This window comes from Cuculus canorus, chromosome 20 (genome assembly GCF_017976375.1).
Source record: "Cuculus canorus isolate bCucCan1 chromosome 20, bCucCan1.pri, whole genome shotgun sequence".
NCBI classification, from domain to species: domain Eukaryota; kingdom Metazoa; phylum Chordata; class Aves; order Cuculiformes; family Cuculidae; genus Cuculus; species Cuculus canorus.
Genome location: NC_071420.1, coordinates 6,993,686 through 7,274,387, shown reverse-complemented (window position 1 = coordinate 7,274,387; position 280,702 = coordinate 6,993,686). Strand labels below are relative to the sequence as shown.

General features: G+C 48.8%; 10 protein-coding genes and 1 non-coding gene across 26 annotated transcripts; 5 read left to right on the top strand and 6 right to left on the bottom strand.

The window, feature by feature from the left end:
- The first annotated feature begins 78,526 nt into the window (after window positions 1–78,526).
- On the top strand, window positions 78,527–92,362 carry LIG3 (DNA ligase 3). Its single transcript, XM_054085387.1, is given in 22 exon segments — window positions 78,527–78,659; window positions 79,108–79,529; window positions 80,020–80,157; window positions 80,319–80,516; window positions 80,948–81,099; window positions 82,028–82,194; window positions 82,872–82,949; window positions 83,063–83,231; window positions 83,866–84,021; window positions 84,446–84,577; window positions 85,317–85,396; window positions 85,836–85,885; window positions 85,888–85,923; window positions 86,891–86,919; window positions 86,921–86,968; window positions 87,230–87,353; window positions 87,739–87,881; window positions 88,694–88,768; window positions 89,342–89,488; window positions 90,352–90,538; window positions 90,979–91,070; window positions 91,862–92,362. Coding segments are annotated over 21 exon segments (2,853 nt in total). The 5' UTR covers window positions 78,527–78,659; window positions 79,108–79,111; the 3' UTR covers window positions 92,096–92,362.
- An 890-nt stretch (window positions 92,363–93,252) lies between these two features.
- RFFL (ring finger and FYVE like domain containing E3 ubiquitin protein ligase) lies at window positions 93,253–118,117 on the bottom strand. 11 transcript variants are annotated; one of them, XM_054085375.1, is made up of 8 exons: window positions 111,792–111,829; window positions 109,816–109,914; window positions 101,970–102,160; window positions 98,900–99,304; window positions 96,943–97,026; window positions 96,364–96,571; window positions 95,867–95,890; window positions 93,257–95,173 (listed from the first exon to the last, which is right to left on the bottom strand). In XM_054085375.1, the coding sequence occupies exons 3-8, from the start codon at window positions 102,153–102,155 to the stop codon at window positions 94,992–94,994; spliced, it is 1,089 nt and encodes a 362-aa protein (XP_053941350.1). In that variant the 5' UTR covers window positions 102,156–102,160; window positions 109,816–109,914; window positions 111,792–111,829; the 3' UTR covers window positions 93,257–94,991. The 11 variants fall into 11 exon arrangements, with proteins under 11 accessions (XP_053941347.1, XP_053941358.1, XP_053941355.1 ...); XM_054085376.1 differs by lacking the exon at window positions 109,816–109,914 and adding an exon at window positions 116,396–116,567 and having other exon boundaries at window positions 93,258–95,173; window positions 111,792–111,870; XM_054085374.1 differs by lacking the exon at window positions 109,816–109,914 and adding an exon at window positions 115,649–115,708 and having other exon boundaries at window positions 93,258–95,173; window positions 111,792–111,870.
- RAD51D (RAD51 paralog D) lies at window positions 118,009–124,318 on the bottom strand. Of its 2 annotated transcripts, none has more exons than XM_054085384.1 (11): window positions 124,226–124,318; window positions 123,072–123,181; window positions 122,018–122,079; window positions 121,758–121,876; window positions 121,393–121,474; window positions 121,145–121,279; window positions 120,635–120,730; window positions 120,358–120,448; window positions 120,017–120,087; window positions 118,816–118,983; window positions 118,009–118,141 (listed from the first exon to the last, which is right to left on the bottom strand). In XM_054085384.1, exons 2-11 carry the CDS (start codon window positions 123,151–123,153, stop codon window positions 118,058–118,060), a joined length of 990 nt encoding a protein of 329 aa, XP_053941359.1. In that variant the 5' UTR covers window positions 123,154–123,181; window positions 124,226–124,318; the 3' UTR covers window positions 118,009–118,057. The 2 variants fall into 2 exon arrangements, with proteins under 2 accessions (XP_053941359.1, XP_053941360.1); XM_054085385.1 differs by having other exon boundaries at window positions 123,072–123,165; window positions 124,226–124,259.
- Window positions 124,319–125,472: 1,154 nt separating this feature from the next.
- UNC45B (unc-45 myosin chaperone B) lies at window positions 125,473–141,350 on the top strand. Its single transcript, XM_009560159.2, has 22 exons — window positions 125,473–125,722; window positions 125,889–125,967; window positions 126,095–126,264; window positions 126,654–126,690; window positions 127,009–127,184; window positions 127,569–127,658; window positions 128,131–128,298; window positions 128,680–128,848; window positions 129,138–129,308; window positions 130,136–130,307; window positions 130,649–130,949; window positions 131,355–131,449; window positions 132,078–132,219; window positions 132,665–132,805; window positions 132,989–133,116; window positions 133,586–133,652; window positions 134,235–134,348; window positions 134,453–134,568; window positions 134,920–135,037; window positions 135,149–135,304; window positions 136,201–136,468; window positions 140,602–141,350. The coding sequence occupies exons 3-21, from the start codon at window positions 126,103–126,105 to the stop codon at window positions 136,465–136,467; spliced, it is 2,790 nt and encodes a 929-aa protein (XP_009558454.1). The 5' UTR covers window positions 125,473–125,722; window positions 125,889–125,967; window positions 126,095–126,102; the 3' UTR covers window position 136,468; window positions 140,602–141,350.
- LOC128854212 (Z30 small nucleolar RNA) lies at window positions 139,972–140,069 on the top strand. The gene has a single exon (XR_008453191.1). It is a non-coding gene; the product is annotated as a Z30 small nucleolar RNA (small nucleolar RNA).
- Window positions 141,351–141,360: 10 nt separating the features above from the next.
- On the bottom strand, window positions 141,361–145,399 carry PEX12 (peroxisomal biogenesis factor 12). Its single transcript, XM_054085151.1, has 3 exons — window positions 145,221–145,399; window positions 144,189–144,730; window positions 141,361–143,573 (listed from the first exon to the last, which is right to left on the bottom strand). The coding sequence occupies exons 1-3, from the start codon at window positions 145,344–145,346 to the stop codon at window positions 143,174–143,176; spliced, it is 1,068 nt and encodes a 355-aa protein (XP_053941126.1). The 5' UTR covers window positions 145,347–145,399; the 3' UTR covers window positions 141,361–143,173.
- Window positions 145,400–145,739: 340 nt separating this feature from the next.
- On the top strand, window positions 145,740–220,258 carry AP2B1 (adaptor related protein complex 2 subunit beta 1). 2 transcript variants are annotated; one of them, XM_054085148.1, is made up of 22 exons: window positions 145,740–145,834; window positions 149,611–149,668; window positions 151,756–151,861; window positions 153,069–153,204; window positions 154,107–154,352; window positions 166,116–166,306; window positions 168,427–168,648; window positions 169,539–169,659; window positions 171,863–171,958; window positions 175,892–176,007; window positions 177,087–177,252; window positions 177,766–177,864; window positions 180,853–181,112; window positions 184,875–185,067; window positions 195,189–195,230; window positions 197,085–197,231; window positions 198,484–198,629; window positions 201,114–201,243; window positions 209,608–209,692; window positions 210,404–210,490; window positions 218,501–218,655; window positions 219,757–220,258. In XM_054085148.1, exons 2-22 carry the CDS (start codon window positions 149,632–149,634, stop codon window positions 219,829–219,831), a joined length of 2,856 nt encoding a protein of 951 aa, XP_053941123.1. In that variant the 5' UTR covers window positions 145,740–145,834; window positions 149,611–149,631; the 3' UTR covers window positions 219,832–220,258. The 2 variants fall into 2 exon arrangements, with proteins under 2 accessions (XP_053941123.1, XP_053941124.1); XM_054085149.1 differs by lacking the exon at window positions 195,189–195,230.
- Window positions 220,259–223,855: 3,597 nt separating this feature from the next.
- On the top strand, window positions 223,856–233,022 carry RASL10B (RAS like family 10 member B). Of its 3 annotated transcripts, XM_054085153.1 has the most exons (5): window positions 223,856–224,170; window positions 224,295–224,408; window positions 227,450–227,782; window positions 229,485–229,609; window positions 230,000–233,022. In XM_054085153.1, the coding sequence occupies exons 3-5, from the start codon at window positions 227,567–227,569 to the stop codon at window positions 230,268–230,270; spliced, it is 612 nt and encodes a 203-aa protein (XP_053941128.1). In that variant the 5' UTR covers window positions 223,856–224,170; window positions 224,295–224,408; window positions 227,450–227,566; the 3' UTR covers window positions 230,271–233,022. The 3 variants fall into 3 exon arrangements, with proteins under 3 accessions (XP_053941128.1, XP_053941127.1, XP_053941130.1); XM_054085152.1 differs by having other exon boundaries at window positions 223,856–224,408; XM_054085155.1 differs by lacking the exons at window positions 223,856–224,170; window positions 224,295–224,408 and adding an exon at window positions 224,452–225,201.
- A 218-nt stretch (window positions 233,023–233,240) lies between these two features.
- GAS2L2 (growth arrest specific 2 like 2) lies at window positions 233,241–237,484 on the bottom strand. The gene is made up of 6 exons (XM_054085150.1): window positions 237,127–237,484; window positions 236,770–237,008; window positions 236,550–236,657; window positions 235,907–236,003; window positions 235,292–235,541; window positions 233,241–235,147 (listed from the first exon to the last, which is right to left on the bottom strand). The coding sequence occupies exons 1-6, from the start codon at window positions 237,482–237,484 to the stop codon at window positions 233,947–233,949; spliced, it is 2,253 nt and encodes a 750-aa protein (XP_053941125.1). The 3' UTR covers window positions 233,241–233,946.
- Window positions 237,485–240,579: 3,095 nt separating this feature from the next.
- On the bottom strand, window positions 240,580–255,982 carry MMP28 (matrix metallopeptidase 28). 2 transcript variants are annotated; one of them, XM_054085297.1, is made up of 8 exons: window positions 255,859–255,982; window positions 247,078–247,157; window positions 246,280–246,443; window positions 244,343–244,564; window positions 243,494–243,739; window positions 242,909–243,058; window positions 242,234–242,401; window positions 240,580–241,191 (listed from the first exon to the last, which is right to left on the bottom strand). In XM_054085297.1, the coding sequence occupies exons 1-8, from the start codon at window positions 255,865–255,867 to the stop codon at window positions 240,797–240,799; spliced, it is 1,434 nt and encodes a 477-aa protein (XP_053941272.1). In that variant the 5' UTR covers window positions 255,868–255,982; the 3' UTR covers window positions 240,580–240,796. The 2 variants fall into 2 exon arrangements, with proteins under 2 accessions (XP_053941272.1, XP_053941271.1); XM_054085296.1 differs by lacking the exon at window positions 255,859–255,982 and adding an exon at window positions 254,750–254,890.
- A 5,066-nt stretch (window positions 255,983–261,048) lies between these two features.
- Window positions 261,049–276,755, bottom strand: TAF15 (TATA-box binding protein associated factor 15). The gene is made up of 14 exons (XM_009560231.2): window positions 276,615–276,755; window positions 276,339–276,429; window positions 276,143–276,260; window positions 274,990–275,273; window positions 274,073–274,187; window positions 266,625–266,659; window positions 266,002–266,034; window positions 265,328–265,437; window positions 264,662–264,791; window positions 263,367–263,456; window positions 261,932–262,016; window positions 261,755–261,840; window positions 261,548–261,650; window positions 261,049–261,251 (listed from the first exon to the last, which is right to left on the bottom strand). The coding sequence occupies exons 1-14, from the start codon at window positions 276,753–276,755 to the stop codon at window positions 261,212–261,214; spliced, it is 1,461 nt and encodes a 486-aa protein (XP_009558526.2). The 3' UTR covers window positions 261,049–261,211.
- Window positions 276,756–280,702: the final 3,947 nt, after the last annotated feature.

Genomic DNA, 280,702 nt, shown 5'->3' with positions numbered 1-280,702 from the left:
GACAGCCTTTCCTTGAGGTTCCTGGCTGCAAGTTGGACACTCTTTGCCAGTGTGATTACTGCTTGAGAGCAGAGAAGACACTTCTTTCTGCCTTGCTTTTGGGAGGCAGCAGGGGAGAGAGGCAGTGAGGGAGAATTGGCAATTTATGTTGGCTTACATGAAACCACCGAAATCAGGAAGGTCACTTCAGTGCCACAAAGCACATCTTGCACCTCTGAATGATCCACACCAGCCATGGACGCAGGACTACTCACAGGCATGAGAAGGACATAAGCCAAGCCATTAACAGGAAGAGAAACCTTTCAGATGAAACTCATCCATTGCTATTGACTCATTAGATGCCCCTCTTTGAAACAAACACGTTAGAAGATACGAAACACCATTTTTGGAAAAGAAATAATCTCGGTCCCTGCCCTCAGTGTCTGTTTCTGTGCTGGATTTTTCTTCCTGCAGCTCCAGGTCTCCTGAACTTTGCTGGAGCCGCTGCCTATTTTTAACCTGCGTTGACACTTGTGTTATCGTTCCTGTCAGAATGAGGCCAGGCATTAAATTTATCATTCCCCCAAAACTTCCCAGATTTTGTTAATTTAGGCATTCTACTGTGATGCCTACCTCGCTTCGGGGAGCACTCACAAACAGTGGTCTCCATCCAGTCCTGCACCAGGCTCCTGCCTCGAAGCCAGGGGAGGCTTCCTGCACACATGTTCGCAGCACATGTCGTGGCGAGGGAGGCTCCCGTGTGGAGAAGGGCTGGTTCTGTCACTGCACAAGGCTCGCCCACAGCTGGGTGCCAGGGGCCTCAGTATTCACATGTCTACTGATTTGTCAGCTGCCCTGCAGCGTCTGCTGTGAGCATTAAAGCAATACCTGGTGTTAGCACAGCCCAGAACCACATCTTTTCATATTAAAACCTCTCTGGATTTCAAGGCTAAGAGGTGCTGAGAGCTTCCAAGGAAATTCCAGGGGTCTTGTATAACACTCACCAGCCTGACAGACTAATTGCCCTATAATTCACACACAATTGCAGTCTATACTGGAAGCGATTATATGCAGATGACTGGGTGACTCTCATTTCCTCTATGATTCCTTCTGAGCCTTTTTTTCCGGTATCAATTCCATTTAAAAAAAAAATCCTCAGAAATTATTAACACACAAAACCACATTTTATTAAAGCTTATTTTAGGAACTGCCTGTTAAATCCACATGTAGATACAAAGGCTCATGAGGAATCACTGCTCCTGTTTAAGGTCTCAATACAAAAGCCTTCCTGCATCGCCTTCTGGGAATCACGCCAGCCAAGAGCCTGAGAAATGGTGTAGTAATAAAAATGTAACACGGTGCATCGTAAATTATACACGGGACAGGACTGATGAGGGAGGTGGTGAATGTATTTGTCTTTCACCCCTTGCCACGAGCTCAAACACTGCCCAAGGTCTCTCGCCTACCAGAACCTGAGAGGAGGATGCTTCGCTCTGTGAGCCTTCTCTGCAGAGGCATGGGCCGAGCCTTCCCCGCGCAAGAGAAGCAACACTAATGGGGAGCAGCCCTGCACTGGAGACCCCCTCCAGGATGAAGGGAACACGCCAAGCACCAGCCCACAACACAGCACTCTGCTCATCCCCTCCCACGGCATCCCTGGATGCTGGCCTGCTGCAGCTCAGGAGAGGACACCCGTCTTTTCCCACCAGCACTGCTACAAGAGCCCGCTCCTTGTTTTTTTGTCTAAAGCACCTCCAAACTCTATAGCAAAAAGAAAAAAAAGCAAAGCCAGAGAGCAGGCTTTGGAGGAAGCTCAGCTCGCTGGCTCCATATGCAAGTCACGCGTGTGGCAAGGAGCACCAGCCGCGCAACCAACAGCATCGCTGACCTCAGATGGGCTGGGATTTCACTGCCCTTGTGTGGAACTCCCTCTCCTGGAACAGTCTCCTCTTCCTCATCACCATCTCTTGCTGTACTCTGCAGGCAGACTCAGCCCAGCACTGCAGGTCTGGATCCTTGCAAGGGTACCACGGCCTAGCGCTGGAGCAAGTTAACTGAACCAGCCCATACAGGCAGCCTTCACGATACTGGGATTAAATTTATTTGATCTTTTTATAACCATGACCTCGGTTTACTCACTTGAGAAATGCAGAAAGACAAAGCAATAACAGGAGCTATTTGAGAAACTGGTCATATCCTGACTCGTTACTTTGTCCTTCTGCGGGTTTTATGCACTGTGGCACTGCTCCCTCTGTCCATCTTACAATGGTTGTACTGAATTGCTATTAAAAAGCAGCAGCTCCAAATGGAGCATTAGGAGAAAAGCCAGCTCCCTGCAGCTCATCTCTGCCTGCTCTCCTGTGTGGACACAAACTCCGCAGCCCACTATGGCATTCAGAAAGGAGACAGTGAAGAGGCTGTGCCAGTGGGACCATGTGGAAGGGAGTTTGGAATAAGCCACCACCCAGGGGGAGACAGAGCTAGGAGACAGATCAGATCATCGAGTCAAACACAGCACAGAATGAGGGAGAGTGAGGTCAGTTCAGGAGCTCTCCATTATTCTCTAAAGAAACCTCTCCTTCCTGCCTGGGATGCCGAGTGCCTATGGCAGCACAAACACCCCTTCCTTCTCCGTGCCTGCCACCTACATCCCTGTTTCAGGTGGAAGGAAAACAATGCGTGGAAGTGCAGAGCTGTTTTGCAGTCCCACGCTGCCTGGAAGACTGGATGGATTTCACCAGCTCCCACTTGGGAGCACAGAAGGATGATTTTTTCCAAGACAAAAGAGCTATGGAAGCAGCCACACCATCCAGCAGGAAACAAGAATCAGCCTTGCCAGCTTGGGCTAAGATTTTCTCTACAAGAAGCGCAGGGCTCTGGCAATCATAATTACAGGCGAGTGTCCTCAAACAGGTGCGGCTTCAGCCAAGGCCGAGCTGTGCCAGCACTGCAGGGCAGCGCGGAGCCTCCCGTGTCCAGCCCAGCACTGCCCCACTGGCTGCAGGCAGGAGCCTACTCACTGCTGACACGCAACAGTCTCCGCAGGGCCTGCTGCAGCTGCTCGGCGAGGCAGAGCCACCCACATCTGAGTGCAGGACAGACGTGAGGAAAGAATATCTCCTTCTGCAGTGGCAGTAATAGTCCTTCGCAATGGTTAAAGCCAGACAGAAACTAATTTTTCTCTCTTTTTACAGCCTTTCCCCCTCTCCCCTCCTTCTGTGGTTGGTACAAGCCTGTATCAGACAGAGAAAAGCCAACCGCAGTTAAACAATCCACTCCTAAGTGAACAGCTTGGTTTGTAAACAACAATAGCAACAAAAAAAAAAAATGCAGCTCTCAGCAAAAGCAACCCAGCTTTCTTTGCAAAATACCACAGGTCTCAAGCAAGAAACTGCTCCTCTCAACATCCTTCCAAGCTCTCCCGAGGCCCTTCCTTGCCCCTCCAACCCCAACCCCAATGCCCAGATTTAGAGCCTGTCACAGCTAATATGAAGAAGTGGATGTAGGCACTGAGACATCCTGGCCTGGAAGCCGTTCTTCTGAAAAAGCACTGCAAACCCGCTCCTTTAGATAAATAAATAGCGCATCCCCTGTGAGACATCATCTGCAAAGCACTATCGTGCAATACCTCCACTGTCATAATTCCCCATGTCCTTATTGCCCGACAGCCTCCATAAAGAGCCGGCAGGTTTATGTGCCACTTAAAACCAACCTATTACCAGCAGCAAACTTCCCTCCACAAGTTTCTCTGTGCTCTGACTCGAAGGCAGAAGCACTGTGTCTCTGTGACTGGTCAGTGCCACCCACACCCCACCAGTACTCCCAGAGACCACGTTTTCTGGTTTCAGAGTAGGTTCTGATCCTGCACCGCTTCCTCTTGGGCAGCCACACCAACCCAACTACAATTACAGCAGGAGATCGAACCCAGCATGCACAATTTATAAACTGCAAAGCATGAATAATACTCCCCTACAGGCTCTCCATGAAGGGAAGCAGGTTTTCAGTGACAGAAGGAGCCACAGCTCTCAATGCAGCAAATGGGCGCTGCATCACTCTGCAGTTCGATTCGGTGGGCACCTTCAGAGGCTGCTGTGCCTGAGGGACACAAAGAATGCCTGTGTGGTTTGCAGCCCTGTAGATAAAGGTTCAGACCCTCCTTTGGGATTAAACTGGAGGGAGAAGCCATGCTGATTTGCACGGTGCTTTAAACCAGCTTGCATAGACAAGCAGGTCCTGCAACGCACAGTGACCTCTAAGCAGCAGTGGGAAAGGTACCTGAAGCCCCCGAGCTCTTCCAGCCCCCTTGTACATAGCTCTATAATTAAACACAACCATGCTTATTTTAGGATACTGAGAAGTGTTTTTTTCCTGTCAAATGAGATTAAAACACCAAACACAGGGGCAAGCCAATAGCCCCAAACTGTCTCATCAGCTTTGTGATCAGATTTTATGTGACAAAGGCTGGAGTATTTGTTTTATTTTCAAAGAGCATATGGTTTGATTTCTAAAAGCTCAGGCACTCACCATCGGGGCCAGCCTTCCAGAAAAGCCTGATGCACGGTAGCTCTTCCGGTGGCACACGGGACATAGCAAAGGGCCCATCACCCCAGCCGAGCATTTGAAGTCCGTGGAAAAGCTGCCCTTGTTTAGGATTGCTGAACAGCAGAACAGCCAGCTGCCTGGTGCAGGAATGCGATCCATCCACCCAAAAAGCAATGAGGACTTTTAACCACAGAAAGGGGGGAATAAAGAGAAAGAGCAGAAATATAATAAAACAGAAGGGGGGAAAAAAAGGAAGGCAGGAAAGGGTTGAATAAATTTCCCCTTTGGTTCTAGACTAGTAACACCATAAACGCTGCTGAATAAATCACCTTCAGATGAGAGAGCTGAAATAATACAGGGGAAAACCTGACTCCCCATTCATCAGCCCCCACCCCCCCAACGTGTAATAAACGCTTCTCATTCAGCCAAAATGAATTAGTGTAGTCGATCCAGCACTCTTAGATACCGATGCCCTGATTCCCCTGCCCTTTGCTTCCTGAAGCTGTGCTCTGGCTACATCCTGCCCTGTGCCCCTACTCCCCCGGAAAGCAAAACATCCCCAGTCAGACTGAGCGGTCCGTGCTGCCACCGGTGCCCAGGACACAGGGGTCTCTCTGCTGCCAACTGGAGCAATTGGAAGCCTCAGTAAGAATGAACTATAAGGTCTGGTATGAAAACAAAGGCTGTGAGGGACACTAATCACCATTCCCTCTCTGAGGAAGGAGCTGGCAGGAGCGCAGCAGAACTGAAAATGGCATCTCTGAGTCCCACTGCAGCATTTCAGGGCCCAGCCATGTCTCACTGTCACCCTGCTTTGCAATGTCTGAGATACAAGGATGAGCAACTGCCTTGGTACCACTATACACAGGTCCTAGCGAGGGCGGAACACACAGTTGTGGAGTGCAGTTCACCCTCACACAGCTCACAGGCAGTGCTTCACACCAACCCAGACTAATCACAGCCTGTGAGGACATTCGAGACCTTGGGCCATAGCAGGAGATTATGGGAAGCCAGGTTTATCCTAGGAAACCAAAGCCAGCACCTGCCACAAACTTTATCAAGAAAACACTGCTCTTCTGTCATGGAAACTGGCTCTACATGGACCCAACCATGGTCGCAACGGTACGGACGCTTTCTGAGGCCACGCTGGGAAACGAGCCCAGCCCACAGTAAACCGCACGTAGCAGGGGCAGGTGGTGGGCAGCCGATGGCTGCAGAGCCGGTTAAAGCCAACTGGAAACAACTCTTACTGATGTTCTGAAGGTCTGAAACCATCACTGGCAGATTAAATCCATTTCAGGAGGAAATACCACGCCAGGTCTGAGTGATTGCCCAGAGTAAGGCTGGGGTGATGTGAAAATGGGTAATAAATATTAAGAGACGGAGATGAGAGACATATAATGGAATGTCTGACAAAACCTTCATTAAAGATACACACACACACACACACACACACACATATATATATACTCTGAGAAAATACATTTAGCCAGTAGCAGCACTGGGGTTTGAGGTTTTCTATGATGTGTTTAGGTTAAAATAAACATTTATTTTAAGCACAAGTAAGTCATTCAACTAGTTAATTGGTTAAAGCTGAGGTAAGGGGATAGCTTAGCACTACATAATCTGCCACATGCATTTATTTGAGCTTCTTTAGCACAGATTTCCAAAGGAAAGTAAAGGCTGGTTTCAGCTCTGCATTAGTCACTGCGTCCAAACAACTCTTGAATCTCCTGGCCAGTTTTTCCGAGATTCAACACAGGAATAAAGGGCTTGGAAATGCTAAGGTACTCCAGGTGTGGTGGAAATTGGCCGCTGAGGATCCCCACTCCTTGAACAGCTGCCACAAAATCCAGAATGGATGCCAGCAAGTTTCTTAAACTCATCTTTGCTCGTTTCTACCTTCTCTGACTCCTAAAACAAATAAATGCTCCCTCAGACAGCCCAGCACTCATCTCAGTCAAGAAACATTTTCATGATAGTTTCTCATGGCTCCTTTTCCCTCTTGCTCTTGGCTATTTAAATGCAGAAACTCCTCAGGATGATCCCTGACTGAAATATTTCCCAAATACTTCTCTTCCTGGACAACTGCTGCTGTTAGTTATCCGTACGGCCAGCTCTCCCCGTCACAGCCTCTCTGTGTGCAGCCAGCCCCTTCTCTGAATCCCAGGTTCAAACTTGGCTCTCTGGAAGCAGACAGCAGTTCCGAACAGTCTGTAATGGCTCCAGCAGTGCCTCACACACCTGTGCCTCCGACACAGCCTGCGGAGCAGCACATGGACCTCAGTGGATGTGGGATCACCTCCAATGGATGTGGGATCACCCTCAGAGCCGAGCACCGCTCTCTCTGGGCAGACAAATTACCCTGGATGTTGTCCGGAATGAATCCCGCTCTCCGGCCAGATGAGTAAGGGCCTCGGTGCGCAAGTGTACATTCCTGCAGCGTCAATCACAGGCAGCAGCTGGAAGGGCTGGGGAGGAATCGAGAGGCATCTTGTCCGTTCCCCTCGCTCCAAGGCAGGAGTCTAACATCCTACACATTTGTCAGTGCTGTCTAATCTGTTCTTTAACACCTCTGGTGACAGAGCGGCTATACTGCCCTTACATGCCCTCCTCCTGTTGTTCAGATCACCACCTGCTGCCAGAGCCCTGTAGACTACGGCGTGTCTCCTGCAGAACAAGTCAATCCAGGGTGGGATTTTTAATCATCTGGTGTGTCAGGGAAGGTCATAATTTCTCTGCAAATGCTGCTCCCTCTGTGATCTCCTCCAGGCTATGAGCTTTCATGGCCCAACTATGTCCCCCACGGGTACCGAAGACTGGGCCCCAAACACTCACTTCTACTTCTCTCCAGACTTTCAGGGCTTTTCATTGAGGCCTGGAGGGACTGCTATCTTCCTTTGTAGACTCTCAAAGCAGCAAAGGCAGGGAATTCCCTCCCCTCCTCCTCTCAAGGGCCGCACATCTACCCCCTCAATGCAAGGTTTTGCAAGAGGTTCATGGATTATTAGCAGGCCCATCCTTACAGCAGCATCAACTGTTAAAGAGCTTGAGATACTGGGTTTCCAGCAACAAATCCAGCTTTCAACACAAGCCCAGAGCGCAGGGAGACATGTAGCACGCTCAGCCACTCTCTAGCATTCCACAGGGCCAGTGTCAGCCCAGGCAGCGACGGAGTACAGAGAGTCTGCAGATTGATGGCGTTGTCGGCTTTGCCTCCTGCTCCTTGGTTGACAACCAGCAGAACGGATGTCCTGCTTTGCATAATGCTTGTACTGCGAATATTATTAACCTCATACATCACTGGGGGATGCTCACAGCTCCCGCTCACAGGGAGCACCAGGGCCAATCCTATTCAATCTACTCCCACAAACAGAAAAAAGGACCATTTAATACGCAGGAGGCAGCTGGGGTCTTTAGAGATTAGGGGTTTGTGTTGTTTTTCTCCTCCTTTACATACGATAAATATGCTCAAGAAATTTTCTGCTATGGATTTCATCTTGTTGACCTCTCATAAACTAAGCAGGGTCGAGCACTGGTCAGTACCTGGGCAGAAGATCTCAAGGGAAACCAAGTCCACGGGACAGAAGGAAGAGAAAAACTTGTGTCCTGGCTTTTTAGCAAGGAACGCTCTTCCCTCTGAGCCAGCCCTGAATCCCTGTTGCAGGCAGGGTTAAGTAAGCAATCACAGTTGCAGAAGGTTCCTTCTCCCAGTGGGATGTGAAACTAGGGTGGGCAGGCATCTTCAAAGGAACCCAAGGCAGGACTGGATGACAGTCAAGCGTCTTTTGACATCCTTTAAGAAAATACCGGCCTTGATCAAAGAAATCTCCTCTCTCTCTCTCATCCACAACAAGTATTAGCCAAGGGGTGGCTTTTTAACGCTCCAAGTAAAGGACGTTCTAGCCTGCATCTTCCCCTGAATTATGGCAGCAATTTTGTTCGAACGCAGCATGTTTGCTCCCCCTACTGAACTGTCCTGCATGCTCAATGTATATTTTGCAACAGTTCCCTACATGCCAATCCTGCAGTGGCTGAATTTCCCTGGTGAGTAAAATGATTTCTGTGTTCACCAGCCTGTAAAGCACTTGGAAATCTTTCAGATGAAAGGCCCTTGTTGAAAAGTGTATAATAAGATTTCATTATTGTATCATTTATTCTCATTATCACTCATAGCAGTGGTGGTATGAAATGTTCTTCCTGTGATCAGAACCGACGATCCCACAAACACCCCTGCTACAGAAGCTGAGGACAAAGAAGGCATCAGGGAACAGGCGTCTGGAGTTCACTCAGCTGATCTCGGCTCCCCATACATTCTCTCTGCTGCTTTGAAGATTTTAATTAGAAGCCTATGGAATGGTGTTCCAGGACCTGGAAAAAATCCAGAGGTATAAAGGACAACAGTTAAACTGGGAGCCTCCACTCGCTGTGGGCATAGGCCTTTTTAGAACTGAAATGCACAAGGCACTCGCAAAGGAAGCTGAAGCCCGGTCAGTGCAGAAGCTCGGGACATACAGGGCATCCCGCAAGGAAAAGCGGATGGCTTGGATTCCTCAGGCTTAGCTTTGGGAGGCAGGTTATCAAGGAGTAAACAGGCCAGTTAACATCTAAGGTTCAAGGTGGGCTGAGGAGTGGATGCAGCGTTACCATGAGAAACTGAGGGTGCAGGACAAAGAGGATTCTGAATTCAGCAGCAGTAAAAAAGGTCAGAAAGAAAACTGGGCAAGAAAGCATGAAGAGGGACCTCAAAAAGAAAAGAAGGGGGAAGAAAATGAAAAGTGCTGCTAACGCAGGCTTGCCTAGGAAGCGGTGTCTGGAGCTGTAGAACTAATTGCCCTAAACAAACAGATGAACTAAGGGTAGGATTTATAAGCAAGAGAGATACAAGGAACAGCTGGCTGAGTGGTGTTTGAACGGGTAATGGAAAGTATTTACAATGTTGGCAAAGCAAGTTGACAGGCAGGAGAAACCTCATCATCATTTAGGGCAAGAAATAAAAAAGGTGGCAGCAGTAAGATCTCTCACCACCTAGAGAGACTGAAGATGAAGGATTGCTGCACCATTGCCGTTCTCCCCCTTTGTGTCCCAGAGGCTGTAACTCCAGTGACTTGTATTCCATTCAGACACTTGTAGCCTCACACATGTCAAACAGCGCAGTGACAAAGCAGAGAGCTTCACCCAGGGGCTGGAGAAAACAGATGGGCAGGAAAGCATCTTGGACTTCTGTCATTCCAGGATGAAGAAGATCAGGCAAAAGCGATTTGAGCTGGATTTGATGCTGGAGCCTGGGGATCTTTCAGGCAGTGGCAATGTTTGGAGACAGTCCAGTATGGAGAGGCCAGTTTTCAGACTGAAAAGGAAGACAGACATGGGACAGTCCAGATTTGACTGCAGATCCAAGGGCACAGAAAAGACAGAGAGAAAGAGTGATTCTGTGGTCTCTGTACATAGTGAGAACAACAGGAAAGCTAACGTCCAGTTTCACAAGTTGCTGAAAATTAATTTTACTTGAATGTTAAGTGATAGCAAAAAGCATGAGTTGTATTTTCATTCTAGATCATGTCTTGTCTCTAAAGGAAAGGGGAACCATCACATTTAGGCTTGAGTGATGAAGAAATTTCTTGTCAATCTCTCTGCATTGGGACCACTCAACGATGACCCCATTTTCAAAGCTTAGCTCCAGTTCCAGCAGCCAGCCAGACAAAAGGCATACCAGATGTGGCATCTCCACTGCTTGGTCAGGTGAGATCTGGTCTTTAGGGACTCAGAGAAAGACGAGGACGCTCTGCTCAACTGTGAGCTGACAGGTATCTTTTTTCCAGGGTGACAGATCCAAGCACCCCAATGAAATTTAAAAACCCACTCTCTGAATACTGTCAGAGCTGCTCATCAGAACTGCTCTGATTAACAAGCACTACTGAGCAGCAGCTACTTTGTCCCTTTGATCATGACTGGTCCTCAAGACATGGATGAATCAAATATTTAACAGGCTGTGTGACAGCTCAGGACAGCCACTGTGTCAAACGAGTGCTGGAAGGACGCCACACACCTTGCAGCAGTCAGCAGACCCAGCAACGCAACAGCAGTGAGAGTCAGCAGCACACCTGGATGGCCTCCAGAGCAGAACTGGAACCACTGGCTCTGAGGTTGGAGGAACCAGGACCTGGCACCCAAAAGAATGGATCTGAGCAGAACAGGAGAATTTTAACACCAAGTTCTGTGCTTTTCCAGAATATTCAATATTTTCTGGGCTGACGCCATGCTCACAAAGGGCGCCATGCTCTTGAAAGGCTTACCCAGTATTTATTGCATCATGTATGTCTTCATACAGTCCTGGACCATGGCAAACAATTCAGAGACTGCAAGTCACACAGAAGAGCTAGCGCAGCAACTAATCCCCAACTCGCACACAAAGAAATGCTGCATTGCACAAGCAAGAAAACCCACTGCTTTGTTCATGCAAGGAATGGTCTTGCTTATACACTACATCCTAACTCTGCACCATATGTGCTCTGCAGGCTGGATACGCCTGCTGTTGAACCTCGGGGTGCACAACACTGGAGATGTCCAAGGAAAGGACAGCACAGGTGGAACTGGGGAGGATTTGTGAAGATCATCTCCTGAAATTGCAATGGCACCTGCTGTTTGACAGCTCTCTGACTCTGAGTATGGTCTGCTGGCTCACCCTCAAAAATCGAAGAAGCTACAGTGACTTTGGTTACTAAACAGTAGCACTTGAATTGCAGCAAGGGCCTCTGCTAATATAGCAGAAACTCTTAGCTCAGATAACTGCTCTGCTAATGAAATCAGAGCCATCACCACTTCTGGCTCCCCATGGTAAAACCCCTCTCCTTTCCAGGGAGTGAATCTCACCACAGCTTCAGATAGAAGTTTTAATGGGCTTTAGCAGCCTTTGAGAGAAAGTGCTTGAAGGACAAAATAAATCATCTCTCTTACTGTGCTGTCATAAAATCCCCCTTCCCCTTAACATTCTTCTTGCATCACCTTCTAGTTCTGCCACCTTCTCCCTTTCAAAGCTTTGACCTAACCTGAAAGAGCAGATCTAACCCAAGAGCCCCGACAAAGTTTCCATTCCTCAGGTCTAGGATCTGGGAGAGCAGCACCACAACTCTAATCAACAAACTTATTTTTCTTAATGCAACAGGGACGCTGCTGTGGCAGCTCTCTGTGGAGAACACCAGCTCCCTCTCCTCATCTCAACATTCTCTGCTGCTTTAGCAGGACAGCGAGGGTTATATTGAACCAGCTTTGGCAAAGATTTTAGTGTTCTCTGTCTGGGGGTTCTCCAGCCAGCACAGGGGCAGCATGGACAGAGGTACAGTCTTGCTCTGCAGCGGCCATCTCCAGGGCAAGGGGCTTGGCTGGCTCGAGCTGGGATGTTCCTGGACCTCAAGGACTGCAATGCATAGGAAAACATGTGGATACCCAGTATGGTCCTCAACAGACTGTAAGAAAGACAAGAGCAAAGCACCAAAACCACCACCAAATCCCAGCTTTTCTTCTAGCACCAACAACAGAGCTAAACTGGATCGCAAGTGTTGGCTTGTATTTCCAAATGCTTTCTAATCATTGCAAAGAACAAGTGCTTAAGGGCTTGGCTGTATTTATGCTTTTGCTTGTCTTTAATAAAAGCTGCATTTATAATGCATGATTAATTATTTCGCACAAGTCTCCTTTTTATGGGAACCTGTGAAATGTAAGTGATTTTTAATACCACCTCACAAACATCACTCCTTCTTCCCACCCCCATTACCATTAATCCACGTTGTAGAAAGACGTAACATTTGTCACTGGTTTATTATGAAGTGCAATGTTGCAAGTTATTTATGAGCTTGCTATTTATTGAGGTATTTGCAGGTAGTTTTAGCACTCCGGCTCCAAGATGAGAAGCAGTCCTGTTTTACCCACTGCCTGGCAGAGCCCTCTGCTGTGAAATCACTCCATGCCCACTCGCTGCCTATGCCCTCACCACACGTTGCCCAGGGATGTATTTCAGGGCAGCCTCTCAGCCTTGTTGCTTCCAAGGGACCAGATAAGTAAGCTCAGCTCCCTCTTTTTCTCATCAGGTGGAAGGGCATGTTTGGAAAGGACTCAGAGGCAAAAGGCAAAACCAAACAAGGAATAGAGACATTACTGTATCCTGGTTGCTGGAAAGACACAGCGTGGCACAGGAGTGATGCAGTGGGCCAGACCACAGATGAAGCCCATCCCTTAGTCGATGCCTGACAACAGACACCCATAAAACAGCATTAGACCAGGACAAACACACAGCGAGGACTACCATAGCTTAAATTCCACATTGCCTAGAAAGTATTTCCTTCTGCTTGGTTTGAACCAGCCATCGCCTCTTTTTGATCGATGCTTCCTTGTGTGTCCGAAGCTTCCTCTGCATTGCAAGTCCAACAGGACAGCCCCCAAAGGAGAAAGCCGATAGATGTGCCAAACCGATGGAGAGAATGGGAGGGAATGGCTTGACAATGAGGTGAGGAGGGTAAAAAACAGCAGTCAAGAAAAGCACCTGTGAGCCCCAGCGTTGCTGACACCCAGAGAATGACGCTGCAGGGCCACGCTCTGCTGGCCTTGCTCGTAATTGCTAGAAAGCTCCTCAACACTGCTGAGCCAGGTCCCTCCTGCCTAGCTGGGATCTCTGTCTACTTGCAGCCAGGACAAACCAGGAGGTTGGGAGGATGGGGACCTGAGGCAGTTTGTACAGAACAGCCCTCAGCAGAGTGCTGACACTGCACTCACCTTCCCGGCTGCTGCTTCCTATCAACAGCCCGGCCTGTACCTCACTGCAGCTGTACAGCAAACACCAGCTGCTACTGGAGCAGCCAGACCTAGACCAGGCCCTGATTTTTCCTCTACATTTCACACCATTCCAGTAAGACAGAAGAAAGCACAAGAGCCAGAGAACAGCCCTACGGCTTTCCATTATGGAACAGAAGTGAATCTCCTCCATTTAAAGGTGTGGAAAATGAGATACATTTAAGTGTTGTGCTATGGGGTTTAGACATGCAGGACACGGAAACTTAAAAACAGCTTAGCCTGTGTTACGCAAGACACACTGATCATCTACAGAAGTGCTTCTAGCCCACACGGAATGAACTCATGTTACTTCAAGACAAACAGAAGGAATTCATTGAAGCTCAGCCGGCCAAGAAAGTGTGCAGAGCAGACCCCGTGCCTGGGACGCATGTTCCACAGGCAGCTCTTAAGCCACAGCCAAAATTCACAGAGAGGTCAGAGCTGCAGTCCCAGTCACACAGTCAGCTGTGGTCAGCAGAGAGATCGGAGCAGAGAACCCCATAGAAAGGAGAATATTGCCCTTATTGAGCTCACCGAAGGCTTTTGCTTTTACTTTACATCTGGTTTTTATCAACTGCAGTTACCTAAGTAGTCAGTTTTCAGCACTTGAAATGTCTTGCTGAAAACTGTTTACAACACTTAGCACTCTGTGCTGAGATAAAAGCTAAAATGAAAGCCTATATTTTATTAAAAGGAGCAGACACTTTGCAGGCACAGCTTTATTTCCACCTAACACGAGGTGCTCTGGCGCTGGCAGGATGCAGAGATGCTGTACTGGTGTGTAGTTTGCTGCATGTAGAGCATTTGAAGGGTGTGAATTAGAGGGCCACAAAGTCTATTCAATAGGTTGAGTGGCCATCAGCAGGCGGGGCTGAATGCATTCCCTCTCATTCTGCACATTTTGGTTCTAATCCTGCTGTGGCTGTGAGTGCTTCTGTTGTGTTAGCTATAGTTAAATTTCCCCGCAACACCTTTTCCGACAGAAAATGCTATTCCATCAAAACAAGCCAACTTGATTTTGATAAAAATTCCACGCTTTAAGAGAAGTCTGCTGATTGAAAGCATTTTGTAAAAATCAAAACAAATCTGAGGACTTTTGGCTTCAAGCTCCCTTTTATTATAAATAACTTGGGGGACACCCACACTCTTACTGAATTTTTCAGAGCAAAGCACAGTCACCTGCAATTTCTGAACACTAAATGCTCTGAAATGCTGTGGCAGAGCATTTTGATACGGCTCGGTGATTGTTCCAAAGAAAGCAAGACAGAAAACCACTTTGAGTCTTTTAACTGGCTTTTAGCAGACCTGTTCCCACCTGATGCCAGCAGCTCCCAGGCCCCTGCAGAGGGTCAAGCACAAGAACACCTCACTCACTGGCACCGTATCCAGCTCCACGTTCAAGGTCTGATAGTGCCGATGTGAAGTCAGCGTCCTTTCAAAGTCATCAGAGCTCGTACAGATCTACTGAGGCATGAATGAAGAAAGACTATGTTTGATCCAGACTCCGTGGCTTCGTGGCCTCCAGCTGGGGTTCAGTAAAGCACGTTTTCTACAGTGAAAGTCAGGATCAGCTTCTCTGCATCAAAAAGTGAGCATCAGCCCTGCTCCCACTCTCTGAACGTAGCCACTTTTTCTTTCACACCATGCCTCAGTTTCCCTCTCTGCAAAGCACTAACGTCAGAGCGAAGCATCACCTCAGCCTAGTGTGGCTGAGGTCCACAGCAGAAGCTCCAGGCTTCAGGGCCTCCTTCTCTCTTCACCTGAGAGCCAAAGCGGTGAGCCATGGCAGGATGCTGTGCACACTGTCACGCATTAGACCTTTTGGGAGAACTGTTCACCAGCCAAGGACAAACTGGGTTGTCTGGAGATGGTGAGAGAGGGGTGATGTGGTGAACAGCTTCCTGAAGAACAAAGAGCGTAATAAACCGACCCTGATGTCTACAGAGGAATACAGTGTGACCTTATCTGTATGCAAATTGTGGTGCCTTCCTCCTCCCCTTTGAGGGCAGGTGAGCTGGTTATAATGTTCCTGATGACAGCAGTGAATTTGCATTCCACCAGAAGCTGCAGGAACTTCTCTCTGCTTTGATCAGTGACTTAGGCTGTATTTAAAAAAAAAAAAAAAATCCCTTCTGATTAAAAAGCAGCTCCATTTGGCTGCCATTCCCGCAGCCTTTGTCAGCAGTGTTTGCCTCCTTGTTCTCTGTCACCAGGCTGTAATTGCACAGAAACCAGCCATGGTGCTGAGGACATCTGTCCCTGCTGTTCTCAACTGAAGTCAGACAGTCCAACTTACAGTGTTTAGGGTGCCTGGGAGTGAAAAGATAAGGAGAAAAAATAAAGTAAAAGTGAGCAGCAGATGTTCTTCCACCACACAGCAAGCTCAGGGTGGTTCTTCGCAGGAGTCCACACGTATCGCAAGAGCAGCGTGCCACTCTATGTTTCGTTCCAAAATTAGAGGTGAAATGCAGCAGGAACTTGGTATGATTTGCCCAAACTACTGTATTCTCCAAGGTTTTGCAGAAACCGCTATGTATGTATAGGCACAAGCATGCCAATCCACAGTAAAACCCACATCCTCCATACATCTACACAGCTTCCTTGCCCAGCATCTCTTTCCCAATTTCTTTGAAGCTACTTCAACTCCTACTGAGGACTAGTCACCTTGTCCCAAATGCCACCAGCAGTGTAATTGCGGTTGCTCCCATCTCAACCAGCCTGCAGCTAGAGGAAGTTTGGATGCAATTCCAGATCTGAGGCATTCTGCTTCTCCACAGTCTGACATCAGTCTCACCCACTGGCTCACAGCTTTCAAGGGAAGAAAGTAAAGGGGAAGAGTAGTTGTATTTTTAGAGGAAAAAAAATAACATCATGTTTTTACACAGACAGCCCTAAACTTTGGATAGGGGCAAGACAGAATAAGGAGGAAGAAGAAATCCATTTTAAAACCTTTTTGCTTCTATTCTTCTCTCCTTTATGTTTTCAGTGTGGCTTTAGTGGCTCTTTAAAGATGTACTACAAAGCTTTTAATAAAAGCCAGAATGAAAGGCAGAATCCTCTTTAAGATCCTAAATCAGTCTTGCAATATGTGTCTAGACTCCGATGTTACTAATACATTAACTTTTTAGAAGTGAAATATTGTAACACCCCGTAATCCCTTCAGCTTCTGCTCAATTCCCTGTCAAGCAGGATGTGTGTTTTGATGGGAAGCAGCAACATGACCAGTGACCCTTTCCAGGGAACATTTAACTGGCAAGTAGGTCACTCGCAATCCTTTTTGTTTCTGCCTCTCGTTCTGAAGCAGTCCCTTTCACCGCACTCAGAGCATCGAAGGTACAAGTGTTTTGTGACATGCAGTCTCTGCACTCACTGAATGCAATAGGCAGTTTAGTCCTGGTGCTGGAAGCAACATGCCGGGTCTGGCACTGACCCCACCAAATCAAGGGTTGCATATCCACTGTGAGAGTCATTCCATTGTCACCAAGCAAAAGCAATTTCCTCTCGTCACAACTACCCAGTTTCTCTTCTCCCGGAATTCAATCTTCAGTGCTGCTGGTTTTCAGGAATGCAAGTCCAAGTAAGCTTTTATCAGCCCCAGTGAGCGTGTTCTCCTACAATCTGCAGTTGTGAGACATACGATAGTTTCTAGTTTGCTTCCAGCCCTAAACACAGCATCTACAAATTGCCTATGAAGAAAAGGTAACAAGCAGTGTCTGAATGAAGTGTGAGTTTATTTTTTTCTCATAAAGACTCAATATTTCTCAGTCACAAGAAGTGGCCGCACTGCATCTGTTTTCAGCAGATGCTAACCCGCTGATTCTTCTGCTGGGGAATGCCAAAGGCAAAACAACAGGTCACCGAAAATCACCTGGCTTGTCTGGCATTACAGAAAGAAACTGGTTCTGAACTCAGATCCCCTGCGACACAGCTCTGTGCCTGGCATCCCCGCTGCCCATAAAACTACAGGCAAATCACTTCATCTCACCATTTCCTAGCTGTGAAGCAAGGATAAGAAGAGCTTTGTTCACTTAGGCCCTTGTTTGACTTTCCACGCAAACTGCCAGACCTGTGTGGCAGTCTCGCTCTTTCCAGGTACGTAGAACAGCTTTTCTTTTTTTTAAAGAACCACCAAATGCATCATGTGGATCCATGAGCCCCAAAGACTTGAGAGGCACCTGGAAACGCAACAGAGCAAGTGTGTTGCTCTCCTGTGCTGTCTGCAGCCTTTGGATGCAGACTGAACTTCTAGGCTACACAACACTGTAAGCAACTGCCCTGGCAGCCACAAACCTCAGGAGCCCCAGGCAGGCTGCCGCTAAATTTAGATCCTCTCTTCCACGCTCCAGCTGGGATTTGCACAGATTGATTTTCTTTCTCCCATGCAGCCAGGTCTGTTCAGAGGGATCCCTTGTTTCTCTAGTTAGCTATTTCCCTCCTGTGGGGACAAGGGACCTGTTTGCGCAAGGAACACCAGACAGGCTGTTCTGAGCAAAATAGTGAATGCCAAGTCCTTCGGCAAAGCATCAAGGCTAGAAACACCCCTGTGTGACAGTGACTATGAGGAACCACATGAAACCACCACTTCTGCTGCCGCTGCTCAGACGCCCTCTATGCAGAGCGAGGGGAAGGGCCCATGACAGCAGAAATCCTGATTCAGCAATGGGCGATCTCCCCAGGTGCTCAGAGCACTCTGTGCAGAATCCAGATGGTTCCTTTCCCAAGGGAAACTAGCCATCCCTAACACACACATGCAATCCCAGTCCACTCCTTAAGGTTTGCCTGCAGCATTACTTTCCGCAAGACTCACAATTATCAAACTAAAGACGTGTCCCTTGCCTGATCAAAAACAGCTCAATGAAACTGAAACATCTTTGCCCTGGGGCCACTTGATGCTTGCTTTAACAGCATCACTCCATTAAGGACGATAAGATTTAAGTCTGAATGTCTGGTTTGCATTAAGATTAATAGCAGTCAGTTAGCCATATTCCTTGGATATTAACGACAGAGCTTTTTCATGGTAATTCCTCATGGCTCCTAACAAGATGAAGGACTTCAGTCTCAGCAAGCAGAAAACTAAGCTTGACTATCACCAGCAATTAAATGGTCAACAGGAAGAACAGATAACCCTGCATTACAGCTAAGCAGCCTGATACCAATTAGACACATTGCTTTTCAGGATTACCACATACATTGCTTTACCCAGGTTTCAAAATAAACTGTGAAACAACAGTTCAAAGACAATTAAAATATCATAAGCAATCATGTGTGAATAGTTCTGAATGCAGCTACTAAATAAGAAACAATGACAGATCAGCAAAGGAAGAGATCATAGTTTAATCTAACCTCTAATGGGTGTTTATTAACTAAATGATTACCCCAATTTAGAATCAACCACTTGTTATAGGCTGAATCTATATCAAAGCTTTTTCCACGTTGAAGCCAAGGTCTCAATGGAGATCACATTCACCAGGTGTATGGGCAGTGAAAACACAATACACACAGACTGAACATGCCTGATCCTGCTAGATAATCCTGTGCCACGAAATTATTTGGATGGAAAGCCTCTGGCATATACTGGAAATCAGGGCAGCAAACCAGGGAGTCATTGTAGAAGGGGTGGTTAATAACAGAGCACAGGAGAAGTGAAAAAGCTTCATCTAGTCCCACACGCTGCAGAGGGCAAGCATTTTAAAAAGCACTCCCTGGAGGAGGAAGAGTGGCTGTCCCTGAGAGAAGACCAAGGGAGCCAAGGTCTTGTGGGCTGCTGGTGAGAGGTTCAGGTTGTTCAGGCTGAGCCTGAGCAGCAGGGCAGGAACTCGTGGGTGGGAGCTGGGTGTATCCACTGTAAGAAACAGTGGGAAATGTTACTGGTGGGGATTGCTATCAGCACAAGCTGGTTTTGCTGTTCCTTGCAGCCTTTAAATCAAGGCTGGACACCCTTTTGGAGAGAGGGCACTCCAACTGCAGCTGCCAGGGTGACATCTTATGCGTTGCTGCAGGAGGCCTGACCAGACCAGCACCCGCACAGCTCTCTTGCTACTGGAACAGGGCCAGCTGAGCGCCGCACCTGCGCAGCTTCCACCTGCCCATCGAACTCCTAAGTGGAAGAACTGCAAGTCCACATTAAACAGTAGCAGTCCAACATCTCCACCACACTCTTGGAGCCTCTGAGACAACCAGGGTGGCCTCTAAGCCCTCAGACTTGTAAGCCTGCAGCCCTACCCAGTGAGGGAGTCGATCAGCTTCAATTTATCTGCAACCAAGCCATAAGCAGAGGAGCACAGCACCAGCTCCAGCAGGTCCAGGCAGCTCTTGATCCTGCTCTCTAATTGTGGCCATTAGCACAGGACACAATATCTGGCAGTGCTTAACTTTATCTTAGAGTGGGTACCGGTCTAATCTTACATCCAAACAACACTGTGATAGGGGAGGAATTTAACCAACAAGAAAGGGCAGCACTCATCCAGCTTTCACTCTCCTCTAGTATGCTCTGTCTTCCCAGACAGCTAGTTCTGTTCTCCCAGAGTAAGTCAACAACTTGCTCAGACATTTCCCCCCTTCAGCTGCCAGGGTGGATGCCTGTGTTCGTGCCCCGCTCCCCTGGCTGTCTGAAACTCACTCAGTTACTGAATCCTTAAGTTTTGGACTCTACCACCTTCTTCTTCAGAGCGATCCTTGCCTCTCCTCCCTCGAGGCCTCTGACCTGACCCACACTTCTTCTTACTGAAGCTCACTTCATTAACCAAGTGGTACCTAACTCTCACTTTATTGCTTCTGTCTTTGCTTCTCTGAGTTTAAGGTCTTCCGATGCTAAGGGTTTTATCAAAGCAGATAGTCTGCAGCTGATGTTCGTGCTGCAACAAACCAGTCTACTAATTGCCCAGCCACGCGGAATTAAGCTGTTGGTCTCAGAAGTGTCCGACAGCGTGTCCACACAAGGCAGAGTCAGTTCCTTTGTGTCATTGTCTTGACATTGGCCTGCGGTCTGGGGTGGGGGGAGGGCTCAGCCCTGTCCTCTGCTGATGGAGGAAAGGTAGAAGAGAGACACATCTCATTTGCATGAGTAACCACCCACCATGCCAGGACAAATATTGTCATTGTTTTCATTAGAAGATTAATTTGCACTTTGAAAGAAAAGATTAAAGTGCGTTGTCTTTACTGCAGAGACATAGAAGGAAGAAAATTACATTGGCTGTGTCTTTAGCAATATATTCACCCTCCTCATATCCCAGTGCTACACCACTTACTCATGGCACTTGGACACAAACAGGACATCTTGGGATAACAAACAGGCGCAGATGGCCTGCTTCCGCAATAGAGCTCATGTCATAACTCAATGGCTTGTTTTCCACTCGGATTTGTCTCCCAAAAGGAAAATGGTTAAAATACAATACTCTGGGGCATTTTTCTTATTTAAAATAAAAACAGGTGATTTAGGGGTTGGAACCCTCACCGAGCTGTACAAACACAACAAACCAGCAACTCTCCAAGCTGCTGGCTGACAGACACAGACTGATGGCTCCAAGCAGGAGACTAGACTTTTGTTGTTGTCCTAGGCTTACTTGGGATTGATCCTACAGATCACTCCCATTCCACCTCACACTGAGATGTGCTTCAACACACCCAGTGCAGAGGCTGTGCCAGCCACCAGGCACAAGGACTTCAGCCCTACTGGTTCTACCCCTTTCCCTGCAAGGTACTCTGGAACTTCCAGCTGCTGGAGTGGGGGGATTTCTCCATAAATATCTTTTTTTTAAATAGTTTTAATGAGGGAAAGCACACTCAGCATTCACAAATTCCAGTATGTTTGTGTTATTGGTTCCTATTTCATCTATTATTTACAGGAGAAGACCTATCTGGGGAAAAAAGAGAAGCCCTCTCTTCTGAACTCTTTCCAGGACCGACTCAGCAACTTAGTTTTTATGCTGGCTACTTTTTTTGCTTCTGCTCTCTTTATTGCTAATTTTTTTAATTTTCCACTTAAAATCCTTATTTGCATGATAGGTCTCTCCAGCCTTAAGCAGATTTTTCTTGTCTTTGACTTTTATCTCATTCTCTCTTCAATCTTTTTTTTTAATTAAAAAATAGTTTTGAATTAGTTGACTGAAGCATTCCTTCCCCCATCTTCCTCTGCCCCAGAGCTTCTCCCACTGTCATCCTGCCAGCCCCTTCTGCCATCTCAGCACATTGACATCACAAGAGCAAGCCTTTAGCATGGAGAAGTTGATCCAGATTCATGCCTGGATGTCAATGCAGATCCCAGCGGCACAGTGGTGTCTGTCAGCGGTCGCTCCCAGAGAAACCCTGCTCTGGCTACAAACCTGCCCAGGTCTTGTCTCAGAAGGAGTAGCAGGTGAAGGGCAGATGTAGGGCATTTGAGTAAATCCCTTCAACACGCCACAAAATGAGCACTTCCTGCTTTTAAGGTGTTTTCATCTCTGCGGGATTAGGCAGGATCAGACCCTCTATACTTTGCAGAGGAACAATTCCAACAGAAGGTGTGAGTGTTTCTGTTTGCCCATTCTGACCTGGCTTTGCCTTTCAGATGACTGGGGGGAAAGCAAAGAATTGTCGTCAGGATGGCTCACTTGGCATTTGCTAAGATCCTAATGAGACCCAGCCTCACACCTACTCCAACACCGCCTTCAGCGCTGCTGCAGAGACTGTTTGCAGAAGGGAGAGTGCAAATGCCTCCTGAAAACATGGGCAAGAGATGCCAGCAGCTACAAATCAAACTGGCACAAATCTGGGTAATGCTACTGATTTCAAGTGAGCTGCTCCCTGTTCACATCACAATGAGTCAGTTACAATATGACTTTTCAAATTTTCCAGGTAGTTACAGAAAAATGCTGGCAGAATCTCTGTTGCTAATTGCTTTCTTTGCCTAATTCTGGATTGTTGTAGATACCCTGGATCTTGGGTAAGAAAGGAACAAAGGGTTACATGGCTCATCTACCAACTGAGGTATCAGCAGTGTTCCTTCACTTGTTCCCACTCTTGAAATAGCTCCTGTCTAGCAGTAATACCAATATTTTTCAGCTCCGTTTAATGCTTAGCAGGACCATGTCTGCACGGAGGTCACAGAAGTGACTGCAGCCTGTTGGAAAGGAAGACCCATGTTGGCTTTCGTTGTCTGTCATGGCTTCCTACTCACTCCTTGCACAAAGGCTATTGCAGACCGCTGCTCCCCCTGAACTTGTCCCAGTTATCTTAGATCCTTCAAGCAATCAGAAGACCAGAACTGCACAATGCAGGTGGGCTGCCAAAATTAACTTAATTGGCAGTAGTTCCCACATCCCTGCTCTGTACACTGATCATTTCCAGGGCAGTGCTATGGCTCCTGAGGTATCTTTGCTAAGAAGAGACAGGATGAAAGTGGAAGATGTATTTGATCTCTGCCAATTGCTGCTATTCAGGAAAAGGAGTTGGGCAAGATCTTCCCAAGCAAAGGCTAAAAATTCAGTGCCCCAGACACAAAAACCTTCTTGCAATCATGGGCCCAACCACATTCTCCGTTATTTTGGAGCAAGCGAGAAGGAGAAAGACAGAATAGGATTAGCTATGCTCCTCAGAGTAACCAGTCTGATCCAATTAGTGGCCTGTTCTAGGAACGTGGCCACAGCTAAGAAGAAGTGAAGCCAACTGCATTCTGTCATCACTCTCCTTTCAATACCAGATGCCAAGTTTGGACTCTTCAGCACAGCAGTCCATCACTTAGCTCCCCACTAGGCACAACAGAGCGTAAAATCCTGGCTAGGGGAATGGGAAGCACCATTGTTCACCAAGGACAACAAGCAGCAAGAAGCAGATGGACAAAACTGAACCTTTTCCCCATACCCTTTCCACAGAAGGCAATTGCACACATCCTGACAGACAGCCAAGCAACGCCAGCGCAGAGCAAGGACTCCGTTATGCATCTCCTGAGTAGCCCATGGCCCTCAGCTCCCTGCTCTCACCCTATCGCCTCTGCAGCACTCTGTGGAAAGCTGGTGCTTGCCCAAACGCAAGAGGCTCCCAGCAGAGAATCAGCCAGGCAGCACTATCGGCTGATATTCACAGTCTTATCTAGTTGCTTTGGAAAGCTCCTCAACTCAGAGAAACCTCCACCTTTTTAACTTCTGAAAGGCTGATGCTAAGTTATTGTTTAATATCTCCGCAGCATTTGCTCCCTTTATCTTGGATTCCCTGCTGCAATTCATTGACGAAACCGTCTTTTCTCTTTCTCTATTCCACCGTGTATGTACTTCAAAATGCTTTCATTGTAGACAGAGATACTTGCTGCTAATTGATGCTTATTATTCCTTTTAAGCCTGTAATTGCTTTTTCTTGTCTGAATTTACTTCTTTCTACCCTCCACCCCAACTCTTCAAAAAATTGCTTTGGTTTTCTCTTCTAATCAGCCCAAGTCCTGGTGTTCAAGAGATTATTTGAACATGTGCCAAAGGTTTTGCTGTTGCTTTGACACACTGGCTTTTCACATCTGTGGAGTTTACTTCAACTTCTTGAATATTTACAGGCAAATTGGGTGGCCTGCAACTGGGAATCTCCCAACCATCCTAAAAAAGGCAGCTTTTAGGGATCAACTTCCATGCAGAGTTTCGATTAGAAGGCTACAAAGGGTCCTTAGATTATCCCATTTCTTTCTTACACAACAAAGGATTTCTGAGTTAATTCTCTCAGAGGATAATGAAGCGAATGGAACAAAATGCAACATTGTTTGTAACTGCAAGAGCACCTGCTCTTCCTGATGGTCTCTGTTAGTTCTTCCGCAGACCTTTATTGGACTGACCCAAAGAAGTTTCCAGCGCATCCCTACCTGGAGGATCATGCTCCCCTCACTGAGACTGTCTCAGAGCCCTCCTCTGGATCCTTACCATCACATGCACCTCCACCTGTGGCAGGACCACAGTCTTGCTTGGGCACTAACTACCCACAGGGAAGAAATCTACTCAGACAGGCAACACACCATGGACTTCGACATCTCAGACTTCATGTTGCTCTCAGCAGCTGATCCGAGATGCAACACAAAATGAATCTAAACCTCTGCCAGCTGGAATTCACCTCCACCAGAGAAGGCCCATCACATGGGCTTTGCTCTGCACCAAGCAGCAAGGACTCGTACCCAGGATTCACTGCCCTGCAGACACTGCCCTGCGGACACTGGGGAAAACAGGACTTCTGGCTGGGTTGCTGAAACTTGACAGTTCTTCTCACTTCTCAGCTGTATTCTGTCCTGTGGTGTCCAGAAGAGCCAAGTGCCCTCAGGAGGCTGTGGTTATAATGGCAACTCTAGGACTGACCACTCCTGCCATGTTTTAGGAGTGCCTTCGTTTTCTCTTCACCTTCTGTTCAGCTGTGACTGCTCCAGCTACGCTTATGCTGATTTACTTCTCTAAGTTTTACGAAGCCTATGGCAGTCTCCAGCTCCGTTCCTTAGCACAGTTGTCATGGTATGTCTACCTGATGTTCAGGGCTGACTTCAGCAGTTGCTCTGAGCCACACAAGACATTCTTCCCAGCCTGCCCAGCTCCCTGCAGCCAGCACAAGCGCTGTCCGATTGCCTGGACTGGTCATGAAGGAGCTTTCCCAGCAATAAGTCTCCAAAATTTGTCTGGGCTCACCTCCAGTTACTTAAGTAAGAGGAGGGGATGCGGAAGGGCCAAAAGGTACAGTGGAGCTAATAAGCACAGGAAATCTTCCCACCCGGTTCGTAGGAGTAAGTAAGCAAGCTCTAAGCATCTCTGATCAGGAAATGAGGACGCAGCTGAGCTTAGACCCATTTAGCAGCACTCCCAGCTGCAGCAGAGGACTAGGTTTGCTGTTGGAAGGGCTTCTGGGAGTCCTTTAAATACCTCCATCCTGGTAACATCATCCATCATCTCGCTTAGTTTTATGCTGCAATCTGATAGCCAGTGCGGCACAGCCCATCCCGGTCTCCACACAAGAGAAGCAGGGGTAACCACGGCCTCGTGAAGTACCCAGTAGGCAGCTGAATCTATGCTGCTTCAGACACTCAGCCACGAGCAAAGATATAACATAAATATTCCCCACATCTCAAACTACCAACCCCGAACATGGAGGAACAAGAACAATTACTACCATACAGGAACATTTACTGTTGGGAGTTAGCTGCACTTCATTTTAAAGAAGTTTCTTTTGCAGCTCTAGTGACCTCAGGAGCCAGGAATATGAACATTAACAAAAGAAACAAATAAATAACACGTTCCAATTACAGCTTTAATAAGATGCAATGTGCTAGAAGCCTATGTGGACACCACAGCAATTTCTAATTAAAAACATGCTATTAATTATTAACCTAAAAAAAGTTCTAGTATTATTCCAGTGTGCTCAAATCAGAGTGTGCTCTCAGAGTGAATTCAGGATTATGACTGCTAAGGCTTGGGGTGTTCTTCTGTTTGTTTCATTCTAATCCTACCAAGGGAAAAGGCAGTTTCTCAGCCAGCAAAACCGTGCTGACAGGAGGCCATTAGGAGCTGTTCTTGGGGCTACATCACCCTCACCCTTCTATAAAAGACTAAGTCTGGCCTCTGTTTTCCAAGTGATGTCTTCTCTAATCCCTTTCCAACAACTCTGCGAGCAGCAGTCAACAGATCAAAGTCCCTGCTAGTGGCAGAAGTCCATTCAGCCCAAGCATCCATTGGCCACGTCAGAAGGCAGAGTCCCAGTGTTGCTTGGGGACATTAGCTCTTCCGTAGAGGAAAGTGTAGCTGCTGGACTACACAGTCCTGGCCACAGACTAGAAGTCCATGAGAGGAGCGACTGCGAAGGGCACCATGGCTATGTGCTGCATCTCAAAGGCGTTCTTTGTTCCAATCACTAGTAAGGAAACTCGTGGCCACTCACCCCCGAAGTAAACCAGGCCCACATCCAGCGTGATTCACGCCAAGTGAGAACCTGCTTCCTATCAGCTGCCTTTTCATGGAACACAACGATTGCACTGAATTTTTCACCGACTCAAATCCAGTCAGATACAAACACTGGAGGTAAGGAAGAGGATTGAGCATGTAATCAGCAAATAAATCCATGACTTAGACGCTTCCATGAAGCCCTGACCTTCCATGAAACCCCGCAGTAATTAGGATATTCGCCCTTGGAGCATCAATCTGACAGCAGGCAGTCAATCGGATTCTTCTGACAGGTATAAAATGCGTGCACAAAATTAAAAACCAGCGGCTCTGGCTGCCAGAATAGAAAGCACCCTGAGGAGAGGCCTGAGGCAGTCAAAGTTTGGAGTCAGACATCAAGAGCTTCACATTTTATTGCAGGGGAGCAGATTCAGCTCTCATGGAAACGAGCAATTTCAAACCAACAGACTAGCCTGATGGATCAAAGATGGGATTGAGGCTTAGGAAACCAAAGCTGATTTTTCAGCTCTCCCAAGTAATCTGGCTTCTCTCTGCGCTTTCGCTTCAAGCTCAACGGAACAATAGTCTCCCCTCCCTATTCACAAAGTACATCACCTGGCAGCTTGGTCCTACCACAGTGCAGAGGATATTAATAGAGGAGATGCACTTCTGTATTTAGCTCCCTGTTTTGGAGGGAGATGAAAATGAGATGAACTGTGAATCCAGCTAACAACGGCCAAAAGCTCCCTTGGTGGAACAGAGAGTGATGACAATCCTCAGAATGCCTGGAGAGATCTCCTGCCAGTTGAACGGATTTTCTGCAAGAAAAAGGACAGCTTTAGGGAAAAAAGAGAGGCCTAACCAGGAAGGCAGGCTGGGAGTAAAGCAGCTGTAGAATTAGCTGAGGGAGACTCTCCTCCCTTCCCCTATATCACCTGCTAGAGACTGGCACACCGGCCACTCAACAGCAACACACAAAGTGACCACTCGTGTGGGCAAGGTTAGCTGTTATCTGAAACTTGGAAGCTCTCAGCAGCCTGTCAGCACTACACAACAGCGAGTTAAAAAAAAAAAAAAGATAGAGACAGGTACCCAGTGTGCCCTTTATTGATCATAGTTCTGTTCATCCTGCACCTCCATTTCTGGGGCAAAGTGGTCACGCAATGTGGACAACTCTCAGAAATGCCTGATGCTGAGCGTGTCTGAGCTTATGAGGCATATATAAGGCATTCCTCAGCATTTCCCAAGTCCCTGAATGTTTTCCCATGCTACACGGAGCCCTAGGAAGCTCTGACAGAGCTGTGCCTTGTTCAGCTTCTTCCTCCAGTGAAGGCTTCCAATGTACAACAGATTGTGCCATCTTCTGCACAGAGGCAGCTACTTTTCAACTGTACTGTGTGCCCATGTTGTAGATGTAGTACATGACGTGTTTTGCACCTCCTTGGGATGGAAAGTTGTCATGGACTTGGAAAGGCAAGTTTGAGTCCTGCTTAATAGTAGCTCTTGTACACAGGTCTACTTGGGAACTCTCCTGTCACTCTGTGCAGGGCACAAAGATTATTTCTACATTCAGTGAAAATAGATACACTTCAAGAAGTAGAATTACACAAGGAAGTTACCCTTTTTGGTATTTTAGAATATGTAGAAACTTCTCAATTTCCACAAGACAAGCTAATAACCAGCAGAGCAGCACAGAACTCTGCAGCATCTCTAATGCATTTTCCCTCTTCACTGCAGTCCTTTCCATTATGACACATTTTCTAGCTTTTTTCTTCTCTCATTTCAAGTGAAAACAATTCAACACCCTGCCCTCTGTGAACACTGTGTCAGAAGATCTACAAGGATGGCAAATCGTGTTTCCTTCCGTCTAATCCAGTCAGGCAGCTGGACCACTTTCATCCATAATTGGTCGCCTCTGGGACAGTGCCACAGCCGCAGTGTGTGGGTACCACTGTAATGGGGCCGCCCAGCACAATGAATAGGCACATGTAATGTATGACGGAGGAGCTGACCTAGACCTCAGTGCACATACACCTAAAAATAGGAGATCGACCTGCAGGAGCTGTTTGGCACTAATAGAGGCAAGAAAATCATTTGTCTTTGAAGCTAGCAAGCAAAAGCTAGATTCCACCAAAGAGGATGCACAGAAACTGGGGAACAAACCTGGCTTTACAGCAGAAGACAGCTGGTATCAGAGTCTACACCACAGCAATGGGTGTTTACAGCAGGGCTACCTTTGGCTTGGAAAGGGGACTTAAATAGCAACTGTTTCATTTTGCTGGTCTGTTTTAAACCTCTATATAATCCCTTCACCTCTGCTGCCTGCCATTTTAATTTGGCAAATGAGACAAACCCAGATGTTTCAGTTTATGAAAAGGGAACACATAAAACAAACCACACACTGGCTTAAATAAATACTTCTCTTAGATGCCTCAGATCTACTAATCTTTTTTTTTTTTTTTTTAAGATGGTTTTCTTATTTCAAAAACAAGATTCCTCCTCCCTGTCTTGTCTTGCCATGTGCGGCAACTACTCAAAAACATGAGGGAAAAAAGCAGCTTTGTTTAACACAAAATAAACAACATTTGCAGTTGCCAGTTCCCTTTGTACAAACCAAGCTCTGTGTGGGATTTCAGAGGGAAGGGGGATTTATGAGGAAGGCAGGTGCTCAAAGCAGCACCCTCACTTCTGTCTCCCATATGACAGTTTTGTTTTACACTGAGATTCAAACCATGCAGGCCCTCCCCTGCATTAAGGGACACAAAGATACATGGATTTTCACAGAGCTGTGAGGTTGTACACAGAGGCAGCTCACCACAACCAGGTCAGTTGGGACCTTCCCCTGCAATGGAGGCAGGAGGGGATCAGTGGGGAGCAGGCCACATGCTGTGAGGGGCATGCAGATGACAAGAGGTGAACCTGCTGGAGATCCCTGCCTGGGGGATGAACCACAGAGAAAAGACAGGAAGAAACTGAGGAAGGGCAGACTTCCACGTTGCCTCTCGCCCCTGGTATCTGCTCATCCTTCTTATTTTTGCTCCTGAACGGAACTGAACAGCTTTGAAGGAAGCATAAAGTGATCACAGCCCATATGCATTAGAGCAAGAGGAACACCTAAGTCCAGGATAAATTCATTATAACAACCTATATCACACAGTAGAGTTTCTTATTGCAAGTGCATAGCTACATGAAACAAAAGCCTTTCTTCATACCTGCAGGTTTCACCATCCAAACAATCCCTCTTTTTCTGAGCAGTGTTCTTAAGACGGTTTAAACCCTTGTTATTTGTTATGCGCCATAATAATCCCTTCTTTAACTCTGCATTATTGGCAGGGATTTGAAGTCTGAACACACAGCACCGACTTCGATGCCTTGCCGAGACACCTTACTGCTTACTTAGAGAAGGGAACAGAGCAGCCGGGCCCGGCCCCACTTGTGAGGAGCCCAGGCTGGGCCAGAACGGGAGACAGAGAGCTGGGACCGCCATGGTCCAACAAAGCAGCAGCCCCGCGTGGCTGGAGCCAGCCCTTCCCATGACACCACTCTGTCACCGCTCCTGGGAGACAGTGTGCGGCCAGTGCTTTGAAAAAATCCTGCTCAGTAAATGAGGAATTTTTGCCAAGGAAAGACAGACAAGTCCCAGGAAGAAAATTGCATTCTTTATCAAAAATAAAAAAAACTTAGTTAAACCCAGTCAGAATTTGACAGTAAAAAAAGAAAAGCAGCCTGTGAAATTCTAAAAATGTAGGGACAGATATGGAAAGACAGGATTTCTCCAACAAGGATGTTTTTACAGTGCAAGCTGTGAGGGTTCGAAGCACGAATGCCTGTTCCCTTCTTCCTGATCACCCAACACTGCAGCAAAATCCACTGGAAGCTGCCCCACTGTTGGGGCAAAAGAGGGAAAGCTAGGACAGTTTCTCAATGTAGCAATGAGCACAAGGGAAGTGAGGAAGGGAATAGAGATCTGATCTGCGCTCAGCAGGCCACAGCCCAGCCTAAAGCACAGGTAGCTGGAAAAGCAGCAGCTCCTGAGAAGACTACCAAGGAGGAGAGACTGCAGCACTGCCTCAGCCGCTCCCAGCTGCCAGGCCAGCTCTGGGGTAACAGCGGGCCCCGCACCAGTGAGACGCCTGCTGCACCCCCCTGGCAGTGGCCTTCAGACCTGCGGAGAACCTAGCTGGGCCATAACACTAGTCCCGGCGGAGGGCATGGCTACCAACAGCAGGGCACATAGAGAGGCGAGCTGGCCAGGGTTCCTCAGCTGGTCTGCTTTTGTTTTGTAGATAAAGGAACAGGCATTGAGGGAAGGTTTTCAAAGGCCAAATGCTTGGAGTCCAAGTTCCTTCCCTGGCCCACAAAACCATTAATTTATTTCCACTGATTGAAGAGTGCAGCCAGAGCCCCAGCTGCTGAGCGAGAGGACATGTGTGCAGGGAGAGCTGTGGCCGTCACACGCTTCTGCAGAGAAACCACAGACAAAGCAGCCTTAGGGAAGAACAAAGCAACCTGAGTCCCTCCAAGTGGCTTTCTTGAGCTCCTGCTCCTTTGTGTGCTCAATAAGAGCCGTTGGGTGATTCGAGGCAAGATCCATCTTTGTGCTGGCCAACAAACTGCATGTCCCTGCTAGCTCTAACTGTCAAGATTATCAAAGAGTAGAGAAGCAAGGGAGAAGGGGCTGCAGGTTCCCTGTCCCCTTGGCATTACAGCGCTGCTGCCCATCCATGCACCCAGCCACATCCTCCCACCCCAAAGAAAGAAACAGATCAGCAAAACTGACAGGATCACTGTCCAAACAGCTGCACAGCCAGATGGGCACCAAACTGTGAGACTAAACTCATAGCCCTACTCTGGACAAGGAATTTGCACCTGGAAACCCCACAGGAAATCCGTGCTCAGGAGTGAGGCTGGAGCAGTGCCCATACCCCACTGCTGAGCCTGAAGGAGGGAAGGAAGGACAAAGAGCAAAAGTATCTCTGTGCATTCCTCTCTATCCTGATTTTATTTCGAAACTTGTCAAAGCCATTAGGGGACACACAGTAACAGGGACTCTACCTGTGCAATCAGATAGGTGCCTGCCAGAGCTAAGAAAACAATATGTTGCCTCATTTTATTAGTTGCTTTTTTTCTTTTAATGGAAGCAAGTTTTCAACACACGCAAGCCCAAAGCTTCCTCTGCAAACAAATGAAATGCTGGGCTCCAAGCCTTCAGAGATTGGTGTGTACTCACCTTGTTGACAGAGACATTGGAACAGGAGTTTCCCAAAGAAGCTGCACACATTGTGTTTGATTCTGCATCTATGATCAATACTAAAATGATCTATGTGCTTTGTTAGGACAAAAGAACCCAACCAACATGCCACTGATCATTTCTTGTTACCCTGGTACCATGATATGAGTAGCTCTGACTTTGTAATTTCAGCACTGTTAATAATGATTAAAAACAAATTATTACATATTTCTACCAGCCCTGACAGCAGAGTCCCCCTTGTCCTTCAGCATTAGCCAGAGAAGCACCAAAGCCGCTGACGCCTAGAAAAGCAGATGCCGTCCCTGGCGAACACAGAGCAAAGCAGCCCTTGAAAAGGGAGGCGAGACCTGCTCCTGAAGCCAGGGCTACTTTGGGGCAGGCAGTGTCAGAGCTTCTGCAGGGCTTATCCACACCTAGAGCTCACTTCTTTCCCAAGATGCTTTATCCGCCGGATGCAGTCATCACTATAACACACCAGTATCACGCACAGTGGATTACAGTAATTAAAAAACCTGCTGCACTCTTTGCTGGAGTAGGTTGCAAGGCACAGAGATGCTGTCACACACAATTCAGGCTTCAGCGAAGTGATTGCTGCCTGCAAAACTAATACAACAAGATGAAAGGTGCTTTGTACAGGCTGGGGATTATCTCCTGCTACCCAAATCCAGCACGTTTTTTTCAAATCCCCAGACCTACTCTTCTTAGCATATCCTGGGCTATTCATATTGTGTTTAGGAAAAGAAAATGTTCCTGGACAAACCAAATACAATCCAAACGCTACTACAATTCCAAGACTAGGTTAAATACACAAATAAGGATTCTATATGAGTACTAGTGTGCCCTGGCCTGGATCACAGCCCTCTTGTGCTAGGTGGAGTAAGACATCCCCCTGCCTCAATGACATCGATGTCTCCTAGGGCTCCTAATCCTCTCTTACGGGAGAAAGCATTTAATCGCTACACTCTCTTTTATGAGTCATAACGCAGCTTGACTGGAAGCCCTCAGATATAAAGTCCTGCCAAGGGCTCGAGCCAACCAGAGTGAAGGAAAGGCCCACATAGCTGCTATAAATTCTGTTATTACTGAGGAAATACAGCTAAATTGTTTGGTTGAATTTTTAAGATCTTTCAAGTTTATAAAAGACAAGCCATTTTCAAACAGTAAAACTGTTGGGAAGTGATTTAATTATTATTTTTCCAACATGACAGAGAAAGGGTCCAGGGAAACACACAGTCAAATGCATTCCTACAGAAAAGGGTCAGTATTGCAGACTTGTCATTTTGCTCCACTGAGAAATAAAGCATTCCTGGAGAAGTCACTATCTCTTGCCAATTTGCTCACCAATGAGATAAGGAATCAGAGCTAACTGAAAGGTAAGAACTACCTTTCCAAGAGAGTTACCCTCTCTTCCGCTGCAATGTTGATTTCAAAAGATGTCACACATTTCAAAGCTGGGAGCAGGTCTAATAACTGTTCCCCTATTCTATTTTCTTAAGCAGACAATTCTTCAAGTCAGTGACTCTTATAGTCTACGTATGGACTTTAGCACAACAGAATCTCAATTTCCAGCAGTGAATTAATGTTCTGGAAGTAATTAGAAAAAGTCTCGTTTTACAAATTCCTGATTTAGGATGGTATGTTGGCAGGGATGTTTGAACTCCATCAAGAACAAACTCTGCATTTCATTCCTCAGAACCCAGTCCATCAGGGTAAGTTTTCTCCAATCCAAGATCAATATCAGAAATAAACAATTGCAATCTGTGTGATGACACAGATGATGCAACCGCACACATCCCAAACAGCCCTAACTCTGTCCGAGGGCACTGGCAGCTCCCTGCTTTCTGTGGCTGTGGAGAAAGAACTTCAATGCAAATTGCAAAGATCTATGCTCATCTCTGACAACAGCATGAGATCCACGCAGGACAGAGCTCTCTCAATGTTCCCACCACCCCATGACTCTGCCTTCCCCCCTCAAAGAGAGTCTTGCACCAAACAAACTCAGCCCGTGCTGTGTAGAGACAGACGGGCTGTGCTCAGGACAGGACAGCAGCCGGTCCTCAGGAAGTCCTGCTCAGTGGCTTTTGCCTCAGGTTGGAAAGGCGCTTAGGACACAGATGGCCAGAAACAAAGCATTGGCTGCTCTGAGACAAATGGGAGAGGAAGGGATGATTTGTCTCGTAGTCCTTGATTATCTATAGCTCAGCATTGATGCGGGGCAGGGAGGAGGTTAGTCAGACACCATTGCATGGTGCTTGTGCTCATTCCCAGCACTGTTGGCAGGTTTCCCAGCAGGCAGCGCTCCGAGGCAGCTGCACCATCAGAAACCAGAAGAAAGCCAAGTTTAACAACAAGGAAAAGGGCCGGGAAATTTAGTAGAAACAAAGAGGTCTGAGGTGGTGCAGCATTATTAACTCCAGTTGTGCCTGCTCCAGACAGAACAGTCTTTGACACACAATCTCTGGGCACCTCACTTGCGAGACTTGACAAACGGCTCCCTCCTATTCTCAGAGGGGAAGAGAAATAATAACCCCCCCTGCCCTGGGGTCATGCTACTCATCCAACTTATAGAAACCATTCATCATTGATCTGATAGCTTAAGCAGATCTGCATAATAAGTTACATGCAACCCGAGAAGTTCTCTGTATTTCACAAATCCTTAGCAATGCGTTTTTTAATAGAAAACATCAATCCCGAGTAGCCCGAAGGAACAATCCCTCTTTAATCATCCACCACACTGAGGACTAATTTTAGACAAAGGCTCGACGCTCCAAGTCACCCACACCATGTAATAATATCGATGATTCCTAAATTCACAGGGAAAGGTTCAATCGCCTTTTCAAAGCTGGATTGCAGATTCCGCGTTAATTACTACGGGAAATTACATCTACAGTAATGCTCAGCAAGGCTTTACAATAAATGCTGTCTGATCTGTTCCTGCTCAGCCTTGAACTCTTTGTGGAATATTTGTAAATGTAATGGGTACTTCATTTTCACCACTGCTCCTGAATAATTCATACAGTGGAAGATCCTTGCATGGTTCCGCGAATCGAGAGACTTGGGGTATTTGTTCTCTATAGTTAATGGATTAAAACAGTTTTTTCAGCTATGAAACCAGGTAATTTTTCACCACAAAAAAAGAAAAAAAAAAAAAAAAGCACAGTTCATACATCTCTGGCTCAACCTAGAAACACATCTGTGAGTATGGATAGCAGTACTGAACAACCACCAATTTTTAAGTCATCCTATGTTGTCCAAGAAGCCAACAAAACTGCAAAATGAAATGCTGAAGAACCGCCTTGGATCAGTCAAAATATTTTACTTCCTTTTTTCAGGCATTTCATTCAGACTCAGCCCTTTTCCCCACAAAACATTACATTTTGAAACGTCATTTTGAAAAGAGAAAAAGAAATATATCAAAACTCCTTTCCATTCAGAGAATGTCATCACTGGGAGCTCCAGCACTTTCAAGATGTTTCTCCCCAGCTCCCTTCCAAGCAGAATTGTCAAAGTCAGTACAATTTCCTGAGCAATTTCTGTTTCATCAAAATGACATTTTTCAAGACAAAACTGTTGTGACAAAAAAAAAAAATTCAAACCCCAAACTCAACAAACCTGAACATCTCTGATCCAATTGTCTTTGACAAAAGAGATGTCTCAAAGATGCAAACCCTTCCTTTGGGCGAGTCCCAGAACATTGGTGTGACACATCCAGGCTGAACATGTAAGTTCCTCTTAGGTAACCACAAATGAGATATGAAAACAACCTGAACCCCAGAGGCCGGAGATTCCTTCAGATATGTTCAAAGCCAAGCAGAGACTTCTCCAGACTGCAAGTCTTACACCAACTTCCCATTTTAACTGAGAAAATTCCAGGTTCCAGCCTTAAAACCCAGGGACGAGCATGCTGATTCCCTGTCAGCCTCCCTCTCTGGACGTATGTACTGACCTCCTTACTCTGCACCAGAGCAAGATATGGAGCTACAGCTCCTTCCATGGCTGCTGGCACGATTTGCACTTATATTTCTGGGTCCCTATGTGCTCTCACGCCAGTGGTTTCCCTCCTCACCAGGCACTACTTCTTGGTTCCCACCTGATCACATTCATTAGAAGTAGGGAACAACCAGACAAGCAAACAGCCCTGTTGTCTCCATCAAGTTAAGCTAATTCAGCAGAGGAAAACCCAGAAAACCCAGAGCTGTCACACACTGTTGTAGTTTTTAAAGGCTGTGTTTCCAAAGGCTTTGTTGTGGGGCATCACCTCAATTTGCTCAATGTCAGCAACAAGTCTGCTCAATTCACATGTTAAAAATGACTCCTCATAGCCCTCTGCCAAGACAAAATGCCCATGAACTCACTTAGGGAGATAAGTCACTCTCTTTGGCTCAGTTATTATCACTAGCCATAAAGATTACCTGGGCCAAACTCTGCTCATGTGAACACCTCCACAATCCTCTTCTGTAAAAGGACAGCACAGCTGCAGCTCAAGGCACAGGCCCTAAGTCAGTGAGGACATGCAGACAGCCCTCATTTGGGGGGACATTCACAGTGCTGTTGATTCACTGCTGCAACCTCCCAGACCAAAGCAGATTCTACAGAGAGAACAGTGGTAAAAATAGTGCAAAACATCTCAATGTTTTTTCCTCCAGCAAAGCAAATGTGACTCAGACACTCTCTGTTTGCTTTCAAAGGAAGATAGGGTCATTTCTACACAGCCACTCTGCTGACCTTCATCTCTCTGACAGTGTGATCTGGATTTGAGTTTTCAAAGCGATGCTGCGCGTGCTGGGGCAGGACAGGCGCTTGACCACTGCATCCCAGAGTGAGGAGGGAGATTGGAGACAGCACATCACAGCCAAGGGCCTGTCAAGCCAAAAGGTGCTACAGAAGAGGTCACCAGTATAGCAGGTGTCTGTGATGGAGCAGAACAGCAGCCTGTTTCTCGAATTCACAGGGGTGAGTTTACTCTTTTAAGCAAATTCCAAGCCCTTAACTTTGACAGGAAAAAAATTATCTTTTTTGTCCCACACAGATTTGCAGAGTTCAGGGACAGAGATGGCTTAATGTAGTGTCAAACCTCATTCCCTTATATCACAGACACCACATTTTCCTTGCTAAGCCCTGCAACAAGCCCTCTCTGAACAGACGAGCACATCCTTAAGCCACAGCAGCCATCCTGAGCAACCTTTTGTGAACAGCTCTCTGCCTACCAAAGAAACATTTCCTTGAGAATCCCAAAGTCCGCACAAAACTCACCAGATTTTGCCAGTGATAAAATACGATAATACCTGTTCAGCAGAAAAAAGAAACTTGCCAAGATGGATAGCTCTAGAAAATGGAGTGCTGTGCTCCAATTTAATTGAAAAAGTATTTGAGAAAAAGACTAGTGCCTCACAGAGCTCAGCGCTATCTGAGGTAGACATGGAGCTTTGCAGGCTTTAAAAAGCAATTAAGACAAGAATCAACATTAGCCTAGGGGTTAATGCATGAAAAAGAAAACCCAGGGTCCACTTTCAGCCCGCAGGCAAGAAAACCAGAGAAGTGCCACCTCCAGCCCCACGGGCACAGCCACCAGAGCATCCTGCCCTCTGAAGCTCGTGTGAGTCTGCATCCTCAAAGGAGAGCTGTTAAACACCCAGGAACACAAACCAGGACCGGCTTTTTTTGATCAAGCTCAGACATACTCTGCTCTTTGTGGGCAGCGCAGTTCAATGCATGACAGGACCATGATTTATTCACACAATTTTGAAATTCTGGGGCTTAAAATGACTGAATGCAGAGCACGAAACAAGCAGGCAAGTGGCAGGGCATCCTTTCTCTGCTAGGCTCATCGGAAGGGGTGTTCATGAAGACAGAGGTGTCAGCACTGTCTCAGAGAGGCCAGCGGATTTCTGAAACAGGAATCGATCTTCACAGCTGATACTGCTGCACTCATCAGGGTCCCAAGCGACATGGGGTGCACCATGCTGACTGCCCCCTTTGTCCAACAGCTGTTTAGCAGCTGGAGGGAAGATAATGTTTTTGTTTCCTTTCATTCTTTCCTGCTTTCTCCTCATGCCATTTCACTTTTGCTGCTCTTTGCTCCAGGTGAGAACTTCAAAGTAAGCAAAAAAATTGTCAGCCTGGTCTGTAAAGAGATGGGGTGTCTGAAGTGAACCCAGGCTTGTGGACTGGTGCTCAAAGCTGTTTGGATGAGTGGGTGATCCCAAGGGATCTGTCCCAGTTCTCCATCACCCAGAGGATAAGCTGCTACACCGATATGCCAGGGTCATTGCTTGACCTTTTTCGCAGCAGAAGTGCACTCCTCTGCCTTCACCACTTATGTCTTCAGCTTAGTCTTTATCTGTCCAGAATGCAATTAAATATTACCAAATACTATCCACTTATAACAACCTTTTGCTTTTAGTTCCAGTTGCCCCACTATTAAATAGCTGAGCAGCCTAATACAGACTGAGGTGGCCCCTCCGAATGCCCACACAATTAGCCTGCAGCTAAAGACAACATGCCAAGGCTAGCGGTGAGGATCTGAACCACTGGAGTTCCACGAGTGGGAAGTTCCAGCTGAACATCCACCTCTGCTTCATCATGAACAAGAAATTGAGAATGTCTGAATAGAAATGCCAAGAATTCTCTGTGGAAGCATGCAGTTCCTCATTCCTGATAATTATACAAAATGCATAAATAAAAATATGGCAAATGTGTTGTTTCCTTATTGCGACCTAAAGCAAAAATTACAATCGTCTCACTCCAATCAAAATAAAAGCATTTGTTTTGACACATTCCAGTTTAAAATGATGCTGGGAGAGACAAGTTTCCATTCAATGTTTTGATTTTGACTAGAACATTTTAAAAAAAAAAAAAACACAGTTCTCCTGCAGTTTTTTCTGCCAGCTCCCAGAGGGATCAGTCAAAGCTTCCCGAAGCGTGGAACCATTAGCAAGCTGTCACACCACTGAGACCCTAAAATGCATTTGACACATCAGATCACAGTTCCATCAGACCTGGCAAGCGTGCCAGTGCTGGATCTTCTTGCCTAACGCTTGGATCAGACTCTGTTAGGATTCACTCTCTTTTCTGACAGAGCAAGAGAAAGGAAATGAGCCTAGTTCAACCCCTTCCTGCCAAAACCATGGGTTCATCTGCTGGGCAGACAGAGGAGTTTATGGAGGATCTCATTACAACCTACTGTGCAAAAAGCACAGTGCACACAGATATTCAAGGCTTCAAGTTGAGGGGAGAGAAGCAGCAGAAGAAAACTTATCATTTTTTTCCTTACAAGCACGATGTTTATAAAGAGACGAGCTTTCAGTCATCTAGTGGGCACACTACACTAAAAGGGTCTCCGCCTGATAATGTCACATCCTGAAGATGCCATGTAAAAGCTGCAGTGTGCAACACATCCTGGTCTTGGCAGAGCATGGGGCTGGAGTTGGCCCATCTGGCAGCTGACCTTGTGTTTCCTACAGAGCTGAGCTATTTTCAGATTGGCTGCTTAGATCACAAACGTCTCTGGCTGTTCTCTCTTTGAGTATCAAGATAATGACTTTCTGGGAAAAAGATTGCTCCTGCTCCAGTAAGCAAAACCAAAGCCTCCACAACATGACCTTGCACTCTATTTTCTTGTTGTAGCCGAAACAAACAAGTGTTCAAACAGCACTGATGTGAGTCTATGCCCAGGTGGTCACTCAGAGCTGCTGGCATGGGCAGACATCCCCAGTTACATGCAGGCAGCTCCAGGCCATGGCTTGGTTGCTTTTTTGGACAAGTAATCCCGCCAGTGCTTCATGTGGATTTCTTGCTGCTCTCATGGCTGTGATGTGGAGCTTGTCTCCATGTAGTGGATCTTTTGCCTGTATCTACCCCAGAACTTTTTCCTGGCTTCTCTTTTACTTCCCTGCTGGACATGGGGACCCTTCCAAATCATGGTGCTCTCACAGAGATACCCACAATGCGCAAAAGGAAGAGCCTTCCAGTTGCTGTGAAGTGTCCCAACTCCCATGGTAACATTTGCAGTGCTTAGGAGCACTGAGAGTCCAGATGGATGCCGAGCACAATCTCCTATCGTTATGACAATGATCCTCTCGAAAAAGAGATCAGGCTCTCCTCAGATAGGAAGGATCATAAGGAGCACTGTCCTGCACCTTGGACATCAGACTAAGAGCTCAGAGCTCCAGCTCCTTGCACTGACCTTGCTCTCAATGAACTGGAGAAACCTTGGCTTTTTAGGATGTAGACTTCTGCATCCTCTCTGGGAACGTGCCACCTTCCTCTGTTCCACACTCAAGTGAGACTGAGGTTATGTTAATACATAAAAGTGCCTCAGACTTGGCTATTGCTCTCTTTCTCTTGAAAGGACATTTACTATTTTCTTCCTCCTGCAGAAACTTGTTCTTTATGAAGAAGTCACAGAGTAAAGCATAAATGAGGAATTGACATCCATCAGCCTATCCAGCAATGCCAAGACTTACAGCTGCATCACCCAGACCCCCTGGATCATCATTAGCTATCAGGGCATTTCAGTCAAGTTTGCAGGATATTTTATATCAGTCAGGAAAGGCTTTCTAGGCAACAGACACAGTTTAAAGCATTTTGGATGGGGAAGCACGTACGTGGAAACGTGAGCCTGAACACAGATGTATAAAATTGTAGGTGATCAAAGGTAGTGCATCCAAGGCAGGATTAAAAGACGTTTAATACAGCTTTTCCCAATAAGCCTGAGAGATGAAAGAACTGCCACAAGGCCTTGCTGGAGGCTTAGAAATTGCTCTGTGAAATCAGCTGCAATTGGTAATTAAATGGAAACCTTGAGGGTGTTCTGAAGACTCTTTTCATAGCCTGGCACAAAGGAACTCATCTTTAAATTACGCAGACTTTTACCTCCACAGAGGTGAAGGTAAAACACCGTCCTGCTGCTTCCACACATCCTGCATCACGGCCGCTGGCTGCACACATGACCAGAGGTGGCTCCTCAGACCTCTCTGTGAGAGGGTCAAGGTGCCAGTCCAACAGGCTGAGCCCCTCGGGTCTCTCCTGCTTTCCTAGCGACTGCCCCCACCTGACCTGGCTCTAAAACAGGTAACTCGCTGTTCACGTGGAGTCTGCAGGTGTGGCCAGGCACCACAACAACTGTGCCCCTGCCTTGTGCAACACAGAGAATCTGCCAGGCTACAGAAATGTCCTGGCACGTCCCAGAGGACCTCCTCCTTCTTGGAACTGCACACAGCTCCTACACTTCTTCCAGCTCAGGTCTTTGCTCTGCTACGGGGACATGCCTTGGCTAACTGGGATGTGAGGAGAAAAAGGAAAATCCTGGTGCTGATAAAAGTCGGGAAAATGACTGCGTTCTGTTTAACTGTTTATGATAGATTGGAAATTCTGAGCCTGCACAGGAAGATCAGGGAGGGAAACCAGACCACAGCAGAAAGCCTTATGGGCAGAGCATCCAGTGGACCTTAGGAGATTTTGGTCAGTCTCTCAGCTCTGCTATCACTTCCATCAGTATAGCTGAAGCACAGCCCTTCACAGGCCCTTTTCCTTTCTCTTTTCAATAAATGGGGTCAGTCTTTTTAGATCACTTGCATGAAGGAATTATTTACTGTTTGCTTGCATAGTTCCTAGGGTAACAAGGGCCATAAACAAAGCAAACCTTCTACTTTGGACTGCAGTTCTACAGTGTTTAAAATGATTGTTTGATGCAAAGTGCTTTGCTTGTTGTTGTAGCCCATCATTTCTAAATGGCGTGACACTCTTACTCCGTGGCAAAGTACTCTTCAACAAATCTGAACCTGCTGAAAAGCAGCACTGGATCCCATCTACAGCCAAACAACAAGCAGCAGGTGAGGGCAACTCAACTCCCAGACAGTTCATCAGCTGCTGAAAAACAAACTAAAATAAAAATGTTTGAGGAAGATTTAAAAGGAGGTTCAGTTTTTTTAAAAAATTGCTATATCTCCACTGAGTACAAGGCAGGTGGCCAGAAAAAGCTGCCACTGGAGAGATCAGCAGCTGATATAAATAGTAATGACTCACAGTGTAACGGAGACCCAGTTCAGGAGAACAAATCCCTACCAGTTGCTCAGACAAAGCCTCTTACAGCAAACACCTCTGGAGGCACAGGCCCAGATACCTCTAGGGATCTGGAAATAAAGAGGCTGAGTTAATACCCTGGAGGTAGAAAGGCCTTTGTGCCAGTCCTCTGCCCAGCAACCAACCAATGCCATGGATGGCTTTGGTTTGAGGCCCAGGACAGATGGATTTATGCAGATACCCTCTCAGACAGATGTCAGAAAAACTCTCTGTATATCAGCTGTGCTCAGCTGCTGCTGGAACCTCCCTCCCACGAGCTCCTCCTGAGGGACACCCACCCACATCTTTGTAGGTGAATGTGACTTACGCCTGCACGCAGAGTTTGGGGATCAAATAAGTGCCCTTTCATTTCCTCACGACTACCTAGGCAAGCCCTCGACAGAAGATAGCTCTGTGCTTTCCTAGCTGTGAAGCTGAGCTCCAGTCCTTTCCACCCACTGTTTGCAGAAGTTGCATATCTTACACCTGCTGGCAACGGTATGCAGTCACGATGTGATTTTTGCCAGCTGAATTTGGCCCTACAAACTCATAAAGACCTAAGTTCTGCATGGCTGCATTCATATGCTAAACATTCCCAGTGGACATGGCCCCTCACACACACATTGCGATTCTTGCTGCTGCCCACCTGCAGTCAGAGCCCATGGGCAAAGCCAAATCAGCCAGAGAGGAAGGAGACAGGAGGGAGAGATGGAGTTATTCACCATGAGTAGAAGTCTGTTGATGGCTGGAAGCATCCCCAGGACGCCAGGTGAAACACCGACACTCTGGTACTTGTAAATCCTTTACCTTCCTTTTACTGTTAATGTCTTGGTAGCCCTGGCAGAGTCAGCAGCATTTTGCATCCAGTGCTTCCAGCTTCTGAAATTGCTTCTTGCCCTGGGCTGATGTTGAACTCAACCCCAGAGGCAGAGCATGCCCGAGAAATGAAGAAGTACAAGGCAGAAGGGGCAGGCCAGCAGCTGGAATATTGCACAGAAATTTTTCTTTCAACTGCATTGAATTTTTTGCCCCTTCACATAATTCTCTAATAATCACCCTATTAACAATGTTCCATCTGCCACACAACTTAGGATATTAATCCTATTAGTTGGTACTAATCCTCTGCAAAACAAAATAGAAATATTCACTCTTTCACTTTCTCAGGGTGAAAAAAAAGTAGAGAAAGAGGTGGGGAAAAGTGAAGACAAAGAGGTTTGCTGGTTTGTGAGTTAATTGAATGGAACTGGGTCTCCTGTGGTCTCCATCTACGATTCCATTATCACATAATGGGGTGTCACATACATCCTGTTGATAAGAGACCGTCTGTCAGATTAAGCATTAACTATCATATTTGGAAACCATGCATTTTTCTACCCATTGGGGCATCAAACCACAATATCACATATCCCTTTCCTTCCCCCAGCACCTTCTTCCTTTAATACACACTAATTAAAGAACAGGGGGAAGAGACTGGTCTGTGCTACCGAGCCCAAGATAAAGTTTGCTGAGTAGGGAAAAAGAAATGAAGTGAGCATCCTAGAGAACAGAGGTCTTCCCTATAGGCTTTCATTTTTCCTCCCACCCCCCCCCTTGTGCTGTATTTTTTCGCATTTCTGTGAAGAATTGCTAGCAGTTTCCATTCTCCCTTGCTCCACAAGGTGAGACTGGCACCTACTGGAATCCACCTGGAAAGGCTGAGACTGAAAAAAAAAAATCAATACACTTTTCTCAGCCCAGTTTTGTCTGCAGCTTCACATTATTTTCCTTCCTTCATCAGACAAACAAACAGCTCAGCAGGCACAGAAACAGACAGCATACACTGGAGTAAAGACTCACAGCTCTGTTTTTTCAAAGGTACTCAATTACTAAGCTGTTTTATTGTAAGCAGGGGTAACCATCATTTGTCACCTCATTTGTGTCAGGCCATGTGGGGGCAACCACAGGCACCTGTCCTGACAAAGCTCCCAAGGTTACTTTGAGTCTTCAAGGCTATTCACTGTTTTCGTATGTCTGAGTCCCTAATGGAAGCAAGAGCAAACATCCCGCCAGGTAAAACATCGATCATCCTTATTTTCATCTCCCCTTCCCCAGATATGCTAGGCTGGTAGGAGGATATTCACGTGATGTGTTCACATACTGGCTTATCCTCTGCGATTTAGACTCCAAAATGCTGCTCTTCCATGCTTCTCCCCTAGCCATAGACATTCTTGCGTCCAAATACTCCCTGGCCAACCTGAATGTGGCAGCTTGGCTTCATTCTGCCTTTCTCCCTCCTCCCATCTCTCCTTACTGGCCCCTCTCCTCAGCCCAAACACCAGCTGTGTTCCGGCTCCAGATCTTCAACGCAGCTCATGCACACCTCCAGCAAAGCCTAGCCACCCGCTGCTGGTCTGCAAGCTTCTGTGAGCCCTGGAGAACACATCCAGAATCCAACACTGTCTGATCATCCAAGAGAGCAGCTCTTTCACTAAGGTTCCCTGCTAGTTTTTCTCTGTCCCACACTGCGCGTTTTATCATTAACTTCGATACACAGAGCAACAAGCCTCCCAACTCAGAGATTGTCACACCAAAAGCCACAAAAGAGGCACCACAGATTAAGCAAAGGCATATAAAACAGGGGAGAGGAAAGGCTGCATGTCACAGCATGATGTGGAAAGATCAAGGGAAAATAAGAGAAGAAAAGCTGGAGAACAAAGCAAATCCAGCAGGTTTTTAGCTGGAAAAAGCACAGTTGGAGGCTGGTAACATCTCATGGACTGGGCTGCCTCGATTATAGGGCTGCAGATTTTATTAAGGGAGAGTCCTCTCTCTGTTTACACTTGCCTACCCCCAAGGCTGCTAACCAGAGCACGCATGACTCACCCTATGAATAAAGCTGTCCCAACACCAGACACCTCCTCATTAGCAAGTCTAATCCTCCCTTGCACAACCTCTTCGTAGAGTCTCCCTTTGTTTGAGGAGCAGCGGCTTGTCAGAGAGCTGTCAGCACCAACAGACAGGCCTGCTGGATGGGCATACTTCAAAACAGCCACTGTCCTCAGGAGCAGCATGCTCCTGCTTCGAAAAATAGAGTTCAGGATGTCAGGACTGCTACAGCTGCACAAGCAAACAAACAGACATTTGTTTGCCCAACAGCTCTCCAGAGCGCCCCTGCAATTGTGTGTGAGCAAGGTGGGTGAGATGTTCTTCTCTACCTCCCAGATTGATCCACTCTTAGCTAGGAACGAACCAGAGGCATATGGCATGGAGACACTCAGCGGGCTGCCCTTGGTGTGCGTTTCTGGGGGTGGCAGAAGAAAACAGAGACTTCTTCTAGCAGAGCTTCACGATGCCCTGCTGCCTTCAGAAACGTATCAGGCAAAGACCAGGAATCAGATGTGCTTGAGAGAAAACAGGGCTCCATTACACTGATGTAAGATTGAAAGGGCTGTTACAGCATCTGTGAAATTCCTCTGGATTTGCACAGGGGGGAAATGGAATGGGTTCACTACTCAGCTGGACTGACTGAAGGCATCTGCAGCCACTGATGGGAACTGGGAGAAAGAGAAGAAATCGGGTCCAAGGGTTCAGCCACCAGCCAGCTCATTGCCTGGCAGCAATTCATAGCCCAGTTCTGAAATCAATAGAGGCTGAGAGCACTCAGCAGACAGACTAAGCCAGGTCTGTAATTTACTGTAATTCTGAGCTGCTTAGATTACTTTCTTCAGGTTTTCCAAGAGGAACAGTTAGTTGTAGTGGTGAGTTACTCCCCTTTGTAGGCTCTGTTCTCCATTTTTGCCCTTGTTGATTGTCACCCCAACTTCCAGGGAGCAGAGAGTGCTATCCCAGTCCTCCTCCTTCCCTCCTCAGCATTGTCAGCCTGGGGAAGAGAGAAGGCTTTTAGGGTGTAACTTGCTCTACAGCTTCACGGATGGCATTTCTTACCCCACTCCGGCAGCTACACAGATATCAGAGGAGGAGCGAGCTCTACTGATGCTTCCAGAAACAATTATATCTGAAGCACCACTAAGCTTCTTGCGAGATCCCACAGCCTACAGATTGAGCCAGAGAAGAGGAGCAAATGCTCAAGCAGTGCTTTTACGGTCTTGGATTATCTCCTCATTTGTGTTTGACCCACCTACGTTTTGTTATCCTGAGAAAAGACTTTTCAAACAACTACCAGTACTGAGTTGCAATTGCAACTGTCGTGACTCCAAGATACCACTTTGTGAAGCTGGTGACAGTGCCCACTTGGACTTGTCTTAGGAAGAACTTCCCCCAATATAATTCCAGAACTGCACTGCCAGAAAACCATAGCTGGCTGTCTCGCTGCTAGGAACAGCCTGGGAAAGAAAGATTTTGACCTCTTTCATCTTGACTGGGTTAAGGGAACACTGACTCCAGTGATGGATGGTTGACTGTAATTCCTGCCTACTCATTTAATCAGCGTGAATAGACAGAAACCCGAGCATGCTCAGAAGGGAAAGGAGCAGGCAGTGGTGGAAATCCCAGAGTCTCTACAAGAGCAGGAAGGTGTGAAAGGGAGATGCTGGCAGGGGAGCGAGACACTGGGGGTGCAGTTCTGGTATGACGGACCACAGGGAAGGAACCTGGAGCTTTTCCTTGGATGAGCGACAAAACGCTAATATCACCCCACTAGCTATGCTATTTCACAGGCTGCAACCATGCTGCAATGAAAGAACAGCCTCTAGAGTCACATAAACCACAGCACATGCCGCGCATCCTGCCTGCCTGCCTGCCCACAGGCAGCCCGCCTGCCATGAATATATAGGGTCATTCAGGCATGGAGGAGGAAGGAAGGAGTCCAGCCGTACCCAAAGCTACTTTTGCAGTCTTGCAACATGAAAGCCAAATAAATCTGCTCTTAAGAGAGCCATCCATCCATCAACAGCCAACACACGCACAGAGTTCAAGGCCAGAATAGACCACATGATCTGGTCTCCTGCATAAAAAAGGGTGACCAGTAAAACTTGTCTGTTTCCTGACCCTGGTAACATGCCCCAAAACCAAGAGCACCCAAACCTTACCCCTCAGCTCAGCAGCAATCCTGTTTATGCAGGATCATGTAGCCAGTACAGCATTTTCAAATCAAGACCTGGTGGCCTCGTGCGCTCTCCACACACTCCCTAGAGCCAGCACGAACCTCAGGCCCCCAGGTGGACAGCCAGTGGGTGCAACAAATCATCGCTTACAGAGGAGCAGAGCACTGCGTAGCCAATGGGGTGGAAACAGGAGAGGCCAAAACAGCACTACCACAACTCTGGGCCCCTGCACAACCAGCAACAAGGCAGCCGCACAGCTGCTGAAGCAGAGAAGCAGCACGACTGAACACATCCAGGTTGTGCTGTCAGTGAACAGCTTCCTTGGAAAGAAGAGGGACCCACTGTGAACCAAGTCAAGCCTTAAATGTCTATTTTTGATGTAGCAGGAGTACCCTCTAGTGGGAGAATGACTTGGAGAAAGCCTTTAAAATGATTACATACACAAATGCAGGATTTTAGAGCTCAAAAAAACTGCATAAAACAGTGAGCATAAAACAGAAACAGAATGGGTGTGAAAACAGAGGGAAACATAATATTGAGTAGGAATAAAGGCATAAAGTCTGATTATCACTTACAGTGTTATTTTTTACTTTTTCAAGAAAGCCATCTAAAAACATAGTCAAAATGACTATTTCAAGTATTTTGGTGCAGAAAGAGTGCTGGGTTGGGAACCAGATCGAAGTCTGTCTATATTCATGAAGCCAGGCCAAGGCTGTTTAAATACTCAAAGGTCACAGAGAAGCCTGCGGCTGTGTGTCTTAATCCTGCTCACTGCCTGAAAGCTTCTGGGTGTGGAAGTAGTCTCTGTACTCACAGCAGAAGCACAGCCCATTTCCTGAGGACATCAGAGCGGGTGAAGCCGTTTTGCTTTGGCTTATGGATGAAAGATTTTGCTGTTAGAGGAGAGGAGGGGAAGCTGGGCAAGGATTGATGCATTGGACGTAAAGGATGCGGGGGATGCTGTAAACTGTATACAGATGGGATCGATATGCTCTCCCTAGTGACCCACTCTAATATCACGCTGACACCGCCGTGACAGGAGCAGTATTAGAACCTCAATAGAAGGGAATTATGTAGCACCTGCGGGGCCCTTCCTATGCACAGGCCCGTCTAACCTGAGTGTTATATATAGATCCCTTCATCTACTGTTGAAATGCACCTACCTCCAGGGAGACTTCCTAGTGTCTAAGCCTCCAGCCCTTCTGATTTGGGCAAAGATAAATACAGTATGGGAGCCTGAGCTCTTTTGTTTTCAGATTAAAGATCGAAGCCTGTTTCCTGCAAAACAGCAATTGCAAAGGAGTGAGAGGATTTAAAGAAACACATTCCACTCATACAACCACGGACAGGAAGGGAACTGAAAAAATCCTCCTCAGGCTCAAGGTGATCTTTTCTATTCAGCTGTAGCCCAATTAAGCGTCTCACAGAGATCAGTGCTAGTAGTCACATAACCAAGGTGAAGCAGGAGTGAGAGCTGGGAGTGGGAGTGCTTCACGGATCAGGTCGGACGTGGCGGGAGAGGTGATAGGCACAGGAAAGTGGTGGAGTAAGCCCAGCATCCCTCCTGGGAGATGGCACAGTGCTCCCCCTGCATCATGTGCCATCTGCAATCCACAAGCTCCCAACTTTCTCCAAGTTCCAGTTACTCCCAGGAAATTTGGCTAGACTCTGAGTCCCAAATTCTAGTTTTAAGTATCAAATTCCCCATTGATCCCACCTTCAGCTCGAAGAGTCTCCTCCTAGAGAAGGGTTGCTCCCTATGGCAGAGCTCATTGCCCCCAGCTGCTTCGGTACGTGGGGGCTTTCCAGGCAGCACTGACCCAGCACGGCACAACCTGAACATTAAAGTAGAAAAAAGACCAGGTGCCAGTCCTAGGCACTGATTCCACCCTGGATCCCGCATATTTCCTTGGGAAGCCTCCTGAAAAAGATATTTACTCACCATACAGAAGGGAGAAGCCTGACCCGAGGTGACTGGGCTGCAGAACTGGACCAGAGCCCAGTCCTCTCCCAGAGGTTTCCCTCTCCTAGACGCTAAGGGGGGGAGGGAGGGTTTGGATCTTTGGAGGGTTCCTCTGCCTTCCAGCGCAGAAGGCTGCGAATTCCCCATTTCCCACACTGCATGCTCAGTTAAAGTGACAGATGACTGTCTGTGTACATGAGCCTCCATCACTGTGGAAAGGATGGCATAGGTAATTTCATGGAGAGAAAGGATAAGTTAAAAAAAAAAAAAAACCAAAAAAAACAGAGGAGAGAATTTTGAAGTAAATGAAGAAAAATGAGAAACAGATTCCCTAGATATGGAATGGTCCACTGCAGAACCAGGGACATGCCTAGGGAAATGTTAAAAGAGTTTAAAGGAAAGGCAAAGCTGGGAAAAAAAAAAAAAAAAAAAGAGAAAATAAGAAGAAAAAGGATCCTATCAGGATTAATGCTTTCTGGCTTCCCATTTCCCTCCAGCATGGCTCTTCCATTTCCATAAACCCATTATCCTCACTGCTGTTTCACTTAATTGGAAAATGTCTATTGCAACCTAGCATGTTCCAAGACAAACCTCGGATGTACAGAGAACAGGCACTTAAAAGCTTTCAAATATTTCAGATTTGCTCAACACAATTATGTTAACAAAAACCCTGTGGGACTTCCTTTTTTTTTTAACAAAACAAAAACCACAAAAGAAATCAAACCCCACAATAGTCATACAGCAAGTGTTTACAGGGCTAGAAACACTGTTACGTTTATCCTGATTAGCATTCAAGAAGCTTTTATGTGCACCCACAGTTACTGGCAGGGCAGGGAAGAGGGGAGAGTAGGAAATGCCAGTCAATGCTTTGGCTGGTGAAGGTCAAGGAACTGAAAGAGGGCAGTCAGCCTCACTGCAGCCCCCCAAGTCCCTGTTGAGCAGCACCCTCCTGGGAAACCCCCCAGCTGTGCCTGAGGGGGCAGGAGGGAACAGGGGAGGCCAGGGCAGCAAGCAGAGCTCATTGGCTCTGCAATGGCGCATCAGCCCCCCAGGCAGGCTGAGAGCTGGCACTTGCTGGCTACAGGACAGCAGGAGCTGTAGGAAGCGGGGCAGGAATCAGATCAAGTTTTCTCCATTGGTAAGTGGTGGCTCTACCGTTTTATAGCTGGTAAGGATCTCAGCAGAATATTTTGAAGGAGACTTGTGTGAATGTATGCACGGAACAAGTTTACAAGCTCCTTCAGAAGATAATGGCTAATTTTTCTATTTTCACGTGTTTCAGCTAATCTCATCTTGGTTTTATTATCTTGATAATAAATAAACTCTGCTATTTTTGTTCAGTACAATAGCCTCCACTCCACCATGCCACTAGTGCTCATCACTACTACGGCAGAACGACAAAGATTTCAGTGAGCTTTATTTTGAGTGAGAAGCTCTTTGGGGATGAACCCCACTGTGCTCAAGGCAAGTGCCAGCTCTTCCCTGAGAAGCTGTGCTAAGGCACAAATCTCTCCCATATTTGCTCTGCTCTCCTTTCCAGCGTATCTAGGCAGCTGTCCACAGACATCATTCTCCTGCTGATCTGCCCACTGTGTACTGATATCCCACTACTTCCAAATAGATTTCCTCTTGCTGTCTGCGCATCCGGTTCAGCCCAAGAATGCCCGTGAAGAGAATGCCAGAGATGCTTCCCATCTGCAAGAAATTCAGGAAAACCCCTTGATAGTATCCCCGAATGCATCAAGAGACCTGACAGTGGTGTTCCCGTGCCTTCACCCTGCCTGGTCTGTAAAGGGTGAAGAGCTGAACATGCCAAGACTTGTCTCAAGCATATCACAGCATCTTCCCTTCTCACAGCTTCCTTCCTTGTCTGCACCAACCAGCATCTCTCCTCGACCTTGCCTTTGCCTTTTAGGGGGAACCCTGAAAGCATTTCACTTACTGCACAGGCTGAACGCAAACCATTTTATGGCAGCAGCACACAGGCAGCAGTTACCAAGCTGTCTCTTGCCCACGCCAGGGCTGGGCGCTCTGTCCACAGCTGAACATATATGAGATGGATAGCTGCCCCTCTTCCAGCGCTGTTTAATAGGCACTAATCCTGCATGGAGAAAGCATTTGTGTTGTACGCTGGCCCTTGCAATGCTGGCCAAACCCCAGACAATCAGGACACAGGAAAAAGTCACTTTTGGTTCACTGGCAATTCATGAAGGGCAGAAGAGTGAAGAGAGTCCCAGTGACTACCGAAAAGCCAGGCAGGGAGATGTAGAGAAGAGCAGCAAATCAGGAGAAGACAAACAGAAACATGTCCCCAGGATTCACAAACTCAGTTTCCTCCCCAGTAAACTGCAGTTCTCTGTAACCCCAGAGAGAAATTCATTGCTCAGCACACATGTCCAGACAGTGTAATTCATTATTCCAAGACAGAGGCCAGAGATGATAGGTCACTACATAGAGATTTGTTTTAGCTGTAAAGACAAAGGGTTATGATATGGTCATGCCGGGAGCATGAGGAGTGAGCAGGAAGAACCAGAAATTTTGGAACACAATGAGAGAAAGCAGCGACTAAACTGACATCTCATTTCATAGCATAAATGTTTTGCAAGGCTTCAGACTCCATAAGCAACTCATCTGCTCAGTTAGCTAGCTCTAACACCAAGTTGTATCTTCTCTTCTGCTAGTTACAGCATCACTGACCGATCCACGTGGCTTTCAAACATTCACTACTTGAGGTACAAACATATGAGGGTTTTTTAAGTCCAGCACTGCTTTTTCTGAGGCAGAGATCAGGTGCACATCCCCTGAACAACGATGGAGTTTTACGGTTTTGTAAGAGCAGAGTGATAGCATAATATGGGTGCTGCTGCACAGTGCAAGACGCCTCTGGCATGAGAATGACCCAACGCCATTGTGTTAGCTCAGCTCTTCTGCACTGCTCACTCTGGACCTGCTGGCCCATCACACTGACAGAACAGCAGCTCCACTATCTATTGTCCTAGGGCTGTTCTTCCCTGTGCTCCTCTGGGTCTAAACACCATTTCCCAACATAATTTCCTCCTTCCCTATCTTAGGAAGAAAAAAGCTGTTTCGCTTTCTCCCCTAATGGAGGCTGCACTTGATGAAGCAGCACAGTTATTAGGGGAATGGACTGTTAACAGCATTCGGGCACTTCTTAGTAATGAGGGCAGTGAGATGGAAGGGGTGAAGTAATCGAAATACACGTACCAGATGGGCTATTTCAGACACATTTTTCTCCCTTAGCACCTGTGAAGGGCATTGGCTTTCAGCAGGGACACTTTTGGTAATGAAGTTAAACCCGCAGCGCACGGTGGGACAATTTGTATCTGTTCACAGACGGGAGGAGAAAGGGGAAAAAAAGCATTGTCTTCGCAGTTTTCTGGCACTAAAGGGATCCTGACCTGGCTAGGCCCATGGAGTGGGCTGACAGCTTCATTTCTCTGCCTGTTCCCACACAAGCAGAGGTTGATTCAGTCTCCACAAGCTTTTCAATTCTTTCTCCGTTACAGTGTTATTTGCATCTAGACCTGGGTCTCCCCACCCTGACAGGAAATCATTTCTCCCTAAAATCTCATCTCAGTCTCCCCTCTTTCAGCTGAAAACTGTTCCCCTTGTCCTATCCCTGCACTCCTTCATCAAGAGCCCCTCCCCAGCCTTCCTGGAGCCCCTTTCTGTGCTGGAAGCTGCTCTAAGATTTCCCTGGAGCCTTCTCCTCTCCAGGCTGAACAACGCCAAATCTCTCAGCCTGTCCTCGTACGGGAGGTGCTCCATCCCTCACATCATCTCCATGGCCTCCTCTGGACTTGCTCCAACATCTTCATGTCCTTCCTGTGCTGAGGACTTCAGAACTGGACTCAGGGCTCTGGGTGAGGTCTTACCAGAGCAGAGCAGAGGGGCAGAATCCCTTCCCTCACCCTGGTCACACTTTAGGTTGAGGGACCAAACTGGACTGAACCCAACAGGGTCGACACCAGCGCGGGGCAGTACAGCGCTGTACCTGCCTGCAGCAGAGGTGAGAAACCTTGTGGGGAGCTCTAGTACAACCGCCAGGGCTGAGGCAAGAACTTTAACAAGCATTGAAACGTAGAGTTTTTCTCAGCCAACCTGAAAGTTTTTACACTACAAGTTTTCAGCTTTTCACTACTTGTTGAACTGAGAGGATCTTCAGCCTTGAGAAGGGAACAGCTATAATTTCAACTCATGCTGCTGAGAGCAGAGCATAATAACATGGTAATCCCCCCATTAGCATATGAGCTCTATTTACCCAGCTGCTACCTGCAGATATGACAAGTAACCAAGGGGCGCAGGGTGAAACAGGCAGAGCTCAGCGATGTCAACATGCAAAGATGTTCCATTATCTTTCAAGCTGACACAGGGAAGATGGAGCCATAACATCTGTCTTCCATGCTGTGCTGTGAACTGTCCTCCCGCCCCAATCTATCTGACAACTACCTCACAGAAAATGGATGCTCTAAAGTAAAACAAGAAACTGCCGCTATCAGAGGATAGTCCGAAATTGGCAGCAGGAAATGTGGGTAAAACCAGCCTGAGGCACTTGGCTTTGCAGGACAGCCAAAAAAATCCCTTATACTGTGCTTGCTTGCATTCAGAGGGGAAGGGCCTGCAGCCACAGGGCTGTCAGCAACCAAACTGATCGCCAGAGGACAATTTTATTGCTCAGCTGGTTTTGCATTTATACAGTGATAAAGTGGTAGGAGTTCCTCAAGCAGGAAATGGTGGTATCGGCTTTACATTTTTTTAAAAGGGAATTTAAGGTGAGACTCGGAAAAAGGTTGGTGCTTGCTTTATTTATTTGTATCCCCTTTCCGGTCCTGTTTGCTTTCTAGTCAAGAAGTCTGCTTCTTCAGTGTGCATTCAATATTAAATTGCCTCTTAATGTACTAACAGCCAGGCTTCTCTTGAAGAATATGCTCCAGCACAAAGAATTCATAGCACTTGTCAAGGAGAAAAGGATTAAGTGAATAAGGACTTCAGCCAAGTTTTCTTGAGATTTTTTTTTCCACATACTGGTAGATTAAAAAAATCACAAAATTTCCCGGACTGCTTATTTATTTATTTTCCCTATGCCTGCATATGCACTTTTTTGTTGATGAAAACATCTCAAATCCTCATCTCTGCAGGATCTACCCAAGGTCACAGAGTCACTGGCAGGGCAGGCAATCAGACTCCCAGATTTTACCCTTATAAATCTGGCAGCAGCCAGATTCTTTTTGGCGCTGGAACTGAGTTGCAAGCACGTGTTTACAGCACACTGTCTCTCTGAACTAGGGCCCTCTTTTTTACCTAGGGACTGCTGCCCTCTCTGACAGGACAAAAAAATTGAGAGGGCTCAGTCTGGAAATCCTAAAACTGCCTGCAGAGAAAAACAGGATTGAAAAAGTCCATATTTTCTCCTCCCACATGTCATGAGGCTGTCTCTCAAGCAGGACAACAGCTCATCCTGGGTACGAATCCCCCTTCCCACTGACCGAACAATGCTGTAGCAAAAGCCTTCACATTCCTATTCTCAGAATAAGGAAAGCTTTAATCCTATTTAAAAAGCCTTCTGGGCAGCCTGGCTTCCCACACGGCGTTTCTAGCAGAAAGGCAAATCCCAAGAGCTTTTGACTCCATTGCACTGTAAACATGCGAGCACTGAACAGTTCTCAGAAGCACATCTTCAAGTGAGCCTTAGGGGCTTTGGGCAGAGTAAATAAAGTGGCAGAAAGCCCTTCCAGAGGTCTCACAGCCTCTAATTTGCTCACCCAAGAGTCACAAGTACAGCAGCTGTCACTTAAGGCTCTCAGCAATTCACACATCCCAGCCCAGCCCTCGCTGTTCCCTGTTTGAGAAACACTCTAAGCCATCTCTTCCATTGTCTCCAGAGTAAATAAAGTTTGAAGCAGTGTGACAAGAAAATTAGAGCCTGTAAAGTCGTGAGAAGCAGTTGTAAGGTAAACTGTCTTGCCTGGTGCAAGGTGCATTAACTTACAGCCCTTTGTAAGTCATTTCTCCCTACCCATAGTTTTTGCTTGGAAAAGCTAGCTACTCTCCAGGACGGTCCAGTAAGAATGTGGAATGGACATCACCACCCTGAGAGGAGGGTGGGCAAAGGACAAGGCACTCCAAGTTGGTTAGTGGGATTTCTCCAGCCCTGAGAGAAGGAAAGCAAAGGTTGCTCAAAGACGAGTGCTAAAATGAAGGTCTGGGGAGATGTTTAAATGATGGCATGTATCTGTGGAAGGAGAACTGTTTATACAGCAGGGACTCCAGATGAGTGGAGGGACAATGCAAAAATCTACAAGCACAGAAATGGAGGAAGAGCATTAGCACAACTAGAGGAGCATCAGTGCTGCATGTAGACAGGGAATTGAGGCCTCCCACACACTCTCAGTATAAAGCGAGGAGTCTGGGGCAAAAGCACGAACACGTGTGACAGATGTGACCTCAAGATGAGAAAAGACCCATCAGGCTTGATGACAGAAACCAAATGCGGTATGCTCAGGAACAAAAGAGGAATAGGCAGAGTATGATAAAGATGGCAGGTAGGACAGAGGACAAAGAGAGGAGAAATAAAAGGGAATAAATAGGAAGAATCAATAAAGTTTTCTGGGCAACAGTAGGCTGCTGGTCAACTCTGAATCCCAGAGGAGGAACTATGAAGTATTTATGGGTAAGAGTGCAAGATTTCTTCACTTCTTGTTGGGACACTTTATTTTCTGTGCTTTTATTTACCTGGGCTGGGGGCAGGGAGTGGAAATTGTTTGTCAGGAGATCTCACCTGCTATTCATTACAGCACTCTTCCTCTGAAAAAGTAATGTTAAGCTGGAGAGAATAAAAGATGAGAAGTGTAGGTGAGGAATCAAAAGAAAAGGACTACGAGGCATGCAGTGCTGTATGGAGTGTGGCCAGGCTGGAGGCAGGACGTGGGCATACTTCTGCCATACTTCTGCCATAAGTCCTACGATTCACATAGCCTATAAATATTCAGAGTGCTCTGCAGTGCCAGAATCACTGCACTTCAGTTGTCCTGAAAATGCAGAGAGGGCAGAAATAACTGGGTGGCCTTGAACACTTGAAACACAGAAATAAGATCAAACAGCCTAGAACAGGAGAGCTTTTGCCATGCATTCGCTGCTAGCAAGTAACACGGGATCTAGATGAGTTGGGAGTCACAGTCCTTCCGAGCTCAGCAAAATGATGTAACTGTGACAGGAACAAGCGTGATGGAGGCGAGGTGTTTCCCAGGGAGAAAGAGCAGCAGAGAAACCTTATCATCCATAGTCCAGCTCAAACACACAACATGCGGGCACAGAGGGCCTCCACAAAGATGTTCAAGAGAACAGAAGGTTTAACAAATGGAGGCTGAGATTTGCTGCACACTGAGTCCCCAGCTCCTTCAATCTCTTCCCAGCAAGGCTGCCTAGAAGCTGGAAAGCTGCACCGGCACAGCACAAGGCCTAGCTTTGCTGGCAACCTCCCCAGGAAACGGCCAAGAGATTGGACTTGTAACCTTGGCAAGAGATATCTGCCTTTAATCATGCTGTGTGGCTGAGCTTCTGGGCTCCTTCCCTGATGCAGAGATGCGGCAGAAAAAAATTGCAGCCTAAAAGTTGAGCTTTTAAAGAAAAAACGCTTTCTCTGCTTATACATCATTACCCAATGCTACAGAGCAGCTACTCAGAGTATCTCTACGTTCATTGAGTAAGAGACCTGATTTTAAAAGCCAGCAGCTTTATCCAGGGTGTAATGTATCAAGTGCAAACTGAATTGACACTTATGCAAGTCAAAGCAAATGTTTTTAAGATGTGACAGCAGAGCCATTACCAGCTTCATATATTTCATTCCACTTTTGTGCACACAACCAAGCACATTATTGGCTTTTTATTTCCCTCCTTGTTTGCTTCGGGATTCTGATTAAAGCAGGGAAATATTTCATGAACTGCCAGGTTGTGCTTAAACCATTAAGTCCATCTATGAGAAATATTTATTGTTTTGGGAAATGGGAGAAAAGAGAAGCTCGAGCACTGGTGATACATCTCTTCCATTTAGAAAAGAGAGCAAAAGCTTTTCAGATTCCTGCTACCCAAAGCTTTGATTCGTGAGAAGCTGAAGTTGGCACAGTATCAAAAGCTGTAATAGCCAGATGATACAGAGCCTGATCTGGTCTAAAGCTCCTGGATCTGTTCAGCTTTGTACTGAAAACAGTAACAATGATAACAGAATTTATGCTAGGTTAACATCTTGTAATAAAACCCCACAGGCCCCTACAACAGCAGAGTCTCCCCTCTCCTAGAGAGTTTGGAGTCACTTTATGTGACTGTATGGCCCCCTTAGCCTTGAGACTGAAGCACTGAGTCTCCTTTGGCATGAGCCAGTGGGGTTTTACTGTCAGCGCTCCTGAAAAGAAAGCTTGCTTTACCTGACACAGGATGGCAGGGAGGCACCAAGGTCTGAGCACCACAAGTACCTGCAGTTCCTACTGTAATACAAACCCAAGGAGACCGGGATGCAAGTGCTTGTCCTGCTGGAGCTCAAGGAAAAGGTGAGCAACAGCGCAGCAGCCCAAGGCTGATGACACAATATACCACACCCCTGCACAACACAGCCTCCCATGTCAGCACCACCAATGTCTTGTGCCGTGCTGTGCTGAGGTGAGGTGAGGCTCTGGAAAGGGCTCGCCCGAGAGCCTGTGACTCCCAGCAGTCACTCAGCAATGCCAGAGCAATGAGCTCCGTCTCTAAAGAGCACCATCACAGGGAGTCACAACTGACTGGAAAGCAAAAGGCAGGACTAGCAGTCCCACTATATAAAGGTAACCAGTGTGACAGAAAAGAGAGAGAGACAAGGCAGCACGCCAAGGGGCTGACGTCAGCTCAGTCACCACTAAACTGCCTTGTTGACTTCACTGTGCAAGCGGTTTATTCGTGCCCAGATCCAGAGTACCCCACTGAAATTACAACCTGAAAGACCTCTCCTCTAGACAATTTCACTAGGCAGAAGTGGGGCAGATGCACATTCTCTTGTTGCCAGATAGGAAATAAAGCAGAGAAGGGAGGCACAGTGTTCTAGACTTGCTTGGGATAACAAGACAGTCTGGGGCAATTGGGGCATTTTCCAGCCATGTTGGAATGAGAATCTGCACCGTATCCCTGCATCTTAAAGCTGAGTGTAGTCTAAAACCTGAACAGCCACATTTAGCATAACCAGCTCGCTGACCCTCACTGTGAGAACACATCGTCTTCCCTTTCATTCTGTACAGAAACATGGGGCACAACAGGAGCTGGTCTGCAACGGAGCTGGCAGACACCAGCACATGAAGTATCTGCTGCTCAAGCCTCCACAGTAGTGAGTGGAAAGCAACAGCTGAGGTGACAGCACGCGGCCCCTCGCGTCACCAGGGCAGGTACAGTGCTGAGTAATGGACGAGGGGCAGGAGAAGAGGTGATTTACTTCAGAGGCTTCTCAATCAGTTCACTGAGATGGCTGACCTCCTGACAGTGACTTAATCAGCACAAAACATTTCCTTGATTTGTCAACAGGGAATGGCAAAATATTCTCAGAAGAGCTTCATCTTTTATCTTAAGAACTATTTACGTCAAGCAGGTTAAGACACAGCCTTAACCACACATCTAGCACAACCTTTGGAGCACAGTCAGATCTGCTGTTCTTAAGAAACACTACCTGAGAACACAGTCTTTCTTGTCTTGACTTGTATCTGCTTATCCACAAAAGAAAAATCTCTGTGTTGCATCATTTTTATTCATGAAGATAAATCCATTGTGTATTATTCTAATGATCTCTTAAGTCTGCAATTTGTACCATTTTATGGCACTAAAAGTTAGAGATGCAGTAAGCCATGTATTTAAGGCTGGTAACTTAATGGGAATGGCATTAACTACTCTTTCAGATTTTCAGTTACGTCCGCATCCTATCTTTTGTAATTACCTTGTTACTTAACAGCAGCATCAGCAATTTTATTGATGTGCTTTTAGCACAGGCCACTACCAGAGGACAAGTGTGCTGGAGCATGTTACAGACTCCAGAGTAAATTCTATCTTCTACTCTTTTTAAAAATGTATGAGAGAATTACTAGCTCTCCCCTGCCCTTAAAAGCCTGCACGCATCGGCAAAACCTGCTCCACAAGAGGTTTTAGTTAGCTGGCTTTTCGAAGATAAAAGATCACTTTTGGCCCCCAAATCAGAGCCCAGGTTATCCCAAAAGATAACACCTCTAAGAAGCCCGGCTTTCTTATTTCTCTCATGAACTTTCAAGGGAAGGGGATGGAGGGAACTCTGCAACCCCGCTACGACCATGTCTAATTCATGATGGAAGTAATTTTGAACAGAAGTAATGAAAGGTTTAACAAATATATATCATTATGATCCTCCTCTTATTTCTGACCAGGGCAATACTGTCCTGTGAACTGTAAAAGGCCCATGCTCCCTCGCCCTGCTTCCTGTTCCTGAAGTGAAGGAGTGCCTGGCTTGGTGGGAGTCCATGTGAGCATCCCTCCCCACAGCCAGGCCTCTGACAGACACCACGCCCACCAACAGCCAGCTGGTATCTGCACTCGCCAGCACTACTGCCCTGTTAATCCACCTTCTCAGCCTTAAGAGCCTGTCTTACAAACCAAGTAATTCCACATTTGGCAGTGTCCAGCCAACATCTAGCTTCAGTACTGAATTTTCTGTACATCCCCACAGCTGCTGGGGAGAACAAATGCTGTCTTGTATAAGCCTTTCTACAACTGGCAGCGGGTTCGGGGAGTTGTATCGACTATTCTATTCTGCACTTTGTCCTGTATACATGCACCAGGAGAAGACGAAAGGTCCAGCACAGAGCTTATCAGCGCATGGCAGACATTTTAATCCATCTAGCAAAGAAAAAAAAACATGTTGTGCATGTAAAAGAAGGAAATCCCTATTCGGAAACACAATTGTCTTGTAAGAAAGGCTCCAAAATCAACAGCCACTCCAATTTATATGGTGTTTTATCAAGCCAAATAGCCCCCAAGAGCTTTGCAAGATGAGACTCTAATAAGGCTTATAAAGCTAGCCCTCTACAATAGAGGCTAGGGCAGGGAGAAGGGGGAGTTAAGGTCCTTAAAGCATGTGAATTGGAACAGGAGTGTAAGCCTGTCAAATCGTCAGCTGTCAAGGAAATGGAGGGGATATGCAATAGTTTCAAGCACAGAGGTTCATGGGGAACAGGTAGAGCAGCTGGGATCCAGCTATCCAGCCTGGGCAGCCAAGGCAGGCTCTGAGGTGGGACCAGACACCACTCACAGCTCTGTGACATTCCAGTGCCAGGATGAGCCACACATGCAGGACACACACTCAGTCCATAGGGCACAACTGTGGTGATCAGCTCAGAAGACCCCAAGTAGCGAGAGACAGTCTCCTGCCTCATCAACAACAGACTTCCCCATGGTGTCTAAAAGTAAGCTGTGCACCTTAATCCTACCCATCATGACACTTAACAGAAGAATGCAATTTTAAGGCTTTCTTATCTCCTCGCTCCCCCTCCACCCACATAAGAGGAGAGAAAAAACAGAGGGGACATTTTGATTCTAGCCCTTACGGTGCATCTGGAAGGCAACAAGACTGCAGCAATGAGCGTGTGATAAGGAACCTGAATACGATGGGGAACACTGACTGAAATGTGCCTGTAACATCATCTGCAGGAGCAGGTCCTTTGAGTACCATTGCTCCATCATCACTCTCCTAGTCAAGTGATAATACACAAGTCAAGGAAAGCAAAACCAGACTGCATACAAGTCACACTTCACTGCACAGTTCTGCAGCCTACACTCGAAGAACCCTCAGAGAAAAGAACTGTAGCACAACTTGTTTCATGTCTATTTTGAGTTGAACACTGGGGCTGCCAATATCTTGTTTCTAGCAGTTGTACAGTGGTTCAAAAATACATAAATTAGCCATGGAAAACCCAAGACATAAACTTGTTGCAGAAATACAGGTCTCCTTCCTTCTGCAACTAAGAGAGCAAGTGCTTTAATTGGGTTTACATTTTCTGGTTGATGCTATTTTGTGAACAAGTCTATAATGGCAAATCTGTGCTGCGTGGTGATGATTCAACAAGGGTGCACCCTGTCCCGCTGTGCCGGTGGAAGGCTGCAAACAGCCTGCTTCTTAACCAACATATGCATGTCTAAAAGCAAGCTAACAGAATAAGTAAGGCTGTCACTACTTTCAATGTCTTGAAGATCATCTTGCTGAAGTCTGAGAGCAGGGGCGGAATTTTGGTTTAATATTTTCTTACAAGGAAGTGGTACATGAAAATCATTGTGATTCCAAGGGTGCAAAGCATGCCCACTTATAGGGAAAGATGTAATCTAAAAGCCACATGCCAGGGCCTCAAGTGCATCAACAAGCTCTACAATCTTCCCCAAACATGCCCTTAAGCCTCGCCTGCAGCTCAAGACTGACCTCCAAACCTTGGCAGAGACCATCTCCAGCCCAGAGAGGCAGCTCATGGCCCTGCAGGCTACTGCAACACAACCCTGCTCTCATTTCTCCAAGCCATTTAGACAGGAAAAGGGACGAGCTCTCTGCAGCAGTGCTCCAGGTAGTTGCAAATATCCTACATCTGGCATGGTGCTGAATTAGCACGATCTCCTCCAGCCTGCAGGGCCAGAAAGACTGCCTCTTCTGGGATAGTAGCACAGCACCCAGTGGGACTGCTGTGAGCACATCCTTCCCTGTGGCACACAGCGTATGACTACCTGAAGAACAGCACTGCACAAATTGTCCAGCAAGTGCCTGTACTTGGCCAGGAACCTTCCTGATCCAGACCCTGACCTGCTGGCTTAATTTCCCAGCTAGACCTCGGACCCACCTTGGCACTATGGACTTGGCTAGTGATTTCTGGGCTGTGGCTGACCTGGTGTTATCACTAGGCCTGCTTTGCTCTCCTTGCTGGGATACTGTGGCTCGTCAGCAAGGCCATAGTCTCCACTTACCCTGCTGTCCCCCTTGGCTCCCAGCTCATTCTCCCTGGCTGCTCCCTGACAACACGAGCCTGCAGTTGTGCCTGGAGTCAGTAACCCCAGTGCTACAGAGGAACAGCAGCAGCCTGACAGGCAAGTAACTGGCCTAAATAGGAGACCGGCTTCCTCTGAAAATACAACTCAGGTATGACTAATGCGCCAGAAAGCTCATGTCTCAAGCAATCCCCTGCTTGAGACTTTATCAATAATGCAAAACTGGATTGCGGAATACAAACCTCCTGAAACTTAATAAAAGAAGTACCTTAAGCACCACGTTAACGTCTTTGAGATTGATGAGTAAGGAAGAACAGCTTCAAACAAATTACACCTCAGTGCCAGATAAGACCTATCTCCAGGAGACTGGATGTAAGACAAGGAGTTCAGAGTAGCTGTTCTCATGTCCACAGTGAAGAGGTTCTGAATGGAAAACGATGGGTGTAAGAATTAAACACACTTTCAAATCAGACTCTTCAGAACCGAAGAGTTATAAATCGAGAGGAAGGTCTGCCTAATGCTATTTTAAACATTCCAGTACTCAGCAAAAATTCATCCAAACACAGGGGAGTGGGTACTATGCCTACATTGTGAATGTCACCCAGAGGGCCACCAATCTCAGTCTTAAACCCAGCTCGGCTTCCTGGGGCTGTCCCAACAGAGGCATGAGAACGGGGAATGTCCACCAGGTACTAGTCAAACCAAAGCCAGGGCTTTTGAGGGTACTCTATGAAACTGCAGGTGGTGGAGAAAGAAGGGAAGAAAGTCAGAGATGGACCTAGGAAAAGCTGAGATTATTAACGCACAGTATTAATCTATGCACTACTGTGCAAGTAGTGAACTGTGTACGTAAAGCAACCATTGCACACCCAAGACCTGCCAAAATCCCAGTTTCTCAGGCTTATGGATGGAGCCTGATCCATCCATGTCCTGATCCGGATCCCGATTAAGGCTGTGCTGGATCCTCTCTTACCATTTCCGTGAGAGGCTTTTTCAGTGAATACTTCCTCCCTGGCTTCTGAAGAGCAGAGCTGGTGTTTGGGTTGGGTGTCCCTCATAGGGCCCGCCCTGCACCGTGCCTCCTGCACACAGAGCCCTTTCTGGGGTTGTACAGCTCTTCTGCAGTGTCCTCAGAAGACAGCGAAGGGATCAGCACTTCACATCACATCAGTTCCACCCACTTTGCGTTCAGCACCCACAAGGCGCATGCAGCAAAGCTCCAACAGTACATGCAGAGCACCATGGGAGCCTGTCAGGAGGAATTAGCTCTGTACGCCTGCCCCAGCACAAGCACAGGCTACTGGGATAGCACAGACAAGCCCAGCAGTTCTCAAGAACACTTTATTACAATTCAGGGTGAGAACAACCAGGCTTCAATCCAGCTCTGAGTACCAACTGCAGGGAGATAGATGAAACTGGAGTAACGCAACTTCAGTATCCTCACAGACGTAAATGTTCTCAGTTGCCTCGAGGTCTTTGTAATCGTTAATTATTAACTTAATGTCTGTCTGCCCTGAGGTATCCATTATCCTGTGTATTAATGGCATTAATGGCCTTTCCAATAAGGCAGGGGGTAAACCGCTTGCAGATTACCTGATAGTATTAATGAAATTTTGCTAATTGATTTGGTTGGATTAGAAAGTGCTTGGCAGTTAACTCATCAGAACTTGGAAAAACAGCAGCATACAATGAAAGGTGTTTTCTTTCCTCTCAGGTTTATTATCTGCTCAGAAAAGAAGAGTAGACAGGCACAGCAGTGTTGGCTGTTCTTATGGATGTTTCTCTTTCCCGTCTCTCATCCAAAGTGTAATTAAGGAAAGCTTCAGGCAGAAAACTCACTGGTAGCAAGAGGTAACATTAATGCTGCCATGTACTGAATGCCCCTTCACAAAAGTCAAGTCAATCTCACTTCTAAGATCCAGATAGTTTCTCCAGGCTACCATATTTTCACTGCCAAGCCATGGGATAGGCCTGAGGGGTCAGATTCACAAAAGGATTTCAGTGAACAAGCTCCATGCCAGGCCCAATACCGAGATCCTCAGAGCTGCCCACCTAATCCTTGAAGTACCTCCACACCCACAAAAATGGAGCAAGGTAAGGGCAACAGGCTGAGTTCACAGGCATTTACAATTTGCACTTCCTTCTTGCATAAGCCGCTGTTCAGCTTATTTTCTGACTCTCAGAAAGCTGCTTTTATAACCCTCTGAAACATCTCATTTAACTAGGGGAGTATTTGTTCATCAGTGTTACTTGCAGCCCGATGTACATGTCATCATGGGAGTCCAGTCCCCAAGGATATGACAATTCCTACTGCAATACACGGACCCTGGAGATGATTCTCTTCTGAGTTTGCAGCTCAGCTCTCACCCCAGTGCCATTGGCTGCCAGCTCCACCCTGGTCAAAGTATCATGGTCCATTAACAAGCAGGACAACCACATCTGCAGACTATTCAAAGAAGACTGACCAAAGTTAAAAGCAAGCATCTGCCCCCTTCAGAAGACAGGGCAAGCCTGAGCAGATTAACAGTACCAGTTCTAATAGAGAATACCACACACATTTAATAGCCACGTGCACAAGAAGCAGCAGTCACGTTTCCAATCTGCCATATGCTTTGCTGGCCCCCTTGTGCTCAAAGAGAGATCTCTACTCTCTGATTCTGTCTCAACATCAGGGTGAGATTTACAGCAAGACCAAGTGACAGTCTTCTCTTGAGAGATTTTTGGATACGCTGCAGTTAACCATTTAGTCAGCTAGCATCTGTTCTTCAGGCAGAGGAACACGATACTGCTCTTTCATGTAAATTTTTAGAAGAAGTTACGATTTTATCCTATATCCCAATAAAGATAAACTAATTTTTAAAAGGAGAAGCTTGTTTGTGCTGAGTTTTGTGCCTGTTATTTTATCATAGTTTAAAATCACAGTAGTCAGACACCAAATTATTTCCTGCTGAGAAACGTGCAAAAGCTGCCTTTATTCCTATATCATCTTTACCGCTGGCATCATGCATTTATAGAGGGGGTAGATGGAGAACTTAGTATCCATGTTCTCTCCCTTTAAAGTCTCTCCTTTGATCTAGTTATCCATCCAGGAGATTGCTTTGATCCTTGCAGTTTTGCTAATTCCAAGTATGCAATTATGCTTATCTGGTCCTGGAGGATCTGAATGTTTCAAGCTGTCTCTCACAGGCTGCCGGTTTACCAGTACACCACAGGTCTAATCAAAACCAACTTGTTCCTGCCCAGAGCACTACAGGCTACAGACTGCTCATCTGCCATCCTGAAAAATCCAGAGAGTTGGCTTTTCCTTGCCTGGCCATGTCACAGGATAACAAGGCTCTTCACGGGAAGTGGGATCGCTGACCTGCTGCCTGAGACAGAAGGGCATCACACCGTTCGGAAAACTGCAGTTGGTGAGCAGATGGAAGAGTCCAGAAAGAAATGGTCACAGTGAGGAATAGAGCTGCGGGTTTCTCATCCAGCTGCACTGGCTGGCAGCCTGTCAGGTCACCTGATCACACTGTCCTTCCCTCCCTCTTCCATCATTTTTCAGTCATTCAAAAGTCCTTGCTTACAAAGCAGGCATTTGGTGCCAGGAGCCAGGGAGTATGTAACGAACTGGACATCATGGCCCATGAAGGAACTGAAGTTGTTAGGAAAGGTAGCAAAAATGGCATGAGGAGCAGTTCTCCCAGAAGGCAACCATATTCCCACTCCCCTCAACCACACGGAGAATGGGCTGAGACTCTGATTCCAGGCCTGTTTGTTGCTTGTTTTTAAATATCTTGTCTCTTATAATGTCATTATGCCACATGAATGGAGACTGGTTATCTAAAATGTCCTGATCTCTCCTCAGGGGAGCAGGAAGGGAGGCAGAGGAGGAGGAATGCAATTATTTCATTATGGGATCTGAAGTAGCAGAGGATTTCCTTCCAGATTCCAGAGGACTGAAACAAATTGAGATGCATCATCCTAATGCTTCGTTGCTCACTATTTTGACACCATATTACTGCTTAGTAGAAGCTGATCTGATGGAAGGAGGTGACCCCAGCCACTCTTTCTTCTCTACTACTTTCTTGTTTATCATCCCCCATTCTCACACTCGGAAAGAAATAAAATGTTTCCTACCATGTTAAGGAGTGATAGGAAAAACTAAAAAGGGAAGGAGAAGATAAGACAAGACTGAGAAGACAACAGGTAGCCACAACTACGGCACAGCATTTAAATAGTTTTCTTCTAATGGGAGCCCAGACAAGCCTGCTGGAGGTGCAGATTTGTCCCATGGAAAGATAAGTGCAGGTCCCCTTTCCTTCCTATTTAAAGGCTGATATTTGTTCTTGCAAATTGAAGGTCAAAGTGGCAGTTTCTGTGCAAAAGCATCTCCTACCAACAGCACATAGAAGAAAAATTTCTTACTATGGCCTAGAACCACATTGGCACTACCAGCAGCTTTTCCAGTGGTAGATTACACATGGAAAGGTAGGGAGCCCAGCTGCTAAATCTCCCTCTTCTAAACAGCAGCCCCATCAGCAGCAAGGCAAAGCACATTTTTCATGCTTTACTTCAAACAAGACTGACAATATGAGAGCAGCCCAAACAACACCTTGTATTTAATAAGTCACCGAGAGATTAAAGACGACTTTATTTTGCCAGGCTGCCCTAATGAGAACCACTTTTCAGGAGCTCACTGTACTTCAGACAGGTATGTGATTGAGGTGCAGTGCCTGCCCTTGCAGAGTAAACCCTGACGCCCCGAGGGCGTGCGAAAAAGAGGCTTGCAGCTGCGAAAAGACAACTGTTACATGATGCTGTGTGCACAATCCTGTTACACTGCTCTAGTGAAAAGCCTTTCAGAAAAGTTGTAGCAGTGGAAAATGAAAGTAGGTGCCTCATAGTGTAGCTTTTATGAAGTTGGCTTTCCTTGCTACACTGCAAAGCTCTTGCACAGGCAGAGTTTGCTTCCTACAGAACTTCAGTAGCCTCAAGCTTCAGGCAGCCTCACTGAAACAGTGTGTCTGAAACAGCAGAGTTGTGTTCTGCAGACTGACTCACTGATTCAAAGATTTGCCTTTCTGAGCGACCTTTTCCAAGTTTAATTACTTTCCTGACATTTGCTAAATCTCAGCAAATTCCCTTTCTTTGAAAGGAGAACCTCTAGAATTCATTCGTCTTTGTATTACAGAAATTCCCATCCTGCCCTCCTCCACAAAAGCTCAATGCTCTGCTTATGCTGCAACAGGGCTTCCTGCCCAAACAGATTTTTGAGTACGAGTCCTAGATACACCTTTACATAGCAGTGCGTTGCTTGAAAGAGGCAGGTTGCCCATAAGATTGTGTATAAATTTGACAGGGAAGGGATGCTGTAAGTTTAGGACATCAAAATCATTAAGTACTTAGAAAAGATTTTTTGTAAAGTTTTAAAAAACTGACCTGGTGACAGTTACCCATCTTGTGATTGCCGACTATTGCCTCACTACTTGTACCTTCAGTTTCAGAAGTCTTTGCTCTGCTGTAACACCTGCCCTCCTTAGGAGAGAGCAGATACAGCCCAGACTGGTTGCTGAAATCGGTTCATGTTACTCTGAAGAAAGGAGACGCACTAGGTAATTCTACAGACACCAAACTGAAACACGATTAAAACTTGGAACTGCAGTACCTCCCTTCCCCATCCTAAAAGAAACATTTATCTGCGCAGGCAGTGCACCTCTGTACCATGGGAATACAAACTGTTCTAATCTTATTCCTTTGCACAGCACATAAGCATCAGATGTGTAACATGGTCCCAGCCAAATGCAAGCACCTAACAAACTCCATCTGCAAAAGCAGCAAACAATCCAGGCATATTTTTGGATGACAGACGTAGGACTGCCACATATTTATCACTTAACTGTCTGGTGATTTGATCATCCAATAAGCAAGACAACTGTTAAAAAGCATGAGTCTCACAGCATGGAAATTTCGAAGCTCACACTCTGGAAGCTGCCCAGATTCAAAACCTGCTGCATTTTCTTTTCATGCCCGCTTCACCCTTAACAGAGAGATGGCTCGAAGTCACTTGACATTTGTTCTAGGAAGCCAGAGCAAACAGACAAAGCTGGATAAGGGCTTCTCCGCTCTATGTGCTAACAAAGAAATGGACAAACATGTCAAGTCAAAAGCCAGAAGCTCCGGGAAGCATGTTCCGTGAGACTGCAGCAGCTCCTCATAGATCCAGAGAGACAGGCTGTAAAAGTTTCCCTGTGGACTGCAGTGCTAGCAGTGAAGCCAGTGCTCATGGTCAGCAGCTGCAGCTGGCACTGGATGTTTAAGACACCTCCTATGCTTGAGGACGGCTCTGGGGGAAAAGGAAGGAGTGGTAATAGATGGAACGCGGGAAACTTGGCCTTCCACAGCATCTAACTGCTTTATGAAGATGTGATGTGATCTACGCAACTGCTGCACGCACAGCTACGATCCTACCAAATCAGCAGCTTCCCAGCTGGGCTGAGCTGCAAAGCTGAGGAAAACGGGCTTGCACTGCAGATCAGAGACTTCTCACAGCTTTTTTAAAAATGCAGTTTGACCTCTGTTATAAAGCACTTCAGGGAATCTTTGTCTCAGAGCTTGAGGAATCATTGTCTCAGAGCTTGAGGAAAAGGGAGAGCTATAAATTAAAATTGCATTAGTTGTTTCTTCAGTGCAGAGCAGGAAAGAGAGTAGCAGGGATTTTTTTTTCCCCATTTATAAAAAGTTATACCATAAAATAATATGCAGTGCTTTAGGATGGAAACACATTCACTAAAAAAAAAAGCAAAACTAAAGTTTAACCACTGTATTATTCAAAGAGGGAGTGGCACTACCAAAAGATCTAGCACACTAATTGCTGCTTCCAGCATTGTTATAAACCTGTGTTTCTTTGTGATATCTACATAAAAGCATAAAGCTCTCATTCTTTCTGAAATAACTCTTTCTATGCCATTTCATATACATGAAATGTACCAAATTTGGACATTTTCACTCGCAGTTGGCACTATTTGCAGGGGATTTCTTGTCAGTGCTTAGAGAACTTTGATCCACTTTTAGCTAAAAATCAAGTTATATTCTACACATTGGGTTTATACTTAAAGGGTTGTCTGAAATTAATCCACAGGCACCCTATTTCACTGCCTTTGCACCGTATTTCCTGGTTTAATGCTAGATTTTTTTGATGGAAGGTAGCAATCACTTAAACATTAAGAACAGTTATCTTGGGGACACAGTTGTCAGATTTAAGGATCAGAAATTATATAGGCAGCTATAAAAGGATAGGAAGTGAACAGGTCAATATTACGAGGTCCAGTAATTCTTTGAAGTCCTAAAATGAAATGGGAGAACTGTTTGCTGGAACAACTTGATGATTTAAGTGATGCAGCAGCTCTAGGGGCAGGTAAGAAAGCAGCCGACAACCTCTGTGTCTGAAGGAGTAAAGGACATCTTTATCAAAACTGTTTTCGTTCTGAAGCAAGGGCAGGCTACATAGGACTTGCAGCATGGTCCCATTCTGACGGCTGGAAAACAGAAAGCCTTGACAATTTTAGAGCACAGAAAGGCACTGGCAACCACTTCATGTGGAGGAGAGTTCCTGGCAGAGTGTTCACAGAGAAGAGATCTCTCATGTTATCCAGCCTCTGCAGAGGGTCCTAGCAGCCCCCTCCTGATCACTATTTACATGCGCAAAGAGAGGAAACCATCACTGAATTAACCTTCCATTTCCATCACGTAGACAGTTCAGCATGTTTATAAGCGGAGACCTGAGCGAGGATTAGTAACATACTGCATTGTGGTATCAGTCCCAAGACAGTCTGGTGTCATTTGAAAACATTTGGTCAATGACTTTTTGGTGCTCATTCTGCACGCAGAGGAGAAAGGACGGTCCCATTGCATTAACTAGAACGGATTCCCCATATAGATGTGCGTATCTGAAAGCAAGCCCAGGATGCAGCAACCCCAATGGTCTAGAGATCTACTCAGAATTCATAGCAATTCAGGAAGAGGTACAGAGCTCACAAGGAAATGCAGCGAGTCAGAGCTGAGCGAAGCTCAGCCAAATCAGTTACATGCAGGGTAGGACTGATGGGTATCCTATTCCACTCGGAATTTCACCGAGATACAAGTGAGTGCCATTTACTGAGCGAGAAGGTGATGCAGATCATGTCATTACTCATACCATCTGACTCTACGCATGCAGTACAACTGACTTTAACTCTTAATCTAAGAAGATGCATTTCACTGGGATTTCACATTCAGCTGGTAGACCTAAGAATTTCACATAGCTAAACAAAGTAGTTATTCAGTTTAACAATTTTTCTAGGACACAGAGTTACGGATGCAGCATGAAAGTTTGCAACCTTTCATATTCTGGTGGTTCTTTGAACATAACAAAGCAAGTCCAAACCAAGAATCCAGATTTCCCTTCCAGTGCCATTTGCGGATAAAGCTAACTAAAAGACCCCTTTATCTGCCTTTAAGGGGTAACCTTCTATCAGCAAAACAAAAAAGCTAGTAAGATTAATTAATTAATAAAGGAAGCAATTGCTTTTGGTTCATTTTCCTGGACCTATTACTTTCCATCAATTTTCACATCAGCCTTTGCTGACAGATCATAAGAGGGTTTTAGCTGTCAAGAAGGATCAAAACAAAGTTTCAGCTCAGAGTACTCCTAAAGGAGAAGAAAATTCCCCAACCTGGTTCATCTGTATTGGGAGAGTACGCTGGGAGGTAGAGCTCACTCTAAGCAACACACATCTAGAGAAACAGCCTTCCTAGTTACCCCACAGCAGCACAAAGGCAGGATCATTCACCTCGTGTGTTTAGGCACGCTGTCCTTTGGCGCTGAGGAGCCATGGGGACATCCGACAGTCACATTGGAAGACTCTGATTTCTAAGTTCTGTCAATAACTTGGCTGCTTCTCCACAATTATATTAGCCCAGGCCATATTTAAGTTAGTACCAGCAACTCAAAGCATCGCACAGCAAGGACATGATCCTTACAGGAGGTAGAAACCTTCCTTTCCTACATTTTCTAGCAAAATGTTAGAGCTCTAAATTAGCAAAAACAGGGCAAAGTGTGGAAGGTTCCCACGGGAGGGAGGTTAACCTGGTTGTGTCAACTTTCAGGTAAAAAGGTTCGACAGCAGGGTAGCTTCAGTGCGTGTACTGTCTATGTAGTGAATACAGCCACTACACCTGGGCGACTCACTTACAGTAACAACTCTCCTCACACATTGCATAATGAGGTCTCATCTACAGTCTGAGAAGCTGTGTAACCCTCAAAAGTGACGTATTCCAGGCTATCAGCCAAGTGAATGTTTAAGTAGAATATATGTAGCTATGATCTTCACAGGCTGGTATTTATCTTGTCTCAGAAATTGTTTAGGGCAGAAAGGTTAAGAAGAATAGAGTGCAGGTTTAAAAAAGATTTGTTTCCAAGAGACACTTCACTAGAGTCATCCAATTTAGCAAAGAAACTAAGGTTAGGAGAATGCCTTTTAAAAACTATTGTCTCATAGTAATTTAATACACAGGTTTTCAAAAGAAGACAGCAGTTAAGAAATGTTGCAATTCAGTTAATTAAGAAGCTCTCTCATTAGTATGGATTAGATCTAAACACCTTAAGAATAGCTGCCAGCCTCTTTACAAGACAAATCCTATACTCCTTCCTTTTAGGCTCCACAAGCCAAGCTCCCCAGAGCTTTTAAGGGGTCCTGTCACATCACAGACTCACTGAGTAGTCTAAAAATACTGCTGAAAGAGAGGAGAAAAAGAATAAGGCAGTTAGACCTGGCTTAAAGACAATCCACTGATCAGACAGACATTGTTTTCAAATCGTGTTATTCAGCACAGCACCTCCTATCATAAGGGGAAGGAGTCTTCAGAAAGAAGAGAGATAAAACTCCTAGCGCTGAGCCTCACTGCAGCCCACACATCTCCTCCTCTCCCCAGGCAAAGAACCAGCAGAGCTGCTGCTTGGGGGTTTTATAACAGCGTAAAGCCGGTTAATTGGGTGTCATCTGCAGCAGGTGGGTGCTTCCAACACTGTAGGTATCTGCTTAGACAATTAAGGGGACCTTGTGTGTAAAGGTAACAGTGTAACTGCAAGCAAACTGGCTTTCTCCAAAATACCCACAACAGATGATAACCAAGATGGAGAAGCTTTTAAAATGTTGTTTTAAATGTACCTGCTTCAATGTGCTGGTGTTTTCACTCACTGATGTTTATTTTACTGAGATTCGAGACCTGGAATAATGAAAGGGGAAAACCAGGAGCCAGAAAGGAATGGGATGAGAAGACAAGAGGAACAGGCCAAGGCTAGATTTTACTGACAGGCCTCAGCAGTATAGAGAAAGGGGTCAACAGGATCCTCATTCATTCAGCAAAGCCCCTTTACCCAGGATAGCTTAGTCCCCACGCGTCAGTGCAGGCTGGGACCCAATTTTCTGGGCAGCAGCCCTGCAGAGAAAGACCTGGTAGTTCTGGCAGCACAAAGGAAATGTGCAGTTATTTGGCTGGAGATACATGGAAGCCAAATGGCAGCTCCCCAGTTCATCTTAAGTTATCTGCAAAACCCTTCAGAAAGAAAAAGTAGTTGCATTTCCTTGAAAGTGAAGGGTTAAGATATCCCAGGCAGCAATAAACCTGCATCCTCCAATGTGCTCTGAGGATATACAAAATCAAATAACCCCAAAAGCAACATCTGCAAATGGGTCAGAGGTTTTGCATTTGCTTTTGCTTTTTTTTACTCCCTTTCCATTCCCCAGTCACTGCAACTGAGACAGAGGTACTTTGACAACTCACCCACTCTCAGGAGAGGGAGGGAGGCAATTAGCAGTCATTGGGAATCACACTGCTCAGGCAGGACCCCAGCCCTCCGGATCCAGCACCAGAACCTAGGCGCAGGGTCTTTGGAGCAGAAGCAGCAGCAAATAGCCTATCCCTGGAGAGCTATTCTCCGCATAAACAGCTGCATAAACAGCTCTGCGGTGGCAGTCACAATCTGCCTCTCGAGACTTTTATGTCTCCAGTTTCTAATGAGGATCAGTTTAATATTTTTTTTAACATTATGTCTCCCTAATGAAAGCCAGCTCCAATGTGGAATTGGCTCTAAGAATTGCAGTTGAGAGATGCGGCATGGTGATCAACAGGAAGGTTGGATTAAGGTTCAGACTGCAGCTTTTGGGAGTCATGCAAGTCACTAATTACACATATAGCCCTCGGCACAGCAATGTGTAAAGCTGCTTACTACTCCGGGAGAGATTCACATGGAAATGACGCTGTTTAGCACTAATGTAAGAAAGTTCCTTGTAACATTAAACAGCAGAATGTCCCTCCAAGCAGAAGTTTGTCTAAGCCTCCTTATCAGGTGGCATCCTGAAGCTCTGTCAAAGCTCACAGAGAACAACTCTGAACTCTACACTTGCTGAATATCAGAGGCCAAGGGCACGGCTCTCCAGAGCTCACCCTGCACCTGAATTACCATCTGCCTTCCAAAACATGGTATCAGCTGTGGAAAGTCTGAACACTGGTAATACTTCGTACAGCTACAGATACTCCATGGCCTCCTCTGGCAGGGCAAAATGGAGCAGCTGTCACTATTGCTACTCTGGTATCAGAGTGAGATCAGGTCTGCAGGCAGCCATACCTCAGCCCCGCATTACAGGCAGCATGGCACAATCTACACTGCATTTGTTTAGGAGGTTCTTTCACATAGCTGTCTTTGCTTTGAGCGTATGACACCCGTACAGAGCAGCTGTCAAGTGCAGATTTGACAGATGTGACTTGAAAGAACACAGCAAAGTGCGCAGCAGCACTGGGATTGCTTTGCATGAAAGCAGGGAGCACAGATTACCGGAGACAGATAGAGAAGTTAAAACTGCCTCAGCCCTCTCTGTCCTCTACTGGCACACAGCTGCCACTTAGTATAACGAAGAAAGAGAAGAGAAGTGGGAGATTTGAAACCCACAAGATTCCTGGCTGTACAGTTAATAAGCAGTGCTTTGCACGCCTAAGCCTGTAACACGTCCAGCCACAGATACAACTGGGACAATGAAAGGAAGGTACCCATTAATTACATTGCACCATTTTCTTTCTGCTCACAAGCATTACTTTGCAGAAGAACTAGTGAGAAACGTTTCAGTAAGAAGCTGTTTGTATTCAAGAATAGCCTTTTTATCAGAAGCCTTAAAGACTTTCCAAAAGAAAACAAGACAAAAAAAGCTTTAAACTTTTAATAGCCTTTCTTGAAAATATCCTTGTTTTTCTGAAATTAATTATAGACATCACAAAGAATGGCATCCAAATGATCTCTAGGTTTCAGCAACAGTGACTACCCAACAAGTTCAATTAAAAAAATTCAGCTGTGGTTTCAATCTCATTCTCCAAGATTCAAAGCTAAAATTTTCAATCAAAATTTTGAAGAAAAAATCTTTTCCAAGCATGTAGAAATGACAAATTAATTTTGGAAATGCTCTGAAACAAACAACAAAAAAAAAATCAATCTTTTATTTTAGTTTTCCTTTGTTTTCCAAAAATAGGTGTCAGCTTTCCGTCAGCACCAACATACAGCATGAGATTTGTGTTCACTGTACTTGCATGTGTAATGATGCTGCTATAATTTGCAGCAGATGTACATTTGGGGAGAAATTATTTTCCTTGGAATCTATTTGTGTGGGAGGATGAAGTATGGTTATAATGAAGGTGCTGTGGGAGCTGAACGACTTTGAATCTCAAGTACAGGTGCACTTGGGTGTAACTTAAACATAGTTTGCAATCTCTTTAAATGGAGCATTTATAGCCAATTACACTTGTCATTCACCTTGCAAATACGTCTATCTAATTTAACAGCATACGCAGTAAGCAGAAAAATAAAGGATATTACATTAGCTGACAGGAGAGCAGAGGTATAGATATCAGCATCTGTCTATACTGCACATTTGGCAGATTTCTGAATCGAAATACCATGAATTCAAACAGTGGCCCCCAAAGCCCTTATCTTCCCTGCATCAGAAGCCTGCTGTCAAATGTAATTTCCTCCAGGAAGACATGAATCTAGCTGAGACCTTCCAAAACCCGTCCAAGTGATTTGGACACTCACTTCTCATTAGTATTAAAAGCAAATGGGCATAAGTGTCTCCTAAATGCCTTTGGAGATCTCTGACACAATTTCTTGTGGCTGTTCAATGACTCTTTGAGCAACCTACACCAGAAATGACAAATTTTTCATTTGTTTCCCTGTACTGAGATATTCATAATGTAAATGTACCCAATGCGAAGATTTTCCTCTCAAAAAGACAACTGAGATGCAGTAAGGAGAAGGGGAGAGACAGACTTTCGCTCTGTTCAGATTAAAGGACAAAATTCACATCCCAAACCCATCTCTTCCAAAGAGTGCTGTACATACCACCAGATTCACTGTCATTTTTTTGTCAGTGGAAACAGGGACGCAGAGGAGTTACACGGCTTCATGTGTCATGTGCACAGAATCACCAGCACTGCCCCGGTGAGTGGGAACACGGAGAGAAAAGGACAACTAACATACACTTGATCATTTGTCCAACAGGAGGGAACAGTTGCTCTTTTGAGCTCCACATCTTCAGTGCTACACCTTAGATCACAGTTCATCCCCACTCATGTTTTCAGGAAACACCCTTCCCGTCTGTATGGAGAGAATGCGAACCAAGAAAAGCAAACTTATTTGTCAACTGACAACAGATAATGTTCTCCCCTCTCCCCGCTGAACTGAGGGCCAGAAAGAGCCTGCAAGAAATGTCATTCCTTTTATATCCAGCTTCAACTTCTCACACCCTGAGAAGCCAGCAAGCCTTGTAAGCTGCTCCTCAACCCAAAAGCACTGCGGGTCCTTTCAGACTAGACCACCATCTCTCACTCCGTGTTTGATTTCACCAGCCAGCCTCTAGCATCTTTTCCTTTCAGAGCCCAAACAAAGTCAGTCTTACCAATAAATACACATGCAAACAAGAGAGTAATATTCTCCCTTACATGGCTTCTTGATCCATTATTTAACTGACACCACTTCCCCTTTTTTCCAACATATTTCATGTATGTATGTCTGTTTTCTATAATCTCAATTTCTCCTATCTCTTGTATTTTAATAAACCACATGTCCAGATGCAGTATCTGTTTTAGCAGCCAGAGAGAGAGAGAGAGATTTGTTCATTGCAGTTATTAAAATTCTAAACATCTCCCTCCTTTTATTTGATTTTAGTGAGATTCTGGACATTTCCTCAATACCAAGAAGATTGGATTCACTGGCATGTAACTCTGAAAGAAGTCTTGCATCGGAACTTTAATTTCAGTTCAAAACCCTATCAATTTTAAGTATCCCCAGAAGACCTGGACAAGAGCAACCTTTTTTTTTAAGAACCATTTTGTGTACTATTTTAAGATGAAGCTAATATTGGTTTTTTGCATCTTAACACCAAAAAAAAAAACCTCAAACAAAACCATTACTTCACTTTCATGCATATTTTAACTCCTGCCAGGATGCTTTGCTTAAGCAAGGACACGCTTAAACCTTTAAATCTGACTTTGGGTCATTATCCTCCCTGTATTAGTGGAATAAACTACTTAAAATGGAGTTCTACTTTCCGAGGGCCTCTTGACTAGCCTGTCGTTGCTGACTTATACACAGAGAGCATTATGTTAAGAGGTTCAGCTCAGCAATTCCAGTATTAGCTACCGAGAGAGACACCAGCAATGATTCCTTGCGGATCCTTTGAGAAACAGCAGTGATTGGTCTCCTAGTTTTCTCTCCGATTTCTGTGAACTCAAGTATCCTCCAGCTTTGTGGAAAGACACTCACTGGATACACGGCTCTAGTCACAGCAGTTTACAGGTACATCTTTGGCCAAAGTGGGAGCTGGAGGAGTCTACTCAAATAAGACAGTGAAACATGAAGTTAAGTTTAATTCCTCCCCTTGCAAATGTACTTTCCCACTCAAAGTAATAACAGTAGATGCACGCTGCAACTTCAGGGGAAGAAAGTGCTTATGTGGAAAACTTAAGAACAATGGCCAAAACCGGGGGCCTTCAGTCCCATGCCAGGTGAAATTTCCCTATCACTTCCTAATGTCATCTCAGATCTGTTAGACAGAAAACGCTCACAACGTGCACAGTTTCAACTTTTAACCCATTCCCTTAGTGCCGCAGTGGAAGAACAGCAAAATTAATGCTCCAGGCTGAAGAGTCTTCAGAGAATGAGAGCTAGAATTAATTAGGAGCGGCCCTGCTTTGCCACTGCTATTCACAGACCTTTCAAAAGCAGCCAAACGTCCATTGTGTCTATTTCCCACTGAAGAAACTAATCTGAAACTCACACTTCCTGCCGGCAGCGTTCTGCCACCTGCCTGCGCACGCTGCATTTCATCATGGGTCAGGCCATCCATCTCCAGCCTCAGCACGACTCTCCGAGGGGAGGCCTCCTACTTCACTTACCTGGCCACGCTGCCATCTAAACCCCTTCCAGACTGGAAAAAGCCAGAAGGCAATTCATCTCGGCCTGACTCAAGCCTCTGAAATGCCCTCTGCAGGCTCCTCCACCGATTACAGTCACAGCCGAGCTTAGATCATGTTGCTGACTTCCCAACGGTAATAGGGAAGCAAATCCTGCAACTGAGAATGTGCTCAGCTTCCTTACTTACGATGCACAGCAGGGAGTGTCAGCCCTGGAGTCCATCCTTCCTCCACATCGTTTTCAGCAGGCTCAAACACGGAACAAATGAGCGATCTCACCCAGGGGGAGGCCAAGAACACTGCCCTGTGCTCTGTGCTCCCTGCAGGCTCTCTCTGAGCAGCCTGCTCTCATTTTCTCCCCGTCAGAGATCACTGTTAACAGAAACTATTGCACCAGATACTGCTGGGTATTTTCTCAATGGTCCATCTTTTCCAAATCAATATGAATTATTAAAAATTTAACCCCGTTAAACTCACACGCGTACCTTTAATCTGAGCCTGTCAAAGGTGCGGCCTTGGGGTTGAGCACATACAGCCTTTCAGTCCAGCATTTTAAAAGTGCAGCATAGCGCTGCCCGGACACCCGCTATATAAAGTCTACAGCAGTGGAGAAATCCCTTGTGAGCTCCCTGAAACATTCTGTAGCAAATTCTCTTCGTGACTCAATGTTCCAGCTGGATCTGGTTGGGGAGCCTGTTTCTTTCTTTGGTTTCAGTGTTCCCACACCTTCTGGGACACACGGGGCAGGAAGGCATATAGCTCTGCTCCAAGATCACGGACCGAACATCGTCCGACAGCAAAGTCCAGCTGAGCACAGGGCTACAAATGATGACCCACAGCTCCTTGGCCAGATGTACTGATCTGAAACGCTCACCTCGGGGCCGTCGCCCCGGTTCTGTGACTAGATGCAGCTGTTACGCTCACACACAGCTGCCGACAGCGCAGCTCGTGTCGCTGACGATCGGCACGTAGAGAAGAGGGCACCCGCCCGCCGCTCTGGGACAGACACGCCCGGTGAAGCCTTCGCGGCGCCGCCTCCGCCCCACGCTGCGGGACGGCCGAGCTGCGAGGGGGGACGGGGCTGGGCGCGGGAGACCCTCGGCTCGGCCGGAACGGGGCCGCCGGAGCCGCTCCAGCCGCGCGACGCCGCACGCACCGCCGCAGGGGCGCACGAGGCAGAGAGGCGCGCACGGCGCATGCGCCGGGGGCTAGCGGGAACGGCGCGCGACGCCGCACGCGCCGCCTCAGACGCGCACGAGGTGGAGAGGCGCGCGCGGGGCTGGCGAGAACGGCGCGCGACGCCGCACGCACCGCCTCAGACGCGCACGAGGCGGAGAGGCGCGCGCGGGGCTGGCGAGAACGGCGCGCGACGCCGCACGCGCCGCCTCAGGCGCGCACGAGGTGGAGAGGCGCACGCGGCGCGTGCGCGCGGGGCTGGCGGGAACGGCGCGCGGAGGGAGGCTGCGCGCGACGCGGGGCGGGGGACGGGTCCGGTCTCAGCGCACGCTCCGCGCGCCGCGGCTGGGCGGAAGGGGCGGTGCGCGCAGGCGCCGATCGCTGCGGCACTGAGGCCTGGACTGGCCCAGGCTGAGGGGAGGGATGGCGGGCCCGTGAGCGCCGCGGTGAGCGCGGGACGCGGCTGAGGCCGGCTGGGGGTGGGGAGGGCAGTCCCGAGGGTGAAGGCAGAGGGGAGGGAGCGGGGGGGAGCAGAGGGGAGGGGGGGCCGAGAGGAGGGAGCAGAAGGGAGGGAGTAGCGGGGAGGGGGCGGAGGGGAGGGAGCAGGGGGATCAGAGGGGAGGAGAGGGAGCAGAGGAGGGGGGAGCAGAAGAGAGGAGGGGAGCGGGGGGGGCAGGGGGAATGGGTGGGGGCAGAAGGGGGAGGGGTGGGAGCGGGGGGTTGAGAAGAAAGGGGAGGGAGCGGGGGTGGGGGTCAGAAGGAAGGGAGTGGGAACTGGGTGGGGGGGGGGTCGGAGGGGCTGGCAGAGAGGAAGGGTGGGAGTGGGAGCGGGGGGGGGCAGCCCCAGGTTGGGGTCGCAGCTCGAGGCGGGCGCTTAGCGTGTCCCTCCCGCAGCCGGATGCCCGCGGTCGCCCGGGCGCTCTGGCAGGCGGCGCGGCTGCTCGGGTGGCGCTCGGTGCCCTCGCCCCGCACGCGGCCCCCCTGTCCCGCCCTCTCAGCGCGGCCCCGGGCGCTGTGCCTGCCCGCGGGCATGGCCGAGCAGCGGTACTGCGTGGATTACGCCAAGCGCGGCACGGCCGGCTGCAAGAAGTGCAAGGAGAAGATCGTGAAGGGAATGGTGCGCATCGGGAAGATCGTGCCCAACCCCTTCACCGAGTCCGGTGGGGACATGAAGGAGTGGTACCACGTCAAGTGCATGTTTGAGAAGCTGGACAAGGCCCGCGCCACCACCAAGAAAATCGAAGACATCACAGACCTGGAGGGATGGGAGGAGTTACAAGATGGGGAGAAAGAATTAATCAACAAGCACATCTCGGGTGAGACGTGAGGCAGTGCCTGGGTTACTCTTTTACTTTACCTTTATCACAGGTGTGCCATGGGCTGTCGCAGGCCGTGCCCTCTCCACAGAGTCCTTGCTGATGTATCAGTGTGACCTGGTGACAAAGCGAGTTGCGCAGCTGAGGTCTGTGTCTCGGCTTTATAGCAAAGGGATGTAGTTGACCCTTTTGCCACAGCAATTAATTAGTCACAACTGATTGTGGAGACAGTCTAGGTGGTTTAATCCATGTGCCGACACAAGCAGATGGATCCCAGGAGGAACTGTTAGTTATTTTCCATTTTCAGCTTTTCTTCGTGATCTTTAGTAACTTGTGTAGTATTTTGCTATCTGACAAACATGCCCGTTCATTTTTTCCCCGCCATCTCCAGTTCTTTCCAGATTCATTTGTTGCAGTGTAACTTACGTGACGCGTTGAGGGATGTATGAGATGATTTCTGACTGCTGGTTTGAATCTTGCTGTTTTACAGAAGCAAATTCCAAGGCTGGAAGTACTCCGAAGAAAAAAGTGATAGTCCAGGCTAAGCTCACTGCCACAGGACAACTGACCACAAAAGATCCGTTGGCTCTCATCACTCCATCACCAAAGAAGTTCTCTGGCTTCACAGGTAGAACTTAAACTGATACTGGGAAGTCGTTCTCTCTTAATATCATCATCAGAGGCATTTTAGCTCTGCTCAGATCTTTTATCTGTAGAAGGTGGTTTAGTTTTAATTATTTCTAAAAATCTGGTTTGCCCAGTAAGCAATTTCTTGTGTCTTTTGTGCAGCCAAGCCAAAGAATTCGGAAGATGGCTCTGCAAGCTCTTCCCACAAGTCCAGCCTATCTGCAAAAAAATGTGATCCGAAGCACAAAGACTGCTTGCTGCGGGAGTTCAGGAAGCTCTGTGCCATGGTAGCCGAAAAGCCTAGCTATAATGTGAAAACGCAGATCATCCAGGATTTTCTGAAGAAGGGATCTGGAGGAGGTATGGTTCCTGCTTGGTGTCCTCAGCATGTGGAAGCCCTCTCAAAATCACCCTCAAAGTATTACTTCAAAAGCAAGGGTGAAATTGATTGCTGTGTAGTCCAGGCTGTGCACTGTGATGATTTCTGGGCTATGGAGATAAGATTTGCAAGGTGAACTGTTTATTTAAATAACCAATTCAGATACAGATGTCTCAGTCTGGGACTGTGGGGTGGTTTGTAGGTGCCACCAAACTTAAGGCTGAGTTCACATTTGGAGGACAGTTCAGAGTGTTTCCTCTGAGGACTCTCGTATGAAGCAGGATAGCGTGGTGGAACGGGGAAGTCTCAGCTGCAGGTTCTGTCCTGGAATCATGCTAGCAGGCACTCCAGCCAGAACCTCTACAGGAAAATAAATTGTGGCGGTTTCTAATGGGCTGTGCTTTCTTCCCAGATGGCTTTCATGGTGACGTGTACCTGACCATTAAGCTACTTTTACCAGGCGTCATTAAAATTGTTTACAACTTGAATGATAAACAGATTGTAAAGCTGTTCAGTAGGATTTTTAACTGCAGCCAAGAAGAAATGGTCCGGGACCTGGAACAGGTGAGAACAGACTGCAGTCTCTTCGTTCATACTGTTCAGACTTGCGGTAGGGAATTCTGTCATGGTTTTTAACTGGTTTGAAAGATCGCTGGCTTGACTATTGGAGTGGGAGTTGGTGATTTTTTTTTTTTTTTTATTTCTTTGCTTTAGCAGTTTTCATAGCATTTTCTGCCATCTGGAACATTTAGAAAATAATGCTTGAACAGAAAGCAAGATATGAATTCACCTTCAAAACTTTAAACAGCAACACTAAAATATCTAGGCAAGTTGGGCTGCATCCGCTTTGTCTAAACTGCTTTGTCTTGCATGTTCCTGTGCAACTGATTTTATATTACTTTTTTAGTAACATCACGTATCAAAACCTGTGATTCAATTAACAGCTCTGTGGCTGAGAGCTCAAGTTAGTTCAAAAAATTAAGCTGCACTCATACAATTGCAAGTGCATTTAATTTGTGCACAGAGGAGTTGGTAATTGATTATGCACGCTTTTGATTCATTCCAAGAGTAAGAAAATGGGTGATTAGATAATGAAGCTGATTTTTTCACCTCTGTTTATTGCCTTGGTATATGCTGCCTTCTAGTGACATCACTAGACTGTTTCAGATCCTTAGATTTATGAGTGGATTTGTCCTGAGGAAACAAAGGTTCTGATTCTGCAGTGGTGAAAAATAGAGCAATGAGATGATGCTGCTACTCTCGCATATGTTTTTTTGGTTTGGTTTGGGTTTTTTTGCAAATCAAACAGCTGAGAAGCTTTATTCTGTGTTGCGGCAGCTATTTTCTAATGTTTGATTCCAATTTCTTTATGCAATCCCAGCATCATTCCTGTGCTCTACCCCACTAACTGGAACCATGGTGAATCCTCGGTGGTGTCCCTGTTCTCTAGCCGTAGCTCTGATCCACACCCTTGTTTTGTTTTTTGAGACAGGGAGATGTTTCCGAGACCGTACGCCTCTTCTTTGAACAAAGCAAGTCTTGTCCTCCAGCAGCCAAAAGTCTCCTGACCATCCAAGAGGTGGATGAATTCCTAATGCAGCTATCAAAGCTTACCAAGGAGGATGACCAGCAAAGTGTGCTGCAACACATCACTCGCAGGTAAGAAAAGTAATTGGCATCTGAAGCTTTACTGTAAGAGTGGTTAGCTATGTATCGCAAGCTGGAACAGGTGATAATCTAGTCAAAAGCCACAGAGACTGAACTTACCACCATAAGACTCAATTGGTGGTTTGGTTAAGACACTTTGACTGCTGGCCAGCAATGGAGAACGTGGATGGCTCCTGTTCATGCCAGAAAATTCCATCCTTACCTGTTGCGACACTGTTCAGTCAGCAGTAAAGAAGTGGCTTGCAGAACTACCTTAACGATACTTAGCTATTAGATGCGTTGCTGGTCTTGGGTATGTTGGGAAAAACCTTCAGGGCATTTAGATGTGTTGAAGATTCTTGGTCCGGCTTAGTTTGTGTTGATTTCAGGCCGAGGATGTTGCTATCACTTACTCTTGATGCATTGAATTCTGGAAGGTACATCAACACTGAGGCAGAATTAATACTGGCATCCAAAGAGAGAGATGCTAAAAAGCCTTTTGGATATTCTCTTGTGCCTCTGCGATGTATAACTCAGTAACGTGCCTGTAGTAATGTGTCCTCAATTGACTTTAAACCTTACAGAAGGGAAGGACCTTTTGTTAAAAGGCCTGGATCAGTTTCTGTTTTTCAGCTGGAAAGTAGTTCAGGTAAATGTCTGCTAGTTCTGAATCTTCTCTCACATTTCAGATGTACAGGCAATGACCTGAAATGCATCATCAGGCTAATTAAGCATGACTTGAAAATGAATGCTGGAGCTAAGCATGTGTAAGTCTTACCTTTTCTTGTGAGATAAATCCAGAAGTGGGCGTTAGCCTCATAAGGCAGGAGCAGCACACCTGGGATTGATCTGTTTCCCTCCTCTTCTCAATTTATTATAGGTTGGATGCTTTGGATCCCAATGCTTACGAGGCATTCAAAGCATCACGCAACCTCCAGGATGTAGTAGAGCGAGTCTTGAAGAACCAGCAGGAGGCTGCGGAGACGCCGGGTCTGAAGCGAACCCTCAGTGTGCAGGCCTCCCTGATGACCCCAGTGCAGCCCATGCTGGTAATGTTGGCTGCCCTGCAGGGTGACCTTCAGCTGAGCAAGGGATGGCATTCTCCTGTGTACTGTCAGACACCCTCGCCTTCAGAATCAGTAGACCAATAAGTAACTGCGTGTAGTATGGGATAAGAGATGCTGCAGTGCTGATTTTTGTGTTTAATGCCTCTTTATAAAGTGTTCTCTACTAAGAAGCCAGTATTGAACGGACTGGGTACTCGCAGCTTGAGTGACACTGCAGGAGCTAAAATCCTGACTTGCTTTCAGTGAAGAAGTGACTTCTTTTTTGTTTGCTGTCAGTTGATCCTTTGTCTGGAAATAGTGTAGGTTAATTGGATTAGAGATGCAAATATGAATGAATCAGAGTTAAATATTTACTTCGGGGCTAAAGGCCCTCCTACAAAAGGCATAGTAGTTATATATTGAAGTAGTTGGAGGAGATAAACACTGAGAAGCTATAATTATCTGGACGTATGCAGGTGATTCTAAGTAAATTAGTAACTAAGGAAGACTTAGACTGATTATCAAAGATGCTGGAAAGAAAGATCCACAAAGGAATTGGTAGTTTGTTCATGAAATTAGGTGAGACTAGCTTTGTTTTTAAATAGCTGTTTGAAACTTCTCCCTCCACCTTTCTAAGGCTGAAGCCTGCAAGTCAGTTGAGTACGCCATGAAGAAGTGCCCGAACGGCATGTACGCAGAGATCAAATATGATGGTGAGCGGGTGCAAGTCCATAAAAACGGAGATCACTTCAGCTACTTCAGCAGAAGCCTCAAACCTGTCCTCCCTCACAAAGTAAGCGCCTATAAACTCCCTCTTCTCTCATGTCAGCTCCTCTATAAATACAAACGTCACAACAGTTTCTGTAGGCAAGGAGGATGCCTTCTGTTGTAGGCTTTTTCTAATTTGTGTAGATAGTTGCAATCTGGAAAACCAACACTTGATAGAATTGCAGTCTAGGAGCTTGAAATTACAGCTAACCTTAGAGTCCTCTTTGTGCACAGCACGTGGGGAGGCTCAATGCCAGCGGGTGACTTGGCTGTATTCGTTGGAGACTCAATGTTTTTTATTTGTAGACTGTGCTCTCTGTACCATAGTCGAAAATAAAGCTATGGCAGATGTGCCTACACAGGCCTGGGACACTGCTGGAGGAAATATCTACACCAGTGTGAGTCTTATCTCTTCAGCCGATAACCACCTCTTTTCATTTCTTCCCAAGGTAGCCCATTTTAAGGACTTCATCCCTCAGGCTTTCCCTGGTGGGCAGAGTATGATCCTGGATTCAGAAGTTCTTCTGATTGACAACAAAACTGGCAAGCCACTTCCTTTTGGGACTCTTGGTGTGCACAAGGTAAAAAAGTAACAACAGATCCTTTGTGATGCTTGGAGGCTGTCATTCTGCTGAGTCAAACACACAAGCGTGCAACATATTAATGCAGGGTAATTTAGGAGATCTGGTGCTTACTAGAGCACTTGGTAAAGAAAGAAGTTCCCTGAGAAGGCTGATACTGATGACAAGGCACTGCTCTAATGCAGTAGTTTTCATATCAACCTGATCACTAGCAGGACAAGAAGAAAACTTCAGCTTAAGATAAATACTAAAAAACCCTTAGGAAATGTTGTGATTCTGTCATTGCATATTGCCACTCAAGCAATGTATGGTGGACTGGAAGACCACAGCGGTACAAAGAGTGTTTAGTCCATATGAATGTTACATAGTGCTTGTGTTGAGGCTAAATGGGAGTGATGAAGAGGCCAGTAAAATGAAAATTAGGTTATTAAGTGCCTTAGTTTAAAGTAGCTGTTAATCTGAAGCGATGGATATTACGTTGCCCAAAGTTGTTAACATTTGTGGCATTATTTTCCCAACGTTAGGAAGTTAGCATATTTTCTTAGTTTGTTCTTTGACACATTCAGTCTAAATCTTAGTTCTCAGAATGCTCCTGTCTTTTAGAAGAGCCTAAGCTTATTAGAACTCTAAAATATTATGGAGATTAAAATGCACTCTTTTTGTTTCTATTATTCTTCTAAAACTCCGTATTGCTGCTTGCTACGACTACAAGTTTCTTTTAATCAAAATTGTCTTTCAGAAAGCTGCTTTCCAAGATGCCAACGTTTGCTTGTTTGTGTTCGACTGCATCTATTTCAATGACGTCAGCCTGATGGACAGGTATGTGTCCTGCACCCTGGGAGAGCAGCCTGACCAGTTTCCTGGTGTGAACATGTTGCAATACAGTGCCACTGCCAGGGAGACCAGCTCACACTGGCTGTTATGATAGCATGGCAGAACCCTTGCTGCACTTAGGAGTTCTGCTATGGTGCTCCTTCTCGCTCTGCTGTTCCAAAATACAGGGAATGACTGCATTTCAGCTGAACTCGATGTGGTTCAGTACCCAGCTCATCTTAGGTCCTCTGATGTTAAATGTTCTCTTAATACAAAATTTCTATGTTATAACTTACTCCATGGAGGAAAGTAGGAATTGATTGTGCTTTCTGGAACTCTGTAGGCTAAATCATTTAATTATTTAAGTGGCTTTTCTCAGTGTTCACATAATGTACTTCATGTTGAAAGTGCTTGCTTGGCCTTAATTATCCATTCCCTGCTTCAGGCCTCTGTGTGAACGTCGGAAGTTTCTCCACGATAACATGGTTGAAATCCCCAACCGGATCCTCTTCTCTGAGATGAAGCACGTCACGGTGAGTTCAGTGTTAGACTGCATGCGTGGTGATCCCATGGGCTGCACTCTGGGCACTTCACTGCTCCTTTACCACAGGGCCCTTTTTATGATGAAGGCTTCAAATTTGGCAGTGACCTGCCTGTCAGAGTGGTTCTGCTTCTGGTGTGTGCATGAGACTTCTTGAGCCAGCGTTGTTCAAAAGGGCTGGGCCTGTGCTTCCATCTTGTCTCTGCTGCAGCCACTTCAGTGTAGTCTGAAGTTGCACTTTCTTTTTGGCTTCTTACTGATTTTGTAGACATTTTAATTTTGATGTGGTTGGGAGGAGCTAGAGCCTGTTGTAACCTGGTCTGCGCTGTGCAGTGCTGAGCTGTGGAGAGAAGGCTGATGTTTGACTGAAGGGAGCTAGGTTGCTTTCCAGTAACCAAGCAACTTCATGTGCCACACTCCTGCAGCTCTGACACATCCTGAGTGCTAAAAACTGCATCTAGGGAGCAGTGTGCTCAGTTCTTCCTCTGATTGTCATGCACGAGCCCTATGTCCCATTATTTTTCTCTACTGTTACTGATGTCTTTAGTACCTTGGTATTGGTGGAGAACCCTTGGACATTTTGGGGCAGAGAAAGCATTTTGGGAAGAAAAAAAGAGTGTAGTTTCCAAGGCAGTTGGATAGCGAAGTAAGCAGGCACAGACAAGCAAATCTGATCTTGCATATATGTGATGTCCTGGAGATACGAACCAGGATGACTACCTTACTTCTGAGGAGTATTTTTTTAAGTAACCAGTGCTCCTCTTCTTGGGACGTCTTTGCAGCTTAGTCTCTGGATGTGCAGCAAGGAGGAACTCTCCTTGGAAAAAACATTTTATAAAACTACCTGTTCATCTCTCTGTAATTTCTTTGGGTTTAATGCACCACCTTTCCAAATGCAACGCCTGAAGACTGCTGCTCTTTGACATTCTTGAGCTTACCACAGCTTCTTTGCCTTTCAGAAAGCTTCAGATCTGTCAGATATGATCACCCGAGTCATCCGTGAGGGACTGGAGGGACTGGTGTTGAAAGACTTAAAGGCAAGTTCACACTTAATGCTCTCCTGGTGTGTGCTGGGAATCTGGGAGTAACCAATAACAAGGTCTGTGGATGAAGCACACAGGGCTGAGCATCCTTGAAATGCCTGGGTTTTGTAGATGGTGACATCCAGTCTAGGTTGTTTCTCATGTATCCGAGCACAGCTGTACTCCTGTACGGTAAAAGCAAGGGCTGTGCGTGGAGAGCACTGTCCACCAGGCCATCTCCTTTCTGACTGGGGGTTCTCGCCTTGTTTTGCACAGAGTCATTATGAACCAGGGAAGCGGCACTGGCTGAAAGTGAAAAAGGACTACCTCAATGAGGGGGCGATGGCTGACACAGCAGACCTGGTGGTGCTGGGAGCTTTCTATGGACAAGGCAGTAAAGGCAAGTCCCTGGAGCTGACTCAAGTTGGAGATCTGTCAGTTCAGAAAACTCTCAAGGCTTTTCCCACTCCAGGCCCCCTGTAGCATTCAGTCTTCTACCAGAATGAGACATAGCAGTCAGTCACTGCTGCGGCCCACGTGCCAGGCTGTGAGCTCACTGTGGGTTAGCTGGCATGGCAAAGCTTTAGGCCTTGGGCTAGGCTCCTGCTGAGTGTAGGGGATTGTTCAGCCTCATATATGGGGGCTGATGCTCTGAAACCATCACAGCCCAAAGGCCCTTTGACTCCCAGAGGTGGAAGAGTGTCTTGGTTCATTGCTTTGCTCTTTTGAAAAGCTGTGGCTTGTCCTGTTGAAGATGCGACCCTCCCTGCTCTCCTCTCCTGCAGGTGGGATGATGTCCATCTTCCTCATGGGCTGCTATGATCCTAAGAGTGAGAAGTGGTGCACGGTGACCAAGTGTTCGGGTGGCCATGATGATGCCACTTTGGCGCGTCTGCAAACAGAGCTGGATATGGTGAAGATCAGCAAGGTGAGAGGGGCTCTGGCACAGCGTGATCAACCGAACGCTCAGCAAACAACTTGGTAAAAGCTGCCTTCCTGCTGAGCGGCAGCCGAGGTGCTGGCGGAATGCAGAACTGAAATGTTCTGCATGGAATGAAGAGAGGCTCAATTAGAGTGAAATGAGAGACACAAATGAGGTGTAGGTGCAGCCAGCATGCAAGTTGGCTTCTACTCAGACGTTGAGTGGGAAGCCAGGCACCATGTGTTTCCTGTGAAGACAAAGTTTTAATGGGAAGAGCAGAGCAAAAACACCACGTGTGGCACAGTGCGATGGGGGAAGGCGGTCGCTAGATGGGGCTGCAGAAGAGGGGCTCCGGTCAGAGTTGTCTTGTTGGCTGGATAACCTGACTTGTCGGAGTTACCACTTCTTGTGAGAGACTTATTTAGGTGAGGCATCTTACTTTTCAGGACTTGACAAATAAATGGAGCTGAATTTCAATATTTACTTGACAACCTGAAGGCCATTTACATCAAGGTTATAGAACCTTAAAAAAATGTGTAGTTTTATGTGAATCACAATTGGGGCAACAGCGTTGTAATTTTGAATATAGAATGGCAGTAATTGGGAGCTGTGTTACACGTAACTCTTGTGATGCTCTAGATCAGAGAAACGGCCGCAGATGAGTGCACCTTGCGCTGCAGGCTGAAGCCAGTTTCACCCACATAAAGGCAATGTAATGCCTATGTATTAATCTACACCTTACAGTAACTCTTCTGTAGGAATAGGTTCATATATGGTCACAAGTGCTATCATTTTGGTTTTGTGCTTTTAATTAATAGGATCCTAGTAAAATTCCAAAGTGGCTAAAGATTAACAAAATCTACTATCCAGACTTCATTGTCCCCGATCCAAAGGTAAGCGCTATCATGGTTATTTAACTGATTTCTAGCCCTGACACAGCAATCTGCCGCACTTCTTTTTAAGTGTACACATTGTCTTTGTTACAGGATTAGTGTTCAGACTTGCAACAGGAATTTAAGTGCAGGTTTTTGTCTCTGAATCTTGCAGGTGGCTTTAAGGCCAAGAGCTTCATGAAGAAGTCATACCTGCAGTGCTTCTGGGAAATATTTTTGTGCATTAAATCCCTTCCAGAAGTGAACTTGCTTTAAATTTGAGCCATGAAAAGTCTGACTTAAAATGGTTGAAGCACAACCGCAACCCAACAGTTGCTATGTTTTATGAAATTATTCAGTATGCTTTGTGCCACATATGGCTGATAGGAGTTATTTAGAACTTGGCATTGTACGCCAGTTAAGGATCTCTGACTCACTGAGAAAAGTAGGTGACCGAGAAGGTCAGTTTGTGAAAATGGAACTGTCTGCTGGGTAGGAAGGGTGCTTGTAGAGGTGCAGGAACACAGACACATCAGATAGATAGTTCATGAGAGAACACAGAGTGTAATGTGACTTCCTCAATCCTGTGTTTAGAAAGCCCCAGTGTGGGAGATCACTGGGGCAGAATTCTCTAAAGCCGAAGCCCACACTGCAGATGGGATCTCCATTCGCTTCCCTCGCTGCACCCGCATTCGAGATGACAAAGACTGGAAGACAGCCACCAACCTCCAGCAGCTGAAGGTGAGTTAATGTCTTGTGTGCGCCATGCATGAGAAGTCCTGACTGCAGTCTCTATTCAAAAAGACCCTTAAGCCGCTGTGAGGTGCACTTTCAGGAAAGTCTGTGCTAGCAACTGGTTGTGTCAGCTCTCGTAACAGCCTTCACAGTGAAAGAGGTGCCCATTATTCTCTTGTGTTTATGGCCGTTTGGTCTCCCACGAGTTGCTGAGATTGGGGGAGCATCTGGGAAGCGCACCCTGTGTGGCTCCAGGGCGCAGGCGTGGCTTTGTGCCAGGACCCTGGGGCTGCACCCACCCCACACAGCTTCTGTGCCTCCTTTGCTGATAGCAGTGGGCTGGCTCGCTGCCGTCAGCTGTGGATGAGCTCTTGTTATCGTTGGGGTTGTTTTCCCGCTGCCTGTAGGGATGCTGGCAGCAGATACGAGTGCTTGTTGTGCCATCGAAGCACGGAGTAACTCAGCCCATCTACTGCCCGGTCTTTCTGGCTCCCTGTGCAGGTAGGGAGACAAAGGTGAAATATCCTCTTCGGACAGACTGTTCCCTGAGGGAGCAGTGGGTGTTGCTCATGTCGCAGGCTAGGAACCCATGCTCTGAAGGGCTCGTCTGTCTTGCTCTGCAGCAGATGATTTGATTGTGGCTTTTGCTGCCTCCCTGTGTGGCTTCCCTAGGTGTAGGGCAGCTGGGTGGAAAACAGAGAACTTGAATGAAGTTGATGGGAACATGGCTACAGAGAGGTGCAGGAAGAACAAGCACAGGAGCAAACACTTCGGGAGGGAAACAAGGAAGAGACCATGTGTTCCAGCTCATGTTTAATGCCGGAGGTCTTGCTGCAGCTAAAGGCAGTGCTTTGTTTCTTGGGGGACAGGAGCTGTACCAGCTCTCCAAAGAGAAGACTGACTTCAGTGTTGTTACTGGGGAAGAGGAGGAGTCTACGGTTGGCAGCAGTGGAGAGAACAGTGGAGAGAATGAGGGAAATTCCAGGCCTTCCACACCACACAATGCTATTAAATCACCCCCAAGCAAGTCCCCTGCAAAAGCCCAGAAGCCAGAAGGTAAGATGGGGTGAGGAGCCTCTGGGTGTGTTCTCTGCATTTGGGGCAGGCCAGCTTTGGGTCTCTGCCTTCTGTCAGATACTGGATGGTCCCATGGCAGCTTTCACGTGCGTGCCAGGGGTAATGGGCCAAGCTGTTTGGACCGTTGGTGTGGCCAGTGCTTTGTCACTGAGGAGAAAATTGTAGCAATGTCTAAGCAGTCTCAAAAAGCTGGTGTGGTGACAGCAAGGAGGCGAGTTGCATGGCAACATCCTGGAGATGAGGGCAGGAGGATGCCCCACACCATTCACAGCAGAAAAATGTGTCTTACTAGTTACATGCTAATTCATGGATATTTCAGGCTGAGGTGGGAACAGACTTTTCCCTTTTACTCCTTTCTCCCACCACTTTAATGCACAACCAGTATCTACAGAGCATGAATGAGACATTTTTGTTTCTAGAGAGCAAAGCAGTCATTGAGTCCCCCAAAAAATCAGAGGAGAAACGAGGGGAGAAGAGAAAAGCATCTGAGATGGATGGCAATGAAAAAAAGGTATGGTCCACTGGACAGCAGCCACTCGGGTCCGAGGAAGCTGAGGCAGTTTCATTTGTCTGTTCACTGGCCTTCCATCTGGAACAGTCTGAGCTCTCCAATAGCAGCACCCTAAATTAAAATGAAATATAAAGGCAGAAATAGCAGCAACAAGTCCCCTCATAAAGGAAATGGGCGGCTGCAGCTCTGTCCTGGCTGCAGAGCTGAAATAACTGGCTTTGTGATGCTACAGGCCAGGATACTCTATTCACCCACCAGTAATGTCCTGCTCTGCAAAGCCTTGTTTTGCTGAACAGCTACTCCTCCGAGTGCCACATACTGAAGAGGTGGGAGCTGTGAAGGGAGGGAAATGTCCTTTCTAGCCCGTTGTGCAGCAGATCGTAGGAGTCACTAAGAACTGCTGAGCTGTAATTTCCCGGTAAGCTCTAGTAGCTATTGTGATGCAAACAGCATGTCCTCTCCCAGGGTCTTACACTCTCCTACTTTTCCTAAGAAGATTGGGCTTGTAAAGACAAAGACATTAAGACCATGTTTACTGGCCCACAGCAGCAGCATCGCTAAGGGGGCGGTAATAACTTTCCCAAAGCACTGTTCAACTCTAACATGTGGCTCTCAGAGGAGGTGTACGGGGGCTGCACTGTGTATGGTTTAATGGCAGGTCCAAAGAGCATGGTTATTTGACATGGGATTAGAACAAGAGCCTCGGGAACTGTGAATCACTTGCTGATGCCTCAAAGAATTCAGTGTCCTTTGCAGCCCAACCCACGCTTCTCCCCTCTTATGTTACGCAGGTGCTGTTGGACATCTTCACTGGGGTGAAGCTGTACCTCTCGCCCTCAGTGAAGGACTTTGACAAAATCCGGCGGTACTTCATTGCATATGATGGTGATCTCGTGTCAGAGTTGGACACAGCCTCAGCAACACATATTATAGGGGACATTGATGAAAACCCTGGTGCTAAGCGTGTATCTCCCAACTGGATCTGGAAATGCATCCGGAAACGGAGACTGGTAGCCCCGTGCTAGCACTGTTGAGTAGCTGACCAGTCCTGGCACAAAAGTTCCCTGGAAGCAACAGCTGAGAACTAGGTAGGTGGAAGAAAGGGTGAGATTCCTCTGTGGAGACTTGGAGAGAAATAAGAAGCCCGAGTCCACCAGAGGCAGTTACAAAGATCTACAGCAACCATATGGAATTAATTAAAACAACTCTCTGAGGAACTGTCATTACTGAATCAATTTTTCTGCTCATAACTTAGGCCCCTGCACTGCTGTCGGTGCTGGTTTAGGCTCCTTGGGTTTTTAAAGTTTGGGTATTTTTATAGATAAAAGAAATAATAAAACTGAAGCAGTTTCTCCTTTGCTGTCAGGACTTATTTTCCAAAGGTTACTCTCTGCCTGGACAGAGGAAAACAGACCCCAAATATATGGAACCTACTGGCTGTATTGCTAGGAACACTTTGCTGCGTGGTTACAGTTTGTGTCCTTCTCCTGGGCTCAACTCTTCTTCCCCGTCTCTTAACATTCAGCACAGGTCTGTATCTGGCACCAGTCCACACCTGCCACGGGTGTCATATTCACATGAGGACACCAAGTACGCTTCTGTTACAGCAACTCCTGTAGCATTATCTGTCCTCTTGGAGTGTTTGCTCCTTGCAGATGTGTTGCTTACATGTTCTGCCACTCATGTTTCAACAAGTAGAAGCTGAGAAAGGAGCTCTTGACAAAGCTGTTTAAAACTCTTGTCAGTACTTGAGTATTAATGAAATAAGCAAGATGACTTTTAGAAATGGGAATTAATTTTTACTTTTTTGGCAAATTACGATACGCATTTGCTGAACCCTGTGAGTAGGCTAAGTAAGCCATGGCCATTGTGAAGGGAAATATGAGCTGACCAGTTACTGGTTCCCTTGATCTCAGGGAGCCAGAGTGCACTCTCCCCTTCTTCACAAAGCTACCTCTGTAGTGCTAAAAAAGTTGTGGTTTCAGTTAACTAGTTTCCTTCAGCCTCTATTGATATTTAAGCATCTGCTAACCCAAGCCCTTTCCAGCTGTAAGTTCAGAAGTAGCTGTAGGATGTCAGCTTTCTCCTGGCTTGTTGGCATCAGTCAGAAACAAGGTTAACTAAATCACAGTTGAACTTTATTATAAAATTATAAACCAAACTTCTGTACCAAAACTAGTAACTGTAACCATTGTAGTACCAAGAGGATTTAATAGAGAATAATGTGCCATTTCAAGTAGAATATTAACTTTTATAATATTTAAACTATGTACAGTGTAGATAAAGCACATAAATATTTCCATTTATTAGTTCAGATAATTATATTCCTTTGGATCATCATTCGGTTTCCTCCAGATTCTGATCTTCCTTTTGCGGAGGTGGGGGGGTAAGGAGGAGGAGCAAGAAAAAAGTCTCCTCCCTTCAGAAAGCAACTTTACAGTCATGGGGGGAACATCTTCTCGTTCCTAAAGTGTCAGGCATTCACCTGCAACTGGATTATCTGCTGTGGAAAATAAGCATAACCCTCAACGTGCAAAAGAACCTCTGTCCACAGGGGAATGATAATTCTTCCTCCTAAATTTCCCCAGCCCTGAGTTTATTGAAAAACATGACAACGTGGATTTTCACAGTGAATTTAATGAAGGAGGCTGTTCAACACATCGTGTGTGTTCCTGTGCTTGCAGGGCACCATGGGAAAAACAGGCCAGTTAGGATTTTCCCTAGCCAGGCTTCTGAATGAACACGCTGTCGGGGAGGAGAGCTGTAAGGGCTTGCGGCTGTCACGTGTCAGCCCACTGAATCCCCTGCCCACCTTCACAAGCAGAAAGAGCACAGCATAAATTGCTTTTGATGAGCAGCCCGAATGTAACAGAGCTGTAAAACTGAGCAAAGAGGAGGATGGGGGGAAGCTGTCAGGTAAACAGTAGCATCTGCAATGATGGTTGCTTGTCTTTTTGACTCCAGGGAGCTGCTTTGTGTTCTTCCACATCCCCTCTAAAAAGAAAGTCACCTGTACTCAAATATAATTGTCAAACAATGGCATCCTTACTGCTCTTCAGCTGTGTGTTCTCCTTGCTAAACCTTCTAAAAAACTCGAGCCTTAGATTCAAGCTCCTCGATGAAGTGAAGTCAAGTCAGTGTTAAAACACTTGCAGGCACATACTGTAAGCAAGGCTGTGAAGTTAAAGGAACCAGCAACAGTCAAAGCAAGAATCTCCCTCTGGCTGGCACGTAAACAGAATGCCACCACCACACCACAAGGTAAGGCTGCGAGTTTCAAAGTCCTACACCCCTTGTATTTTAAATAATACAAAATCCATCTTCAAGTAAAACGATACATTTTTCCACAAGGACACTACGCTAGAATTATGCTTATTCTGAATAAGAAAATTGGAGGCAGCCTGCCTGTCCTGCAAGCATAAGAATTTACCATTTAATTAAAAAAACAAAACCCCTGAAAATTAACAAGCACTGTAAAGTGTTCATCTTTGAAAATAAAGTTATTGCTGGGTGTACAGCCTAAGCAGCAAAACAAGTGTCACTTTGAGACCCCAGTCCATGTTAGTTTAATATTCAGGGGAAAATACAAAGCCTCTGAATCCGATCCTTGTGGAGGAAAGCCCAGCATCCGTCTGTCCCCACACTGGTGGATCAGGTTATTCTAGAATGCAGGGCATCAATGATCCCTGTGTCTGCTGCTGGCAAGAAGCTCCCAGGGTCCAGGCACTGTGGTCTAAAGCACGACAGCAGGAAGAGCAGGGCTTGAGTAAGAGCAATTCTCCCCAGGCTTCCTCCTTCCCTCACTTCCAGCTTCCAATGGGGTCCATGTGCTCATCTCTGACCTACCTATCCGCAGGGATTTGACCGTTTCTTTAGCAGTGGATGAGGCTTTAAGGCATCACCAGTCTTCCTTACCCACGCTCAGGACTTGAAGACATGGACAGCCCTTATCACGTACTGCCTGCATATGGGGCATTCGCTCATCCGCTTCCCACACTTGGTGCAAGTAACCATGTGGCCGCATTCCAGCAGGACACAGTCGATGGCTGCGTCCATGCAGATCTTGCAGAGGTTGTCCTCCGTGCCAGGGAGCCCGGCCCCACCTGAGGAAACGAGACCACTTTGCAAGAGACAAGGAAAGCTTTGTCCTCTGTGTGCAGTCTGAGAGATGGCTTTACCGAAGAGCCATCTCTCAGTGTGTGATTCTGCACACAGAAGGTCTACACAATCCCCCCTCGTGTCTACACTAGCGGTGTGGTTTAACCCAGCAGGCAGCCAGAACAACCCCACAGCCCTTTGCTCACTGCTCTGCAGCGTGATCAGAAAGAGAACTGGGGGGGAAAAAAGGCAAAACTCATGGGCTGAGACAAAGATGGCTTAATGGCACAGCCAAGAGCCATAACCAAATTATAAAAGAGTGTACAGCACAAGTGATGCACGGTGCCTGCTGGCAGGTGCCCAGCCCACTCTCCCAGTTCAGACACTGAGCACGGCATCAGATCCTGTGGAATATCCCCTTGGCCAGTTTGTGACAGCTCTCCTGGCTGTGCCCCCTCCCAGCTTCTCACTGGCACAGGACGAGAAGCTGACAAATCCTTGACCAGTGTAAGCACTAAAACATCAGTGCATCGTCAACATTCTCATCCAAAACGCAGCACTACACTAGCTACTAGGAAGAAAATTATTCCAGCGAGACCCAGCATGGCTCTGTCTGCTATTTTCTGTGTGATGAAAACAACCACCACTGAGATTGTTAGCAATAAGCTGCGTGAAGCAACATGAAAAATGGCACTTACCAGTTTGATCATCAGTGTCAGAAACTGCAACACAAGAAAAGAGTTATTTGGCAAAAATAAGAAGCTGGGAAAAAAATTCCTAAAGCATCACTATTGCACAGAAGGTGAATGCCTTGAAGGCAAGTCACTAAACCCAAACTACTTCGTGCTGATCCCCATGCAGAGGACTGAACTGATTCTCTGATCAGAACAGGTTGTTCACTAGCAAGAAACTTTCTTTTTTGCTGTGCTTACATGACAGCCAATGCTCCACAAAGATAAGGGACGATCTAAAGTGACCTCAGTTTTTAAGGCAGTGTTGGAACCAACACAGTGTTTGGCTTCCTAGAACTACACTTCCAGCAGCCCCTTGTGCCAGTTCCTTTGGTGTTACTGTCACCAATATTGGCTAAGCACAGGCAGCAGTAATTAAAAGAAAGGGTAAATTCTGTCGAAAGTACATGATAGAATGAAAGCAGAACATAAAAGCAAAGCAGGACATGTTTCCTGCTTCTTACCTAGATGTTGAAGGTCCTTCTCTTTATAGAGACGAGTCACCCTCTCCAGCAGCTCCCACTTTTCACAGCAGCCTTTGTAGTTGACAAAGTTGCGAGCAAGAATTTCCTTCAGTTGTCGCACAGAGAGTGCATTGATGTCTCCAATGCTTGTCAGGTCAGAGAGAGAAGCCTTCCTCCCCTGCACCAGGTTATCTTCTGAGTCAGTAGACTAAAAGGGAACAAAGACAGAATTATGCTTGCCCTGAACACCTAGCACTACAACTTAAATCAACTTTCAACATGCGCACTAGCAGGAACTCATGTTTGGATGTACAGAGGACTGATTACTCTGTGAATTCCTCCATCAGAAACACAAGCCCTAGGGTAGAAATAAATCATTTGTATTTATTACAGTGTTCAAGTGATACCAGGTATTTCTGTATGTGGAAGACAAGATGATGCTAAAGAAAGGGGCTGACTGAGCCTGCCACGGGTCAGTCTAAACTACCTTTTTGCCACCCATCTCTCTGCAGGAATGATCCTGTGGTGCCAAGTATGGCCTAGAAAACGCAGTATTCCTTGTCATTCCAAAGCACAAACCTGTGTCTCCTCCTCTGCTGGTGCTTCTGCTGCATTCTCAACTCCTGTCATACCGACTTGGCTTGGAGGCACATAACCATTTGCCTAGAAGAGGAAATAAACTTTCACCGACAGCATCTCTCTGTGTCCAAAGGGCAATGAGCTCGACAGTTCAGAACTGGAAACCATGCCCACTGGAAGGATCAACTGCAGCAAAACGTAAAGGTGAGGCACACCTGCCGAAGACATTTCTTGTGCAGCACTTGTAAAAACAAAGAAACTTTAAACAAGTAAAACTTTTTAAACTGAAGCGCAGTACCTGACCCTTTAAAGCCCCGCTTTATTTAAACCCTGATAGAGTACTTGTACAGTAAGAACCCACAGGATGCTCTTGTGAGGCTGGATGGAGAGAAGACCGTAGTTATACCATCCTCCACTGATGTGTTGCAGTGCGACACGGTGTGATATCGCAGCTCTGACAGCACAGCAGCTCTCAATGCAAGGCTCTGTTTAAGACCCCTCTAACACAGCTCGCAGGCTACAGGTCATCTTCAAAGTAACCAGACACAAACACCTCCTCCAGTGCGTTCTGGACTGGACAAATAGGAGATGCTAAGTCAAGGACCAGCAGCAACAAAGGTGGAGAATAAGAAGGGGCAGTTGCTTTGAGCACTCGGTGAGATGAAGGGAGCCGCAGGGTAATTGTAACTGACTTGCCCTCAGGAGCTGCCATTCCCCTCTGAGGTTTCCCTGCTGACAAAGCACACTGTAACGTTACCATCCTACTCATCTACATGGTGACTTGTTCATATGTACAAAGCAAAAGAATAACAATCATGATGGAAGAGCTCAAACTGCAGCAGGATGTCACACAAGTAGAGACAAGAAGCTGAAACATGTCGTGAAACAGTAACAGAAGAAGACAGAGCTGAATTTGCTGGTAAAAAATGGAATGTCGATATCCAGAAAAACAGAGAATTAAAAAATTTTACAAGTCTTTTAATGACCTGTAAAAATGTCCTCCCTGGAAAACCATTCTCCGGGACCAGGTACATCTGCTGAGGAAGCAGAAGCGATCAACACTTTCACAGCTCTGGTACCCAGGAACTACACACACACCTATTAACTGCATAATAGCACTGGGAGCAGATGTCAAACACTGAGTAAACATCCCACACCAGATAGTCGAGAGACAAACAAAGCAAAGTCAATAAAACATAATTAAGCTCGAATGCCCCTGACAAGGTTTGTCAGAACTGCAGGGTTCATCATGAACTGAAGACTTAACGGCATTGATCCAAACACAGAAGACACTGAACACGTCACCCATCTCACAATAATCTTTCTCATCAGTTTCAGTTCAAAATTGCTTTAAACCGTGCTTGCTGTCTTGCACATGAATGAATGAATGATAATAACCATTTCGTCTAACACCTAGGTACATTTGTCAAAGTCGTCAGCATCCACACACAAGATAGATCTGTGTGCCAGCACTGACATCCAGTACCACAAGAACCAGTCACTGCAGCACCCAGTGGCTATGGCAGGCGTGGACCAGAGCACCAGAGAAAGCACATCTCAAAGTAGCGATGTTCTTGGAGTGCATGTTCAATATATTCAGCACTGCCCACCAAATGAAGTTCCATTAGTGTGGAAAGGGAACAGCACAAAGCTGCTGACAACCAGTCGGTGCTACACAGCAAAGCAGTGTAAAATAGCTCAGCTTACTCTCCTAATCATCCTGTAAGAAAGTGCAAGGTTCTCACTTCAAAGTTAAAAATAAACCTGAGCAGAGCAGGTATAAAATGCAACTGAAATATCATCTGGACAGGAGCCCCTTGCTTTTTAAGCAGGCACCTTTAACACAAAACTTTCTTCGCACATTATCTACTTGAAAAACCTCATGCAACATCTTAGAGCTAATCCAAAACCAGAGATGAATGAGTTTACAAGAACTGCTTCTGGCTAGAGACTGTACCTGGTGATGTTCCTGAGCTAGTGAACTTGAGATGGTATCTGTAGACACTGGAGACGCATTATGTGAGGTAGAAGATGCTAGGCTGGTTGGTGGGAGAATCACAAAGTCTTGCTGTCCAGAGGCACTAGTATTAAATGGATTTGTTCTTATCTGATCTTCCTGGGTAATTACAGGCTGCTGGCCAAGAATCAGAAATACCAGGTCCTCCTTTTCACGACACAACTCTGTGGAAATCTCACGGAGTGCCAGATAGTCTCGCAGATCCTTCACCTTCATCTTTATCAACTCTTCCCGCTGAAAAGCCGTGGCTCGGAAACGCTGGCATAGATGGCAGAGAGGAGGACGGTCCTCGGACTGGTTTGAGCAGGACGTACAAAAATTCTTCTTACAGTCCAAGCAGATGTGCTGGTAAAGAGAAGGGAACAGACTCAAATTGGTTCACCATGACCTGCAACAGTGGGATATGCACCACAGGCAGTGCTCCTCTACCATGTGGAAGCCAAAGCAGCAGCCTCTGCATAGTCAAAGCCTGATTTAGCAAAAAGTGACTCGTGCTCCCCAGTGAGGAAAAAGAGTGATTCCACGAGCAGATCTCTAGATTCCTCACAGAGCAACACTGTTTACATTGACCCAGAATGAAATCCTCTATCCTTAAACAACTCACTCCAATGACAGGAGGTTTCTGCACCTTATTATAGACCTGTTCATCCAGTTTAAACCACAGATCAAATCAGAAGATAATCTACGAGGCAGCAGGATTTAAAACAAATTACAGCCAGCTGTGCACTGCTTTATAAAACAATTGAATATTGCTCTGTGCACTAAGGAAGTTCTAGAACTGGAGGGAAGTACTTAAAACATTTCTCTATTTCATACATTTAATACTTGCTACAAGTGACTCCTCCCTTTGTTTTTATTTTCTCCAATTTGTTGCAATCACTAAATGAATCTTTTTTTCACCATAAGAGGAAAAGGAAACAGCCAGGCTTATAATGTCTGACAGACATCAAAGAATCCAGCATTTATTTATAGAGCAAAAATAGACAGCTTATTCTGAAAACAGTTCACCCGCTACGTGCCAGTTCAGTGCTAGACAGAAAGTGTTGGAAGTTTTGGAAACATTAGGCCCCAGATGTTTCAAAACTGTACAGATTCAGTTCTGTTATTTAATGTTTATTTTTTGTACTGTTCTGGTCTCATCACTCAGGGCTCAATTTTCAGAAATTCCAAGCACTCATAGTCCATGTTGACTTGTGCAGAAACTTGACTGTTCAGCACTTTGGAAATTCAAATTCTACATTTTCCAATAGGAATAGCAGCAGAACAGCCACATTATGCACTCTTTTAAAAGTCCTGAGGGAAGAACGAACTGGTTTTAGTGCTGGTTAAAAATGTTAATTCCCAGTCTCCAAGACCATAAGCATCTCTGTGAAATCCTGACATCCTGACCCTTCAGAGCTATGCAAGAAAGAATACACATGCAGGGTTGGAGAAGCAACGTGTATAAAACTCAAGAGACAAAATATCATTTTATTAATTGCTTCTGATGATTAAAGAACATTTTTAACTTCACCATTTAAAGAAGATCTTTCCATGTTGTAAAAGGTGTAAATATAGTACTTGCTTTCATAATGTCCTTCCGATCCCCTTTACAGCCTGCCAGCCCCCTTGCCAGCCCTTCCAATCATAACCAACAGACTTCTCATTTACACCCTGTAACAGACTTATAAGGACAGTCAGTGGAAAGAATCCCCATTTCCTGCCTAGGCATTTAAAGACATGAAAATTTCTATGACAGAGAGAATCTCTGGTCATGGAAACTTGAAACCTCATCTCAGAATTGCTGTTTGGGGCGCTGCCAGGCAAAAGTGATTGTCAGCAATCCGAAAGCAACATAGGAAGGGCAATTCCCACAAACCATCCAGTTTTGAGATATTTTTCTTAACTTGGCCATTACAAAAAACATTAGTAGGTAACTGATTTTTTTGAGCCTAAGACTGAAGGAGCAATCCAGTTCCTCAGGAAATTTTCAAGGCAGAGGCAGCAAATACTGGCTGGGAGCGTGTCCAAAGCAGGGTAAGAAATGACCCATGAAGGCAGAGTAACAGAAAATAACCCCACTGACATTTCCCTCTCTCAGTCACCCATCTCTGACAGGGGAGCAACCAGAAGAACTGAGGGGAAAACCCCCAACAGGAAACAGCTCTGCTTTTCTCTGACGAGGGGAGGCCTCCCTCGTGCTCTGCAGGCTGCCAGCCTGGCTCCAAAGGGAACCGCTGTATGTCCAGGGACCTTCCAGCCACAAGCCCTGACTTGAGTACTTGCATGTTTAGGTATCAGCTAAACAAGCACAGTGCAAGGGCTGTGTTATCCAACAAGTTTTGGCAAGCAATTAACAGTAATAACATGAGTGTGCCTTAATTTTCAAATGATACAGTTGAGAAATCAAACAAAAGCAGGCATGTCTCTGGCTTATCAGCTCACAACTAGGATTCATCTTCAAAGAAAAACAATTCCTGAGCCTGTATCTGAACATCAGGTATTTAAAGGCACAGAGAAGAAGCTGCCTGCCGCATCTCTGCGTTGAGCAGCTTTCACAGCTGCGATGTTTCTGAACTCTGACTGAACGGGCAATGGCTGAAGACATCAGCCTCTTCAGAATTGTTTAAATGTTACTGATCTGTTACTAAGAGGTCAGATTGCTTTTGCATGACATTTACTAACTGGTACACAAATTAAAAAACTCATGCTCACATTAATACTCCTTTAAATGATTGCAAGCAGTTGGGCTTTCCTTTTTCAGCGCCTGGGAAAGCCAAATCTGTCAAAGGTTAACTACCACATTTCCAGTCATCTTTAACTACATCTGCTAATTGCGTAAGAACGAGACTAAAGACACAGAAGCAAAGGCAAGCTGCCTTTTCCCGTGTGATATGCCCTCAAATCAGAGGCCTCTAATGCACATCCTCTTCAAATTGGGTTTTTGTAATTAAACGGAAGTCGGATGGTTGATTGCAGTCAAAGTGAACACTGCCCTGAGCCAGTGGTGCCAGAGAAGTGTGCGACTCACCTTCCTGGAGGAGCTGTCAAAGTGCAGCCCACAGGCTTTGCAGCTCTGCTCAGAGGCTGTGGGAGATGGGTAGGAGCTGTACCCGGGGTTGGAATAAGCTTGGGCTCTGGCTCCCGCCGACGGCTGTGGCTGCATCTCTTCAGGTGAGCCATCCAGACAAAACCAATTGCAACAGCTTGCCCACATAGTACCTGTAAGTGGGAAAGACACACATTGGAAATGACATGGGAAACAATCTGTCAGCTAAAGTGAGAACAGAGCATAAAATGTGTGTTTAAATTTTTCACCAGCAATTCATTTTTGATAGTGCATTTGTATGTTTTGATCATTCCTCTAACTTACAAGCACTTGCCAAACTTCTCACCCAGTCCAGCACGGTGTGCTTCTAGTGAGAAAGAGCCAAGTACAGGATAGTTATTACTGGAATTTCTTAGAGTTAAGAGATTACAGAGCAAAGAAGATAGCATTTCTGTTCTAGCTGGCTGTACGAGACTCTACAATTGAGTTTGCTATAACAGGCTGTCTCTATTCCACGTAAGCCACAATGCACTGACTTTGGGTTTTGTGCATCAGGAAAAGCAAACAGAAGCTCACAATAGCTCAGTGTGGTGGTTTTTTTTTTTTTTACAAGCTAAATAATGATATATATATACACTTAACTCCTAACAGTCCAGGGCAAAACACACAGTTTTGCCTCTTCTAAGGCCACCCATGAAGCAGTATTCCAGAAACACTGCTACAGACTTGGGTTTGGGAGGCTACAAAGAAATCTGAGCTCATCTGGGCACTCAGTTTCTTGAGCACATACGGTGTGTCAGCACTTACTGGTAAACAGAATATAAATCCCTCCTCTGCATTCCTGCATTCACACTATATTATGGTTTAGTTTTACGTCTTAAAAATCAGGTCCATCACTGATTTTACAAATTCCTGGAAGTAAAACCTCTCTCAGCTACACACCAATTCATTTCTTACATTTCTTAAAGTACTGCATCTGTCAAAATCCACATTCCCAAGGGAAGGGGGCTGTTAGGAGGCCTAAAGGTTGCTCAGTATCATATACTAATGCCTGTGGGGTTTTTATAAGCTCTGTGAAGTCTTTTGGGTTGATGTACTTGCAGTGGGAAGCTTTTGCAGTTTGGTGCAATTCCAGTATCCATAGCTTTAGTGGCATCTTTAATCCTTTCAAAATCTAGCTGAATTTGGCTCATCAAAGTCACTGCTGTCCCTGTGTGGACACATGCCTTTCAAAATCACAATGGGGAGCTTACCAACGAACTCTGCCCTGCAGGCTCAGCAGACTGTAACGTTTAAGTGAAAATCGACAGATCCATGACACGATAAACAATTCCCAGTGTAAGTGGTAAGCACAATGCTGTAGTGCAAATTCCAGTTGAAGTGGCAACTAGATATCTAATAACACAACAGTGAGAACCAAAAGGGAGCCCCAGCGAGCTGCTAAGAGGACAGCGGTGGACAAAGGCAAGCAAAGACACCAAACACTGATTCTATCAAACACTGAAAATCACAGTCCTAAAGCATCATCACTATGTTCTCCAGGCCCTACCATCCTCGCACTGAGTGCTGACATAAAGTTTTGGAGATGCCCTGACCACCCTCCTCCCACCTCATCTGTAGCTGCTCTCAGACATACAAAGCAAGCTCCTGTGCTGCCCCAGCAGCTGTGGACAGCAAACTGCCTTGCCAGGAACATCTTTGTTCTGCACAGAAAATACTCATGAGGGTCCCCACACAGCAAAACAACAAGATCCTTCGGGCCATCAGAACTCTAATCAGTCTAACCTCCCTGTGTACAAAATCTGGTGTCAGAAGACAAGCTGCAATGCAGTTGTTAAATTTATAAGCATAAACAAGAACCAATTAAGAGACAGTGCAAGTTTTTACCAACTGAAGCCTGAACCATTAATGGAGTGTCTCAGCCTAACACTTTGTCTCACATGCCACAGCGCTCATCCTGCATTAGTGGGGGTTATTATCACTTAATAAATATATGGAGAAGCATACCATGAGCAGAAATAATTTATCATCCATTTGTATTAGCTCTGCACTGCAATCAAAACACATTCCGTAGGTATCATACATTAAAAAAAAAAAATTACTCTTTTTCTTTCAGCACATTAATTTTCAAGCAATCAGTCCCACTCAGAAGTTATTTCTATTTTAAACCATGATGCTTTAATTTGTTCTCAGGGATTGCAAATCTAAACACCATGAAAGCTGCACAGTGAAACAAGTACTCACAACCTCCACAGCAGTGGAAAACAGCGTCCACAGTCACTGTTTCCTGTTTCAAAGACCCCTGCAAACTGAAGGCCACCCACAATAACTGAACACACAAATGCTACTGCCCATCCCAAAAACTTTGTTTTTCTAATACAGCCCTCTAACTCACTCCGGATCATTGCAATATGTCAAATACTGGGAAGAAAAACATAAGAGAGTGCACAAACCAGAATGAAATAAGACAGAACTCAGCATTCAGCTGGAGCTGTAGTTCTGTGTCATTGCCAGGGAATTAAAAGATTGACAAAAGGCTCAGCTGTTGTTTTAGAAGAACTTCAATCCTGCTCATCTACAAAAGCATGGAAGTGGAAGATAACCATCCATGAACAATTGGATTGGCAATTCTGACATCAGTCTAAAACTTTCAGGCAAGAAACTGGCCAGCTAGGCAGGCAGAGGGCAGAGTATTTGGGTCAATCCACACCAAGCATGGCAGAACCAGGAATCCAGTTTAGTTTCTGCAGTGTCTCGGTCAGGCTTCTGAGTATCCAAGAGTGCCTATGCCGTCAGGCACATCAAGGCTAGCAGTTGTCCTTGAACAATGTCTGCATACTGAGGTCCACTGGTGGCTTTCGATGGACAGAGCAGGCCGACACTGGCACCCCAACCCGTACACAGCCTAGACCTTCCCCATCGGATGCAGGCAGTATGTAGTCAGTAGCTCGGCTTGTGCCTGCTGCTAATCCATCTTCAGGTCCTCTCCAATACAGTGTGACACAGCTGCATCTGTGCCTCTCCACCTTGGAGATGCCTTCAAAAGCCTCTGTGCGTGGGCACCAGACGCCTCTGAACGCAGAAGACACAGCACATCCCAATACATCCAGCCAGGAGCCAGATCAAGGAGCGTGGCAACAACCAGATTCAACTCCGTGCGCGCTCACTAGGTGCGCTGCTTCTCTGAGAGTGCAAGCCCACAGGAAAAGAATTTGGCTGCGCACCAGCATTTTAATCAAGGAAGTGACATCTATTTACCACAGAGCAGAAAGTAAACATCAGAGCTTGCTGGGGCAGGGTGCAAAGCAGTGCAAGAGAAAGCTGGAAGGGGGACCACAGCAGTTGAGCCCAGAGACAGCTACACACACCTTCAATGAAACACTATTGCCTTAATTTATTGATGATTCTGAGAGAAGCACCAAAGTAACTTCTTTATACAGTAGGAAGGAAACCATCATGCAGACAAAGACCCTTTTATACTGCTATAACCTGGTTTACAGTGGAGTAAATAATTTTGCAAGGTAAGCCCTTGGAAAATCTGCTTACAAGAGAGCAGAATTAAGAATTAGAGTTCTCAAATACATGAAAAATATTGAGCAGGTACCATAAGCACCTACAGAGGCAGGGCAGGGACACAGGAAATGGGAGGCATCTCACCACAACCTGCAGAGATGTGCACAGAAACTCCCTGTCCGACCCAGTGCACAAGGATTCAGAGAGAGGAAGCATTCTAAAACCGCTCTTCCCAAAACAGACAGGTATCGTCAGTCTGGAGCCTCACAGTGCTGTTCTGCCAACAGCCGAGCTTGTGCTGGACATAGAACAGGACCAGTCAGAACCATAGTAAGTTTGTCTAAAACTGGGATTGCAGTTGGCACTAACACTTTATCTAAAGACACTGTACTATTGCTGTCTGCCAGACACCTGGAATCAAGAATGCTTGCTGCTAAGCTACAACACCAGCTGGAAATCCTGTAAATTTCTTTTAATGGCAAGCTTCAGGTTTATTCTTTTAAACAGTAAGCTACTAAATCTTTTTCTTTTTTTTCCCCAGAAATCCAAGAATTGCCTCAAAATTCCTCACACACAGAATCTACTCTTCCCCCTGTCCTCTCATTTCAAGAGCTGTCGGTAGAAAATCCACCTAAACCCCATGGAATTCACATGTGGAAAAGCACACACTCAGATCGATGCTGCTACAGTAAAACTGCATTCAACAACGATCTGTGCAGACTGGTAAGCAGCCTTCAACTTATGCAACTGCAGCCCGAAAAAACCACCATTTTTATTTGGCTAGACTGAAATGACCTGAATCTATAACTGAGGCACATCATAACAAGAACAAACAATGCAGACTCATTTCAAAGTTATGCCTAGTCCAAATTAATCTGAATTCAAATCCAAACTAGGTGCTGAAATAGAATAAAATGCAGCTGCGTATCATCTCCTTCAGTAGATATATACAAAGCCCAGCACACAGGTCACATCTGAAACAGTGTGAAAGGCTCTGTTCTCAGGCTGCAGAAACACTGAGGAGTTTGTCAGCAGTTAAAGAAAGGTCCAGGATACTGAACATAGCAATGAAAAACGACAAACCTGAATCCTGGTTTTGTTACTGAAAGAACAAAAGCTATCAGAATCAAAAGGAGGTTGGCTTATTTATGGCTTAGTCACCTCATCTGTGGACAAGGAAAAACACCCCACCCTCATTTGAAGTAAGTTAGCACAGGTGAAAGTTTAAGACAGACTTTAAAGTCTCTATAAATATTATCATTTTTGTGCCAATCACCGTTTAGCACCGAAGCATTCGAAATTCAAAACTGCTTACACACAGCCTCGATAAAGAGCCTGAAAACTGAGGGAGAGTTCAGGCCTAACCACCCAGCATCTGTCAGCAGGACCAGCACAAATACTTAGGACATTGGTGGGACAGATCAAACAAGTCCCTTTCCAGCCACCTACAGTTTTTGTTTCTCAGGCTGTAAGATTCTAAATGGGTGTTTAGCACTGTCCTTGTTTCACTGCCATGCTTCTCTTCTTCCAGCCTCAGTCACTGCAAAGCATAAAGGACTAGTACCCCCCAAAAATGCAGATGGAAATCTGCTCTTTATTCAAACTGAAACATCACCAAACCCAAGAACGACCTTGTCCGGCAGTTTTGGCCACCAAGTGGCCAAAGGAAAGATGACATCCCCAGGATATTCAGAGACTCGGAGGATACTGAGTAATGAAAGCTTCAATCCGCCTTTAAGGATCTTTATCTCCTGGATCCCTACCTTCCTCAGGAAGAGGACAGTTCCCATATATGGCCCAAGCCAACTAGGGTCACATTTAAACTCTCGCCTTTTGGCAAGTCCAAGCATTCAGATACCATGAGTCAGTGCTCTAGAAATCACTGGGTTTCATAAGTCAATAAATCTATTTCATTTGGCTTTTTCATTTGCCTTAGGTTTGTTGGGGGCTTTTCCTAAGCCTCCGCAGTACACAGCCATCACCACATTTTCCTTTTGCCTCTCCGTAACAGAGAGGAGTGCTTTGTTCCATGCTGGGTTTGTTTGCTTTGTAAAATGACAGACAAGATTTTCAGATTAGACTAAATCCTGGCATTGGAGCATTAAGAAAAAAAACTATGACAACAATCATGGAAGCTGGGAACAGATGCTGCACTGTCTGGTACTTTCCCACAGCTCTTTAACAAAAAAGAAAACCTCAAAACATCTTCACTTCTCTTCTCAGATCCTAAACAAACAATAACTTCTCTGGCATTGCAGCACAAGCGCACGTGCCTTCTGCAGCTAAGAAGCTCCCTGCACCATGATCTTTTCCACCAGTAAGTAACCTGGTAACATCAATGTGAACTTCCTTCCATTTCGAGTTCCAATCTTCTCAGTTCAATAGTTCAGCAGAAACTGCTTTATTTTTTATTACACATATAAAATCACATACCTTTTATTCCTAAAAAAAAAAAAAAGACCTGAAGTTCAATTAATTCCACAGGGTAATTACTTTCAGATTAGTAATGGGATAAATTAACATGGACAACTGGGGCTGAGGATTTTCTGTTTCAGTTTCTAGCTCTGTTATGGATGCTCTGTCCATCTGGGCCACTTTGTGCTTCAGTTTTCTGTATGTAACGTACAGATAATACTGCCAGGGAGTGGAATCAATACTTCTCATTTCTTCAAAGCTGTACTGTGCTCATAATGGAATTAAACGCTTGCAGAGAACCACTCACAGCTGCACAGCACTTCTGAGAAGAAATGGTTACAGTGAACAACCTCCTTGCACCTCTATAGAGCATCCTAACAATTTAACACTGGACCAAAACACATAAATACAAAAAAAAGGACAAGATGATTGAAACCAACTTTGTTTCACACAAGTGCAAAAGACAATACCAGTCCTGTTAGCTCTTAATCTATTTCTGTTAGGGTTGGATTTTTAACTCTTCATCAATTCCCAGTGAAAATTATGGTAATAATTTTCAGAATAAAATGCTACTTTAAAAGTTTGCTTTTACTTAATGGGGCAATTAAAAAAAAAATATGGAAGTGTCACTGACAAATGTGGCCCTGTCAAAAAAAAAAAAAAAAAACCAAAAAAAGACAGACATTCTTGGACCTTGAGACAAGAATAATATCTGAAGAAGGCAGCACGCGATAAGATTGCTGTTAGAAAATAGTATTTTAGATTTCAAATCTTTCATGGATGTTGCAAAAATTCCTCTTTATTTAAAAGTTCACAAAGGTCCATAAATATTTTAAGCCTGTTTCCTCCATAATCAAGGATTAATGCTGATCAGTCAAGTATGCAGCAGAAAGTAATAGTTTATATCCTTCATATTTGTTTTGATTAGCGGAACTCTTAGGAAATACCATCCTGTATTACAGACCTAAGCTTGCATCTGTTGTTCCAGGCAGAGCAATAACAGCCTCAGCTCAAACTACTGAGCCACATCCAGAAGGAAAAAAACAAAACAATTTAGGCCTCCATAGCAATATCTTACAAAGTTACTGAGGTTTTGAGTGGAATACCACACGGAAAGCACCAACGGAGAGACAGGACTCATTCCAAAAACTATCATCTTACTTCACTCAGATAAAATAAAGCCTTTCATGAATTCAGCTGAGGTTTGGCCCACATTCTGTTGTACGAAAAGTCTTCCTTATACACAGTCAAACACATTGTTTGAAAATGTGGTACAAATGGCATTTAGCACAGCAAAAGGTAAGCAAAGTAAAATGGTAAAACTGTATTAAACATGCTATATACGATCTCAAAAATACACATATTTTGCAAACCTTTAAATGCATTTTACCCAGGGAAGAGTTCAGAGATGGTATCATGACCAACAGATAAAGCTGTTTGCAGATTTATGGTATCTCTAAAGGCAGACGTCAACAAATAAAATTAAATGCTGCAAGTACTTTGGTTTTAAGGGTGTTATTTTGCTATATACAGGCAGCCATTTACTGGTGCTTTGAATTCCATCTGCACACTCTACACGCACTTTGTAGGCACAGCAATTCACTTCTGAGGCTCCAGCAACAACCCAAGCAACATATTTCAGTTCTTTTCAGGAATCTCCTGCTGCACTTAGAATGATGTTCTTGATTTAGTTATTTCCATTGCAAAATCAGTCTGCAATCCGTCTTCAAGTTGGAGAAGCAAGTAACAAGAAGCAGGAGGTATAAATAACAAAAGAAATAGAAAGAATAATAAGTTTGTCAAAAAAAAGGCTGAGGTTTTGGGCTTTATTTTTATTAAATGCCTGCATCAACTCCCTCACTTCTCTTCTGCGAAGAAGACAAGATCTTACTCCCCTTACCTGAGAGCCCTTTGCACAAGACGCACAACGCCAGACTAGATTTGATGAAGCCAACGAGGAAATACGTGATCTCATGTAACAACTGATACGCCTTTCAGTCTGCGAAATACAAGGTATGAATTATGCATGCATCAAGCCCTGACTGGAAGAAACCTTCCTTCTGAGCCCCAAGAGCATGAATCAGTCTCTATATAAACACCAGCTTCCATTTCTTCCTTTTTTTTGATTATACAGGCAAAAGAGACTCTGACATACACACTTTATTTGGAATCTGAAAAATAAACTGTTTCCCAACTCATTTGCAATGCTTGTGCAACGGCCTTGGGGCAGCCCGTGACTCCAACAGCCGTGGGGACCAGACACAGAAGCTGCACTGGAGAAATCGCCTTTCTTTGGAACAACTGAAACCTTCTGCAGGACGAAGTCCACACACAGAGAGCACTGTTTCCCTGCAAGCATGCAACAGTTCCATTATTGTTTAACTACCAAAAACCAGCTCCAACAATCTATCAAGCTTGACATTTTATCTGTCTCTGCTGCTAGCCCAGAATACGGGGCAAATATAGAAAGAGGCTCAAGGACTCAGTAAGTTATTTTGTTAACATAAACAGAGACTCTTTTCCCTTCTTTTAATAATTGTTATTTTTAAAACCAGTTCGGGAAACCATGTTTACCCTCCAAATTATTAAATACAAGTATCTATAAAGAAATATTTATATCCAGATGAATAAAAGCCCCATTTTAAGATACACGTAAAACTAACTCGAAGGCAATCCTGCGGAGAAGGGATCCCTCACTGCAACAGAGCACCAGCCCAGCTGCAGTTCCAGCTCAGCTGTGATTATTCTAATACCATAACACAGCAGAGGAGTAGCTTGCTCCTTACCAACCCTCCCTTCCCGGGAACACCACTGCACAGATGCTTTCCAGATCACTGTGGCTCTCGCAGAGTCCCAAGAAGCATCAACGTGTTCACGGAAGAAAACTTATCAACACACAACACAGCCTTGCGGGGTACATCCTCAAACACAGCACTGAAGAAATTACTCATCCAAGCAATGCTAACAACTCACAGGAGCTGGTAAGTGAAACATGGAAGCAATTCACTGATGCCCATAGAAACTGCTTTCCGAGCAAGGTATTTTGACAACAAAAAGTGGCATTACATCAGTTGTAATCCAGGCTTCCAGGGGATGCGATATTATCGTTTCTGACTTGCTTGGGGAACAAGCCAAAACAATGCAAGTTCATGTGCACAGTAAGTGGCATAGATTCAATGATACCACATGTGACACTGCAATTTGAAATTATCAATGTGTATATATAGAATCTACAATGCCCAAGGGAACCATCCTCCTGCAGCAGAGGTTACTATGCAACAAACTCTCTCCCAAAAGAGAGCATTTTAAATTTGCTTGTTTAAAATCTCACTTAACATCAGTGTAGAGGTTAAACTAAAAGATTCAAAGCATATGCTTCTTAAGTACATTCTTATGATCATATCCATAACCTCCTGAATATAAATAAGAAGGTGGCAGCATAGAAAAAGCTGATGTTCAATTAATATTTTTGTCTCCACCGCAACACAATGTGGAAATGCCTATTCCAAGACTATTTGGCAAAGAAGCCAGAGGGCATTAGAGAAAGAAGTCTAATTAATATTTTGCTCAAGAGCAATTAATGTGAACAACTTGTCGATTTTACAGGCTGTGAGAAGAATAAACAGTGTTTCAGAACGCAACACATCGTTTTAAAGGCAGTCCCTTATGGGGACATAAATTTTAAAAGTCAAAGAGGGCTTTCAGGGGTTGGAATAGAGAGTCTGTCAATTCAGAGGAAACCAGCTGAGAAAGAAGGGAGAAATTTATACATTTCAATTCTTGATTGACAGTCACACTCTTTCTTAAATAAAACTGTAATTTTTCAACCCTGCAATGTTCTTTGAGGACCAAACAACCAACTTCAGAGGGACATACCATCAGGTGGTTAGCAGACTTGACATGCAGATGAGTTCTGTTCCTGACATTAATTCAGCAGTGATGTAGTTCTTCCCACCTGTGAAGCAGAGATTACGCTTACTCATCACAGCAAAGCGTTCTGTGCTCCCTGAACACCACTGGGGGAAGTTCAAAGTACTAATTTCTGGCTTCTGGTAATGACAGTCCCTGGGAAGTGGAGGAAAAGTTTGATATAGGGAGAGACAAGAGAGGTACTATCAAGACTAACAACTGGAATTACTGGGGGGAACCAGAGCCTGGCTGGGGTTTCGCAATGGAAGCAGGCAATCAGGGTAGGGCCGGAGAAGCACTCGTGCCATATGAACGCATGTCAATGCAGAGTGCAGGCAGAGGAACAGCACTGTCATTGCAGCAGCGCAGACCTCACCATAGCAGTGACCAGAGCTTCCCCCACAAGTCAGATTGATACTGGAGCATTCAGCCCACACTAGGCTGCTGGTAGCACTCAGATGATTTAAAGCCGTGCTATGCTTGTAGAAAGCTCAGACTACAGAGAGGCACAAAGTCTCCTCTGTTTTCACTGCCACACACCTATAGGTCCTCTTCTACTGGTCAGTTCACACACAGTGGTGTCCAAACAGCGTACACATGCAGACAACTGTATGCATCTCACATTATCCTGCTGCCAGCAAAGTGTTTTATTAAGCACCAGGTACTTGGTTTAATGTACTTTCTAGTTCCCTATCTTTGGATCAGGCTCTATATCCCTCAGGACTGATCAAAAACTATGAAGAAGAGATGTTCCGAGATGTCCTGTGCACACAGGAAAACGCACTCTTCGTATAAGAAACGAGGAGGTATTCTAAACCTAACTAAACACCCTGTACCTGTATTTCCATACCTGTATTACAGTGCAACCAATGCGTAGTGGATGAGGACAGTGTTTTACCTGGCTAGGCATGAGGACACAAAGCTGCAGTGCTGGGTCAGCCCCATGGCCCATCCAGCTCTGAGCCTGCCTGCAGCATGTGTGAGTCAGAGTAGGCACCCCTGCGGCAGAGGGCTGCATGAACGCCTGTGCACACCCTTCTGCCACACAAAAGCTGGTTCAAAGTCTAAAACACAGGTTTTAATAACCCTTCTATATATAGCACTGGCAATTCATCTCAAACCATGCTCTAGCCTGATTGAAGAGTTTACAATCTCTCACAGTTGTTACAAACAAACTCTGGCACCAAGCAGCAGAACAAGTGAAAATTATGCAATTAAAAACAAACAAACAGCAAAACAACATGGAACCATACTGAAGTCCACCACAGCAAAGAGAAAACTAAAGGCCTGGAGAAAAGAAGACAAATTTCAGTGATAAATCCAACCAGTGACCAATCTCAGAGTATAACCCATATCTGCTATTGCTTTGCACTCTATTTGCAGAGTATTGCATTTGGCGCTCGTCCTGACTCCTGAGAGTCCAATCACGTGTACTCACCAATGAGAAAGACTAAGCCTCACGGCAAGTCAGTCTGCTTTTTCTGCCCCACAATTAAACACAATATCTAAATGATGGCTTTAAAATAAGCCAAATTCAGTAAAAACTCAAGCAATGGAGCATTAACCCATGGACACTGATGTCCAGGCAACCAGCTTTGAACTAACAGTTCAGCTGCTACCTGCTGCGTGGACACGCAAGCCACAGCACACTGCAGCCAGGGAACTACACCATTCACACAGGTGGAGGGAATTGCCAACACCGGAAAACATGACAACAGCGAAAGTGAGCTGTTTTGTTTCAGTGGACCCAATGGTTCTACCAAATGCAATCATGTTTACAAGGAACAAACATAAGACGCCCTCCTCCCCATCACTGTGAACACAAAACATGTTACAGAGGTCACAGAACCTGATAGGTAGTGGTAGGTTAAAGCAGGGATCTGCAGTTTGTAAGAACCAACATTTAAAGTTCACAGCTTTGTACTCCACTTCTTGGCTCTGGAAAACCGAGGTAACAGTGGAAACTATGACAAAGGGTAAATGCTCCATTTGTTTGCTTCATGTAATCGTGTATATGCCTCAATGACCACTTATCTAAGAACACAAGCTTCAAGGTTCTGAAATACAACTCAGTGCATTGTAAATGCACAAAAAATGTCAGCTTACAATACACTTGTCATTTCCCACCCCAACGAAATGCAGAACTAAAGAAGCACTTTGTAAGTCTAAGCTCTTTACTGATCCCATAATTGAGTTAGAAAGAACAGAAAATTGCCAGGAGTTCCCACACAGTGCCGTGAAACAGTTCCCCAGTGTCCCAGCCTCCTGTGCCACCCACAGAAGATACGCAGTTTATCAGCAAGGAGGAAGTGAGTTCAAACAAAACACACAAACAAGTTTGATGTCTCAGCAAGTGATACATTACCCTGTGCATATCTTAATCAAAGAACCACAAAACCAAACCATTCCTACCTACGTTTTAATATTACGCCTACCTCTGTAGTCACTACGTCAGCCTGGCCATCCTTGCTGTGTTTGAAAACACGAGAAGGGATGGAGTGCAACCACTTATTTACCCCAGGGTCACAATGCCAGGCGCGTTCACCCTCAGATGATTGCCAAGTCCCTGATCTGTAAAGCCTCTGATCGGACTGTGAGCACACTCTCCCTGCAGAATTTACATTTATTAACCTGCAATCACATGCTGAAATACCAGTAAGGAGCCGATCTGATGACACACCAACCCTTTCTCCACAGGAAACACCTTGACCCCTTCGCAGGAACACAATGTTCTCAAGAACACTTGAGTACTTTTATTTTCTGAACTCCTTTTGCCTTCTGAGGCAAAGGACTCGTGCAGCTTTCACTTCGCTGTGTGCTGATTCTGAGCAGAGGCGGGGCAGGGTTCCTCATTAAATAACATGGGTCCTTGCCACCAAGGAGCATCACCCGGGTACAGTGCCACCCAGCCGAACAAAATCACCGCCCTGGCCACAATAAAATGCAAAAAGACTGGAACCGAAGCAAAGAGGTGCAGCAAAGGCTACCACTAACCCAGAACTCTGAGAGCATTTTGAGCAGGATAAACCCCAGAACCTCACAGTGCCTTTGGGAGCAGAATTCAGGAAAGGACAGAGTTTCTGAACACTGCTTTCTGAGCAGAACACAGGCTGCGCCTTGTCCTAGCCGCCCAGCAGAGAAACCTGCAGGAGTTCCCAGAAGGAAGCCCCTTCCCTCCACCGCCTCAACACCAAACCCAGCGGCTGCAGCCCCCCACCAGCCCCATCCTTGCTGCCCCAGACCCCACACAGCCCCCAGCCCCCTCACTGCTCCCCAGCCTCTCACTGCCTCCCAGCCCCCTCGCTACCCTACAGTCTCCAAGGCCTGCCAGCCCCCTCGCTGCCCCACAGCCCCCCTCGCTGCCCCCACAGCCCTCAAGCTCGGCCAGCTCCCTCACACCCCACAGCCTCTCACTGCCCCCTCCCACCACTACAGCCACCACAGTCCCCTCACAACCCTCGCTGCCCCACAGCCCCCCACAGTCCTCTCACAACCCTCGCTACCCCACAGCCCCCCACAGTCCTCTCACAACCCTCGCTGCCCCACAGCCCCCCACAGTCCACTCACAACCCTCGCTGCCCCACAGCACCCTCGCACCACCACAGCCCCCACAGTCCCCTCACAACCCCAGTCCCCTCGCGCTCCCACAGCTCCCTCACATCCCCTCATGCCTCCTCCCACCCCACAGCCCCTCACCCCCAACAGCCTCTCACGCCCCACAGCCTCTCGCTGCCTCCCAGACGTTTCACACCCCACAGTCCCCTCACGCCCCCACACTCCCCAGCCCCCTCCCAGCCCCGCCGCCCCTCACCGCCGTCGCGCACCCCACGGTCCGGCCGCCCCTACTGCGCGCGGCGCTATGGCAACTGCCCGGCGCGGCGGGCACTGAGCAGCAGCGCAGAGCGGCGCTGGCGCGGCCTTGAGGGCGCCCCCTGGGGGCGCGGAGGCCTCAGCGTCGCTGTCGGGCGGCCTGGGCTGCGGGGTCCGAGGGTCACGGGTTCGAGACCCCCCGCTGGCAACGAGGCGGGGGTCCCGTGTGCTCCGGGGGTCCCCGTGGGGTGCACGAGGCGTGGCAAGAAGACAGACAGGTGCACCCCACACAGACACACATGCACACACCTCTGCGTGTGTTTTACACACACCAAGGATCAGCAAACCCTCAGTGCCATCAGATGTCCCCACTGCACGGGGTGGCTGACACCCTCTCTGCCCTTGGAAGGGTTTTATAGCGCACTCCAAGCCTTTCCAGCAGTTTTCCAGCTGGTTGAGGCATCAGGAGAAGCAGGGAGAGGGGACATCATGGTGTGCATCCCACTGCCTGACTTACCGGGCACAGAACCCCCATCTCAGCGGAAGGGAACAGCTGCATTGGGAGCATTGAGGTCAGAAACTTTCCAGCCAAATTTTCCTATGCAAATTTAGAGCAAATCAGCTTGAGTAGGAAGTCAGGTTTTTCCAGATAGGGTAATGGATTCCTGTAGCCTGAACTCTCCTGCTGTCCCCACACCAAGCAACAGCCAGCACTCTGCAACACGGCCAGAAACACAAGACATCACACGCACGCTGCCCACCTCGGTGGCCAACTCCGTACCACACCGTCCTTCCCGACCTATCCAGCTGTTTCCAAAGAGGGCATCGATTCCAGCAGCTGCAATGAGCCGACTGCCAGGGAGACAAAAACTCCAGGTCACGGCTGTGCCCAGAAGCCTGGGATGGGCAGGTCTGGAGAAGCAGAGCCTACGGGTTGTCACCTTTCCTCCGCCTCTTCTCCATCGACTGGCACAATCTCCATTGACTCACCATCCCATGACTGCTCCACAGTGACAAAGCACACGAGCAGAGTCTCTGCTGTCATTTCCTGAGGCTGGTCTCATGCTGCACTGAGGCAGGGTTCAAAGTAAGCTGTTCCCCTTCTCATCTGCCTGAGTTAGGGGAAGGAGACAGTGAGAAAGCCTCCTCGGTTCAAATACAACCAAAGAGGTTTCTGTCTCGCTCTTGCCCTGCCCCACGCTCCCTTGCAAGACACTTGCTTCCCCTACAGGACCCTCAGGCGGAGACATAAAAGAACAGCACACAGTTTAGGTTGCAATTTGTGTGTACCAGCTCTTTATTCATAGCTTCAAGAGGCATAATGAGCTAAATTTTCTGCTTGTCTCCAGCAGAGAGGGAAACCATCCTCTTCCTTCCCCCACCCAGCCAGGCTGCAATTCCTGGGGCCAAGCCTCCTCTCCCAAGCTGGGAAAGCTCAGAAACGCAAATAAACACACTTTAAAATATATTTATTTTTACTGAAAACTGTTTAATGGTGCAGCTCCCATTGCTTTGGTGCACTCCCCTCCTTGGGCAGGATGTGCTGGGAGCACAGCCTTTCCCATGGCCACGCGCACAGCGCTCCAGCAGCTGGGTGGCCACGGTGCAGGAGGTGGGACACAGCCCCAGGACCACCGAGAACTCGGTCTTGCAGAAAGCACAGCTCTGACAGATATGCAAAACAAAAAAATCCTGCACTGATACCTGGCACAGCCTCTTGGGAAACCAAAATATGTATTCACACCTGCCTTTAGCTGCCCTTTCCCTGCGGGAACACAGGGCTGCGTGGGGTTGCGACTACTCTGCAGAAATTAGCACCTTGGTTCTGGCTAAATCAGACTTCTCTGCTACCCTGGGGAGGTCAAACCAAGCATCCAATTATGCCACTGCTCATCACAACACATCCCACCTCACCTCCTAGGAACTAAACCTCAACATTTTAATTAACAGCAGTTGCCATTATTTCAATTCCAGCTCTCAACAAACACAGCAGTGTGCAACACCTTGTTTTTATTTCTGAGCCAAGACCACTGTGTGCTGCCCAAGGACAATCAGAGCTCTGGGACTGGAGGGCAGAGTCCTGGGAGCCACGAGGAGTCACAGGTTTGTGCAGGAACATGCCAGCTGGTCCCAAGCCAACACCTCCGGCCAGGCTGGCTCTGCTGGCTGAAGACAAGCCCACAGCAGAAAGGACCTGGGTGCTGTGCTGCCGGCTCAGCCCAGCACCACGGGCTGCATCTGCTGAGGAAGGGAGAGCTCTGTGGAACTCCATGCTCATTTTGTCCTCAGCACAAGAGAAAAAGAGCTTCTGCACGTTGGTCCTTTTCAGGGCCATGGGGCTCTAGGCAGGTTCTAAAACCTTCAGAGTGCTCACCCGCTCCGTTTGCAGCTCTCAGACCTTGACATCTGCTTTTCCATCTTCATCAGAGCCCTTGTGTGGGTGTCACTGAGCTCAGCTCCTGCACATCACCATTTCCAATATCCAGCTCCACTTGTATCCCTGTCGGCTGCCAGGAGAAAAAGAGAGGAGCTTAAACCCATGCTGCTGGGACTCTACAGGCAAACCTGTGCATTGCCCCATACCCTAATCCAGAGCCAAAAATCCCCAATTACATCCCCTTGAGGATTTCTTCCTGCTGGTGCCCCCACTTTAACTGGATCTACTGAACACACACAGAGAATGCAATTCAGTAAAGGGAGAACATCTCGCTCCGAGATATCCCCAGACGCTCTATTATTTAGCAGACCCAGGATGTGTTTTGCTGCTCTGCACACCACCACATCCAGACCCATTTGGATTGGAGCCAGGAGGCTGAGGAAACATTGCCCTGTATTTAGGCAGGATTCAAACCAAAGTCACCTCTGCAGGTGTCTGAGCCAGCTCCGCAAGACCCTCACTATCCATATGCAATCAAGAGAGCGAGACAAGCACAAGGAACATGTGCTTGGAAGGATTGGAAGTGGTGCCACTCATTCAACACGCCTATAAACACAAGCTTAGGCTGTTTGGAACAGACGCTCTTCTCTTTCACAGCATTTGCTCCTCTCCCATTGCAATGGGTCACCCAGCAAGGCCTGATCCTGCCCTGCTCCCAGCAGGAGCTTCCCTCTGCTCCAAAGCCAGGTTCAAGTCACACAGCTTCAGCTCCACCACCAGAGGGATTGGCCTAGGGAGCCCCACCTGCCGGGGTGACTTTGCCAAGGAAGCGATGCGCTGCGTGGTGGCTTTCTCCCAGGTGGCTTCTTTGCTCTCCAGCAGCACCCGGGTGCTGGGCACGAAACTCCAGGAGCGGCCAAGGGCTGGCTTCAGTAGACCGGTGCTGCTGTCCCTTGTCACCTGGTTTGTCACCTGCAGCGCAAACAGGCTTATCAGTGCCAGGAAAAGCCAGTGCCACTGGTCTGACGAAACATGGGAAATCACCAGGAGATAACGGCCAGTCTGCTACTTCTGTGAAGTTTTTTCTTCTCCTTCCTGGTACACCCATGCCATCCCCTCCAGTTGGAGCTCACACAACTGTCCCACACATACTCAGGTAGGAGCTCACTCACATCTGCAAACTGCAGTGACTCCTGGTGCTGGAGCCACCTGCAAAGCTTAACTTGGAGCCTCCAAGCCTCCTTCCAGGCACCCTGTCTCTGTCACTCAATCACCAGCCAGAACAAAGTCCAGGATTGCCTCGACACCTTCCAGTACCAGATCCAGGACACGAGCATTTACCGCCATGGCCTTTCTAATCCAAATACATTAACTCTGGTCCCAGCGACCTCTTTGGGTGCATCAAAGCAAATGCAGTTGCGCGGCCAAGAGCTGGGGAAGACCAGAGCAGGACTCTTCCAGTCCTCAGCCCCTACTGGATGATACAATGCCCTGCAGCTCCTCCCAGGTAACTAAGCAAGAGGTTACCGGGTAAGCCGGCCAGCCCCTTCAATGAATAGTGGTACATCCAAACTCAACACAACCAACCTGCCAATCTGCCTGTACTTAAGTCCACCTTGTCCAGTCAAGAGAACACCTTGTTGGCCAAGGGCAGTAATAAAAGCAGGCAGCAAGTCATAGCGCACAGAATTGTCTAGGTTGGAAAAGGCCTTTAGGATCATCAAGTCCAACCCTTAATCCAACACTGCCCACTCCACCACTAAACCATGTCCCTAAGTACCATACATACCCATCCTTTAAATCCCTCCAGGGATGAGGACTCGGCCTAGAACAAGACATCTATGGGCTGCAGAGGAGCAGAGCTACATCAGGGAGCAGACCGCTGTGGGATTCAGGCGTCCTGCTCTCGCTTAGCTGAGAGCAGGATCCACCCTCCCTACAGCTCTGAAGCCTCTCCAGGGCTCCTTGACATGACCCGCAAAGGAAAAAGCACAGCAACACTCACCACAACAGCAAGGCTGAACTCCCTCGCCAGTGTTTTCAGCTCCCCGGCCAGCTGCATCATGATGGCCAAGCCTGGAGGAGGACAAAGCATTTGGATGTTTGCAGATCAACCCCCGCAGTGCACGTTGGAGGCATGCGACATCTAGATTGGCACGAATACTACATTTAGTGCCAGTGCTGGTGTTCAGGGACATCTTTTCAAGCCCAACGTACCCATTGCACCTGCCCATTCCAGGGCAACCCCACCCAATGGATGTGGTATGGACACACCAATCCCTGAGTTGTCCAGAGTTGAGCAGAGAGATCAACAACTTCATCACACATTCTAACAAGGCAGCTCACCCTCTGACTGCTTGCCGCCCAGCAGCGGGTAAACTACGGCTGCGACTGAGTCGATCACCACAATCTTAAGAGGTCCCATGGAGCTCACGACCTGAAAAAAGGAGGCACCATGTGCAATGTGGATTCACAAATCCAGAAGTTTTGAAGGTCCTGAGCTACACAGAGGCCCAGATGTCCCCAGGACAAGGTGATCTGGTGTCACTTCTTGGGCATACAAGCCCTGCTGCCCTCCTGGCAGCTCCAAGGAAGGGAGAGGGGGCCAGAGCCTCGCTTCCACCTGCTGGGAGAGGCGATCCCGTAGCTCCTGCAAAGCACTCAGCACTTCATAGATGTCAAACACACGGACCACCTGGATTCGCTGCAGAGCCTCCAGCTGCAACAAAAAGCATCATCACAAACAGCCTCACCTCCTTCAGGAGACACCATATTCCTCCTGCCCAGCTGCTACTGGGACTGTTATTTGTCCCACATATTCCTCCACCCCATGAACACCGTTGCCCCATCGCACTGATGGAGGAAGCAACGCAGATGGAGCTCAGAGAGAAACAGCACAAGCAGCTGCAACTAGTTTTCTCCTCCCCAAGTGAAACCAAAGTGCAGTGTCTACACCTCTGAGCATAGCAGCCACCCAGCCACAGGAGGAAGAGTTTGGACCCAGAAAAGCCCATGGGGACAAAGGCAGAGCTGGACAGACAAAACCACCTCTGGGGTGGTCTGCAGGCAAGAGCCAAGGCAGCTTCAGCACGAGCGGAGAAGCAGCAGCAGGACGAGCACCAGGAGCACTTGCCTGCTCTTCCTCGTCCTCTGTCTGGGCTTGAAGCATCTGGGAGAGACGAGAGGCAGTGAACCCTCCCGTGGAGTCAAGAAACAGGACGTGCTGCTTGAGGCTGAGAGAGATGCTGGCTGCAATACCCAGGCACACCTGGAGAGGCAGGGACTGGGTGTCAGCCAACCCTCCCAGGTCCCTCTGTTTCATGTGCCTGAAGGAACATCTTCACCCTACCTGCCCTCTCCCCTCTCCTCCACCCCACTCACCTGCGTCTTCCCACTGCCCGGTGCTCCCATAAGCTCTATTACTTCCCCCGTGTACAGCCCAGAGTCCAGCAGCTGGTCCAGGCTACGGGGTGGACACAAGGTAGAATTATGAACACTCCCTCAGCCACAATGTTAGAGGCATCAGGAAGGAGAAGTCTCCCCGACATTTGTCCCTAGGGTTTCCTTCCCAAATGCAGGCAAGTGCCTCAGGCTCTGCTCTTTCCCTCCCCACACTGTGGACAACAATAGATCTTCAACGTGAGGGCTACAAAAGGACAGTCGTGAGCTGGAGAAGAGCTGTGGTCCTGGGAGCAAGGTTGGAATACCCAGGGCAGACCTGCTGGCTTGCTGGGTGATGCACCCACCTTGAGCTCCCAGTGGGCAGGATGGCCGTGGAGCTCTTGAGCTCCTCATAGAGGTCTGCTCCATTGGCAGGGAAGGCAGAGAACTGGGCCAGGAGCACACGTCTCACCGCAACTAGTGCCTGGTGGGCAGAAAGATGTCTGGAAATGGGACTGAGGAAGCCCAGGGCCAACATCTCCTGCAGAAAATCCTCCCAGACAAGCCCATCCAAGCTGTGAGCTGAACAGCTCCGAGATCCCTGGTTAACATATCAGGACTTTACCTTGTAAGACAGGGAACACTTCTGCGCAATGTCCTCCAGGTCTGATGACACGAAGTCCACCACTGCAAATAACATGAGGGACAAGAAATTGGAAGCCAAATCTGGACAAACCACAAACACCAAAGAGACGACCAGCTCAGGCAAAACCTAGCTGCACCAAGAGGCAAAACGTCTGTGTCCTCTGCCAACGCTACAGCTGGATGAGGAGGATGCCCCACAAAATGGAGTATTGGAGTTGTTCTTGCCACCCATTGCAAAATAAATTCTTTCTTGCAAAACAGATCAGGGAGAGCAGCTGATAAAAATTCTCCGTGTTTTGCTGAAGAGCTCCCCGGTGTTATTTAATAGCTGGGGCCAGCCAAGGGGCCAGTGACTGACACAATGTGGGAGTCCTGCGCGTCCCAGGAACCCACAGGAATCAGAACCAGTGGCCCTACCTCCGCTCCCAGGAACCACTCCAAGATTAATTTTTCAGACAATAATAATAATGTCTGTAATTGCTTGAAAAAAAAATGGTAAAAAACAATTCTTATAGGGAAAACAAGGATGACAACATCCACAACTCCAGCACCCACAGAATCTCATAAATCTCATTTAACAAGAATAAAACAGTGTTTTTCTCGGCCCTCATTCAGTTTTGCAGAGCCAGTAAAGAATCCACTTGAAGTCTTTTCCTTCCCCGCTAAGAGCAGGCAGTGCCCGGGGTGCAGAGTGCAGGAGCCGAGGCATTTTTCAGAGGAAAAATGCACAAAGTCTCCTGAAATACCTTCTAAAAGCCACAGTTCGTCATTCCCAAGAGAGCCTCTGCAGAGCCCCCTGCCATGTCCCAACATTCTCCTGCTCCTGTAGAGAAGTCCGGGCCCATCACACCCACCCAGGGGGACCCAGAAGACACTCAGCAAGGAGGACACAGGAGGGATAAAGCCACAAAGTCAGGAGATGTTTCTCACAGTGCAGACGGCCCAGGCTGGCAGATGGGAGGGGAGTACGGTGCCACCCCAGAGGTGCAGGGGATGGTGTTCCCCAGCCCAAGCCCCGGCGACTGCCCTGTTACCTGTCCTGATGCCACTCATCCTGAGCAGCTGGAGCACCTCCTCAGTGAGGCCGGGGCAGAGCCCGGCCCGCAGGACCACCATGGCCCGGCCACCCTAGAAAAGGAGAGACCTGCAGGGAGGTGGGACATGGCATGGATCCTGGCATGGATCAGCCAGAGCTGCGCACAGGGAGATGCTGCCTGGGCTGCGTCTGGGGTGGGTGGGTATGGTGAGTGCGCAGCCTCCCTTTAGGGCCAAACAGCCCTGAATCCACCTCTAGCTAGGCCAGGAGCTCCTGCCCAGGGGCAGCCCGGCAGGTGAGTGCATTCCGATCCCAGCTGCCTCAAACATCCCCATCCCTGTCTCCAGCATCCCCGTCCCCATCCCTGCAGCATCCCTGTTCCAAGTGATTCCAGCATCCCCACCCCTGCCTCCAGCATCCCCACCCCTGCCTCCAGCATCCCCGTTCCCATCCCTCCAGCATCCCTGTTCCAACGGCCTCCAGCATCCCCATCCCTGCCTCCAGCATCCTTGTCCCCATCCCTCCAGCATCCCTGTCCCAACAGCCTCCAGCATCCTCATTTCCCCAGCATCCCCATCCCTGTCCCCACCCCTCCAGCATCCCCATCCTTCTAGCATCCCCATCCTTCTAGCATCCCCATTCCTGTCCCCATCCCTTCAGTATCCCCATCCCCATTCCTCCAGCATCCCCATCCCTGCCTCCAGCATCCCTGTTCCCATCCCTCCAGCATATCCATCCCTCCAGCATCCTCATTTCCCCAGCATCCCCATCTTTGTCCCCATCCCTCCAGCATCCCCATCCCTGTCCCCTTCCCTCCAGCATCCCCATTCCTCCAGCACCCCCACCCTTGTGTCCATAACTCCAGCATCCCCATCCCTGTCGCCATCCGTCCAGCATCCCCATTCCTCCAGCATCCCCATCCCTGTCCCCATCGCTCCAGCATTCCCATCCCAGCCTCCAGCAGCCCTGTCCCCATCCCTCCAGCATCCCCATCCCTGTCCCCATCCCTCCAGCATCCCCACCCCTGTCCCCATCCCTGTCCCCATCCCTCCAGCATCCCCACCCCTGTCCCCATCCTCCAGCACCTCCACACCATGCCCATCCCCGTCCCTCCATGTATCCCGGCCCCATCCCGGCCGCCGCTCCCCTCACCTCCGTTTCCCGCTCCCTTCCCGCTCCCGGGGCGGCTGCGCGGCCCCTCCCGGTCCCGCCCCTCCCGGCTGTCCCCGCTCCCCATCCCGGGGGTGGGGCACAGCGGGTTGGGGGGGGGTTCTCGCCCTCAAACGGTGTTGGGGTGTCTGGGAAGGAGCGTGAGGGGTTCGCTCTGCGGCTGAGGGTTCGCCTGCTCGCTCCGTCCCGCGCGGGGGAGCCGGGCTCTGCTCCCCGGGAACGAGGGGTGGGGATGAGGGGGAACGGCCTCGAGCTGGGCCAGGGCAGGTTCGCGTTGGATATCGGGGAAAATTCCTTCATTGAAAGGGCTCCCGGACCCTACAGAGGAGCCCCAAGGTGGTGGTGGAGCTCCATCCTTAGAGAGGTCCAGGAGCCGGGATGGCGAGGTGCTCAGGGGTGTGGAATCACAGAAGCATAGAATGGTTTGGGTTGGAAGGGACCTTAAAGCCCATCCAGTTCCAACCCCTGCCATGGGCAGGGACACCTCCCACTGGCTCAGGCTGCCCAAGGCCCATCCAACCTGGCCTGGAACACCTCCAGGGATGGGGCAGCCACAGCTTCCCTGGGCAACCTGTTCCAGTGTCTCACCACTCTCATGGTGAAGAAATTCTTCCTAATGTCAGTCTAAATCTGCCCCTCTCCAGTTTATCCCCGTTCCCCCTCATCCTATCACCACAAGCCTTTATGAATAGCCCCTCTCCAGCTTTCCTGTAGCCCCTTCAGGTACTGCAAGGTCGCTATATGATTTAGTAGCGGGCAGGGACGGTTGGAAGGATCCCAAAGGCCTTTTCCAACCAAGAGATTCCATGACTGAACCCTGGGAGACAGGAGGGGTTGAAAAGCTTGACTCTTTTGGAGCTCAGTGCCGCTCCGTCTGCTGGTATGGCACAAACTGAGACCCAAGCACTCATCACAGCAGTGGGTCAGCACGCCAGCGTGAACCTTGTGTCATGAACCTGGTGGCCACCGGGTAAGGAGAGGTGGCAGCACCTGGAATAGACCTCATGTCTGGTGGCATGGGGTGCGACGGGATTCCCAGTGGGATTCCCAGTGGGATTCCCAGCGGGGTGGGTTTGTGAGTGCCTGCGAGGAGGAGGCTGTGTTGGGTGCAAGTCAGCTTCCCGCCCCGTGTTCTGGAAGGTGCTGGGCGCTGCTGCAGCTGCTGGCGTGGGGCCGCCTGCCCACAGGCTCAGCTGTCTCACGCTTCCCTAAATAGAAAGGGAAAAGGGTCTGAGCGCTGCGGCGGGGACACCCGTCCCAGCCGTGGGCTGTTCTGGCGTGAACCCCTGCTCCGCACCCCCTGTGCCGCTGCAGGCAGAGGGGAGCAGGTGTCCATCCCGGTGGGTGGGAGAGGATCCCCTCTCGCTGCAGAGAGGTGCTGCCTGCTTGCAGGCAGGACCCCCCTGAGCTGGGTTGCCCGCTGGGGCCCTGGCTCGCAGCCCTCCCCAGGGATGAGGAGGGGACAGCCTGCAGTGACAGGTGACGCTGATGGGCAGCAGGAGCTGCCAGGCCCTGCCCAAACTTGGAGTGGGAGCTGAGCCCTCTCCTGAGCCGCACAGTCCCTCCGCCGTGCTGGCAGACTTCTTTAATTCTTCCTTTTTTTGTTGTGTTTCTCTCTTATTAATTGACTCCTAAGGATCTATAGCCGTGGGAAAAGCTGCTGGAGGAAAAGCCGCAGCCTTGACGAGCAATTTAAGTCTTCATTCTCCAAATTCTTCAGCCTGGTAAGGTGCTTTTATTAATGTGTGTATTAATTATTCTTTGGCCTCATGGTGAAGCGCAGCTTAGGCAGGCAACCCTAGTGATACAGGCAGCTAGAAATGGGATGCAAATTGATGTTTTTTCCTAAAGCTCCCCAGATGGAGGATCCCATCCAGCTGAAAGAGGAGGGCAATAAATATTTTCAGGCCAGCGACTATGAGAAAGCTGTGCAAAGCTACACTCAAGCCATAAAGCTGAACAAGGACAAGGCGCTGCAGGCGGTGCTGTACAGGAACAGGGCAGCCTGTTTCCTCAAAAAGGTAAGAAGAGCTCTGAGCTTGCCTGAGTCAATGCTCAAGGGGAAACGGGTGGGGAGGCACCCAAGGGTGCTCACCAGCTGTGGACATCGTGGTTTGTCCATTTATTGAATGGGGTGTTTGCAAACTGGTCTGAAATTTGTCCTGGGCTTGTCCAGGAGCTGTGAACCTCCCTCCTTGCTTCAATCCTGATGGGGCTGAGTACATGTTCAACTCAGAAATGGTCCCACTTTATCAACTGGAAGCAAAAGCTTTTGGCAGCCAGGCTGCTCCACGGTTACAGGAGAGCTCTGTAAGGTGCAGACCGTAGTGCAGAGGTCACAGTGTGCATGAGGGGGACGTGCTCTGCTGTCCCACTGCTAACGACTCATCCTTCTCTTCTGGTTTAACAGGAGGAATACGCCAAGGCAGCCTCGGATGCGTCTAGAGGTAAGGAGGGGGCTTTTTTGAGTAGAGAGAGCTATGTTTCTGGGTGTTCCTTTCACATCTGCTGTTGGGACGCTGTGGTCTCGTTCCTTGATGTCCACTGCATTCCAAATGCTGAGGCCACAAGGGATTTAATCGGATGAGGTTCAAAAGAAGATGCACCAGTTCAGTGTGTTGGTGCAATTGGTGCTGATCAGGTACTGAGTCGCTCACAACATTAGCGGTGTCTCAAGGAGCGGTAATCACTGTAAAGCAAATCATGGTTTACATAGAAAATTTCCAAGGAACACACTGATGGCTGGTTTTGGTTCACTTTCCCAGCTATTGACATCAATTCTTCGGATATCAAAGCCTTGTATCGGCGCAGCCAAGCTCTGGAAAAACTGGGGAAATTGGACCAGGCATTCAAAGATGCTCAGAAATGTGCCACCATTGAACCCCGCAACAAGAACTTCCAGGAGACCCTGAGGCGGCTGGGGGCCAACATCCAGGAGAAGGTAAAGGCTAGGGGAGCAGGTTGAATGGTTAAATTAAAAAGCATGGGAGCTCACTCCTGAGGCTGGGCTGGTCCTGGATGTTCTGGCAATGAACTGGACCAACTTTGGTCTGCATCTGACAGCCACCACATTGACTTAGTTGCCTTTGTGCAGGTGCTGTGAAGAAGTCCCTGCATCACTAGGTACTGTGAGGTCTCAGAGATGATGGCTCAGGGCTGGCTCTGCCCAGGCCAGTGAGTCTGATAAGGGTAATCGATGCTTTCCGAGAAGTGACACCCATTTTGTTGTTCAGCTTAGATTGTCTGTGGTGTCCTTGAAGCAGTAGAGGACAATTGCTCCTCAGTTTTCTCCCTCTGATGGTCTGTGCACTCTCTGTTGGCACAGCTGCGCATTCAGTTCTCCACGGACTCGAGGGTGCAGAAGATGTTTGAAATCCTACTGGATGAAAACAGTGAGAAAGAAAAGCGAGAGAAGGTGAGGGCTGTCCTGGACTCGGCAGGACAAATTGCTTTTGTTTAACGTTAGAGGCCCTGCCAAGGAGGAGACGGCTGCATTCCCTTCCCCACCTCTCCTGGGTGGAGGGCAAGGTAAGGAGCTGGGAGGTGAACTGCGCTCAGAGACACAACTGAGAGGAGAAATCCCGCTTGTGCTGTGGGAAGGTGGAGCAACCTCCCAAAATACCAAAGGTGAGATCAGACTGGACTCCTGCTCAGACTGATTTCTGCCACCTTCCCCAAGTTTCTCTCGAAGCGGGAAACCACTTCTCTTGGGCACAGCAAAGCCGATCCCCAGAGGTACCTGGAGAAACTGTCTGGTGGGGTCAGAGCTCTCCACCACATGCACCCCAGATGGCCACGCCACAGCTCCCACTGGGAGATCCTGGAGCTGCACGGAGGTGTTTCGGAGGCTGTGCCGCTGACTCCTGGTTCTCCTGTCTCCCACCCAGGCTGCCAACAACCTCATAGTCCTGGGACGGGAAGAAGCAGGTGCCGAGAGGATTTTCCAGAACAACGGGATCAGCTTGCTGCTGCAGCTGATAGAAACCAAAGATGCTGAGCTGATCCTGGCAGCTGTGAGGACACTTTCAGGCATGTGTACAGGACACAAGGCTCGGGTAAGTGATGAGGTGCTTGAGACTTTCACTGCTGTTGTCTTGCGCCTGGGACACTGGGTTTGCTCACAGCCAGGATGGGGTTTGTGCACTTAACAGGCTCTTTGCTAACAGCCGAGCATGAGAGCTTCTTTCAAACCCAGCCATGCTCATCTTAACATCCTCATTGGAAACAGCCTGTTGGGTTACTGGCAAATCTAGATTTTAGGAATTGTCTTAAATGAAAATGAGAATGGAAAGCAAAACTCTGTCTTGTATTGACTGGGGATTCAGCCACGACAATCCTTTCTTTGTACAAACTGAAGCTGGCTGTTCTAACACGCACTGCAGGGAAGGGCTTGTACGTTTTGCTAATGCTGCCCTGCTCTCTCCTCTCCGGGCCAGGCCACCGCCATTCTCCATTACCTGGGCATCGACAACATTTGTATGTGGATGTCGGTAGACAATGAAGAAATCTCTCTGGCTGTCTGCAACCTCCTGCAGGCCATCACTGACTGCTTGCTGGGCCAGGGGAAGGAGGAGCAGCACGGGAAGGAGGAGGCTGTGGTGCTAGGTAACGGCATGTGTCCTGGTGGTCCTTCAGTCTTGCTGGAAGAGAAGTGGGGCGAGCAGGAAGGGCTCTGCTCCTGGCATGTCCACCTTATACTTTGTTCTTTGGTGAGGTGGAGACTTTAGGCCTTCAGCTGTCCAGGATAATAACCTGCACACAGCTCTTACCTTCATGGTGTTAACTTTAGACCCATGTTCCAGCCATGCAATGGCTTTGAATGGTTTTCACTGGGTTCACCAACTTTCAAAGATAATTTCTTGTAACTGGCTGCTACTGCCTTGCTTCTGCATAGATACTAAAAAAGATTTGAGGATGATCACAATGCGCTTGCTGGATATGCTGGTCAGTAAGAAAGTATCTGGGCAGGGACGAGACCGAGCTCTCAACCTCCTCAACAAGAATATACCCAGGCAGGACCTGAAAGACCATGACAACAGCAGGACCATCTTCGTCATTGACAATGGTGAGTCCTTCCCCTCCATGCCTGTTCTGATTTGAGAGATGTGGAGCTCTGTATTCTTGCCAGAATACCGTTCAACTGATCTTCTCTGGCAAATTAATCCTCTCTGGCTTTTTTTGGTGCATGCAACCCTGAAGGAAAGCCAGACTTAATCACAGGAAAGAGTTTTAAGATTAAGAAAATAAAAATTGTGTGTGAGAACAAGGATTTTCTGTTTTCTAAAGGACTGACTTAATATCTTTGGTTGGTTTGTTCCAATGTATTTGTTAATGTTAGGAGGATTTGGCTTGGACAATTTGCCTAGTTTAGGATGAGATGAGCACCTTCTGAGCTTGCTAGATCCTTAAACTCGTCATTCCTAAAACTGGAAGGGGGTGAGGAATTTGCGGAGTGTGTTCTTATGCTAATTCCAGTGCTTGTGTGTGTTATCAGTTTGGGGGAAGTTATTTCATTACACCTCAGCAACAGGAGGGTTGAGACATCCAGAATCGCTTGAAAGTCACTGGCTTTTAGTCAAAGCCTCCAGCCCTGGAGCTCAGGAGTTTTAACGCCTCCTGACAAAAATAACTGATCCAGCCATGGATCAGATGTGCGGTTTTGCTTATCTCACTATGAGCACTAGGTAAAAGCCTGGTGCTGTGAACCCGCAATCTCTCCAGCAGAAGCTTCTCCCCAGTAAATATCCGAATGCCACCTCTGTTCAAGGCTTCTGTGATTCGGCTGCGAAGTAATGACAGCTGCCCAGGCTGGTTGTGTCCTGCAGCAAAAACTACCTGGAGTTTTGTACAGACCTCTCCCCTCTAACAGCCATGTCATTCCGTTGTTCCCAGGCTTAAAAAAGATACTGAAAGTGGTGGGCCAGATTCCCGAGATGCCTGACTGCCTGCCGCTGACAGAGAACACCCAGCTGACCGCCTCCGTCCTCCTAAATAAACTCTACGATGACCTGCGCTGTGACCCAGAGCGTGACAACTACCGGGTGATCTGCGAGGAGTATATCAAGTGAGTCAGGGCTGATGGACCGGACCGCGGCTGAGCTGGCCCAAGGCACAGGAGGGTCTTGGGAAGGAGATGGGGGACTTGCGATCCACTTTAGGAACCAAACTGAGGCCCTGGGAGATAAATATTTCCTTGAGATCCTGCTGGATCCTTCAGCTGGGATCCTCAGATGCTCACATTGTGCTCCAACCTGCAGGATCGCAGCCTCTGCATGAGCTTGGACTCAGCCCTGTCCCAGATACCTCTATATTTCAGCAGTGGAGCGTAGTTCCCGGTCTGAGAGAGGACACTGAGAACTGTAAGCAACTCCTTTTTCACATGCTGACTCCCTCTATCCCATGCAGGAGCAAAATTGACCCACAGGACATGGATAAGACACTCCATGCCATACAGATGGTGTCTGGAGTTCTGCAAGGACCCTTTGACTTGGGCAACAAACTGCTTAGCATGAAGGGTGTTATGGAGATGATGGTTGCCCTGTGTGGGTCCGAGAGGGAGATTGACCAGCTGGTGGCTGTGGAAGCCCTCATCCATGCCTCCACCAAGCTGAGCCGGGCCACCTTCATCATTTCCAATGGGGTAACACTCCTGAAGGAGATCTACAAGAAGACCAAGAATGAGAAGATCAAAATCCGAGCCCTGGTGGTAAGGATGGCAGTCCAGGCCTCTGTCGTCTGCCACACTCAGCTTAACCCTGGACCTGGGAAGGGGGGAGGTCCTGGGAACATGTTGGGTTCACTCACCTCAGCTGGGGAATGGTTAATGGTGCTTCCCCCCACAAAGAAGGGGGAGATGGCGGACCAGGAGAACACATGGATTACAGTTAACTATGAAGGGAGAACGGATTAATTTTCCATTAAAGACATCCAATAAGAGCACAAAACCCCACTCTGCTGTGCTACAAGCTGAACGATCTTCTGGGAATCAGAATGCTTCCTCTTTGTTAGAGGTGACTTCAGACTTCAGAGATGGGAATTGGCTGGTTTGGGGCAGCAACACTAGAGGGTTAGTGGACCTTTCTCAGTGCTGTATCCTCTTCATCCTCCTCAGGGTCTCTGCAAGCTGGGCTCAGCAGGAGGTACAGATTACGGACTGCGGCAGTTTGCTGAGGGCTCCACCGAGAAGTTAGCCAGGCAGTGCCGAAAGTGAGTGATTTGACTTTTTTCTTCTGTTGTCCTATATTTTGCAAAATAACAGTGTGTTCTTCTCTCAAGAGATCCTGCCCACACGTTGCCTTCATTTACCTTGGCTGCCTGGCAGCCGATGGCACTCCCAGAGCTATTGCGCCAGGAGCTGGAGCTCAGCTGTGCCTGAAGCGACCATATGTTCCTCCTGCCTGTACAGATAAACCTTCTTCCTCCCCCTCTCACCATGTGAGACAGCAGACGTGGTGCCTCCCTTTTGGCCACAGTGGGGCAGCCTCGTCAAGTGATGTCTAAAATATGCACAAAGAACTTCTGAAGGTGAAGGTACCAGGTGGACTAAACAAGGAGGAGCGTGAAGTTAGGAAGTGACTGAGTGGGTGATTATTGCTGCTGGCACGGGATAGCACTGTCTCAATGTTTACTGTGATGGTAAAGCCAAAGCAGTGCTGAGTAGCTGTCCTGGGCTGTCTTCCCCTGCAGAATTTAGATCACCCACAGTCTTTAGGAGGAGTAGCTGAGGACATGTTCAGGCCTGAAACAGTCTCTTTATCTGTTTTTCCTCCCTCTTCTCCCAGAGAAGTTAGTCCTGGCTCCTGAGATAAGTGTGGCTGGTTTTCCTCTCTTCCAGGTGGTTGTGCAACACCAGCATTGATACCCGCACCAGGAAATGGGCTGTGGAAGGGATGGCATATCTAACCTTTGATGCAGATGTGAAAGATGACTTTGTTGAAGATGAGCCAGCCCTGCAGGCTATGTTTGAATTAGCCAAGGTCCATCTGTTTACCTTGTTCCCTCATTCCTCTGGTAGCATCAAGTTCTCCCAGCTCTCTAGCTCACTGCTGTGTCCCAGGCAGGAGGAGCTTTGACCCCAGCCCCTCACCTCTAGTTTGGCAAAACTGCAGTTTTGCCTGTGCCACAGAGAGACCTCAAGGTTATTATCCTGCTCTTCTCCCAAGGCTGAGGGAGGTTGCTCTTACCTTTACTGTCAGCAACGGTGTGAAAGCCAAAGGCATTGAGGTGTTGGCAGCATCTGATAATATCAAACAGCCTGTTTGATCATAAAAACTTTTAGTTTTTCCTGCCATGGGCTGTGAATCTGGGGATAAGCCTAAGAACAATTCAGCTAGTGCAAACCACCACGATGGAAGTCCTAAGGGACCTGTTTCCTTTCCACACTCTCCTCACCCTCACCCAGGCTTTTATTTTTCTGTGCAGACAAGCGACAAGACTATCCTGTACTCTGTGGCTTCTGCATTGGTGAACTGTACCAACAGCTATGATACCAAGGAGCTGGTCCCAGAGCTGGTGCAACTGGCAAAGTTCTCCAAGCAGCATGTGCCTGAGGAGCATCCAAAGGTAGGTTGTCTACAGCCAGGGATCTAGCTTGGATCTGAAGACTGTCCTTGGTGCCTTTGTTGTCACAGACCTTGAGTCTCCTGTGTCCGAGTCTGAACTTGCTTTGCTGTCCAACCAGACGTGGCTGTAGTCAGCAGGATGGCAGCTGCCAAGGGGCTGAACTCTTCCCATGTTTCTCCTCAGGACAAGAAGGATTTTGTTGTGAAGCGAGTGAAGCGACTGCTGAAAGCTGGCGTCGTCTCTGCCTTGGCGTGCATGGTGAAGGCAGACAGTGCCATCCTGACGGACCAGAGCAAGGAGCTTATTGCCAGGTGCCTTCATTGCTGTTGTGGGAGCCCGGAGTGCTGGCCAGCCCGTGTGCCACCAAGCCGGGCGCCTGGGCTGGCTCCCTGCCTCGGGGGTGCTGTATTCTGCCTACTGGGACAAGATGAAAGTGAGATGGGGAGAAGATTTTAAACCAAGGTTTTGCTTAAGCAGTGAGATGAAAATCTACATTCTAATCTTCAAACAGGCTTACAGGGCTGCCGTAGTAGGCTGCATTTTGAATTTCTTGTCCTCTGTCCTGGTTTTGAACTCCTGAAAAGGAGTTCATCTTACAGGCCTGGAATTATTTTACTGTGCCATTTGTTGCTTCCTCCTGGAAGCTGTGGGCGCTGAGTTAAACACCTGGAATTTACCTGTGGATCTGGCACCCTGCAAACCTTAGCCCCATTCCATGAGGGACGTGGGTTATTCCCTTCCCATGTGGCTGTTTCACTAAGTGATGATGTGCTTCTGCAGGGTTTTTCTTGCCTTATGTGAAGACCCCAAGGACCGCGGGACCATTGTTGCTCAGGGCGGTGGAAAGGTGATTACTTTTAGCTTTGCAGCCCAATGTGATGTGCAGTGAATGCGTGTTTGGAGCCTGCGATTTGTCTACAGTGAGGGAAGGTGACAGAAAAGCGTGAGCTGTCCCAGACCCATGGTCAGGGCAATCCCAAGCACAAACACAGGCTGGTGGAGGATGGATTGGGAGCAGCCCTGAGGAGAAGGACTTGGGGTGCCAGAGCATGAGAAGCTCATGAGGGAATGGTTTTGAGCTGAGAGAGGGGAGATTGAGATGAGATCTTAGGGAGAGATGTTTTGCTGTGAGGGTGGGGAGGCCCTGGCCCAGATTGCCCACAGCGGTGGTGTCTGCCCCATGCCTGGAGGTGTTGAAGGCCAGGTTGGATGGGGCTTGGATGCCCCAATCCAGTGGGAGGTGTCCCTGCTTGTGGCAGGGAGCTGGAACTGGACGGGGTTTGATGTTCCTTCCAACCCAAACCCTTCCATGATTCTATGATTTCTTCATCAGACAGATCTTTACGATATTTTTAACTTACTTTAGTATATTTAAGCCATCCTTTAAGTCTTGTCAAGAGGTATTGAATGCTTTCCCTTGTGTCACTAGGCCCTCATACCTCTGGCTGTGGAAGGCACAGAAGTTGGCAAGATAAAGGCGTCTCACGCACTGGCGAAAATTGCTGCTGTCTCCAATCCTGACATGGCATTCCCAGGGGAGAGGGTAAGATTAAAAAAAAAAAAAAAAAGTCTTGATAATTTCTTTAGCAAATGAAAATTGCCAAGATCTGCAAGCTGGAAAAGCAGTAACACTCCTTCTTCTCTTAGGTGTATGAGGTGGTGAGGCCCCTTGTCAGTCTACTGAACACTGAGAGAGATGGCCTCCAGAATTATGAGGCTCTGTTAAGTCTCACTAACTTTGCAGGAAGAAGTGATAAACTCCGGTGAGTTATACTGCTTTTTGACATTCCTTTTTCCCCCAGGAGTGAATGCGACTTTAAGTTCAACGCTTTTCTCCTAGGCCTGTGAAGACTGGTAGTTTTGAACTGCCTTTGGCAGAGCTGCAGAGGTCTCAGAACTAAAAGATCATAAAAATAGCCAGAAAGAGGAGAGTGGCATGTTTTCCAAGAGGAAAGACATGAACCTAATCTGCTTTAGACAGGGAACAAACCACACACCATGAGCTCCAGTGCTGCAGGCACTGAATTGTTTCAAGGCCTTCCCTGTCTGTAGTTAATATTTTAGGAGTAGGTTATTGCTTGTCCCATGATGCATTTTATCTCACTGCTCTTCAGGATGAAGATAATCAAAGAGAGAGCCTTGCCAGATATTGAAAATTATATGTTTGAGAACCACGACCAACTTCGACAGGCAGCCACGGAGTGCATGTGCAACCTGGTGGTCAACAAGGAGGTAACTCGCTGGGCATCTCAGACTTGGCTGCGTGCACCAGTTTGTGAGTCCCTGCTACGAGGCAGTCTGGAATGGGTTGTCCACGGATATCATGACATTGTGTTTTTTCAGGTTCAGGAGCGGTTTGTGGCTGATGGAAATGACCGGCTGAAGTTGGTGGTGTTACTGTGTGGTGAGGATGATGAGAAAGTCCAGGTTGCAGCAGCAGGAGCCCTGGCCATGCTTACAGCAGCACAAAAGAAACTCTGCTCTAAGATGACTGAAGTGGTAAGACCCTAAGTCTGATTCTTGTCAGTGCAGACGTGCCTGTGGAGGGGCCTGGCTCAGTCATGGAAGTGGCTCTCAAAAGGAAAGGGTAGACCACCAGTCTGATAGTGAGGAAGTTAGTAGTAAAATTGCGATCTGGTGTGCGTGCTCCTGGTCCATCCCTGCACAGAGAAAACCAGCCTGCCTTTATACCCGACTTCATCTCAGAGCCGTAATGTTTCTGTATAACCGTTTCTCAAGCTAAGTCCTGCTTGTGAGCTGTCAGCGTGGTTAGGAAGGCAGAATATTATTCTATAGGCCCTTAAAGCTTCTGATAAATAACCTGAAATCCACTCAGAAATTAGAAGAGCTCAATCAGTAACTTACTGGGCTTTACAGATCCCCAAACATCTCTCTTTCTTGCACAGACCTGTAGGTCCTGAGAACTCTGAGCCTGCAAGATAAGTGTCTCTGAAGAGCTGGGGTTGAGAGCTCATGAACCCTGTTGTGTTGCACACATGCTGATGTTGGACCCTGGGGCTTGTTAGACTGAAAATGATTAATTAAGCCAAAGGAGAGGGCTCGGGAATATCACTGTGTGGAGTGGGTGGTCTGCTTCTGGTCATCTCAGCTGTGTTAATACTCTGGCCACGGTCTTTGCACATAGACTATTCAGCAGCCTAAAGATGAAATGTGCTTCACGTGGTGCTACTGCCATGAAAGCTTCTGACCGTAGTGTAAAAACAGGATTCAAAAATTTGGAGTCAGGTTTCCTTAGTTAAAGAACCAAATAACTATACCTGACACAAAGAGGTGAGTCCCTGCGCTTCCTCCTGCTGAGGAACACCTTGCCAAACTCACCTTCTTGGTCGAGGTATTCTTCAGGTCAATACTAATGATCTTTCTTTCCCTTGAAGACCACCCAGTGGCTTGAAATCCTGCAGAGGCTCTGCTTGCATGATAACATGGAAGTACAGCATCGAGGACTGGTCATCGCCTTCAACTTAATCAGCTCTGACAAAGAGCTGGCGAAGAAGCTGGTGGAGACGGAACTCCTGGAGATCCTGACATATGTCGGCAAGCAGGAGGACGACCCCAAGAAGCAGCACATCATTAATGCAGCACGTGATTGCCTGACAAGGTGCATGGATTACGGGCTCATCAAACCTCTCTCTCGGGCTTGAGGTAATGAACAGCACAAAAAAAGGCTGAATGTGGGGGGAAAAAGCTACTGAGACATGTAGAAAAGTGAGAGCCATGAGGAAAATCTTGTGGGGCCATTGCTAAGGCACAGAATAGTTTGGGCACAACTTTGGAGGATCAGTAACAAGGAAAAGGGGGACGTTTGCCTGGGACATTTGTGAAGTCTCCGTGTCCAATAGTGTAAATCCTTTCTTTGCCCCTAGTCAGCTGATAATGCTGAAATCTTAGGGGTGCCACTGTGAAAGAGTTGCTTGTTTTGGGAATGTGCCAGGGCCTGTTGGAAGGAAACTCAACTGAGCTGAAATCTGTTCTGCAACTATCTACCTATCCTGGTACTCCTGGAATTTCTAGTAATGCTGGGACAGGTAGGGTTAAATGCCTTCTGTCCTGGTTGGTTTTTAGCTGTGTACTTTTTTGTTCATTTATGGTACAACTAAAGCAGCAAGGGGGTTAGCATGGGATAATTTTTAGCGAGAGCAATTTTCCCATCCAGTTCCACAAGCCCCGCTCTAGCTTGCTGCAACAGGACAGCCTGGCTGACTGCTGAGGTTGCAGACTCCCACAGTGTAACAGAGAAAAGGACTTACTTCACCTCTTCTTCTTAGCTCAGGGTTAAAACATCAGTATTTGATATATCACTTTTAAATCCTTGAACATTTAAGTCCCAGAATGTGCAGCAGAAATGGTGCTTGAAGCACCTGGAGTGTGTTATCTGTTTTCTCCTCTGCCCCCCTCCTGCTATTAAACTCTATGAGAAACGAAAGTGCTTCATTGCTGGTTTTGCTTCTTCTCTGCCGGTTTTGTTTTCTTTTCCTCTGTTTCTTGTGACAAAACACCCGTGTCCACTGCCCTCAGTTGATCTTTCTAGCTCTAGCTGAACTTCAAAACTGGATTTTGCTGGGAGCCCAGCCCTCTGGAGCTATTACCTCCCTACCCTGGGGACTATTCCAGAGGCCAAAGCCTATCAGAGGAAAGAGACAATTCAAAAAAATTGCTTAAAAGAAATCCCCCAACTTAGAGCATTTACCTACATCACCGCTTGTTCAGTATGAAAGTTCAGTATTCCATTAAACTTTAAGAGTTGAAAAGTCAGAGATAAAGCTCTGGCAGCTGGGAGGCAGGAGGGCAAGCCTGAAACTCCCCTGCGGAAGGTACAGTCTGTGCATCTTCGTTTGCAATTTTTGCAACAAGATTTGATTTTCTTACCTTTTTGTACTGACGGAGCACACTGAAGCTAATAACATTATACTGAAATCACGCCCATATGCAACTTTCAGCTGAAATAATTGAAGTTCGGGGTTAAACCTATCATAGAACTTTTCCCCATGGAAGGGATCGGTGCAGAGGGCAGCTTTGAAGCATCTTCAGCATCACCTCCCTCCTTGGGGCAAAGTTCCAGCAAAGGCACTGAGAGGGGGACGATAGCAAGAGGACTGAGGCCAAAGAAGGTTGCAGACTTGACTGCAACAGCTGGAGAAGCTTCGCACAGCAGTGGGTGAGCGTGTCTGCATATTGGCTCAACAAAATGGTTATTTTTTTTGAGGAGAGCTGAGAGAAAATTAAATAGTGTGGAACAAAAGCAAGCTAGTGCTAGTTCTACCTCCTGGTAGAACAAGAGGGAAATAGGAACTGTTTGCGGTCAGGGTTGCAGCTTCATGTAGAACATAAAAATGCTTTTTAGCTTTTGGTTCCGTACGGTGCAAAAGAGAGTCCCTTGCTCGCCTCCAGCAGGAGCCAGTGTGACCCCCCCTCCGGCCTTGGAAGGTTGTGGGGAGGGGGATGCTGGGCTCTGCCCACGTCAGAGGCGATGGGGAGAGGGAACGGCCTCAGCTGCGCCGGGGCAGGTTCGGATTGGACTGAAAGAAGAGATCATTTGTTAACTAAAATATAGCTTGATTAAAAACTTTTAGCTAGCCTGTGCCTAAATACTTATGCTTCCATAAGGAATTTTAACAAGGCTGCAGTTAGAAAGAATGGGAAAGAATGTGACTGTATCTAATTAAGCCAGATAACAAGGACTGGTGCAATGATAAGAAGAACCAGCTAGGACCAGATGCCTTGAAGAGGGGCCCAGAGAGTCTGAGAGCATGAGTAAGAAGGGATGTTGAAGAGTTCAACAAGAGGAAGACTGTGTGCCTTCCTCCCCTTATTGACCGCTACCACCACGAAATGCACCAAGAAGAGGAGAATTAAGATAATGAGTTGTTGTAACTAATCTTACCAACCCAACCTATGTATATGTATATGTATATGTATATGTATATGTATATGTATATGTATATGTATATGTATATGTATATGTATATGTATATGTATATGTATATGTATATGTATATGTATATGTATATGTATATGTATATGTATATGTATGCCTCCCGCCCCTAACGCGCCTTCCTATTGGCTCCTGCACCGCCTCCCGCCCCTAGCGCGCCTTCCTATTGGCTCCTGCACCGCCTCCCGCCCCTAACGCGCCTTCCTATTGGCTCCTGCACCGCCTCTCGCCCGTAACGCTCCTTCCTATTGGCTCCTGCCCCTAACGCGCCTTCCTAATGGCTTCTGCCCCGCCTCCCGCCCCTAACGCGCCTTCCTATTGGCTCCCGCTCGGCCCCAACTCGCCTTCCTATTGGTTCCCGCCCTGTTCGCGCCTAACGAGCCTTCCTATTGGCTCCTGCCCGCCCCTCCGCGCGCGCCCATTGGCTGCCGGCGCGCGGGGGGCAGGGCCAGGGTGGACAGCACCGCCTGCGCGAGGCCGCGGCTGCGGGAGCGGAGAGGGGCGGTGAGGGAGGGAATAAGGGGTGCGAGAGGAGGCCCGGGAGGGGTCTGTGAGCGGGGGGGCAGCTGGGAACCCGGGGAGGCTGAGGGGATGAACCCCCACCGAGGACGCTGGGGCCATCCCGGGGGGCAGAGGAGCTGCAGGGCCCTGGGGGGAAGGTGCAGGGCAGGAGGTGGTACACGGGATGCTGATAGGTGGCCCGAGGAAAGGGCTGGATCGAAACAGGCCCCTGGGGCCTACGGGAGCCGCTGACTGCCACGGCTGTAGGTACGACGGGACTTTTCCTCTCTATTTCGCCTGTTTTCGCCTCTGTGTCCTCCCCTGACCTCCCTGCAGCCCCAGCTCGTGACCCCATCTCCAGCTTGGCTCCCCAGCACGTCGCCCTCCTCCCTCGCTTGGCTCCCCTGCTTCATTCCCCCTTCGTTCATGGTGAAAAAGGCCCTCTGCTGCTGCTGCGGGATAGAGGTGGGTACAGGAATGTGGAAACAGCAATTCAGGGCTCAGCTTCTCAGCCTCCTACGGCTGCTCCTGCCTCATCTTCCAAGGGTCATTGTTAACTTACTGCAAACCCTGTAGAAAATGTGATCCTGAATATCTGTTTTCCTTAGGAATGAGGAGGAGCATTTGTCTTTTCTCCAGGAAAATAACCTTTTTATGTTCCAGTTCCTGACTTGGAAGCAAGCTCCTTATTGACTGGAAATAGATTCCCCCAAAGCAATGATGAGTGAAGTATACTCTGAACTGGTATTGCTGAGACTTTGCGTCTTTGCTCTGACCAGGGCATGATCACATAATCTTCTCTCTGAGCTTATTTAGGCTAAGCTCATCTAGAGGAAATGGCTTTGCTGCTGCTGGAAACTTTTTGAGCTACCCTAAAATATATTTTAGATATAGGTAGGGTTTTTAGCAATTTCTTTTACCAGCCAGCAGCAAAACAAAACGTTGACTTGAAAAGTGAGTAGTGCAAACACTTGTTTGGATTTGTGTATCTTGCTGCGCTGGGTTTAGTGCTTGGGTGGCGGTGAGAGAGGTTTCATGGTTTTCCTCCTGTGCACAGTGTCATTTATGGAACACCAGGTACTCTGCCACTGCGGCTTCGCTTGTAAATGTGATGCAGGCTCTGCAAAATGGAGATGCCTCGTCAGCAGTTGGAGCAGCTGTTTTCTCACCTCTGGATTGCCAGGAGGGAGGAGGGAGTATTTTTGGAAGCGAGTTGTGTGAGGCCTGGCTCTGGTGCTCTGCTCACTGCCCCTGTGGGGACGCAGGGGAAGGCTGGGTGCTTCAGGCAAGTACAGGAAAAGATACAGAACTGCTCTCTAATCTAGTTTTTATTCTCTTACAGGTCTTGATGACACCTTTACGTTCATTTCTCTTAACCAGTGGAGAAGGAAGCTTCTATGGGAAACATGAACCTAGGAGTACAGTTACAATGGTTTTCTCTGAACAGGAGAAGCTGTGTGGTTTCTCTTAAGGAAGCAGGGAAGCAACTCCATTGCTAAAGCACCGTCTTAAAAGAGCATCTGGGTGAGTCTCAAGTCTGGCTTGGGTTCACCAAGTGTTTGTTAAGAGACTTTCAAGTCAAAGTCCAACAGTAACGTGTAGGGCAACTCCATTGCTGCTGTTCGTGTGATTGCGTTAAACAGAACAAAGCACCCTGAACGCACTCAGGATTTATGAATTCTGTACTGTCTTGTAAGTCCAAAAGTTGGTTTAATAAAGTTGGTGTTCCTTGAAAAAAATCTTTCCTTGTCTATCTTATATAGACTATCACAGCTTTAATAACGCTATTACACTTAAAAGACAGATCAAAGGCAATGTTAGTAAAACGTGACTGGGTTTAGTAACTTGTGTTTTGGACAATAAATGCTATAAACAGGCATGGTTTGGGCTGAGGAGAGGAGGGTTGGAAGCAGTCAAATCCAAGTTGCTATCTTGCAGCCACCTTCAGGAACACTAATAAAATGTGCAGGGAAACTGCTGGGCCTGTCACCGTGTGGGCTTGGTGCCTGCTGGTCAGGCGGGTGCCGAAGAGAGCTCAGCATTCAAGAGTGATCACAGCTGTTCTGGCTTCGAGGGTGGAGGTGGGTGGTTCTGCGTGGGGCTGCTGTGGCCATGGCCAAATCTAAGTGAGATGTGGGGAGAGGGAGCAGAGGGCAGCCAGGCCTGACAGGAAAGAGGGATTAATCCTGGGAGAAGGAGAGGTAGAGGTGCTGGCAGCGGCGGCGCCTCACAGGTACTGGTTTGTGAGAGATGATGATCTCTGTACAAAGCAAACCTGATGCAGCAAGCAATGCGAGTTCATATCCAGCCCAGAGCTGTGTTAAAGTGACTGAAATCTCAGGAAGTCTCACACCTTTATGTGATTTATTTTCCAGTAAGATGTGTGTGCTCTTAGTGGCTTAAAGGAAGAGAGGTGTCTTTATGGATCCTGTAACGACTGGAAACAGGAGAAATTAGATTGTTTTTGTTAGTATTCTATGGTGGTATGGGTAGAAGGGCCTGGAAGTTGTATAGGCACAAGCACTGGGGACAAATCTCAGGTGTTTTCCAGAGCATCTTTGGGAGGATGCAAATTACTGTGTTTTTCCACGTTATTCAATAACCTTGCTATCTTGCTTACAGGTGAGGGAGGATATGAGAGATTTTTATCTTCTGAAGCAGAGCTAAAGCAGGGGAACAAAGAGATGAGTGGTTCACTGGACCGAATGTTAGAACATATCTCTTAACCTGGACAGACATGTACTTTGTGCAGCAAACTCTGCTTTTCATCTTCTCTAATCAAAGTCACCGTGATGTCTGGAGTAGCCAACTGCTGCTCCCTCAAGCCTGGCTGGCACCTGATTTTTCCCGACTCGGCAAGAACCAGGCACACGCTTTCTTTTCTCCTCTGTTCAATACAAGGATGCTTTGTTATGATATGAACGTGCTATGTGGTTGGGAATGAATAATTGCAATGTAATACTTTAAACATAGACAGGAAAGATTCCAAGCCTACAAAATACTAACCTAATATCCGTTATCAAGTGCAAAGATGAAAGCAGCTTCAGCCCCGTCTCCTCCTCTTCAGAGGAGCTCTGTTTTTCCAATAACTGTATAAGAATTAAGTTAGGTTCTCAATCAAGAAAGAATTTTGCTTTATGAAAGCAGATAACAACAGATTCAAAGATTTAACAACAAATTCAGATTTAACAAAACCCAACTCTCATCGCTTAGCACAGCAGCTGCTTTCATTTGTTTCGTTGTTCTCCCTTGTGCAGAAAATGTAATCTCCCTCTTGTTCCCTTGTGTGTACACATCACCTCTTGTTCCTTCAAAGAGTCAAAAGTCTTAATTTAGAACGGTTGATGGGGGAATTAGAGGCGCAATATTCTTAACTCAAAGGCGACTACCCTGGAAACACAGGGAGGCTCCAGCAGGGCATGATCAGAGGGGAAGTTGAAGCCCATCTCTACCTCTTTGACAAGTGCTGGTGCCAGAGCTCGCTCCAGGCAGCCGCAGCGCCTGGGAAGCTGCTCAGGGAGGAATAACTCGCCTGGAGACTTTTCCCTACCTCTTTCATTTGCTGGCTTGTGCCCTCCAGCAGGACTTTTACCAGTGATGCTCTTTGATCCTCACATCTGCATTCTCCTTATCCATAAGAACGTTCCTCTCCTTTCGGCTGGTCTTTGAAGGCTTTTCCATGCTGGCTGATAGGCTGTGGCTGTCCGATCCTTATGGGGCGCTCACAGGAGGTTTGAACAGCTAACAGACGAAGGGGAGAGCCTCACTGGAATTCACAAAGGCAGAAAAGCTCTGAGGCACCAAGTTCAAAGGAACTCACTGATGAAGAAGACTTCAAAGTCTTCTATGGAACATGAGATAGGGTGAGTTTGGGCTGTGGCTGCCCACGTCTCTGAAAGCATGGCGCTGGCCTTTCAGCTCTCGGGAGAGTAGAGTTTGACAAGGTGCTGCAGCTCCGTGGCGTAGCCGGTGATTGGGCAGCGCTGGTGAGTCTTCACATAACTGTACACACAGCGGTAGCAAAAGACAAAGCCGGAGGTAGACAGGGCTGTGGCATTGACACGGATTTTGTGGCACAGAGGGCACACGGTCCTCAGTTTGGGTAAGAGAGCCGAGTCAGCCTCGTGGTCGAGGTGCACGGGGGGTGGAGGAATTGGGAGCGCTGTCAGAGATTTGATTGTCTCCTGGTTTTCTGAGGAGTACCACCAGTCCAGGAACTGGAGGAAGAAAACACTGACGGACAGCCCGGTGGACAGGGAAAAGGCGATGCCACCCAATGCTTTCCTTACTGCTGACTGCACTTGTGTTTTAATGCTGTAACAAAGAGACAATATGGAGAAATCATTACTATTGCACATTTATCCCTCTGCAAGCCAAGGCAAACAGAATGTGAGGAATGAGTCACTGCTTTATACTAGTTCTTAATGCCAAGTAAGTTGTTCAACGTATCCCAAGTTTGTAATCTGCTAGGATGTTTCTCCTAGCTTCTTTGGATTTAAAAAAGCTTCAAGTCTTGTTTTATTCCAAAGTCTATATTGGAAGAGTCTGGATTGAGGGGACCTGGACCCCAGAGCGTGTCACTCACGGATCCTCATTTTGCAGACCCTGAAGCTCAGTATCCATTCTTTCAGCAACATTGCTGCAGTCTGCTTCCTTCGTTAAAGTGCAGAGCAAGGCTGCAGGATAAAGGCTGGAGTGCCAAGAGACCTCAACCATAGCAAGCTTATTATCACAAAGTCTTGTGAAACTAATCCCTGCTACCTGTTCCCTTGTTCACACTAACAAAATACCCTTTTGGAGCACAGTTTGCCAGAGGTTAACTTCATCTTGAAGAATTTCTGGAGAACAAGACAGTTTTAAAGCATCACCTCCAAATTAACACTCACAGAACCCTCTAGAAAGCAGCAGCTAAGCCACGTTCTGACATACCCATGTGTTTGACTCGAGGTGGCTCCCACTTTCTTCTCCAGGGCCTGGATGTCCTCTGCTGTCAGCCTGACCAGGCGGACGCCAGCGAGCCGCAGCATGGGCGAGTGGTGCTGCGCCTTCCCCAGGATGTAGCACAGCTGCTGGATAAGAAACCAGCCCTCCCAGGCCATGTTGACAAAGGGGTAGGCAGCTAGAAAGGCTCTGTAAAAGCGCTTCCAAGACGATGACGGAGGGTGGATGGAGTACTCATCCTCCTCCCTCAGGCTGGACACCAGTTTCTCCAGCTTTCCCTTTAGGTAAGGAACGAGAACCAGCAAGAGGAGAGACTTGCAGTGGTGCCTCCTGGGCAGGCCGGCGGTGGCCAGGGCGTGCGGCCCACGCTCCGCTGTGGGAACCCGCTTCAGGCTGTAGAAGTTCTCGGAGAAGGAAGCACTGCAGCTGCCCAGGTAGTGGTGCTGGAGCAGCAGATCCAGAAGGACGTAGGCCTCATCGAACCAGTGCCACAGGGAGCCGTACCGGCCAGGGTTAGACTCAGCCAGCACCTATGGAAAGGGACACAAAGCAGAAGGCGCTGGAAGGGGAGGAATGTGCTGAATGATCCCTCAAACAATGCCTCTGGTTAATAACGCAAGTGATTAATAACATCGTGAGCCCGGCCAGAGAGGAAGCCTGGGGAATGACAGAGCTGTGCAGCCCCTCGGGGGCCCCTCTCCACTGCAGCTCCCCCCCGGCCCCTCTGCAGACCCCCAGCCCCTCTGCACCTCCCCGGCCCCTCTGCACCCCCCCCGACCCCTCTGCAGCACCCCCAGCTCCTCTGCACCCCCCCGTACCCTCTGCAGCCCCCCCAGCTCCTCTGCAAGCCCCCAGCCCCCCTGCACCCCCCCGGACCCTCTACAGCCCCCTAGCCCCTCTGCACCCCCCCAGCCCCTCTGCGCCCCCGGCCCCCCTGCAGCCCCCCCAGCCTCTCCGCAGCCCCCCCCCAAGACACCGTGCAGCCCCCTCGGCCCCTCCAGACCCCGGCCCCGCCCTCACGCGGAGCAGGTGCCGCAGCGCAGGTTTCAGCGCGGCCGTGAGGCTGTCCTGGGCCACCGCCTCGAACGCCGAGGGGCGCCCGTCGTGGGCCGGGGCGGCCGTGAGGTGAGCGCCGCGCTCCGCCATGCGCCCGTCCCGCCGCACCGACAGGGGGAGCCCGCGCAGCGCCTGCACAGCCCGCCTATGGTCACGCCCACTCAACTAACCACGCCCCCGACCATAGCCACACCCCGATCATAGTCACACCCCCTCTTGGCCCCGCCCCCACCGCTTCCGGCCACACCCACTCATAGCCGCTCCCACTCCTCTGACCACGCCTCCGCCTCTAGCCGCGCCCCCACCGACCCGCCCACATCCTGGCCACGCCCCTATTTGACACCCCCCCGGCCCAGTCCCACCCTGAACCGCCAGGGGGCGCCCGTGCGGCGCGGTGGTCTCGCGGCATCCCCGGAAGCGCGCGGGTGGCGCTCCGTCCCCTCCCTCCGCTCTGTGGTGGCGGGGCGCGGCTGCTCTGGGCGGGGGGGTGGGGGGGTTCTCGCGAGGCCTCCCGCCCCGCTTCCGCCCTGCTTCCGGTTCCGGTTCCGCCCCCGCAGCGGTGTGAGAGACCGGGCACCGTGAGTGAGGACGGGGAGGCGCGGGAGGGCGGCACTGGGGAGATACTGGGCGAGGGGACTGGGACAGGCGTGCAGGGGCACTGGTGGGGCTGAGAGTCACTGGTGGGGCACTGGGAGATGTGCTGGAAGCGGGGGGGAGGGCTGGAAGCACTGGGAAGGGGGGAATGGCAGGGGTGAGGGCACTGGTGGGCACTGGAAGATGTACTGGGATGGGGTGGAGTGGGTCACTGGTAGGTACTGGGACGGGAAACTGGGCTGGGGTGGGGAAGGGCACTGGGAGGGAGCGAGGAGCGCTGGGGGGACACTGGAGGAGCGGCACTTGTATTGGGAGGGGCTGGGGACCACTGGGAGGACTGGGCTGGGGGTGCAGAGGGATTGGGGGCGGCACTGGAGGGGGCACTGGGCCGGGTGGGGGTGAGCTCCGGGAGGAGGCAGTGGCTGGGGGCGCGGGGGTGGCGTGGGGATGAGAGGAGGGAGCTGCTGGGGCACTGGTGAGACTGGGCAGAGAGGAGAGCTGGAGGCGCTGGGCAGGGGAGCCGGGGGCTGCTGCTGCGGGGGAAGGCGCGTGGGCAGCGGTCTGAGCAGCCCGGTGCCCAGATGAGGGCCGGTGGGGGTCACAGACTGAGTCCGAGGTGTGTGGCACAGTGGGGGCCGGCAGCAAAGACAGGATGGGGTGTTGGAGGAGTGAGGGGGTGGTGGGAAGAATGCACCTGGCTGGGGGCTGGGGGAGAGCACCAGAAGGGCGTTTGCCCCCCGGGATGGATACCTCGTTACCTGCTGCTCTGTGGGTGATGTGGGTGCAGGTAAGAGGTGGCGGCGGCAGCTGGAGTGTGGGCCAGGTTAAACCGGGATCATACTAGAGATTCAGGGGTGCAACTGAGTGCTGGAGAGCATGGATCAGTGCTGAGGTTGTAGACCTGCACCTTTCTGTTTAGCCCTGAGGGAAATTGGTGAGGAGCTGGGCAGGCTGTGGCCAGAGTGCAGCGGGCAAAGTAGGCCCTGGTCACGCACCACACCCAGTTCTCTGTGTGGTTTTGGGCAGAGGGGGCTTATCTTTCTGGTTGTGATGGTTGCTTTATCTTTTAATTTAATCATATTTTTGGTTTGGCCTACATTTAAATGTCAAACCAATGCTTATGGCATTCAGCTTTGTCAGGGCTCCTGGAGAAGCTCCTTTGTTTTGACCCTGGTTTGCTGGGGTTGGAAGAGCGTGGACATCCTGATCCACCTTAGCGAGTGCTGGGCACGCAGCAGTAGTGAGGAGGGGGCGATCTGATGTGGATTTCGTTCTGAAAATACGAGGGTGTTGTGATTTATCCTATCTCTCTTCAGTTTAGAGTTGTGTTCAAGAAGCTGGCGTTCTCTTGAGTTATTTAAAACGTTGCTATTTGTATATCTGGGCTGGTTTTGCTTCATCTGGGACTTGCTGCAAGCTGTGCTGAGCTTGCGTGGTGGCTGAGATAATGCTCAGGCTGCTCTGAACAATGTGCAAAGCAAACTCTCACATACACGAAGCAAAACCTGCGTGCTCATGAGGAAACGGGCTTTCAACTGTGCTGCACTTGGAACATGTCAGTGTACTTACTGCCCTGAGTCAGATCTCGTTTGTGTCGGTTGAAGCAGTTTGTAAAGATGTGCTGTACTTAGCCTTGTCTGAGCCTGAACCTCTCTAGGATTCTTCATGTTCCCCCACGTTAGAAAAGCAGCGAGAGGTCCTGCTTTTGGGTTTAAAGGCCATCTCTGAAGCTGAGCAACGGTTCTTCCTTTGTGTCGCACTGTGCAGCTGGGATGGTGTGGGTACTGGGGTTTCTCTCCTGGATTTTGTCTGTAATCTGTGCTGGGCACTGTAAAACCATACTGGACTGGCCTGGCTGGAAGGTGAGACCCATGGTGACAAACCCACATCTAAATGGAGAACATCGGGGCTGTGGTCAGTGCCTTTTGCGTAGCACCTTGCCAGCTGCTCTTGTTGAGGAAAATGTTTGTCCTCGCTTAAGCTGGGCTGCAATTGGAAGGACAGTTTCAGCGATGCCATTGGCAGCTGAGTTTGGGCTGGGTTTTCCATGACAGAACAAGACCCAGAGCAGCTGCTTCTTTGAGGATACTGTGATTATTTGTTTTGCTGGAAGGATTGCAGTGTTGTGGCTCCCGCAGCTCGCCCAGCCCAGCTGCTGTTTTGGAGGTAGGACAAACCTCTTCTGCGGGAGGAATGCACTTCCAGATCTCGAGGGGCGAAAGAAAGAGAAATCAAACCAAACCTGGTAACGCTGCCTCGTTAGAATGAGGTGACACCCACACAGGCACAGGGCAGGCAGGAGCTCTGGGGAACAGGGCTAAGCAACAAGTTGTTTCTCACCTGAGTGCTTGGCAGCTGGACAAAACTACGAGTGCGCTGCATTACTGTAGGGCGCGCTGAAGGGAGTCCAAGTTGTGGCATTGCCCCTCAGCTGCTCCTGCTGGGAATTTAACTGCTGAAGTATTAAACTTCAGCAAGTTATTAAACAAGGTGGAAAGGGGGGAAAAGGAGTGGCCGGGGGTTAAGGGATGAGGAAGGAAAGTGTTAAGAACCAGCGTGGTGGTTGCGCTGCTGGGCAGTGTCTTGGAGTTCAAAGTGAAGCTTATCCTTTTATTGCTGAGCCAGCAGGACCTGTGGAGTTTAGAGGCAAGACAGGCAGTGTTGAGGGAACAGTCGCTTGGTGCTTTCCAGGTAGCACTTAAGGTCGTGGAAGTGTGTACAAGAGAAGGGAAATTCTGCAAAAAAAATATGAAAAAAGTAGGAAGGAGGTAGGAACCCCCTTTCTTGGGATGCTTTTAGGGTCATAGGTTCTTAGCCCTCATGTGGGTTGTATAACAGAACCAGTAAAACTGCCCACTCCCGCGCTTGTTTCCCAGCCAGCGCTTGAAAATTGTTTGAGTCACGATTGTCACAGAGCTGGCAACCGTAAGGATAAAAAGTGATGGAGATCCACTGGTGTTTGGGCAATCCCTGCTTTCTAAGGTATTAACAATTTATTTCTGCGGAGTAAGAAGAGTGCCCAGTGAGAGCATCCTCTTGGCTCTGCTAAGCACTTGCTGGCCCAGCAGCGGTGTTTGCTCTGTCCATAAAAATGCAGAGTGGCACTGAAATAAGAAGCTAGTATGTGCCAGAGGTGGGGTGCCAGATCTTGGCAGAGAAAGATTTTGGTTTCAGGCGTGAGAGGACTGAAAAGTAATGGCTTTTCTTTTCAATAGAACCTGCTTTGCATCTCCTGGGAACAAAAGAAGGGGCCTGGGGTGGGTATAGCAAGTAGGGTGGATTGCTCCTTCTGTGGAGATTCAGCATGGGTTGACAGTTCCCTTTGTCTGGAGCAGGGACTTTTGTTTTCAGAGATGTTAAATGTGCAGTGCTGTTTTATTGAAAATGGAATTGTGTACCCTGGGGAAAGTCAGCTGCAGAACATGTCAAGATCTGCTGTTTATAAGGAGTTAAAACGCGCCTTTTCCTTTTGAGAGTTCCAAAAGCTGTGCTGAGCAGCCACAGCTTTTCCAGCCTGGCCGCTTCAGGCTGTTGTGTTTTCACCCATATTGTAGTCTGAGCCCTTTAAAGCCCTCATATCAGCAGCCGGTGCAGAATGGAGATTGTGAAACTTGTGCCTGCGGGCATAAGGCATTCGCTTCTTCCCTTATATCGCACACTTGCCAACCATTCCTTCTCCGAGTTCCTGCTTTGCAAACTGACTGTGTCCACCTCCCAACGCTGCCTGACTGCTTGTTCTTTTTTTTATGGTTATTCTCAGGTGTTTTAAGGAACTGGAATCATGACGGACTCCAAGTACTTCACAACCAATAAAAAAGGTGAGTGTTGAGCTGGTGCAGTGGATTGGATGTGGTGGGTGGCTATTTTTACATAGCTTTTTTAACTGCATGCAGGCAAACTTGAGCTTTTCAGTTAGCTCTGCCCCTGTTTCTCATCTTAATCATCCAGGGAGAAACTCCAGAAGTAGGTCACATGGTGACAAAAGACAAAACTCTTGTATTATATGATTTTGTGATGCACAAAATGACCCAAATTGTTGCTTTTTCAAGAATCAGAGAACAAAACATTAGGACTTAAGTGGGGATCTGGTCAGAGAAGAGTTTTAGCTATGGGTTGACAAGTTCAAGACCAAGGATGGTTGTCCCATTGGGCATCACAGGATTAAGTTGGTTAAGAGATATGTAATATTTAAGATATAGGTGTATATCTCTAGCTCAGGCTGTAGCAAAGAGGATGGGGTGTCCTTCTGCCGTTCCCTCCAGAGCTGTGATGCTCCGTCTGACTTTCCCTTGGCTGCACAGTGAGCGTGGTGGTCTGCTTGTCTCAGGACAAGCTGCAGCAGTGAAAAATGGGAAGACAGGGAAGGATCTCTGGGGACTTTTTACCCATTCACCTGGCCCAGAGCAGGGCTTGTTCTGTCAAAACTGTCCCAGGCAGATTTTTGTTTCTAACCCATTCTTAAAGAAACCAGTGTTTATTCCAGCTCTTGCAGTTTAAGCCTGATCCTGCCTATCCTTCTCCAGTGGATGTGGAAAATGGTTCACATTAACCTCTCCTTTTCAGAGGGCTTGAATGTTTCTGATGAATGCTTGCCAGCGAAAAGACCAGTGTTGATGTATTTATGTTTCATTAAGCTTCAGAATGAGCTCATAAATTAATCAAATGCAACTCACATCTCTCTAAGGAGCACCTCTATCTGTAAGTTCAGCCTGACAGTGAGCATTAGGCAGATTTTCTGGGAAGGCTGCAAGAGGCCAGCCTGTCCTGCTTGAGCTCTAGCGAACACCTTGCTGCTGGCTCCACTCTGCGCCAGGCACCATCTCCGTGCAAGTAACGTAAGCATCTCTTTCTCGAGCAGACGGTATTATGAGTGTTGCTGCACCGTGTTTTTCAAAACAGCAACTTCTGTCCTATTTTGAAGCAGCTGTCAGTCTGTGTGCCAGGCTATTCAGTAATTAGCGCTGCTGATCTGACAAGGTGGCACTGGGGTCTAAGAATCAAAGATGAGGGGCCAGAAGGTGTTTTGTTGGAGAGATTTTGATATTTGTAATGTGTCTTCAGCCTGCAGCTTCCAGTGGGAATATTGCTCACTGCCCATCCTGGGGAAGCTCTCTGTCGATTGGAAGCATTATCTTTCCCAGACCGCTGACGCTGCCTGGAGCCGGCCTGATAAGCTGTTTTCTCCATGTGTTGCTTTATTTTGCAAACTTGCTTTGCCACTTTTGTGATCCATCCTGAACTGACTCACCATGCAGTGTTGTCCGGAAGAATTAGTATCATGGCAAAGGCTGCTTCAACAGCCTCAGAATCCAGGCGAGCAATGTTACTTGCTGCTTTTGCCAGTAGTAACTCTTATCTTTCTATGATAGCTTGGAGGGAATTTATTTCACCGGACTAAATTTGTGCTTTGCTGTTTCTGCCACGGTGCATCACAGCACTCGCTGCAGCCTGCTCTTTCCTCATTACGCTCGCAGGAAGCAGGCGGTGATGAGCAAAAGTTAAAAAGTCTGGGCAAAATTCCTGACAAAGTGAGTTTTTTTTTCACAGCCGCTAATCTGGCATCTCTGGATATCTTTCCATCCTGGTTGTGTAATAGTCGCCTCTGAGAAACAGATGCTGCAGGGATGTGGTTTAGTGTTCTGGAAGTGGGAGAGCTGCAGCATGCAGCGTGGTTCCGATTAGCTGCTTTTTTGTTAGCTTAGCAAGGTATAGCCCATATTCTGAGTGTCGTGGCTCTCTTCTCTTTCAACCAGGTTCTCCATAAAGTGTAACAGCTCCCATGTGCTTCTCTACCGGTTTGATGGGAACAACAGGCTGGGAAAGTAAACAGTCACTCTTGAACTATCCCTAAAGTCAAGAGCCTTTACCTTTCCCAAGGGACTCAGTCTGTTTTGTCTTCTGCCAGGAGAGATTTTTGAACTGAAGGCCGAACTCAATAATGAAAAGAAGGAGAAGAGGAAAGAAGCTGTAAAGAAGGTTATTGCAGCTATGACCGTGGGAAAGGATGTCAGGTAAAAGCAACTTTTCTTGCCCCTGTGGCAGCACACAGGGTTCTCCTGGGGCGCACATCTCCATGGAGCAGCACTGAGGTTGTCATCTTGGCTGGGCAGTGAGGCTGGCTGTGTCCCTGTGCAGTGCCCGAGTCATAGGTTTCTCAAGCTCTTTCCTGTTACCGGAAGCAAAAGAAACAGCTGTTCTCAGTGCTGGTTTAACTAGGTGCCTGTTACCCCTTTTTATTTAAAAACCCATCGAGAGTTCAACCATTTTATATGTGACTTTTAAGTGGCATGTTCGCACTGCTTGCCAGCCTGGGTTTCAGTGTTAGAAAGGTAATTCCAAGTGTTTTTCTTAGCCTCACTCATCACAGCATAAATTTAAGGTACATTGTAAAAGGAGTGATTTTTAAATTGAACCTTTGCCTTACAGCAACCAAAGAACACAGGTGTTTACCTTCTGCAACACTGTCCCCAATACTTTTTTCTGTCTTTGAGGCAACCAGAAAAACTTGCTTGAAGAAATGCTTTCTCCCTTCCAGCTTCTGTTACTGAGTCTACCATAAGTCATAGTAGTCCTGGATTCACGGCAGCGCAATCTGTTGCCCAGGAGATTAATATAAGGTTTCAAATTCAGCATCATGAATGAAAGAACAGAAATACTGGAAGGAAGAAAAGATAATCTTTTTGGCCAACAGCACTTGACCTTCACCATTAGCTCCCTACAAAGAGCTGCAGGTGTCCCGTGCAGCTTCTGAAATGCTGCTCACAGATTGCTGCTTGGTATTGGAGTGAAATCCAGCTCGTTGGTGTTAAAGCTCCTAAGCACTCTAGTGTTTGCTAGTCTAAAATTTGGTAGGTTCTTTGTAAATGTCCTGCCTCACCAAAACATTTTTACAACTTTTTTTTTCTTGTGGGTTCATTTCCATCCTGACATGGTAGAGTTTCCTTGTTTGGTGAACTCCCTGGTTAAAACACTTCTAGAAAATTAACATTCACCTGTTCTAGAACTGACCAGTGTTAAAGCACTAGAAGAGTTTAAATGATTAAGCTATTATAAAAGCCATTGTAAACTACTTTGGGAGGAAAGCTGATGTTTCATTGGACAGCAGGGCATCTAGAGTGGAACTCCAGTTTTCCTGGTTTCCTTGATAATGTTACCATCTCCTTTGCATGCCATGCAGTCTTACTGCTTCTCTGTTCTTGCTTGCTGTTGTCTGTCCAGCTCGCTCTTTCCTGATGTTGTGAACTGCATGCAGACCGACAACTTGGAGCTGAAGAAGCTGGTCTACCTGTACCTGATGAACTACGCCAAAAGCCAGCCAGACATGGCCATTATGGCTGTCAACAGCTTTGTGAAGGTAATTGGCTCCCATGGCTCTTAAGAAAATAGTCCCGCACAGGGGCTGTCACCACATCTTCATTGCCTGTTAACCTTTGTGAGCTGCTGTCACCTCTGTTGCACTTGAGTCTCTGGGCTGGGGTGCTTGCAGAGGACCAGAAAACAAGGAGTTGACATGCTGAATCCAGCAGATCCAGGTCCTCTCTCTCACTTGCGGCTAGTAGTTATGGCAGAGGAGGGGACTTAAATGCCTCAGTAAGTTGTTATGAGAGAGCCTGCTCCAGGAAAAGCTGCTTCTATTGTTTTACTGATCATCATTAAGGACCACCCTCTGGTATTGGATGATTGGTTTCATATTTGTTTGTTTTCCAGCGTTTGCAGTATCTCTGTCATATGGATATCTAATTCTTGCTCGAATATTTCAGCTGTGCTCCGTGGAAAACCTTTATCTCTGGTCTTGATGACTTTTGCATTGTGGTTAATTGTTGACTTTTCCCATTATTTTCCCTTTCTCCTTTAAACCAGTAAGGCTGGGAAGTGGTATTTTATTCTGCCGAAAGTTGCCTGTGGCCAGCTTTTGGGTGATGAAAGCTGCCTCTCTAGCTTAGCTGTACTTTGGATTGGGCTACTAGATCATGTTGAAAGCAGCTTTGCCTGGGTGGAACCAAGGGGCACCAAGATCATGAATTTTCTGTTTTACAAGCTGTCTTAACCTGAAAACTCCTTGAGATGGTGTAGAATGTTTCGGTGAACCAGTAAGTTCCACCTTTTAACCTTGATCTCACATAATTGCCTTTTTTTAGCATGTAATCAGAGAGAATGCGTTTTGTTTGTTATGAGAGCAGCCTCATTCTGGCTGCAGAGAAGATATTGGTGGCTAGTGACACAGGTTTGTTTACTGCATATTCTGTCCTCTTTCAGGACTGTGAAGACCCAAACCCTCTTATCCGTGCTTTGGCCGTCCGTACAATGGGATGCATCAGGGTGGACAAGATCACAGAGTACTTGTGTGAGCCTCTTCGCAAGTGTCTGAAGGATGAAGACCCTTATGTGCGGAAGACCGCAGCTGTCTGTGTGGCGAAGCTGCATGACATCAATGCCCAGATGGTGGAGGACCAAGGATTTCTGGATTCTCTGCGTGACCTGATTGCAGACTCCAATCCCATGGTAACGTGTGTGTCCCTCTAGCATACTGCTTGGGTTTGTAAATGGGTGGGTAATCAGGAATGCGAGGGCTTTTTAATTGCAGCTGGTGCACCGTGATGAATACGTTGGTTAAAGAACATTTGTTTCTTCAGAAAACAGGGAATACTGTCTGATCTTAGGTCCATTTCGGCTTTTGCCTGTCTAGAATGCTGCAGCAGTGGTTTAACTTCCTGGTCAGATGAGTCAGTATGTCAGAGATATCCTTGATGCTGCTGCCTTGGTGACAGCTCATAGCTGTTGCCTTGCTGCAGGCTTGGGCTCTGCCTGGAGTAAGAGGCTGGTTTAATTCGTTCACTAATGCAGAGAAATCTACTGTCCTGTAATGAGTGGAGAAAATCAATGTTTATGTTTTTAATAAAGTTAAATGAGTCCTCAGAGCAGAGGTGGAGATTCAGACCAAGAACTTCACAGGGGTAAATTAATGCTAAATCAGTGTTTAATCCCTGTTGATGAAGGGTCCTTTTCCACACCAAATATCTTCCGCTCTTGTTTTGTAACTAAAAAAAGGTGGACAATGGATCAAAGTCCTTTCATTCAGTACTTTTTCCGCTGTGATCCACAGGACTGCAGTCACCAAAACGATGTCATTGTCGTTCCTAGCAGGGAAGACAACTTTTGCAGCTTGGTTTTACTGTCGGTTTAAGGGTGTGAGTACTACATTTCTAGCTCCTTTAAAGCAGAGATCGGATTTGACTCTGCTCAATGGCATCATTTCACTTTATTAGGGCAGTTCTGAGAGCTCTTTCTAGGGTGTGTGAATCAAACCCCATAAAGCAAACTGCTCTCCTGTTATGGCTGTCCTTGGGCAGGTTTGGAGAAGTCGAGTGCAGGAGGTAAGGTACCAGCCCCTTTACTACGGAGAGTGAAGGCAGCTGATTGCTTTTCTTGTGCCTTTCTAAAGACAATAAAGGTGTCTGGCTCTCACAGGTATAGGTCTGTGAGTGGTGGTGCGTGTGGGAGGCACCTTTTGCCTCTGATATCCAGCTCTTTTCCAAGCTGCTCTTTTTGTATGCTTGCCTGATTTTTATTTTTTTTTATGCCAGGTTTCTACATGAATATTAATGACTGCTTGAAGCTGCTCTCTCTGCCTAGGCGATTCTGAGGCATACAGGGGAACACCTGCCCTTTTAATTGATTCCTGAGGGTGTGCCTTGCAGTCTGTGGAAGTACTTGATGAGGCTGCTTTAGCTCCACTTGAATACTGGCTCCTGGCCTTGCTTAGCTCGCAGGCAGCAGCGGAGTGTGCTGTGGATAGGGATATAACCTATTCTCCTGGCTTTGGTTCCAACTCCTTAATTTTCTGCTCTGATTACAGCCACATTAATATGAGTTGAGCTGAGGCTGGAAAGAGTGCTTCAGAAGAAATTAATGAAGTTTTGCTTGCCCTTTCTGCTCTATCTTGATGGAACTAATTGTTTTGGCAAATGAGCCATTGGCTGTTACGAGAGCGCCAATATCTATTTCGAAAGTACATTAACTTAATACTGACTTGAATAAACAGAGAGAAGGGAAGAAAAACCAAAGGGCAGCGTATGCTCCATTTGCTAAATAAACCACCACAAGTGGCATAGGGATTCCTAATAAAACATCAGTGCAGCTAATGAGCTCCTTGGTGGGAATGAGGATGGGCTGGGACAGTGAAGCCTTTGCAGCTGCTCCAGTTGATTGCAGTTCTGCCGCTGCTGAAGCTGTGCAGGATCACAGTGCCTGCCTCCTGTTGAACTCACCTGCTCTTCCTGAGGCTGAGGATTCGCAGCAGGGGAGGGCAATTTGGAGGAGAGGTAGTGATGAAGAGGAGAGGCCTGTGGTGTGTGTTCAGATCTGCAGGCTTTGAGAGGATCACGTGGCTGGAGTTCAGTGTACTGGCTTCCCAGCTTTTACTGTAGGCAGGGCATTATATTCTTGATTTTTAAGGGGATGTGAGGAGAGATTTCATCAGGGCTGACTTAATACCATATTTGATCTGAATACAATTTTTAGTAGATAGAGACATTACCTTTAGTTAAGTTTATTGCTTTGATCCCCTTTGCGATTCATGCTTTTGTGGCACAGTGATTCGTTCAAAGGTACAGGAGCTCTCCACCCCTAATTAAGGTTCATCTCCCCAATCAAAGCACCCAGCTCATTGCTGCTTTCTCCATGTGAGATCGGTGGGGGTTCCTGATGGCCAGAAGTTGTGTTTGCTGGATAAGTTATATTTATGTGCAGTCTGATATTTATTAAGGTATTTCTGTGTGATCAGGGGAAACACAGCCCTGCCTGGAAGCGCTTTTTAGGTCAAATGTATGTATCAGTATTGCCAACAAGGAAGGATTACAGAAAAGAGTGGTACAGGTGGACCTGTCCTTGTGGCCTTTTCCTCTGTAAATGGTGCATCTCGAGCATTGCAACCTCTTATCTACACTCACTTGTTTAATAAATGCTTCTCCTCTCTTAATGACTTGTGGAAATAGGCAACGTTAGACACTTAATCAGGCAGAATTTTGCGGTTTCTACTGAGAAATGAGGGGTTTGAGCAGGAGCTAAAAAACTTTGGTTGAAAAATAGTCTTCAAGAAGCGTTTTATTATGATTTTGTAATTGTCTCTAGAACATGAGCAAGCACTAAGCTTTCTAGCTGGGTGCTGGGCAGAGTGACAACTCCATCTGTGGCACTCTCTAATTGCCTTGTAATTGTGCAGAGATCAGGGTGCGTGTTTCTATCGGCTGAATCACCCTCATCATAAGGATGTCTAAGTTGGAGGTGACCTTGTCAGAGATATTTTGGGTTTGGGTTTTTTTCATAGTTTTGGACTAATTTATCGTAGAACCATGTGAACAGAGATTGGGGATGTGCAGGGTGTTGCTCTGAAGTCCTGTTGAGGTGCTGCAGGAGCATTTTCACGGTGCTTTCTCCCTTTATCAAGGCTTTTGGTGTTGTTAGGACCCGGCTGTTGTTCATCTTCAGTGATACAGTGATCTTTGGGCAGGTGTAGGTTGCACCATTCCAGACACGCTGGCTGTAGCTGTGCCTACAGGACTGACTCCTGAGGCTGGCAGTGCACGGGCTGCTTCTGGAAGATTTGCAGCTTCTTCTGGGTGAATCAATAACTTCTGATTGTGTATGTATCAATAGGGATATATATATATAGCAAGTTACCGAATGAGTTGCTGGCTTCCTGCGTTTCAACTGACTTATAGGAGATGTCTTACCTTGTGCAGGCAACGGGGCAGTAATGCACGGAGGGGCGTGGTTCAGTTACTGGGCGGTTACGCTGCAGAAGTTTGATTGTGGCAGTCTTTAATCTCATTTTACAGATGAGCCTAAAGTGCTCGTGGTTGCCCTTTGTCCCTTGGGATCCTGCTGAAGAGCTTCTCTGCATAGAGGGAGCCCTCAGAAGTGTCGTAAGGCAAACCCTTGTCATTCTTTGCTGTGCGTTTCCTTGTGTGGGGCTCAGCAGAGCCAGGTCAGGGTGGATACAAAGCTGGTGCCTGGCTGCTTTGGGCTATCGGTTTACTGCCGCAGGACTCAGGGACTCGGTCCTTGGGGCCCTTCTTGCTGGTAACTTTGCTGTAGCGCAGCTCGGAAGGCATCTCCTTCCATAAACCTCATGTTCGAACAAAACATGGTGTGTGTGATATCCTGGAGTTGTTGTGCACTCCTGCTCATACACAGGATGGGAGGTGACTGCAGAGAACTGTCCACACCCAGCAGCAGCGGGTGTGCAGAGGTGTGAGAGGAGGGTCTGTTCTGCCTGCTGGTGGCCAGAGCCACACGGAAGTCTTGAACAAACTATATTTTTTTTTTTCTCCTTTTTCCTGATCCTATCTTGTTCTAACGCTTCTGTGAATCAGACCCGATGACTGCTCGTGGCAAAGCATTGCAAGTGCTGAGCCCTGGTGGTGAAGAGCGAGCCCGCGAGATGGCAGCAGTTTCAAGCTGAACCAAGGCTGTGTCGGTCGTTAGACACCTTGTTTTGTAACCAGTCCCTCCTGGCTTTTATCACTGCACTTCTTGATTCTCTGCAGGAATGTAAATATTAGCAGAAAAACATACAAGGAAATCCATGTTAAGCCTTACTGGTCTTTTAATATTTGACTGGAACAACGCTTCTCTCTACAAATACTTTCAGTCCTCAACCTTCTGGGGTAACTCTTAACTCACGGAATAATTTTCTTGAGAATCTACCTGTTATCTGCATTGCTTAAGTTAGGTTGATGTCACTTTGCCCAGTTCTTTTCTGGGTGCTGTTGGGTTTTTAATGCCTTCTTGTAGCATTTCTTCTTCCTCATATTCTGCTTTGCTGCTGTGATGCGTTGGATCAAAGCTTTTGCAGGTGTGGCTGTTCTGCTCCTGTGTTTCTGTGGCCTGTTTAGACATAGCACTTCTGTGTTCTTCAATAATAGGTCATATTTTACACCATCTACAAGTCGCAGTTTATTGGGAGAAGCACTCTTATGAATTAATACAGAGTAAACTGAGATCACATATCAAGCTGATTAGTAAATATACCAAGAACGTGGAATATAGTTAAACTTTCTTTGCCAGCTGTTTTTTTGCCTTTAGCATTTAATAACCTGCACTAAGAAGGGAATCTGCTGAGCTCTGACAGCTTCAGGGGTGAAGTCTTTCTTGACCTAATCACGATTCCCTCCAGCAGTGCTGCCTTTCTGTGGTTCACAGACTACATTAAAAAACTATCAGTACAGATCACAGTGCTTTCACATCTCTCCTGCTGTAACTGCAAGCCAGGTAGGTTCCTTCTCTGCCAGCCAGAACTTTAGGGTGTATATTTGGGCGTTCAGGGTGACCTTATGGAGGAGGAAGGTCTTCATTTGGTTCTTTTTCCTATGAGCTGGCCAACAGTCTGTCTGTCTGAGACAACATCCTGAGCTCTGAGCCTGTTCAGAAGCAGCTTTTGCCTCCTGGGCTGTCCTCCACTGCGTATTGGCAGAAACTTTATCCCCCCTCTGCTTCTGTAATAAAGCCAAGAAATGAGCCTCTTGCTGAGAAGCTGTTGGTCCTCTGAGTCCTAGAAGGACTTTGTGGGAGGCTGTCTGGGATGTGAGACTCCTCTTATACTTCAGGGGTGGAACACCACATTCATAGGCACAGAAAAGCACTTGTTCCTTATGGGAAGGAGCTGTACTTTCTTCCCTCTGCAGTTGATGTTTTACAGAGAACTAGGAGTGAACCACTATTCCTGGAGGAGTTCATGATTCCTGCTTATGAAGTTTGGTAGGAACTTGAAAATTCACATCCTAGTACAGAGCCTAACATTGCTGGGAGCTGTGGGCTGTGCCTTAGCAGCACATGGTCATCCTGGGGCTGCCTCCAAGGTACCCTGGCTGCCCTGCCAGCCTGAAACATCCTCCTTCTTTTTAGCCTACGTTTTGCAGAGTGAAGCTGTATTCTTAAGTCCCCCAGCCACGTCTGTGTGGGTCCTGTGTGTGATTTGTGGGTTTTTTCATCTGTTTGTGCTGTAGGTGGAGATATTTCCTCCTGGGAGACATCTGATGGCATTTGTAAGCGTTATTAGGTGGGCTTTGTATACCCGGTGTTGGATATGGTACAGTGAACGAGACTGTTCTGCTGATAAAGAGCGAGGGCTTCACACTGGGACTTCTTGTAGGGCTTTACTGCTGGTTAGCCGCTCTGAGCCCACTTGCTCTGCCGATGGGACAGTCTTTGGGCTGAGCTGCTGCATCCCCTTCTCTAGAAGAATGCAGGAGCCTGCTGTCCTGAGCAGCTCCTACATGGGTCTGAGGGAATGTCAAGCCTGTATGCGAGACCTGATTTGTTGTTTGTTTGTAGAAGGCTGGTGACTGAGGGGTGCTGGTCCTGAGCACTTTCCACAGAGGCTGTGCTTTTCCCTGTGCTTTGAAAGCTAGCACTATGGCAGAGAGGTGCAACAAGCCTGTATGTAATGCATGAATATCCATGACTCTGCAGTCTGTCCTCCCAGGCCCCTCATTTATAAAGCTTAATTGACAAATTCATCTATCAGAGACCCATCTCCTTCCAATTACTGCTACCACTATGTGTCGAATTTCCAAAGCGCTAGTCTTGCTGAATAGATGGTTCCAGGATCTCTCCTGTCAGCCAGGGGGCTGGGAAATGTTGTTGCCGTGCTTAGATGTTGCTTTTTTGATCTGGCCATTGACAAGCACTGTTTGTCAAAAAGTGCTGTGGCGGTGCTGGGCTGCAGCTCTGCACCCCATTTTCAGGGCTGCGTAATCCCAGGTGCCTTTCCTCTCGCTGGGTGCCTGGGTCCCAGTCAGCCCTGCCTCCACTGTGTGGTGCCAGTGAGAACCTCCACAAGGAAAGCTGCAAAGGACCTTACAAAAACACCTGAAAAGGCTTCTTCCTGGTGTGTGCCAGGTGCCTGGTCCAGGCTGGGATCAGACTGCGGTGCTCTCTGGAAGAAGCGTAGCAGGCTCACCCCAGGGCTCCGTTTCCTTCACTGGGGGCTCAGCAGGACCACGGAAAAACCCTTTGTTTTGGAGCCATCCCAAACAGCTTCTTGCCCACCTACCTCCAGAGGTTCAACACTGGGGAGGGGTGGTTTCCTGTTTTACCACTAACACATCAGATTTTGCAACGACCAGAGAGCAGGAGTGGTGTTGTCTGTCACAGTGGTGTTTTTTTGCGGTGCATAGGGGGAACAGGGAGATGTGACAGCCAGTTGGGGCCAGCCTGCCACGGGAAGCATAGCGCTCGGACTTCCCTTCATTGACACCTCCAGGACAATTTGTCCCCCTTGCACAAAGTCAGTCGGAGATCTTCCCTACACAGGCAATTTTTGGGACGTGATCAGTTCCTGGCCACATATCCAGTAGTGCCGTTTCAGCCTTTTAGGCACTAAAGTACAGCCTCCTGCAATGGAATTAGCCGAAGATGAATGGCTTGCCTGGAGCCTTGGGAATCTGTCACAATTACGGCTGCGCAGGTGAACTGGTACTTTCCAGGGCTGTTCACAGGCTGCGGATGCATTCGTTTCCCAGGATTTTAATTTAAGTCATACACATTACATGCATTGACAGTGTGAGAGGTTCATACAGGCTTTCTGGCTTGCCTGCTTGGGCTGTTTTAATGGTTCCTAGACCATTTCTAGGGAAGCAGAGTAGAGAAGGGCATGTAGATGAAAGATATGATTAACATCAGCAGGAGTAGGGGTGCTATACTTAGAGGAGAGAGCTTGTTGGTCGTGATTTGTGTTAGGAATCTTTCAGGCACACAGCATTGTCTCTGGCCATGAGGACAAGTGGCCCTGTGAGAAACACAGCCATGGCGATGCCCCTGGTGTCCCATCTGGGAGTCTGTGCTGAGCGGTGTGAATGTGCTGTGCAAGCTCAGTTTGCTCTTTGGAAATGTAAGCACCTCTCCATCGTGTGGCACCTGGCTGTCTTGAGGGGCGAGGTTCGGTGGGAAGGGCCGCCTTTCCTCAGCATCCTCTCAGAGGTTCTGAATTTTTCCTCCTTTTCTTGATTTTCTCCTCACTTTAATGGGATGGTGAGCCAGAGGTTCCTGTTTTTAGCAGCAGAACGTTGTACTTCATTAACTCCATTACACACTTGGTTTAATTTCCAAGTAGCCTGGGATGCCAGGAAAAAAAAATACAATGGCTTTGGCTGTTCAGCGTTCTAGATCTGCTGAGCTTCCCTCCTGTCCCCCACCCCTGCAGAGCTTTTCCATGTGGGCTAATGGGCAGACACTTAGGTTTTCACCCACTCCCTTTCCTCCTTGTTAGTGTCTTCTATACCATTTGCTCTGAGCTAAAGGTTTGAGCTGCCAAAAGAAATAACTGGGAAATCAGAGTTCCTACCTCTGTGGTTCTCTATGAGGTCAGATCTGGTCTCTCCAGCTACAGAGAGTGTTTGTCTGTAGGTGGGTTTAAAAATGTTAGGCTCTTGTTAAATCTCTAATGCAGTTTTAAGTGCAGGGTTTATTTTTTTTAACAAGAGCCTATGAGATTTAGTTATTCTCATCCCAATGACACTTCTCTGAGAGTCCAGATTTGTTGGGAAGTTCCAGCCAAAAAGCAGGTTTATTGTCATTCGGCTCAGCCGTACCCCAACAGGTCACTGCTGTGACTGCATTTGAATAATGCTGAAGTCTACCCAGGGTGAACTGATTTGAATCAGCAAACCAGGAGCCTATTATTACTATTATTAAATCTCCCATCTGCTCTGCATTTCCACTTTCTAGGTGTTTTTTAGGCTGATTCTCATTGCTTGGTGGCTGTTAGCTTAAAGATGGCATTCTTAATTGTCAGTCGAGTGAGGCATTTTGCCATGGAGCTAACTTGTAAGTTTAAGCTTTTAAAAGCTTTTCCTGGTCAATAATTGTTTGATTTTCGTGTGTCTTTGGCCAGTGGGTCAACCCTAGCTTTCTTTGCCATTTTTGGGAACTCAAGTCCATACAGGTGTTCATTTCTTGTTCTTTTAGTCTCCTTGCAATCTGTGAAATGCTCTGGGCTGGTTTCCAATCAAAAGAAACTCCTTGCATGTTTTGAAAAGCAGAGAAGAAGCTTGTGGGTTCTTTGCAGAAGAAGCTTCTGGGTTCTTTGCTAAAGAAGCTTGTGACTTTTTTTCTTCAGCCAAGGTATGACACTGGCTATGAAACTTCTCCAGTTCTGTGGAGGACTTTGTCCTATACCTCTTGTAAAGCTTTAGCTTTGCTTTCAGTCTATCCACCAGCAAGTATCATTGTTGCTATTTATTTTCAAGGTAAAAACCCCAACCTGTTGCATAGCTTATTTTATCGCTTCGTACCTTGTGCTTGCTGTTCAGTGCAGTTGGACTTCACTGTCTTGTGTTGCTGTTAAGGCAGAAGCCTCGAGAGAGTTGAAGACTTACAGTTCAGCTCTGACGATGTAGATTTTCTTTGGCCAATACATCTTACTGAACATCTCCAGTGACACTGTGGCTGCTGCGGTACATACTTGGTTACCCTGTGATGCGATACTTGAATTGGTGTTGACTGGTTCTTAACAGACTTTTCTCCATCCCTGAGGGATAACTGAGTATCCCAAAATGCGGACAACGCTTCAGGCTCTGTTTACGTGTTGCCTGAGCCATGACTTAGCGAAACCTGTCAGCAAAGTAGAAGTCTGTGTACTGGAATGAAACCATGCCATGCTGGCTTGTGCTGCTCTGTGTTCCTGTCTCGCAACGAAGCTGATGGCAGCGCCAATGGAGAGGTGAGCGTGTGTACTTGAACCAGTGTTTATGTTGGACTGGTTCCTGAAATCTGTTTTCGTTTCAGCTGTGCTGCGGCTGTTTAAAAAGCCTTGAAGATGCTAATTATTTTTGTTGGCATACCATAACACATCAATATGTTCAGTACCAATCGCCAGCATGTACTTTTTTTTTAATGAACGGTGATTAAAGTTTGAAGATATTCCCCCTCCCTTCCCTTGTCCCGTTTTGCTTCCTTTCTCTCGCTGTCTGCTGACAGCAGCACTGCTCTGCTGAGGGAGCCAGTGAGGACCAGCTGCAGTTGTGGACGATGGGATTTTGTATCCCAGCCTGCCTGGCAGAACTGAGCTGCTTCCAAATATTCCACAGCCCCTTCCAGCCCTATTTTCGTGACGCCCAAGGGGACCACAGCCCATAATCTTAAGCGACTCTTGCCACCTAACACTCTCATTGATGCTTTTCATAGAAGTTGGACATCTGGTGGGTTGCCACGTAGTGTCCCATCCTCAGTTTCGATTTGCACTCTTGCATTCATGCTGCCACACTATTCCTGAAAGGAAAACAAAGATCCTAAAAGCTAAACCTTGTTGTCAGCCAGGTTCTGGGCTGCAGCTGCTGTGGCCCAGGCAGACATGGCAGCAGTGTTCCTGCACATCCTTTGCCCGTGGCAGATTCGATGACAGGCTTCACTCACTGTGCAGGGAAAGACACTTCAGTGCAGCTGCTTTGGCTTGTACCCGCGCCAGGGTTTAGGATCTGCATGGCCCAGTTGCTGCTGCCGAGGTAGAGCCTGTACGTTTGCCAAAGCTCAGCCCTGTTCTGTAGGACAACTGACAGGCACCTTTCTGCTGTGCTTTGGCTCTGCCGCTATTTAATTGCTTCAAATTTCTTTCCCAAGTCCTTATTTCATTTTATAAGTACTTTTTCATAATGGTTTGGAACTCCTCGGTTGCACTTAGCATTTGTCTGCACTTATAAACTTCAAAAACATAATGAAATGAGAGCGGTTTTTTATTTCAGTTTTATGCTGTGTCACATTAACCATTCAGGAATCCAGCAAATTAAATAATGGGAAGAATAGGCAACATATCTTAATAGGATACTGATTAAAGCAGTACAAGAAGACAGTAGTTCTGATTGCTAATGAGTTTGGTGACAGAAGGCTCATTCGACTAATGAAATTCATAAAATCTTGGATTGCAATCGTATCTCTGACCTCTAGGTGTGAAATGCAGAATAGCCAACATTACTGTGCTTGTGCAGTGGCTTTGGAATGCGTTGGTTTGATGACAAGCAGCGATGGGAACAATGCAGAGAATTTTCTGGTCCTGCTGTTCCTGTTTTCTGTGTGCTGCATCAAAGCATCAGGTGATTTTAGGGATGTTTCTTTGCCTAATCCTATAGAAAATGATGCTATAAATCTTCATTTTAGCAGGCGTGCGCTGTGAGTTGGAATGGCCACAATGTGCGTTGTACAATATCCCGAAAATGCCTTTTTGTGGCATACCAAGTTTTGTGTGTCAAACTCAGGCTTAAATCCCCTTTCTGGTTAGTTAAACGAATAAAAGACTTGTCTTCAAGCTTTCTGGGTTTGCCTATACATTCTGCAACTCTCCTGTTTTAACAATCTTCCGCTGGCCTCTGCTGTAATAACTGATGAGTCTGAGTATGGGATTAGAAATTTGTGTTGCACTCCCACTTCTCACTCTTGTAAAGCTCGACCCCAGGCCTCCTCTCTGTGCTTCCTTTCATCCGTGTTTGGGAAAGAGAAGACCTTACCTCGTCATAAATGTAGCAACAAGTGAGACTCTGTAAAGCAGGCAAATGGACGGTATGGAGACCCAGGAGATGGTTGCTATTTCTTGGATCATGTTAAGCTATGTGCTGTGGGACTACCAAGGGGAAATTAAGGAAGAGGCATACATTCCTGAATAAGTGGGGCAGTTAGAGGCTTTGAATGTGTTAGCTGAGCATCTCCTGGAAGTGAGGGGAGGTGCTGCCTACTTGAAATGAGCCAGAGTGGAAGCTTGGAGCCTGCAGGAAGGCAAGGTGTTCTTGTTCCATGTGGACTCTGATGCCGTATCTCGCTCCCTCCAGAGTGAAGCCTTTTGTGAGGTTTTGGTCCCAGGTCCTCATTTTGTCCAGAGGTGACTTCTAACTTTTATTATCTTCCACAAAAATACTTGCAAGTTGTAATTTCTCTAGCAAATGTTCTTTGCACCCATGCGGGCTTTTTGTGTGTCCTGGGTGTGTTGGCACCCCCCTCTTGCTGTGCTGCTGTTCTTTCGCTTTCTCCCCAAGAGACTCTTCAAATTTTGGCAAAGAGGAAGGTTAGAGCCAAGCTTTGGGCTCTCCGTGTTGTTTGTGAGGGTGCACTGGGTCCCTGAAGGCTTGTGTGACTGGTGTGGTGGCTGCTGCTGAGCAGCTGAGAGCACACACTGGCATCTCAGTGTTTGTTTCCCATGTGTAACCCCTGCTAAGCTCAGGTCTGTCCCTGCCACTGATGGCACGCTAGCAAAGAACGCTCTTCCGTCTCTTCCCCCAGGTGGTAGCGAACGCTGTGGCTGCCCTGTCGGAAATCAGTGAATCACATCCCAACAGCAACCTGCTGGATTTGAACCCTCAGAACATCAACAAGCTGCTGACGGCTTTAAATGAGTGCACGGAGTGGGGTCAGATCTTCATCCTGGACTGCCTGTCCAACTACAACCCCAAGGATGATCGCGAAGCTCAGAGGTATGGCTTTTCCTGCTCTTTGCATGGTCCTCTTGGGGTTATTCGGTAGCAGGGCACTTGCACATTCCTGACAGTGTCACGACTCTGAAGGGGCTCGTGGTAGCAAGGGGCTCTGTTCACGTATGCAGCAGCATGAGGAAGAGGAAGTAAGAGAGGTTTTAAAGGAAGGCAGCTTTTGGTAGTTTGGGCTGATGCTGGAAACTGGTCCCTTCCCTGTGCAGAACCACTTTCTCTGTTTATCGTTACCTTTTTTTCCCCATTTTCCCATTTCAAAGGCCAGTTTTTGTGTGAACCGGCACTGCTGAGACAGGATCAGGCCAAGGCCAAACCTGGGACGGTGACTGACCCACCTGGAAGCATGTTTGGAGGGGTTTCTGCTTTAAATCAGAGCTTTCAAAATCTGGTTTTGCTACTTGGAGAGGCAAGGAGGCCTTATAGCGCTGGAGGTCTCCAAAGTACTGCAGATCCAACACTGGAACATTTTTTCCAACTAAGAACTCTTCTGTGATACAATAGAACTGAGAATAGAGCTGAGAAATTCTTTCTTATCACTCCAAATTCACCTTTGGTGCTTTTACCTTCGACTGCAGTGACTAAACTGAAATACAAAGACTCTAGGGTTTAGGTAGTAGGGTGTTAATTCATGCAATTCAAGCCGCCTCCTCATCTGCGTCCAGAATCACAAGAAGTCAGATTCTGTACCCGAGAAAACAAGGAACCAAGAAAGAAAATGGCTTGGCACATGGGAATTCTCAGACTTGATATATTTGCTGTAGATGTTGTAGGGTGTGGAGATGAGGAAGGGGCACAAACCCACATGGAAAACCCATGGCAGACCTTTTGGATTTGGTGGGTTTCCTCAGTGACTGGTTTTGAGGCACAATGATAATACACTTTTTTTAAGAAGCTTGCCAGTACTCTTACTGATTTTTTTAAATTTTTTTTTTAATCCCCTCCCCCTTGTGTTCTGTTTTTGTGCCAGAAACAGCTCTTAATGAGTGCTAGAAACCTGCAGAGGTCCCCAGGGTGTCAGGCCAGTATTATCCTGGCTTTGTCAGACAGGGATCGCTGGTCTGAACAACTGTGAACACGTCCCAGTTCCTCATCTGTAACTCTTCCTCAGAGAGGTGTGTGAAACTGGATGGGCAGTCCCTGCTTTTACTCCTTTGTGTGGAGTTTAACTCTCGGACCCTGCCTGGTTTCAGATAGGAGAATGACAGCAACTGATTTTATAGCATTTTCCGTCTCAGCAAGGCTGGCGCTGTTACCCCTGTGCATGAAGAAACTGAGGCACAGGGCGATGGAGCAGCTTTAGCCAGCACGCGCCTCAGGCAGCTGAGGACTGCCCCCAGCTTTGAGTTGCGGACTGCTCTGCTCCTCCTTTAGCCCTGCTGCTTCCCTTCCGGGGGGGGCTGGAAGCAGAGCTTCCGGGGAAGAAACTTTGAGGCGCAGATGGGAATCATATTGTTGTGGGTTAGCAATCTGCGGGAGGGGGTGGGAAGAAACTTGACAGATGCTGTAAGAAAGACAATATGAACCCAGACTTCCTTTCCACTTGGGGTGGGTTGTTGAGGATGCTGCTGATTATAGGATCTGCTGCGGCAAGTGGGGAAGCAGAGACTCGGGAGGAGGTTTATATGCCTATATCTTCAGAGGAACAAAACCCATTTTTTGCAGAAACACGTGGTTGAAGTGGCAGCACCTCCCGAGCAAGCCAGAAGCGTGCATCACCTCCAAGTGATTATATGGGTGCTAAAGAGTTGTTCTGATAGCTGTTTTGTTAAATTTGTGTTTGTCGGTGACAGACGAGATCACAGTAATAGAGAATGCCACCGGGTGAAGGCAGGAGGCACTGATAACTGAACATGCATTGAGGCTGTAATGCGAGGGCTTGGAGGGTCCCTGACCAACTGTGTCAGGAGAGAAGCTTGAAGCTGCGAGAGAAGTCATTGTGGTTTGCTTCCTGCTGTGTTGAGGAGAGTGGGACTTGGCCTGTTCTTTGTGCACAAAACAAAGAGGTGTCTGAGGAGGCCATGCGCGGTCTCCTAAATTCAGACAAGATCTGAACTATCTGATGCTCTGAATTAAATGTGAACCCTTTCTTGCTCCTCTGTCTCCAGTATTTGTGAACGGGTGACCCCTCGTCTCTCTCATGCCAACTCTGCAGTGGTGCTGTCAGCAGTGAAAGTCTTGATGAAGTTCCTGGAACTTCTTCCCAAGGACTCAGACTATTACAACATGCTGCTGAAGAAGCTCGCCCCTCCACTGGTGACCCTGCTCTCTGGAGAGCCTGAAGTTCAGTATGTCGCCCTGAGGAACATCAACTTGATAGTGCAGAAAAGGTAAAGCCTCAGGGGGTGTTATCCCTGGGTTGCCAAAGGGTAGCTGTTTATCTCAGACCTCCAGATATTTCTGTGGGCACAGAACTTCATTTAATCCAGATTCACATCCGTCAAGGGACAGATGAAAGGGTCTCACGACTCTGGCAGCCTGAATTAATGTTCTTTATGGCATATTTGTGATATTGGTGTCTCTTTCCCTGCCTCTCTCTTCGTTGCCTTTTAAGAGCAGTAAGAACTGCCCTTTTCTTAGGCCATAAATCAGATTGCAAATAGGGAGGAGGGTGTAACTGTGCATTTGTAGTGACCTGCAGAAGCTCAGTGTGCTGATGCTGTTCTCTTCTGCATTGAACCCCCTGGATAGTGACACTGAGGTACAGTGGATGTTTTTTTTCCACTGTTTTACTCCTACGTGCATTATTAAATACTGTTATTCCTTGCTGGGAAGGTGAGATAGGTTGGACAGCACTTAGTGGTTTTGTTCAGGGCAGAGTTACTGTGCACTGGCATCTTGCAGGGGAAGGCAGAAAATGAGTTTGTAGGTGGGTTTTGCATTGAGATGAGGCTGTGATTTGTTCACTGAAAACACGGACGGCCACTGTCTGTCTGCAGTGTTTGGCTCAGAGGTTCAAGTGGAGGAGGTGGAGATGTGGGCATGGTTAGAGAGACTTGAATTCTGCATTTTGTATTTATATAGTCTTTTTCTCCAGTCTTCTAACTGTCTTAGAATTGTCACTCTCATACGATTGTTTGCAAGTCCTGAACACAAAATAACACCATTCTGTTTCTCAGTGAATGTTTGGGTAGAATTCTGCACAAAAGATACCTTCTGTTAAGGTTAGAGCCTATTGTTTGTAACAGTCTTGAGTGCAACAACATTGCTTTCCCTCCAGGCCTGAAATCCTGAAGCAGGAAATCAAGGTGTTCTTTGTGAAGTACAATGACCCCATCTACGTCAAACTGGAGAAACTGGACATCATGATCCGCCTGGCTTCTCAAGCAAACATTGCCCAGGTCAGCTGGGGACCTTCTGATGTCTTCTGCCCGCGTTCTGGGGATGAAAAACCCTCTCATGGTCCCTGCATGAGGATGCATGCCACTGCTGCTGGTGTTGTCCTGGCCATTAGGCATCACGGCCCCTGTACAGTGCTCTGTGCACCTCCTTAACGGGAGGTTTTGGAGTTAACAGCACGGTGTAGATGTTAACAGCACGATCTGCCTTGCATTGTGACCTTTAGGTAGGTCTTGTTTTACAGATTACACTTCCAGGAGAATAGCTGGTGTCTCCTGTCAGATGAATCACTGCTAGTGCCAAGTTCCGCTGCTAGTGGAACGAGAGGCTTGTTTCATGTGAGAGGTGTGCCTGTGATGGAGGCGTTCAGAAAGGCCAAACATTACCCAAGTGTGAATTTCAGGTGTATTAGTTAAATTGTTAAACCCTTGCACAGACACTTTTCAGAACTAAAGTTACTTTTGTTTTTCTTAACTTGCTTCCAGAGTGGAAATTACACAGAGCTAACGCTAAACTGAATTGAGGCTGCTTTACAGAGTAGATCTGCCTTGGATTTGATATAGTTTTAATCCATATTCTGTTCTTAAAGTGTTCTTGAGTGCCATCCTGCCCACAAGACCTAACACTTACGCAGACTGATTAATGCCTCTGATTGGTGCTATTATTGACCTATCCTAGTTGTCAAAAAGCAATTTCATTTAATGTGATGTTTTCAAGCAGCTCTCTCCCTTAATGTTTTTTTTTGATCACAGCAAGGTAATTCATGCCCCTTTTGTACTGGGGACATGGAAAACATTTTAAAATCAGTTTCCATGAGAATGTATTCACAGTTTTCTATTTACTCTTGGTAGGCTCCATCCCAGTTTTAATGCATAATGTTTAGATAATCAGGTGATTTGGATGAAAGGCAGTGGTGTCTGGAGGGCAGAGCCTGGGGCTGGGATCTGCAGACTAACGAATGAATCTCTCCCTGGTTCTAAGGAGGCATTTCCAAAAATAATCCAGGCTCTGTTAGAAATGCACCCTGAAATGAGACCCAAGGAGAGCAGGGCTTTGCTCGCATGCTCTCTGTGTGCCTTGTCGAGGCTCTCCATCTCCATGCCTGCTCCAGAATAAGGCAGCAAGCTGGTTGAATCCGAGGTACTCCGACTCAGGCAGCGTTTGGAGAGCATGAGCTGCTGAACCAGGGTGCTCCAAGCACTGTGCAACATAGATCATCCAAGGAAATAATAAAACTTCAAAACACAGATGTCCTGTCTCCTCCTTGCAGATTTATTTGTCTGCAGTCTGACCCTTCAAGGCCTCTTTATCTTGTCATCGTTCTGAGCAATTGGCATTGACTGGAGATTTTTCAAACAACTGTCTCGCTTGGTGGTGTTCACCTCTCCCTTGCCATCTACTTGTGACATAAAGATGAAATCCCTCATGTCACCTTTGACATGAGAAACTGAAACAAATGAGATTTTCAGGGAATATGAATTGCATAAGGTCTTTTTTTTAAATTTTTTTTTCTAAGCCTAGTGGTTTGTTTAAGATTAAGTGGCTTTTTAGTTACTGGTCTGTAAGATCCCAGCGGGTCCTAGTTTAAACCCTTGTTCAGTTTCCATCAGCAAGAAAACCTGTAACAAAAGAGTAAATCTTATTCTTGAGAGGGGGAAAATTCTTCACACACTGTTATAAATCTTTGTATAGATGTGCCAGGGTGTCTTCAGATCTCCTCCTTGTCCTCCTTTGGGATCCAGAGGTTCATCTCTGCACAAAAGAGGAGACATCAAAAATGGTTGTAACTCAGAACTTTGCGTACAGTGAATGTAGAACAATAAGTACAATAAACTGTACAAAAAGTCTGTGTATGGATGTGAGCGCGACTTCACTGTATTCTCGGTGTGAAAAAGAATAACATGTTTAAGTTTGGCAAGGCTGAACTTGCCCCTGGCTTTCGTTCAGGGGAATTTGAAAATAATCCAGACCAAGCAGTCTTTTTTGGCTTTGGCCAGCCTGAATCGAGTCTTGCTGCCTAATCCAAGCCAGTGGGTTTGAGATGGAGATAGTCAGACTCTGCTGTTGGTCTTAGCTTTGGGAGAGTTGTGGCTGTGGAAGAATCCATCCTGCTCTTGTGCTGGTATTTGAGTAGCATCACTTATTGGAATGGGATGTCCTCTCTGTGTGACCCCAGGGGTTCATGTGGGTGCGCTTTCTCTGCAGGTCCTGGCAGAGCTCAAGGAATACGCTACCGAGGTGGACGTTGACTTTGTGCGCAAGGCTGTCCGAGCGATTGGGCGCTGTGCCATCAAGGTTGAGGCAAGTATCTGAAACTTGAGGGGATTTGTAGCTTGCTGTCTTCATAAACAATAACGAGCTTCGCCATCTCCTTTGTTACATGGAATTTTTTTGCTCTGGTGTTGGCAGCCAAGTGACCTGGATGGGTCACACTCATGGGCAAAGCCCCAGCTGAGCAGCAGGACTTGTGCGCTCCAGCAGAGCACATCACGGGAGGGTGGTGTGCTCCTCTTAGACCTCTGCTCACAGGCAAAGCAAGGCAGTTCAGTCATCCTTGAAGCAGTATTTTACTGTACTGGCTTCAATGGAACAATGACCATTTACCCACAGGTATCTTCTTTAATTGCTGTGGCCTGGTGTTTTGAAGGGGGTAGGAGAGAAGATTGTGCAGAGGAACTCAGTTCAAAACACAGGAGTGCTCCTTCCACGTTGCATGCGGGCAGGAGGCTGGCTGGAGCCACAGGAGTGGTGGTACAAAATGCTCTCAAGCTTGGGAGAGGGCTCCTGAGGAGTAAAAAGGTGATGGCAGCCTTTTCTGTAGTGGTGCTGGTGCTGTGGGTGAGACCTCGCTTTAGTTCTCAGCTGGGTCTTTCTCACTAGGACCTGGCTGTTTCTGTTCTGGTTTCCCATCAAAGGCGGTGAATTCCTTGCAGTATCAAGGCGGTTTTGGAAATTTTTATCCTTCTCAGCCCTCATCCCTTACACTCCTTCTCCCATCACTGATACCATGACAGTCACATTCAGTATGCAAAGGACTAATGATGATGTCCCTTCAAACACGTGGTGACCTCTAAGTATGTCTCTCAATATGTACTGTTAATCTCGGCTTTTAGCAATGCATCTTTGGAGACACTGCTGCTAAAGATGAGATCTGTTTGCTTCTCTGATGAGCAAGATTTAAAGAGGGCAAATACAGAACAACTCGTTAGCATGTCCTCATCTCCAGGTTAATCCCTGTCCCCAGTGCATCTGTGTTTACTAGAGCCTGTTTGCACTGCGAGTTGTGACTAATGGAAGAACATTCTTACAGCCATCAGTGTCCAAGTTCCCAAGGCTTAGAAATCTGCTTTTTGACATAGGGCACAGCGAGCAGGAGCTGATGATGAATGAGTATTCGTGGGGAACCTCTTCTCTGCCCTCAAGGATGCCACCTTTTGTCTAATTGTCTCTCCTAGAAGTAAGACAGTAAATAAATTGGTCTGCTGTGCCGTGTGCCGTAGAGCAAGTGTGACATTACCTTTGCTGTGCAGCAGTGCATGGTTCTAACAGCAGAGGTAGCGCTCGTTTTGGAAATGCAAGCAATACCCATGCGGAATAGCAAGGCTGATGGGTTTTCCTCAGGCTTAAGTAGTCGTATTGGTTTGAGTGATGTCAGAACGATGTCATCTTGCATGGATGGACTGGCTGGGCTCAGAGTTACCTTGACTATGTCTACAGCAAACCGTGTGGTGTAGCTGGACTTGACAGCACGAGGTGAAGGTATCTGGCTTGTGCATTGGTTTACTCCATTGACAGTGCTATAGAAAGTAGTCATTGATGCTTTGATTGTAGGGAAACAAAGCACCGCTCCTAACGGAAGATTAAATTCAGTGGATGCAGTAAGAATAGCAACTCCTCTGGAGCGAAGGAGGAGCAGAAGGACCCATATTAGAGGGGGATTTGTCTCGATTCCGGGAGATTCTGACAGTAGCCTGGTTTTTAGAAATCATTGATGCTTATGTCTGAGTGTGCCATGTGCTACTTAAGTGATCCTGTGGGCTTTCATTTGATTTCTGCAGAAAAACAAAGCAATTTCGATGTTGGAATGCTATTTGTCCTTTCTTGCTCCAACTTGAGACCTGTTCTGGTTGGGGCACTCTTTCATCAGTTTGCAGCACTGCAGTCCTCAGGGATGTCTACCTTCAGATAACGAAGTGTTTACAAGGGATGGGGTGAGCAGAGATGTACGTTACAGGGAGGCTTTGTTACAGGGGCTGCTCTGCTGTGCGTGTGCCTGAAGGACTGCTCAGTTTCTACGAGACTCTTGGGCAGAAAATCAGTACTGCAGATTTCAAAGTGGATGTTGTGCTCTTCCTGGAAAACTCGTGCTTCAAAGTGTCTATAAAGATAAGAAAAATAAACCTTAATTTGCTTTTCCTTGAATTCTGCGGCTCTTAAAGCTTTGTTGGTTGTAGGCTTTGACAGGGCTGGACCACTTATTAGGAACAGCAACCGATGCTGTGGGTTCTGTAGAGTCTGCCTAGGACAGGTTTAGCACAAGTGCCTCTTAGGGCCGTTTGTTAAAACATCTACTGAAGGTTAACAAACTGTTGAGAGCTGAAATTGCAAGCTCTGCAGCATTTCTCTTGCAAGGGAGTGAGGTTAACACTGTGAGCAATGTCAGTCTGTGTGAAGCCAGGTCTGTGGTCAGTCCCCATGAAATGGAAGTGTTCCAGGTCATTGGCCTCAAATTTTCTCTTGAGCAGGAGAAGAGGTCAGAATAGGACATCACTAGATTGCAATTTCACTGCCTCCTTAGTGGCATCGTACCTGTAAAGCCATGATAAGGAGGAAGAAGTATCATAAAAAAATATGGTACCAGTCAAATAATGCTGTCCGATACCTCTCCTCACTCTGGCACCAATTGTGTTGGATTTTTGTCTGTCTGATTTGAATTTCAAGGTAGAGTCTGATGGCCTTTAGTTTGCAAAGAGAAGGCCGACTCTGGTTTATAGTGTCTCCTCTTGGCTGATCCCCACATGGGCGTTGCGGCTGTTCATGTGCGTAGGCTGTGTTTGTGAGATACAGCAGCAGGAGTCATGAGGGCAAGAAATCACCAAGAGGTTTTAGCTTGTCCCAGATCCATCTCTACAAGCCTTGAGGCTTGTCCTGGAGATTGTTGCCCATTCTCAAAAAAAATGATTCCTGTGAGTTAAATGCCATTCCATCTCTCCTCCTCCTGCCCAGCCTTCGAGCTCTCTGAGAGCACAGGGGACTATTAGCTCACTTGAATTCAGAAATCCACCTACGTTGCTATTGTTTGTGCCCTGTGATGTTTGTCTCAATCCTGACTGTTTTATGAATGTTCTGATGGTGACTACCTCGGCGGTGTCGTGAGCAGTCTGCTGCTCACATTAATCACCAGCTGTGTAATGAGGCTCTGTGTGTACTCTGCTAATAGCAAAATTGCTGTCCTTATTTGAAACTCTCCCGTGCTGGAGTTTGGTGCTCCTGTGATGTGCTGCCTCGCCGTGCTATTCAGGAATAGACCTCCCTGAATTATTTGCCTCTAACTCCGGTCCTGGTTCCTGGAGCACACCAGTGTCCAGGCTTTGTTACCTTACAGTGGCTATGGCTGGGAATTTTGAACTAATCAATGTGAAAGCTGCATTAGCAACAGCTGAATTTCTGTTTATAGCTGTGTCTTCAGATGTTGCTAGTGACTTCAACCGCAGGATGCTGAACCTCTTGCTGGTGTGAGCTGCTTTTTGCTGCTATTCTTGCAGAGTGACTGACAGCATGGTTTTCTCCTGCCCCCAGCATCCCCAGATGCCTTCCAGTAGTCCCTGGCAAGACTCTCCAATCTCTGGCTGCCACAGCTTGGACAACTCTCTGCCACAGCTTGGGCTCAAGAGAGCTCATTTGGTGCCTTCTTTCAAATGCGTGGTATAAGTAGTAATGCAGGCAGTGTTCTTAAGGTCTCCTGTGCGATGATCCAGCTGTCTACTGGTGTGTTTGCTTCATCTGATAATTCTTGCAGGAGCCGAAGTCAGCTGGTATCTCCACTGTAACACACAAGTCCCCAGCAACCCGTAGGCTTTTTCTTTCACATGTATTGAGTTAGTAGCTGTCGTCTTTTTTGTTCCCCCCTCTGGGTCTTTTCTCATATGCATGCCTTGTTCCTCAGCATGTGCTCTGGGCTGGGAAGGAGTGTTGCTTCAGCTTGTTTTAATCGTATTGTTCTGTTCTCTCTAGCAATCTGCAGAGCGCTGTGTGAGCACACTGCTAGACCTCATCCAGACCAAGGTGAACTATGTGGTCCAGGAGGCCATCGTCGTCATCAGAGACATCTTCCGCAAGTACCCTAACAAGTACGTGAAAGTATTGTTAAGTTTTATGGAAGCCCTTGTCTCATGGTGTCAGAGGAGGGCAATGTAACACTTACTCAGCAGAGCTTACCAGGGCTCTGAAGCAAAGGTGTCTGTTCTGACTCTGGCTCCTAGTGTGGCAGGATTCCGATGTTGGCTCTAGATGAGGCATCAGCCTGCCGCATTGTTAGTTTGAACTGAAAGCTGTACCTTCCACACCACTCCATGTTGATGCTGAGTGTAAGCCTGAATCAAAAGCTAGGAAAGTTCTTACAGAGAATGCCAGAAGGAAAATTTGACCAAGTTTTACAGCATCAGGCTCTGCCTTTTCTCATCTCCTCCAGAAGGCCGTGAAAGTTCATGGCTCTCATGGTCTGAGATCCCAGTCAGATTGTGCTGAACACCGAGTTGCTGACTTTCTCCATCAAGTATTCTCTCCGGCTCAGCTGCTTTTATGCTGTTTCTGCAATAAGATTTTGTCTCTTCAGCTGCAGAACAGCAGCAGTATCTTTCAGCAGAGACTTCATGATCACCTAAAAAGTAATAAGTGATGCCTGTGAGCCTCCCTGGCAATTTCTACTGTCAGTTACAAGATAGATTGCCTGCTTGTGGCAGGGATACCTACGCATGGGAATAGGGGAATCTATATAATGAGTGTGGGTTAGCGTCTGTTTTTCACAGTAAAGCCTTTGGGGAAGTGTAATATCCAGTTTAGAGTTACTGGTCTGAAGATGCCAGCAAGGCTGCAGGATCTGATACAGATTCACAATTTGAACTGCTGGATCAAGTGTACCCTTTAACAGAATAGAGAAGGAAGCTTTGTCTTGAATTCCACATCTGGGCAGTCTTGCTGATTAACTAGACTGCAGAGCTCCTGAGGAGCTTGTGAGATCTTAGTGTTTTGCTTGGAGAAAGAAAAAGCCTGGGAATATCTGCTTTAGTTGAGTGAAAATGCTGTTTATTGCGTAGAAATACCAGGCGTTGTAATTCAGTGCAGGATTCTCTGCGGAATGATGTGGGAAGAGATGCAGGGGGACAAGTTGCATTCACCCCAGTAACCCACCGGTGCTCTGACGACTCAGGTATGAAAGCATCATCGCCACTCTGTGCGAGAACCTAGATTCTCTGGATGAACCAGATGCCAGAGCTGCCATGATCTGGATAGTGGGCGAATATGCAGAAAGAATTGACAACGCAGATGAGCTGTTGGAGAGTTTTTTGGAGGGCTTCCATGATGAAAGTACTCAGGTAAAATTGTGCAGTGCATCTTATCCTTAGTGTTTCATGCAATGTATGTATGGGGCGGATGGTAAATTGGAGTGGTCAGAACATAGCTTCCAATGAAAACATCAGTATTTGGATAAAACAGAGCTCTTGGGAGTCTGTAGACTTGCTCTGTTGTCCATGTCTTCCAAATTTCCCTTCTTGGACGGATAAGGCAGAGCAGGAGGGATTTCTAGAGGTTGCACACTTCCTGGGGCATAGCCCTACTATAGGGACCAGAACGTACAGAAGAAGAGTGGTGGGATGGATGAGTGTGACAGAAACGTCAGTGTGCTGACCAGGGACTGGTCTGGGGAGGCGTTCTGCAACAGGCGAGAGTCTGAGTCTCATTGTACTGGGTTTTACTGGCAAAGAATAGTGTAATGCTGTTACAAAGCATAGGACTTGAGTTTCATAACAGTAAAGGATGTTGAGATTTGGGAGGCGTTGCTAAAACATGGGTGAATTTTCTAATCTCTGCTGTTCTCCTTCCCTCAGGTGCAGCTCACTCTGCTGACTGCTATAGTGAAGTTGTTCTTAAAAAAGCCTTCCGAGACGCAGGAGCTGGTTCAGCAGGTCCTCAGCCTGGCCACACAGGTAAGCCAGAATACCCAGTGAACCAGAGACCTCCAACACCATTGGCCTGCCATGTGGTGTCTCCCCTCTGCCAGGCCACTCAGCTTTGCAGTGGGTGGGATTCAAGCATGTTCCCCTCTCTCCCAAAGATACTCCATGTCAGAGCTGCTCTGTGCCTGTTGCTATGCTGTCTGGCATCTGCTTTCTCCTCCTTTGCTCTTGCTTCATGCTAATTCCTTCCCTGTTCCCTCAGCAAATGAGAAGTTAGGGACAGGGTAGAGTTATTGGGAAACCAAAATGCTTTCCCCTTGTAGGTCTCTTTCAGTTGAAGCATCTGGAGCGATGACAGAGGGAAAGGGGCTGGCAAAGACTTTGTGCTGTGAACAGTAAAGCTTAAGCAGTGCAAGGAAAAAGAAAGAACTGAGGTTTGGGTGGTTTTTCTTTGTAGTTGGATGCTGTCAAACAATCTGGCAGCTTTGTTGGAGGCTGTAACCGTGGGTTAAAATCTCAGATTCATTTTGTATGAGGTGCTGAGTTATGAGCTCAGATCACTGCAAGTGGGGATGGGTGTGAGCTGACAGACGGCAGTGCTGCAGTTCTGGAGGACAGAAGTGGACATGTCCTAGTGGCAGGAGTGAACGAGACCCCAGCCAGTCCTCTTGCACTCCCTGTCGGTAATGACTGGGGAAATGTGTGATGACATGGTCCAAAAAGAGCAGCTCCTCCCCAGACCTGCTGAGTGAAGTGAAGACAATAGTCTCGTGGCTGTTTGGAAGGGGCTGCAACTGTTTCTGAGCAGAAAACCTGCAGTCAATCGTCAGCTTGCCTTTTTGCTCCTCTTGGCTGCAAGAAGTCACGGCTGTGGACTTATTAGCAAATAAAACTTTTATTATTCATCCCTTTGGGGGTATCGCAGTGGTCAGTGGCAGGAAACCTGTGGCATGCTTTTCTTGTTTCGTACTCTGCTCTTAGGCAGGCTCCGGGCTCCTTTCCGGAGAGGGGTGGGCCAAGGGCATGCTGTACCATTTGTCTGAGCCAAGAGAAGAAAGATACTAAGTGTTAAAGCCCACTATGCTGAGTCACAAAACACTTAATGGCACCCTAGGAATGTAATGGGCGTCTGTTTTTTCTCTGTTTGTCACAAATGTTGATTCAGTCTGGCTTCTTGTATTTTATATGAATAATAAGTCAGTGTAGGATAACTGGCTGTAAAATGCTACAGAGCTCTACACTTCAAGGTCTGATTTCTAGGTAGAGATACTGTTTTTCACTTGAGTGGGAGAGTAATTGCATGTGTGTTTCTTTCCCCAGCTTAGGTATTGTTGCACTTTGAGTGTCTCTTAGGGTATGTCTGTGCAGCTCACTGCAGGTATGATTGTAGCAAAGCCGGCTTTATCGAGCCAACACTGGCAAAAATAGCATTGGAGCAGGTGGGGCTGAGCGGGACACAAACGTGCACTAGCGATCAAAGTCCCTGCAAGCCCATAACCTAATGGATAGTGCAGAGCCTCTACATCTTCATCGCCGATGTCTGTCTGGCATGGATGGGTAACTGAGCTGGTACAGGTTCATTGGTATGCACCACGGGTGTGCATGCGGGCCCTGGAGAGCAGAGAACTGGGAGAAGTGTGGAAAGGGAAGGTCTGAGCCTCTTCCAGGAGATTTACTAAAGTTTCAAGTCTTTTTATTTGGCTTTGGGAAGAAGCGGTAAGTCTTGAATCTGTATGTGCCTCCAAGTAGAAAGGAGCACGTGGTCTTTCATGTTTGCCCTTGCAGAAGCGCTGCCTGATCTTGAACCGCCTGCTGGAGGCGGCATGTGGAGATTCTTGTAGGAATTGTGAAGGGCGATGGGTGTACAGAGTCCACGACTCCACCATCAAACTGAAAAACAGCACTGCAGAGAAATCTATCAGTTGACCCAGACATTATAGCTAGGTCCTTACGAGCAAAACAAACTTAGCAATCTCAGTCTTGTTACAAACAGAGGTTTTGCTTTGTGCCTGAGGAGTGTCTGGAGACAGGGGGCAGAGAGGCAGGTTACAGAAGGCCACAGCAGGTCAGCAGCAACATGAATATGAGGTCACAGAAGAGGAAAAGAAATGCTGAGGAGGGAGGCTAGTGATGTGTAGGATATGCTGCCAGAATTTTATGGGGGGAAAAAAAACTCGGAAACATATTCCCTGTAAGTCTGTTGATGCGGGGATTAAAAATCCCAGCTCTTGTATCCATAAACAGCCCATACGTTGCACTACAGCATAAAACCACACCACCTCCCTCTCCCTAGAACATTAGGTGCAGACTATCACCACTCACTTTGCTCTGGGCAGAGCTGCTCGGAGAGGAGAGAAGTAATTAGCACTTCATACAAAGGCAGAAGTATCTGTGATAAAGCAAGGGTATTATTGACAGCTGGAGAATTTATGAAGTGTTCTAACTCCATATCATTAGCATCTTTCCATACTCCATTAGATAACTAAAAGGCAGGATAAATAAGATCTCTTTTGGTGTATCAAGAACGTGGCTTGTTAAGATCCATTCTATAGCTCTGCAATGTCGTTTAGTCTAGCAATCCTCTTGGGTAAGCCATATATTTCCAGGAATCTTGAATCATTCTGTTACAATATGCAGTCTGCTCTTAGGGTGTGACAGAGTCCTCTCCTCTCACAGTCTTTTCTCCTGTCTACGCCCCCTTGGGGTTCTCCTAATGCTGTCATGTCAGATGGCAGGAGAGTTTGGAAAGCAGTTGATAGCTCTGTGGGTTGGGGCAGTTGTGGGATGTAAATCCTGTTTGTTTTTTTTCACAGGAATATAGGCATTAATACCTTGGTTCTTATTTTTAATTTTGGGATGTTCGTGGCAACAAGCGGCTTGTAACATCGTCCTGAAATTGGTGACTGTTGCTACTGTGTGGTTGGCCATTTAATACAGCAGAATCACCGCCAGAAAAATTAAGTCATCACAGGTGTCGGTCTGCCTCCAACCTGTGGCTGATGTATTGCTTTGTTGCAGGATTCTGACAACCCAGACCTGAGGGATCGTGGCTACATCTACTGGCGCCTTCTTTCCACGGACCCGGTGACTGCCAAAGAAGTGGTGCTCTCAGAAAAGCCACTTATTTCCGAAGAGACCGATCTGATTGAGCCGACTCTGCTGGATGAGTTGATCTGCCATATTGGGTCTCTGGCTTCTGTGTACCACAAACCACCCAACGCGTTTGTGGAGGGGAGCCACGGGATCCACCGCAAACACTTGCCAATTCACCATGGAAGGTAAGTTGAGGCAATCATGGTGGTGATGGGCAGGATTTCTTATTTCCTTCTAGCAAACAATCCAAAAAATGCGAGGTTCTTTTGTAACACTCTTGTGGTTTTATCAGTTGTGTAGGGGCTCGCAGGTCATTCAAGGAGCCATTTTGTTGTAGGATTTAATCCTGGGTATGTAGTGACTGAGGTTGTGGGTCACGAGACAAAGGAAGTATCAAAGTTCTTGAGTGAGGAGAAGCTATAATGTTTTTCGGAAAGGCACTGGCTCTAAGCCCTCTTGACATGAGAGACTGAATGAAAAAGCAGCAGCTTTGGGTAACTTCCAGGAGGAGGACAACTGTGGTAAAAAAGAGTCTTACGGAAGGATACGCTTTGGTTTTGTAAGAGCTTTGCTTCAGCAACAGCACAGCTTTACAAGCGCTTGTGTAGCATAATACCAGTTTCCTGGAACAGGCGAGCGCAGGGATCCTTTGCTCTTGAAATGGGGAAGGATTGGCTTTCACTTGATGCCTCTAAAGCAAGCGTACAAGCCATCTAAGCCCTGTCACTGGAAACTGTCTGGGATTAAAGGAAGATGGCTGGACTGATACAGTTCCGTGTCACCCCTGGGGTTAGCGGGAATGTTTGGCTAATTGTTGGGAGCTTTAACACTTCACCATGATCGCAGCCCTGAGCATGGGTTGGACCTACAAGAGCAGGCAGTATGGTAGTCCTGGGTGGCCGTGCTGCTCTTGGGCCTGTTCCCATGGTTCCTCGGTCAGATAAGCAGTGCTACTTGCACTAATGGTATTAATTACCAATGCAAGTGTGCTGTACAGCAGGAGGCAGTGGATCCAGGCTTAACTCTTAATAATATTCCCAAAGTGACATTTGGAGTGCTATTTTTTGCTGTTGCACTGATAAGTCAGTGTGCGGTGCTGCTCCTTTTCTATTTTCTGACACCGCTTCTCTGCTATTCTTAGCAACTGAAGCTATTTCTGTAATGACTGGCTTGGGGAAGCAGAGTTGTTTTCTCCCTGCCTATGAAATAGAGTCTGGCTGCACTGACCCAGCACCAGCAAGCACAAGTCAGAGAAGAAAAGCAGTTGTCGCTTTGTGCAGCGCCTCTCAGAGTCAAAGATATACCTCAGTTCACCTCAATAAAGGAGCTGGTGCAGGGGTAGATTTGGTCTCCAGTGTCAGCAGCTTCCAAGCTGCCCCTTTCAGCTGTGGGAATCACTGTGAGCTGCTCTGGGTAATTCAGCTGCTCTGGCTGGGGGGAGCCTGAGGCTGCGTATCCAGTGTTGTTTCACTGATTAATAAGAAATTGGTTTGCCTTTTTCTAGTGCTGAACGTGCGTGAAAAGGTACATGAAAATCTTACAGTTTAAGGCAAGTTAAGGGTGCCCAGGGAAAGACATCCTCCTCACCCAGCTATTTGGAGTTATCTTTATTACTACTGCACTCTGTTGACGACTGTTCAGGGACTGACCTGGCTGCTAGAGACTGAGGTGCTCCTTTAGATTGCACAGTAAGACAGAGGTGGAAGCATGGGGGTGTCTACAATGAATATGGCTTATAGGAGTCAAGATAGCGTTGTCTTGAGGAAGTAGGCTGAGTAGCTGGTGCTTTCCTGGGTATAAGCCCAGGAGGAGTTATGGTTGGCAGAATACACTACATTGCATTTTGATTCATCTCATTTTCATTCAGAGCAGTGTAGGACAGATTCTTTTAGGCTCTCAGCTGATGAGGAGACCCATTGAACAGCTCACAGATGGCGAGATGTTCCTGTCTCTTCAGTGAGCCCAAGTGTCATGGAGTTGCAGATGAATCCTAAAGGTGGGGGAGAAATCTCCTGATGGTTTGGCAGTGTTTCCCTATGTGGTGGCTCCCACCACCCCTGCTCAGCTATAATGTGGCTGGGAGACTTGGGGAGATGTTTACAGGGCTCCTGGAAGAGGAGGAGTCTGGTTAGACTCTGGCAGGAGTCCCTGTGCCCACGCAGGTGCCTGCAGGGAATTTTTGATTCTGGCTCAGGCTGTGCATCCCTTGTGACACCCAGTGTCTCAGAACTGCTGGAGGCTGAACTCATAGGGTGACATCTCCTGCTCATATGGGCAAACCCAGCTGCTAGCCATGGCCCAAGACTATGAGGGAGAAAGCTCATAACAAGTCTCTTTGCCCTTTATAACCCATGTATTCTTTATTCATTTCTTCTTTCAAAGAAAGGCAAAGTTGTTTATACAAATCTCTTTCAAGAGGCCCATTCTGTACAGGAAATGGAGCGTTTGTTGTTTTGGTTTTTATTGTAAACTGACTTAGCTTTGCCCTTTCTTAATTTCTTGTTGGGCTTTGGGGCACCTGCAGTTACACAAGACCTTGGAGGATTGCTTTATCTCCATCAGAAGCAGGATGAGTAAGTGTTGAAGAGGTGTAGTGTTAAAGGGATTATAACCAAGTGTGTGCACTACCGGCTTGTAATGTGCCTCTGCTCAGACACACTGTTCCTCCCGGTTCCGAGGCTGGGAGTGGGAGTGGATCACAGTAACCACTTGCTCTTCAAAAATGTTTCAGTTAGCTCTTCAACATACTCCAAAGTCTCCCTGCTGAAGGCAGAAGCTGAAAGGACAACTAATATTAGTACTATTAGGGGTCTAGAGCTTTTAAATGCAAGGAAACTTTCAGCCCTTTCTGCCACTGCCTGGTAACTAATTCATTCTGCAGTCCTTATGCTGCGCCTTTCCCTCTTGGCTCTGAAGCTGGGAGCAGCTTATATTCTGCTGCTGAAGCTTTCCCTTCAGTAACTGGGTAAGGATAAGGCAGGAGATCATGGCTACTCAAAAGCAGGAACTGCAGTCCTTACAAAAGAGCCCCAGCATTGAACACCTTGTGAGGACGTGATTCCCATGGCATTTGTGTGCGGTTACCTGTTGGCTGCCTCTGCAGTAACGGGAGCTCGGAATAACGTTGTCAGTACTGCTGGCAACAGCACACAAAGTAGAGTTTTGGTTTTCTAAAATATTAGTATCTCTGGATTTGAAGAGTAAATACATTGTAATGAGACCTCCAGGAGCTGTAGTTGATCTTACTTCCCCTGTTTCGTTGTAAAATACAGTGGCAAGTGAGTATGAAAGGCAGCCAGAATGCATAGGATGGAAAACTTTGGAAGCTGTACAATGAGCATTTCTATGCCAGCTAACCCAGAGAAAGGGAAATGCTTGGTGGAAGGCAGGTATTGCTTATGGATTGAGGCTTTTAATTAGAAGGGAGTTGTAGTAGTTGGTGCTGGTCAGCAGAGGGTGGTTTATCCAGACCTGGGGGGAGCTGAATTTGCAGCGGTTGAAGCAAAGGCCCAAGGTGTTGGGTCTCTAAGCAAAGCTGGACTTTTTTCATGTTCACGTGTTCTTCAGGCCCAGTGGGCTAACAGGCATCTTCGCAGATTTCTTCTGAGCTGGGAAATACTTTCAGTGCTGTAGTCCATAAAGTACTCACAGGTCACTCTTTTGGAGGAGGGGTCTGTGATTCTAAAGGTGGGCAGGTGTCATACCTTGAAGATTCCCTTTTCTGGACTGAGAACCATGCATAATGCATGAAAAGTCTTTGTGTTCCAAGTGCCAAGTGTTGAAGAACCACTGGCCTTAGCCCACTGCTGTGTAGGTGGCAGTGGTCAGATTAGCTGCTGGGATAAGCCTTAGACTAACTTCTGCTCACGAGCCACCTCTTGCTGGGAATCTGAAGCCAAGGTCTGAAGATGACTAACGTTTCTGTTTCTTGTTCCTCCCACCTGTAGCACTGATGCAGGCGATAGCCCTGTAGGCACGACGGCCACTACAAACCTGGAGCAGCCACAAGTCATTCCGTCACAGGGTGACCTTCTGGGTGACCTTCTCAACCTGGACCTGGGACCACCAGTGAATGTTCCCCAAGTGTCCTCCATGCAGATGGGTGCTGTGGACCTCCTGGGAGGAGGGCTGGACAGCTTGGTAAGCAGCATCCTCTTTAGCTTCAGCTGATGCAAAATAATTGACGCTGTGCTTATCTCTGCAAAGCCTTGATCATTTGTGCTTGTAATACTTGGATCACTGAGCTCCCAGCGCTGAGTCCTCCAGGAGGATTTAACTAGTGCTATTGTGCCAACTTTCGGCAGGTTTTTGCTGCTATAAAACAAACGTTGCTGCATACTGTAGAATCCCCATGGTCAGTGGATGTATTTGTTTCATGCTTTTTCTGTCTATAGAAGAAAACCAGTAAATTGTTTTAAGGATGTGAAGTGTTTCACTGCGTTGCAATTGATTCAGGCTTCCTTTTGATATGATTTTTGTTCCACCTGGTTCTCAACCCGTTGAATTTCGGTGCAAAGCTCTCAGGGCCACAGGCTGTAGCCCCGTGTCATCCCATTTGTGTATTCTCCAGGGTTTGTCATGCTTTAATATCGGTGACATTTTAATTGCAGTTAGGTCGAGAGAGCAGTGCTCTGTGTATCCTCCTCGTGCCGCTGCTGCTGCCGAGGAGATGGGGTAGTACTGACAGGGTCAAGCTCTGGAGTGTGTCTAATCACACGCTGTGTCTGCTCTGAGGCAAGCTGGGCATGAACCGCGATGAGAGAATCGCTGAGCGAGGAAGAGACTGCGGCAGCGGAGAAAGCTCAGTGCTGTGCACTTATGCTGGGGCCACCAGGCATTAAGAATCGTAGAATCAGAAGTAGTGAAGAGAAGTGGTGAATGCGATCACCAGCCTAGATCACAAGCGGTCTATGAGTATTGCACCATGGAACTAGAGTAAGATTACCCCAGTGAGCACAGCTGGGTGACTGTCAGACCTGTAGTGGGTTTGTCTTGCTTGGTTTGAGGTTTGGCTGATAGGGAGCTGGGCTGGGTTATCCATGTGTGGTTTAGATGCACTTTCAGTTCCCAGTCCAGCTTTCAGTTCCCAGTCGAGCCCTGAGTAACAGAGGTAGGGCATGAACCTCAATGCAACAATTCCTTATTTGTCAAAGACATTTTTCTTAAGCTGCCATGATCTTATTAAAGCAGACGTTAAACACATTTCCAGCTCCAGCTAATGAACTGGGAACAATCTAACCCTTAATGGCACTGGCATTCGGGGAGGTGAGGTGTGCTTCAGTCTGTGCCATCTAAACAGCAGTTGGCTTATGTGGCAAGGAGACTGTTTTTACACTGGGGAGATGGGAGATGAGGGAGAGGATTTAAGCTGGGAAAGCAGGCAGTGAGCCCAGAGCAGAGACCTGTGCAGCCTTTGCCCTTCCTTGCAAGATGTGCCACTAAAGCTGGAGTTTTAATTGTTTTAAAGCATTGCAGAAAATGATGCTTTCTGTGGAGGCTCAAAATGGTGCAGAGTTAAATTCCTCTGTCTGTGCTGTCTTCCAGGACACTTATAGTAACCGTTTACTTCTCTTTAGTGTCAGAGACAAATAAATGGGCAGAGCGGTAGGACTAAAATTTGGTTTCAGGAAAAGAGTTGTCTCACAGTCGGCATTAATGGGCTTAATGTTGTGAGCCACATTGGCGGTAGAGCTGTGAGTTGATGTGGAACTAGGCTGTTACTTAATGTTTTTCTCAAGCCTTAAGTAAATCCGTGGGTCTGTGGAGTGTGACCGGACAAAGTGATCATGTCTGGTCGGGGAGTGGCTGTGCCTGGGGCTGGTGCTGTCTCAGCTGAGTTTCTGAATGGGGCGAGGGCAGGATAAAATATCTGAGCAGTGATGGATTTTTCCCTGGAATGCTTTCTCTTGAAGTCCTGTTGCATCAAATGACCTGTCTTCTCCTGATCCCTCCAATATATAATAAAAGTAAATCTTTTCCTGGTAAATTTCTCTTCCTATGGCTTTTGTTTTCCTAATCAGCCTAATTAGTGTGTGTTTATTGTTGTGGCATGTTTAACAAGTATTGAGCTGCTAACCCTAAACTGGTATTAGCTAAATTGCTAGGCAGTATCTCCTGGCTGCATGGCAAGGGGATGGGCATTGGGATCTTGGGCTCAGATCAAGCCACCGTTGCACAGGCGCAGAACATGATCTCAAACCACAGGTACGTATGTGCCCTATTTCTGCATTTGATAGAGAGGGAGGCGACGCAAGGTGCCCCTTGAACAAGGCCTGAGCTCTTCACCTTTCACCGGAGATCCAAAACGGTGGTCACTTGGGCTGCTCCTGAGTCATCTAGTGGGGCTGGAGGCTGAAATAAAATCTTCCTTTGTCCTTGTCGTTATCTGCCTTGTTGGTGTGTCAGGAGGCATCCTGGCTGCCAGTGTAGCAATCCCTTCCTCTTTCTCCTCCAGATACCTCACACATACACACTCTCTGTATGTCATATTGTTGCCTGATTTGCTCCGCTTTGAACTTTCCTTCTCCATTACTGCTGAAGTCTTTTTAAATGCATTTCTCCCCCTGCTTCATTGGGAAGGCTGAGGTTCGCATGTTCTTGCTTGGAGCACGAGTGGTGAGCAGTCGCTCAGTGTTTACATCACTTTGTCCTTTGTGCTGCTGGATAGTAATGCTGTGTGCTTGTGAAGGTAGCTGTCTTCCTCTGCATGGAACGCTTTGGTCTTTCTTTTCCCACCCTTCTTATTGTCTTAATTAGGAGCACTGGAACCAGGCATGGCTTTGGGCTGATGGAAGGAAGAAGGGATATCCCTTTTTCTAAAAGCAATTTGTCAGGTGTCATTTTTTCGAAACTCCCGGTGAGGGAGTTTGCATCACCTCTACTGTCGATCTCTATTTTCTGCTCATCACTAGCAGATTCTCTTTGGATCTCAGATGACCGGAAAGGAGACAGGGAAACACGAGATATTTGAAAGCGACTTATCCTTTATATTGTGCCTCTGGCACAGTCTCTCAGACTGAGCAGGGACGTAAGTTACTCTTCTGCCGCAGTACAGAAACCCCAAACCCCACTTCTATTTTCCATGCCACTGTTAGATACATTAAAAAGCCTAAATAGGCCTCTGTTACAGGGGAAGAAAATAGTTTGGGTTGTGCCCGAGTCGATGCATGCAATCACAGTCTGTTGCGATGGCGAGGCTGCATTGGTACTGCAAGTGTCTTAAAGGCAGCTGAAGGGTCTGGAAGAGACTGCTGGTAGGGTCTCAGCTGCTTGTCACATCCACTCTGCATCCTGGGTTGATCCCCTCAACTGTAGGGAGTGTTGCCACTCCTTTTTTTTGGAGGGGAGTGTTTTCAGAGGGATGCTCTTGCAGTGAAAGTCCCACAGGATGAACCCAGAACAATCTGCAGAAGCTTTAACTTCCACGGCAAATGTCCTTCTGCATGGCTGTTTCTTGAGCTGTGAGGTTCTCTTCTTCCAGGCATTTAAACAGAGACTGTATGGCGTGAAACTGGATAAACAGCAAATTAACACTGTGTGCTTGACTTTTCCTCAGCACTGCCAGCTATTTATCCCTATGACTCCAGCTGCTCAATAGGTTCATTTCTTTAGTGACTCTTATTTTGTCTCCATAGTGAGTCCTGTGATTGGTATTAAATGCAGCAGGCATATTGTGTGTGTATGGATGCTGTGTGTGTGTGTTAACAATTTTGGGGAAGGGGGAAAAGGAGGAGAAGGGCCTTTAGTCCCAGAACAAGGTATGCTTTCCTTACGGAGAGATGTTCTTTGGTGAGAAGAGCCACTGAATCTGCTCCAGGTTGTGCCTCTGTTTGCCACCCTGGGTTCTTATTCTTCTCTGCTTTGCTTTCCTTTCTGTAAGACAGTGACCAAGCCCACTATTCCAAAGCTGTTTGTGATCTCCAGCTCTGCAGTGTGAAGCAGTGATAGCAGTCACTAGCGTGGAAGAAGCAAAACTTGCTTGGACAGCAGATTAGTGGATGTGGAGTTGTGCATGCTAAGAGCTGAAGTTTGATGCTTTATCCCCTTAAAGCTGACTCTAAGTGGCTAAATTTCATGCAGATTAGGGACAGCCCTCCAGCTCCTGGTTTGCTGTTGATGCAGCACTTTGTAGGATGTCTGTCTGTGCTGTAATGAGCCAGGTTCATTTTGCCTTTGCCCTGAAAATCCATCGGGCATGAGAGCTCCGTGTTGCCCAGCACATTGTGCAGCTCGCTGTGAGCCCATGCGTTTAGCAGGAGTGAGGCGCTGTGGCTGGGAGCCAGGGAGGCTGGCTTTAAACCCGGAGGCAGAGCAGTAAATCCGTAGGAATGGACAGGCTTGGATTGTCTGTTATGTAAGGATTTTATTTAATACGCTAGCCACTCATCTACAAGAATATTATTGATTCAAGGCTGGGAGCTGGTCAGACTGATTTATGTCCTAAATTGTAAAGCTGTTTGATATACACTGGATATCCATAGTGTTCTTTAACACCTGGGCTGGTTTGGGCTGTTCCAGGCAGACCTGTGCCCCCCTCAGTATCAGGCTGGATACCAGGGATCTGACTCCAGGCATCCCTTCTGCATGGTTTGGGGCTGTGTCCCATCACTGTGCTTGCTCTGAGGTGTGATGGAGAGCTGGGATCTGAGCACTAACTCACCCTCTCCTGTGGGGTATCCTGGGCTCCTGGCACCTGTAGACTTGGCAGCCTGAGAAGAAACGCCCACGCCAGCAGTCCTGAGTACCTGCCTGTTCCAAAAGGCTGGTGAACAGGGGCTGCTGGTGTCACCCCCTCCCTCCCTATCTGACTGCTTCCAAGTGAAGAGTTCAAAGTCTGGGCTTAGGGGGCAGCACCATGGCTCATTGAGGTTGATTAGGGACTCACCAATGTTTCATAAAAGACACCTTCTGCTGTTATTTTATATACTCGGAGTAGGAAGCCTCGTGTAGTTAGGAAAGCCCAAAAGCCTCCCTTCCCTGGGTGCCAGATTCTTCTCCTGGCTCTGCCAGTGGCTTGCTGTGTGGGGTCTTAGGGATGTTACTGCATTTACCTTTTCCTGGATCTGCAGTGTGAGAGTATCCATGCTAGGTCAGACCCAGCATCCATTTATGCAGTGGATGTGGCTGTGATGCTTCCTTAGGGTGCTCCTCCAGCCTCCCACAAGTAGCTGAGCATCTCCTTTCATCTGGACTCTTTTGATGTGATAAGCTAGAAGAATATCATAGAATCATAGAATAGTTAGGGTTGGAAGGGACCTTAAAGATCATCTAGTTCCAACCCCCCTGCTATGGAGATCTGTGGGGATTCCTGGCAATGGGCATGTGTCCCTTGCTGGAGCAGTGCTGACACAGAAAAGTAGTTCTTCTGGTAGGTCACTCATTTATGTCTGATTTGAGGCTGTTGTTGCTGTGATGGTAACAGGCCTGCTAGAGCCTTGTAGAGCTGCTTTTTTACACTGTAGAAAAATGAAAGTGGTTAGTACTTAAGTTTCCCTTACTGATGGAAATCATTCGGCATGACAAAGCATTAGCAGTAAGTGCTACTGGTACTGGTGGCCACAGTATTGGCAGCGTGACCTGTCCTCTTCCACCTTTGGCGCAGCTGGCCCTGGTTTGGAGTGCCCTCTCTGATCTGAAGCCTGGCTTAGCACCACGAAAACAGATGCATAAAAAAGGCAGCAAGCAAGGTGCTAAAAGTGCCCCTCTGAGCCACAGCGGAGCCTGCCATGAGATACCCCAGCCATCAGGAGGTGCAGACCATGCATGTTCTGTCCTGCAGTTCAGAAGTCTCTAATGCGATTAGCCCAGATCAAGTGGCTTGTTGGCAACTGTGCTCTCAGCATTTCAGTCAGCCCCATCACAGGATTCTTGTTCGGTAAATGCCTTGTGTTCCTTGCTGGTGTTACTGAGTGCATCTCTTATCTAGCTCCTTGAGCTGTGGTGCTTAACTCTTGGTTTAGGGTGCAAGGGAGGGAGGAGGCAGCAATTTGCCCCTGTTAACACATGAATTATGGCTCCATGAAATGCAGAGCTGCTCCGAAAGCCTGAGCTGCGCTATGGATGGAGGCAAAGCAACTGCTGAGCAATGGTTGTTGCAGCTTCTATCGTGGCTCCACCTTCCCTGTTATTTTTTGGAGCTCCAAATGCCTCACGTCATGTTGCAGAAGTGATTGTAACCCCTCTGGATCACATGAATACTTCAGCAGAGTCTCTTCATTACAAGCTCCTGTTAAGATGCAAATAAACCCTCCTAATGCTGTAACTCCAGCACTGCTGCACTTCATAAGTCAGCATAACTGCGTGCGGAGCTCAAATTACAGGGCAAATGCTCTTCAACTGCAGAGCAGCCGCAACGCCATCCGAGCCAACTAATGCAAAGTAAAGATGCTGATGCTGTTTGGGAAGAGGTACTAGTACTGTTTTGTTGATGTAGGGTCAGGCTCAGCCTCTTCTTTAAACCCATATGGCTGCATCAGTGCTGTTGTGGCAGGATGGGTTTGGAGGGAATGAAATTCCTGTTTGAAGATCAGGAATTGAAGATGTGTTTTGTGGCCAAAGTTCCCTGTCCGTCCCCTGCTCATCTCCTGAAGCTGTCAGCTCTGAGGCTTTGGGCTCTTCAGCAAGAAGCAAACCTGCCGGCTTTGGGCTCAGGATTAGGGCTTTGTGGTGCTGCAAGTTCCCAGCCAACAGTTCCCTTTAACTATCCCGAGACCGAGTGGCAGCCCTCCTCCACCCCACCTCACAGCGAGCGTTTTGGCCTGGGCAGGGCCAGCAGCTGCGTGAACCTGGTCCTTTCCTTGGCAGGGCTATTGCCTGCTCCCATGAAGGCAGGGTTACGAGTGTCTTCCCACCCATGGGATGAATGGAAACTGTTAATGAGAGCTGCAGCCCTGGAGAACTAGTTCAGCAGCACTTCATGCCTAAATAATATCTGCGTCTTTCCTTCTGTACTCTGCCTGTCACTCCAGATGGGAGAAGACACGCTGTGGGTAATTGGTTCCTGTTCCCTTGCTCTTCCTCCTCTCTTACTCACACACGGCACTGTTACAGTTTCTTCCATCGTTTGAGTTTGGAATAAAGTTAAGTCTTGGGCATCTCGCAGGAGGATTGTGTAAAGTGGTCCTGTAGTTTTCAAAGAGAGAATGTGTTGGTGCTGTGGGTGGGTGACAGGCAGGAAAATGGAGAAAGGGCCTTCTGTGCTGCTGCAACATTGACTACACCCCAGGTCTGACTGGAACAGCTTGTTCTTGATTGGCTGCCCCCTTTAATTTTTGTTGAAGTCACTTTGTGCTATATCAGTAGAGCTGGCCCTGCCTGCGAGGACCTGGATAAGCTGCTTGGTGGCTTTGTAGCACCCTGGTGCTTGCTTTGGGTGGCTTTGTTGCCCAAGCGCAGGAGCCCAGAGAGCGGCAGTGCAGACCCCTCCTTGCGAGACTTTAGGAAGAGCTGCGCAGAGCTGCCTGACCTTGGAGGGAGATCTTGTCTCCCACAAAGCAGAGATGTTGGGTGCCATCCGGAAATGTCAGGAGGCTCGTGGTAAATTCTGAGTCGAGTGAAGTTTTTCCTCTGCCTTGTAGGGAGTGAGAGCTGGAGTCTTGAGTCGAGACAAATCCCAATTCTGCTTTTCCCTGAGGCCTGACAGTGAGGGAAAGCAGAAGACTTGTGGATAACTAGAGAACCCTCGATATGTCCTTCCTCCCTCCTTCACCATGTGTGCGCACAGGTACCACGGTGTGGGTTCCTTTGAGGCTGGATTCCTAGCCGGCAGCCTCTTCTGTTGAGTGTAGTAGAATAGTTAACATCTGGCTTGATTATGCGGAATTATTCAGTCATTTCCATAATACCCTTTGTAAAATGCTTGCTGCTTGATGAACCAGTCTCTCTTCTGGTTCAGACAACAGCAGCAGAAATCCTCTGTGCATACAATAATATGGAAACAAACTGGATTCCTTACATTTGTTCTTTTCCTCTGGACTTCGCTGCCTGTCAGTATGAAGTGTGAAGTTCATCTGTGTGCAAGGCTGTGAGTAGGGATGAGGTGTAATAGTTGCATTTATTACTCCTCAGTGAGCCAGTAACAAGATGTAAACGATCGGATATGTTAATCTCAAACGTGGCTTGGCTGAAAGAGCGGTTTGTAGAGCAGAGCTCTGCTTTGCCAGACGGTTTTGGTAGGGGGAGACACTGTAATAAGCCTTATTTTATAAACTCAATATTAATTGGATTTGCATCCTCTGGCTGGCTTCCTTTTGGTCTGTGACTGATCTTTGGAATCGCTCACTTTTATCTATTATCTCTTAAGTAAGTTAGGAAAAAACAGACTGCCGTGGGAAGCTGTGTGTGAAGAGGTGGCTGCTGCAGAAGGTGGAGGATGTCCTATAGATTTTTGCCGTGACCTCCAGTAGGGATAAGCTGAGTCTCACACAGGAAAAAAGCTCTTAATGCTTAAATAGGGGCAAAAGGTGCGCGATTTGTACTTCTCCAACAGCTCCTTAAGATAGCCAGTGTTGAATCAGGGAGCTCCTGTGGGGACCGGAGGATGGAAGGGGGATCCAGGATAACACAAGGGTTTGTCTGGTTTTGCAGGTTTTTTGGAGGCTAGTAATCTAGTAAGGCACTGTCTTGCAACTTTGCTGCTGTTCTCAAGGTGTTTTATCTTTTTTATCTGTGCTCTGAATGAGAGAAGTATAAAGCTTTATGGTATCTCTTGACCAGTATAAAATACACTTGCCATAAGGTCTGCCAGGGACCAGGCTAGCGGGGACCAGAGCAAAGTTGTGTTTTCAAGTGTTCTGTGGGGAGGGAAAAGGTTGGAGCCTTTTTGGCACTAAGCGCCGGCGCTCCTGGCAGCTTCTGCTTCAGCTGTGTGGTGTGATTTTTTTCAATATCTTAAGACATTGGCGTATATTTGAAAAACATACCCAGAATCTTTGTCGACCGGGTTTGCCAAATGTTTTTTTTAAAGCAAACAAGCTCCCCAAACCCTAAGCAAATGGAAGAGCAAAGCCATCTACAAGGCAAGCTGTGTTGTTGTGGTCTGCCAGTCCAGCCTTTTCCCCATGGGACTGGCTCCCACCTTGCCCCTGAACTTGCTTCGTCCTCTACGCACCTTATCAGGGCATGATCCTTGTCTGAATGTGACCAAAAAAACCCTGCATGAGGCAAAAACCAACCATGGTCTTCTGAACAAAAGCCTAGGGCACAGGTAAGCCTGGAGATACCTCTGCAGCAAATAACTGCTGCGAATCTGGGCTTGTTTCCTCCTGGCTACCCGTCATCTGCTGGGTGTTTTATGGATGTTCACCGGAGTGACGAGGTACTCGCAAACAGCTTTGAGGTCTGTCCTGATCACTGAATTCTCTCGAGCGTGTAGAATGGTGCGGATGTTTAAAAAATGGGATTTGTCACTGAGCAGGTGGTCTGGATGCTCTGTAAAGGCAGGCTGGGGTAGGACAGCTGTGGGTGGACTGTAGGCTGGTGTGGCAGAAGGACTCCAGAGGCGATTTGGTGTTCATGGAGGGTTGTGTGTGTAGCACGTAGTGGCCATGTCATTTGCTTCAAACTGTGGCTGTTTGGCTTGGCAGAGATCGACACTGAAGTAACCTAGCACAGCGTTGGGTCTCTTTGCTATTTGAGTGGGAGGGGAGCATCTTAAAAAGGGAAGGCAAAACCCACCTGTCTGAGCTGTTGTGATAGCCGGCATGCATCCCGTTCTCTTTCTTCCTTGTTGTTGAGAAGAGCCGCATGTCAGAGGAACATAGCCAAGACGCATTGTGTTTTCCTGTCATTTGTAGTGTTTCTCTAGAAAATGAAAGCTTTCAGGAAGTGAGCTTCCTGTTGGTTTTATTTTTACTCCATTTCACAGTTACCCCCCTGGGTTTGTGGAGCTGCTCAGGGCTGCTGGCAGCCGGTGTGGTGGGTTGAAGGGAAAGTACTGATGCATGAAATGTGAATTGTGCAGAGTTTTCGGTGCAGATGACAAGTGCCAGAGGGGATGAGATTTTGTTCCTATTAACCTGCAAAGCACTCCTGTCCACAGTAGGTGTAGGGGATAGTCCTGCAAATAGCTCTGCTCACACAGCAGCCAAAAAGCCCCTCTGTTCCTTGTGCTTTCCCATCATCGTGTTTCTGTCTGTCCTGTATGCGGCAAGCGAGTGAGACACGCTCGCAGCAGTGCGGTCAACTGAGCTCCACTCCAGCCATCTGACACTTGGCTTAAATGAACTCGGTCTTTCTCTCCTCTCTCTCCTTCTCTCTTTCAGCTTGGCAGTGACCTTGGCGGGGGCATTGGAGGAAGCCCGGCAGTAAGTGCCATTCCGTTTTTTTTCCCCAATTTAAAAAGCTGCTCAGAGCTCAGGGTTTTGAATATAACCTCACCCATTACGTGCTGGGAGATGTTCGAAAATAGACAAATGCAGCTGAAATGCACGAGTCCCAACTTATGTTGCTTTGAGTCCAACTGTCACCTGGGCTTTCCAAAGAGCAGCCAGGGTCAAAGCAGTTGACTCCATCTTCTTAGCTCCTCCTTCTTAGAGCTGTTAATTTGAGCACCAGTGTTAACACTGACAGTACCCCGTCCTTGTGCAACTGCTTTGGCAGCTGAAAGGCCAAGGATGCTTGCTTCTTCTCCTCACAAAGCCTGTTCTGTTTGCAAACCTAACCCAGTGTCACCACGGGCTTGTTTGAACGCAGTGCTTTTCTTTTCCCAAACACAAAAGTCTTTTCCTGGACATCAGGATCAGGTACTCTGAGCTTTCCTATTGCATATGGTTAATGCTGAACTCTGCCTGCCACCGGCCTCCTTCTCTGCGCCTGTGCTTTTTTGAGTGTCCTAGTGCCTAGAGTGCTTGCCAGGACATGGGAGATTTTCAGGCTGCTTCCAAAGCACCCCTGGCTTCAAATGCATATCAGCTTCTTTGGGAAAAGGATGCAAGATGACTTGGAGATGCGGTGGGCAGGAGGGAGCATGCCTCCAACCCACAGCCAAAAGCAGTCTCTGGAGAAAGCTCCAGTCCCTCTTCCCAGGACTGTGTAACCAGTGATTTAGTGAGGAGAGCATACTCAGTTCTGGAGTGGGGGCTTTTCAGAGACCCTTGTTATGGCTGCAGTCATTCTCTCTCCTCCTTTCCATGTCAGTCTTGCATTCCTTTCTAACTTCAGCATGACGGCAGAGGAGGGCCGGTGGTACAACGTGCCTGTATCCCCCAGGCAGGGGGATATGAGGGAGGCAGGTACTCTGTAGAGACCATCCCTACCAAGCCTGCTCTCTGCTTTCCGGGGACAAAAGAAACCCACTAAGCAGTTACCTAAATTCCACCAGTCCTCCCTGTCTGTGGGGCTGACTGAAACACCCCATCTCACGTGGATGCTTGAGCACAGAGCAGCAGTGAGACTTCAGACCTGCACCTGTCGTCTCTGTTTCCTCCTGCCTGCTGTAGTTCTGCCTGTTTCTGGGCTGCTGACTGGTGAAGCCTGTTCTCAAGCATGTAATTCTTCCTGAGAATTTAGGAGTCTAATCTGAGTGTGACTTTCCCTCCTGAAGCTGGGCATGTAAAGGTTAATATTCCAGGTTTGGTGCCCTTATTTGAGTCCTGAGAGGGGAGGATCGCCCCTCTGGCAGAAAGGTTGTCCTCTGGCAGGTGTAGACAACTAGTTTTGCTTCATGTGATGAACGTCCTGGGCCACGGTGCTGCAAACGCAGAGCTCTGGCTTTGGGTGGGAGTACACGATACGGTCATGACTCCCTCGTTATCTCTGGATATGCAGAATCTTGCAGATTCCTGAAGGGTGTCGTAGCTGCGGCAATTGGAAGCATTTTTTTCTGTTCCCTGGGTTTACGTAGGGTAGATCCACAAAGCATATTGTCTTTAGGTGAAGGAGAGATGGAGAAGAGATTCCTCTACAGTGGGAATAGATAACTGGAGCAGTAAAAATTGTTGTGAAAGCTATTGCATGGTTGAGGTGATAGCCAAGCATAGGGATTAGTTGCCAACAGCTTTGGAATTCAAATGCATTATTTAGCACTATTGATAATTCAATGGAGAAGCTGGAAACAGCTTTAAAATATTTAGGATATTGCCTGAGTTCATATTTTATTTAATAAGTAGTGTTCTTCATGTGTGATATTAATCATTGCCTGTTTTTTCTAACTCCTCCAGGTGGGGCAGACCTACATTCCATCCTCCGTGCCAGCCACCTTTGCCCCTTCACCCACCCCGGCGGTGGTGAGCAGTGGACTCAATGATCTTTTCGAGCTTTCATCTGGTATAGGCATGGCTCCTGGAGGATATGTGGCTCCGAAGTCTGTACGTAAGGAAAAAGAATGTCCTCAGTATGTTGCCTTACCTTAGGCTGCAAGAAGTCTGAGGTTGCTCACCTGTCCCCTTAACTGTTAGTCTCTGGTGCTATCAGGACACCTTAATTCAACTCAGTCTTGCTAGGGATGCTGTAGGCTTTTCCCAGTTAGAGTAGCTGTGTTGGAGACAGTGTTGTTAGTTACAGACTTCTGTTTTTTTAAGCAGTTTCCTCATTTTGCCTGTAACAATATTTCTGTAAAGAAAGGCTTATATAAGATGTGAGAATTTCAGTTTTGTTGGAGAAGCTTTCCTGGAGACTGACTTCTTAGCAAGGAAACTGAGGGCAGGATACAATTTGCTACGACTTTCATAGAAGGTTCGTTTATTTGGAGGAATTCAACGTGACAGTGAACATAAAATGATGTGATTGAGATGAGCATGCCGCAGTGTAATGCGGATAAATGCTCTGTTAGTGGCAGAGACCGCAGATGTGCTGACTGAGGCGTGCTTAGTCTGGAGGGTTCGCAAGGTACAGAACATGGTTCTGAGAAAGGCTGTGGAGTAGCCACAGGGAGCTCAGGGTCAGCCTTTTATGCTTGAAAGGGAATAAACAAAAACTAGTAGTCTTATTGGATAGTCAATTGATGAATAAACTTTAGTCGTCCTATAAAATCTAGGTTCTCAAGGCACTGCAGAGCATGCTCAACATCTTCGGTCCTTAGCTGCTTGCAAGCGTTAACTGCAGACACAAGATGAATTTCAAAAGAACATGGCCATTTTGAACTAATTGATCCTTCAGTCTGCACCACTCCAATTTATCTGTTTTTTTTCCAGGAAGAGGATTTGGGAATCCAGAACCTGAACAACCCTATGGTTTGATTTGGTTCAAACCTTAGTATTGACCTACAGGTCCCTGGAGAAGCCTGGCCATCAGTAGACTTCATAAGTTTTGCATTAGTGTGGTGGACACAACCTTTCACTGTTCCTTGTGCACACTAATGCTGTAGTATATTTGAATTCTTAAGTTCGTGCTTGAACAAATACAGATTAGGGGCAGCAAACTTATTTCTTATTGGTGAACTTGATCCTTTCAACACCCCATGTTGTATCTTCCCTGTAATTTCTCTAGCATTTGTGGACTTATTGTGCTAATGTAGCTGGATTTCTGAACTCGGGGCTTTTCTGTTGTTTGGAAAACTGTGCTTGTTTCATTATCTTCAGGACAGACTGCTCGCGCTGAATGTCATCACTTGTGTTCCAGGTTTGGTTGCCTGCAGTGAAGGCTAAAGGATTGGAGATTTCGGGCACATTCAGTCACAGGCAGGGACACATCTACATGGAGATGAACTTTACCAATAAGGCTCTGCAGCACATGACCGACTTTGCCATTCAGTTCAATAAGAACAGGTAATCAACTCACTTTGCTGTGTTAGAACGTTTTCACGCTCCTATGAAAGGATTCTCTGTCTGCATTGCGAGATCTAGGGAGAACTTGTATGTAGGTGTGCGATGCAGTCATGGAAACAGCTGGGTGATACAGCCTGAACTCTCCATCACACCACAGTTGTGTGAAAGGCCTGAAAGTACAGACTGATGAATCTGTGAGGAAACAGGCGACAGACGGTCCCATCATTCTCCTAGCTCTGAAACGGCATCTGTCCCATTTAATCTCTGCAGTTTTAAAGCAGCCTCCTGAGTTTTTAGGCAGGTTAGTGATTTTATAGCCAGTAAGTGCCCTGGGGACAAGTGAGTGTGTAAACAAGCAAACATCTGAGCTGTACAAGTATCAGCCTGTAATAGCTCTACCTCCTGGCTTAATTGCTGTGCTGTCCTTCAGCCTGTCTGGAAGTGTGGGGCTCGTTAATAAAGCCGTTTGTCAATGAAGAAGTTGCACGGTGAGAGCCCGTGGCACACGCTTTCCCTGTAATTGGCAGCAGAACAATTTTGTCAGAAGGAGCAGCCACTTGAATGTTTGGAGCATACAGATTGTTCTCGGAAACCCATCTCAGCCAAAAGAATGACATGGCAGTACAGCCACGGTGCCTTCCTGCAAACGCCCTTCCCAGTCGGAGAGCTTGTCTTGTGCTTTGCTGTACGTTATCCTGAGCAAGGACCAGGCTAGTTCTTATCAAGGCTGTGAAGAATATCTTGCGACTGAAACATTCCCTGTAGTTCCTAATATCACTTCACTGGAAAAGGGTTCTCTGTACTAAAGACCCACTGAAACCATCTCTTTAATATCACTGTTAGCATTGCAAATTTGAGATTTCTTGGGATGAATAATATTTACTTACAAAAGACATTATGCTAAGTAAGTCTTAGTAAATGTTCTCCCTGGATTCCTATATTTTCTGAAGAGTTTTACTAAGCTGCTATATGCAAATGTGTGACGCAAATTGGCCTGAAAAAAAGCTGGTTTGCTTGTGATTTTTCCCGATACATCAGGCTGTGTTCTGGCCGCACCTACATGGTACTTCTCAAGGATGTAAGAAGTTTAAATCCTGTACCGTAAACCATCAGTTTCTCCTTTTGCAGCGTATCGGCACATGCTCCAAGTATGGTTACTACTGTTTACTCTCCTCCAAATGCCATTCTCCTGTCACTGCTTTCCGCTGTGACGGGTGCATTGGAAAGAGCTGCAGTGGGCTAGATCTTTGGGTTTACATTTAAGGTTTGTGATTGGGAAGTTTCTATTGCTTTCCCTCCTCTCCTGCTGCTACCGATTGCACTCACTGCGGTCTTGGGATAAAGTGTTAAAAAAACCAAAAGCAAGATGGAGCTCTGGTGTAAGACCACAGCCGCTCCGTAGCGCAGTGCAATTTTCTTTCCCCTCTGAGGGAAAACACTCAGGCTGGTGTTCCCCAAGGTGAAATGGCTGCAGAAGGTGAATCACATGGTAGGCCCTTGCTGAGGATATTCTTATTTCAGCTACCAAGAGCTGAAAACTAAGGAGAAGGAAGAATGGGGCATCTGCTGCTTTGAGAGTGATGTACGTGGTACATGTGAGACAGTTACTAACAGTATCCACTTTTTAGTGCATGGAAAAAAACACACACCTATTCATCTTTGTTGCTGTAAATGTTCTGTCACCTTTGAGCTAATGTGAACTCTGCTTCAAGGGAAATGCAGTCACGAGTGGACACCAAAGCTGTCTTATGCATCTACACTTCCACTGCTTTCAAAAAGAAGCCAGTACACGGCCCAGAGGTGTTATGTTAAATGTTAGCCGCTTTTCCTCTTCTCCACACTAAGGAGAGGTGCCTGTGGAATGAAAAGCCTCTTGGACTGAAGGGGCAAGTAAACGCTGGCTTTGCTGATAACATCCCCATCTGGAGGAGTCTCAAACCAAGCAGAGCCAGGCACTGTCATTCGAGACCAGACAGCTGGTGGGGTTGATTCATTTGTTCTACAGTCCTCCGTTGCAAACCACGTAATCCTCCTTGGCTACCTGTTTGTTCTGCGTTGGCTCTGTTTCCTTGTTCTGTGGCTCTCAGTGACAGAACAGCCATGCTGTGTGTGGTAGGCTCTACTTGCAGTGCTCTGCAGCTCTGTAAGAGAGTGCCAGGAGACCTGAGCCTGAGTTCAGTTGCTGCTTCTTGCTGCCGCTCAGCACATAGCACCCTGCAGGTAGTGGAGGAGTTCCCAGGTGCTGGTCCCCTGGACAGGATGGATCCTGTTGTCAGTGAGACCAACCTAGTGGAGCTCCTGTGCTTGGTCCTACTCCGAGTGTCTATTGTGGTGCACGTTTTGAGCAGTGTTCATCCCCTGGAGCAATAGCAGCGCCAGCTCAGGAGGAATTGGGCAGATGAGCCAGCTCATGCTTGGCAGAATGGAAATAGGTGTTGAGTGATGCAGTGTTGTGCTCATCACCTGTGTTTTTCTCTTGCCCAGCTTCGGGGTCATCCCGAGCACTTCACTGGCCATTCACACACCTCTGATGCCAAACCAAAGCATTGATGTCTCCCTTCCCCTCAACACTCTGGGACCAGTCATGAAAATGGAGCCTCTGAACAACCTCCAGGTAAGGATTGTCTTGTTCTGGGCAGAAGGTTGGTCGGCAGGCACTCAGCCCAGTTTGTTCAGCTCGACACAGTGTGGTAAGACTCGAGTAATAAAATACTGTGTTTATAGAGTAAGCAGACAGAGCTCATGGATGTGGGCCAGGCATCTGGCCAAAACTTCTTTCTATTCCTTTTTCCAGTCTCTTCCGAGAGGACTGAAGCAGACACTTCTTGAATTTCGTGAGTTAGCCTTTTCAGACATTTCAAAGCCACTGCTTCCATCTGTGTAGATTAAAGTCTTTGCTCCAGTAATGCTGTTCTGTCAGCTGGGTGCAAGGTTTGGTTGGGCTTACGAACCAGAGCTGCTCTGAACAGGGAGGGTGCGTGCCTGTGGTGGAGCCGGCAGCAAGAGCTGTCACAGGAATTGAGGCAATTGAAGGAATTGCAGGAAAGGTGGCAACCACTGAGTGATTAATATTTCTCTAGTGCTCTTAACTTCCAGGATGTTTTACGAGGCTTTGGCACATCCCTGCCCCAGACAGCTTATTCCAAGGCAGACAAGATGTGTCCAGGAGAGGCAGAGAAGTGACGTGAGCGGCTGATGTTTCATTAATGAGGCTGTTGGTGCATTGAGGGGACAGCGTTCTCTACAAGGGGCTTTTTATCCAGTTGGGCTGCCAGTCTGATAAAGGCACGACAGATTCATGCAGAAGTTCGCCCCTGACTGGGACCAGAGGCTCTCTGCCAGCCCTGGTGCGCCACAGGGGCGCTGGTCTTGCAGTGCTCACCAGGCAGTCCTCCCTGGAGGGAGGCTCTTCCCTTTTGCTGCCCTTTGCAGCCACTCTGTGGAGTGGAGCAGAGCTCAGAGTGACTCCTGCCTCTGCTCTGTGTAGCTAGATCCTCCAGGATCATCTTCCCAGCATCCCAAAAATGCAGTTAACTGGCACTGTGGTACATCGCTCACCTCAGGACTCCAGGAGGTGGAACATGGTTGGGTTCCTGTAGTGTAGCAGCCCATAAAGGGTAATATTTTGAAGCAGCTTATTCTCTTTTTAGATAAAGAGAATGCGATGGAAGTTACTATTTATTCTGCCTAAGCAACTGTTTTTTCCCTTCTTTTGACTTCCATTCTGGGACTTATGACTTATTGATGAGTCTTTGGGCAAACAGCTCGAAATAGCTTCTCTGGCACTCAAACGAGCAGTCCTACACTCCAGCTCTGAGCTCAGTCATGCGACGGGGGAACATGCAGGCAGAGAATGAATTACATGTGCTTGTCTTCCGCAGAGGGCCCTTCCAGCTTGTGGAAAACCTGGATTCCCTCTGCATCCAGGTCACAAAGATCAGTGAATTTGGGTCAGCCGTGGTCAAATCCTGCTCTGAAGGAAGTTTGGAAGTCTCTTGGAGGTGATGGTCCTGATCTGCCTCAGGAGCACCAGGGACTGTCTCGACAAGGTGTTCTCAAGTTGCTGTTTCCTTTGATCAGGAAGGCAGTGAAGTATTTGGGTTATTAAACCTATAAAGAAATTGGAACACGGTTTGTTTCTTGTAGCATCTTCTGCTAGAACAAAGCAAAGAGAAAACATGGGAGGAAACCTCCATCTACCTTGTATTGAGACAGCGGAGCATTCATTAGTGCCAGACTTAGCTGCTAATTTGCTAGCTCGCTCATTGCCATAGAAGTTGGCTGCCCTTTTACAACTGGGGAAGCTGCCATATGGAGTAATAGTATATTTCTCTGCAAAGAGTTGAATCATGATAGCAGATGCCAAGTTAAAAAGAGCACTCCCCTTACTTTTTTGACAGCAGTGGGTTTGATGGGGATCTGTCACTGCCCTGACAGCCAAGGCTCTGGTTTTGTTTTGTGAGTTGATGTAGAAATTATCTGTCTTGAAACATTCAGAAATGGTTTTGCTGACCTACTTAGGGAACAATTTATAGCATAATATAGGAGTAGAGAATACAAATGTTCCTGTATTCATTGAAGAACCAAAACACTCATCAAGTTGAATTTGCTTAATGTGGTTTTTCTGAGCTGGGGAACATTGAAGCAGATGCAGGGCGGGTTCGAACCTGAGGACCTTATGTTCATCTAATGTTCTGGTGGGTTTTGTTTTAGTAACAAGAAAAATAAGTCCTGAAGTAACCAAACTGATAGCTTTCAACTTTTTGTCATGTTAATTAGAAACTTCAAAGCCTAGTTGTGTGTTCCTTAGGCAACTATTTCAGAAGTGATTAATTCGAGTTCTTGTTCAGGTTATTTTTATTACCATTTTTAATCTTTCACCCAATAGTTGGTTTAATCTTAACATTTGTAATCATGGAAAGAAACCAGAGTATTTGACAAGTTAACAAAAAAGCCGTTTTTCACAAGAAGATGAGGGAGACTGAAATATTTTCAGAGGCTTACCTGGGTGAAGTACAACTATGGTTGCCAGCTGAAGTGTCTTCTGTTTCCCTGTCACCTTGTGTCTGGTGATAATGAATAGCGGGCTTCTCCCTCCCATCCGAAAGCAGGGATGATAATTTGACTGCTGCTCTGACCTTGCGTCTGCTGGAGACCCTCCTGCAGGGTCTCGTCAGCCTTTTGGCACTTGTGGGTCGTGTGATCCCCCTCCCAGAGGAGCTCCTGCATGGCATAGCACTCGCAAGCACTAGCGAGCTCTTGCCTAAAGGAGTGTGAGAGGCTGTGTGGAACCTCACTGTTTGGTAGCCGTGGCGTGTTTGCCAGCCCAGCGGGGTAGTTGTGCAGGCTTACCTGGGTCCTCTGGTTGCCTTTTCACAGCCAAAGCAGTGACCCCCCCTCCCCCGGTAATGTGTAGGCTGTCAGGCTTGTGCCTGGTGGAGGAGATGGGGTGGATGAGAGACCTTAAGCTCTCAAAGAGGAGAATGGGTTCTGAAGGATTTGCATTGGTGAGGGGTATTATAATAACTCCTCCCAGATAGTACTTCAAGTCAAATTTGGAATAAGAAAATGCCTGGGATGAGAGCCTTTCTGGGCTAAAGAGAACCACTGTTTCTAATAAGTGGCCTTCTGAGGGCTGTGAAATGTGAATACTCGATTTGTCCTTTTAGGTATGGGAGAGTTGCTCCACTCACCCTTCACATGGGTGCAGTAAAGTCACCTGACTGCAAGAGTTTTGTTTCTTTGGTCTGGCCTCTTGTGGTACAAATAAAGTAATCTCTTCTGTAAGATGGTAACCACTTGCCGGACGCGATACAATCAAAAACAAACTATGGGGACTCCTGGAGCATTGCCATTGCCTTGGGATCCATGTTCACATTTGACGATCAGTGTGTTGTGTTACCCAGTGTGTTGTGTTACCCAGTGTTACTGTGCTGGTGGCTGCCACGGCTGTTTGCAGCTACTGAGCAGGCAACTGAAAGAAGCTTTGGTTTTCCAGAATGCCTGTAAAATGGTGTGGTAAGAATTGAAAGGAAAGGATCTGCCAGCTGCATTTGTTCCTGAAAAGTGACACATGGAAGTGCAGACCTCTCCCTTGCTGTCAGCGATATGAGGTGCAGCACATTTCTCCTTCTTCCAGTGAGTTTGACAAAACATTCCTGTGAAGGCAGACGAAGGTGCGGCGTCTTCATTGAGAGGAGATCGGTCTTGCTAATGCACAAGATCGCGTTTCTCCTTCCTCACTCATTTCTGCTGTAACTCATTGCCGTTTCTCCTCCGTTCCTCAGTCTCTCACTCACAATGCAGAACCGCTGGAGCTCTCGTTCATCGCAAGTGTTAATGGGTCTCAAGTCAGAAATACAGAGCTCTTGGTACTTGGAAACTGCTTTTGCACATGCAGCTCTCCGTAAAAACAAGGCAGAGAGTCAGCATGAGCAGCAAGTCCAGCCAGCAGATGTTCTTCCTTCAGAGCCTGCTCGATAAATGGCACAATGTCTGCCTGCGTGTGAGCTTCATCAAAGTTACTGGACCAGCCACCACACAACACCCTTGGGTGGCTACATGTGGAAGGTGCTTTCATGGCTTTGTTGCCTCGGTTATTTTCTTAGCAGCCTCTCCTAGGGAGGGTCTTATTCCAGCAAAGAAGAGAAGCCCCCTGAAAGCTCCCTGAATTACAGACTCGGATCACAGCTTGGCATCTGTGGCCAGTTTCCAGCTCAGCTGCGGAAAGCTGTTGCCTTGCCGATGCTGGGCAGGTCTGCGCATGGTACAGTACATTTGATAAAATGTACATTTTGAACTTCAAGTGCAGCCAGGCACACACGAGAGCGTAGCCTTCCCAGGAACTTGCTGTTCTCTGCCCGCTGACGTCAGCGGCGTGCCCAGAGATGACAGCCGCAGCCAGGGGCGCAAAACCCAGCCTCACTGTCTGTGTGCGGCTCTGCTGCCCGCGCTTGGGGCTTGTGCCCATAGGTAGAGCATCCAGCTGGCAGTGGCCATCATGAGCCTGTAGGATCCTGAGAGCGCCCTACCTGTCAAACAAGATGAAGTGAAGTAGCCAGCACTCCCTGGGGGCATCTGACAGCCAGAGCAGCAGGCTGTCACAGAACGAGCCATGACCTTGTGCTGGCAGAGGTAAAACAGACTGCAGAGGAGAGGAGCTCTTGCCTTAACAGTTTGGCTGTTACCAGGCTCTAAAGCAAAACTGAACTTGAAGTAAATCCTTAATTTAATGTAGGTGCTAATGGGATTCCAAGTGGGTATGTTGTGTACTTGCTGCTGATGGAAAGCATCTGTGTTGCCTTCAGACTTGCCTTTGAAAGTCGATTCTCATGTTCAAGTCTGGGATTTAAAGCATTAGAAACTTGCACTATTGAAGAACAGAACTTAGCATTGTTCTCCTCCGGTACCTGCTCCCCAAAATACTGTGTGGGGGCTGTCGGAGGTTTGCACTGGCAAGGAAGGACATGGGAAGGGTGCTAGTGCTGCAAGGTGAACAAATATGTCCCAGGGTTATTTTGAGAGGTGCTGCATCCTCTAGTCAGACCGTGAACAAGACGTAAGTGATTGGGAAACCTGTGCCAGTTTTCAGTGGGCTCAGACCTTTTCAGCAGCGAAGCATCACATGAAAATCTGGCATCTTTTGACTTTTATCCCTCAGAAATTTTGTGCTCTGCTTGACTAAATTCACAAGGTAGTAATATTGGGATTTTCCCTCCTTTCAGGAAGAGCACAGATGGAAAGCCATTTTTATTTAAAACGCTTTTGTTTCAACTTTCAAATGTCTGAGGCTGAAGGTCTTGTTAAAGATTCGATAGTTCATATCCAGGCCAGCAGGTTAAAGCTGTAAAGCCACAAGAAAAGTCAGTCTGGACTGGAAGATTTATTGAATGCAAATGGAGGTTTCTTTCAAGCACATCAAACCTGGAGAGACTTCTCAACTGCTGGTATTGCTGTAGATGTCATCAATTGTATGGGGTCCACGTTCCCACCCAAGGAGCACTGGATTGTTTTGGCAAGCGGCTGTTGTTAGCTGCTCGGCTTCTCACTGGCGCTGACGTGGATCTGCGTTCTGCCTGCGGTTGCTTTTCTAGCTTGTCAGCTGGCATTGGATGCTCCTGATGTGGCAGCGCAGAAGTTGAGGCATGACCTTGGAAAGCTGTTATCAACTGGCAGGGCCTCTTAGGCTCTTCTTGGTGCAGATTTCCACATCCAGGCACACGCAGGTGCCTTTTCACAGACCAGGTCTTGGGGACCGCAGCAGTAACAGTGCATGCCTGGCTGTTCAGGCAGAGTGCATGGTGTTACGATGGAGGCTAGTCTTGAAAAGCTTAGCAGTCTTGTCCCAGAGCTGTAGGTTTAAGAAGACCATAGCTTTTTCCATTCCTATTTGCAGAAGTGATTTGTTACAGCTGGTTTCTGCATCGTTACAGACACTTGCAAGGTGACACGTGATGTCATTACTGACCCAGTGATGCAGTTTGGGAGGAAGGCTGGCATGTGCCTAGCTTTCCTTTGCTGGGAAGAAATTGCATTTCAGAGCATCTTCATTGGGTAGCTCTCCAGAGTACAGCCAAAGCAGCTTACTCAGTGTGTTTCTGCGGAGTTGAGAAGCAGGTCAGCAGATACCTTTTTATAGCATTCTCATAACTGCGGGGACAGGGTTAGCATATTAATTCGAAGTGCGCCTCTAGAACTGTGGTGAAGAGAAGGCATTCCATTCCAGCCTCTCCTGTAGGAAACTGTGGTTGTGTGGCAAGAGCAATTGGCTGCAAAAGCTAAGTAATCTCTTTTGTTCTAAGGGAAGGCAATTAATCATTAAATCAGAGTTGGAAATAATCTTAAGTCACGCAGCGTAGTCCCTGCTATGCTTTCCTGTTTCGCTACAGTTCCTCTTATTGAGAGCATTGTCAAAGCTGACTTTAAATACTGCAAGCACAGGAGCCTCTGTCTTCCTCAGGAGAGTTTTGTGCTGCTTAATAATTCACACTATCAAGTTTTCCTAGACGTTTAGCCTAAATTTTCCCTCTTTTAGCTCATCTCCGTGCCTGTTGTATCCAAGCATGGCATTGGGAATGGCTGCAGTGTTGTCCCCCCCCAGCTCTCCCCTCCCAGACTCAGAGGTACATTTTTGGCTGCTCACTCTGTCTGCTCCATCTCATTTTGCAGAAATGAATCACTTGAGTCCATCCACCAATCTGCTTTTACCCCTCTGGCTTTGGTGCCTCCGTCTCAAACACGAGACACTCTGACTGGCAAGGATGATGCCAGCAGTCGGAGCCTGTGACAGCTCCCTGTTACACAGGAGCATTTCCAGTTTTTCATAGGCTGTACCATCATTTACATGGTTTTAGTGGACTTTAAACTAATCTCTTCTTAAGCTGGTTTGCACTGTGGGATTTAAGTATAAGCTGCTACCTTTAGTGATGGCTGAAAGTAGACACTCCGCAGGTTCTCACGACTGCCTTTCTACTGTTCTGTGCACTTCTGGGACCTTCCGAATTGCTAGAAGAGTTCAATCAGGAACTTGATCTCCTACCGCTTGTCCTCAGGTTTGCACACTTGTCTAATCAGCTGACTTATGCTTCAGTTCTTTGGTTTATTCCCCTCCCTTGTCTATCTGCAGCTGATTTTACTGACATCTAGGGATGTCGTTCTAAACCTGCCACTATGAGACAATAGATTTTCTCAGCAAAACACTAATATATGTGATTATTAACGTGAATGGAGTTTGTCTTGGCATAAGTCTTTGTAGCAGCAAATTTATTTCCTTGGCTCAGCATTTAGCATGGTCTGCTTTGTATTTCAGCTGGGTGACAAATTAGAGAGCTCCTTCTCAGATTTCTCAGAGGAAGTAGGAGCTCAAATGGCTCCTGAAATTCAGGGCTCCCCACACAACTTGGATTCTACTTCTCTTAAAGGCTGAGTTTCCTTCATTGCAAGTAATAGCAGGGTCTGCTGAGCTGTACCCCTGTGACGGGCTGTCACTGGGCGAGATGGTGTGAGGAGGGCGTGAGAGGCATAGAAATAAAGCCCAGAGCTACCTTCTTCGGAGCTATATTATGACAGTGCATGTCCTCAGACCTCCAGTGTGCTCCTCCTGTACTGTCAGCTCTCAGCCTGGGGAGAACCGAAAATGAAGTTGCTCGCAGGGGTTATTCAGTAGTGTGGCAAGTGTGTGTGTGATACAAAGCAATTCAGTGCATCCTTCTGGCTGGTGGAGTTTAATGACACTGAGAATTAAGTCTTTTGTCCAGTGATCTTTTCTTACCGGCCCTGATTGCTCTGTAGCAGGGCTTTCTTCTTCCAGGAGTCAACACTCGGCATGTGTTTGCTGTGTAGCTTTCACTAAGGTAAAGGCAGGAGACCTGGGAGGTGCAGGCGATGGACCCACTTCAGGCATTTTGGAAAGTATGTGAGCTGAGATACGACTGATCAAGGAGTCTGCGTGTTCAGACATGACTGAGAGCTCGGGGTGAAAATAAAAGACTACACAGGGGTTTGGAGCTGGGGAATTACGAGAGTGAGATGGCAAAAGAGGTGATGGAGAAGCTCATATGCAATAGGATAGACGTGATAGTAGCTGTGTGCAGCCAAGAGATGTGAACATACCTCGGAGGTGGAAGCAGTGATGGGGGAGAGAGAGGCTGAGTGGGAGCAGAAAAGAGCAAGAATGCTGCCTGTGACCTTATCAGTACAATTGGCTCTGAAGCAGCATGGTGAAATGCTCGGAGGAGAAGATTGAACAGCTTTTAGTGAAAATGGAGTGAGCACAGAGGGTCGAGACTCATCCTTGTCTGAAATTACCCAGAAGCTCGGCAGCTTCTCTCCGGGTAGTCTCATATTCAGAGCTGGCCTCTGCTCAGAGGGAGCACCCTGGGGTGCACAGGCAGGCGATGAGACTGCCCAAAATCTTAGGATCCCTTTGGACTTCCATTTGATGAAGGAACTTTAACCACGCCTGTTTCTTCTGTAACAGGTGGCTGTGAAAAACAACATTGATGTCTTTTACTTCAGCTGCCTAATTCCTCTCAACGTGCTTTTCGTAGAGGATGGCAAAATGGGTGAGTGCTTTCAGGTGTCTGGTCAGCCTCCCTCAGCCAGAGCGCGCGAGCAACGCTCAGCAGGGTGCGGTTGTCCCATGGCTGAGATTCACTTGGGTTTGGCCGTGACCTTCACGCCAGTGCATCTCAGCAGCCTGAACTGAGCTGTAATGGGGTAGTAGCCTGGCTCTGTTGTCCTGCAACACCAGGAGTTACCAGAACCCAAGTCTTCTGCTCTTATTCTCTCTGACAGACAAGGCGGGAGGTGGATCTGTTTTCTTTGAAACTCATTTTTTGGGAGGTTGTTTTGGAGGGCTTATTTCACTGAGATAGGTGTTTGATTTGCCCCCATACCACTTTCACTGTGATTCATGTGTTCCTGGTCACCTTCCTTGAACTGTTGTTTGAATTAGCTAGGAAGTTGCTTGAAAAGCAGCTTTTGCTAACATAATCTTAAATGTGTGGGTCGTCTTTCTTCGTGGCAAATCCCTCCTTGTCCTTCATTTGTAAGCAGCTCATACAGTAAAGACCAGTCTGGGGGCTCCAAAATCCATCAAAGCTGTGCTGCTTTTCTGGAGAGATGCAGGTTGTTCTAGGAGCAAATCCTGGATCTGACCACAGCGGGGGAGGACCAAGAGGTCTTTTGGGTCTCTACCTCCTATCATTCTGCGGTGAGTTAATGCTTTGGTCCTGTGAGGATCCAGGAGTGCTGATCGTCTTTCTCGTTTCTAGAGCGCCAGGTCTTCCTTGCGACATGGAAAGATATTCCAAATGAAAACGAGCTTCAGTTCCAGATTAAAGACTGTCACCTGAACGCCGGTGAGTAGCTCAATTCTACTGTGCTGAGAGCACTTTTGAAGTGTGGTCTCTAGACGTCAACCTATTAATAGCATTGTCTATGACTAATGGTAGGTGGGTATTGCACTTAAGAGCAGAACAGCCTTGGATCCAGGGGCTTGTCTCAGTCAGAAACTTTATCTGGGTCACCGTAAAAGCACACCTAAAGTCCTAGATCTCAGAGTTTGCTTACCTGTTTGTTCCTTTCATTCAGGACTTTGTATTCTTGTTTTCTCTGCTCTGTTTTGCCTCTCTGTAAAGCTTCTCTATTAAATAGAGCTGAATATGGTGTTGGACTGTTCAGCAATCCTGTCCTGCTACTGTGTGTTCCAGGCAAGGGGTTCCAGCCCTGAGTTTAACCAACTGCATAATCCTGGGCCAGTCCCTTCCCTTTTCAGCCTCTGCTTGCTTCTTTCTTTTATGGAAGAGTAATTCTCCGTACACTATAGGATGTTCTGACATCTGTGGAGGACAGGCCAGATGAGAGGCGTTCTGGGCTGTTAGCTCATACGCTGATGCGTTGATCACGCTCTGTCCCGATCAGCGTTCTGTTTAGCCAGCTTGACGTCTCGATGGGGATCCTACTTGTACGTGTGACCTTACTGCTCCTCAAGGATAAGGGGTGTAAAAAAGTGGAATGGGGCCAGTGTAGCAGCTTCGCTCTTGTTCAAGAGGTTCTGGACGGGAGCCAGGTCATTCTACCAAAACCTGCTATGTTTCACAGGGAAAAAAAGTGTTCCTATTGATTATAAACCCTGTAACCTTTCTGTTCGCTCATGTCTGCTGTTACACAACGAACACCCTCGTGCTTCGATTGCAGACAAACCATGGGTCTCTTTGTACTCATAATTATTACTATTTTGGAATATAAAAGATGGAGCACACAAGGGGGGGGGAGTGGAAATAGCAGCTGTTGGACCTTATGACTTGGGTTTCAAATGAGAACAACCTCTGCGCCTCCCCCAGCCTGCTCTCTGCTCCCAGCCGAGCTTGGCATCACCTCTGCCCCTGCACTGCAGTGCTGCTGCGGGTGCCTTCTGCCCTGGCCCTGCACTAACCGCGCAGTCCAGAGCGCTCTGCAGCTCAGCTGAGAAACGCAGGAAACTTCTCGTGTTTGGCGCTGGGGTGTTATGGTGCTGGGAGGGAGAGGGGGGTATGTGGCTGGGAGGGTGAGCACCGGTGGTCCTGCTCCCTTCAGAAGAGGATGTTAGAAATCGCTCCCCAGTCAGGAAGGGTTTGCCAGCTCAGGACCAGCCTGCTCGCCCAGGCCTGCCGGGATTGCTGATTCTTGGTGAAGAATGTGTTTCTAGCTCGCAAGGAGACTGCAGGAACGCCAGGCAGTTTCTCTGTAGTGGTGTCCGCAGCCAGGGCTCAGGTGGGAAGATGTTTCTTGTGATGCTTCAGCTAAAGCCCTGGACGCAGTGCCTCTCCTGTGTACAGTCCATTGCTCAGGGTGCTCGGGGCTATGCAGGATCTGCCAGCCTCTTTGGCTTATGTGCAGGAGAAAGTGGGTCATGGCTCATAAACAGATTTCAAACACTTCCATCCACTGAAGCTTCTGGGTTTGTATTTCTGCTGCCGACACCTCCTCCCTCTTGTGACTATCAGCACTTTCCTTCCTTGACCACCTGGGCTTCAGCAAGGAGCAGGCCAGTAGCTTGCAGGAGGAAAAACTAGGGAAATGTTGTGTGCTTGTCTCAGCCCCTTGTGTTTTAACTGCCAGAGCAAACCTGACTCGCTCTGCTGCTCAGCTTGATTTCATCTAAGCAGTAATCTTCTCTAGCACAGACCATCCTAGGAGCATCAAACCTGTCTGTAAAAGGATCAGCTGGGCCCCAGGCCCCATAGAGGGTTGGGTTTTCAGCATCCTCAGGGGCAGAGAATTCTCACAGTGTGGCAATAGGCTGGTGGTGACATCAAGGCAGAGGCAGAATGAACTGGGTGGGCTCTGATGCCAGCAGAATCCATCGTGCTGCCAGTTTGTACCAGAGCAGGGGTGCGTGTCTGGCTATGTACTGCAGCAGGGCAATAGTCTTGCAAGATTCACCGTCTGGATCACTCAAATTCAATGCAAACAGCCTTGTTTTAAGACACCTCCTTTCTTTCTACAATAGCAACTCTGTGTTGGGTATAAAATCTTTAGGAACTCTTTGCACTGGTTCATGTGCAAAAGCCCTGAGCAGAGTAAAGCTCTCGACCTGGTCTATTGGCAGGTCCATTGTTCACTGATGAAACGCCACCGCGTGCAGCTTTTATACCTCTGCATAAAATAAGGCACGCAGGGGCTGCCGGGGCTGCACAGAACAAAGTCTGCAGATTCCTATGGCTTCTAACTAAAACTTAGGAGGTGCTGGGTTTTGCAACCCTTCAGTGCAGACGAAAAGCTTTTAAGCACCACCGGCTCTATGGAGGTGTGCAGCCAATGCGTGTATCATTATCCCTCCTCTCACAGCCACTCGGATCAGTAATTCATGCTTAGTGTGAGCCCACCCACTTGGTGGCGAGTCGCCACTGAGGCTCTGGGACGCACCACACCATTCATGCTTGTCTAATCGATTCCAGCCCAGTGACGCAGATTTAGCTGTGAGCTAAAAATACCTTTGCTCCAGCTGATGTACCCCATTCGCAGCACTGCCGGCTTAGGCAGAGCCCCAGGACCGAACAGGCGTGAGACGGATGGAGTGGAGCGTGCCGAGCGGCATGTGGCTGCTGCTGGGCAGGGGGTTGGTCACAAGCATCGTCCCTGCGTCCTCGGTGCTCAGCTTTTCTTCTCTGAGCTGCAAAGAGCTTTTGCTTTCCTGGGTGCTCAGATCTGCACGGTCTCTGCACCACGTGAGGAGCAGGGATGAAGTTATGTGCAGACATGCAGAAAGCCCTGCTGAGCAGTTAAACAGATGATGCTGATTTTCTTCAATGGAGAAGCTGAAATTTGAATTTCTTTTTCTTTAAACCAAAGTGAAATGGGCTTGGAATGGGATTTTGTAAGGGGCATTTTATCTGTCAAGACAGCGGCCTGTGCGTTTCTTGCACACGCAGGGCTGTCTGTCCCTGTGCAAGTCACCTTACAGCACATCCTGTGTAAACTGCAGGCGTTTCCTTACGTTATTTTTTTCCTTCAAACAAATCGGAGATAAACACAGTCTGACAGTGGAGATGCTTCTGTGTGAGTCTGCTCCCAGATCCATCCTGTGCCCACAACGAAAGCCAGATAGATTCCAGCTTTGATGTTTTGCAACCTGGATGGCAGAAAATGCCCCTGCCCACTGGCAGCTCACCCCAAAACAGGGCACAGAACAGCCAGAAGATCTTGACCTCTGCTGGTAGCCAATGGCACCGCAAGCTGAAGCCTGGGATAAGGTGCCAGGCTGAGGGGTGAGGAGCAGGTACCCTAAGTGATAGAGCTTACCACTCTGATCCCTCTCTCTAGCATCTTTCTTTCAAAAAAAATGAAGTCCTGGACCCTTGAAGGTATTCCCACAGTTCCCAGTGACTCGGTGAGAGACGAGGGCTTAATTCTGGCCAAGAGATCTGAGGCTCAGGTTCCCAGCAGTGAGAGCTGGCGCTGACCGGAGGCTGTTCTTTAGGGCTGGAGCCATGTGGCTGTGAAGGAGCCTGGCTCTCTGGAGTCGTACCGTGGGGCCAAGGTGTACTTGGGATGTGCTGCACATCTTGAATTAATTAGAGCTCCATTTCATGCATTTGCCTCTTGGGAAGAGGTTGTGATAGTGTCACGGAGAACAAAACATTGAGAAATACAACCTATAATGAAAACACAAGGTCATGGCTACACCCCAGCATTCTCATCTCTTATGAATCCACTGCTAAATTAATGGATTCTGGTTATTTTTAATGAAAATGTAAGAATCTAGTACGTGAAAATAGATTCATAGACTGTTAGAGCTCTCATAATCTGGGTGCTGTTGGTGCAACCTCTACTAGCTGAGATTCCCCTGCCACTAGAAATCAGTTTGTCTTGTTTACAATGTGTTTTCAACGTGCTAAGTTTGATTAAATTTTAAAGGGCCATTACATTAAGCTAAGAATGCAAATCAGATTAGCTAAGTGTTTTCTTTTTTTAAATCCTGCATACCCAAAGCCACAGACTGGAAGAGGACAGGCTGACATGCGCGGGGAGATGCAACGCCGTTAAACAAGAGGCAATTAGTTGCTGTGCTCTTCAGCAGTTCCAAGAGTTTTGGTTTTGCTGCTTATTGCTGCTCCGCAATTTGGTGTGAAACAACAGCTTTAGTGTTTGGAGTTGCTTGTGGCTTTATTGGTATGCGGTGGATTCTTTGGTTTTTTCACCCCCTCCCCGAGTAATTTGCTAATGTCGGAACAAAGAGAAATTGGATTTTCTTGCTGGAACAACCTGGGACGCAGTCAAATGCAAGCTTCCCTGGTATGGTTTTTTTTTTTTTCTGTATCCTGATCATTTAATAAGTTATAGAACCTGTGTATGTGGCATGACTTGGAGATGGAGGCACTGTGATAACACTGCCCACAGTGCCTCCCCTCTGCATCCAGGTCTGTAGGTGCATTTGGTATTTGAGTGCACTTCTTGGCTGGATGCTTGGGACCATTCAGGTATTTCTAGACTAGAAACAGTGTGAGGATGCTTTCAGCTACTGCAGCACAAAATACGGGCGTTGAATTTTACTTCCTGACACCCAGGACTTGTTGCAAAATGCTTTGAGAGTCCGAGTTTAGAAAGCTGTGTTTTCAGTGTCTGTTCTGAGTTGTGCGTGTCCTCTGTGAGAAATCCCGTTGTTGCCGATTGTTTCTCTGAGCTCTTTGAGTTTGGCAGTGAAATTCTGAAGCTGTATGGGGTGGAAGATTTAAGCACGTCCTTCGCTTTACCCAGGAGGAGAGTCCTGTAAAAGAGAATTGGATTACTTCAGTGCGAAGGAGGAGACTTTGTCCGGCTGCTTTTCCCTGCGTGTGCGCGTTTCCATGTCTGCTGTTTAGTAGTTGGACTGAGGTAGGGTAAAGAATTCTGTTTAAAAAGCAAAACAAAAGGAAAACAAACAAATGTTCACAAACAGGAAAACCACCAACACTGAGAGGAGGACAGATCTTAGAGGCTTCCCTGGCCTTGGGATGTGGAAATTGTTCTATATCCTTATGTTGGACTTCAAAAGAGTTTTAGGAATAAACATTGAGCCAAAAGAAGCAGCCCTGCACAAAGTCGCTTACAAGGTCGGATGCAGACCGTGCCGTCTTGCAGGACGACTCATGCGGCTCTGGTGTGTGGAGTCACCGGACCCCACGGGTGCCCAGGCACCACAGCTCAGGCCTCCTCCTGCCTGTGCTGGGCTCTGCCCAGGGCTTTGGTGGGTGCTGTTGTCTCACTTGGAAACCAGCAGCCCTGTTGGAGCAGGGCTCAGCTCTTTGCTCCCAGCAAATATCTCGAATTCTTGTTTTGAGGGCTGTGCTGTCACATGGCATTAGCGGCCCTGCCTTCAGCCAGGCACAGCCTGGTACTGTTGCTTAGCAACTCTGCGCCATCTCCGAAATCCCAAATCCTGACACTCAGGAGCACAGGAGAGATGGGAGCTGCTACCTGGGGGGGAGAGGGGTAAGCACTCGCCAGTCTCCAGATTTGTGCTGAGAGACGGGCAGGAGGAGCTGGGCCCAGCATCAGCACTCCAGCCTGCGATTGCGCTGAGTGCCTGGCTGAGACATGGGCTATATTTACTGGGGTTTCTTGCCCTGTCCAGCAGGTGACTGAGGTCAAACAGAAAAGCCCATTTTGCACATCCCTAAGAGTTGTCCTGCCTCAATTTCCCTGCCTATACCTTCCTACAAGCACACCCCTACTCATAAATCTGTCCCCAGCAGAGGCAGTGGCTGTTTAAAGCGCAAGAGGTGCTATTGCACTTTGGTGTAAGAGCAGCTGCTCTGTGGCCCCGTCTCACCCACGGTGCCCCCAGGGTGCAGCTCCCCAGGCAGCAGGAGTGTTCTGCTCCTCTGCCATCACACTGTGTGATGGGGTAGCAGCCCCACAGCTGCCAAAATTATATCTTCCTGCTTGCAGCCTTCCTTCTGACCCCGTACCCACACTCGCTGGGGAATGCCTTTGCTCTGACAGCATCCCCAGCGGAGGGGAGACTGCTGCCCGCAGGTGTACAGATTGCTGGAGAAAGTCTCAAACCCTTGGCAGCAGTTCCACCTCCACAGTGCGTGTCCAGAGGGGCTCCAATGCGATGAGGTTTAAACACAGCCTGTTAAAAATGGGGCAAACAAAATCACATTTAATGCCAGCGCTCCTTGCAAACAAGGGTGCGCGCTCTGAGGCAGTGCTCATGCTGCACGCTGTCACTGGCCAGGGGGGCACGAGGAGGTGGGAGTTTGGGCTTTATCCTGAGTGGGTGATGTCTCTCCAGTTCAGGTGTCTCCCAGCTGTGCTCCCGGTGAGCAGGGAACTGCTCTGCGTTGCCCGTTTCCCTAAGCTGGATGAGTTTGTTGTGTAGAGGAGGAGTAGAAGTGGGAGGAGGAGACAGAGGGAATGAGGGCTTTTAAGCAAAGGATCTCATTAGTTAGTTATATCTGCCAGTTTCCATAGTAACTGGGAAAGAGAGGAAACCTAAATCGGAGTGCGCCTAAGTAGCTGGATGCCTAAACCCTCCTCGACCTGCACGCAGCCGCTCTGAAGCCTGGGGAGCAAAGGGGCTCTGATCATCAGCACTGTCCTGGGGACACTCCAGGTCTCTGCATCGGTGTTGTGAATTTGTGAGGCCCTTTCTTTCCTGCTTCTGTATTCCGTGGTGCATGAACAGACTCTGCTGTCCCCTCTAATCCATCCCTGCACCAGCACAGACTTGTGTTCATTCTCACTGATACCAGTGGGTCTTGATATTTCGGGTGCAGGGAGGGATTAGAGCTGCTTGGTCAATTTGTGCCACTCCTCTGCTACTGTTCGGCTCCTCGCACTCCTCGAAATGGATCCTACATTCCCAGTCTCTTGGCTTTCAGTGCAAATTGGTTTAAGGCCACTTCTCTCCCTTGCTTTCTGTTGAAAGTGCCCAACCCACTGATAATGGCCAGCACAGACGAGGTGTTCCTCCCAGCCTCCACAGAGAGCCTGAAGGGATTAAATTTCTCTTGTTGGGCACCAAGAATGGGAATTTACCAGTAGTGTTTGTCCAGATGGGGTTTTCTCCTCGCTGAGCCCTCCACTCAGAGTGTGGCTGTGCCCCTTTTACTGCTGTGGGCTGTGCTGAGAAACCCCTTGGCATGCAGAGGCTGCTGGTTTGGGGCTTTGCTCTGCGTATTTGCTTCTGTTCTTGTTTCTCTGAAAGGTCTCTTAGAAATAAAGCATCATAGTTATATCCATACAGGTCTGCAGCTGAAATCACATCTCCTGCGAGCACTGAGGTCGTGCAGTGTTAAAGCTGTCTCACAGCTCTGTGATGTTTAGGGACATGTCTGTGGGGTTTCAGCCTTTCAAGCAATTGCTTTGAAAAAAGCCGAGGTTTTTTTCCTCCTTGTAGGAGGACACTGGTTTGGCCAAAGGTGTCTGTGCATGAGATGGTGGGAAGCAGGAGGGTGCTGTTGTGGTTGGAAAGGGACCTCAGAATCAGGAACCCAAGCGAGCCTAGGGCAGGGATCTTTGTTCTTCTCCTTTATCTTCTGGTTTTGGCTTCCTCCGGGTTAGCCTGCCTGGGGCTTGTTGAGGGTTACAGATAAAGCAAGGCCTTCCTGCCCTCCAAGCTGCTGGTTCTCACCTTGATACAGGCAGTGAGGGAAAGAAAGCTCTTTGAAATGGGCAAGTACTTCACAGGCGATCACAGCCCAAAAAGAATGAGATGGGTCCATGGCAGCCAAGTGGAGTTTTTTTCTCCTTGTGTCATGTCTGCTCCCAGAGGAAAATCTGGGACAGAAGTCAGTGCTTTCTTGTGTGCTTGCATCCTGGGAATGCTCTTCTGGACTCTCCTGTCTCTGCAGATGATGAATCTGAATTAATAGATGTGTTTTTCTTCCTTCTCTCTCAAGACACCGTCTCCAGCAAACTGCAGAACAACAACGTCTACACCATTGCCAAGAGGAACGTGGAGGGCCAGGACATGCTCTATCAGTCTCTGAAGCTCACCAACGGCATCTGGATCTTGGCGGAGCTTCGCATTCAGCCAGGGAACCCGAACTACACGGTGAGGCATCGGATGCAGAGCGAGTTCTTCCTGCTTTGCCTAATGTCCTTGTTTTGCGGAAGGTCATGTTAATTTGACGGGGGCGGGGGGTTAGGAATGCCCACTGAACTGGAAAAAAATGAGAAACAACAGAACTGGACTGTTCTGTTTCCAGTGAGCTGGGATAGTGCCCACTCAGCGATGAGCACTCACTTGCCAAGGTTACCCAGAGATAAAGCCAAGAGACATTAGTGAGGAAGCATTGCCAGGACACCCTTCCCCCTCTCATAAACAAGGACAAATTTATGCCCTGCCGCGTTCCTGCAGCGGAGACTGACTGTCTGGATGTCAGAGGCTCTTTGGCCTTGTGCTGGCATCAGCCTGTGGCTGGTAGGAAGGTGTGGTCTGCCGTGCTGTGCACCTTTATAGCTCTTCCCTTTGCCTTCACTCCCTTTCTTGAGGACCTGTGTGTCTGAGCATCCCGGTACAGAGGATTCATCTGGTGTTGGAAGCTGTTTCAGGTGTTTTAAGATACATTGTGGTCTAGAGACCTGCAGGGTGAAAATGAGCATTGGAAGGTGATTTAAAGTGTTTGTACAAGGTCTGGTGGCACAAGCCTGGTCTTTGCTTGATCCTCACTTTAGAGAGCGGTGCCGGCCAAGTTTGTGTCTGTCATGACTGAGCAAATCGTTAGAAGACCTCAGGCTTAGTGCTTCGATTTACAATGTGAGGGCAAGCAAGTCCCTTGTCTCAGGGTCCCCTTCATAGAATCGTAGAATGGTTTGGGTTGGAAGGGAATTTAAAGATCATCCAGTTCCAGCCCCCTTCGTTCATGCCTGCAGAGGCACCTGCATTTGTTAAGGGATTTGAGAACCCCACAGTGGGAGTTTGCTTCCATGTACCTCCTCCTGCTTGTGGCAGGCTCTGAAAAGGCAGTTCAGTGTTGGTGACAAAGAAAACAATACTCAGGAGAAACATTCTGGGCGGCTGCCATCAGCCACCTCCATGGTCTGTCCCAGCCACGCTGTAGGTCAGGCTTTTCCACCTGCCTTCGTGGAGATGGTAGGAAGCTCCTGCCTTCCCTTGCAGCACCGCTAATGTCTCCTCTCCTCCTCTCCGCAGCTCTCCCTGAAGTGCCGAGCTCCCGAAGTGTCCCAGTACATCTACCAGGCCTACGATGCCATCCTGAAGAACTAACGGGAGATCAGCCTGTGCCTCACCCTGCCGAAGTAGGGGGGAGAAAGGGGTCTCCAGACCCTCCTTCACCACTGGGCAGGGAAAAGCACCCTTAACTGGAAGCAGCTGTATTCATGTGTAGGATTTCAGTCAAAGGCACTGATTAAACAAGGTAGCAATTAGTATCCACGTGCTAATGATGATAGGGAACACACCCCTTTGGTATTTTTAGCGTCCATGGAGTTTGTAACCACTGCTTCGACTCCCACATGCCCCTGGCCCCTCACTCATTTGTTCTTGTGGGCTTCTCCATTTTGTGCCAATGTTCCGTGTTTTCTAAATGGCTTTAGGCGTAGTTAACAATTTTGTAAAATACCGCTCATTGGAAAAAAAAACAAGCAAAACCCACATGTCAGCTCATTAAAACAAGGCAAAAGTGTTGAAAATGTACACTGCACTTTATTTTATATTTTTATACCTTTTTTTTTTGAGTTTTTCTATTGTAATTGGCTTAAAGGAAGGGTGATTCCAAGGAAGTATTGGGAGCCCAGTGGGACGTTGGGCTCTAGCGGCGAGAGCACGGCCTCGGGGAACCAGGAACAGAGCCATCAGTTCAGTTGGTGGAGGTGATGGAACCCTAAAGAGAAGGGAGGTTTGTTATGCTTCTGCTAGCAGACTCTGCTCTGCTGTTGATGGTGTTTTCACTCCAGCCGTGTCCCTGGCTCAGCTGCCGATGCGAGAAGCGAGGCTGCTCTTGTGTGGAGAAGAGCCGTGGACCTAGGCTGGTGACTGGACAGTAGTGGATGCCATGAAGGAAACGAGCCCGTTTTTAGGGCAAAAGGCTCTTGCCAGAGCTCCAGGTATGGTCTCTGCATCTTCACCCATCTGCAGCCCCTCTTCTTGCTCTTTCCGTGCCTGTGATGGCCTAGCTGCCTTCTCGGCCACCCCCAAGCTATGCCATCTTCCCCAGCACTGTGCTGACCCCAACTGATCCCTGAGGCTCACGACAGTAGAGCCAAGCATGGTGGTGCTGCTTTGTTCCAGGGCTGAGGGCATCAGCTGGGCCCTGCGGTGAGCGGCTGCTGCTGGCGGTGTCCCAGGGCCTGCGGGGAGCGAAGCGGCTCTCCCCGTTCCCATTCTGTCCCCCAAAGCCCAGCTGGGGCACCATGGGGGATGGGTTGGGCTCAGCAGCGTTTGCACCCTGCCTGCCTGGGGGCTTCAGGTCTCGGCGGGGCTGGGAGTTGAGCAGATTGGGGGAGTGTTGCTGCCGTTTTCAGCTTGGCTTTTTGTGCACACGGTAACGAAGGGCTGTCAGGTTTTCTCTCATGCCCCGTCCCAAGCACCTCCATGCCCTGGCCTCTCTTTTCCTACCTGTCCTTAGGGCCAGGACTGCTTCCCTCTCCACTCCGTGACTGTAGACTCGCCCCATTGCAACCACTAAGTGCTGTGACACCAGCAGCGAAAGCAAAGCCTCTTGCATGTCCTTGCTCCATCCATAGCTTGTCCTGCTTAAACCAAGCTACTGACGTGATCAGCCTCGCCCTCCCCAGCATGCTTTGATGCCATCTCCTCCCCAGCAAGCAAAGCTCTTCTGCATCGCAACCCCCATGTTGGTCTTCTTAGATGCCACGTTTAAAGTCAGTGTTTTATGATGGGAGACAGTTTGTCAGGGCTTTGGCACTGTCTGCAGCCAGGAAACCGGTACTGGGAAAAGGTCACAATGCCCAGGAAGTCTTCAGCAGGGTGTGGGAGCTGCAGGAGCCTAAGGAAGGTGGTCCCCTTCTGTAGGAACCCCTGTGCTCTGGCTGGGGAAAAAGTAGAGCAGAGCTGGAGCAATCCAGCCCTTGAGCCATGCCCACGGGTGCTGGGAGGTGTTTTGCTCCAAGCCCTGTTAGTGCACTGCAAAGATCGTTAATAGAGCAATTAGTGGAGCACCAGTGACACTGTGTGATGCTGTGTCAGGGCAGGGAGGAGATGGCAGAGGGTCAGGAACAAACACGTAAGCCTTCCTCACTGAGCAGCCGGTGTAGCTTCGATTTAGGGAGGGGATGCTGAGCACCCCCTTCTCTTGCCAAATTTCTCCCCAGCTTTTTGGGCACATGGGTGTCTGTGCTGAAGGGCTCAGTCGGTGGCATTTGGCCCTCCTTTCCTGCCACGCTGCTCATTTTGAGTGTTTGCCGCGTAGTTGTGTTGCTCTTCAGGCTTTACTTGCCATCCGTGTCAATAAACTCATTTCCACGATGCTGCGGCTGCGTGTGGCTCTGTGGGGCTGGGGAGAGGATCCAATTCTGCTTTTGGCCGCGTTCACCAGAGCAGGCAGGGCTGAGGGCTGGATTTGGTGAAAAGGAGGCTGTTCACTTTCTGGGAGCCTTTAGCCCTTCTCTGCTACAGCAGAGGTTCCGCAAAACAGCTTCTAGGGCTTGCGTGGTGAGGAGGTAGCAAGTATCGGTGATCCTCTTCCTCCAGCTACTGCTCTCTTCCCCTCTTGAAGGGCATCAGGGAAAGGCGCTGAGTTACAGGAGGCCCTGACACCTCTGAGGAGGAGCAGGAGGAAGGTGGTTGCATCCCTCTCTGGGCCCTGGGTGGGCTGTGTGTAATGTGATCTGCTCTCCTTGTGAGGAAATGATAAAGGCATGGGAGTCGATGATGCGTTTCGATTGCTCTGGACCAGTGCTCTATCTTCCAGAGGGTTTTACTCTTGCTGGACCTTTCTTGGGCAGATTGGGTTGGGCTGCAAAAACCTCTGTACTGGCCCAGAGCCCAGACTCAGCCCTCAAAGCAGCCAGAGATACACCACTATGAGCAGCAGGTTTGGGGGGTGCTGCTCTCAGGTGGAGGAACTCTTCTTCCCTCCCCAGCTCTGGCTTAGTGGCACTCAGAGACGGGGCAAGGTCCAACCTCCGAGGCTGGGAGACACCGCATCAGCCTGTGGTGCCACGCACAGGGATGCTCTTGCGTTGGAACCCAGGGTGTGTGTCCACTAACAACAGTGGCTGGTGTGGGGTCACTGGTGCTGCTGTTGTGCACCCTTCATGCCGTCGTGGGGTGGGATGGGATTGTTGATCCTTGCTGGGGTTCTACTCCCACCGTGTTGGAGCCTGGGCCAGTGTTTGGTCCAGCAGGAACAAAAGCTTCTGTGAGATGCTCAGGGCAGGGCTGTGTCGGCCACTGTCTCCTTCAAGTTTTGTGGCAAAGGGAAAGGTTTATTCTGCTTCTGCCAAGGGCTCCTTGGGGAGAAATTGGTCTTTCCTGCTGCTCTGAATTTGCAGGCACACTCGTGCCCTGTAAATGAGGACATGCCAACCCGGGGCTGTGCTGTACCTCACAAACTGGTTTTGCTTTGTGTTAGCATTGTTAGCCTCCAGTGATGGGATGGGAGCTCAAGGGACAGAGGTGATGCTCCCGGCTGGGAGCTGCTGTGGGTTGGATGGTCCCTACAGCCTTCTCTGTTCTGGGGCCATGGGGCCAGGACCTCCCAGGCTGGAAATGGGACCAAGCCGTGCTGAACAGGGGGGCTCCCCTAAATCCCTGCAGCTCCCGCCAGCCTCGCATGCACCCTGCCCCACGCCAGTGCGTGTGCCAAGGGCCAGCATCGGGTGATGGTGGGTCCCGGAGCCCACGGTGCAGCACAGGCAGAGGCAGGGGCTCGTACAAGGATTTTGGAGGCTGACCCGAGCCGGAAGCCCTGCCCGTCCCCAGCTGCTGCCTGCCTTCTGGGTGTGGGAGCTCTTTGACGAAGGATTTGAGGTTTGTGTCAGTCTCCTGTCACTGGGGCTGGGATGAGCCAGGATCCAGCCCTGTTCCCCACTCCTTGACTTCCCCCAACCCCCCCGATATTAAATTTCACAAGTAAAACTGCAGGTGAAGAGCGTCTTAGAGGGAACTGCTAAAAATAGCCCCAAGGCTGGAGTCTGAATTGTGCAAGAGAGTTCACGTGCAACCACGCTCCTTGCCCTCTCCCAGGAATATGTCAGGGCTGCTTTATGGTGACGTGGGGAAGCGGATTTGGGGGGCGGGGGGGGCTGTGGAAGAAGAACAGCATCTGAGGCTGGGGACAACCCCAGGGACACCTGAACATTTCCCTAGCTGTGAGCATCAGGCAGCTCTGCAGGGGAATAAGCCCTCAATCTCTGAAAGCCAGGCTGTAAATGCGAGACACGGGAAAGGGGCTTGGGCTCCCTTTTGCATGGTGGCACAAAGGCTGTCCCACGTTTTGCCAGCTGCCCTTGCCCCCACAAGCTGTGGGGCTGTCTCTGCTGTCCCCTTTTCCCCTAGGAAGGATATGGAAATGTGTTTCCACCTACACCCCCTCCTCACCCTGCAGAGCAGCCCCTGGAGACGATGATTTTCCCGGCCAAAGGTGCTGATGAGACTGGAGGGAGCCCGGCTGTGCTGTGGCCAGTGTTGGGGCTCAGCCAAGCCCGTGTGCTTGCAGCCAGCCCCACGGAGACACCTCGGTGCTCACTGGTGTCACTGGTGAGCAGGGTTCAGGGGCTGCTTCAAGAGCCAGAGAGGTGCATCCATCGGCAGCTGCCCCGAGGGCCTCGGCACGCTCCCTGGAGCTGCGACCAGCATCTTCCTCGCTACCCAGCGTGCAGGTAAATGTGGGGTGTCCCAGAAACGCAGACCTTGCAAATGACCGTCCCTCCCTCGGCAGGGACTTGGCACCACCCTGAGCCGAGAGAACCCCCCGGTGACAGCGGGCACAGAGGGTCCCCAACCCCCTGCGCTGGAGCGGGGTTTCGCCCAGGGGTGCCCCAAGAGCATCCCGAGCAGCGGCGGAGGGAAAGGCTGGCCGGGAGGGGTCCTGCCCTCCTCCCCCAAAGGGCTTCGGACCCCCCGAGTTCCACGGGGCGGGGGTGGGGGCAGAGATGCTGCTGGGGGCCGCGGAGGGAAGAGGTGACGGTGTTGCACCCAGCGCACTGCGGGGGGAACAGGGGAGGGTCTTTTCCCATCGGCACCTCCCCAGAGCCCCGGGAGAAGCCGGCGTCCCTCCTGGCTTCCTGCGACCGCGTCTGGGCATTCTCCACATCCTTTGCTGGGCACTGCCTCTTTCCCCGCTCGAGCGCTGCCCGCATCCCTCCCCGGGCAGAGCCTCCTTCCCCGCCGGGGCGCTCCCCGCATCTCTCCCGGGCATTGCCCGCATCCCTGCCTGGGCAGAGCATCCTTCCCGGCTCGAGCGCCGCCCGCATCCCCGCCCGGGCAGAGCCTCCTTCCTCGACCGGGCGCTCCCCGCATCCCTCCGGGCATCCCCGGCCCGCTCCCCGCGGACCCCCACCCCCCCCCCGGGCTCCGGCAGCGGGCGGGGAACGGGCCGGGGCTCCGCAGCGGGGCCGCCCGCCGCATGGCCCCACCGCCCGCCGGGGCTGCGCCGGCCCGGGCCGCCGACAGGTAACGGGGGTGCGGGGCCGGGGACCCCCGGGAGAGACCCCTGCGCGCACGGGAGGGGCGGGCGGGGGGCGGGTTATGTGGTGCGGGATGCGATGTGCGGGATGCAAGAGGGGAGATGCGGGATGCGAGAGGGGGGATGCGGGATGTGGGGTGCGGGATGCGAGAGGGGGGATGCGGGGTGCGGGATGTGGGATGAGGGATGCGAGAGGGGGGATACGGGATATGGGGTGCAGGATGCGAGAATGGGGGTGCGGGGCGCGGGATGTGGGGTGCAGGATGCGAGAGGGGGGACGCAGGATGTGGGGTGTGGGGTGCGGGATGCGAGAGGGGGGGATGCAGGATGTGGGGTGCAGGATGCAGGTTATGTGGTTCAGGGTGCGGAATGCGAGAGGTCAGATGCGGGATGTGGGGTGTAGGGTGCGGGATGCAGGAGGTGAGATTCTGGATATGGGGGTACGGGATGAGGGGTGCGGGATATGGGGTGTAGGGTGCAGGATGTGGGGTGCGGAATGAGGGATGTGAGAGGTGGGGTGCGGGATGTGGGGTGTAGGGTGTGGGATGCGGGGTGCTGCTGCTGCCTGCAGGGAGCCCCTCTGGCTCCTCCGGCCGCCCCGGCAGTGCCCAAGGTCGCGCCGGAGCTGGGCATCGTTCCCAGGAGCCCGCAAGCCTCCGCCCGGCCCTGCAGCCTGCGGAGCTCGGCCTTGAGCATGTCCCCTCTTGCTGCTCCTCCTCTGGGACCCCTGCCCCACCGTGCCTCAGTTTCCCCACTGCTCCAGGGTGCCTACTTGCGCTCGGAGACAGCTTTTCCCCCTGCATGCCCCATGTGCCAGCTGGGAGGGATAGGGGTCTGGGATGGGCATCAGGGCGCCTCGTGGGGTGCTGGGTCTCCAGCAGCCTCATTCCATCACCCCCAGCTCCACAGAGGAGCTGTGGCTGCTTCTGCCACTGGGGTCGGGGGGGGTCCCTGCGCTAGTGGGGCCCCCAGGACCCGCAGTGATGCTGCTTTCTGCAGGCTGGGAGAGGCCCTGGGCATGGGGCTTGTGCCCCTTGTCTCCGGCAGGTCCCCAGGGCAGCTGGCACTTGAGGGACGGGCACGGCGTGCCATGTGCCCCAGCCCTCGCATGAACCCACCGGGCTGCCCCAGGGCTGATCAGGCCCTGCGGAAGGCTCCAGGCCCCTCTGTGAGGAGGATGAGGATGGTGCGAGGGATCCTGGGAAGCTCAGCCTCCGAGCACCCAGCAATAGGCACCTCCACAGCCGGGCTCTCCCAGGGCAAATGAGCTCTCCCAGGACAAGTAACCTCTGCCAAACCAGGCAGGGGGGCTTGAATCTGTGCTTCCTGCCAGCTCAGGGACCACAGCCCAGGGCTTCAGGGATGGTTTTTAGGGAAAATGGACTGGAGCACCACAAATCCCTGAAAGCATCCACGCTTTGGTATAAAGAACAAACTGATTCCTAGTCATGGGGACAAACAAAAGTGGGACCCAGACCCTCAGTTTCATTGTTTCCATCGCAGGTCCTGCTCAGGAACGTGGTGTCAGGGGGAGTTTGGGCTTCTCAGGCTCAGCTCCTGCATCCTGGTGTGTGGTTATCACCCTGTGTCCCCACGCACATGGCCCTGCCCCAGCGCCCCTGGAGCCTCACCACGTGTGCCAGCAGCTTGTGGGCTCCCCTGTCAGCTGGCTCGGAAATTAGCCTCCATCAAGTTAATTGCCAAACCGCTCAAAGCCTGAAATTAAACATTAAAGCTGTCACTCGCAGGCACAGAGCAATCTCCCCCTCTGCCCCAGCAAAATGCAGTTCTGGCTGTCCAAACGCAGGGAAGATGGATTCTCCGAATCAGGGTGGCACCAGGATAGAGCAGCCGGTGATGGTCCCCATGGGACAAATCCCCAGTGCCACCCAGGACCCCGCTGCAGCTGGGCCGGGCAGAAACCCGAGCTGCAGATGCTGCTTTTCCCACAGGTTTCATCCTCTGGTACCAAAAAGGATGAATGTGCCCATGAAAACCTTCCTAGGACAAAGTTTGATGACATCCTGGCTCTGTGGGACAGGAGCCCCTGTGGGGGGACCCTGGGGTCTTGCAGTGCCAAGGTCTCCACTGAGGACATCACCCAACCTTGGGGATGCTCCTGCTTGGAAAACAGGGTTTTCCATGGGTTCCTGCTTGGAAAAATCTTGCCTAAAGCAGCAGTGGGATCTGCTAAGGTGTCTCCAGCACCTGCCTGACTTCTCCTTGGCCTTGCAGTGACAGGCTGTCCCAGGGGGAAAATGCATCCTGAATGGGGCTGAGGCCCCCTGCGCGGGAATATGCAGCCTCGGTGCCGCAGGGGCAGCACCAGGGCAGCGCCTGGCACACGACGGCATGGTGGCAACCTTCAAGATTGCCGTACTGGGAGCCCAGGGCGTGGGCAAGAGCGCCATAGTCCGGCAGTTCCTCTACAACGAGTTCAGCGAGGTCTGCGTGCCCACCACGGCTCGTCGCGTCTACCTGCCTGCTGTCGTCATGAACGGCCACGTCCACGACCTGCAGATCATGGACTTCCCCCCCATCACCTCCTTCCCCGTCAACACCCTGCAGGTACGTGTGCACCCGGCTCCATGTGATGGGATCCCCACGCTGAGGGGTCTTGGGAGGCGGTGGTGGGTTTTCCCGTTGTCCTGTGGGATCTCGGTTCCTCCTCTTTGGGGATGTTTCTTCCTCCATGTAGAGGTTTCCTTGCTAAAAGCTGGTGAGATGGATCACGTCCTTGTGGCTACAGGCTGAGCGGCCCTAGGATGGAGTCTCTTGCGGGTTTTTGGACCTAAAATGATGAAAAATCAGGAGGGATGGACACCATCCTGCTCCAAGGACTGTGGCATCGGCAGCGCCCACAGCCCTGATGGGTCTGTCCCTCTCTCCATCTGGGGGTGGGTTCCAGAGTATCGGTGTCCAGTTCCATGACTGGCCGAGGCCAGCAAAGGGCCAAAGCATTCGGGTGAAAATCCAGGGTTACTGGAGAGCCAGGTCCCAAGGCACATCCTGCCCGAGCCAGGTGGAGCTGGGCTGCCCGTCCCCTCCCGGGGTGGCTCCCAGGGCTGAGCTCCGGCACCGCCGAAACAGCCCAGAAATGCCGCAGGTCGCTGGAATGCTTTGACATCGGTGCTGACCACTCTGGGGGGGATTAATGAGCAAAAAGCGGACTTTAATCTCTGTCCCAGGGGCATAAGTTGTGCCGCTGCTGCGGGACAAGGAGCTGGAGGTGCCCAGCTGTGCCTGGGGGTGATGGCATTGGTGTTGGCACCTCTACGGGACATGGGTTCTCCTCTATTTTTAATCAATATAATTAAACCGGTCCTGCGCGCAACAGGGATGGGGTTACAGGGGCCTTGTAGGGCTCCGTTTCCCCTTTCCCATTGGGAAGGAGGCGAAGTGAGCGCTCCAGGGACTCGGAGGTTTAAAAATTAATGGACATGTGCAGGAAAGGAAAGGTCAGTGTGAGAGACAGCCTGGACCAGCAAAGGGTAATTTATTGACACGGCGGCGACGCTAACACACTCCATTAACTCCCTGGCTCGCTGCGCTCGGGGAGGAGGCGGCCGGTGGGAGCAGATGGAGGTTTGCAGGGAAGAGGATGGGCAGAGGGCTGGTTCCGAGGGGAAAGGAGAGGATGACAGTGGGGATATGGCGCTGTGCTGGGAAATATCACCAGGCTCCGGGCTTCAGGTCCCGGAGCAGCATCCCCACAGCAACTTCTGGGAGAGGAGTCGGGGCCAGCAACTCCCTGCTGTCCCACTCCCGCTTGGGGCCAGGCAGGATGCCCAGTGCAGCCCTCTCCAGCATCCTGGGAAAGGTGTTCCCTGCAAGGAAAACCACCTTTTTGCATTGCAGGGCAGGAGCAACTGCCCCCCAGCACGATGGAAGAGCTGCAGTTCAGTAATGCCCCATCTGCGCCGGGGGCTGCGTTCAGCCCTGCGCCCAACTCACCTCTGGGCTGCTGTGCACCAGGCAGGTGCAATCCTTGCTCAGGAGAGGAGTTGGGGTTGACAAATCCTGTTATCGCTCCTCTGGATTAATGAGGGGGGTAGGGGATCTCTGGAGATGGGGAGAGACGGCTGAAGGGCTGCGGGGCAGATGCAGCTGTCGCAGGGATTGGTCAGAGTGGAGCAGAGGCGAGTGCTGGGTGTCGGGAGGGTGGAGAGCGTGCAGCCTCCTTGGTGTGCCCAGCTCTGAAGCAGTGCAGGGCATCCCCGGGCACAGCGGTGGAGCTGAGCCAGGATTGATCCCTCTCTGCACCTTGCAGGAGTGGGCGGACGTGTGTTGCAGGGGGCTCCGGAGTGTCCATGCCTACATCCTGGTCTATGACATCTGTTGCTTTGACAGCTTCGAGTACATCAAAACCATCCGCCAGCAGATCCTGGAGACAAGGTAGGGACCACTTCGCCATGGGTGCAGCTGGTGGGGCTCTGGTGGGGTGGTGTGGCTCCCCCTTGCGCTCTGCTGCCTTTGACATCAGAGTTGAGATATTCAAGGCCGGGGTAAAGCCCCTTTTGCAGGACTGGGAGCCCAAAAGCAAAAGCAAAACTGGACCAAAGGGCAGGAGCAGGACCCCCAGGCACGTATCTTCTGTGGGCGAGGGCAGCCATCCTTGGGGAAGAGGTTCAAGCTGGTTGCAGTGGGTGTCTGGCCACGGGAGACATCCCTCTTGCCAAGCCAAAGCCAAGTGACAGTTTGGGATGAGTTGGGGTCCATAGGTCAGTTGGTTGTCATGCTGTGCCCCGTCCCCATCTGTCCTTCCTTGCCACCCGTCCTCCCCAGGGTCATCGGCACTTCAGAGACACCCATCATCATCGTGGGCAACAAGCGGGACCTGCAGCGGGGTCGGGTGATCCCGCGCTGGAACGTTTCCAACCTGGTGAAGAAGACATGGAAGTGTGGCTACATCGAGTGCTCGGCCAAGTACAACTGGCACATCCTGCTGCTCTTCAGCGAGCTCCTGAAGAGCGTGGGCTGCGCCCGCTGCAAGCACGTCCACACCACCATCCGCTTCCAGGGTGCCCTGCGCAGGAACCGATGCACCATCATGTGAGCCCCCTGCCCCGATGGAACCCCCTGATCGTGCCCCCATGGCCGCACATCCTCGGGGACCGCACCTCCCGGCAAGTGCTGGCATCACTGCTCTGTGCGGGGATGATGCCGGGAGCTGTGCCAGAAGTACCTCAGGGTTTGCTCTGCCACCGGCGCTGGCCCTTTGTGACATTTGGGGACCTTGGGTGCTGCTGGGCAGGGTGATGCAGTGGCCACTGGTGGGTCAGAGCGGGTGGGTGGCCAGGCTGCCTTGGAGGTAGGAAAGGGTGAGGGAGGACCTCAGCCAAACCTCCGAGCCCTCCCTGAGCCTCTGGCACTCGATGCCAAAGCCATCCTGGAGGGGTTGTGTCTCTGCCACGTCTGAAACACTGCGTGGCACCGGGAGGCAGAGGAGACACTTCAGACAGTGCCCAGAGGCTGGCTGTTGGGTCTGTCCTCCCCTGGCATCGCAGGGGCAATCCTTGCCATCACCGGCCTCCTGCAAGGAACCTGCCCAGCACCTTTGGCCGATGCGGGGAGGGGTGGCTCCATCCCTGGGGCACGGAGAGGATGGCATTCCTATTTTCCTCTCCCCAGAGCCGAGGTTTCTTCCCTTGAAGCTGAGGTATCTCCCCTTGGAGGACAGAGCAGCCTCCGGCGAGAGGCCAGGTTACGCAGACTGTCTTTTGCCTCGGTTGGGTTAGATTTCCAGGCAAAATTTCTGGATGAAAACAAGAAAGGGTGGGAAAAAAATAATAAAGCCCAAATCCCAGCCCTTCTATCAACGCAGCATGCCAGGTGCTGCTTCCCCAGGGCTTGAGCCCCTCTTCTGCTCTGGTTCAGCCAGGGAAGGAAGGCTTCTCCTCTCCCACCAGCCTGTCGCACACCAAATACTCTGGAAGCGCTCCTTGCCGGGCAGGTCACCCCTCTGCTACCTCGTATCCCAGGCTCAGGGGGCGACCGGCTTTGCACAGCTCCAAACCCAAACCCCAGCACCCTCGAGGCAGGTAGGCGATTCCCCTCGTGCCATCGCACCCCGCCGGCAGCGCCGACCCGTGCCAGGCTTTCCCACAGCATCGCTCACCTCCAGCCGCGTGAGATGGTGGTGGTGGTGTGAAGGCAGCCTCAAAGCAATAGGGAGCTGGAGTTACGTTTCCAGTTGCTTTCCTTTGTTTTTTATTATTTCTGTGCACGTCCCTAATAGGAAAGTGAGCCCCCATATTTCTTTTTATTTATTTTTTTTTAATGTTTTGTCTTGGTTTTACTCCAGACTTGCACCTCACCTGCATCTTGTCCTGCAGGGCGGGCGGCAAAGTGCAGTTTGCATTATCAAACAGTCTTGGAGTGATGTGCCGGCGATCGATGAGCGAGAAGCCGAAAGGGTTGTGGGTTCTGCTCCCTGTAAGACAGGGGGAAATGCCGTTCTCACCCCCTAAGGCAGGAGCTGAGGCCATCCCCTGGCAAAACCATCCCAGTGATTTCTGGTGTAACGCGGGGACGCAGGTGTTCAGCGCAGCTCTTGGCAGTAAAGCGAAAGGACCCCCAGACCCATCTCTTCCGCACGGCCAGATTTCCACCCGACAGCAACGCTGCTATGCTCGGTAACACTTTCCATTAAGAGTGCATCCAGCTGAGCTCTGGCACGGTGCGTTTCACTGCCCTGTCCCCCCCCCCGCTCCTCCCTTCCCACCCCAGCAGCCACTTTGGGAACCAAAACCCCAAATTCAGCTTGTCCCCTAAAATAAGGAATTAAAAGAGAAAAGACAACGGGGGACTCAGCTCTGTCTTAGGTGGCTGCGGGTGCCCCGGCCGGGGCAGGGCAGTGGCACTCAGCACCATCCCTTGCCTTCATGGCAAACCTACCAGCCTGCCCCCACCTCATCTCGTCAGGATTTAACCCATGTAAGTCCACGTTCTTGGTCTCTGGCTGGCTTTATCCCTCCAAATTGTTTGAGAAGGGAATTCCTTGGTAAATGCTAATAATAAAGCATTTATAAAGTGCTCTGACGTACACATATCAACAACTAAGCCAATACATTGTTTGTTATAACCCTGTAGCCTGCAGTTTATAGCACAATTAGTTACAGGTTTTTATAGCATCTATTTAGTATTTTGGAAAAAAAAAAGAAAACAGGTTATAAATATAATTGTTATATTCTATTGTACTTTATAGACAGTGGCAGTTACATCAGTAATGATAACTCTCACTGGTTTGACAGCATTTCACAGCTCCCAGGAACACGAGGGCTACAAAGAGCTACTTCCCCAAGACCCAGGCGGGGGCAGGTGCTGGTGGGACCCACCGGGTGCAGGCAGGGAAACTGAGGCAGGGGGATGCGCTGCGCGGTGGGGCTCACAGGGATCGGAGCAGCCGGGAGCACAGCAGCAGCTGCCAGCGCCCTGCGCCTTGCCCCTGCTCACACCCTTAGTACAAAGTGTTACCGCTCGCCCAGCACCACCTTAGTCCTGCTGAAAATACCTTGCTCCCAAGCTGGGGAGACGCTGAGGGTGTCCCCATCGCTGTCCCCAGGGCAGTGTGGGTTTCTCTCCCCGTGCACATGGTGCCGCAGGAGGCGATGCCTGGGTTCAGTCCAGCCCTGGCAAGGATGCTTTCCCTCTCGTCCTCTTTCTCCTCCTGCCCCGGTGAGCATCCCATTTGCCTGGACTTGGCTTTCCTTCCACTTTAGACTTCTTGTTGGAGATTCCCGAGGTGTCTACACCACCTGTAACACCCTGCACCCCTTTCTTTGAAATCAAATTAAAATCAGGTCTGTCCCCCCTTGTTCTGTACCTGCCTCGCTGCTCTTTCCCGCGGTGCCGAATTGCTCCGACAGCCCTTCTGTTGGGAAACAACGATCCGGGGTGGGGGAGTGGAATTTGTTTCTCCTTTCAAAAGGAATGTTTTTGTGAGCAGGTTTTGCATTCACCGGGATGTGGGTCTCGCTTCATCCTCTTCTGGATGACGAAGCTCTTCTGGCCCCGTGGGCTTGCGGGGTGCACACAGCCCTTCACCAGCCGTGACCCCCATCAGGATTATCCTCTCCCTTTCACCACCCACACAGAAATGAAGCCAAAACAGAAGAGCTTTGGTACGTCTTTATTGCACAAACGATATTGCCAGGTGTGTGGCTGCGGGAGGGCAGCAGTGACTTCAACAGCCTTGGTCACTCTGACCATCACTGCTGAGGTGACCACTGACCACCTCTGTCTCCAACCTTCACCCGTGGGTCTCAGGGGTCACCTCCTGTGCCTCCCTGCCCTGAGCGACCCGAGCACTCATTGAGGCTCTTGGTGCTGTAAGACACGAGGATTATTAGTCCTGTTGTAGGGCTGAGGATGACTGAGGTATGGGATGGTTTGCACGCTCGGCTGCCAGGTGTGGGGTGTCCCCGCTACTTGGGAACACTGTGGAGATGGGCTGCACCACTCTTCCCTGCAGGACATGCCTCATTCCCTTGATTTGGGGCTGGATTTTCCACCCAAACTAGTACAGGTATGCCTGTTTAGGAGGAGAGCTATCAGTGCAAAAACCCCACTGGGTTGGAGGGGACGCGAATCCAAAGAGCAAGAGGAGGACCCCCAGGTCACCCGGGAGCAAATCCATTGCACCGCTCACAGGCATCACAGCTCCAGTTTCAGCATCGCTCCCACCTTCAGAGGAGCGAAGGGTCCTTCCCTGCCGAAACTTGGGTGGGAGGTCAGACCCACGACTCCTCATCATCCTCAGTCAGCCAGGCGCCGCCGTCAGCCCGCGAGGGCTTAGCCCTGGGGTGCGTGCGGCCGGGATGAGGGTGCCGAGGGGGTGCCGGGGTGCGATGCTGGCTGCGGGGGGCTGCGGGACACTGCCCCAGTGGGGTGGGGATACGCGAGGGGCGCTTGCCTGGCCTGTGGTCTTGCCTGGGACGTGCCTTGGGTCTCAGCTTCAGCTTGTAGATGGAGGGAATGCGTTTGGGTTTCTTCAGGCACCGCCGGGCCTTGGTGATGCTGCTGGCCCTGGCTGCCTGTGAAGGCTGACCCCCTGCTCCCGGGCCCTCTGCCTGCCCCCCAGCCGGGGTGCCGGTGGCCTGCGGGGCAGATCGCGAGGCAGTTTTGGGGACCCAACTGCTCAGCCCCGCGGGGCGCAGGGGCTGCCGCCCGCGCGAGAGCTCCTCCACCACTCTGCTGTAACCCGGGGGCTGCGCTTGCCCCCAGCACCCCCGGAGCCCCTCGCTCCCCTCGCCAGGGCGACAGGCTCCCCTCGCTCCATGTGCTGCACCCCCAGCCCGCGGGCTGGTGGCCGAGTGGCACCTCTGGGTCCCCCCTGCAGCAGCACAGCCCTTACACCCATTTGCAAGGGGGGCCGGAGTGGCGGGGGGCTGGCAGGCGGCTGCGCTGGCTTTGGCAGGGGGGTTGATGCCACCATCCTGGTTTGGAGGCTGACCGGAGGAATTCCGGGGTGAGGGTAGGTGGGGTCCCCGGATGAGGGCTCCCTGTCTCCCTTCCTGCGGGTTTTTCTGGCTCTGTGAGTCCCCCCGGCTGTGCCGCTGCAGCAAGGAGGCACAGCCCTTGGTGGGGCTCAGGGCACGGGGTGCCACCCTGGAAGGGACCCCTTTACCCTGAACCCTGTCAGCCGCCACAGTCACTTTTCCTCCTTGCCGGGTGTTTTGCGGCGGTGCCGGTGTCTGGTGGGTGATGGGCGCCATGGAGCCGCCCTGTGCCAGTGCCACGGGGGTTTTTCCCGGGGTGCTCCCACGCAGCACATTGGGGACCCCCACGCTGTTCCGCATGCCGGGACCCAGCCGGGATGGGGTGAGTGCCCGGCGCGTCACCCCACCATCGCGACCAGGGGAGCTGGGTCGAGTGGATGACCTGGATGGTGGCGGTTGCCTCTCCGAAGGGGTGACAAGTGGCTCCCGTGTCCTGCAAGGAGAGAGAGTGGAGAGGGGCCAGGGGGCTGCTGCGTGCCCCCTCTATCCAGCTGGGTGCTGGGCAGCTCCGGAAGGGAGCAGGGAAATATTCCAGGGTGGGAGAAAAACCACTCTGAATCCACTTTGTGTCGCTTACCTGCCCGAAGGGACCCTCTGGGACTGCACTGGTTGTCGGCGAGGGTGGCCTGAGCCCCCCAAGGAGGGGTCAGCAGGGGCTCGGGGGCCCCGGGACCCCCAGGTGACGGGGGGCAGGGGGCTCTGCGAGCGGCTGACAAGCAGCGTGGGCTGGGGTTGGCCACGGGCGGCCACCTTCGAGGCCGGGCACAGCCGCACCTCGTGCTGCACTTGCTGCTGGGGTGTCCTGGCTTTCAAGGCTTGTTTGTGAGCTGTGGGGCAAAAGGGGGGGGCTCAGCACCCCTGGCCATGGGGGATGCTGGTGCAAACCTGCACTCCCTGCAATGGGGATTGCGGGGTCTGGTTCCATCCAAAAGTCTGCCATGACCTCTAGTGGCCACCAAAGTTGAAGAGTCCCCAAAACCCAACGTTCCCCAGGAAAGCAAGGGGTCATCATGGGGAGGAAGCTCCTGGCTGCTGCAAATGGCCCCAGAAGCAGCCAGACCCTCCCTCACCAACCAGACCCACGCCAGACCCTCCCTCACCAACCAGACCCACGCCAGACCCTCCCTCACCAACCAGACCCACGCCAGACCCTCCCTCACCGCCGCCGGGGTCGGGGGACACGGGCACTCACAGAGCGAGGTGCAGCGGCACGGGTCGTGCTTGTCCAGGTAGTGCTCCAGCGTGTCCCAGCCGCCCCCGACCCGCACCATGATGTGCTCCCGCAGGATCTGCATGGGACGCCGGTGCCATGAAGCCAGGACAGGGCTCTGTCATGCACCAAGGGTCCCCTCTTCTCCAGCACCCTTGGCCAGGCTTCATCCACGTATGCTCAAGAGCTGCAAGTGCCACCGCTCTCCCAAAGGACGGCTTCATCCCGGGCTCAGTGCCACCATGGCAGGGAGGTCTTAGCTCCCACTGCCATCCTGACAGCCGCCTTTCATCACCCCAAGGTGGGTGGGGATCCTTTTGGAAAACCCCTCTCCACCATGGTGCGCTGAGCCCTTCGGGAGGGTCTGTCTCAGGGATGGATCGAGGCAGGGACAGAGCACCGCGGTGTCCCCGTTGCTGGGCAGGACTGGCTGGGGCTCGGCAGGTTTTGTCCTGCACACATCCATGCAAACGTGCTCAGGGCTGAGCTGTGCTGCTCTGGGGATAATGGTCAAAAGCCCCAAACTGGACCCATTCTTGGGATGGGTATATAGAAGAAGCTTTGTGGGAGCAGAGCAGGATCTCTCGTGCTTGTGCCCTAAAAGCATGGGGTGAAGGGGACTTACCCGGACAAAGATGAGGGTGTCAGAGTCGCCCACACGGTATTTCCCTTCAGATATCTTGATCATGGGGAACTGGACTGGGCAGGTACAACGGCTCACCAGGTGCTGGACCTGTGAGCAGCAGGGATGAGTCCTTACCAGTGATCCAGGGAAGGGTCCTGGGGTGGTCACTCCCATCTTCATCCCCATCCCTAACTCTATCCCACTCCAAGGCCATCCATACCATCTGATCGAGGTTGTGAAGGTCCCGTGGTTTCCTAGAGGGCCGGGGCAGGGGAGTATCTGCAGGTGGCAGGTCCAGCTCCTGGCGGAGCTCTTCCTCGATCTCCTCCTCCATCTGCACGAGGGTCGGGGCACGCATGCCGAAGCGGGCGGCACGACGTGCCAGCTCCAGCAGGCACAGCACAAAGTTCTTCTCATTCTTCCTCAGCACCAGGTCCTCCGTCTCAAACATCAGGACATCTAGGGCAGGGCAAGGGTGGACTGGCACGTGGGGACAGGGATAAAGGGGACGGGAGGCACAGATGGAGTCAAAATCCACTCAAAGGGGATATGGGATGGCCGGAGCCTGGTGCTTTACCTTTAATATCCATCTCCTTCCTGCACCACTGGATGAAGTTGGAGACGTTGTCCCTGGCCTGGAAAGTGCCCGGCTGTGCTGCAAGGTTGCAGGCAACGCCAGCAGCAGGCAGGCGGAGGTGGCAGGCCACGTCAGGGCAGGTGCGGGCAAACTCCCCAGCCACGTGGGTGACATTGTTGGCGTGGGAGCAGAGCACAGCCCCTGTCTCCAGCACCTCCATGAAGGTGCCCACCTCGATGTCCAGGTCGTATAGCTCCTTCAGCCACTCGGCCAAGTCCTCCTTCATGGCATAGAGGTACTGCTCGCTGGACCGGTAGGGGCGGATGCTCCGCACCGCAGTGCCTGCTGTCCCCCACATTTTGCCATAAGACTGGGAGGAGACGAAGGGAAAGGAGTGATGGGAACAGGGACGATGGGGTCATGGGGAACACTCAGGCCGTGACCCCAGCCCATGTCCCTTGCAGCCACACTCACCCAGTGCCACTTGCTCCCTGCCACCGAGGATGGTGACACCGTCCTCCCAGTGCCAGGAGCCCTTCTCGGGGTCCAAGGGCTGTAATGCGGTGTGGGTAAAGGAAATCACCCTCCTGGGCAGTGGGTGTTTTGTTTCCTTCCCAAGTGCTGTTCCCTTCTCCTTGGTGACAAGGGACAGGCTGCAAACACTCCCAGTTAACTCTTCAGCACCTGCTCCTCCACCGCAGCCCTGCTCCTGCTTCCCCAGCTGCCCTGAAGGCACTGGCTCCAGTGCAGGAGGAGGTTAGAGAGGGGCTCTTCAGCATCACAAGTTGCTCACAACCCAAAAAGAGGGGGAATTTGCCCTTCCCTGCACCCTCTCAACATCTCGGGTGGGGTGACCCAGCCCTACAAGGTGCATCTTCAGGGCATGGTACCCCTGAATTGACAGCCCTGAGGCAGCCACAGTTTTATTCCCATTTTACAGGCTCAGACAAAATGCAAATTTACCTGGGATATGCTCACCTCTGGGGACCGAAAAGGAGTCTTTCATGAAGTTGGGGGGCTTCTTGCTGTGTCAGGGAAGCCCATCCTCTCCCTGGAGCCAGCTGCTGATGCTCACTGCAGATCACGGCTGGATCAGCCGATGTCATTTTGGGGGAGAAAATGCAAGAATCCCAGCTATTCCACCAGGCTGGGGAATGCGTGGCAGGCTGGCCGGAGGAGTCTGTGTCTGGCATGCCCTGCCAGGGAGCCCAGCAGGAGAAAAGGACCCTTGTGACGCAGGGTTTTCAGCCACAGCACCCGGTGAGGCTGATCGCATGGCTCAGTGCGTGATTCCATCCCTCCTGGCCACCCCCAGACCTGTGGGGGGCAAGAGATGCTGTGCAATCACCCTGCTCTCTGCCAGCAACACCGTGCTCAGCCCCAGGCCCGGCAGCATCGCTCACGGTCCCCCCGAGTCCTTCCCTCTGCCAGCAGAACGCTGGCAGCTCAGTGGGTAGGACACCTGGGCACACTGCAGCATGAAGCAAAGCAAACAGGAGCAGCAGGGGAGGTTTCAAGATGCTCCTTATCCTCTGGAAGGCAAGGACCTGCCTTCATGAACTGGGATGGGCTGGGGCGAAGGTGGAAACCTGGAGGGACTCTATCACGTGAATGCAGCCTTCAGCTAGGAAAAAAAAAAAACCTATTAACGTATCCCAAGGTGTGGAGGAAACCCACCCAAATTCATTAATTTGGGATGAAGCAGGGAAGAATGTTTCACTTTCACCATCAGCATCAGCACCGTCAGCGAGTGTTCAGTGGGATCCATCCTCCCTCTGTGATCCAGCAAGCACGAAAGCCGAGGCCGAACTCAGCAACACCCACTCCAGCCCCAAAGGCGCGCACACCTCTCAAACACAGCCCGTTTGGCAAACGGGAGATTGGCTTTAAAAAACAACAACCCCAAAAGTGTGACATGAAAACAAGTAGAAAACTCAACACTGCATATCCAGAGGTTCGCTTTATTTGCCATCAAGTCTCCAAGCCCCTGGGACTCCCTGCAAGCCTTATTATCATCCAACTCAAACCAAAAATGACGCAAGCCTTGTCTCTTTAGCAACAACAAAAATCCCCTGAGATTTTAGGCTGTGAGCTGATGGAGTCCCTTGTCCATGTCTGTGCAGGAAGGGTTTGCTCACAAATACCACGGCGAATGGACAGAACGGCTGCTGCAGGCTCCCTGTCTGGCTAAACCCACACCTCAGCTGGCATCTCGCAGCACCAAAAGCCCTCCAGAAGCACCAGCCCTGGCCCCTTGGCTGGGGCAAGCCTGGCTCCTAACCTCCTCTGCGCGGAAAGTCTAGGGTGGGAGAGGATGAGAGGAGGATGTGCACTGAAGGAAAGAGTCTTCGAAGCTGCCGGCATCAGGAGGGCACCCGATGCAGCACCCTGGCACGGCAGGACCAGCCACAGCCCGGTGCCAAAGCCACCAACCCGAAGTGGGGCACCAAACACAGGGAGCTGAGTCCAGGGAGAGCCATCAACAAAGCAGCAGCTCACCTGTGTGTGTGTAAGCCCAGCATGGTGAAAATCCCCAAATCTCTCAAATCAAAGGACATTTTAGGAAAGCTGAGCCCTGTCCTGGCCAGCACCGCCACTGAATCCAAGCCTCGGGGGCCCAGCGCTCCCCCACCTTTGCAGACGTGAGCTGTGACTCAGTGCCCAGAGCCCGCAGCATTTCAAGGTGGGGAGTCTGCTTTGGGAAAGGAATGAGGAATACGCAACCGAGCTGTCCCTGTGAGCCTGCATGCACGGACATGTCTGTCTGTCCTGCTCACCCTCTCTTCTCCTCCTCCCCTGGAGACTTTTTCAACCCTGTTGATCCAACTGTCGCAGAGGGGATGGGACTCAGAAATACGTTGATCCCATCACGTGCAGAGACAGAGCAGAGGACAGATGCTTCGTAGACAAGAAAGGCTGCCAGCTGAGCACAACCCTTATTAGACACCAGGGAACCCACTCCATCAACTCAAACCTACCAAGCTGCAATGCTCCTGCACCGTCCCTCAGTGACACAGGCAGCAGATCAGCCACATCTTGCCCCTTTCACCCCGAAGAGGCTTCTCCACCAAAACGATCTGCTTTCTCCCCAAAACTCCCATGGTGTCGGTGGCGCCAGCAGGTGCCTCACCAGGGAGCTGGGATGTGATCGCAGCCCAACAAAGCACCCGCGGGGGCTCTGTGTACACAGAGGGACAAAGCACAACATGGGCCCCTGGTTTTGTCCAAACACCCCTTTTTTTTTTCCTTTTATCCAGGAAATATTTTCAGCCCATCAAGCCCCAGCCCGAGCCAGGGTGAGGCGCTGCTCTGCCTGACCGCAGAAGGGCAGCTGAAGTATCAACAGATCCAGTCCTGCTTGGAAAACAAATGCACAGCGATATCCTGAGCGTTAACAAAACGGGTCTGTTTGCAGTCTCCATGGCTTTTTCCATTTTTTTTGTGGTTTTCTTAAAAAAAACACATTGTCTCCCAAAGCTTGCAGCCCCCTCAGCTGTGGCAGTCCTGCCTGGGCTGTCGGCATCGCTCCATCGACTGTGGCTTTCACGCGCAAAGTGTGGGACCCTTCACAGCCGTCCGCGATAGGAATTCAGAGTCACTTAAAGATGGATCTGAGCAGCGGTGAGCGAGGTGGGATTCAGCCGCCCCATTTCATCCCGGCACGCTCAGCTTAGAAGATGACCTGCCCAGCGTTTGCATCCCAGCAGCCCATCCAGGGCAGCTGGGTGGCCCATTTGCCTGTGGCCACCACTTGCAGCTTCGCCCGATCGAATTGCCAGTACTGGTCATCCCGAAAGAAGTAGATGAAGCCATCGCGGTGGGTGAGAGCACCCGCCGTGCCGGGGGGCAAACCCTCCCAGTCCCGCAGGCTGCGGGGGTAGTAGGGCTCCACCCTGAGGGTCTCCTCGCTGACCACAAAGTACTTGGGTCCCTTGAAGAGGACCAGGCGCCGGAGATGCTGGAAGTAGAGCGCGGTGTCGGGGTGCCGCGGGAGGCCGCGGGCGCTGCATTTCTGGGGGAAGCCTGCCTCCAAGGTGGAGCCCGCGTAGCGCCAGCATCGGCCTCCTGGGAAGAGCAGGGGAAAGGGGTTAGAGGGCTCAGCCACAGGACCAGCCTTGCAGCCACGGATGAGCATCCGTGACATCCATCCCACTGGTGGCACAACTGGGCTGCCCCATGGGGACCAGGCTGGGGGAAACTGAGGCACAGGAGCTCAGGAGCTCAAAGGCGTGGAAAGAGACTGCCAGGGACAGAGTAAGGCCAACTTGCTTCCCCACGCTGCTTCCTTACAAACCTCCCTCCCGTTCCTGCAAAGCGCGCAGGACAGACGGACTCAGACCCCTCTAGGATGAGACAACTGAGACCAAGACCACAGCAGCAGGAGTTGTGATTGAAGCCAAGCACTCAGCCATCCCCGCAGTGCCCTGTCCCCACAAAGCAGGCAGACAAAAGCCCCTTTCTGCTTACAAGCTGTGGCCTGACCCAAGCCCCGGGGAGAGCAGGGAGCGGCTGAGGCTGGGGAGGGAGAGGGGCTTTTGGCTCTCACCCAGCTGCAGCAACAAAGCCCCCTTTCTGCCAAGCCAGCAACTGGTTTCCATTAAAAGCTAGGGCTGACCCTGGCGTCTGGGCTGCCTGCTTTGACCTGCCCCTCTCCCCATCTGGCCGTGGGGCACCGCCGGGCAGCCTGCAAATGGCATTTCAGCTCCCATGGGCAGCTCAGCCCCAGGCACGGCACAGGGATCCACGGGCAGCACCAAAACACTGCACTCTTCTCAGCTCCCCTGTGACCACACATTGTCGGGGAGTGTTTTCTCCCCGAGACCCCAGAGGGCTCGATGTAGCTGGGTTTATTCTCAAACACAGGTGAGCACTGCTCTCCTGAATGGGCGAATGGGGAAACTGAGGCACGAGAGAGTGGTACCGTTTGCCAGGGCGACACAACCAAGGCCGTGGGGACAATCTGTGGCAGGTGCCATGTCCAGGGCTCCTGTGGGATTTTGCACAGCTGGGAGCCAGTAATGCCCCAGCTCTGCACTGGGGGAGACAGGGGACACGGGCAGGAGCCGCAGCACCCCGAGGAGAGATGTCCTGCCTGTGTCTCACCTACCTTTGAAGAAGTAAAACTTGCCACTGAGCGGGGACCAGGCGCAGGCGTCGATGCCGGCGGGGAGGCCAGGCCAGCGCGTCTGCAGAGGCCGAGGGTCACTGGCATTGCCACTCACCGGCACCACCCAGTAGTGGCTGCCCTTGAAGATGTAGAGGTTGTGATCCACATCTGCGAGGCAGAAGGAGGGTTGAGGGGTCCTCGGTGAGAAACCTCATCCCGTCTCCCAGCCACTGCTCCCTGTTCCCCTGGTGCAGCTCTGCGGTGCTGCTCGGGTTTGGATAATCCCTTCTGCCTTTCTAGCCACTCTCTTAAGTTTTCATGATTCATTGCCTCCACCCCAGCCCGGAGAGCATAAAAGCTGACCACAGCTCCCACTAAAAGCTCACCTTCCATGGCTGAGCTCCTACAAAAATTAAGCCTTGCCATGGCCCCAGTTTAGGAAGTTTCCCTCCTCCTACCGCACCAGGATATCTCTGTGCCCTCAAGATGTACTCTGTGCTGCAGCAGTGATGTGCATCACCGATGCCACCAGCCCCAGGGGCACCTACGAGGTTGTGGACCAGCCAAATCCACCTTTCCCACCAGTGGAGCTTCTCAGAGCGGGAATGGGCTGCTGCTGGGGCAAGGGGTACGGGGGGTGTGTTTTGGGAGAGGGTTGCACTGGGGATCACCCACCTGCAGTTACGGTGTCGAAGAAAGAGTGGCAGTAATAGGCACTGAGGCTCCTCTGCTGCTGGTCCCCACCATAAAGGTCTGTGCTCCAGTCCTGGAAGTGAGTGAAGACCTTTCCCGGGAGCTGGATGGCTGAGCCCTTGGAGGGTTTCCCTAGGATGGAGCAGGGGGCAGTTGGTTGTGGAGAAGAGGAAGGGAAATGGATTTCCTCAAAGCACTGCAAGAGCACAGGGCTGGGAAGCCATCCCAGGGCTCCAAATATTCCTTGTCCCGCTGTCTGGTTCCTGTTCCCCACTACAAGGTGCTGGCAAAGACCCCCTTGGTAGCTCCTAAAATAAAACATGCACCAGCTTTTCTCTGGTTGCAAATGAGCTGGCAGTAAATCCAAGCTTCCCTGCCCTGGAGGACGTATCCCACGTGTCCTACCCAATCTTCCTCCCCATTCACAAAGCGACGAGGCCCATCCCCATCGAGCACCTTCCATGTTATGTCCCCTTGCAGGGACCTGCTCCCATCCTTGGTTCTCACCCTCCACCCCAGGGAGCAGCGCCAGAGGAACCAAGGGATGCTCAGGGATGCCAGGCTCACCGTACAAGTTCTGGACAGCCAAGATGTCATCCCAGCTGAGGACAAAATCCTTGCTGAGCTTCTTGTAGTAGGGAGACATCAGGGCGCTCTTGACAGCGGAGTGCTCCAGCCCCAGCGTGTGACCGACCTCGTGTGCCACCACGATGAAGAGATTGCGCCCCTTACCGCTGTGCAGCGACCAGCGCTCAGCGCTGTCAAAGTGGGCTTCTCCGCGCCGGGGGAAGAAGGCGTGAGCCAGGGCACCTCCTGGGGACACGAGAGCCATCAGGGACCGCAAGGCAGAAGAGGACCTCAGCTGCAAGCCAAGGGGCTGCGTGCAGCTCTGGTTTGCTAAAACATGCAGCAATTTTAGCTCTTTAGCAGAAAGAACAGCAGCTTCCGCTGAGTGTTTTCCCCCAGCGGGTGCAACCCAAACCAGTTCTGCCTTCTGCTCCAGCAGGGTTTGTCTGCCCTGTGCTTTATGAGTTTGGTTTCTTGCCCCGGGCTCAGGCTGAGGACTGAAGGCACCACAGCGACCCAGTGGGCAAAGGCTCATGGAGAGAGAAAGCCCGAGAGTGTCCGATAGCTGTGCAGGAAAGCTCCTCTGGGAGGAATGAGCCGAGGGCTGGAGGATGCAGTCAGCATGGGGAGGGGGTCCTGAAGGCCACCAGCATAATCCGAGAAGCATCTCAGCTGCTCGCTGGCAGACGGCAGCCGCAGAGTGAGGATCCCAAATTCTTTGTTAGAGGGATTGGCAGGGCACAGCCTCACCTCCATCACCCCCAGCCCATCGCCACCCCAGCCCTCCCCGTTGCCGGGGAAGAGCCCGCGTTGTAAAAGAGAAGCTTACAAGGGGGAAGCGACCAGCACCTGGTCCATCGAAGGCGTTGTTGAGTCCATCGTTGTGGTCCCCGTGGAAGAAGGTCAGGCGGATGTCAGCTGGGCCATCTTGCGCCTCCCAAAACACCAGCGAGGACACGTTGCTCCAGAGCTCGAAGGCAGCTTTCACGGCCAGGCGCACCTCGCGCTGCGGCAGGTAGGACGGCCAGTTCACCACCCGGTAGGTCAGGTGCCGCTTGTACCACCTCCCGCCTGCAAGAGCGGCCAGCACAGCACGATGACAGGGACTTGCTCTTCCACCCAGGGGTCTTGGGTGGAGGAAAGCTTCCAGGTGCTGAGAAATGCCATGGCTTTCCAAAGCTGAAAGTCAACCCAGCTGTCCCACCAGCAGGCTTGGCACCTGCACTGGGAGCAGGACTACGCTTTTTACCAGTTTTAAGGTCGCCCTGACCATTCCTACCTGCAGAAGTTGTTGCCTGCCCTGGGAATATCCCAGTGAGGAAAAACGACTGCTCACCATTCATTTTAAAAGCATCGTTTTCCCATCGCCAAGGATCTTACTGCCCATGGCTTCCTTGAAAGCTCGGTCCTTTCAGGGGTGACAGTTTTGAGGCTCAGAAAGAGGTGGATGTGCCGGACCCCATCCCGCACTGGGAGCCAATCTCCACTGCTGGGCAGGGACCGACTCTGGGAGCAGCGGGAGGCACGGTTGCCCTCCTCAGCCCTGCACTGGCCACTGCTGATGGGCTAACCCAGCTGGGAGCCAAAGCTCAGCCAGGGTTGGTTTTTGCCCACGCACCAGGGTGTGAGTGTTGCCTGCAGCTGGTGAGACGATGGACACGGCAGCTGCCCAGCAAGGATCCCACTGGGAGAGGGGTGGATAACAAAGCACTTTGCTGGCTCAGCTGCAGCAGCTTCCTGCTTCAAGCAGGACAAACAGCCAACTTAGCACAAAGCCGCTGGCCTTCCTGGCCACTGCCGCCAGCCGCGTGGGCACTGATCCGGCATCACTCCCATTCCTGCTTGCATGAGGGACGTGCTGGCACCAAGCCACTGGAGCAATAACCGGTGCCACACAGAGCCCTTCTCCGCTTGGGTTCAGAGCATGTCTTGCCACCCATGGTCCATGATCACCGAAAGGGAGCCCCATGAGTTGCAGGGCACAGGCTGCTCCTGCTGCATCTGCCCCTTCCTGCCCCGGCACAGAGCCCCTCTGCCCGCAGCGCCGGGCTCTGGAGGAAAGCTGGAGGCAGGAGGTGGCCGGTGGGGCTGTCTCTTGGGACCATCCATCTCCAGCCCTGCCAGATGCAGAGGCAGCCTGACACGGCACACAGCCCGCCCTTCATCTCGCCTTCGTTTTTCCCATGTCCTAAGCGCAGCTGGCCCCAGCCCTCTTGCTCTCTAGGAATCCAGTTACTCATCCACAAGCCCAAGAGACAGCTCATGAGGCCAAATCCTGGATAAAAAGGAGGAAGAAAGGTTGCTTGGAGCAGAGTTAAACCTCTTAATGTGGGTGAAATCACTCCCCGTGGCCAGGGAGCTCAGCACCAGCAGGTTTTGTGGTTGTTGCTGGGTGACTGACAGGCGCTGGACTCTCCAGGCTCAGCAGAGCCCCTGCCCTCCAGATCGTGCCACCACATCCATGCCCAGGGCCACAGTGGCCCAAGAGCTCCCTTGGAGTTGTCCAGGCTCCCTCGACAGCAGTAAAACCACCCTAGAGAACTGAATTTCCCCATGAGTGAGAGCTGTCTCTCTCTAATCATTGCTGACATCGAGCCATACAGAACAAATAAAGACATTTAAAAATAAAGCGGTGCAAAGCTCAGTTGGGTCCTGGGATGGATGCTGTGCCAGCAGGGCTGCACTTCCCACCCATGGAAGAACCTCCAGAAGCCAGGATGGAAGAGATGAACTCTCAGCATCCCAGAAACCCACACCCCACTGGGATCCCCAGCATCAGTGCTCACCGTGCTGCGTGGTGCGCCTGCGGCGCCGGGCGGCAGGAACTCGGCGTGCCCACACAGCGCGGCTCTCCCCGTCACCCGTGCCACAGCGGGGCAGAGCCATCTGATGGAGCGTGGGAGCATCCAGAATCCCGCTGAGCGGGAGGTGGGTCACCCACTGGAAGTCCCTGGAAAAGGAAGGGAGATGTCAGCACCTGCACACAAAGCCCTGAGGATTTCAGTTATGTTCGTGCTGGGTGTTTGACCTGAGCCAGCGAGCTTCACGTGCCGCCTTCAGGAATGTAGGCAGGTGATAAAGCAAGGATTTGCCTCTGCAACCACATGTGGTCAGCGAGCCGTCTCCAAGCAGGGCAAAACTAGACAGGGGAGCCTGGAAACCACATTTTCCAGTTTTTAACCCCAGTTGTTTGACTTTGCTCATGACTTTGCCCTGGGTCAGGCCAGGGATGCTCCCAGAGCCAATGCGATCTGCATAGAGAAGTCCAAGCAGGGGCTGTCAGCTCGGCCCCCTGACATCTCCCAGCCACCCCCAACCTCAGCCTCGACACAGATATTATTGTAAGGGCAGCACCGGGCCATAAAAGGCAAATAAAACAGCGCAGTGAGGCACAGGCTGCCAGCAGCCGGCATCCAGCTGCGGGAGCTGGAAACGGACCGGCGCTCCCAAAAAGGACCAGTTGTGCTTTATCATTGGATCATGAGAGAGAGAGCCCTCGGCTGCAAAAAGACCCCAGACACTGACAGCTCCCCGACAGCTGGAGCTGCTGCTTTTCTGCAGTGCTTTAAATAAAAGGCTCATACCTCACCGCCTCCGTGAACTCGGCGGGGCTGTGTGTGCTGGCCCCCGGCTCGCTGAAGTATCCGTATTTCTCCAGGAACAGCTGCAAGAAGAGACAAGGGAGAGCGTGCAGCTCAGAGCACGGGAAGGCGTTCGCACGTGTTGGCTTGGGAGGGGGTGGGAAAGAAGGAGCTGCGGTGGGAAACACCGCAGCAAACCCAGGCTGTGCAGAAATGCCCAATTATTTTTCTCCTTTGACCTCAGCACCCCAAGCAGCTGCACCTCCCACCGGTGCCAAGCCAACACGGTCCATATATTTGCATTACAGGACTTGGGAAAAGCTTGACTAAGCCCATCATTTTTGATGGCTTCAGGGTTTTTGGCAGCAACACAATGGAGCCATAGGAGGAAACATTGCTATCAACAGATCAAAACAACCCTGCTGCCATGTCATCCGCAGCCAGAGGCGACCAAACCCGCTCCGATCTCCTTCTGATCTCCTCGGATGGATTGAGGCAATGGTGAAAATAAAGGCTAAAGTGCTGTGGACACGAGTGGGGTGGGGTGAGATGGGGTCAGGCTGCAGCCAGCCCCGCGCAGGATGTGCTGCCGTAAAGCAGAGGGACTCTGGGGGCGATCTGCTCTGCCAAACCATTCTTTTTCTTATCGGCCATTTACATGGATGGAGATTGTCGCTCTGAACTTGCTCCAACACATAAATTGCAGGCTAAAGAAAATAAACGGCCTCCCTCTGCCCAGCCTGCGCCCCAGCTTTTGGAGACGCCAAGAGCCACAGTGGCAGGAACGCTCCACGCCCGCCTTCCCCAGCGCCGGGGATGTCTGCAGAAGACAAAAAAGCCACACAGCATCTTGTTAGTGCTACAGAAGCGGAGTCAAAGTAAAGAGGAATTAAAATTGAAAGTGGCTGCTTCCTTTCCTGCGTCCCAGAGGAGAGGAGGGCTGAGCATCAGGAGTGCCATGGCCTGCCCTGAGTCAGCCCAGCTGCTGCCCAATGGAAAAACACGCGCTTCCAAAGCTTCTTCCCTGCCTGCTTGTCTCAGGGCAGGGAGAGGAGGAGGATAGTGTTAACTTGCACTCGATGCTACTCCTGAGCATCCACCCCTGGCGGGCAATCCAGTCCCTGCTGTGCCCCTGCGGAGGTGGCAGCATCCATCCTGGACACGGGTAGCTCCCAGCTGGCCACGCTTTGCCTGGTGCCCGGCAAGATACGGCACCCCAGGCTGTGCCAGGGCCTCTGCCTTTGCACCTCATAGAATCATAGAATCACTAGGTTGGAAAAGACCTCTTGGATCATCGAGTCCAACCATTCCTGTCGACCACTAAACCATGTCCCTGAGCACCTCATCTACCCATCTTTTAAATAGCTCCAGGGATGGTGACTCCACCACCTCCCTGGGCAGCCTCTGCCAGTGCCCCATGACCCTTTCTGTGAACATTTTTTCCTGCTATCCAGCCAGAACCTCCCCTGGTGCAGCTTGAGGCCATTCCCCTTGTCCTGTCCCCTGTCACCTGGGAGAAGAGCCCAGCTCCCTCCTCTCCACAACCTCCTTTCAGGGAGCTGTAGACAGCAATGAGGTCTCCCCTCAGCCTTCTCTTCTCAAGGCTAAACAACGCCAGCTCTCTCAGCCGCTCCTCAGACTTGTTCTCCAGCCCCTTCACCCAACCCTCCCCCTGCCCTTAGCAGTCATCTTCATGCCAGCCCCAAACACGCCACCCTCGGCATCCGCCACCTCCCTGCAGCAGGGTGGGCACTTTCCACGTGCTCTCTGCTCACTCCTCGCCTTCAGGGAGTGGTGAACCCTCTCCACTGCCTTCCCAGACCTCATCTCCTCTGGCAGGCGCCGATTTCCCTTCCACCCCTTGTACAAGGAGGATCCTCAACCGGTGGCAGCGTGGTAAGGACCGGCACAGCTTCCAGCCGGGCTGTGCTCTGCATTCAGCCCCAGCCAAGAAGTCTGGCCGTGTTTCCCACGTTTACCAGCGGCGTTGGCGGGAGGGAGCAGCATCCTGGAGCAGCTCAGGCTGCGTGACCAGGACAAGCCAGACGCTGCGCACCTGGCCCCAGTGAGTCAGGATAAATCAGGCGTGAGTAAGAGTTATACCAGCAGGAAAGAGAATCTCTTTGTCTGCCAGGCGAGGCCACAACACCTCTGCCCACAGATGGACCATGCAGCCTCGGGATGCTCACGAAGGGAAGGAGCCTCCCATGGACAGGGCGGCAGGAAGGTTTGGTAGCTCTCAAAGAACAGCCTGGAGGGGGCAAGGTATCTGTCCCTCTTTCTTAGTGGTGGTTTATAATGTTCTCCTCCAGAATGAGAACACCACCAGCGTGGATGTGGGGATCCCCAGCGGTTACATCACCACAGACAAATGCAAGCAAAGCATCCAGACAAAGTCCCAGCGCTCAAATCATGGCATGGTCTAAACCTTTTCTACCACAGTTTTGCTTTCACTCAGCATCTAAAACATAACAACTTGAAGCTGTTTTCTCCCCTGCAACCGAACACAATCCCATTCTTAAAGCATGAAAACGGTTTTTTCTCTGCTATGATCTCATGAAGGCTTGGAGCCCCATCTGGACACGTCAGGGTGCATGGCAAGAAACCAAACCACTACCACAGCAGCTGCTCTTGAATGGCACCAAAATGCGCACAGGCACTGGCTTTTTTATTCCTGTCCAGATCTCCTTGAGCATTGCAAGTCCAACCAAAGCAGCAGCTTCCCTGGAGTTTCTTGTGTGTCGCGTTGAGGTTCTCACACACCGGCTCTCAGGCTGCAAAACCACCAGGAGAAATTTGATGATGTTTTCTAGACATGGCCATTGTGAGCTCCAGGAGATGCTCATCATGGAAACACGGAGCCACAGGAGAGGGACATGCTGCCCCTCCACTGCGAGGCATCAGACAGCACAGTACACAAAGTCCCCTGCACAAGAGACTTTTCAGGGCTGCAGCGGAACCCAAGAGCCCCGTGGTACGGTGTCCTGTGCCCAAACCAGTGCTCAAGATCCTCTCTGGCACTGCCCATGCCCTGCACACCCCCAGGAGCAGCCTGGCTCGGGCAGGGCTGGGTGGGAGCCAGCCCCAGCCCACTAAACCTCTCCAGAGGCTGCCAGGCAAAGCCTGTCCGAGCTGGGAAAGATCCCTTCCTCCTGCCCCAGACGGGGAAATGCTCTTTTCCAGACAATGGGAAGAGAAAAACAGCAGGAAACCAAAAGCTAAGCATTAATACGAAATATTCCCGGCTCCCCCGCCACACGAGGGAGGGAGAAGAGGGAAGGTCTGGCTGCTCGGGAGCCAGTGCCGGGGCAGCGAAAGCCTTCGGGGCTGGAACAGGGACAGCAGGAGGGTGGCCTGGGGGAGACAGAGGGGTCCATCCCATCGCAGAACTCCGATGAGAAGCTGGTCACAAGACTGGAAATCACCTCTGCTGAGACCTAGAGCCAAGGAAACACCTTGCCCACGACCGCAGGCATTCCAAGTGGAAGACGGCCAACAGCAAATACAATCAGATCTCCCTCCTTGGAAACTGGGATGACAAGAGTGCAGAGACAGCAGCTCTGGTCCCGCCTGCCCTCCCCTCCAGACACTCAGCTTCTGGCACCTTTCCACCAGTTAAGGATGAGAGAAGCCTTACGCTGGGCTCCCATCGACCACGGTCCCGTCTGCTCTGCCTGGATACAACCCCCCTTGGCTCCATCCCCCAGTTGCGGAGGGAAGCGATCCCACCCTGCTGAAGGGGCAGGCATTCTGTGCTGCAGTTACAGGGGATGCCAGCTGCAAGCTGCACCTCCAAGGTCTATTTTTTCCTTAGGCAGGAGATGACAGCAGCCAGTGAGCCAAGGTGGGTCCTTGGCCCTGGAGCCCAGCAGCCCCAGGCTCCATCCTGCAGCCATTCATCGCCAAGACAGACACAGGGGAGGGTGCAGCTGCTGCTTTTCAGCCTCAGTTTCCCCCCACAGCACAGACACTGGGGGAGCTGAGCCCTGGGACGAGCACGTTTTGGCACGGATGCAGAAAGAGGGTCACCGCCTCTGGAGCGCTGTCTTTGGGAGAGGTCAAGACATTGAAAACTGCTCGTTTCTTTTCGCTCTCCCGAGCCGCATTCCCGCCTGCAGTCGCAAACCCTTAGGCAGAGTCGTGTCTCATTTGTTTAAGTGTGTGTATAAGTATCTATATAAATATTATAGAGAGAGAGACACACAAGAAGGGCCATTAGCAAGCACAGAGCTCTGTTGTCATCCTGCTGAAAAGACAGCAAAACCTCAGCTAATTCTGCGTGCTAACGACGGAGGCTGATTAAAACCCTAAGCCTCATCTCTTGGCTGTGTTGCTCCCTTGCTGTGCCTAATCTGACCCTGAAGGAATCTCCTTTCCCAGCCACCCCTTTGGAAAATCTGCTTTAGCAACAAATTATCTACTTGCCACTGAAGATGTGGAGCTGGGGAAATACAGCCCCCAGCATCTTTTAAGCTCCTTTAGCTTTCACGCTGGATCTTGCGGAGCTGGGAAGCAGCAGGTTCAGCTGAGCCCCTCCTGGTTCAGAAACCCACACACCTTCCAGCCGCTGAGCCGGAGGCAGCTCCCTGGGATGCTATGGGACAGGAGCAGAAAATACCACACCTGAAAGGAAACAAATGCCGTGAAATGTGCTGGGCTTGGTGCCGTCTCTGCTTGCTTGTGTGTCAGACACAGGAATAACTCACCAGCAACGACTACAATCCATCCCTACCTTTGAAACCCGCTCACAGCTTTGCCCAGTTCCCCCACGCCAGTCCCCAGCTCTGGCAGCATCGAAGCTTCCGAATGCAACCCAAAGCACATGGGGAAGACAGGGGAAAACATCGTGCCTGGGCAAACCTTCCCCTGCGAATGCCACAGCAGCAGACAAACAAGTTTGGTCACGCAGACCAGTTGTGCTTTCACATCTAAGGAGAGAAAGGAGGCAAGATGCTCGGCTCCGTCAGGGTGGGAACTGGGGTGAAGGCGACGTGCCCGCTCCCAACGCCACCATCCCAGCCCGGCAGGCGTTATTTGCTGTAACAAGCAGAGATTGTTCGGGGGAGCCAGGAAGGACACCGGCTGCTCTTGCTGGGGTGACTCAGGGGATGTGAATCACCCCGGGCACCGCGGGTGCCTTGGAGCCACCCGCCACATCCCCATTACCATCACGACTCTCTCCGTTTCCATTCCCAGTTTTTCTCAAATGTCTAACCCGATTTTCTCCCCGCTGCAGCAGACCTGTAGCTCCTCACACGGATCATGGCAGGGATTATATCGCCCTTTTCCCCGCCAGTGCTCGGCCAGGCTCCTCACGCGCGGCTCAGGGCGAGGTCTCACGTGTTTTACCCAATTCCCTGGGATCAGGAGCCGCGGGCATCGCCACCCACCCAACCCAGCCAGGGATCAGCCCTGCCCAGCTACAACCCGCAGTGGATCTCCTCTCCGGAGCCTGCGGATCACAGGCTGATTGGACAGATAAATGGTTCAAACTCAATTCCCAAATTTTTCTTTTTCTTTTTTTTTCCTTTTCCTTTTTTTTTTGAGCAGCGATTGATACAAACACAGTGAAAACAAGGGCCCAGGGCAGGAAAACAACACCGCTGGGTGTTTTCTCAGCCTTTCACATCTGAGTTTACACAACTCCTTGTCGCTGACTGTGGCCAGTTTAAAGCAATAACAAAGCTCGGGAGGCAAAGCCCGGCCGTGGTCTGAGCACCGAGAGGAGCCAAATCTGTTTGACGGCAGGCGAGAACATCATCTTCCTCTTAAAAGCAAAATTGCCCGCTTGGATCATCCAGACCAGCTTTCTTACCCCAGTCTCTGCATATTTCCATTGTGTACATCATCCCAAAGCACATCGTCCTGGAGAAACTGAGGCAGGGAGACAGGAAAGTCCCTCCCCAGCTCCCCTCTCCTGGGATGCACCACAATTCTACAACCTTTAAAGGCTCTCACTCCCAGTGAGCTGGTTTTCTTTTTAAAGTGAATTTTAAATTATTGATTTTTCTGAGCATTGGGAGTCTTTCACATCTATTTTCCTCCAGGTGGCAGGAAACACACGTGCGCGCTGGGACAAGCAGTGCATAAATCATCTCTTCCAAACAGCCCCTCCCAGCATCAGAAGCCCATCCATCAAAACGAGCCCCTCAACATTTATGTCCACTTTTTGTCTTGGAGGATGTGAAAAATCCCAATTAATCCATCAGGATTCAGTGGGCTTTTAACATCAAACATCTGTGCAAATGCACACAGGATTGATACCTAAACAAGAACAACATCTCTAGTGTTTCCCATTGAAAACAAAAGGGAACGGATGGTGGCACAGCACAACAGTGAGATGAGGACAAACAGGAGAGACCCAAACAGAGGCGACGGGGCAGCCCTGGTGAGAGGTGGGGAGAGGAAAGATCGGCTTTGGTCCCATCCTAATTTGCTGGGAGATGGGAAGGTTTCCTACTGTGAGGCTTCTATTGTCGGAGCACTATGGAAGGGTGGCTTTGCAGCTGAACATCACCCGTGGGGCCACAGCTCCTCACGCAGCATCCCTGCGTGCACCCCTGGGCACTCTGAGCACCAACCTATGGCACGAACACGAATGCCTGTGCCACACACGCCTCTGTCCCGGCCGCAGTACCAGCGCGTGGGCACAAAGCCGGCACGCACACGCCTGCACACGCCGGGCTCGCCCTTGCCATCCCCGAGCTCACGCCTGCGCCGTGCACACACGTCAGCATCCACAGCAGAGCTGCAGCGCAGGATGCACGAGGAGGGCACCGTGGGCACACAGCTGGGTGTGGGGGAACTCGGGCAGGCGTGCACACCTGTGGCTCGGGCACACACCTATGGATTGGGCACACACCTATGGATTGGGCACACACACCTATGGCTTAGGCAGACACCTGCAGACCAGGCACACATCTGTGGATTAGGCACACAACTACAGATCGGGCACACACACACCTATGGCTTAGGCAGACACTTGCAGATTGGTCACACCCCTATAGCTCAGGCACACACCTCTATAGCTCTGGCAGACACCTATAGCTCAGGCACACACCCCTATAGCTCGGGTACACACCTATAGCTCTGGCACACACTCCCACAGCTCAGGCATACACCCCTATAGCTCTGGCAGACCCCTATAGCTCAGGCAGACACCTATAGCTCTGGCACACCGCTATAGCTCTGGCAGACACCCATAGCTCTGGCACACACCCCTATAGCTCAGGTACACCCCTATAGCTCTGGCACACACCCCTATAGCTCTGGCACACACCCCTATAGCTCTGGCACACACCCCTATAGCTCTGGCACACTCCTATAGCTCAGGCACACACCTATAGCTCTGGCACACCCCTATAGCTCAGGCACTCACTCCTATAGCTCTGGTACACCCCTATATCTCTGGCAGATACCTACAACTCTGGCACACTCCTATAGCTCAGGCACACCCCTATAGCTCTGGCAGATCCCTACAACTCTGGCACACCGCTATAGCTCTGGCACTCACCCCTATAGCTCAGGCACTCACCCCTATAGCTCAGGCACACCGCTACAGCTCCGGCACATGGCTCTACTATAGGTCACCCCCCCGCTCAGCCGCCGGGGCAGTCTCTGCCCGCACGGGCGCTGCAGGACGGCCGCGCCCCCCCCGCTCCCGGTCCGCTCCTACCTCCGCCTCCCGGTGCCGCGGGGCCGCGGGTCGGGGCTGCGCCCCCGCCAGCAGCGCCAGCGCCAGCGCCGAGACCCGCAGCGCTGCCATCGCCCGACCCGCACCGGCACCGGCGGACCCGCCCGGGGGCGGCCCCGGCCCGCCCAGCCCCGCCGGGGGACGGGCTGCCGCCGCTCCTCCGGCCCCGCAGCCCCGGCGCTCGCCCAGCCCTCCCCGAGGCGCCCGAGAGCGGATCCCGCTGGGAACCGGGGAAGCGCTAGGTTGGAAAAGACCCTTGAGACAGATCATCGGGGCGAACCGCGCCTCAACACCGCCGAAACGCATCAATTGACTCTGCTGTGCAGCACTGCTGCTCCCCTCATCCCTTCTCCCCTCATCACTGACCCCCCAAACTCAGCTCCCCTCATCTCGGGCCCCTCATCCCTGCTCCCCTCATCAACGCTCCCCTCATGCCCACCCTTCAAACCCTGCTCCCCTCATCTCTGCTCCCTTCATCCCCGATCCCTTCATCCCTTACCCCTTCATTCCTGGTCCCCTCACCTCTGCTCCCTTCATCCCTGCTCCCCTCACCCCCGACCCCTCAAACCCTGCTCCCTTCATCCCCGATCCCTTCATCCCTTCACCCCTTCTCCCCTCATCCCTGACCCCCCAAACCCAGCTCTCCTCATCCCGGACCCCTCATCCCTGCTCCCCTCATCCCCACTCCCCTCATCAATGCATCCCTCACGTCCAACCCCTCAAACCCTGCTCCCCTCACCTCCACTCCCTTCATCCCTGCTCCCCTCACCCCCGACCCCTCAAACCCTGCTCCTTTCATCCCTTACCCCTTCATTCCTGCTCCCCTCTCCTCTGCTCCCTTCATCCCTGTTCTCATCCCTTATCCCCTCACCCCTGCTCCCTTCATCCCTGCTCCCTTCATCCCTTACCCCTTCATTCCTGCTCCCCTCACACCTTTGCTCCCTTCATCCCTGCTCTCCTCATCCCTGCTCCCCTCACCCCTGACCCCTCAAACCCTGCTCCCCTCATCCCCAATCCATTCATCCCTTCATCCCTGCTCCACTCATCCCTTACCCCTTCATCCCTGCTCCCCTCATCCCTTGCTCACTCACCCCATCCATCCCGGAGCAGTACAGGCAGTGGCCATGCAGGATGTGTCCCCATGGGTGCCATCATCTCCCCGGGTGGGCTGCGGTGCTGGGACGAAGCCTCTGCTGGCGGCAGCTGCCACGCTTGGGCTCTGCCCCATTCAAAACTGAGGAAAAGAGGAGAAAGCAATTCCAATTGTTCTAAACTCGTGTTCACCTGTGGTCCAGAGCAGGCGGATGCAGAGCGGACGCGGATGCAGAGGTCCCGCCGACCACCGCCAGCACCAACCCTGAGCGCAGCAGAGCGGGAGCTGCATGAGCAACACCTCTCCTTCTCAGGGTCTGGTTAAAAACCACCGCACACCTCAACCTTTACGAAACAACCCCCCACGCGGGGCTGTTGGCTTGTGCCGTTTATGCTTAAGTTTCCCTCCTGGATGAGGGATGGGATCACCCGTGGGTAAGAGCAGGGAATTCACCTCCCGCGGCCCCACAGCTCTCCCGCAGTCGGACACGGCCGATGCTCTCGTGGTTCCCAGTGACAAGGTAGCAGCTCTCTTTAGCCCCCGCAGTATTTTGGTTGACTGTTTTGTTTTGACTAAAGCAAAAGGATGTTTTGATTCAGGGGGAAAAAATAGGATGCGACTTCTTCTCTCTGCTTTTGTTTTCACGCCAGCCTCAACCACACATGAGTTTTGAAGCGCGCGGGCCTTTTCCTTTGCTTTTTAGTCATGCCAAGGTGTGAAGTTACAGGAGCATCTGCCAAGCACGGCTTGAAGAGATCCACAAGGATTCGTAACACTTTGCTTTTCAGCCGGACAGGGACTGGCATGTAAGGCAGGCAAGCGGGATTCAAAGGCAGAAAGGGAGCCGCATAACATGGCAAAATAAGGAAATCTCTGAGCCACGGGGAAACGAATAGAGACAAGGAGAAACAAAGAACATGGTGCCTGGGCCAGCAAGCGGTGGGCAAGAGGGCGAGAACAGTGGGTACCGTCAGCCCACGAGGGGCCGGCGCGGGGGAACGCGCACCCTGACCCCAGAGACCGAGGGCGGCCGCTCCTCGCACAGGTCAGCCCAACGCTTCCTTTCAAAACAAGAGCGGCTCTGTCTGCAGGCGCGCATCCGTGTTTGGGTCGTATCGAGGAAGCAACTGATCCATCTGCTCTTCCACTTAAGAATGTGGTTGATAAGAAAGCGCCTGCTTAGGCTGCAGCGGCAGCAGGAAACTCCCTCCTCTGCACTTTGCAATGCGGGGAAGCAGCTGGGAGGGCACCTGCAGCCCCCGAGCAGACGGCTTTCCGACCTGGCATTTCCCCGGGCAGCTGCCTTAGTCCTTAGGGGTTCTGGCATCCACATGGAGAAGAATTCAGCCCAGTCTTGGAGATGCCAAATCACAGTTCTCTGCAGGCTTTTGGCTCGGAGCGTAAAGATATTTTATCCAGCTGCTGTAATCGGAATGGTATCAGGAAGAGAAAAGCTGTCTTGGGGGAAGGTGAACAGATCGCCAGCTTTCTCACCATAAAGTGGGGCAAAAGGAAGACTTTGAACCTTAGTAACTTCTACTCCCAAACTGAAACCTGAGAAGTGACGCCTCTGGCAAATAGCTGAGTTTTAGTGGAAAACATTCTTAGAAGAGCATGATAAATGGATCCATCCAAACTCTGGCTGCCTAGACCTCCCTGATTTCTTGGATTTCCAGACAAAATCCCACCTCCCTCAAATTTAATGCAGGAAGTCTCACTGTGATCAGCTTGCTTGATTTCTAAACCCTTTCCTAAGATGCCTCCACAGCTTGAACTTGGAGATCCAGAGGGTTCCCAGCTTAACAACACTCGCATATTAACCTGAAAACATCAGAGATGAATAAATGCTGTTGCAGATTCGGGAATTGCAGAGCTTGTCTGTCAACACGGGTGCAGAGTAGAGCACCCATCGGTGCCGCTGGCCATTGCAGAGCGAAGACCTGAAGCAGCGAATCCTTGCCTGCTGCCGGCAGAGGTGAGCTCCAAGAGGGGTCATGAACCAAAGTTATGAAACAGTACTTTAGTAACGTGAAATTTCTCAGAGCCACTTTTAATGTTTACCACAACTGATAAGCAAATAGCAACACCATTACTCCTCCTTGGCAGCTTCTCCCCAGGATGGATGTGCTGCTCGAGACCTGCCAATCCCCAGGGCTATGCACTAAGAACACATTCAAACTGTTCCATTCCATCCACTCGAGATCCCACCTCAGGAGAAGAGTCATTCTTCAGATGTCTGCTGCGCAACACCAGCTGCAGGACCTGGAGAGCAGTCAGATTGCTCGCTGGTGCCACATCAGGCAACGTCAAAACCAAACCCTGCTGCTGAAAGGTGGCCCATGTGGGACCCCTTCAGCTCCTATCAGATGAGCACAGTTATAGAACCAGTTTTACCCTCGTCCCTCTGGCCCGGGCAGCAACCCCAGCTTGCAAAAGTCATGTTCTTTGCAAAGCCCAAGCAGCTTACCCTCCTCTGACTCTCGCTGCCCCAAGGGTAAAGCTCAGCTCTTCTCTTCTCTTCCTCTTCTCTTCCTCTTCTCTCTTCTCCGTCATTTGTGCACCGTGAGTTCTGACAGTGTCCTGTTAGACAAAAGTTCTGCCTAGTCCAGTATGCTGCCTTCAGCAGCACAGGAGCAGGTACTTATCAGAAGGTCTTTAGGAAAAAACAGAAAATGCACAATCCATACGTACTTTTCTTGTCTTCACCTCTGTTTGCAGAGCTCCTGGGAAGCCACCAAGGTCAGGAGAGGCTGCACTCAGCTCAGGAGCCCTCCTACAAACACATCGGCACAAGCCAGGCTGCATTTGCTGGTGCAGTTTGACTGCATCCCACTGGTTATGGGCTCAGTGATAGCTAAACGTATGCACCCCACCTTCTAGGATCAGGGTGTCCCCCGACTTCCAGCACAGTCACCATCTTGGTATGAGAAGGGGCTTTCAAGCCCTTGTGCAGCTTTGGGTGCGTTCTCATAACTGTTCTATCGCTACAGCAGCATTAGCAACATCATCGACCGGGGATAACGTCACACAAGCTTTTTGTTACCCTGGAAATTGGAATTATCATTTCTAGATTAGGCAAAGCAGTGCGGGCTGAGTTCTGGCCTCAAGATCCCAAAGACTTGAGCTTCTCCCATCTCTCTCTAGGACTGTGGTATTTGAACAACTCATTAAGTCACATTGTTTCTTGGGGTGAGGTGGGTTTGGCTGCAGAGAGCCGGCACAGAAATTATTTGGCTGTGTCTTAAATTGTTTAGCTATTTTGGTTGCATTTCAGCCCTGTAATCATCACATGCCTCTTCTGCACTGGCATCCCTCTGCTACGCTTTTCTCCATAAAGTCACTGCTGAGCTTGGCAAGTGCTGGCTCTGTTTTTATAAATAAACCACCAGCATTCCACACAGGACTCAGTTCCAGAACTAAAACCTTGCTGCTTAGAAAACGTATTGGAGGACAGATCATAAACAAGAGATGAAGGAAGCAGAGCATAGCTGTTCCCGCTCAGACAGCCCAAACTTCTGTCTCCTTCTGCGGAAACAACCGTTTGGGTTTTCACCTCCTGATCTGCAGTCCTGCTCCTCCTTACTCTGCAGTTTTATCATACAAAGTCCTACCAATTTATGGCAGAGCCCTTCCCGAGGACAAATTCAAAGCAGGATTCGATGTGCCTTTTTTGATTCAGTAGGTGGTCTTTCAAAAGAACAAGATGACTTGCGCACAGACACCTTCCTCACCTGTTAAAATAAAAGCAGCAATCCCAGTACCTGTGCCACCCTGACTCACGAGCAGGGCTGACCATCAGTACAGCGGTTTATTTGCCTAGTATTATGATCAGGTCCCCAGAAACAGGAGCAGCAGCCACAGCAGCAGCAGTGCTGATGGAAATCGCAGCCTGTCGGGGCATCTAAGAAGTGTGTGCCCTGAAAGCAGCCCTGGCACGACCACAACGCCCCACATCTAAAGAGCCGTCTGCTTAACCAGAAGGTGAGGAGTCTGCAGGAAATGTTACCATGGCAGGAAGAGCTAAAATTCATTCAACCTTGATCTATTAGTAATTTTTGTTTTCCAGGTTTTTACTTTTCTTTTAACCTCATTAAAGCTCACCCTGCGGAACTTCAGGCAGTCGCTGGAGAAAATGCAGTGCTAAAGGACTTAGGAATAGTTGGAGAGAAACAACAGAGTTAAACTGTCATCTGGTCTTTTACAAACCATCACTTCCCATGCTCCCCTGAAGTCACTTAACTCTCTAAACCAAAAGCAACTAAAAGCATGTGCCATCAACCCCTTCCCTGAGCTGTGAGTTTTCTGTGAGACCAGACGGCTGGTGAAGATGTCTGTACCGTCCTAAAACACACAACAAACTCAGGCGGTGCTTTGGTCAGTGCAGGACAGAACGGAAACGCAACAGAGGTTCAGTATCGCTGCCAGCCTGGAAAAGCAGTAACAGGGGCAACAGCCCCAGCAGTTCCATGGCTCTCCTGATTAACCCAGCTGGGCACAGACTGTTTGGGGACAGAAGTGCTCTCAGCCTGGGGAAGAAAGCAGACTTGGAAGTGCAGTCAGCATTAAAGGGAGCCAGAACTGTTGGATGCACCAGCTTTTTCAACCCCAATGCCCTTCCCCAGGAGGCAAAAGGTGATTCTCCCTGCAGACGGGCAAGACAGCGCCTACCTGGGTGCCACCCACCTTATTTTTGGAGTTATCCCGGCCTGGATGCACCACGCTCTTCGGCAGAACACACTGCCATCTGCCTGCTCCTTGCAGGCATGCAAAAGGCACACCAAAGCATGCACAGCATGAACACAGGCAACACAGGACTTCAGTCTCGAGGGAAGCAAGAAAGGAGCAGAGAACAAGCCTGCAAGCCTGGGACAGAGGGCGTGGAGAGCAAGCAGGCTCACCAACAGCAGAGCTGGGGTCAAAGCCACAGCGCTATCTCAAACCAGACCATATTTACTACTTGGTTCATACCACAGGAAGGCAGGGCATGTGTAAGGAAATGCATGGAGCTGAAGTAACTGTGAAACAGTAAGATTTCACAAATAAAACAATCAGCATTTATTGTTGTATTACAAAACACTTCGTATTTTGGCAATATTTTACAGTTCATCCTTTTCCTTCTTAGGGCCTCTTGAAAAGGTATGGGGGGAAGAAGAGAGGAGAATGTTGAAATCAAGATTAAATTTCAATGTCTCGCTTAAAAAAAACCCGCCCCAGTCCCTCCCACCAAAATAAAAATCTAGTTTCACTCAATTCCACTACCGAAAGAGGCCATGGGTGAAGCGGCAGGCAAAACTCTGGCAATTTCACCATCAAACTCATCAAGAAGACAAACAAAACATTCACAGTGGTCTTCAGTAGGGTCTGTTGCGTTGATCATTTCTGAAATCATTTCTGAAACGGAAGTAAAAAGCCGTAAGGAATCCCTTAAGGAAATAACAAATAGTGCCTTCAGTCAAACATCTCCACGCTGACTTCTCTGTGATCTGTGTCAAGATAGCCTTATCCAAAAATGCTCACCAGACACTCAACAGGCAAAGTGACTTGTTTTCTCTGGAAGTTCCTGTCTGTACTTCATATTCTCACAGCACAGTTGTGCGTGCACACATGAACAACACTATTCCCACAGCCCCTCTCAATCCCAGAGTCTCTAAGCTGCACAACCAAGCAAGGGCAAAGGAACCGCTTACCTTCCTCCCATTTTACCACCGTAGCCACCTCCCCGATCGCCGCCTCTGCCACCGCGCCCTCGATAGCCTCTCTCTCCTCCATAGCCACCTCTGCCGCGAAAATCTGGAGGAAAATGCAAACCGACACATCAGCCAGATCTTTCCAAAACCTGCAGGTGTCACCAATACTTCCAACTCTTCCCAAGAGACGTGGTTGTTTTTACGCACCTCCTGACGGGCGTGAATCCTCTGGCCGAGGCTCACCACACTGGTTGCAGGAATTCCTGCGAGCGAAGTTCATATTACCACAGCCCCTAGAAAGGACAAGGATTCCTTAGACTTAGCGGCCAAGAAAGTCAAGAGAGCATACACAAAACACCACTATCCGACTGAAATGACACTTACGGGTTAGGACAAACCCAATCACCATTTTTGGGTTCCCCACTTCTACCCTGGAAGCCCCCACCTCTTCCATATCCACCTCGTGAACCTGCAGACAAAATTATAATGAGAATAAAGGAGGGGATGAGCCTATGAGCTACGCATGAGAAACATTTAGCAAGGACTGTCACTGGCTTCAGAACTCAAGTGACAGACTTTTCAAGCAGAATAAAGAGTAAGAGTTCAATGTTAATAATCCCTCCAGGCAAGCCTCTGAAACCATGTGAGGAGGAACTCTGAAAGGAGCAGGTACTGCTAGTGACAAAAACATTGCACCAGCACAGAATTTAGCACATACTGATTTACTGCCAGCTACAAGAGCGAGAAGGCTCAGGCAAACAGCAACAGAACCTTCAGCTACCACCAAATCTCAACAGCTTTCAGCGTCCTGAAGTTACCGTCTCTGCAAGGCTGAAATACACATGTTCATGTGGAGAGATTGATGGCTTGGGCAGATGGGGAAAAATAAGAAGTGAGGACAGCACGTGGCGGTCTGAAAGATTTCCTCCAGCACATATTTTTATAAATTCTTTTTCAGCAATAAAAGGCAACTTGATCTGCTTGAATCACCAATGGGTAAATATAAACCCATCGTGTGCGTTAACAGAATTTCATAAAGATTGAACGCTGTATAAAATCAGTCACATATGGTCACAGGACAAAAATTTAACAGCAACAAGATCTGTCTGGATTTGTGCCAGGATGCAGGTGACAGGAGCACAGGGACACCACAGTTCTTACTTTCTGCATCAAAAAGATTAAGAACTTCTACATCAAGTGAAGTTCCTGAAGCAAAATTCTCTATCAGCCTACAAACCTGCCTGATTTAAGAACTGGAGTCTGTCGAGAGCCACCGCACCAAGCCTGCTTCCTGTAAAATAGTAATTAATATCCAGTGGACTACTGACAAGGCTGTATCACGCAGAAAATCCAGAAGATTAACATCCATGTAATTAAAGGAGTCAGACATCCAGCTGCTGCTCTAAGTCAAGTAGCAGTTGACTGATTTTCACTGTTTAATTCCATCTGGAAACCTCAGAGCATCCCAAGGCTTTGCTGTAATAAGCAAATACTCACTGGGAATTCACACCTATGGATGCGGAACCTGAACAGCCTCAGCATCAATGATATATCTTCTCTTTAAAAGCAATGCTGAGACATGATTCAGACACTTTCCAGTTCAAAAGGGAAGTACAAATTCTGTATTGTGCAGGAGATTACAGATTCCAGTTCACTTAACTTGGTTCAATCCTTATTACTCCCTTCCATGGCAGAATCCCAAAGGACCAGATACTTTGAGGAATCACTGTTTCAGTGTCAACTTCTCTTTTATAAGCCAGTAACAGTTAAAAGGCATTTAACTCTGCAAAACCAAAGATCCTACAGATTTTAGTCCCACCTCGACGGCCGCCACCTCCACCTCCTCTCATGAATTCAGGCCTTCTGGTTGCAAAAGTAACTTTGATAACATTGCCGTTGAATTCTTTTCCTGTGGGAAGACAGAAAGTGAGAAATAGATCAATACAACTCCCAACAACACAGCCGTGAGCCCAGGACGGAAGTAATTTGCACAGACAGACTCCTAAGGCGCAGGGAGTCTGGAATAAATCTCTCATGCCTGAAAACACTGGTCCAAACGTGAGATGGCAAACACTGAGGTACTCACTAAGTTCTCCATAAACCTGCAGGTATCTCTCTCAATTCCAGTGTGATCTCTAAGATGCAGTTTAACTAAATATATAAGAAAAGGTACAATAATTTTGGCCATGTTCATAGATAAGGAGTTCAGAGGTAAGGATTCTGCTTTTCCCTCAAGTCAGGCTACAAGGCTTTTGTACAATTCAATAGCCAGCACAAAAATTAAATGTTCCTAAGTGAAAAACACAAACTTTTCATTTAAGTCCCAGTTCTTCAAAGACACAAAGGTTTGTTTGGTGATGAACAGGACTATACGCACCTAATGTATCTGCTTTAGCCTCCTAATTGAAGTCAATTGCATTTTATTAGCAAATAAACCATCACATAGCATGCTATGCCAGAGCTCTTACACACTCTCATTTCATACCGGAGACAGAGTATGGCCTTTCATTTCTGCTCCATATCACTGACATCCTGTGAACATACAGTGTCACAGGCACTCTTCCCCCTTGAGTTTGTCACCATATTTCCTGCATCAATACGGAAGAGCTTTATACCAACATATGTCTGGGATCTGCTCTCTGCCTCCACTGAACCCCTCATTTTAAAACCCCCTTTTTCTTCACTGCGTATACACGAAGCATTTGGCACATCATTGCCGCAACCGTGGCAAAACTCTAGAAATGCTGCCACAACACCAGTGCTAATTCCGTAGGGAATGCCTCCAGCTGCTAACACAGATCACAGCTCTACGGGTCTGAACAAGCGACACTCTCCCAAGTGCCACCAACACCATCGCCCAGACACTGTGCAGGGAAGACTGAGGTTCAGCAGCACGCACATCCCAAAGGTTTCATTGCACGTTTTTTGTCTGAATACGCAGCTGCTGCTCCATTGATTTAGAGAGAAAGCCGGGACACACAAAATACCACAAAACAGAAGTCATTGTGGCAGGAAAAACTGTAGCATGTAATCCAATAAGGTTATCGCTTTGCTTCTTCCACTCACTGCTTGTTACATTCATAAACAGCAATAAGAACAGCTTCTCTCACTCACCATCAAACCAGTCAATCGCTGCTTTCGCAGAAGGAGGGTCATCAAAAGATACTGTTGCTTCTCCCTTCGGTTTGCCAGTATCCTTATCCGTATAGAGATTTATCATAGGTTTGCCAGTCTTTTTGTTGGTCTGAAAAGAAAGGTTGTGCACTTAGCATAGGAGAAACACCGGCAAAGCCAGTTCACAGCATCAACTGTAACAGCGAAGTGATGTTAGAAAGAGGATCCTCTGGGAGCTCGCCTGCAGAAACAGATGCATTTGCTTGAAGGAGACCGATGGGCTGTTGTCCATGAGGTAGTGACAAGCCTAGTTTTCACAAAAATTGAGGTCAAGTGCAGAAGGCCCTAATTTAGAACTGCAGGAAGAGAAGAAACAGCCACGAAACACAGCAGCAGAGTGAGGTTAGTGCAATGGATAGAGTGCCAGCGCTAAGGGTTAGAAAGACCAAAGAAAAGATACAAAGCAATCTAAATGTCACTAGAAGAAAGCTGCTTGTGCTGCTAGCCTACAAATGAGCTGTCATCTGGGAACCCAGATAAAAATATTATTCACAGCTGCTGTGGAGTCAGCGTGAGCGTCTGCCTGGAATGATACCCATGCATTTCCAACACATCAGCTCTGCAAGCTCTCTTCCTTCTTTACCAATGAGTTCTCTTTTCACGTACCTTTATAATACCAATTTGTTTGAAATAGTCTGCCACTTGATCTGTTGAAACATCCTCTCCAAGTCCTTGCACGAAGATAGTGTTGTTATCAGAGTTGTCAGACTCTGAATCTACGAAAAAACAAGCAACAGTTACCACGTGTTTCTGCGGTAGCAGCAGAAGCAACACTTTAAGCTCAGGCCTATACTGCCTGGTGGCAGACCCTTAAATCCCTGGCATCTGGCGTGAAATAAAAGATGAGCAGAGAGCATAACTTCAAAGTTAGCACCATCAGCTTCAAAAATGCACACACTGCACCATCGGCTGCCGCGGCACATCAGCAACCAAGCACGCTCAGCAGCTGAGCCGCTGTCTGCCCCACGCTCAGCACGGCCACGCAGCTCAGACACCCACGCCCCTCCACGCAGGGTGTGCTCTAAAGAACACAGGGATAACAGGAGTGTTTGGGCAGGAAAAACAGCTGCTTGGCTCGAGCAGCTTCAGAGTTCATCAGCAAATTCTTACTCGCTGCATGAAAAAACATCTAAAATGTCAATAAAATACAGTCCTTCCAAGCAAGACAAGCTTCGGTTACATTTCTTTTGAGCCACAAGAACTGCAGCCACGTCTATCTTTCCAGATTTTCAAAGCAATGACCCAACCTACAATGCACGCCCACCACTGCATTTTCTTACCAGCATCCGATCGCGGTCCGTAATCCCTCTGACCTACGAAACGGGGTGGATTTTTTTAAAAAATAAAAAATAAAAAAAAAAAAAAAAGACAAAGATTATTTTTAGCAAAACATTTTCAAGTTGCTCTTTTAGAGACAAGAAAACATTTACAGTATGTATGTAATGCATCTACGGTCTAAAACATTAACCAGAGATTTAAAGGACATTTAGACTAGAACGTTCAACAGAAGGTGTCTGTAGGACGTTAGGTGTTTGTTAACTTGCAGCACGTGGCATTGCCACACTGATGCTACGCTGGTGTTACCTTGCAAATGCTGGTTGCCAGGTCACCAAGCACTTTACCACTTTTTTTGTACCTCTAGCACCCTTCTAAGGAGCATTTGTAACAGAAATTTAAAAAAGAAAAGAAAAGAAAAAATTCCGGTGAACGTCACTGTCTCCACAAATTCTTTCATGCAATTGGACAAAGCAGAAATCCAGTTTATTGCTAGTGGTTTGGCTGTTAAAACTCATGAACACACCAGCCTCACCAAAATGCTTCTAGGAGATAGCAACAGGGTATTGGTGGCTTTTAGATTTATAAAGAATTTCCACTGAAACAGTTTTTGATACTCGGCACTTACCACCGTAATTTTTGAAGCCACCACGGTCACCACCACTGCAGAGGAAAAATTGAAGAAATGATTTCTTCCTTACGTCTCTAAGAGCTGAGCGCAAGGCTCAATCTACAGTCAACTGATCAAAGCTGAGAGTTACTGCACGGCAGCTACCGCACTCTGCGCTCTCCTCACTTGCGGGCAAAGGTTAAATTACACCCGTGTGAATTATCGCACGGGGCGCTGCTCTGGAGAGGAGAAGCCCTAAGGAGTATTTTACACCAACCCACACACAGGTCTTTGTTTCGATACTTTCTCCCATCCCATGAGCCAAAACGACTGCTGTTAAAATTGGGGTTTACAACAGAAACATTATTTTCATGAAGGTTAATGGGCTTTAATTGTAGATCTAATTGCTACTCTGGAATAATTAGTACTTTGGTACTTTCTTAGAAGTAAGAAGAGCTGAAGTTAATTAACCTCCATCGTTATGCATTTCTGTACGAGGACAGATCAGCGGGCTTTGGGGACCTACTGCTCTCCTAGCCCTGGGCACCAGAGCAGTGTGTGCATGTGAGCTTCAAAAGCAGAGGCCGTGAAGTGTTATTTCATTCATTCTGAAACCTGTGGCACAAAATGTAGACCAAGTTAAGAGATTACACACATCAATTTTCAAAGGTTAGAGGGGATTTTAAACAGGATGTTATGCCTCCAATTACGTGCACGAAAATAAACCCTCACTCTTTTCAACACGAATGTCCGCGCCGAGAGGAATTTTCACAATAGCATTTTTAATCGTATCCATGTCACGAACCAAAATAACCAATATTCAAAACCTTTTAGGAAAAATACAACTCCTGGATTTTTTAGGTAGTCAATAACAAGTGTCAGAAAGACTGGACTGTCTTGTACAGCTGCCTGAAGGTGAGGCAGGTCCACCTGACCCCGAAAGCTCTGCTCTCAGCAGCCCAGAGAAGAGTGAGAACCGATGGAGAGGGCTCTGCCCAGGCTCGGGAATTGCTGTGTGAGCTGGAACCGATGCACAGGGCTCTGCCCAGGCTCGGGAATCGCTGTGTGAGCTGGAACCGACGCACAGGGCTCTGCCCAGGCTCGGGAATTGCTGTGTGAGCTGGAACCGATGCACAGGGCTCTGCCCAGGCTCGGGAATTGCTGTGTGAGCTGGAACCGATGCACAGGGCTCTGCCCAGGCTCAAGAACTGCTGTGTGAGCTGGAACCAATGCAGAGGGCTCTGCCCGGGCTCAGGAACTGCTGTGCCAGCACAAGCAGCCTCTGCACCAGCGTATGACAAACCAGAAGTACGACAAACCAGAAGTCACTCTGGGTTTTAACTCAATCCACCTGCCAGCACACAGAGGTCCAAGCACGGGACACAAGCACCGCGGCAAAAGGCAATGGGACACAGCTCAGAAGTAGCTTCTTTGGCAGGCTCTGCCTGTGCTCTGTCACAGCAACGCAGCGTCGCGAGTGGGAGGCACTGCTGCCTTTACACGCGTGAGAGAAAACTGTCCAAAGTGAGCGGCAAAACAGAAATAAGGTTTCAACAGATACTGCAAACCTGGACTTGGAGGCGGTCTGTACACGGTGGCTGACACTGACAGGACATACGAGTATTACAGGTTTGGCAAACCCGTACTTTTACTGGGGCTTTTCTGAAAATAAATTGTTGCTGCAGATTTAAAATTGCATCTCCACAGAAAATATGTGCATGCTAAACTGCAGTGTCTTTTACTCTTAACTAATGCCTTCTGCTCATGGAAGTGGTAAGATGAATAAATTTTACATGCAATGTCAGAGCTGGTCTTTATTCAAGGCTGGCTGATGATAAAAACACAATGGTGATCATAAAAAAATGTACTGTTAAAGATCCTTCTGCTACCTCCAATTCGATTCAGCTAAAAAACCCTCATTCTGACACCATAATCTCCAGTAGATGCCTGCTTTTCTAGGCTCCTAACTCAGAAATAAGAGTGAATACATCAACCATGGAAATGCTACTGGATTTCCAACCCCAGATTATGGTCCCGATTCGTCAGGACGGCGTTACCCACAACATGCACAGTTTCTGATTTTAAAGTACACAGTAGCAGACAGTCATGAGAAAAAAAGCATTGCCCCACAAAAATACAGAAAAAGAGTTTGTGACAACAGAGCCAGGATTTTACAGGAAGTGGGGATTCTGCTGAGAAGCTGGGGTGAAAGTGTGTGCGCACCATGATTCTGAGGAGTGGCAGAGATAGAAAATGTAAGGGAAGTCATAGTCAAATCTCCGATTTCTAATTTTGAGATGCTGCATCCCCACTAACAAGCGCAACCCACAATTTTTAATTATTTTTTTTTAATTAGCGTCTGTATAGATCTGTTTTGCCCAAAGTATGCTTCAAGCATGTCCTTTTCTGCTTGGGCGGACAGGACCAGCCCAACCAAACCTGCACCAGTGCAGTAACAGACACCTTTGGTGATGGATTAATGCTTTCCTCCACTCTTCCGTCCCATTTTACATGAGATTTATAAAGCTGCAGTGCGTTACCTTCCTGAGGCAGCTGGGCAGAGCTCCCCAAGATCTCCAGGAGGCATGGGGATACGCTGCAGAGAGTGCAGCCAAACACAGAAACCAGCTGTGGGCAACTGATGCCACAGTCCCAAATTTACCCTGCACAGAGATGCGGAATTCAGGTCTCCATCCCAGTGACTGAACTGGTTCCCACACTGTTGTCACAGAATACATGGAAAATGTAACTGCAATGTTCCAGGCTATTACTTCGCTGGCCTCACGCACACACCAATAGATGGGTGACCGGGTTGAGTTTGGTGTTTGAATCACCAACAGGAAGCTAAAATTCAGCCATGCCACCAACAAATTGAACTGCAGGCAGACACAACATGTACGTGGTATCATTTATAGTGACAAACTTACTGCCAGGAAGGAAACATCTCCAGATGTTCTCTTCTCCCTATACTCAATCACGTACTTAAACATCACCTACTTGAGCGTAAATGGAGTTCACCTGAGCATTGCCCACCTCAGCCAGGAATAACTCTTTAAATTAAATGCACACCTTCATGGAGAGCTCAACACTACGAGTACAAAGAACGTACTTTAAAAAAATGTGGGTGCACTGAAAATTCAGGAACCAAATTTCAGCCTCCAACACACAGCTGTGTCTCACCAAGCGTGTAGGAGTTACATGTAAGAATGTATTTTTGCAAAAAAGAAAGGAAGGCTCAGGGCACCAATACAGTCACTGCCAGATGGCTTGTTTTTTGCTGCCTATATTTATTGCCTCTGTTCATGTTTTTCCAGTCCATATACGGCTGAGCTCAAGCTTATACATTACAAGCCAAAATACTAATTCTGAATACACATTGCACTGCTATAAAAGCGCTTGCACTGCATTATAAACTGTTATAGTTTCTTTACATCACAATATGAAAATTCCCACTCATAACAGCTAATACAGGAATTAAGTTGCAGAGGCAACTTTTGTTTACCTTCACCAATACCAATTCTGCACAAGAGGAAAACAAACCAAAACCATCTATGCTAAGCAAAGCGAGGATTCCTAGGAGAAACCCTAACCCAGAGGTAAATTCTTTTCTGACCTGCACCTGTGTAGATCCACCACCAGGCTGCCAAAGGCAAAGCTTCGCTCCTTTAATCCAGGCTCTAAAGGAAGGGCAGCGTCACAGGTACAGCTGCCGACTGACTGAACGGCTTTTCCCAAGGCCAAAGCAAACAAACTTTCCTTGTGTCGCTGCTCTACTGCCCACTGACTGCTTAACCACACCAATCCAGCCTCACCACAATGAGCAATTCAATCCTTACCTTTCCAACGAGGGCTCTAACAGAAAGGTGATTTACTTTAATAGGAAACTTGGAAGAATAACTTACAGCAAAATTCTCCAGACCTGACGTGTCTGCTTTCTAACCAAAAGAGCTCAGAGAGGAGACTCTTGCACTGCTGGTTTTAAAGAAAGTAAAGATTTTTGCTTCTTAGCCAAAATACAAATTAGTGAGATCATCAATTTTTCAAGCTTCAAAATGAAAGGAAGAAAAAAAATCTAAAATTACTGAAGATGTCATACCAGACCACTAAAATAAAAGCTGAAGAATAATTTTGAAACCTGAAGTTACTAAGATTAAAAAGGGAACACGCGACATAAGAAAATGACTGTTTTCTGTCATCCTCCTATCAGCCAGGGAAATGGAACAGTCATTGCTCCAAAGAGATTTTCTCCTCAGTGCTGCCTGGCATTGCAGGCACAAAGGAAAAAGAATGCTGAAAGCATTAATTACAGCAGAGGCTCAAGTCATTCCACTTTTCGGAATGACAATTCATGCCTTAGCATTACCAATGGAGTCTGGAAGCACTTTTAGAAAGGCTGCTCTCCTCATTTGCAAATGCTAATTCAATTCTGCCCCAAGTATTCTGGAACAATGTTTTGCACCTGCAGCCTGCTCCGAGCTCCTGCACGCAGGGATTTCATCCAGGCCAGGGCAACTCATAAGAACCTTGCGGGAGAAGGGACGTTGCAGCCAAAGCTGCTGTACCACAAGCGCAGGACAGCAGCGAGCCAGAGCTTGTAAACGGGCCCTGCGCTCCAGAGCAGATCAGGCGGGGCTGTAACACCAGAGACTGCACAAAGCTCTTTGCCACGAACACGCTGCAACGAGCTCTCCCTGCACCTAAACGCCAGTCAAGACAGAAGAGTTATTGCTAGCTAACATAGAGAGATTAACTCGCTGTCATCTCAAATTAGCTAGTCGTGGTTTTGTAACGTCAAGGAGCAACAGCTTTGTGTTGACAGCACTTGTTTATGCGTTATTTTCTGATCATAGAATCATAGAATCACCAGGTTGGAAACGACCCATTGGATCATCGAGTCCAACCATTCCTAACACTCCCTTAAACCATGTCCCTAAGCATTTCATCCACCCGTTCCTTAAACACCTCCAGGGAAGGCGACTCGACCACCTCCCTAGGCAGCCTGTTCCAGTGCCCAATAACTCTTTCCGTGAAGAATATTTTCCTGATATCCAGCCTGACCCTCCCCTGGCAGAGCTTCAGGCCATTCCCCCTTGTCCTGTCCTCTGTCACTTGGGAGAAGAGCCCAGCTCCCTCCTCTCCACAACCTCCTTTCAGGCAGTTGTAGAGAGTAATAAGGTCTCCCCTCAGCCTCCTCTTCTCCAGGCTAAACAACCCCAGCTCTCTCAGCCGCTCCTCGTCAGACTTGGTTCTCCAGCCCCTCACCAGCTTCACTGCTCTTCTCTGGACACGCTCCAGAGCCTCAACATCCTTCTTGTGGTGAGGGGCCCAGAACTGAACACAGTACTTGAGGTGCGCTCTCACCAGTGCCGAGTCCAGAGGGAGAACTCTGATCACTGTAGAACTCCAAGCCTGCGCTATTCCAGCAGTACCGATATCTGCACAGACAATGTTTTTAGGTAAGACTATTTCCTGATGGCTATGGGATTGCTACAACTTAATGTAAAGCATAAAAATATGTTTAAATAAAAACTGCCAATGGTCACCAGTTACTGGAGATGGACTGGGCATCCCTGCACAGCCGCTTTTAAGGGGAAAACAAGAAACCCAAGGAAACAAAACCAAAAAACTATCCCAAACCCTCACATTTTCACAGGACTAAATATGATTTCTTACCTTACCAGAAGTTATTTCCCCCTTGATTATACAGTTTGTTATTAATTTAACCTTTTACACTTTTCTAATAAGCATGGCTTTGGTAAAACCTGTGTGTCTGACGCAGACTCCTCCGTCATAATTATGCAGAAAGACTGAATAAACAGAAATGACACCATAGTTTCAGAACAAATTCACCTCAAGTGGCATTAAAGACTGCATGACCTCACAGAACCGGCGGATCTCCTAATCAATGCCTTCCCACTTTGCTGTATTTGCCCCCATGGCTCCGCTCACCTCCACTCTTTTCCCTCTTCTGGCTCCCAAGTCACTGAAGTTCTGCCATCTACATGGATGCGTGAACAAACTTTTCCTTCCATACTTCTCCAAAATGCAAGAGGCTTTATTTTCACAGACAATAATTTATCTTATTTTGTCTTGGAGAGACAGCATTGTCTTTCAAAGCGATAAAATCTACCAAAAGCTCACATTCGCTCATCTGATTGGAAAGGGCTCAGCTACCAACAATTTTTTATCACAGGAATATGAAAACCCTTCACCCACACAGAAAAGCTACTTTTAAAAAATTGCCCAGTTTCAACTGAAAATGAGCTTAGAAATTACTCTGTTAGCTAAGTTTATATTGTGTAAAACCCCAGCAAACTCTAACAAAAAATAACTCTTAATATGCTGTTGTAATTGTCCTGCCGCACCTAATTAGCAGAGACAAGGTCCGCCTATGTCAGCAGAACAGCAACGCGTGAAGCACGCCTTGGGACCACCTTAGGAGAAGGCAAATTTTAAATAGCATTTAAAAAGATATACTTTAAAAGTCACCGAGCCTTAACACGCTGTTCGATTATTTTATTTAAATTGGATGAGTTCTAACAAACAGCATCGTGCAATTAGAGCTCTTCACCTGGAGCTCTAATGATAACCCAGACTGCGCAGCCCGTTACAGGACCAGTGGTGCTGAGCATGGGAAGCTTCTGCGCTCTCCCTTGGCGTCAGAGCACTCCACACCCCAACCACCTCCCCAAGGTGCACAGCAGGCAGCCAGCTGGAGGAGTTCATTAAGAAATAATGACATCTGCCCTGATTCAATAGGATTTAAAGCCAAGGCCTCAGTCTCTCAGACCTGTGCGTGAAATCAGGCGCAACCACAAAATACGTGCGTGTATTTTCTTGAGAAACGGGGCCCAAGGCAACGGCAGAAGGGGTGACAGTACTGTCAGTATTTAACATCTACCTAAAATAAAGGCTGCCCGCTAAACCCATAATAGAAGCTGTATTTTAATGGAAGTTCAAAACTGAAAAACCCAGTAAAGAACAAGTGATGTCATTACTAAGTTATTCCTATATTCTTCAAGAAGCAGAAAGATAATCAGCCAATGTTAGTGTAACGATCTGTCATTGTACAGTTAAAATAGCTCGCTCAGCTCAGGATTTTATAAAACCTTCTGAACCCCTGGCTGTTGGTTTTCTTGCCATTGAAAATTAATTTTTACAGGTTTTAGAATGCTTCATTTCAAGGGACAAGCACAGGCAGGTCTTCTATTGTAACTCATGTAAATAAAATGCATCTACGTGTCACAACAATCAAACGCTTGGTCTCGATCTATCTGAACCTAAAGCTTTTCCCAGGCAAAACGTATTTCTGTGCGGTGCAGAACGGTTTAATTTTAGAAACCTTCCCCTATTGGAAATCGAAATCTGAGCATTAGGGACGGGCATCTAGCAAATGAAAATTAAAAGCTGCTAAATAATAAGAAATGAAGGCAAGAAACTGCTGGCACTGGGATGACATCACTTACCTGTATCCAGACATACGACCTCTTCCATCCATGTCATATCCCCCTCTACCTCCTCCCTGAGACCCGCCATATCCTCTATTATCTTCTCCATACCTACTCTTTTCTCGACGATCATCTGGAGGAAGGAGTAAAACAGAACAACACGTGAGTAAATTGCAGTGCTAACTTTACGGCAGTGAAAATTCCCACCTTACCATTCCTTCCCCCTTAAGTCTGCCTTTTAAATGGAAATCATCCACTCCGAAACCCCTCCTACATTATCTATGCCACAAAGTGATGGAGCAAAGTTTGCTTTCATTACAGTTTTCTCCCTTGCCTTCCAGGGTCACAAGGTATCTCAGAACATAAACACCCAGTACTTGAATTACATTCCATTCTCCAAACATTAAACACGTATCATCTACAATAAATCGCTCATTCTGCTTCCACATGGCCTTCCCAGTTGGCAAAAGGCATCACAGAAGACAGAACAAGGACAAAGTGTGGGTTGTGCTGTTTGGATGAAGCTACTGCAAAAAAAAAAAAAGGGTTGATCTTGAACTTCTCATTTCCTTCTGTCTCAGAATTCACCTACACAGCATAAAGTTGGATGTGAAGAGCAAAAGCTCTTCATGACTGATCAAGATATGTCACCCTCCTGCAGGAAGAAGGTTCAAAATAGCTGAGAAGAAAATTCCATCTAGAATTGCAGAACTCCAACAAATGCAGATGCAACAATTTTGGGCTTTCAACGGTTTTCTAGCCCTGGGTAACATTTTGAAAGCCTTAACAAATAAAACATTCCCCAAGAACAGCAACACGGAAATAGAGCTTCAACTACATGTCACATCAGCTGTCTGTGGAAGGAAATCCAACTACCGCACAGCGTTTCTGCTCCATTTCATTAGCCAGTATTGAATCCAACCTGTGAATTTTACCTTGGCTGTTGTGGCTATAGCCTCCCTTCTGAGACTGGTAGGACTGCTGGGAGTGGCCATACGAGCTCTGGTGCTGGTTATAGCCTGACTTTTGGTCATACGAGCTCTGGTGACCATAGCCCGACTGCTGGTCGTACGAGCCCTGGTGGCCATAGCCCGACTGCTGGTCATAGGAGCTTGACTGTTGGTCATAAGAGTCCTGGTTTTGTCCATAGCTTGACTGCTGGTCATAAGAGCTTTGGTGCTGACCATAGTTTGACTTTTGTTCATATGAGCCTCTTCCACTTCAAATAAACAGAATTTGTATTAATAGCTAAATGTTCACAGAACAGAGAGCAACATAAGGGCTGAAAGTTCATGACATCGCTAAAATTTCCAGGTCACAGTTACCTCCCAGTCATTCCTGGCGTATGGATATGAAAGTATTCTGTGTTTCATCTCTGTTGGGATATATCCAGCTTGCAATAAAAGCAAGGCACAAAACTGTGTGCTACCACCAAAGACACCCTCAGCTTCTCCGTAAACATAATGTAGCAGCAGCACGCCCTTACGCATCCCAGTACACAGCTGCTTTCTCCCTTCTCCCCAGCAGCGGTGGATGCACAGCCCATGACCTCCTTAACACCAAACCCTTTGGTACAGAACTGCAGGGGAGGCACCCACTGCTCCTGTCGTGTTGTGCAGTTGACACTTGGAGCCTACAAAACCCAAAACCCCCAAATTTTGCTTTCACTGAATTCCCACTTGTCTTTTCCCAGGCACTGGGAGAGACTGAATTCATTGATGAGGTTATATAACCTCATCAATAACTAGGAGAGACAGAGACTGGAGAGGTACTTGATCTGTTTCTTCCTCAACCCAAACATCCTCTACCCAGTCCATTCTTCACTGCAGTCGCTATCCAATGAGTCTCTAAAGTCTAGCTCCCCACACAGCTTGACTTCAAAACAACTGCATCCATCCTTCTACCTAAGGAAATATCCTTCCCTTACCTCCTGTTTTTTCAGGCATTAAAATATCTTAAGAATGTGGATTTTCAGACGTTTTATCTTCTTTTAGCAATGATAGCAAGTAATCTGTTACAGCTCTAGTTAAGAACTACAAGCGCTAGACAGTACTTTTAAACAGATACTGTTAACAGCAGCTGCCTTACCCTCTAGACGATCCTTTCTGCTGGCCCTGACCGCTGTTAGACTGCTGGTTGTATGAGCTCTCATTCTGATTTTCATAACTGGATTCATCATCATATCCCTGTGAATCTTGTCCGTAACCTGGAAATCGAGGAAGAAAATACTTAGCAAATATTCACCTTTTAATCGCTGCCAACGAATGTAACGAGCTAGCCAAACCTGTTTGATTTTGTCCATAGCTCCCATGATAGCTTCCGTAGTTCTGTCCATAGGAGGAATTGTCTCCACTCTGCCCATAACCAGAATATCCCTGGAATTTAAAGAAGGTACCCAGGTAAGTGTAACTTCCACAGCAGGCCACAGTTTTCCCTTGCCGGACACAACTGCAAACGTCAAGCAAAACTACGAATGAACTGGCTCAGATACGATCACCCAGGAATAATTATTTATACTCAAGGAACATCTGCTTCAAAAAACATGTTTTTGTCAGCTTACCTGCCCTTGTCCGTAATTTTGGCTGCCCTGGTTGCCGTAGGACGAATAGCTGTAAGAGAAAAACGCATTCAGTAAATGCTTCCTGTGCCCTCCACCTGGGTTGGAAAGCAGAGGTATTTCTGGTGTTAAAGTTCTTTTCATTCCAAAACAGGTGTTTAATAGAAGTACTGCAGCTGCAGGCATATGAGAACCACATCCATATACGAATGGTAGCGGACTGTCAGAAACCAGGACAGCTTCTTTTAATTTCTGCTCTGTTTCAAGTGTAAATCTACAGTACATGAAAGTCGAGCTGACTGTAACGTGACAAATTCTTCAGAATCACAGGCGATTTTGTCGTATGGAACCAAGGCACTTTCATTTTTCCAGTATATTCTTACAAAGTTAAATTTATTTTAATCAACCAATGTGGTATTTGCTGAACTACTCAACAAAAACATCACCAAACCCCAGGTCAGATCATACTTACTCCTTATTTTGCCATTTTAAGACTTCAAGAACTGACAGAAGAACTGTATGCTGGATCTCCTATCACACTCAGATATAAACTGAGACTCACGCAGTGCTACAGGCTCAGAACCTCGTGATGTTCATTAGCACAGTTGGTACTGGCTGTGATGTTCGTACTTCCATAAAACCACTTCTGTTTCACCGATTAAAACAGTCCCCTCCAAACCTGCAGCTATTTTAAATTCCCCAGTTGCGAACAGTTTCCAGAGGGTTTTAACAAGAAGTTCCCTCCAATGGGAAACTGAAAAGGAAAAATAAAATCTTACACCTGCATGACCCATCATCCTCATGCGTGCACAGCCTTCGATAAAATCCTGGTGAACAGCTCAAAGCACTCAGGTGAAAATATTTGTCTATATCCATGACATTTCAGCAGTTCTTACTATTAAACAATGTCATACCAATTTATACCTGCTTATTGCCTTCCCTTTGGGAATATTACTTGTCTTCCTCTTTATAAGGTTTCTGCACCCTTAACTCCAAAAACGTACCACCACTGTATCATGCCCACAGATTGAAACATGCAGGGAATCCTAATCAGTCTTTTACTTTGCAGATTTAATTGCTCCGAGCAGAAATCCCCGCACGTACCTCTGCTGGCCCCCCGACTGGCCATAACTTCCAGAATCTAGAAAAAGAAGTAAGTTGTGTTGAGAACCTTCAACTAACATTGTATTCCACTGCTTGCTATAAGAGGGAGAAACATGGGGAGAGGAAGAAAGGTTCAAGAACACTGGATAACGGAGCTCCTTTCCCTGCGGAACGAGGGAGGGCTTCCCCTATATTAAGACACGAGACAATGCTGAGGCCAGGAGACAAGGAGCACAGAAGCGCGGGGCATGGCACAGCTACATCGACGCTGAACTTGCCTTTTGAAGGATCAGAATTCCATTTTCGAGGCGCCTCCTCAAATACTCGGGACTGCACAAGCCCCTCTAATTGCTATCGAACACAGCACCCTCATCAATGAACAGAATGCAGCAGCTTAATTAATCAGGCGAAGCTAAGTAGGTCAGCCCTAGGGAATCCCTTTTTTAGAGCCACAGGGAAGCTCTGCCTAGCAGAGAGGGCACAGACCCAGGCAGAAGCTGGAGATGTAGAACCAGGGATGGAGGAACCATGGCATTGCCATCTTCTTCCCTCCTCTGCCAGCCTTAAGTCGCCCTGGATAACAGCCCTGAAATCTTCCTGTTCCTTCAAACCACTTTAAGAAGTCGACAAACATTGGGGTGCAGTGGCCCAATAAAACTCCCAAAAGCTGCTGCGTCCTCCACAATTCTGGCCTTTCCCACTCACTTCCCTCAACTTCTACACCTAGAAGTGACTGAAAAGCTGAAACAGAATGAAGGAGATGTGGGCAAGTGCCATAAACTATGAACAATTACAACCACTTTCCAATCCAAACACTCATCAAGTTGCTCCAAGCCCATCCCCTCATCTGGTTCCAAGCCCAGCCCTGCCAGTACCTACACGTGTTCTTAAACACAAGGTGAGTAAATCACATTGAGCAGCAGTTTTAATCGTAAAGTACCTCCTCAAGGCAATAAAAAAAATGAGATTTTATATCATGCAAAAGTAACATTTCCCAAAAGCCAAGAGGAGATGAAACATTTCAATTCAGGTCCTATCACATGTGAAACATTCTCCTCCTTTTGCTTTGCTCACAAATATTCTATTGCCTTTTCATAATGAAAAGCATCTAAAATGTGCAGCTCAAACGCGTTTATTGTCTTTAATGAGATGAAGGTAATTTTCTTACATTTCTTCCATGTAAATGACCATGAAGATTATTATTAAAAAGGTAACGGCATTTTACGGTGACGATTTCACACTAGAATTTATATGCCATTAATGTAGCTAATTATAACAAAGAATATTAATGGCTGTATCAGAAAGCCTTCTTGAGCAACGCTGTAATTAGCTGTAAACCAAAGGGCTACATTTAATTCTCCTTAGCTTCTCCCATTCAAAATTTTGCCAAACCACGACATTCTGAAGAAGTTTGAAAGCAACCAGATAAGGAGCTCGTAAAAAATGAATACCTAGAATCCATGGAATTTCCTTTATTTTTCTACATCCCCTGCTGGACCGCTGAGCCTGCAGACTCGGATCAGAGTATTTGGTGGGCTCCGTGGGGACTAGAGTCCAAGTATTTTCAGAAACAACAAAGAGTTTATTCTGGAAATTCCTGGGTGCGCAGGCATTTGTCTGACAAGCTCACGGGAGGATTCCCTGCAAGCCAGGCGGGCACGGCAGATGAGCCAACCTGTGCTCCCTGGGAAGCGTGCTCCTCTCAAGACAGAAATATCTGCTGTCAAAGTCTGAAAGCTGAGGTTCTTAACCCGAGCAAAGACAGACGCAGCAGCGCTCCTGTAGCGTTCTCAACAGAAAAACCACCTCATGTCTAAGCATCTCCATGGAGTAAGAACAGAGCTCGATGGGTCAGTACTGGAGGCCTGGGACAGATGAGTTTTTAGTTTAGCAGACAGTAGGTTTTGTTTACTGCCCAGCTTTACTCCTTAGCAGAAGGCGTAACGGTCTGAGCTTGCTAAACAGCAGCCTCGGCCATGTTGTCTCCTCACGGCAAGGGGCTGTCCTTGCATTAAAGGAGAGCTTTAACAGGCTTTGCTCTGTTTTCACTCTGTCATTCATACGTGTAAGGTGAGACAACACTGAAATGGCTCAACCCTGACAAACAGGGCTCCCTCCAGCAAGCGCTTCCAGCCCTATAATTCCAGCCTGTGGCGCACTACCTCTCCGTTGCTTCACACGGCCAGTGCTGCTGGAGGATGAAGCATCTTCTCATCAAAGCCGACAGAAACAGCAAAGCAAGGCATTCACAGAAGCCCCAGGAGAAGCTGGGCTGTGCATTCATACCCTCTCCACATCCAATGGAAGGCTCTCTGCTGGGAAGAGCTACAGCCAGCACAGCTGGGGCTGTGAGGCTGCTGCCGTGGCCAGGCTGGGGCCCTAGCGGGGTCCCAGAGCTGGTACTGGGACACAAAGGTGGGTCCCATGGGGGGCCATGTAGGGTGTGACCTGAGGGAGGGGGTGCCGACCCAAAGGGGAACACACAGACCTCGCTGTGGGGAGCAGCACGATCACAAGGCATGTGAGAGTCCTACAAAGGGGGGGGCACCCAACCCAGGGGGGTCCCATGGGGGGAAAGAGAGAGGGCTGACGTCTCAGAATAGCGAGGGGACACAGCCCAAAGGGGAGACCTACAATGGGAGGCATCAACCACAAGTCGGGGGCTGACACCTCAGGGCAGGGAGGATATGGGTCAAAAGAGGGGACTGCACCGGGGGGCACAAATCAAACGGGGGTTACAGCGCACAGCCAGGGGTGCATGGGTCAAAGGGGGGCAGGGGCTACACCGGGGGATATGAAAGAGAACGGGGCGGCACAGCCCCGAGGGGGCGCTGGGACCCAAAGGGGAGCCCCCCCCCACTCCCGCCCACCTCGCACCCGACAGGGGGATCCTGAGGGGATCCAGCTCCCCCCCTGCGACACGGGGGGCGGGACCACGGGGGGGCGGGACATGGCAGAAGAGGGAAGGGGAGATGGAAGGGATAGAG

Bases quoted from the DNA above. Each gene is read 5' to 3' on its own strand.
- RFFL (XM_054085372.1), bottom strand. From the start codon at position 104,468: ATGCTGAGTTCTGTCTTATTTCATTCTG. The intron at 99,305-101,969 runs GTGAGTCGCACA...TCTCTTTACCAG, and splicing joins TTGACAGCTCCTCCAGGAAG to CACATCTGCTTGGACTGTAA. The intron at 95,174-95,866 runs GTAAGTGCCATT...TCGTTTCCTCAG, and splicing joins TGACACTGATGATCAAACTG to GTGGGGCCGGGCTCCCTGGC.
- RAD51D (XM_054085384.1), bottom strand. From the start codon at position 123,153: ATGGTGGTCCTGCGGGCCGGGCTCTGCCCCGGCCTCACTGAGGAGGTG. The intron at 120,731-121,144 runs GCAAGTGCTCCT...TTTTTGTTGCAG, and splicing joins CAGAGGACGAGGAAGAGCAG to CTGGAGGCTCTGCAGCGAAT. The intron at 120,449-120,634 runs GTGGAAGCGAGG...TCCTTTTTTCAG, and splicing joins GGGATCGCCTCTCCCAGCAG to GTCGTGAGCTCCATGGGACC.
- UNC45B (XM_009560159.2), top strand. From the start codon at position 126,103: ATGGAGGATCCCATCCAGCTGAAAGAGGAGGGCAATAAATATTTTCAG. The intron at 128,299-128,679 runs GTAAGTGATGAG...TCTCCGGGCCAG, and splicing joins GTACAGGACACAAGGCTCGG to GCCACCGCCATTCTCCATTA. The intron at 128,849-129,137 runs GTAACGGCATGT...GCTTCTGCATAG, and splicing joins GGAGGAGGCTGTGGTGCTAG to ATACTAAAAAAGATTTGAGG.
- PEX12 (XM_054085151.1), bottom strand. From the start codon at position 145,346: ATGGCGGAGCGCGGCGCTCACCTCACGGCCGCCCCGGCCCACGACGGG. The intron at 144,731-145,220 runs GTGAGGGCGGGG...CCCTTTCCATAG, and splicing joins CGCTGCGGCACCTGCTCCGC to GTGCTGGCTGAGTCTAACCC. The intron at 143,574-144,188 runs GTATGTCAGAAC...TCTTTGTTACAG, and splicing joins ACCTCGAGTCAAACACATGG to CATTAAAACACAAGTGCAGT.
- AP2B1 (XM_054085148.1), top strand. From the start codon at position 149,632: ATGACGGACTCCAAGTACTTCACAACCAATAAAAAAG. The intron at 201,244-209,607 runs GTAAGGATTGTC...CTTCTGTAACAG, and splicing joins AGCCTCTGAACAACCTCCAG to GTGGCTGTGAAAAACAACAT. The intron at 218,656-219,756 runs GTGAGGCATCGG...TCCTCTCCGCAG, and splicing joins CAGGGAACCCGAACTACACG to CTCTCCCTGAAGTGCCGAGC.
- RASL10B (XM_054085153.1), top strand. From the start codon at position 227,567: ATGGTGGCAACCTTCAAGATTGCCGTACTGGGAGCCCAGGGCGTGGGC. The intron at 227,783-229,484 runs GTACGTGTGCAC...TGCACCTTGCAG, and splicing joins TCCCCGTCAACACCCTGCAG to GAGTGGGCGGACGTGTGTTG. The intron at 229,610-229,999 runs GTAGGGACCACT...CGTCCTCCCCAG, and splicing joins CAGCAGATCCTGGAGACAAG to GGTCATCGGCACTTCAGAGA.
- GAS2L2 (XM_054085150.1), bottom strand. From the start codon at position 237,484: ATGTGGGGGACAGCAGGCACTGCGGTGCGGAGCATCCGCCCCTACCGG. The intron at 237,009-237,126 runs GTAAAGCACCAG...GCCCTGCCCTAG, and splicing joins GAAGGAGATGGATATTAAAG to ATGTCCTGATGTTTGAGACG. The intron at 235,542-235,906 runs GTGAGTGCCCGT...TTTGCCCCACAG, and splicing joins GTGCCGCTGCACCTCGCTCT to CTCACAAACAAGCCTTGAAA.
- MMP28 (XM_054085296.1), bottom strand. From the start codon at position 254,839: ATGGCAGCGCTGCGGGTCTCGGCGCTGGCGCTGGCGCTGCTGGCGGGG. The intron at 246,444-247,077 runs GTATGAGCCTTT...TTCCTTTTCCAG, and splicing joins GAGTTCACGGAGGCGGTGAG to GGACTTCCAGTGGGTGACCC. The intron at 243,740-244,342 runs GTGCTGGTCGCT...TCGTGTCCCCAG, and splicing joins CAACGCCTTCGATGGACCAG to GAGGTGCCCTGGCTCACGCC.
- TAF15 (XM_009560231.2), bottom strand. From the start codon at position 276,755: ATGAAAAGAACTTTAACACCAGAAATACCTCTGCTTTCCAACCCAGGT. The intron at 274,188-274,989 runs GTAAAATTCACA...TCCTTCCTCCAG, and splicing joins CTATAGCCACAACAGCCAAG to ATGATCGTCGAGAAAAGAGT. The intron at 262,017-263,366 runs GTGGGACTAAAA...TTTTGTCTGCAG, and splicing joins TGGAGGTGGCGGCCGTCGAG to GTTCACGAGGTGGATATGGA.